At 41.7% G+C, this 288358-nt stretch overlaps 1 protein-coding gene and 1 pseudogene across 1 annotated transcript; both read right to left on the minus strand.

Annotated features, from left to right (window-relative positions):
• Window positions 1–102757: 102757 nt before the first annotated feature.
• On the minus strand, window positions 102758–225012 carry LOC148032610 (Chaperone DnaJ-domain superfamily protein). The gene is made up of 10 exons (XM_087683229.1): window positions 224719–225012; window positions 181371–181433; window positions 181203–181269; window positions 143178–143237; window positions 143018–143068; window positions 142837–142917; window positions 112987–113099; window positions 104429–104549; window positions 103421–103547; window positions 102758–103337 (listed from the first exon to the last, which is right to left on the minus strand). Exons 1-10 carry the CDS (start codon window positions 224826–224828, stop codon window positions 103234–103236), a joined length of 897 nt encoding a protein of 298 aa, XP_087539355.1. The 5' UTR covers window positions 224829–225012; the 3' UTR covers window positions 102758–103233.
• Window positions 197825–198976, minus strand: LOC148032611 (uncharacterized; annotated as a pseudogene).
• Window positions 225013–288358: the final 63346 nt, after the last annotated feature.

A 288358-nucleotide genomic window follows, 5' to 3' on the forward strand; every position in this document is an offset into this window, starting at 1 on the left:
ACCAGGTATATGGACCTAACCTGCCGCGATAGGTCTCTCCGTGGGTACTGCTTGGAGTGGGAGGACGCTTGGGTGCCAGGGGAGGCTCTGGTTGTAAATCCCTTGCCTCCGGATGCCATACAAGGGGCCTACGTGACTTGAGATGGGATGTCAAGGCCCGGGTACTAGTCTATGGGTGGAACTTGGAACAGCGATCCTATAGATTGCTAGGATGGCCGTCAGGCATGATGTTGGATGTAATCTGGAATTATGATAAAAAAAGAATAGATGTTTGAGAAAAAGGAAATTGCTTGACATTGTTTTTGTGCTAGTGCCTAAGTTACGTGAAGAAACCCGTGATTCATTTGTTTAATTAAGGGAGCTAATTTTGCATGTCAAAACGTAATGTGTTAGGTAATTAGATAACTAAAGAAAACTGAGGAAAGTGCGGTGGACATGACTCAGGCCCGTCCTACGAAAGGGTGGTCCTAGTTAGGTGGGAACTTTTCTCAAATGTTGAGATAATAACGACCTAGTATCAGGGGATGTAGAATCTTCAGTTTATTCTGGTTTTAGGACAAAGGAATGGGTCTAGGCCGTTCAATAGAAAGGTTGAGACTTTGCTAGTAGGAAAGGAACCCTAACCTGAGGTCAATCCCAAGTGGAATCGGCTGGACACTTCCGCTCTGGGAAGACTCGGGAAGACCTAGATGGCAAACCCTGTGTCATTCCCTGTGAGTGCTAGGTGGAGCCTTCTAAACCCTCCTCCCGATGGGCTGCTAAGACGTGTCCCGCAAGTGGATAAACGAGCATGTTATGCCATGTGGTATCTTACATATTCTATAAGGAACACCCCCAAGAACTCCAACACGAGGCTCAAAAGTGCTATTCAAAGAGCTAGAATAGCAAAGGAATGAGCTAGATAAGGACAGGAGATCGAGGCCTTAGCAGCCTCCTTAGAGAAGGAAAAGAAGGCCCATATAGCTATCAATAACAAAAAAAAGAGAAATTCTCAGTCTAAAAAGAGATTTGGCTACCGTAAAGGAAAATAATGATAAGAAAAAGGGATATGAATAGTTGCAAGAATGATACAGAAAAATCCACACATATCTATGTCCAACTTTAAATATCATAGCCTAAATTTGGCAAGAAGAGAAATGATGCTGAAAATCCTTGCCAAAGTGGCAAAATCAAGGCCTAGAGATGGCAAAGAAGAAGGTGGGTTAGTGGGAAGAAAAGAATATGGATGCAGAGTTCCTCTAAGGGAGTACAACATGACAAAGGAAGAACATATGCAAAGGCTTAGGGAATGGGGCTCTTTGTAGAAGAATTGAGAATGATTGAGCACCACCATCATCACCCCTTGCACCTAAAATAGATTGGGAACAAGAAGAACATGAGTAGCTCTCGCTGTCCCTAGAACCAGAAACTACCATAAAAATGGAAAGAGACCCACCCTTTTAGAAAATATTATGGAAGTCATGCAATGAAGAAGAGAACAAATGATAAAAAGGTAGAAGAAAGCTCATTTCCACTTCTTATAGACATACACTTCCCACAGAAGGGGGAGTACTTTTGATCAATTGGGTATAGGGAACTCACCACTTGGGAACAATAGGAGGCTCAAGAATTGCCTATGTAATTTGCATTTAACTTCCCCTATGGGCTCAAAAAGGTGCTACTTTTAACATTTATGGAAAAAATAATTTATGTTGTTAAGACTAGGGAAGAAATAGTTGGAGCAAAAACATTCTGATCCTAGATTGTGGCAGTGAGAATTAGTAGATTATTGATATGACAAGGTATTTGAGGTGGTGAATACTATAAAGGGTTATGAATCTCATTCTATCTAAAGGAGGAACAACTTGGATGACATTATAAAAGCATGCATGGATTTTTACAACTCACTATCTTTCGAACGAGGGAATCCCACTTACATACCTTATCCTAGGAGATATGGAGTTGAGTATAACTCTACAAAGCATGGCATGCACAATTTACCCTTGATATTCAATGTCAATGAAAAAATGCCAAAACATAGCATCAATTTCCAAGAGAATGACTTGATTACTTCTATCAAATGATTTGTAGAGGATTTTTCTTCATGTCCAAACCCACTTTCATTACAATGTGCAATTACTTAAGATTTCTTATTCAACTATTGAACCAAAAGAAGGTGGTAGAAGAGGACGGTCTCCACCCATTATTCTTTGATGTGGATGTAAGAATCGATAGGTATACCATGGTAAGATTGCTCCTTTATGCTATACTATTACCAGCATATTTATTTGAATTACTAGAAGACATGAATGCTAGCTAGTCAACCAATTACATCTAGCCTTTCCTTCCATCAATACCCCTCGCAGCAAGGTTTGAAATGAAAGCCTATATGATGAGTAGACCATGCTTAGAAAATTCGTTGCTGCCACGACCTCAACCACCACCAAAGAGGAATGAGAGAGAGCTCCAATGAAGTCCTTGTCATTTACTTATACACTATTTTGCTTCTATTTTAAAAAAAAGACAACTCTCACACAATCACGTCACTTTGGGGGCCTTAAACCCTAGCCCTTTTCACGGGGGATTCACTAGTAGTAATAAGGAGACGTCACCTGCGTACAAGAAATATATGAAAATACCCCTTATCTAACCCCTATTTATGGGACCTTACCTTATAAAATGTACCTTACTTCCCTTGAATAATCCCCCTCCCTTACACTCACATGGTACCATATGGTAAACCCTAGTGGACCCCCTAGGGCCCTTTTCCCACTTCACAAACTTAGGGCGCCTCAAGAGTAGGACATCCTGAGAACATCAATAGACTTGTCACCTTGAGATTTGCACGGGACCTTACCTAGTTAACCCAAGCCCTCAAGTGTGCAACAACACTCCAATCTCACTACTCATCTCTTAGTTCCACTAATACATGCACAAAAATGGCATAGTGAGGTAGAAACCCACTTAGGAAGTGCACTTATTCTTCTAACATGAGAATCTAGCTTGATGAATAGCTCAACAAAACTAGTGATATTGGTGGCCCACATCATCTTGATCTTTTTCTTTTCTACCTCAACAACAAGCCTACTATTGAAGGCTAACTAAAAGCTAATCCCATGCCATTGATGGGTCTTTCACAAATAGACTATAATGAGAAGGTAAATCAGTGAGTTTTCACCTTTTGCTTGAAGAGCTTGCAATAGCTATGTGAGAGGTAACCATAGCCATATTGCTCAAAACACTTGTAATAATAAGTGTTTTGTAAGCCCTGATGGTCTACCTCGTAAGAGCAATGATAAGATAGCACTTCTTGATCATGTTTGTAGGTCTTCCCTGTGACTACAGACACACTCCTCCCTACTACTTCTTTAGTATGGTTGTCTCTCTTTGACATAATTCCTATAGTCTTGTCTTTATGCTCTACCATAGTGGCCCCTAATTTTGCAGCATCCTCTCTTTTATCGACAACTACACTAATGGATGATAGACTTCTCTTTCTGTAAATTTAGAATGACACACATGGCAACTCCTTTAGTCTGAAAATAGTTGGGTTTACTACTCATTGCAAATATGACAAAAAAGATGAAGAGAAATCTTAGGTTGATTACAACTCATACACAATGTAGCAAAACACTTCACCTTCCTCTTCTTTGCACTAAAGCCCATTTTCTCAATTCTTTCTTCCTTTCTCTCTCCGTAGGTCACTATTTTCTTGCATTGTGATTACTATAACTCTATTATCAACCACAATTTAGAACAATGGCTCTCATGCATTTGTCTCTTTCTCTTGGGTGTCCAGGATGGTAAGAGAGAAGAGACCAGCATCTCATGAGAACCTGTCAAATTCTGACAAAGATATAGGAGCTCTTGCAGTTTAGGTACATTTTCTTTATTTGTCAACTTCATGTGTGTATTCCTAGGCCTATTACTACTTTCCATAATCTGCCTACACCTATCAAACATTATCATTGTCATCTACGATTTTTCTACGATCGCCCTTATTTTTTTAGCATTTTATTCTTTAGTGACTAGAACTTATTGCTAGTAGACCAACATTTATAATGTCTCCTAGTGCAAGTTAGCCAGATTTGGGCATTTATGGCTATTTATAGCCCACCCCCCACCACTTGGCACACACACACTCTTCATACTTTAGTTTTTCTTTACGAGTACACACTCCAACATTCTAACTCTTTGTGCTTAGTGTTGCCATTGTCATCAACTTGAGCTAGTTCCCTAACTGATGATTTGGGCTATGTATAGGGACCAATTAGTCCATCATCATTGTATCAGCATTCTTCTTCAATCAGCGCAGTATTCTTCCTTCATCTTTTGCTCTCTCTCTCTCTCTCTCTCTCTCTCTCTCTCTCTCTCTCTCTCTCTCTCTCTCTCTCTCTCTCTCTCTCTCTCTCTCTCTCTCTCTCTCTCTCTCTCTCTCTCTCTCTCTCTCTCTCTCTTGATTCTCTCTGTTTTGTATTTCTTTTCAATTGCACACTCTTACATGGTATCATCACCTAAAGACAATCTAGATTTTTCTTGTAGAAGAGCAGGTTTTCATTATGGAAGACAAGCCCAAATCTCCAAAACAAAAATTTTTAGCCTATATTTACTGCATTTACATCTTATATCGATGGTCCACTACCCATTTGATCTTCCTAATAGCCAGGACAACACAATATTAGTGAGTTTGGAAATCTCCCAATTCCCATTTTTTGAATACTAGAAAGGTGGCACCCAGATAACATATCCATAAGTTTCTCAAAACCATATGATGTGACCTATCATTGGAAAGCTCTTGAAAAATGGAATCTATTGAGCTATAGAGCACTCAATTTGGAGTTATAATGTTCAAGTTGTGATAAATCCAAAGATTTGACCATGTGTCCCAAACTTATGGAAAATTCCCATATTTTCCAATATGGTGTTGGACACAGTCTCAAGGATGGAGGCAATAGCATTCAAGCATCAGGTGGCATCTATTTGTATTCTAGAAAATGTGAATTTGCATTTGATAGGTGACCTCTTTCTAGGCATAGGCAATAGCTCTCTAGTGTAGGTGATAGATTTTTGTGCATGCAACAACTTCTTAGTAGTAGGTGACAATTGTTTCTTTTATAAATGCAAATTTTCGAGTGAGTGTAGGATTGAAGATATCTTATTAGTTCACAAGCATTGATGATTTAGAGGAGGAGCTTCTTTCTAGACACTCTTTTGAGCACAAACGCAAATATCATGATTATAGTCGGTGAGAGTTGTCCCCCATTTGAACTCATTACCCTTTTATTCATCTTTCACCAAAGGCTCCGTCCCCTCAGCGAAGATGTTATTCTTGATACCCTCATTGTAGGTGCATGACGTACCTTCATTACCCAATGAAAATAAACTTGATGGTTTGAACTATTCATTATGGTCATAAAAGGTGAAGTGCATACTTGATACCTTCAATCTTTGGGCTCTTGTTTCAAATTCCATCCCACTACAAGAATATGGAGGTATAGCGGCGGCAGTTTCTGACGCAAAAGAGCGGCGTCGCTATTAGCATCGTATTTGTGATGCAAATAGCAACAGTACTCAAATGAAACAAACACGAGCCAAAACTCGAGCGCATTATTTTGCGCGCATACATGAAAGAGAGAGCGAAAGGGAGAGCAAACATCTTGCATTTGAGATGGAGAGAGAGAGAAAGAGAGAAAGAGGGAAAAAGAAAGCTTCTCACCACCGCCGCCGCCGTTCGTGAAGAAGAGGAGGAAGTGTACGGAGGGCGAAGAGGAGCCGCCAAACCCTTCTTCGACCTTTATGGTGAGTGCATTGTTCCTTCTTGCTTTGTTTTTGTGTTTTCTCTTTCTCTTTTACTTGTTTTTGTTAAAATTCATGTGTATTGAGAGAGGGAGAGGAAATGAGAGAGAAAGAGAGATATAGGAAGAGAGAAAAAACATTAAACATAATAAGGAAAAACATTAAACATAATAGGGAAAGGGAGAAAGATAGGGAGAGGGAGAGGAAGAGAGAAAAGGAAATGAGAGAGGGAGAGGAAGAGAGAAAAAACATTATAAATAATAGGAAAAGAGAGAAAGAGAGGGTGAGGGTAAGGGAGGGAGAGGAAGAGAGAAAATGAAAGAAGAAATGAGAGAAAGAGGGAAAAAACATTAAACATAATAGGGAAAGAGAGAAAGAGAGGGTGAGGGAGGGAGAGGAAATGAGAGAAAGAGATAAAATGAAATGAGAGAGGGAGAGAAGAGAGAAAAAACGTTAAACATAATAGAGAAAGAGAGAAAGAGAGGGAGAGGGAGAGGGAGAGGGAGGGAGAGAAAATTCGAGAGGCAGAGGAAGAGGGATAGGGAGGGAGAGGAAAGAGAGGAAAACATTAAACATAATAGGGAAAGAGAGAGGGAGAGGAAGAGAGAAAAAACATTAAACATAATAGGGAAAGAGAGAAAGAGAGGGTGAGGGTGATGGAGGCAGAGGAAATTAGAGAGGGAGAGGAAAGAAAAAACATTAAATATAATAGGGAAAGAGAGGGAGAGGGAGAGGGAGGGAGAGGAAATGAGAAAGGGAGAGGAAGAGAGAAAAGGAAATGAGAGAGGGAGAGGAGAGAGAAAAAACATTAAACATAATAGGGAAAGAGAGAAAGAGAGTGAGAGGGCAAGGGAGGGAGAGGTCGAAATGAGAGAGGGAGAGGAGAGGGACAAAACATTAAACATAATAGGGAAAGAGAGAAAGAGAGGGAGAGGGAGAGAGAGAGAGGGAGGGAGAGGAAATGAGAGAGGGAGAGGAAGAGAGAAAAGGAAATGAGAGAGGGAGAGGAGATAAGAGAAAAAATATTAAACATAATAGGGAAAGAGAGAAAGAGAGGGTGAGGGTGAGGGAGAGAGAGGAAATGACAGAGGGAGAGGAAGAGAGAAAAGGAAAGAAAGAACGAGAGAGAGGGAGAAAACATTAAACATAATAGGAAAAGAGAGAAAGAGAGGAAGAGGGAGAGGGAGGGAGAGGGAGGGAGAGAGAGGAGGGAGAGGTTGTTTTCTTGATTGTTGTTGTTATAGTAGTAGTAGTTTTTTTTTCTTTTCTTGTTTACTGTTGTTTAGTTTTCTTGTTTTTTGTAGTAGTAGTAGTAGTAGTAGTAGTAGTAGTAGTAGTAGTAGTAGTAGTAGTAGTTTTTTCTTCTCTTCTTGTTTATTGTTGTTGTAATAGTAGTAGTAGTTGTTGTTGTTTTTTCTTATTTTCTTGTTTATTATAATGGTAGTGATAGTGGTAGTGGTAGTGGTAGTGGTAGTGGTAGTGGTAGTGGTAGCGATAGTGGTAGTGGTAGTCATGGTCATGGTCGTGGTCCTGGTTGAAACATTGTTGTCTAGTTTTCTTATTTGTTGTTGTAGTAGTAGTAGTAATAGTAGTTTTTTTCTCTTTTCTTATTTGTTGTTGTTGTAGTTGTTATTGTAGAGAGAGAGATATGTTTTGTTAAAGAAAATGAGGAGGGGGAGGAAGAGAAAAAAGAAGAAGGAATGAGAGAGAGGGAATAAACATACAACATAATAAAGAAAGAGAAAAAGAGAGAGAGAGATGGAAGGAGAGGAGATAATGAATGGATTAAAAAAAAGAGAAAGAGTGATAGTGAGGTCCGGTGAGATCTAGTGCAACACCACGAGACGAAAAACACTCTGACATATGTTAATTTGTGGGTGGGTGGGTGGAGACTTTACCTACGTTAATTTTTGCTGAGTTACAAGAGAAGAAATCCCTTCTCAAACAATTTAAGAAAGAAAAAAAGAATGATAACAAAAACAAATTGTTTGTCGTAACATAGACAAAATGGAAAACGATGAAGGTCTTGATGTTCAAGATCGCGAGGCATATCTTAATTAGCGTGTCCCATGTCCTTGCTCTCAATGCAAGCTAGAAATTCGACAAAATCGTCGATTGTCTATAGAACACGTATGGCTTCGGCGAGTTTCAATCTGAGATCATTAATCAGGTGATCTTGGATTTTCAGCATACAGTAAGAAAAGTTAATATCAATCATGCATTGTACTCGCAAGCTAATTGAATACCATATACAAAAAGATTGGGTGTGGCTAGCAAATTTTCTATCCAGGGAGGTGACATCTCATCCCAAGGAGGAGTATACCCTTTGCGGCCAATTCGAAGAGTTCATGGGCGTGTGATGGATGGAGTGCCTCAGCCAATCCACCACTTGGAAGGTACTACCCAATCTATACCATCAATACCAGAGGAGATAGATAGCCTTCGAGACTTACCTACAAACTTGGAGCCTGAGATGGAGGCAATGATCGATGCATTGATTCCCATGGATATCGAGACTTCTGATCTGCTTAGAGAGGAAGCATCCATACCATTATATGATGGGTGTCAAGTATCTTACCTGAAGACACTGCTTGCACTCCTAAGTGTACAAGCAAAATATGGGTGGAGCGATGCAAGTGTGACCGAGTTGATCAGGTACCTTGTACATACACTTCATTGATTTCTTTTCGGCATTATCATTAAAAATATTTGTGCTTTTTCAAGGTGTTTTATGATTTTTTTAAGGTTACTGAAGTATCATACATTATCACTTGCAAATACCATGCCTCCTTGACATAGCAAAAAATACAAGAAAGGAGAACATGATAGGTATAAATTTCGCAAAATTCTCAATGTAAGAACCAATGAGAAGAAAATGACCTATCTCTTTCAGCCCCTTGGCCTCATCCCATCATTTACCATTTTTGTGGGAAGATTCACTAATTTCCCCAATCCTTCTTTTATCACCACTTGTAACTACCTTTGCCTTCTCATTAATTACTCCCCTAGCCTATCATGCTATATGAGGAGCCACTTTTTCCATTGTTTTTTTATGTAAATATAAGGATTGACCAAGTAGCAATAATATGGCTTCATTTTAGAGCCACGCACTATTACCTTCTTATTACATTGAGCTACTAGAAGATATAGTGGACATTTGGTTTGCATTGTGTTTACATCCCTTCTATCCTAAGTTGCACTTTTTGCAACTACGCAATTCACTAAAAGAATATATGGTCAACCTAGGATACCTCCATCATGCACTTAAACTAATTCTTGAGTCACGTGATTTATTGTTAAAATTATTCGCCAAAGAAAAAAGGAAAAAGAAGCACAATGACATGTACATAGCACCTAAGGGTCCATCCCCTAGCCCATGCCATTATAAGGATATAGGGGTATAGTGATGGGCCTTTGCGATGCAAATTAGCGGTGCAATGCTAAATAGTGACACAAATAGTAATGGTACTTTGAGGGGGGAAAAAAGCGAGCAAAACCCGAGCATAGCATTTTATCGCAAAGACTTTGAGAGAGATCGAAAGAGATCGTGGCTTTGGGAGGGAGAGGGAGAGAAAGAGAGAAAGGGAGAGAAGGAGAGCTTCTCACTGCCATCACTACTGCCGCCGTCGCCACCATTCGCAAAGAAGAGGAGGAAGTGCACAAAGGAAGAAGAGGGGCTATCGTGAAGAGGAGACGAAGTATCCATCCTCGAGCCTTTGCAATGAGTACATTGCCTTCTCTTGGTTTTTTCTTGTTCTTTCTTCTTTTCTTTTGTTTGTTTTTCTTGATAATGGGGTGCATTGAGGGAGAAAGAGAGTAAATGAGAGAGAAAATGAGAGAGGGAGAAAAAGAAAGGAAAAGGAAGAGAGAACAAGAGAGAGAGAGAGAGAGAGAGAGAATAAACATGAAAGATAACAAAGAAAGAGAGAGAGAGAAATGGAGGGAGAGAGGAGAATGAGTGAGAAAACACGAGAGGGTGGAAAGAAACAAAGAGAGGGGCAACAAAGAAAGAGAGAGAAAGAAAGAGAAGGGGGAGAGAACATGAAACAAAGAGCGCAGAGAGAGGTGGATAATTTGTGTTTGGTTGGTTAGAAAACTAAAGCTACTCTTCGAGAGAAGGGGGTGTTTAAATTGCCCATGGATTTTTTATACAGTAAAGTAGTCTTGTTTAGCCAAGAGAATTCCATTAAAATTTTGAAATGCTAGATTAGGTCAAGTTAGGAATGATTGAATGTCAACTATCCTAGTGTGTTATCCTAGATCCAAATCAATGTAATTTTAGGGGGCCTGAGTTGAGACTATACCTTATTAATAAAGTAGTTGATGCATATTACTCCCCCTCATTCCTCACTCTCTTTAAACCAATTCAATGTTCTACTTAATTTTGAGAGATGATAGCAAAGTATTTATCTTAAGCTAATATTAGAAACCATGGTAGGAGACTATAGTCATGATTAAGGCTTGCTTTAGGTTTATCCTTGTGGGGTTGAGGTGAAAATTTCCCTACGAGGTAGACTTAAGTAGTTTCAAGTAATGCAGTTTGATTATTACAAGGGAGTTTTGAGCACAAGTTACATTGATTACCTCTTGATAAATTTGTGCCATTAGAATTTAGTGTGGATAGACACATTACAAATATAGATATGCACCTAGATATGACTATAGTCTCTAGCTTTGCAAGGCCATGCACTCTCTAGAATTTAGATGAAAACGGATTAATTTGTGTACACCTTAGATTTCCTTTATGATATTTCTACATAATGAAAGGTGTTGGATATGGAATGGCATGTATTTTTTTTATCAATGCCTATCATCTTCCCTATATCAAAACCAACCTTAAGTAGATATAGTGGATGGAAAGTCTAACAGTTATTTAATGTTTATTTTGAAGGAATCTATGGTTAACCATACTATTAATATATATAATTTCCATGGGTAAATATTTATAATAGGATTCTTATCATGATGTAATGTCTCTTAGTTATTGGAAAAACATAAATAAAAGATGACTCTTTGCCTTCTACTTGTGTAAGCTCAATAGCTCCTAAAAATTTATGTTAAAATGTAAGAAGGTTTATATAGAATCTTTACAATGTATATTAAACTAGTTCGTTATGTATTGTAAATCAAGATGTTTCAGTTGACGTTAATTCTATTGAGTTACAAGAGAAGAAATCCCTTCTCAAACAAATTAAAAAAGAAAAAGAGAATGAAAATAAAAACCAGCTCTTTGTCGTAATGTAGACAAAATGGAAAACGGTGATGGTCATGATATTCAAGATTATGAGGCATATCTTAATCAGCATGTCCAATGTCCTTGCTCTCAATGCAAGATAGCAATCAAATGAAAGCATCACTTGTCTATGAAACACGTACGACACTTCAGCGAGTTTCAATCGGAGATGATTGATCAAGCAATGTCAGACTTTGAGCAAATGGTAAGACAAGTCACCACAGGGGATTCACTAGTAGTAATAATGAGATGTCACGTGCATGCAAGAAATATATGAAAATACCCCTTATCTTACCCCTATTTATGGGCTTCCCTTAAATAACCCCCCTCCCTTACACTCATGTGGTACCATATAGTAAACCCTAGTGGACCCCCCAAGACATTCACAAACTAATTGAATATCATATACAAAAACATTAGATGTGGTCATAAAATTTATAGAGGGAAGTGACATCTCATCCCAAGGAGGAATGCACCTATTGCGGCCAGCTAGAATGTTGAGACTCAAGCTCATTAGTCTTCTGTCAGTTGTTTATCTTAGTGAATAAGGTTAAGTCACACTCACTTAACCATGATTAGATCTAGGTCAGTTGATCTTTGTATGTGTGTTGTACATACAATTGACTTTGGGGTGACTGTGTGTTAAAGGAATGGATTACAGGGAGCATGTGTCTGCTACCCTTTGAGCCTAAGCCTGTGTCTTAGTCCACCTCTCTCTCTCTCAGAATCTTAATATGGTATCAGAGCCTCCATCCGCTATGAGACCTGCTCAAGTGAGGAGGAAGATAGAATGGCCAGATTGTATGCTGCAATGAGGAACTGGGCTTGAGTTTGGCGATGGAAATCAAGTGTACACATATGGAGTTTGGCGATGGAAATCAACTGGGCTTGAGTTTGGCATCGTCGTCATCTGCCATGCCCGCAAGATGGTGTTCTTTGGCAATAGAGATAGCCCAAGAAAAAAAATGGATCGCAGTTAGGATTTTACATTTTTCATCATGCACTTAATCAATTCTTGAGGCATGAGAGATCTCATTCTATGCTCTAGGGAAAAATCTGTTGGTTCCAGACATCCCACTGGTTGCCATTTGATCAGGCTGCTGGAGTAGGTGTGTCACAAAGTTTTGTGTGCAACACATGCATGTATATTTCCACTTTTATTGCAGAGCAGGTTCTGGCAGATCCAGAGACTATCAATGACATTCTTGATTATATCAATGGGTCTGTGTGTAAAATTTTGCTCGGATTGAAAGGCCAGAAGGTAGGTAGATTGATCCATGGCGCGATGAGATAGTAAGACTGAGTTGTGCAATTGCATTGCTTTCAAACACATAGTTGGTTGGAAATTCCCTAACACTTGCAGACATCTGGATGGTCACTAGAGTGTGGTTTTTTCGAAGAAGCCCCTACCACATGAAAATCTCTAAACCTTGTAGCAGAGATGTCATTTATTGTTGCATTCAAGTTATATGATTTGAAGTAGACTGGATACAATGGATGTGAAGAACTTAAGCAGATTGTGTGGGCCTCATGGTTAAGTCAATTATGTTGTTGTTAGATGATGTCATTGATAGCATCCTTGATAAGACTTTTGCAGAGCCAGTACACCATATGAGCTGTTTTTAGTGCTGGGAGTCATGTATCGGACATCCGGCAGGACAAAGACTCTTACTATGCACAAGGTCAACTGCAGAGCCGATTTCAATGCCTAATCAAATGACCATTTATGATGCATAGTGGTAAAATGCAATGACTAGTCAAGATTTCTGAGAGCTATGCAAAGACAGCAATCAACTTTTATGAATCAAGATCCTCAATGACTAGAGGCCTTTGATTATGCTACACTTGCATACGGGATCCTTCCCAATGTTCTTGTGTTGAGGTCTTGGCTCCATGTATAAACTTCCTTCCACTATACATTCAGACTGTAAAGGAATACTGAGTATTTATTTCCTTCATGTACTGGATCTTATGCAGTTATATAAGCTAAAATCTTCTTTTTTTTTGGAATTGAATGTATTTGTGGAGTTCAAGGGTGCTCATCACAGATGTCGGTAGTGGGGCACTAAATGGTTAGTGATAGATGTGTGCATACTCAAGAGCATTGTATGCTCAAGCTTGACTTCTATGAAGCTGATTTGACAAACTACTGATTGCAATAAAAACTGGTTGTACTACAAATCACTAAAGTGTACTGCCTCTACTGTCATTTTGAGAAATTGTTGGTTTTGCAAAGCTTGACTTTGAAATGGCAAACACAAGAGAGAGATAATATCACTCAGATAGTTGGATTACAACAATTTCGATCTATGGAAATTCAGGATGTCTAATTTTTTAATTGGAAGAGGCTATTGGGACCTAGTTACATGTCTTGGAGATGAGCCCAAGCTACCGGAAGATAGACCTCCAATATGGGATCACTTAAAGGCACATAGGACTTGGTTGGAAAAGGCTAGCAACGTCTTGCATTGGTTGTCACTATGTGTGTCAGACACAAAGGCTATGCAAATTGCAAATTGTACTTCCCCAAAAGCTACTTGGGACTTATTGATGAAGAATTATGGGCATGTCACTCATGCAAGAAAGACACAACTAAAGCAAAAATTTAGCCACATATCCAGTAATGGAAGGTCTATTGAGGACTATGTCAGTGATATCAGATCCATTGCAGAACAACTAGGCTCAATTGAAGCTGAAGCCGAGGATGATGATTTGGTGGCTACTACCCTCCATGGACTTGGACAGGAATATAAGCAGTTTGATACGTCCATTTCAGTACGTCAGGAATAGTCTGACTTTAATGAACTTATAGCACTTCTATTGCATGAAGAAGTGAAACTTGGACTCCATACAAGTTATAGTGGGTCTAAAAACAGTAGGGACAGTGTCTTCTACTCCAATCAAAGGGGTAGAGGTGGAAGAGGAAGATCAAAATTTTTAGGAAGAGGTGTTGGAAATGCATATGAAGCCCGTGGACAGCAAGCTACTGGATGGCAAAATAGGCAGCCTCAAGCAAATAGAGGTGCCTCAAATGCTCGTGGAAGAGGAGGTTATTCACCTAGAGGAAGAGGCACTTGGCAACAGCCTCAAATGAGTCATGGATAGCAATCAAATGCAAATAAGGATTGCCATTATTATGGAAAATATGGGCATGTAGCTAAGGATTGCTACAAAAAGCAGAATGATCAGAGAGCAAGAGAGAAGCAACATGGTAATTATGCTTCTTCTAGTGGTATGCAGGAGGATGACAATTGTTTACAATGCAACATGTGAAGAAAGGGTTGCCTGTACACGGCAAAGCAAATGATGTATGGTATATAGACCCAAGGGCATCTAACCACATGACTCCTCATGGAGAGTGGTTTGACACATTGGTAGAAGGTGCTCATGGATATGTTTACACAGGGGATGATACGCAACATGACATTATGCATACATGTATTGTTCCCTTGATGATGCATGGTGACAGGAAAAAGAGTCTCTATGATGTATTACATGTACCCTCCATAACCAAAAACTTGCTTTCTATGGGACAAATGGCTGAATAAAATCTACAAGTTAGATTCAATAGAGATGGATGCTACATTGAAGAGTATGGTCAAGGATGCAAACTCATTGCTAAAGGCAAAAGAAATGGCATGTTTACATTGGATACAAAAATTCCAGCATTGAATGCTGCTATGTACTCACATGAAAATGCTGCAATAAGGGACATTGAGATATGGCATAAAAGGATTGGACATGTAAATGTTCAAAAGTTGAAGAATATGCAGCATAAGCAAGTTGTACTTGGACTTCCTAAGTTCAAGCATGCGGAATTGGGACATGTATGTCAGTCATGTCAATTTGGAAAGCAATCACGGCTTCCATTTATGAGGCATGTAAGCACTACTACTAGACCATTACAGCTTGTACATTCTAATGTATGGGAACCCTCACAGAATGCATCTCTTGGGGGATCACGTTACTATGTGTCATTCATAGATGACTATAGTAGGTACACATGGTTGTATGTGCTAAAGCACAAGAGTGATGTCATGGATGCTTTTCAAGATTTTAAGAGACAGGTGGAGAAAGAATTGGCTTGCTACATCTCATGCTTGAGATCTGATAGTGGTGGAGAATATGTTTCTAAAAACTTTGATCACTTCTTGGCAGCTCATGGAATTAAAAGACAATTGACATGCAGTTACACACCACAACAAAATGGTACAGCAGAGAGGAAAAATAGGGTGATCATGGAATCGGCTAGAGCCATGTTGAATGAGAAAATCCTACCAAATGCATATTGGGCAGAGGCTGTAATGACTACAGTGTATGTCATGAATCGTACACCAATAGCAGGTATGCATGAGGTGACTCCTTATGAGAGGTTTTATGGGATAAAGCCAAACATCAGCCATCTTAAGGTTTTTGGATGCTTGGCATATGTACATGTTCCAGATGAAAAGAGGAAGAAGCTTGATCCAAAGGCAGAAAAGGCCATCTTTATTGGGTATGCACAAGATAGGAAAGCATACAAAGGCTACAATCTACTCATGAGACATTGGTCTCAAGAGATGTGGTATTTGATGAGCTGAAATCATGGCATGAGAAGAAGATCATTTTGATGAATGATGATTATGGGTGTTAGAATCCTTATGTACATGCAGGTACAAATGAAAGTGTAAAAATTTTTGGGCCTTCTAAAGATGCTACTACATCAGTTAGTCCTTGGACAAGTAGATTGAGGACTTCAGCATCTTTGTCCAGTGACACGAGTATGTCTATGAGGGGGAGAGATGTGGATAAAGGAAAAGGAAAACTTGATGATGTTACAGGGCCACTCACTTGTGGTTATGATTCACCTGGTACTAATAGCTTGGATAGTGAGTTTGGTATTCCATCAATTGTTACTCCTAGTGTAAGACATAGATATATACAACCTCATGAGAGAGGAGAGTCTCATACTGCACCTCAGTTGAGGAGATCAGAAAGAGTTAGGAAGCCTATGGATAGGCTTACATACAGTGGCTACACAGTGAGGCATTATGCATATATGGCAAAAGTCACTAGCTTCAAGGAACCCACAAAGTTTTTTGAAGCTATTTTGGATGATCATTGGTGTAAGACAATGGATGAGGAATATTCAGCATTGGCTGAAAATGACACTTGGGATTTGGTTGATTTGCTTGAAGGAAAAAAAATGGGTATACAAAGTGAAATGCAAATCAGATGGCACATTCAAAAGATACAAGGCAAGACTTGTGGAAAAAGGGTATGCACAACAATATGGTCTTGATTATGAGGAAACATTCAGCCCTATTGTTAAAATGGCAACCGTGAGGATAGTGATTGCTTTGGCAGCAGTTAAAGGATGGAGTATGTATCAGATGGATGTGAAGAATTATTTTCTCAATGGTGATTTGGTTGAGGAAGTATACATGGATCAGCCCGAGGGCTATGCACATCCAAATTTTCCTTTATATGTGTGTAGATTGAAGAAAGCATTATATGGGTTGAAGCAAGCACATAGAGCTTGGAATGCTAAGATAAGTGCATGCTTACAAAAACTTGGTTTTACTATGGGCAAGGCTGATCATAGCCTATTCACAAAGAAGACAAGAGCTGGTTATGTGGTATTAGTCATCTATGTGGATGACTTAATCATTACAGGTGATGATGTCACAAGAATTGGAGAGATCAAGGAAATGTTACATGCTAAATTTTAGGTCAAAGATTTGGGAGAACTGAAGTATTTCCTTGGGATTGAGGTTGTCTCTACACCTCATGGCAATTGGTTGTTGCAGAAGCAGTATGCACAAGATATGTTAACCAAGTATGGTATGTTGGATTGCAAAGCATTGAGCACTCCATTGGAACAAAATGTTAAGCTACTTGCAAATGTTGGACATGAGATTGAGAATGTCACTATGTATAGACAAATGGTAGGTAGCTTGATTTACCTTAACATTACTAGACTGGATCTTAGCTATTCAGTTGGACTGATTAGTCAGTTCATGCAGAAGCCTATGAAGCCGCACTTGGATGTAGTGAGGAGGATGTTGAGATATGTAAAGGCTACATCAGATTATGGTCTATTCTATGAGCATGGTAAGCCTTTGGAGCTTACAGGATATACAGATGCTGACTGGGCAGGAAATACCTATGACATGAGATCTACTAGTGGGTATGCATTTTCCCTTGGTAGTAGTATGGTCAACTGGAGCAGTAAGAAGCAACCTACAGTTGCACTCTCTAGTACTGAGGTAGAGTATAGAGGTGCTGCACTAGCTACATGTGAGGCAGCATGGCTCATGAAGCTTCTTGATGATTTGGGCATGTAGGAAGTCAGGCCTGTCACACTCTATTGTGACAATGAGTAGTATGCTCCTAGCCAGTAATCCTGTCTATCATGCTAGGACTAAGCACATTGAGGTACACTATCACTTAATCATGGAAAAAGTGATTGCAGGTGACATTGATTTTGTCCATGTGAGGACAGAAAACCAAGTTGCAGCTATCTTTACCAAGTCATTGGGTAAAGATAAGTTTGTGCATTTGAAAGAGTTACTTGGAGTGAAGTATCCTACTTGAGCTTGAGGGGGAGTGTTGAGACTCAAGCTCATTAGTCTTCTGTCAGTTGTTTACCTTAGTGAATAAGGTTAAGTCACACTGACCTAACCATGATTAGGTCTAGGTCAGTTGATCTTTGTATATGTGTTGTACATAAAGTTGACTTTAGGGTGTTAAAGGAATGGATTACAGGGAGGGAGCATGTCTGCCACCCTTTGAGCCTGAGCTTGTGTCTTAGTCCACCTCTCTCTCTCTTAGAATCTTAATATAGAAGATTTCGTGGATGTGTGATGGATGGAGTTCTTGAGCCAATCCATCACTTGGAAGGTATGATGATTTAGTCTACACCGTCAATACCAGGGGAGACAGGTAGCCTTTCAGACCTTCTTAACACAATATTAGTGAGTTCCTATTTTTTGAATACTAAAAAGGTGGCACCTAGATAACATGCCCATAAGTTTCTCAAAATCATATGATGTGACCTATCATTGGAAAGCACTTGAAAAATGGAATCTATTGAGTTATAGAGTGCTCAATTTGGAGTTATAGTGTTCAAGTTCTGACAAATCTAAAGATTTGACCACATGTCCCAAACTTATGGGAAATTCCCATATTCCCCAATATGGTGTTTCTTCCAATATTGGAGCTTGAGATAGAGGTAATGATCGATGCATTGATGTCCATGGATGCCGAGACATCTGATTTGCTAAGAGAGGAAGTATCCATACCATTATATGATGGGTGCTGAGTATCTCACCTAAAGACATTGCTTACACTTTTAAGTGTGCAAGCAAAATATAGGTGGAGTGATGCAAGTGTGACCAAGTTGTTTGGGTGCATTCTACGTGCGCTTCCTAGATTTCTTTTCAACACCATCATTAGAAACAATTATGTTTTGTCAAGATTTTTTATGATTTATTTTTAGGTTGCTAAAGTATCATATATTACCACTTGAAAATACCATGCCTAAGTCTTGTGATGATGCGCGACATGTTTTATAAAAGCTTGGCATCGACTATAACAGCATCCATGCATGTGTCAACGATTGTGTGCTATTTCCAAGAGAGTATGGGACTATGGAGACATGTCCAAAGTGTGGTGCTCATAGGTATCGACAGGGCTTGCAAGGGCAAACCATCCCTTAGAAAGTTCTTAGATACTTTCCACTTATCCCCTGTATACGTCACATGTTTCGTACGCTGGGCATGGCAAGCTTGACAATGTGTGGCATGTGTAGAATAGATCCATAGATGGAGTCCAACGAATATCAATGGATTCACACACATGGAGCCACATTGACTCTACCTTTACATGTGTTGCATGAGATCCAAGGAATCTTCGGCTAGCTCATACTATGGATGGCATGAACCCATTTGGTCCCTAATCAACTTCTTACAGCATAGCCTTTAGTCCTTGTTAACTACAACAACTCGCCATGGGTTTCTCCGAAGAAAGGACACTTGATCCTTAGCTTGCTCGTTCTTGGCTACTACGAAGTCAAGAATATAGATATCTATCTTTGTCCATTAGTCAATGAGCTTAAGATTTTGTGGGAGGAGGGGGTCTCCGTAGAGGATATGAGCTAGCGCAATAGCCGCCAATATATGAGCCATTCTCATGTGGACCATGCATGACTTTCCGGAATTCCGAGAGTGCTCAAGTAAGTAGCCTTCCATTCTCATTGGTAATATCTATCATAGCTCGTTCAGGTTTGTGTTCACTAAATAGGGGTATTGGGACAGGTTTGGTTACCTCAGGTTATCATGCATGTCCATTTTTGGGCCATAGTTAGGACTCTCGAAGGACACGAACCATGAAAAATATGGCATATCAAGGACATACCGCTTTCTTGCTAGAGGATCATGAACTAAGGGAAGGTTTTCTTGGACAACCTCGAGCACAAATGAACGCCCAAAGTTGGTACGAGTTGAAAATGGTCCACATAGAGTCACATCCAAATGGAATGCAATGGTTCTCTGTTTTGTATGAGTTGCCATATTGGATCCACTTAGGATCAACCACTTGTTGGATCCCATGCATATTTTTAAGAATGTGGGTAGCTTACTATGGGATCACATCACAAGAAAGAGAGACACTATAAGGGAACAAATGGATTTGAAAGAGGCACGCAAGATGGAGACGCTTTGCCACAGTCGAGTGTTGATAGTCACTTGCAACTATCTCACACTCCTTTCATTTTTTCCACTAAATATGAGCACATTATGAAGGAAATTATCAAGTCTATTCGTCAAATATGATGCATTCTCTTAGATCCATTTTTTCTAAAGACGACCAACTATCAGGGCTAAAAGCCTATGATTGGCATAAGATATGTCAGGTTTGTACTTGCCTCGATTGTAAGTGGCCTGCATATTTCACTATTTGGAGTCTAGTCAGTGTTCATAATGCTTCTTCATTTGTGGTAGTTTGTACTACCGATCATGATCTTGGAGGATGCCTGACTCTAAAAATACATGGGGCGATTTACAGGTTGTTAAATTTAGTGCAATGCATCTCATAGAAAGAGATCAAGACATCCTCTACTATTGAGTCCACAAGGCGGGAAGTAGTGGAGATGGTCATGTCTCTTTCAGAAGTACCTGCCCACCAACATGCTCATGATAAAAGCCCACCTCCTGATGCATCTTGTAGATGAAGTGGAGACTGCATGACCTATGTATACACGATGGATGTTCTTCTTGGAGCACTTCATGAAAATCTTGAAATGCTTTATGCAACAATGAGCTCGGCCAAAAGGTAGCATGGCTGAAGGTTGGTTGGTGTTGGAGGCATTAGTACATATTTCATAGTGGCTACCAATGGTGGATTCAGACAACAGTATGTTATGGTCATCACTGAAGGACGATGATAGGTGGACTAGAGATGTGATGGTTGAAAATAGGGTAGAAAAAAGGATGGATGCTGCAATGGAGAAGAAAGTGAATCGTTTTTGTATGTTGCACCATGCATCCATGGAGACGTGGCTCGCTAGGTACGAGCAAGCCAAGAAAGATTGGGAAGAAATGCAATCAAAATTTTTCCGCAATACGCACCATCAACCGATTTGATATCCTGAGAGCATGGAGGAGATGTCATGGTTTATGTCTATGTGATGGTTACATGGAGCTTTGATCGCAGCCTCTTGGGAAGGGGTGGAGATCTCTACTGAGGAGTGGGAATTGTTGAGGGAATGTAGTCCAAATGTGATCACATTTTTTATAAGATGTCCTATCTAGATTTTATTTGTGACAACTAATCTAACCGTTTCAATCTATAGTACAAAAGATACAATGCCGCATGGTCGTGCGCAGGCTACATTTCTGTGTTGAGCACATCGACAAAATGCTCTCCACAACAGATTGTGGTGTCATAGCAAAGTTCGAGCAAGAGAGTCGATGGCGAGTCACGGATCCAAACACCGTTATAGATGAGATGGAGTATTTTAGAAACTTGCAAAGTGTTATCTCAGTGGATTAACATAGCTTCTCCAAGATCATATTCGATGTGCAGCGGTTCAAAGTGGTATTGGAAGGAGCCGAGGCAACCATTCAACGAGCTCCATCTAGATTTCTTGAAATAGATTCTGTGAGAACAGATCTATGCAACACGTTTGTCTTGCCGGCCCATTTTGAATAGGTGCATGAACTTTTTAATAAAGTTTTTTTTACATATTGAGATTTGGTTGAGTAAAAATCCACTTTAGGCTCTTATGATCAGTGACTAGAGAAAACCTATTAGAGGGGCAAATGTTAATTGGTTGAAGAAACAAATACTTGAAGGGAAAGAAGAACATGAATTCCACAAACAAAATTTGAACTTACTAGGCCTTGGAAAAGAAATCAACTATTATAAATGAGGGTTGGGGGCTATGATAATCGTAATTAATTCCTTGGCATAGAAACATGAAATCGAGTCCATGATTAGAGAGAATATTCATCTTTAGCCCAAAAATTTGGTTGGATGCCTAAGGGGGATGGGAAAACCCTAACCATATAAAATTTATATAAAAAGGAAAAAATAGAATGGAAAAGGCTATGCATGTGTGTGCTCATTTCTTGTTCTCAATTCCTTGTTTTCCATTGTGTGTGTGTGTGTGTGTGTGTGTGTGTGTGTGTGTGTGTGTGTGTGTGTGTGTGTGTGTGTGTGTGTGTGTGTGTGTGTGTGTGTGTGTGAAGGACCAAGGGTGGGGAATCCATCTCTTCTCTTGAATGCTCTCATGCCTATCCTCATATTCCTCTTTGCATGTGAAGACCATAAAGGGTGAGAAGGGAGAGGGTGTATGTGTGAATCTTGGAGCCTTCCAAGAGCTACCTTCACTCTTGAAGGAGGGCCAAGGGATCTCACTACAATTGTTTTGGACTTCATGCAATGTGTAAGAGACTAGGTGAGATCTAGCCAAAGGATTCATGTGTCAGAACTCCTAACATAATAGGAGTGTGCCCAATAGTCCCAATACGTTGAGCGCATGTTGTCCAACATCAAATCTTGCACACAATGCTACTCTACACAAGGCTGAAATCCTAGGATGTGGAGCCTCCACTACCAACACAACCACAACCATCAAGTAATGTACCTCAACAAGCCTACAAAACAAAGGAACCATAGGCATAACTAGTTAATCCTATGAAAAAATCCACCTCTAAATGTTGTCAAACAACGTGCAAATAATCATAGCATGCTCAACTAGCCAATCCACATATGCTAGCCATCCCTAACTATGAGGAGAGTCCAATGTTTGCTAGAAATATTCCCCATTCTTATCCTCCAACCCAAGTCTAACTAGTAGTCCCATCTGAACGAAAAAACACACTCAACTCAATGACTATGACAAGCCAAGGTTAAGCAATCACACCTCTTCATTAAACCAACCGTCAAAAGCTAAATCGCCCCTCAGCCTATGACCTTCTTATGAAATAAAATCCCATTTAGAATTGATTCCTACCATGGCTACAAATATTAATGAGATGATGACATAGCCATATGTATTTAAGGGTTGGATAATACATTTACTCTATTTGCATGCAACTACAAATGACTTGACCTAGACCTTCTCAATGAAAATACCACAAATGATGTGTCTCTACCATGATCATGGAAGGAATAAAAATTCATATTCACTCTGGTTTCCTCAATTTCCAATGAGTTCATTGCAACTCAAGTTTCACACGAACAAGCCTTGAAAGAATAATCACATCTTTCAATCGTAGTTGTGTTGAGACCACACAAGATGAACTTGACAACCTCGATTGTCTCACATAGATTGAGTCCTCATTCTTGCAACATGGATTTACATTATAAGCACAATGGGAAATACTAAGATATCTAATCATGATCAATATTAATCAATGACTTGCCATTAAGACATCATAGCATGATCCTACTTACATTGCCCCCACTTCCTTTTGAGTACTTGCTTTAACCTGTAAGTGTCCATTAGAAAATAATGTGATGATACACCCATACATGTATCAAGAGTCCTTAACAAAGAGGAGCTTTGCATTGCTAATTAAATAGATTTAGGTACCTTCCTCACTAATGTTCTAACATATATCACCCATATCAATATTGAACTATAAGATATGGACTATAATGTATCCATGGAATATAATTCATACTTCTACAATTAGTGGTTGTAAAATTAGCGTGGTGTCTCCTTATACATAAGCAAGTGGACTAGCACCTCAAAATCAAATCATTTCCATGAATCCATTCCACAATCATGGATGTATTGCAATCCATTAGGAGGAGGATGGGCTTATAGCACCTTCTAAATTGTAGAAACTTTGCTAATTAATTATTCTCCTAACATATAAAAATTCTTTTCAAATGTGTAAATTTGAGTTTTATTCGATCAAGTTTTCTTGGCAAGATGTGGTATGCTTTTCATTCATAAATGTACCTTAGTAAATATAATCCTTCTCAAAATCTCACCATAAAATGTTGTTATACTTTGGTTATGGCAAGAGAAGAAGAAAAAAGCTGCATGAAAAGTTGACCAAGTTCCATACACATTTTTTTCTAAACAAGAACAAGAAAACTACAAGGTGAGCATGGAAGTTAAGGAATATCGCCACTTATAGTACAAAAAATCCACAATCTAAAGGAGATGGCAGCCAAAAATCTAGATACCGTAGAATTAGTAAAGGAATGTGGGTTGAATGAGTACATGGAAAAGTTTGAGAAAGAAATAAATTACAAGACTTACACAAAATTTATCGTGGCCTACAATCCCAACAAAAAAAGTAAGTCAATCATAGTAGGCAATAACAATGGACAAAAATGGCTGGAAGTCCCTTTAATCCAAATATGATACACAAAACCTTGGGTCAACCAAATAAGAAGAAGAAACGAAAAAAAGAGAGATGTCTATCTAATGATAGGGATGGATAAGAAAAAACTTTTCACTAATGATGGCATCAGCCTTGAGGACATCATAGATCCCTCAATTAAAATTCAAGAAAACTAATGCATGCTCTCTTCTCTGGAAATAGGTAAAAATTATTGATGAGTAGGACTTGAGTAGCAATGCTGAAAAGTAATTGCTTGGGTGATGGATAACAAAAATCTGAATGCCTTTGTCATAAAAGCTGTAACGTGTCCACCTGTTCCCTTTCAGGACACGTCTTAGCAGTCCATCGGAAAGAGAGTCTAGAAAGCTCCGCCCGGCACTCTCATGGAATGTTATGGGTTTTGCGATCTAGGACTTCCCGCTTCTGCCACGTAGCAGAAGTATTACAACTGTTCAAACTTAGGATGACCTAAATCAGGGTTTCCCCTAATGGTCATTATCCTAAATGGCAACTAGCATCAAATCCCAAGCGAACTACTTTACGCAGAAACACTAGGGACAAAGCGGATTCATGCTGCACTTGGTTCAAGGAAAATGGGAAATGAGAGGGATGCAAGGCTCGACCTCTCTACCATAAGACATAGTCCCATTCTGTTCCCCTAAAACAACATAAATCAGGATTTCTGTAACCTAAAATCTAGGTCGACGCACTTGCTGTTCATTTGCTTTGAGAAGAGTTCCCTGCTGTCCATTCCGATTGAGAAAAGTTCCCGGCCAACCGAGACCACCCATCCATAGGATGGACCCATGGCCACATCCACCCCACTTTGCTCAGGGTTGCTTTAGTCATCTAATTACCCACCACATTTAGTTGGACATGCATCAAGCAGCTTTCTTAATTAGCCCGTTAGACACTAGTTTCTTCACGTAATCTTAGCACTTGACATAGAAAAGCAGTGTCAAATAAGTTTCTTTTCAACAGGTTATCATATTTATCTTTGGAATACATCCATAAAGTCCAACCAGCGGGCTAATCCATAATCCGCCCGAAGGCTATCCAGCAATCCACAGGGATTACTAATCCAAGGTTCTGCCCGTAGACTAGTATGCGGGCCTCGAGATCCAATCCTGAGTCACATTGGCCTCTTGTGCAAGGCCTAAAAGGCAAGGGATTTACGGCCAGAGCCCCCCTGGCACCCAAGCATCCTCCTGCTCCAAGTAGCGCTCAATAGAGAGACCTCACGCGGCGGGTTCGGTCCATGTTCCTAGCACGACTAACAACCCCCTTGGTTAGGGTCAAGCAGACAGTCGGGGATAACTGAAGCTACCTCTCCCTTCAGACCTTCAACCTGAAGCATTAAATATATTTCCATCCTTTAGTTCCTTGAAAACAATACAAACAGTGCTCCTAACTTTTACAAGCACAATCAATTTCCAATGGTCCTTAATTTGGCCAACTGCTAAGGAGTGAATCGTTCTCTCCGAATGCATCCTGCATTCGATCCGGGACCAATTGTGACTTGGCCAAATCCCCAAGGGTCTGGCTGTTCACCCTTTTGTCCTTGGGTTAGGGCCATACCCTGTTAACCGAACTTAACCAATACCCTAGGTTTCATACATTATCAATAAATCCTGGCAACCATGTCACTCTAAATCGCCAATTGATCCTTTGCCTCCAAGCACATACCTAATTTCCCTTAGCTTGGCAAATTTTTCCCAAGAAAGGTGTTATAACAGGATGACTACTCATCCTCTAGCAAGTTAAACTTGCGCAAGAACCTGCCAACCTCATTCCAAGGAATGGCAGCTCTCTTGTGATCAAACCACAAGACCATGCGACGTTGCAACTTGTTGCACAAGTGTCGCATCTATTCCACGGGATCTTTTCACCCATCGAACGGTATTTTCTAGTCACAGAATCATGATTAGATAAGAAGCAAGGTTTAGGGTGTCTTCTTACCCAACCCATTCCTAATTGCACTAGGCCGACAGTCCTAGGGGTTCCAACTCAATCCGAGTCTCATCATTTGAACAAGTGATCCTTAGGGTAGAAACCCTAGATCGTTTCTTGCAAGCACTTCCAATTGTCCCTACATTCTGTGAATGTGGGTAGGACCTTTGGGTATGAGGGTTTTGACTTGGCAACAAGCGCGAAACTAGGTCAAGTCCTTAACGTGCTAAACCCTAATTAGCACTTGGTGTATTTATCGTATCAGTTGAACCATCCTATGTGAATCCCTTGCGGGTTAGGTGATTTAGGTAATTCGATCTACTTGTCTTGCGATAAGGACGAACCATTCTTAAAGATGTTAACTTGATCTAAAAGGGGAAAACTAGTTGCATTATGTCACAATTCACGTAAGCACGTGATTCATTGCTTCTACGTACAATTAGATTCACAATCCCTAACTTTTCTTGTTAAGACCAAAACGCATGTTAAATTTTGGCATAACTTCCATTGATCCTACTAGGACTTACATTTGCGAATCATGCCACTAAGCTTTTTAAGATTTTATGCTTAAATGAACCATGCAGCCTTTCCGTAAAAACAACTCCTGATGAATGAAATTTTTCGTATGATGAATATGCAACATGCAACCTTTTCCTAACTACTACGTCATTAAATGAGATTCATGCCAATTGAAGCTAGAGTTAACCTATTTCATGTGGCCCTTAGAATCTTTTCCATGCTTTGATATTTCCTACGATTGATAATGACTTCCTTAATGAATCATTAGAAAGAAGATTTGTCTAAAAATGTAACATGCCATTAAACTTTCCATGCCTAATCAAAGGTGCACTTTAATAATTTTGACCTTGTAAAGATAGGCAATAGGTGTTCTAGACCATCACTTTGAAATGCACAAAAGCCAACTTGCTAATAAGGTCCTAAAATGCATAGACACCTTATGTTTTTTTGTTCATTCCATTGAAAGTACCAATGACCAAATTTTGTATCATGAGTTAATTCTAGTAAATTCTAAATAGCCAATTTATTTCCAATTGCGTTTAACTAGGTAGATTTGACATGCATAGGTGCATCCTAGTCCACGCAAATATCGTGCATAATCAATACTTCTACGTGAAATTAAGATAGAAAAAAACCTGGACTTGTGGGCTCCGAGAAATATCCACATGAATACTAGGAGATGAACCTCCTGCAGGTTAAGATCTTTGCCCGTCTCCCTCATACACGGAGATCCGCTTTGAATTACGAATCCTTGAAGAAGTACCGGCTTGTGGTATTTGGCTTATGGAAGGCCTTATGGTTTGGAGCTTGGGCCTTATGTAGGAGAGGAAGGTGTTCGTGAAAAAGGCTCTTGTGAACGGCCTTGCGGGAATGGAGGCTTTGAGAGATTCTTCTTCTTCTCTAAAAAAATCGGGGCTAGAAATGGTTTTATGGGGACCTTGTGAGAAAGGGAGGCTTATGAACTTCTTCTTCCTCTCATAAAAACCCCGGCTAGGAATGGACTTTTGGGATTTGTGAGAAAGGGGGTTAAGGAAGCCCCCCCCTTAGAAGCTTCTTAGAAGAAGCTTCTAAGAATCTTCATGAGGTAAATGACTGGGGGTAGGAGCTTAAAAAGGAATGGTTGACGACGTGGCAGGGAGAAATGGCGGCGGCCTGTCACGGCAGAGTTGGCAGCAGTCCTGGCAACGGCGGGCAGTGACACCCTTCCCGACGGCGACGGTCCACAGCATCACAGTGTCTACAGCGCCCCCTCCATGCAGCACGGCCTCACAACCTCAGCCGGTAGCTGTATGCCTCTTCCTTCCTCCATGTCCTCAGCACGGCAGTCCTTCTTCCTCTTCCTTTTTCCTCCTTCCTCCCAACAGGGAGGTTTATATAGCCCGTGGGGAGAGAGGACCTCCCCCACGTGGCCATTGCATGGCTCTCTCCCCCTCCTCCTCATGCAGCCCACTACTAGCCCATCCCCCTACACTCCCTCTCCTCCAGCCATGCATCGGCTAGGGAAAAAGGGATAAATAATTTAAAAATTTTGAAATTAATTGCACAATTATCCTCTTAACCTCCTCCCAAGAGGATGTTTCCCCGTAGCTATGCGGGTTTGAATCCCGGGCCTCTCTTTGCCAAGACGGAGTTCTCAATTTCTCGCGTGCGGTTATAGATTAACTACCGGCACTAAAGATAACCTTTGCACGAATTTCACATAGTGCATGGGAGGTTGGGTTTAATAATTTTTTTAAAGTGGAAATATTACATTCTCTCCCCCTTGGAGGAGTCAAGATGTCCTGATATCAAGAGGAACTGGGGGTATTGTTGGTTGAGAGTGCTTTCATCCATCCAAGTGGCATCCTCCTCGGGATAATCTTTCCACTGGACGAGACATTCTCTCAAGGTTCTGGATCTTAGTTGTCTCTCCCTAATATCTAAGATCTTATCAGGATGTAGCTCAAGGACTCCTTGGCTAGATATTACTACTTGTTGGTCATTAAGTACATGTCTAGGATTAGGTGCATACTTCTTCCATAGGCTGATATGGAATACATTATGAACCTTTAGGTTCTCAGGGAGTTGTAGTCTATAAGCATTGTGTCCTAGGCACTTGAGGATCTTGTATGGTCCACAATACCTTGGACTTAGCTTCTTGAAATCTCCTAAGGATAGGGAACTCTTCTTTGGGCGTACGCAAATAAAGACCATGTCTCCTTCCTCGAAGGTTCTATCTTGACACTTCAAATCTGCGTATACCTTCTATTTATCCTTGGCGGCTTGGATGTCCTGTCTAATTGACTTCATTTGGTCATCCATCTCTTCCAGCATCTGCCTTGAAGCTTCAACCCTCAAGGTTGGATCAAAGAAGTTTAGGGGACTTTGACAATCATGCCCATAAAATGCTTGGAAAGGGGTAATCTGAATGCTTTGTTGATAAGAAGCATTGTAGGAAAATTCAACCAAAGGCAAATATTGAATCCACCTTTTTGGTTCACGGCAGCAGTGTGCCCTTAGCATATCCTCAATGACTTGGTTGACTCGCTCTGTTTGACCATTAGTTTGGGGATGGTAGGCTATACTAAAACAAAGCTGAGTCCGAATGGCTTCAAAAATAGCTCTCCAAAAGTGTGATGTGAAGAGGGAATCATGATCACTAATGATTCTTCTGGGCAACCCATGTAGCTTGAATATCTCCTTGATAAACAACCTTGCAATGTCTGAGGCTTTATAGTTTGTCTTAACATAAATAAGGTGTGAAAACTTAGTAAGCATATCAACTACAACCATGATGAAGTTGTATCCTCCCTGAACTTGGGGTAGGCCAACAACAAAGTCCATACTGATGAATTTCCATTTCATTTGGGGAATGTCAAGTGGTTGCAATTTTCCTGGCATTTTGACATGTTCAACTTTAATACACTGACAAGACAAACACTTAGTGACATATTTGAGAACGTCACCTTTAAGCCTTTCCCAAAAGTAGCTTCTCCTGACTGCATTGAGAGTCTTGGCATAGCCAGGATGTCCTAAGAAAGGGGAATCATGAGCTTCCCAAAGTATCTTCTGCTTGAGTGACTGGCTTGCCAATATACATAATCTCGTTCTATAGTAGACAAGTCCACTATTGATAGAGAATTCATGATACTTAGCGTGTAACTTCTGGTCCTGATCCTTGATAGGGATCTCCCTTAGCATATTTTAATAGGCTGGATCATGGCATGCTTCTTCTCTAGCTAGCTCAAGTATTGGGTTGTTTGGCATGGATACCTTTGTGGCTAGAGATCTAGCTATTGATGGATTTTGCAATATTAAAGAATTAAGGAATGCAACTGAGTGCATCGGCAACTACATTCTCCTTTCGAGGTCGGTATTTGATTTCAAAATCATACTCCTCCAGCATTTCAATCCACTGACGCTGCCTCATGTTGAGCTTGTTCTAGGTAAATATCCACTTGAGACTTTTATGATCCATCACTAGAGTAAACGTATTACCCAACTGGTAGTGTCTCCAAAGCTTCAGAGCTTGGATGACAATTAACAGTTCTAGATCATGGGTAGCATAATTCTTCTCATGGCTCTTCAGTTTTCTTGAAGAATATGCTACAGGATGGCCTTCTTGCATGAGCACACATCCTAAGGCAAGCGTGCTAGCATCAGTTACTACTTTGAACTCCTTACTGAGGTCTAGAAGTTTCAGGATAGGTGCTGATACCAAACTCTGCTTTAATCTATCAAAGCTAGATTGTTCGGTAGTTGACCATTCAATCGGTGTTTGCTTCTTCAGTAAATCCATCAGAGGTGCTACAATCCAAGCATAGTCTTTGATAAAAACTCTATATCATCCTATCAATCCAAGGAAACTACGTATTTCTTTGACAGTTGTTGGTATTGGCCATTCTAGAACATCTCTGACTTTGGCCGGATCCACTGAGATTCCTTCCGCTGATTCGATGAATCCCAAATATTCAATCGGACGTTTGAAGAATTCACACTTCTTCATCTTAGCATAGAGCTTGTGTGCCCTCATTGTCTCAAGGACAATCGGAAGCTAGGGTTCATGATCTTCTTCCTGTTTGGAATAGACTAAGGTGTCGTCGAAGAAGACGAGTACAAAGTCATCAAGATATGGTGTAAAGATATCCTGCATTAACCTATTGAACATGGCAAGTGCATTCGTAAGCCTGAATGACATAATTAGGAACTCAAAGTGTCCGTATCTTATGCTAAAGGCCGTCTTTGGGATATCTTCTTCCTTGATCCTTATTTGATAGTAACCAGACCTAAGATCAATCTTCGAGAAGATCTTCACACCTTGAAGATGGTCAAGAAGCTCGTCTATTCTAGGAATAGGATACTTGTTCTTAACGGTTGATTGATTCAACCCTCTATAATCAATGCACAGTCGAAGTGTTCCATCTTTCTTCTTCTAGAACAGCACTGGAGCTCCCCATGGTGAACTGCTAGGATGGATGTAGCCCTGATCTAGCAGTTGCTTGAGTTGCTCCTTCAGCTCAATTGCTTCCGGAATGGACATTCTATAAGGCCTCTTTACAATTGGCGCAGCTCGTGGCACTAGCTTGATCTCATGATCCACTTCTCTTTGAGGCAGGGCATTTGTCAGCTCTTCAGGAAATATGTCCGCATAATCCCTTAGCCATGAAGGTCCTTCACTAGACTCATGCTTCTGATTTGGCTTATTGAGCTTAATCAAGTAGACATGTAGTCCCTTTCTAACTCCCTTAATAATCAGAGATGCTTTAGCCAATTGAATTTTCGACTTTCTAGCCTCTCCTAGTGGTAACCAATTCCCCTTTAGAGTTTCAAAAGGAAACTTGGCCCTTTCCACAATGAATGTGGGTATCATTAGGTTTAAGCCAATCCATTCTGAGTAAACACTCATGGATACCTAGGTTCATGACCCTGAATTTGACCGAAGTCGACTTTCCTCCCAGAAAGAACTCCACCTTAGTTGTTTTCCTAGTACAAGTGACCTCATGACCATTTACTAATTCCACAAGCAAGGTAGGTAATTCTACTGTGGCTATTCCTAATCTTCTTACACAAGCTGGTGAGATAAAGGAATGCGTACTACCACAATCAATCAAAGTTTTGAATTCTTTACCTTGATAGTCCGATGGTGTCTGAATCACCGAAAACTGGCGATTCTGGCCTTTCTTGTGAAGGGCGGCATGGACTGTGGCCCTTTCAAACTCTGCTTCCATGGTCGGGTCTTCTTCTTTGCACATTTCCCTGTTGGCAACATAGACAAATCTTCCTCTGCCTCGAATGGCGGCTCCTTGGCCACGGCCAGTTCCTTGGAAAGGAACTTGACGTTGTCCTCCGCCAAGCTTGGGACATTGCCTTTTGAAATGACCAGGCTAGTTGCAGTGGAAACAACAGAGATTTTGGCCATTTCTTTGGGTAGGGACAAAGTTGTTGACATTATTGGTCCTTGCTTTCTTTCTTTGTCCCCGGTTTTGACCTTGAACTCTCTTCGCTTGGGGCCTATATGCTCCTCTGTTCTGATCATTATAAGGCCAAGTCTTGTTACTTCTTGGCCTAGCCTGCACCTCCTGAATTATAGGCGCAGCTCGAATGAGTGCGTCCTGTAGATCTTTTGGGCACATAGATTCGAGGCAGGTATTCATAGGTGGATTTAAATTGGCACAAAATTTTGACACCCGTTGTGTCATATCCATCAGTGGCGCATACTTCAAAAGTGAGACGAATTTTGAGTAGTATGCGTCAAGAGTGAGACCCAACTGTTTCAGCTCAAAAAACTCATTCATTTTCTGCGTGCGATATGCAGGTGGTAAGTATCTTCCTTGCATAGCTTTCTTCAGATTTTCTGAGGTAACGGATCCTTCCAAGATCCCTTGATCTCTGCACCATTGCTTCCACCAAAGCCTGGCTTTGCCGGTGAGCTTCAGCGTGGCAAGCATTGCCTGGTTGGCAGGTGCAGTATCGGTTGCTTCAAAGTAATCTTTCATGGACTCTATCCAAATCTCAGCATCCGCTTGGACATTCCTACCTTTTCTGTCAAATTCTGGCGGCTTGATCTGCTTGAGAAGAAACTTCTTCTCCTGAATCACGGCCGTACTTGATGTAGGGGACGGACTGGGAACTTGTACCTGGGGTTGTGCCTGGATAGAGGATTTTTAACGTTACAACTCACTAATCGTTATGATTATATTTCATACCCAATTCATCTTTCAATCAAGAAACCTAGCCACTTAGCTTTTTATCAATTCTCATAGACAAGACAGACATTAGTTCGGGGAGAATAATTTTGTGTTACATTTAGCTACGGGAACTGGATAATAGTATGGTTTCGGGTCATGGATCTTGAGGAATCGATAAGTCATTGAAATATTAGGGTATCCTTTCCTTTGGAACCCATTCTTCCTGTAGCGCCCCAACATCTTGATCCTATCGGCGGGGATTATGCGGGTCACTTCCTCATATACATATGAGTTCAGCTCAACCCTCCGACCTTCGACATGTAAAGTTGTGTTTACATGAGCCTCGACAAAAATGAACAGCTTCACGATCTTCAAGTCCTCCAACCACTTGATCCTCTTTAGGTTGGTTCGAAGGTACGCAAACCGGTGGCCAGCTATGTAGTAGATTCCTGAGTCACCGTCCATCTCCGTTCCATGTACAAGGGCGATGGATTATAAATACAATCTAGGATGTTCATCATATCGATCCTTCGTCGATAATCTAAGGAATGCATCGCGGTCATAAACATGACTGGGAACACTAAGAACCTGTTCCATGCTTCATAATTCTGCAAGACAGCGTGGAAAGTAAGGAAATGTTCTTAGCAGCAACATTTTCTTTACTTCTTCTTATTAACATTTCTTATAAAGATAGATCCTTCATTGGTTTGCTCTGATACCAACTGTAACATGTCCACGTATTCCCTTTCAGGACACGTATTACCAGTACATCAGAAAGAGAATCTAGAAAGCTCCGCCCGGCACTCGCATGGAATGTTACGAGTTTTGCGATCTCGGACTCCCTGCATTTGCCACGTAGCGAAAGTATTCCGGCCGTTCCCACTTAGGACCGACATGAATCAGGGTTTCCCCTAATGGTCATTTTCCTAAACGGCAACTAGCGTCGAACCCCAAGCGAACTACTTTACGCATAAATGCTAGGAACAAAGCGGATTCATGCTGCACTTGGTTCAAGGAGAATGGGAAACGAGAGGGATGCATGGCTCAACCTCTCTGCCATAAGGCATAGTCCCATTTCGTTCCCCTAAAACAACATAAATCGGGATTTTCGTAACCGAAAATCTAGGTCAGCGCCCTTGATGTTCATTTCCTTTGAGAAGAGCTCCCTGCTGTCCATTCCGATTGAGAAAAGTTCCCGGCCAACCAAGACCACCCATCCATAGGATGGACCCATGGCCACATCCACCGCCCTTTCCTGAGGGTTGCTTTAGTTTTCTAATTAACTACCACATTTAGTTGGACATGCATCAAGCAACTTCCTTAATTAGCCCGTTAGACATTGATTTCTTCACGTAATCTTAGCACTTGACATTGAAAAGCAGCGTCAAACAAGTTCCTTTTCAAGAAGTTATCATATTTATCTTTGGAATACATCCATAAAGTCCAACCAGCAAGCTAATCCATAATCCGTTTGAAGGCTATCCATAATCCACCCGAAGGTTATCCAGCAATCCATAGGGATTACTAATCCAAGATTCCGCCCGTAGACTATTATGCGGACCTTGAGATCCAATCTCGAGTCACGTTGGCCTCTTGTGCAAGGCCCGGAAGGCAACAGATTTACGGCCAGAGTCCCCCCTGGCACCCAAGCATCCTCCTGCTCCAAGTAGTGCTCAATGGAGAGAACTCATGCAGCGACTTCGGTCCACATTCTCGGCGCGGCTAACAACCCCCTTTGTTAGGCTCAGGCAGACACTCGGGGGTAACTGAAGCTTCCTCTCCCTTCAAGCCTTCAACCTGAAGCATTAAATATCTTTCCATCCTTTGGTTCCTTGAGCAAACAATGCAAACAGTGCTCCTAACTTTTACAAGCACAATCAATTTCCAGTGGTCATTTATTTGGCCAACTGTTAAGGAGTGAATCCTTCTCTCCAAATGCATCCAACATTCGATCCGGGATCAATTGTGACTTGGCAAGATCCCCAAGGGTTTGTTTGTTCACCCTTTTATCCTTGGGTTAGGGCCATACCCTGTTAACCGAACTTAACCAATACCCTAGGTTTCATACATTATCAATAAATCCTGGTGACCATGTCGCTCTAAATTGTCAATTGATCCTTTGCCTCCAAGCACATACCTAGTTTCCCTTAACTTGGTAAATTTTTCCCAAGAAAGGTGTTATAACAGTATGGCTACTCATCCTCTAGCAAGTTAAACTTGCGCAAGAACCTGCCAACCTCATTCCAAGGAATGGCAACTCTCTTGTGATCAAACCACAAGACCATGCGACGTTGCAACTTGTTGCACAAGTGTCGCATCTATTCCATGGGATGTTTTCACCCATCCAACGGCGTTTTCTGGTCACGAAATCATGATTAGATAAGAAGCAGGGTTTAGGGTGTCTTCTTACCCAACCCATTCCTAATTGCACTAGGCCGACAGTCCTAGGGGTTCCAACTCAATCCGAGTCTCATCATTTGAACAAGTGATCCTTAGGGTAGAAACCCTAGATCATTTCTTGCAAGCACTTCCAATTGTCCCTACATTCCGTGAATGTGGGTAGGACCTTTGGGTATAAGGGTTTTGACTTGGCAACAAGCGCGAAACTAGGTCAAGTCCTTAATGTGCTAAACCCTAGTTAGCACTTGGTGTATTTATCGTATCACTTGAACCATCCTATGCGAATCCCTTGCAGGTTAGGTGATTTAGGTAATTCGATCTACTTGTCTTGCGATAAGGACGAACCATTCTTAAAGATGTTAACTTGATCTAAAAGGGGAAAACTAGTTGCATTATGTCACAATTCATGTAAGCACGTGATTCATTGCTTCTACATACAATTAGATTCACAATCCCTAACTTTTCTTGTTAAGACCAAAATGCATGTTAAATTTTGGCATAACTTCCATTGATCCTACTAGGACTTACATTTGCGAATCATGCCACTAAGCTTTTTAAGATTTTATGCTGAAATGAACCATGCAGCCTTTCCGTAAATACAACTCCTGATGAATGAAATTTTTCGTATGATGAATGTGCAACATGCAACCTTTTCTCAACTACTAGGTAGTTAAATGAAATTCATGCCAATTGAAGCTAGAGTTAACCTATTTCATGCAGCCCTTAGAATCTTTTCCATGCTTTGCTATTTCCTACGATTGATAATGACTTCCTTAATGAATCATTACAAAGACGATTTGTCTAAAAATGTGACATGCCATTAAACTTTCCATGCCTAATCAAAGGTGCACTTTAATAATTTCGACCTTGTAAAGATAGGCAATAGGTGTTCTAGACCATCACTTTGAAATGCACAAAAGCCAACTTCCTAATAAGGTCCTAAAATGCATAGACACCTTATGTTTTTTCGTTCATTCCATTGAAAGTACCAATGACCAAATTCCCTATCATGAGTTAATTCTAGTAAATTCTAAATAGCCAATTTATTTCCAATTGTGTTTAACTAGGTGGATTTGACATCATAGGTGCATCCTAGTCCACACAAATATCATGCATAATGCAATACTTCTACGTGAAATTAAGATAGAAAAAAACCTGGTCTTGTGGGCTCGGAGAAATATCCACATGAATACTAGGAGATGAACCTCCTGCACACGCGCCTTGTGACTTTTTAGGGGCCATGGTAGACATGATTTTGGATTTTGGGTTGCCTTCACGGTTTACGAATTTACTCGCCTTGGTACGCAGCCTTAAGATCTTTGCCCATCTCCCTCGTACGTGGAGATCCCCTTTGAAGTACGGATCCTTGAAGAAGTACTGGCTTGCGGGATTTGGCTTATGGAAGGCCTTAGGGTTTGGAGCTTGGGCCTTATGTGGGAGAGGAAGGGGTTCACGAAAAAGGCTCTTGTGAACGGCCTTGCGGGAATGGATGCTTTGAGAGATTCTTCTTCTTCTCTAAGAAAATCGGGGCTAGGAATGGTTTTATCAGGGCCTTACGGGAAAGGGAGGCTTATGAACTTCTTCTTCCTCTCATAAAAACCCCCAGCTAGGAATGGACTTTTGGGATTTGTGTGAAAGGGGGTTAAGGAAGCCCCCCCCTTAGAAGCTTCTTAGAAGAAGCTTCTAAGAATCTTCGTGAGGTAAATGACTGGGGGTAGGAGCTTAAAAAGGGATGGTTGACGACGTGGCGGTAGGGAGAAATGGCAGCGGCTTGTCACGGCGGAGTTGGTAGCAGTCCTGGCGATGGCGAGGAGTGGCGCCCTTCCCGACGGCGGTGGTCCACAACAACACAGCGTCTATAGCGTCCCCTCCATGCAGCACGGCCTCACGACCTCAGCAAATAGCTCTCTACCTCTTCCTTCCTCCACGTGCTGAGCACGGAAGTCCTTTCTCTTCCTTTTTCCTCCTTCCTCCCACTAGGGAGGTTTATATATCCCAGGGGGGAGAGGAGACCTCCCCCACGTGGCCATTGCATGGCTCTCTCCCCCCTCCTCATGCAGCCCACTACTAGCCCATCCCCCCACACTCCCTCTCCTCCAGCCATGCATCTGCTCGGGGAATAGGGATAAATAATTTAAAAAAATTGAAATTAATTGCACAATTATCCTCTTAACCTCCTCCCAAGTGGATGTTTCCCCGCAGCTATGCGGGTTTGAATCCTTGGCCTCGCTTTGCCAAGACGGAGTTCTCAATTTCTCGCGTGCGGTTACAGATTAACTGTTGGCACTGAAGATAACCTTTGCACGAATTTTACATGGTGTGCAGGAGGTTGGGTTTAATAATTTTTTTCAAGTGGAAATATTACAAAAACCATCCATGATGCAACAAAAGCACTTGGCTCTAGAGCATAAGAGTCTCAAAAATTAGGAACCATAGCAACAGAAAGTAGAGAGGAAAAAAGGAGGAAGGTAGCAACCAAATCTACTCTAATAGAGTTTGGGGGTGTTCTAAAAACCATTATATAGAAAGTCACCAAATAATTGCATTCAAGAGCAAAATAAATAGCACAAGAATCCCTTGTTAAGATATCAAGCTCCACTCGTGATACACCAGGGTGACCGTTGTGTATTTATGTCGTTGAGATATCGAGCTCCACTCGTGATACACCAGGGTGACAGTTGTGTATTTATGTCACCGACTAGACGCGGTTGGTACACCACCCATGAATAATAGCTACATGATAGCTATCCTTATCTACTCTAGTTCGTGGCTCAGTTAGTATGCCACCTTAGTTAGTTGAGTTTGGTTTGAGACCCATATATAGGGTTCTCCTATTTTCTTTGTAAGTGAGTTCTTTTGGCTTACACAACTAAGAAGAGGAAAACTGTTTTCAGCCTCCATCCTTGTGTGTATTCCCCCATTGTGCAAGCAAGAAAGCTTCAAGTGAGACTCCTTCCTTCTCTCCCACAATCGTGACATGGTATCAGAGCCTTGTTCGTGGTAAGGAGCTCAAGAAAGCAAGCCAAGCTCGCGGTGTTCTGGTAAGAGGAGCAGTGTTGCTTTCATTTTCTGTTTTGGGAGCAGATCTCTACAGGTAGCACAGCCGGAAAGTGCAGGAGTGCATTGTCTCAGGTTGAGACGCCCTTCGCGGTGAAGCAAGAGGGCAGTATATGCTGCGAGTAAGGGCTTTAGCCCTTAGCGACCTTGTTTTTTTGATTTGAGGCCATTTCGGGGCCTGTTTTGGAGGCGGAAGTTTTCTGCACGCACTCAAGAAAAGACTCAGTTTTATGCTGTGCGACCACTGTTCTACAAGTCGGTGAAAAGTTACCACAGAAATTGCATCGTATGCTTATGTGCAGAGACATTGGGAGTTACAGAATCATCCTTGGTTCCTGTTTATGCAAAATCGTCACTAGGAAGTGATTGTGTGGTCAAATACCACTTTCGCCAGTTTTGCAGATTTTCCCTTGTGAGGGTGAAGCTGTGTTTTTTGCAGTGACAGAATTTTTTGCAGTGTTCTGTAATGGCATCTGATTCTCTTTCACAGATTGTCACTGAAAAGCTTGACAAGAACAACTTCCAAGCATGGAAGTTTAGAATGACGAATTTCCTTATGGGAAAAGGATATTGGGAATTTGTTGCAGGAAATGAAGAAGAACCAGTTCTTCCTGATGTTCCCAATCAACAGCAAATGCAGGCATTTAAAGCATGGCATGAGAGAGCCAGGAAAGTTATGTATTGGCTGTCTATCAGCATTTCAGATTCTATGATTGTGCATATTCAGGATGCAAGTACGCCAAAGGAAGCATGGGATACTTTGTCAAAAATGTATAGCACAAGTACGCAAGCTAGGAAAATGCAGCTCAAGCAAGAGTTGCATAATGTGCAAAGAGAAAGTATGAGCGTCAACGACTACCACATGAAGGTGAAGAAGATTGCAGATGCATTTGCTTCCATTGGATCGCCAGTGGAAGATGATGATTTAGTTTCCGTGACCTTGAATGGTCTAGGAAAGGATTATGCACAGTTCCGAACATCCATTTCCCTCCGTGAAAGATTTCCTGATTTTGAGGAGTTGATTGCTCTTCTAATTTCTGAGGAGCAAAGAAATGGTGGTGCATCTTCTTCAGGAGGAACTTCAAAAGAAGCTGTCTTCTACTCAAATGCTGGAAGAGGTAGAGGCAGAGGTAGAGGAGGCCGATTTAGAGGCCGTGGCAGAAATCAGAATATGCAGCAAACTCAAGAAAACCAGTCCTATGGAGGAGGACGTGGTAACTCTAGAGACAGGGGGAGGCAAAGAGGTCGTGGTGGATGGCAAAGAGGCCAAAATGCAAACAGTAATGTTGAATGCTACTACTGCGCTAAAATGGGTCATATGGCTAAAGACTGCTATAAAAAGCAGAATGACATCATAAATGGAAAACTGCAACAAGGGAATTATGCATCTTCTAGTAGACAGGGTGATGACAGAAATGAGCACTTGTTTATGGTGCAGCACATGAAAAATTCTGTGACAAGTGCAGAAGAAAGCAATGATGTATGGTATGTTGACTCAGGTGCATCAAACCACATGACAGGTCATGCAGAATGGATGGAGGATGCAAGAAAAATGAAAAAACCAGGATTTGTGGAGACTGGTGATGATACTGCACATCCTATTGTGTAGATTGGAAAAATTCCCTTGTCTATGCAGGATGGGAAAAAGAAATACCTGTCCGATGTATTTCATGTCCCGAATATCACCAAGAATCTGGTTTCTGTTGGTCAAATGGTTGAGCAGGGCTTGCAGGTCAGATTTAATCCTCATGGATGCTTTGTTGAGGATATGAAAAATAAAGGTCGCTTGATAGCAAAAGGAAAGAAGAAGGGCAGAATGTTTACATTGGATGCAGACATGTCTGAATTGAGTGCAGCAATGTTCGCACATGGGACCGGTGTAGTTGCAGATATTGATATCTGGCATAAACACATTGGTCATGTTAATGTACAGCGACTTAAATCAATGCAGGCCCAAAATATTGTTGCAGGTTTGCCAAAATTCAAGGTTGCAGAAATGCATAAGGTATGTGAAGCCTGTCAGTTTGGAAAACAGGCAAGGAAACCATTTCCTAGACATGTTCAAGAGAGTAAGAAGCCATTGGAATTAATCCACTCTGATGTGTGGACAACTAAAGCTGCATCTCTTGGAGGCTGTCATTATTTTGTCAGTTTTATTGATGACTATAGCAAAAAAGTTTGGGTGTATTTTATGAAAAAGAAAAGTGAAGTTTTTGGGCATTTCAAAACTCTTAAAGCGATGGTTGAAAAAGAAACAGGCCTGCAGATAAAATGCCTAAGGTCAAATGGAGGGGGAGAGTACCTCTCAAATGAGTTTGGAAGGTTCCTACAGGAGCATGGCATAAAGCAGCAATATTCATGGAGTCATACAGCACAACAAAATGGAATTGCAGAAAGGAAAAACAGGCATATTGGAGAGGTATCTTGTGCCATGCTCAATGAAAAAGACTTGCCAGATTTTTATTGGGCTGAAGCAATTGCTACAGCAGTCTACATAATGAACAGGACTCCCACTGCAGCAATACATGGAATGACTCCAAAGGAGAGGTATACTGGTAGGAAACTAGATATTTCTCATTTGAAAATTTTTTGTTGCATTGCCTATGTACATGTGCCAGATGAGTTGAGATCCAAGTTGGATCCAAAAGCTGAGAAGTGCATCTTTATTGGTTACTCTCTGCAGCAAAAAGGGTATAGATGCTATAACCCTTCTACTCGTAAGTTTACAGTGAGCAGAGATGTTGTTTTCGATGAGATGAGTAGCTGGTATAAACCAGTAAATGTGATTGATGATGTAGATGCACAAAATGGTAATGCTGCACAGAATTCACAGCAGCAGTCACAAAATATTAGTGGACCTGGAGCGTCCTCTAGCAGTGGTTCACATTCTTCGCCATGGATAGGCAGATTGAGATTAGGAGAATCTTCTCAAAGTAATGCAGATAGTGGTATGCAGGTATCACGAAAAGGAAAAGAGAAGATTGATCAGATCAGCCCATGTTTGATGTGAATGCAGGTCACTCTTATGTGGATGGTGAATCCAGTGGCTCAGAACAGAGCTTTGATGATGAGTTGGGTATTCCTTCTATTGTTACACCTGGAGTAAGGAAGACCAGGGATGTTTTGAGAGCACCTAGGAGTGAACTTACTTTGCGTAGGTCTACCAGAGCTAGGTATCCTGTGGATAGGCTGAAATATGATGGATTTACAGCCATTCACTATGCATATATGGTCAAAGTGATACAGGAACCAGAACCCACTTCTTTTGAGCAAGCCATGGGAAAAGAAAAATGGGAGAAAGCCATGGATGAAGAAATGGATGCCTTGGAAGCAAATGCTACATGGGAATTGGTACCTTTGCCTAAAGGTAAAAATGCAATTGGCTGTAAGTGGGTTTATAAGGTGAAGCACAATGCAGATGGTTCTGTGAACAGATACAAGGCAAGATTAGTAGTCAAGGGGTCTGCACAAACATATGGCATTGACTATGAAGAAACATTCAGTCCGGTTACAAGGATGGCAACCGTAAGAGCAGTCATTGCTATGGCTGCATCAAAGGGATGGTCTTTACATCATATGGATGTAAAGAATGCCTTCTTGCATGGTGATTTGCAAGAAGAGGTCTATATGGAGCAGCCACCAGGTTATGTGCATGCTGTTCATCCTAAGTTTGTTTGTAGATTGAAGAAAGCCTTGTATGGCTTGAAGCAAGCACCTAGAGCATGGTCTGACAAGATAGGACAGTATCTTGTCACTATTGGCTTTCAGATTTCCAAGGCAGATTTCTCACTTTATGTGAGAAAAACAGAGAAATATATTATGCTACTTGTCATTTACGTTGATGATTTGATTATGACAGGTGACAGTGATGAAGATATCCTTCATGTGAAAATGCTATTGAAGTAGAAGTTTGAGATGAAGGACTTGGGAGAGCTGCGTTATTTCTTGGGCATTGAGGTGATTAGATCACCAAGTGGGATACAGCTCTTGCAGAGGCAGTATGGATTGGACATGCTGTCCAAATATGGGATGACAGGCTGTAAGCCTATTTCAGTTCCTTTGGAGCAGAATGTGAAGCTGAGCACAAATGCAGGTGAGCTTCTGGAAGACCCTACTATGTACAGACGCATAGTAGGAAGTTTGATTTATATGACTATTACCAGGCCAAATTTGAGCTATGCTGTTGGATTGATAAGTCAGTTTATGCAGACTCCAAGGAAACCGCATTTGGATGCGGCTAGACGCATACTCAGGTATGTGAAGTCCACATTGCAGTATGGACTATTTTATGAGACTGGGATTCAGATACAGTTGCATGGATACACTGATGCTGATTAGGCTGGTAGTATTTCTGATAGACGATCTACCAGTGGATATGTGTTCTCTTTTGGGAGTGCTGCAGTCACTTGGAGCAGCAAGAAACAGCCTACAGTTGCCTTGTCGAGCACAGAGGCTGAGTACAGGGGTGCAGCAATGGCTGCATGTGAGGTAGCTTGGTTGCATAAGCTACTTTATGATATGCATCAGTCTACAGATGGGCCAGTTGTCATTTATTGTGACAACATGAGTAGTATACACTTGGCAAATAACCCAGTCTATCATGCTAGAACAAAGCACATTGAGGTGCATTATCACTATGTGCGGGAGAGGGTTTTACTAGGTCTTATTGATCTAGTTTATGTCAGCACAGAGGATCAGGTAGCTGACATATTCACGAAGGCATTGGGCGCAGAGAAGCTGCGCAAGTTAAGAGACCTACTTGGTGTGCAGGAATTGGGATTGAGCTCGAGGGGGAGTGTTGAGATATCGAGCTCCACTCGTGATACACCAGGGTGAGCGTTGTGTATTTATGTCGTTGAGATATCGAGCTCCACTCGTGATACACCAGGGTGACCGTTGTGTATTTATGTCACCGACTAGACGCAGTTGGTACACCGCCCATGAATAATGGCTACATGATAGCTATCCTTATCTACTCTAGTTCGTGGCTCAGTTAGTATGCCACCTTATTTAGTTGAGTTTGGTTTGAGACCCATATATAGGGTTCTCCTATTTTCTCTGTAAGTGAGTTCTTTTGGCTTACACAACTAAGAAGAGGAAAACTGTTTTCAGCCTCCACCCTTGTGTGTATTCCCCCATTGTGCAAGCAAGAAAGCTTCAAGTGAGACTCCTTCCTTCTCTCCCACAATCGTGACATCCCTAGGCATACCATTGCATGAAATGACATCCATAAGCACTAAATTAAACCCTCAAGGGAGCAAGAAGAATAAGAAATCAAGGAATTGCAACTAGAGGTGGAGGAGACTACTAGAAGACTTATAATCGCACAATAGAAGCTCTAGATCAGGCAAGCACCTAGTGGGAGAGTTGCAATTGAAGCTCCATGGCAAGCTCAATCAAAGAATAGGAAGCAACCCACTTAGAGTCCATGATGGCTGATATTTAGGCTCAAGTCATGGTGCTAAAGTGATTGCTTGAGTTAAGGAGCGAGAGATTCAAAGATCCACAATATTTCAAGCTAGAAACCCTAGCAATACACAGCGGAAGCCACAATCGGTATCAATTAGGAGGAAAGAAGGGGGGAAACTTATTATCAAAATGTCGGTTGAACAAGATAAGGGCACGATTGAAGAGGAGAAAAGAGAAACAAAGGTAAAAGCAACAAGAGGAGGAGGAGCACCTTAGGAAACAAGAGTAGGAAGACATATCCCTAGCAATTAGAATATTTGTGGAGCAACCCATGAGAGTTAGCATTAAAGAGTCTTAACCTAGAAGGTTCTCCAAAAGCAATGCAATAGGACCTATGGCAAGGCCACTAATCATCATAGACAAGAATAATGCTTTTCTAGAAACCTTCTCCTTCACTAATAGCCACCACATCCCCTATCCCAACCCCCATAGCAAAAGAATTGGCTAGAAAGTATGGTTTATCAACTTGTTAGAAAATTTGCCATACTCTCACCAACAAGATCTAAAGAAGCCACAACCACTAGTGCCAAACGATTAGCAGTGTGGCAGATGTGTAGTCTAGTCAAATGGCGAAAGTGCCTAAAATACAAAGGCTAGAAGGGTTATTGACTTCTTTACCTCTAACTACCCCTCAAGGGATGTGCCTAGAAGATATTGTCTGTAAAACATACATGCAAAGGATATTAAGAAATACCCTTTTGTTGCATACTACAAGGCCATAAGAAAACCCCTTTTACTTTAAAAAACTTATGGATTTATTTCAAATTGTAATTTAAAAATCATTTTATAAATATAATCCTACAAATTTACTGAATAAAATACACTTTCTTTTGAATCCATGTGTAATGGGCCATAGGAACCCTCCCCTAAAAGATTTTTAAGAAAAGAAAATTTTTTATTTTCCCTAGTTCAAATTTTTTAATTCCCCCTCTCTCCCCGCCGATAGCAGTCGGGGGAGGGGGAGAGAGAGTGGGAGTGGTGGATGATGGGGGGGGAGACATGCAACCTCCAGGTGGAGGGTGACCATGCCACCTATCTCCTACCCTCTATATAGGGGAGGACTTCTCCCCTCCCCGGGCAAGAGAAGAGAGGAAGCTACGCCCCTCTATGCATGTCACGGCCCCCCCGTCAATTGTTGCTGCAAGGCCTTGAGGCCGTCGACAAAAGGTTCTCCCCTCCCCTCTTCCTTCGGTGGCACGTACTCCCCTTCCCTGGGCTTCATCCATAATCGCCAGTTGCCACCTAGGCCTCTGAACGTTGTCCCCTATGTTTCCTCTACACGACAGCTGTGGGCAGACTCACCACGCTGCCACCTAGGGGATGACTTTACCCACCCTTCGTCATTCTGAAACGGGCCCTCGGCCCCCCTCCCCGAGACCTCCAAACTAGTCGTCTCCCCCCTCGTGAGAACCACCCTAATGACTGTGAAGAGAAAGGGAGAAGGACAGGCAAGCCCTCTCAAAAACGCCACCTCCCTCCCTGGTTGCCGCCCTAACTAGCCGTGAGGGGAAAGGGTGTTAGAAATGTGGGATCTAGAGCATGACATAACCGGAAGCTATGGAGGATGGAAAGAGAAGTCTAGACTCATGATGGAATGGACACTGTTTGTTACACAAGTGAATTAGGTTCCAAGATTGAGACTTGGACTCATAAACACAATCTTGTGTATGTGGACAATGACATTGACACTTTACTGAAATGAAAAGAGTACTATCATTTGCATTAAGAAAAGGAAGCAAGTACAATGCTTTATAGGAAAGTAGGAAACTGTAGTAGGCACCATTGTGCATATGGGATAAGTTAGCCTGCATATCCTTGACCCTGAGACTCCATACAAAGAGGCTGTTTGAGTGTGATTGCTGATTCTCAACACCCCTCCTCAATCACAACTGGAAAAGGCACAAAGTGTGTAGAGGCTGTAATGAGAACCACCTGCAAAGTGTGGGCATACCACAGACATGGCAAAACACCAGAGGCTGTCGCAGAAAAAGCTAAGTGTGGGTACCATAAACATGGTGGACATCCAGAGGCTGTAACAGGGGCCTCACAAAGTGTACAGGGACTGTAATGCCAAGTTACATAAGGAGTTTACAAAGCTTATGGCAGGAAGCATTAGGGAAAGGAAATACAAGGCTTTTTAAAACAGTCTATCAGAATTATGAGAGTACAAGGACTGATGAGTCTTGTCCTTCCGATCCTGGTGGTCTTCATCTTCTTCTTCCTTTGCTTCATTTTCTTCTTCTTCTTTGACTGCGACTAGATAGGCCTTTTGGGATCTCTTTCTTGCGTGGCAGAACTTCTCGGTGTGTCCGGTCCTTTTGCAGAAGTCACAAAAGAGCTGATCTTTCTTGCCTTTGTACCTGTTGCCAACATATAATGCATGCTCATCTCTAGAGGTACTTGGTTCTTCTTTAGTTTTTAGCTTCTTTTCTTCTTCTAATAGTGATGCCTGGATATCAACAAGTTCAGGATTTGGCATGTTGATTAAAGTTGTTGATACATTATTATATTCAGGAGGCAAGCTCTTAAGTAGAACACCGATGCAAACATCTTCATCCATTTTAATGTTTATTCCTGCAAGTTGGGTTAGGAGTCCTTCCATGTAATTAAGATGTGTGGCAAGTGATGTGCTAGACCTCATTTCAAGCCTGAAGAACTCAATTAGGAGACCATACTTTGATGATTTAGATTGTGCACCGAACAGGGTGTCAAGTCTTTTCCATGTATCCTGTGAGGTCTCACAGTTATCCACATGATGGATATAACTGTCGTCTAGCTCCAATTTGATAATGGCCTGGGCTCTGTCATCATTCTTTTGCCAAGTAGTTGCAAGGTCCGCGTCCCGAGGTTTCTTCTCTTTGCCATTTGTGATGGCCCAGAGACCCTTCTTCATCAGGATGAGCTTGATGCGGGTTTGCCAAGTGTGGAATCCGACTCCTTTGAATCGAGCATTTGGAGAGTCTTTGCCCATGTTAGATTTACGGGAACAGTAGCAAATCAACTTCAGACTTTATTAGATTTGAGAAACAGAAGAATTGATTGAGAGACACAAGTGCTAAAAAGCACTAACTGAGTGTCAATGAATACTAAATCTGCAAAAGTCTTTTACTCCAAGTGATCTTCCCCTTCTTGATTTGATGCTGATGCCTTCAGATCTGAGTGACAGTACTTTAACGAACTTCAGAGAGTATTGCTCAGTGATTAAAATCAGTGTTGATAACTTCAGTGAGAGAAACAGTGAAAAATGTCAAGATTTTGAAGCTTTTGGCTATGGTGGAACTAGGGTTTCTGAGACAGGGGCTTGGTTTTTTGCTGATTGCAGGAGCTACAGTGGATCATTTTCAAAACTTTTTACATGTCTAGGAAGCTTATGTCATGGGCTATCAAAACCCCATGGAGATCGTCCAGATCGCGGGCTGTACGGCGCACGCAGAAGCCACGAACAGAATCGGCGCAGATCTGGACAGCGACAACGAATTTCTGCAATGCTGGAGCCAGGGAGCAGCAATGTCATCAATTATTGTGCCAAGATGAAGCGCCTTGAGCAGAGGAACAACTCTCTAGAAGCAATCGTGGGCTGAAATGGCCTGGTTGAAGAGTTATGGAAGCTCCAAGCAAGGTAGGTCCTGTCTGGCTATGGCAGACACAGAGCAGAGATTGGGGATTTTCACAATGCTGAGCTCCAGATGGTCCAACGTCCTGGATTGATGTGATACAGGGAAGCTTTATGAGTTGGGGAATACTTTTCCAGAAGGAAGCTCCAAGAGATTTGACCTGTGGAGTGAGATATAAGCAGTTCAATCTGACAGGGTGCTGCTGGCTATGGCTGCCATGGAAGCTTCAGTGAGAGTAGAGTTGAGAGATGAAGTCATGAGCTGACATTGGGCTAGACTGAGGTTGAAAGAAATCAAGAGAGGCTAGACAAGCAATGCCATGCCCAACTGGGCTCTGATACCATGTTAGAAATGTGGGATCTAGAGCATGACATAACCGGAAGCTATGGAGGATGGAAAGAGAAGTGTAGACTCATGATGGAATGGACACTGTTTGTTACACAAGTGAATTAGGTTCCAAGATTGAGACTTGGACTCATAAACACAATCTTGTGTATGTGGACAATGACATTGACACTTTACTGAAATGAAAAGAGTACTATCATTTGCATTAAGAAAAGGAAGCAAGTACAATGCTTTATAGGAAAGTAGGAAACTGCAGTAGGCACCATTGTGCATATGGGATAAGTTAGCCTGCATATCCTTGACCCTGAGACTCCATACAAAGAGGCTGTTTGAGTGTGATTGCTGATTCTCAACAAAGGGAGAAGGAGAGGATAAGAAGTAGAAGAAGGAGAGGATAAGAAGTAGAAGGAAGAGAGGATAAGAAGTAGAAGAAGGAGAGGATAAGAAGTAGAAGGAGGAGAGGACAAGAAGTAGAAGGAGGGAAGAGAAAGAAGGAGGAAGAGAAGAGAAAACAAGTGGGTAGAGAAGAAGAAGGAGGTGGGAGAGCAAGAAGGAGGGAGAAAGAGAAGAGAAGGAGAAGAAGTAAAGGAGAAGGAGTGAAGGAGAAGGAGGGAGGAAAAGAAGGTAGAGGAAGAGGGAAGTAGAGGGAGAGTAATGGAAGAAGAGGAGTAGGAGAGAGATAGAGGAAAAGAAAGAAGAGGGAGAGAAGGAGGAGAGGAGAAGAAGAAGGGAAAGGAGAGAGGTAGAGGAAGAAGAAGAAGAGGGAGAGGGAGAGAGGTGAGAAGTGGTAGAAGGAAAAGAGGAAGGAGCAGAAGGAGAAAGAAGTGGAAGAAGGAGAAGAAGAGAGGGAGAAGGAGAGAGCGAGAGAGAGTAGAGGAATAAGAGAGAAGTAGGAGAAGAGAAGGAGAGGGAGAGAGAGTAGAAGAGTAAGAAAAGAGAAGAAGAAGAAAAGAGAGAGAGAAAGAAGGAGGAGAGGAAGAAAAGAAGAAGAAGAGAGAGAAAAGGGGGTAACCGCTACGAGTCACCCAAACCACTCTCCTGGCACAACGAACCACATCCGGTGGTCTTCCCAACGGATCGTGTCTAACCGGAACTGTTAAGGTCTAGACTATCTAATCTCTGCGAGGTGAATAGCTCCCAAGAAGAAAGTGGCGGGAAGGATAGGCGCCCAAACCACCGGTCATGCTGGAGAGATGAGCAAAACAACCAACACAGCACACACGAATCAAGCCCAGCTTCTAAGCATTTAAAAATTTTAATTTAGGACTTATTTCTCGTGGAAGGGATAATGTCATGCATAAGGTTTTGTTTATTTTAAGAACTAAGTTTCACACATGAAACGGTAGAGATTGATTTCCTATAAGATTTTACGCACGTAAAATTATAAGGTTAACGCCTTACCTCACAAGAAATGATAGCTTTTACTCACATAAATGATAAGGTTATTACCTTATTTCACATAAAATGATAAGGTTATTACCTTATTTCGCATAAAATGATAGCTTTTTAACGAGTTCAGTGCATGAATAGTCATTTAGAATTCACGTTGCACAATCATGGTTAAAAGAAACACATGAAATGTTAATTTATATTCATAAGATACACTTACATCGTTAGAAAAAAAACTCTAGACTTCCATAGATGCAAGTCACATGTGATCCGGTGCATTAGAGATAAGTACTCATTGCCAGGAATAAAGAGAGAGAAAAGCAGTTTAGGGGACAACTATACTAAACGCACAATGTGCATGTTGGTGGGAGAGGCAGGAACAGTTACCTCCGACTGTCTGCCTGGCCCTATCCAAGGGGGTTGTTAGCCGCGCCGGTATATGGACCTAACCCACCACAAGAGGTCTCTTCGTGGGTACTGCTTGGAGTGGGAGGACGCTTGGGTGCCAGGGGAGGCTCTGGCTGTAAATCCCTTGCCTCGAGATCCCATATAAGGGGCCAACATGACTCGATATGGGATCTCGAGGCCCGGGTACTAGTCTACAGGTGAAACTTGGAACAGTGATCCTATAGATTGCTGGGATGGCCTTCGGGCATGATGTTGGATGTAATCTGGAATTGTGATAAATAAAGAACAGATGTTTGAGAAAAAGAAACTTGCTTGACATTATTTTTGTGTCAGTGCCTAAGTTACGTGAAGGAACCTGTGATTAATTTGTTTAATTAAGGGAGCTGATTTTGCATGTCAAAACGTAATGTGTTAGGTAATTAGATAACTAAAGCAAACTGAGGAAAGTGGGGTGGACGTGACTCAGGTCCATCCTATTGGAAGGGTAGTCCTGGTTAGCTGGGAACTTTTCTCAAATATTGAGATAATAATGACCTAGTATCAGTGGATGTAGAATCTTCGGTTTATTCTGGTTTTAGGACAAAGGAATGGGTCTAGGCCATTCAATAGAAAGGTTGAGACTTTTCTAGTAGGAAAGGAACCCTAACCTCAAGTCGATCCCAAGTGGAATCAGCTAGACACTTCCGCTCGGGGCACACTCGAGAAGACCTAGATCGCAAACCCTGTGTCATTCCTTGCAAGTGCCAGGCAGATGCTTCTAGATCCTCCTCCCGATGGGCTACTAAGACATGTCCCGCAAGCGAACAAATGGGCACGTTACAGTTGGTATTAGAGCAAACCAAGGGAATCTAATATTTACAAAGGAACTTAATGGAGGAAAGTAAAGGGATTAAGGGTCAGCCAGGGGAAGGTGAGGGGAATAGAGCAATGTTTACTATTGAGAACATTTCCTTATTCACTTATGGATGGTGGGCTGTAGAGTCACAAAGCATGGAATAAATTCTTGGTGTTCCAGGTTATGTTTATGACTGCAATGTGTGCTTCGGATTATCGATGGAGACTAGGCATGATGAATATTCTAGACCACATCTACAATCCTTCACCCCTGTACGTGGAACGGAGATGGACATGAGAATCAGGAATATACTACATAGCAGCCCATCGACTTGCGTACCTTCAGACCAACTTGAAGAGAATCAAGTGGATGGAGAATTTAAAGATCCCGAAGCTATTCATCTTTGTTGAAGCTCACACAAATGCAACCCTGCATGTTGGCGGTCAGCAAGTCAAGCAGAACAAGTATATGTATGAAGAAGTGACTCGAGTGATCCCTGCCGAGACAGAATCAAAGTGTCGGGGCGTTATGAGAAGAATGGGTATCAAAGGAAGGGATACCCCAAGCTTCCTATGACTTATCAATTCCTCAAAATCCTTAACCCCTCTCCATATTATTACTCGGTCCCTGTAGCCGATTGTAACATAATCCTATTTTCCCTAAACTGATGTGCCAATCAGCTTGTTCTACTTTCCAAAAATAAATGTACTCAAAGGGCTATGCCCTCATGAATGAATAAGATTTTTACTACTGTCTATCCTGACTATAAATCTTGGCAAAGGAGTTAAGTGATTAGGTCACTTGGCTAAAGACTATGCAGTCATATTAACATAATGTGAGAAATGTTTGGTAAATTTTTAACATAAAGAATCTTATTGCCCAGGCGCAACCCCAAGTGCAAGTTTCAAGTCCGACCCCTGCACTAAGTACAGCTGTGATTCAAGAGAAGAAATTCATTCTCAAACACATCAAGCCACATGAATTCGATGGTAAGGGAAGGACTATTCAAACTGATGCCGAGATCTGGATCAAGTCCATGGAGGACTATTTTGAGGTAGCAGGAACTGCACCTGCTAAACCAAGCTATGCTCACCAAACTTAAGCTTACAGGAAAAGCAAGACTTTGGTGGAAACAGTGGTGCAAAGACCAAGGGATCTCAGAAGGGACAGTCACTTGGGAGAAGCTTAAGAAAGCTATGCGAGGGAGGTACCTACCCCCTGCCTACCGCACACAGAAGATGAACAAATTCTATGAATTGAAGCAGCTTGGACTATCCCTTGATGCATATTATTCAAAGTTCTTATGTCTCTTAAAGTACCGCCACAAATGGATATGACACAACAGGTGTCAAAGTTTTGTGTTGGGCTAAATCCACCCATAAACACCCACTTGGAATCAATGCGGCCAATAGACCTACAAGACGCACTCATTCGAGCTGCACCAATAATACAAGAGGTGCAGACCAAGCCAAGAAACAACACGACTTAGCCTTACAGGGATCAAAACAAGGGAATGTATAGGGCCCAGTCTAAGAGAGTGCAAGGTCAAAATCAGGGACAAAGGAAGAAAGCCAGGACCAATGTTGTCAACAACTTTGTTCCTACACTGGGTAATGACCACAATCTACATTGCTTCCATTGCAACGAGTCCAGACACTTCAAGAGGCTGTGTCCCAAGCTTAGGATAGGACATCGCCAAGGGCCATTCCAAGGAGCCGCCCATGGCCAAGGAACCACTGTCATGGCTAGAGGGAGAACCTCCAGTGTTTCCAACAAGGAGCTGGAAGACGAAGAAGATCCATCCATGGATGCTGACATTGAGAGGGCAACGGTTCACGCCGCTCTTCACAAGAAGGGTCCGAATCACCAATTCTCAGTAATCCAAACTCCATCGGATTATGAAGGTAAAAGCTTCAAAACCTTAATCGATTGTGGCAGTACACATTCCTTCATTTCACTGATCTGTGCAAAAAGACTAGGGATAGCCACAATAGACGCACCTACTTTACTTGTGGAATTGGCAAATGGTCGTGAGGTCTCTTGTACCAGACAAACTGCTAAGGTCAAATTCCTACTGGGTGGGAAGCCGACTTCGATGAGATTCGGGGTAATGAACCTAGGTGTCCATGAATGTTTGCTCGGAATGGATTGGCTAATACCCAATGATGCCCACATCCACTGTGGAAAGGGCCAAGTCTCCTTTCGAAATTTTGAAGGGGAACTAGTTACAACTCAAGGAGAGGCTAGTAAGCCAAAACTTCAGCTGGCAAAAGCAAGACAAATAATAAAAGGAGTTAGAAAGAGTCTACCTGTCTATCTGATTAAACTAAATAAGCTAGATCAGAATCAGGAATCTGGGGAAGAACCTTCATGGTTAAAGGAATACACAGACATATTTCCTGAAGAGCTGACAGAACTTCCTCCTCAAAGGAAAATCGACCACAAAATCAAGCTAGCGCCAGGAACTGCACCTCTCGCAAAGAGACCGTATAGGATGGCCATCCCGGAAGCTATTGAACTGAAAGAGCAACTCAAGCGACCAAGGCTACATCCATCCTAGCAGCTCACCATGGGGAGCTCCATTACTGTTCCAAAGGAAGAAAGATGGAACGCTTCAGCTATGCATTGACTACAGAGAGTTGAATCAATCAACCATTGAAGACAAATACCCCATTCCAAGAATAGATAAACTACTTAACCGTCTTCAAGCTGCGAAGATCTTCTCTAAGATAAATCTCAGATCTGGATATTATTAGATAAGGATTAAGGAAGAGGATATCCCGAGTACTGCATTTAGCATAAGGTATGGACACTTTGAATTCCTAGTGATGTCATTCGGGCTAACAAATGCTCCTGCTACCTTCAATAGGTTAATGCAGGATATGTTTTGGCCCTATCTTGATGACTTTGTACTCGTCTTCTTTGATGATACCCTAGTCTACTCCAAACAGGAAAAAGATCATGAACCCTAGCTTCGCATTGTTCTTGAAACAATGAGAGCACACAAGCTTTATGCCAAGAAGAAGAAGTGTGCATTTTTCAAGCGGTAGATTGAATATCTGGGATTCATTGTATCAACGGAAGGAATTTCAGTAGATCCATCCAAGGTCAGAGATGTTCTGAAATGGCCAACACCAACCTCTATCAAAGAAATACGTAGCTTTCTTGGATTGATAGGATGGTATAGGATCTTCATCAAAGATTATGCTTTGATTGCAATGCCTCTGACTGATCTACTAAAGAAGCAAGTAGCAATTGTATGGTCAACTACTGAACAGACCAGCTTTGACAAACTAAAGCAAAGCTTGGTATCAACACCCATCCTGAAAATTCCTGATCTTAGTAAGGAGTTGGAAGTGGTAACTGATGCTAGCGCACTTGCCTTAGGATGTGTGTTATACAAGAAGGTTATCCAGTAGCATACTCTTCAAGGAAACTGAAGAGCCATGAAAGGAATTATGCTACCCATGATCTGGAGCTGTTGGCTATCATCCATGCTCTCAAACTTTGGAGACATTACTTGCTGGGTAACAAATTTACCTTAGTGACAGACCACAAGAGTCTTAAGTAGATCTTCACCCAGAATGAGCTCAATATGAGGTAACGTCGATGGATCGAAGTGCTGAAAGAATATGATTTTGAAATCAAATACCGGCCTGGAAAGGAGAATGTAGTTTCCGATGCACTCAGTCACAAGGCATTTCTGAATTCTCTAATTTTGCAAGATCCATCAACAGCAAGATCTTTAGCCACAAAGGTATCAATGCCAAAAAACCCAATTCTTGAGCTAGCTAGAGAAGAGGCATGCCATGACCCAATCTACCAGAAATTGAAGGGAGATCCCCATCAAAGATCAAGACCCGAAGCTAAAGACGAAGTATCAAGAATTCTTTGTCAGTGTAGTAAACTTTTCTACTTTAGGACAAGAATATGTATTCCTGCTAACCAATCTCTCAAGTAGAAGATACTTTGGAAAGCCCATGACTCCCCTTTTTCAGGGCATCCTAGTTATGCCAAGACCCTTAATGTGGTCAAGAAGAGCTATTATTGGGATAGCCTCAAAGGTGACGTTCTCAAATATGTCACGAAATGTTTGTCTTGTCAATGCATTAAGGCGGAACATGTCAAAATTCCTGGGAAGTTGCAACCACTTGACATTCCCCAAATGAAATGGGAATTCATTGGTATAGACTTTTTTGTTGGCCTACCCCAAGTTCAGGGAGGATACAACTCTATTATGGTTGTAGTAGATATGCTCACCAAGGTTGCACATCTCATCCTTGTCAAGACAAACTATAGCCTCAGACATTGCTAGATTATTCATCAAGGAAATATTCAAACTGTTGAGAAACATGCAGGATCTAGAGCATGGCAGTGAGTTATGGTGGATGGAAGGAGAAGTGTGGACTCATGATGGAGAAGACAAAGACATTGTTTGTTACACAAGTGAATTAGGTTCCAAGATTGAGACTTGGACTCATAAACACAATCTTTTGTATGTGGACAATGACAATGACACTTCACTGGAAAGAAAAGAGTATTATCATTGCATTAAGAAAAGGAAGCAAGTACAATGCTTTATAGGAAAGTAGGAAACTGCAGTAGGCACCACTGTGCATATGGGATAGGTAAACTTGCATGTCCTTGGCCTTGAAGCTCCATATAAAGAGGTTGTTTAGGGAGTGTGATTGATGAATCTCAACACCCCTCCTCAATCACAACTAGAAAGGCACAAAGTGTGTAGAGGCTGTAATGAGAACCACCTGCAAAGTGTGGGCACACCACAAACATGGTAGACACCAGAGGCTTTCGCAGAAAAGGCTAAGTGTGGGCACCAAAACATGATGGACATCTAGAGGCTGTAACAGGGGCCTCACAAAGTGTACATGGACTGTAATGCCAAGTTACATGAGGAGTTTACAAAGCTTATGGCAGGAAGCATTAGGGCAAGGAAATACAAAACTATAAAAGTCTATCTGAATAGAAGGGCTGATGAGGTTTGTCCTTCTCTTGGTGGTCTTCTTCTTCTTCTTCTTCTTCCTTTGCTCCATTTTCTTCTTCTTCTTTGACTGCGACTAGATGTGTGTCCGGTCCTTTTGCAGAAGTCACAGAAGAGCTGATCCTTCTTGCCTTTGTACCTATTGCCAACATATAATGCATGCTCATCTCTAGAGATACTTGGTTCTTCCTTAGTTTTTAGCTTCTTTTCCTCTTCTAACAGTGATGCCTGGATATCAACAAGTTCAGGATTTGGCATGTTGATTAAAGTTGTTGATACATTATTATATTCAGGAGGCAAACTCTTAAGTAGAACACCGATGCAAACATATTCGTCCATTTTAATGTTGATTCCTGCAAGTTGGGTTAGGAGTCCTTCCATGTAATTTAGATGTGTGGCAAGTGATGTGTTGGACTTCATTTCAAGCCTGAAGAACTCAATCAGGAGACCATACTTTGATGATTTATATTATGCACCGAACAAGGTGTCAAGTTTCTTCCATGTATCCTGTGAGGTCTCACAGTTATCCACATGGTGGACATAACTGTCGTCTAGCTCCAATTTGATAATGGCCTGGGCTCTGTCATCATTCTTTTTCCAAGTAGTTGCAAGGTCCGCATCCCGAGGTTTCTTCTCTTTGCCATTTGTGATGGCCCAAAGACCCTTTTTCATCAAGATGAGCTTGATGCGGGTTTGCCAGGTGTGAAACCCGACTCCTTTGAATCGAGCATTTGGAGAGTCTTTTCCCATGTTGAGATTGCAAGATTAGCAGCAAATCAACTCTAGAATTCTAAGATTTTATCAGTGGAAGAGCAGATTATAATGTGTCAAGAGACACAGGTAGTGACAGTGTGAAAACACACTATGTCCGTGTTGATGTTGAGCTTGATTCTTCTTGTTCTGGATCATTCGATCGTTCTTCAATCTTCTCAGGTCCTTCCCCTCCTTGATTTGATGTTGGGTCAATGGATTAGAGTGGGCTTTAGCTTGTTTTAGTGTCAGGAGGGAGCGCCCTAAGTAGAGGAAGATATGTCTAGAAGAAAGTGCATGAAGATATGCTCTACAGAGAGAGATATGAAGGCTCCAAGGAGGGTATGTCCTGCAGGTCACAGTTGAAGACTATGGCAGTGACTGGGAATTTTCACAATGCTGAGCTTCAGATAGCCAAATGTCATGGATTGATGTGATACAGGGAAGCTTTGTGAGTTGAAGAATATTTTTCTAGAAGGAAGCTCCAAGAGATTTGACCTGTGGAATGAGATATAAGCATCTCAATCTGACAAGGTGCTGCTGGCTATGGCTGCCATGGAAGCTTAAGTGAGGGTAGAGTTGGGAGATGAAGTCATGGGATGGAACTAAGCTAACCAGAGATTAACAATAGTTGAGAGAGGGCAGAGGAGAGCTAAGCCGAGCTGAGCCATGCCCGACTGGGCTCTGATACCATGTTGAGAAACATGTGGGATCTAGAGCATGGTAGTGAGTTATGGTGGATGGAAGGAGAAGTTTGGACTCATGATGGAGAAGACAAAGACACTGTTTGTTACACAAGTGAATTAGGTTCCAAGATTGAGACTTGGACTCATAAACACAATCTTGTGTATGTGGACAATGACATTGACACTTCACTGAAAAGAAAAGAGCACTATCATTGCATTAAGAAAAGGAAGCAAGTACAATGCTTTATAAGAAAGTAGGAAACTGCAGTAGGCACCATTGTGCATATGGGATAGGTAAACTTGCATGTCCTTGGCCCTGAAGCTCCATATAAAGAGGTTGTTTAGTGAGTGTGATTGCTGAATCTCAACACAAACTGCATGGGTTACCGAGAAGAATCATTAGTGATCGTGACTCTCTCTTCACATCACACTTCTGGAGGGCTATTTTCGAGGCCATTAAGACTCAACTCTATTTCAGTACAGCTTACCATACCCAAACTGATTGTCAAACAGAACAAGTCAACCAAGTCATTGAAGATATTCTTAGGGCATACTGATGTCGCGAACCCAAAAAGTGAAATCAATATTTGCCACTGGTTGAGTTTGCCTAGAATGCTTCTTACCAACAAAGTATTCAGATGACCCCTTTCTAAGCATTGTATGGGCATGATTGTCGTACCCCTTTGAGCTTCTCAGATCCAACCTTGAGGGTAGAAGCTTCGAAGCAGATGCTGGAAGACATGGATGACCAAATCAAGTCAATACGACAAGGTATCCAAGCCTCCAAGGATAGACAGAAGGCTTACGCGGACTTAAAAAGGCAAGACAGATCCTTTGTTGAAGGTGATACGGTTTTCATCCGCATACACCCCAAAAAGAATTCACTATCCTTGGGAGAGTTTAGGAAGCTAAGTCCAAGGTATTGTGGACCTTATAAGATCACTAAGTGCCTAGGACCTAATGCTTATAGACTACAGCTGCCCGCAACCCTAAAGTTCATAGCATATTTCACATTTACCTATTGAAAAAGTATCTACCTAATCCAAATTATATACTTGATGATCAACAAGTTGTAATGCCTAGCCAAGGAGTCCTTGAGCTACGGCATGATAGAGTCCTAGATGTTAGGGAGAGGCATTTGAGGTCAAGAACCTTGAGACAATACCTCGTCCCAGTGGAAAGATTATCTCGAAGAGAATGTAATGGGCCATAGGAACCCTCCCCTAAAAGATTTGTAAGAAAATAAAAAAATTTATTTTCCCTAGTTCAAAATTTTTTATTCCCCCTCTCTCCCTGCGGACAACAGTCGAGGGAGGGGGAGAGAGAGTGGAAGTGGTGGATGATGAGGGGGGAGATATGCAACCTCCAGGTGGAGGGTGTCCATGCCACCTATCTCCTCCCCTCCCCTTATATAGGACTTCTCCCCTCCCCAGACAAGAGAAGAGAGGAAGCTACGCCCCTCCATACACATCATGGCCCCCCCGTCAGTTGTTTGCTGTAGGGCCTTGAGGCCGTCGACAGAAGGTTCTCCCCTCCCCCCCCTTCATTTGATGATGTGCACTCCCCTTCCTTGGGCTTCATCCATAATCGCCAATCGCCGCCTAGGCCTTGAATGTTGTCCCCTGCATTTCCTCTACACGGCAACTTTGGGCAGACTCACTACGCCGCCACCCAAGGGACGACTTAACCCACCCTTTGTCATTCTGAAATGGGCCATAGGCCCTCCGACCTTAGTCACCCCCCCCCCCCCCCATTTACTATTTCGTTGTGGAACCCTCCTCGAGACTTCCAAACCAGCAGTCTTGCCCCCGTGAGTGCCACCCTAACGACCGTGAAGAGAAAGGGAGAAGGAGAGGCGTGTCCTCTCAAAAATGGTGCCTCCCTCCCTGGTTGTCGCCTTGACCAGCCATGAGGGAAAAGGGAGAAGGAGAGGATAAGAAGTAGAAGAAGGAGAGGATAAGGAGTAGAAGAACGAGACGATAAGAAGTAGAAGGAGGGGAGGATAAGAAGTAGAAGGAGGAGAGGATAAGAAGTAGAAGGAGGAGAGGACAAGAAGTAGAAGGAGAGGCGGGTCCTCTCACAAACGCCGCCTCCCTCCCTGGTTGCCACCCTCACCAACCATAAGGGGAAAGGGAGAAGGAGAGAATAAGAAGTAGAAGAAGGAGAGGATAAGGAGTAGAAGAAGGAGAGGGTAAGAAGTAGGAGGAGAGGATAAGAAGTAGAAGAAGGAGAGGATAAGAAGTAGAAGGAGGAGAGGACAAGTAATAGAAGGAGGGAAGAGAAAAAAGGAGGAAGAGAAGAGGAAAGAAGAAGTGGGTAGAGAAGAAGGAGGTGGAAGAGCAAGAATGAGGGAGAAAGAGAAGAGAAGGAGAAGGAGTGAAGGAGAAGGAGGGAGGAAAAGAAGGTAGAGGAAGAGGGAAGTAGAGGGAGGTTAGTGAAAGAAGAGAAGGAGTAGGAGAGAGGTAGAGGAAGAGAAGGAAGAGGGATAGAAGGAGGAGAGGAGAAGAAGAAGGGAAAGGAGAGAGGTAGAGGAAGAAGAAGAAGAGGTAGAGGGAGAGAGGTGAGAAGCGGTAGAAGAAGGAAAAGAGAAAGGAGCAGAAGGAGAAAGAAGTGGGAGAAGGAGAAGAAGAGAGGGAAAAGGAGAGAGAGAGAGCGTAGAGGAATAAGAGAGAAGTAGGAGAAGAGAAGGAGAGGGAGAGAGAGTAGGAGAGTAAGAAAAGTGAAGAAGAAGAAAAGAGAGAGAGAGAAAGGAGGAGAGGAAGAAAAGAAGAAGAAGAGAGAGAAAAGGGGGTAACCACTACGAGTCACCCAAACCACTCTCCTGGCAACGAACCACATCTGGTGGTCTTCCCAACCGATCGTGTCTAACCCGAACCGTTAAGGTCCGGACTGCCCAATCTCCACGAGGTGAATGGCTCCCAAGAAGAAAGTCACGGGAAGCATCGGCACCCAAACCACCGGTCATGCTGGAGGGACGAGCGGAACAACCAACGCAGCACACACGAATCAAGACCATCTTCCAAGCATTTTAAAAAATTAATCTAGGACTTATTTCTCGTGGAAGTGATAATGTCGTGCATAAGGTTTTTTTTATTATAAGAACTAAGTTGCATGCGCAAAACGATAGAGGTTGATTTTCCATAATATTTTATACACGTAAAATGATAAGGTTAACGCCTTACCTCACAAGAAATGATAGGCTTTACTCACATAAAATGATAAGGTTATCACCTTATTTCACATAAAATGATAGCTTTTTAACCAGTTCAATGCATGAATAGTCATTTAGAATTCACGTTGCACAATCATGGTTTAAAAAAACATATGAAATGTTAATTTCTGTTCATAAGATACACTTATATCATTAGAAGAAAAACCTATACTTCCATAGACGCAAGTCACATGTGATCTGGTGCATTAGAGATAAGTTTTCATTGCTAGGAATAAAGAGAGATAAAATACATTTAGGGGACAACTATACTAAATACACAGCGTGCATGTTGGTTTGGGAAATCCTACATAGAGCCGCACTAAGAGAATTGAAAGGATCGCATGTATCTAAACCGCATCTTGAAAGTTTAAATGAGGAATCATGTGTTGTCGTGAGTGTTAACTAAGCTTGGCTGGAGTTAGAGATTAAAAGACCCTTGGTTGGGTTGCGAATAAGACATGTCCTTTGCCTTGAGTGACCAGCTAGTGCTTGAGTTAGGGACTAAGATACCCTAAGAGAAAAACCCAAGGAAAAGGGGCAAGTATAAGTCAACTTATCAAGACCATTTGCTATTGTTGAAATTATTGGGAATTTGCCAAGTCACGAAAAGACCCAAGATCGGGTGTTGGGGCATCCGAGAAAAAGGATTCACACCTTAGCAGTCGGTCGCACAAATGACCTCTGAAATGTTCGTACTTGTGCTTAGGTACATTAATTAATCTCATTGATCAAGGAACTAATTCAAGGAAAAACACTTAATGCTTTAGATTGAAAGCTTGGAGGGAGAAGCAGGAACAATTACCTCCAACTGTCTACCTGGCCCTATCCAAGGGGGTTGTTAGCAGCACCGGGTATATAGACCTAACCCACCGTGAGAGGTCTCTCTGTGGGTATTGCTTGGAGCGGGAGGACACTTGGGTGCCAGGGGAGGCTCTGGCTGTAAATCCCTTGCCTCAGGATCCTGTACAAGGGGCCAACGTGACTCGAGATGGAATCTCGAGGCCCAAGTACTAGTCTACGAGCGAAACTTGGAACAGCAATCCTATAGATTGCTGGGATGGCCTTTGGGCATGATGTTGGATGTAATCCGAAATTATGATAAATAAAGAACAAATGTTTGAGAAAAAGGAACTTTCTTGACATTGTTTTTGTGTCAGTGCCTGAGTTACGTGAAGGAACTTGTGATTAATTTTTTTAATTAAGGAAGCTGATTTTTCATGTAAAAATGTAATGTGTTAGGTAATTAGATAACTAAAGAAAATTGAGGAAAGTGTGGTGGACGTGACTCAGGTATGTAGAATCTTCGGTTTATTCTGACTTTAGGACAAAGGAATGGGTCTAGGCCGTTCGGCAGAAAGGTTGAGACTTTGCTGGTAGGAAAGGAACCCTAACCTAAGGTCAATCGCAAGTGGAATCGGCAGGACACTTCCACTCGGGGCAAACTCGGAAAGACGTGGATTGCAAACCCTGTGTCATTCCCTGTGAGTGCCAGGCCGAGCCTTCTAGACCCTCCTCCCGATGTGGTGCGCAGATCGGTCGCAGATAGCTCACGTAGTGAATCCCTGAAGGTCCCCAAGAACAATGAACTCTACCTTTTTGCACAAAAAACAATGTAAAAGCATGCATGACAAGAGACAAGAGACAAATTGGGTTCAATCTCCCCCATGCCTTGTGTGAGCGCTTCACAAAGCATGTATTTTATGTATATTTCCAATCTTCATGCTCAATAATAGCCCAATTACAAAAATATGACAAGCTTTTAGCTTTTGAGTTTGCTTTCTACAAAAATAGAAAAATAAAGCTAATGGACGGTGCCCATAGAGTTTGGCACGCCCAATCTCAATGTCCAAATAGAAATAACATATCCGGGCGCATAAGCGCATACAAAATAATAATCGATAATCAATGTCTCAATAGACATAACAAAATATAGGCGTGGCGCCTATCAAAATATAGTCCAAATGTCGAATACTCGCTAGACTCCAATGCTTTCCTCCGCCACTGCTGCTATCTCTACACATCAACTGAAGCATTCACAATCGTTAGTAAAATAATACAATTAAACCGACAAAAGTGAATACCTAGCAGTCTTCAGCTACATAAATAAATCAACTGGTTAGAAATAAATCCTAACCTTAATTTATTACGAGTGCGCACTCTAAACTCATAAACGTTTATTAATTTAATATGCATTTTGCGGAATCACCCGTTATGGAATCACCCATGTACACACTAAATTAATGAAACACCCGAAAAGGATAGGCGTCCCCATCAACTTCTCGCACAAAGAATCCTCTTTGTGTATGAGCCCCGGTCATCTAAGTTTACGAAATCCACCGTAAAACCTCACGGAATCCACCGTGGAATATGCCTCCTGGCATCATGGGCTGCTAAGACGTGTCCTGTAAGCGAACAAATGGGCACGTTACGCCATGTGGTATCTTACATATTCTATAAGGTACACCCCCAAGAACTCCAACACGAGGCTCGAAAGAGCTATTAAAAGAGCTAGAATAGCAAAGGAATGAGCTAGATAAGGAGAGGAGATCGGGGCCTTAGCAGCCTCCTTAGAGAAGGAAAAGAAGGCCCATGTAGCTATCAATAACCAAACAAAAAAAAAATTTCAGTCTAAAAAGAGATTTGGCTGCCGTAAAGGAAAATAATGATAAGGAAAAGGGATATGAATAGTTGCAAGAACAAGATAGAAAAATCCACACATATCTATGTCCAACTTTAAATATCATAGCCTAAATTTGGCAAGAAGAGAAAATCATGCTGAAAATCCTTACTAAATTGGCAAAATCAAGGCCTAGAGATGGCAAAGAAGAAGGTGGGTTAGTGGGAAGAAAAGAATATGGATGCAGAGTTCCTCTAAGGGAGTACAACATGAAAAAGGAAGAACATATGCAAAGGCTTAGGGAATGGGGCTCTTTGTAGAAGAACTGAGAATGATTGGGATAGCCATCATTGAAAAAACCACCCAAACAATGGGAGCACCGCCATCATCACCCCTTGCACCTAAAATAGATTGGGAACAAGAAGAACATGAGTAGCTGCTCGCTGTCCCCAGAACCAGAAACTACCATAAAAATGGAAAGACACCCACCCTTTTAGAAAATATTATGGAAGTCATGCAATGAAGAAGAGAACAAATGATAAAAAGGTAGAAGAAAGCTCATTGCCACTTCTTATAGACATACACTTCCCACAGAAGGGGGAGTACTTTTGATTAGTTGGGTATAGGAAACTCACCACTTGGGAACAATAGGAGGCTCAATAATTGCTTATGTAATTTGCATTTAACTTCCCCTATGGGCTCAAAATGGTGCTACCTTTAACATATATGGAAAAAGTAATTCATGTTGTTAAGACTAGGAAAGAAATAGTTGGAGCAAAAACATTCTGATCCTAGATTGTGGTTGTGAGAATTAGTAGATTATTGATATGACAAGGTATTTGAGGTGGTGAAGACTATAAAGGGTTATGAATCTCATTCTACCTAAAGGTGGAACAACTTGGATGACATTATAAAAGCATGCATGGCTTTTTACAGCTCACTATCTTTCGAACGAGGGAATCCCACTTACATACCTTATCCTAGAAGATATGGAGTTGACTATAACTCTACAAAGCATGGCATGCACAATTTACCCTTGATATTCAATGTCAATGAAAAAAGGCCAAAAGATGGCATCAATTTCCAAGAGAATGACTTGATTACTTCTATCAAATGATTTGTAGAGGATGTTTCTTCATGTCCAAACCCACTTTCATTACAATATGCAATTATTTAAGATTTCTTATTCAATTATTGAACCAAAAGAAGGTGGTAGAAGAGGACAGTCTCCACCCATTATTCTTTGATGTGAATGTAAGAATTGATAGGTATACCATGGTAAGATTGCTCCTTTATGCTATACTATTACTAGCATATTTCTTTGAACTACTAGAAGACATGAATGCTAGCTAGTCAACCAATTACATCTAGCCTTTCCTTCCATCAATACCTCTCGTAGCAAGGTTTGAAATGAAAGCCTATATGATGAGTAGAGCATGCTTAGAAAATTCGTTGCCGCCATGACCTCAACCACCACCGAAGAGGAATGAGAGAGAGCTCCAATGAAGTCCTCCTCATTTACTTATACACTATTTTGCTTCTATTTAAAAAAAATACGACTCTCACACAATCACGTCACTTTGGGGGCCTTAAACACTAGCCCTTTTCACGGGGGATTCACTAGTAGTAATAAGGAGACGTCACCTGCATGCAAGTAATATATGAAAATACCCCTTATCTACCCCCTATTTATGGGACCTTACGTTTGGACCCCCTAGGGCCCTTTTCCCACTTCACAAACTTAGGGCACCTCAAAAGTAGGACATCTTGAGAACATCAATAGACTTGTCGCCTTGAGATTTGCACGGGACCTTACCTAGTTAACCCAGGCCCTCAAGTGTGCAACAACACTCCAATCTCGCTATTCATCTCCTAGTTCCACTAATACATGCACAAAAATGGCATAGTGAGGTAGACACCCACTTAGGAAGTGCACTTGTTCTTCTAAGATGAAAATCTAGCTTCATGAATAGGTCAATGAAACTAGTGACATTGGTTGCCCACATCATCTTGATCTTTTTCTTTTCTACCTCAACAACAAGCCTACTCTTGAAGGCTAACTGAAAGCTAGTCCCACGCCATTGATGGGTCTTTCACAAATAGACTATAATGAGAAGGTAAATCGGTGAGTTTTCACCTTTTGTTTGAAGAGCTTGCAATAGCTATGTGAGAAGTAACCATAGCCATATTGCTCAAAACACTTGAAATAATAAGTGTTTTGTAAGCCCTGATGGTCTATCTCGTAAGAGCAATGATAAGATAACACTTCCTGATCATGTTTGTAGGTCTTCCCTGTGACTACAGACATTCTCCTCCCTACTACTTCTTCAGTATGGTTGTCTCTCTTTGACGTAGTTCCTATAGTCTTGTCTTTATGCTCTACCCTAGTTGCCCCTAATTTTGCAGCATCCTCTCTTTTATCAACAACTACACTAATGGATGATAGACTTCTCTTTCTATAAATTCCAAATGACACACATGGCAACTCCTTTAGTCTGAAATAGTTGGGTTTACTACTCATTGCAAATATGACAAAAAAGATGAAGAGAAAGCTTAGGTTGATTACAACTCATACACAATGTAGCAGAACACTTCACCTCCCTCTTCTTTGCACTAAAGCCCCTTTTCTCAATTCTTTCTTCCTTTCTCTCTCGCTAGGTCACTATTTTCTTGCATTGTGATTACTATAACTCTATTATCAACCACAATTTAGAACAATGGCTCTCATGCATTTGTCTCTTTCTCTTGGGTGTCCAGGATGGTAAGAGAGAAGAGACCAACATCTCATGAGCACCTATCAAATTCTGAAAGAGATATAGGAGCTCTTGCAGTTTAGGTACATTTTCTTTATTTCTCAACTTCATGTGTGTATTCCTAGGCCAATTACTACTTTCCATAATCTATCTACACCTATCGAACATTATCATTGTCATCTACGATTTTTCTACGATCGCCCTTATTTTTTTAGCATTTTATTTTTTAGTGACTAGCATTTATTGCTAGTAGACCAACATTTATAATGTCTCCTAGTGCAAGTTAGCCAAATTTGGACATTTATGGCTATTTATAGCCCACCCCCCCCACTTGGCACACACACACTCTTCATACTTTAGTCTTTCTTTACCAGCACACACTCCAACATTCTAACTCTTTGTGCTTAGCATTGCCATTGTCATCAACTTGATCTACTGCCCTAACTGATGATTTGGGCTATGTGTAGGGACCAATTAGTCCATCATCATTGTATCAGCATTCTTCTTCAATCATTGCAGTATTCTTCCTTCATCTTGTGCTCTCTCTCTCTCTCTCTCTCTCTCTCTCTCTCTCTCTCTCTCTCTCTCTCTCTCTCTCTCTTTGTGATTCTCTCTGTTTTGTATTTCTTTTCAATTGCACACTCTTACATGGTATCATCACCTAAAAGACAATCTGGATTTTTCTTGTAGAAGAGCAAGTTTTCATTATGTAAGACAAGCCCAAATCTTCAAAACACAAATTTTTAGCCTACATTTACTGCATTTGCATCCCATATCCATGGTTTGCTACCCGTTTGATCTTCCTAATAGCCAGGACAACACAATATTAGTGAGTTTGGAAATCTCCCAATTCCCATTTTTTGAATACTAAAAAGGTGGCACCCAGATAACATATCCATAAGTTTCTCAAAACCATAGTATGTGCCCTATCATTGGAAAGCTCTTGAAAAATGGAATTTATTGAGCTATAGAGCACTCAATTTGGAGTTATAATCTTCAAGTTGTGACAAATCCAAAGATTTGACCATGTGTCCCAAACTTATGGAAAATTCCCATATTTCCCAATATGGTATTGAACACAGTCTCAAGGATCAAGGCAATAGCATTCAAGCATCAAGTGGCATCTATTTCTATGTATTCTAGAAAATGCAAATTTGCATTTTATAGGTGACCTCTTTCTAGGCATAGGCAATAGCTCTCTAGTGTAGGTGATAGATTTTTGTGTATGCAACAACTTCTTAGTAGTAGGTGACAATTGTTTCTTTGATAAATGCAAAATTTTGAGTGAGTGTAGGATTGAAGATGTCTTACTAGTTCACGAGCATTGATGATTTAGAGGAGGAGCTTCTTTCTAGACACTCTTTTGAGCACAGACGCAAATATCACGATTATAGTCGGTGAGAGGAGTCCCCCATTTACACTCATTCCCCTTTTATTCATCTTTCACCAAAGGCTCCATCCCCTCAGCGAAGATGTTATTCTTGATACCCTCATTGTAGGTGCATGTCTTAACTTCATTAGCTAATGAAAATAAACTTGATGGTTTGAATTATTCATTGTGGTCATAAAAGGTGAAGTGCATACTTGATACCTTCAATATTTGGGCTCTTGTTTCAAATTCCATCCCACTACAAGGATATGGAGGTATAGCGACGGCGGTTTCTGACGCAAAACAGTGGCGTCACTATTAGCATCGCATTTGCAATGCAAATAGCGATGGTACTCAGACGAAAAAAATGCGGGCCAAAACCCAAGCGCATTATTTTGCACACATACATAAAAGAGAGACTGAAAGGGAGAGCAAAAGGGAGAGCGAACATCTTGCATTTGAGAGGGAGAGAAAGAGAAAGAGAGAAAGAGGGAAAAAGAAAGCTTCTCACCATTGCCGCCGCCATTTGTGAAGAAGAGGAGGAAGTGTACGGAGGGCAAAGAGGAGCCACCGTCACGAAGAGGATTCGCCAAACCCTTCTTCAAGCCTTTACGGTGAGTGCATTGTTCCTTCTTGCTTTCTTTTTTTGTTTTCTCTTTCTCTTTTACTTGTTTTTGTTGAAATTCATGTGTATTGAGAGAGTAAGAGGAAATGAGAGAGAAAGAGAGGGAGAGGAAGAGGGAGAGGGAGGGAGAGGAAATGAGAGAGAGAGGGAGAGGAAGAGGGAAAGGGAAAGGGAGAGGGAGGAAGAGGAAGAGAGGGAAACATTAAACATAATAGGGAAAGAGAGAAAGAGAGGGAAAGGAAGAGAGAAAAGGAAATGAGAGAGGGAGAGGAAGAGAGAAAAAACATTAAACATAATAAGGAAAAACATTAAACATAATAGGGAAAGGGAGAAAGAGAGGGAGAGGAAGAGGAAGAGAGAAAAGGAAATGAGAGAGGGAGAGGAAGAGGAAGAGAGAAAAAGCATTATAAATAATAGGAAAAGAGAGAAAGAGAGGGTGAGGGTGAGGGAGGAAGAGGAAATGAGAGAGGGAGAGGAAGAGAGAAAATGAAAGAAGAAACGAGAGAAAGAGGGAAAAATCATTAAACATAATAGGAAAAGAGAGAAAGAGAGGGTGAGGGTGAGGGAGGGAGAGGAAATGAGAGAAAGAGAGAAAAGGAAATGAGAGAGGGAGAGAAGAGAGAAAAAACATTAAACATAATAGGGAAAGAGAGAAAGAGAGGGAGAGGGAGAGGGAGAGGGAGAGGGAGAGAAAATTAGAAAGGAAGAGGAAGAGGGACAGGGAGGGAGAGGAAAGAGAGGAAAACATTAAACATAATAGGGAAAGAGAGAAAAAGAGGGTGAGGGTAAGGGAGTGAGAGGAAAGAAAAAACATTAAACATAATAGAGAGGGAGAGGGAGAGGGAGGGAGAGAAAATGAGATAGGGAGAGGAAGAGAGAAAAGGAAATGAGAGAGGGAGAGCAGAGAGAAAAAACATTAAACATAATAGGGAAAGAGAGAAAGAGAGTGAGAGGGCAAGGGAGGGAGAGGTCGAAATGAGAGAGGAAGAGGAAGAGAGAAAAGGAAATGAGAGAGGGAGAGGAGAGAGAAAAGGAAATGAGAGAGGGAGAGGAGAGGGACAAAACATTAAACATAATAGGGAAAGAGAGAAAGAGAGGGCGAGGGAGAGGGAGAGAGGGAGGGAGAGGAAATGAGAGAGGGAGAGGAAGAGAGAAAAGGAAATGAGAGAGGGAGAGGAGATAAGAGAAAAAACATTAAACATAATAGGGAAAGAGAGAGAGGGTGAGGGTGAGGGAGGGAGAGGAAATGAGAGAGGGAGAGGAAGAGAGAAAAGGAAAGAAAGAATGAGAGAGAGAGGGAGAAAACATTAAACATAATAGGAAAAGAGAGAAAGAGAGAGAGAGGGAGAGGAAGGGAGAAAAAGAAGGAGGAAGAGGTTGTTTTCTTGTTTGTTGTTGTTGTAGTAGTAGTAGTAGTTTTTTTTCTTTTCTTGTTTATTGTTGTTTAGTTTTCTTATTTTTTGTTGTTGTAGTCGTAGTAGTAATAGTAGTTTTTCTTCTTTTCTCCTTTATTGTTGTTGTAGTAGTAGTAGTAGCTATTGTTGTTTTTTCTTATTTTCTTGTTTATTATAGTGGTAGTGGTAGTGGTAGTTGTAGTCATAGTCATAGTTGTAGTCGTGGTCATGGTCGAAACATTATTGTCTAGTTTTCTTATTTGTTGTTGTAGTAGTGGTAGTAATAGTAGTTTTTTTCTCTTTTCTTGTTTGTTGTTGTTGTTGTTGTTGTTGTTGTTGTAGAGAGAGAGATATGTTTTGTTAAAGAAAATGAGGAGAGGGAGCAAGAGAAAAAAGAAAAAGGAATGAGAGAGAGGGAATAAACATACAGCATGATAAAGAAAGAGAAAAAGAGAGAGAGATAGAAGGAGAGGAGATAATGAATGGATAAAAAACAAAGAGAGAGTGGTGGTGAGATCTAGTGAGGTCCAGTGCAACACCACGAGACGAGAAGCACTCCGACGAGACGAGAAACACTCCGACATATGTTAATAAAGAAAGAGAAAAAGAAACAGAGATGGAAGGAGAGGAGATAATGAATGGATAAAAAACAAAGACAATGGTGGTGAGGTCCAGTGCAACACCACAAGACGAGAAACACTCTGACATATGTTAATTTGTGGGTGGGTGGGTGGAGACTTTACCTACGTTAATTTTTACTGAGTTACAAGAGACGAAATCCGTTCTCAAACAATTTAAGAACGAAAAAAAGAATGATAACAAAACAAATTGTTTGTCGTAACATAGAAAAAATGGAAAATGATGAAGGTCTTGATGTTCAAGATCGTGAGGCATATCTTAATTAGCGTGTCCCATGTCCTTGCTCTCAATGCAAGCTGACAATTCGACGAAAACGTCGATTGTCTATAGAACACGTATGACGCTTCGACGAGTTTCAATCTGAGATCATTGATCAGGTGATCTTGGATTTTCAACAAATGGTAAGAAAAGTTAATATCAATCATGCATTGTACTCGCAAGATAATTGAATACCATATACAAAAAGATTGGGTGTGGCTAGCAAATTTTCTATCTAGGGAGGTGACGTCTCGTCCCAAGGAGGAGTGCACCCTTTGCAGCCAACTAGAAGAGTTCGTGGGCGTGCAATGGATGGAGTGCTTGAGCCAATCCACCACTTGGAATGTACTATCCAATCTATACTGTCAATACCAGAGGAGACAGACATCCTTTGAGACTTACCTACAATCTTGGAGCCTGAGATGGAGGCAATGATCGATGCATTGATTTCCATGGATATCGAGACTTATGATCCTCTTAGAGAGGAAGCATCCATACCATTATATGATGGGTGCCTAGTATCTCGCCTGAAGACACTCCTTGCACTCCTAAGTATACAAGCAAAATACGGGTACAGCGATGCAAGTGTGACCGAGTTGATCAAGTACCTTGTACATACGCTTCATTGATTTTTTTTCGGTATTATCATTAAAAATATTAGTGCTTTTTCAAGGTGTTTTATGATTTTTTTAAGGTTACTGAAGTATCATACATTATCACTTGCAAATACCATGCCTGAGTCTCGTGATAATACACGACATGTTTTACGAAAGCTTGGCATGGACTACAACAGCATCCATGCATGTATCAACGATTGCATACTGTTTCGAGGAGAATACGAGACTATGGAGACATGTCCAAAGTGTGGTTCTCAAGTATCGACAAGACTTGCAAGGGCAAACTATCCCTCAAAAATTGTTCTTAGACACTTTTTTCTTATCCCTTACATAAACCACATGTTTCGTACGTCCGACATGGCGAGCTTGACAATGTGGCATGCGCAGAATAGGTACGCAGATGGAGTTCAATGAATATCAGTGGATTCACGTGCATGGAGCCACATTGACTCTACCTTTCTAGGCTTTGCTCGAGGGCCAAGGAATCTTCGGCTCAGTCTTGCAATGGATGGCGTAAACCCATTCGGTCTGCGCTCAACTTCTTACAGTGTGTGGCCTATAATCCTTGTCAACTACAATATCCCTCCATGGCTTCCTATGAAGAAAGGACATCTCATCCTTAGCTTACTCGTTCTCAGCCGCTACAAAGTCAAAAATATAGATGTCTATCTTCGTCCATTAGTCGATGAGCTTAAGATTTTGTGGGAGGAGGGGATCACCGTGCAAGATATGAGCAAGCATGATGTGGTCAACGGTCTGCTAATATTCGAGCCATTCTCATGTGGACGATGCATGACTTTCTGGGATTCAGAGAGTGCTCAAGTAAATAGGCTTATGTTCTCATTGGTAATATCTATCATAGCTCGTTTAAGTTTGTATTCACTGGATAGAGGCATTGGCACAGGTCTGGTTACCTCAAGTTATCATGCATGTACATTGTGCGAACCGCAGTTAGACTCCCGAAGGTCACAAACCATGAAGAAAATGGTATATCAAGGACACGCCGCTTTCTTGCCGCACTCCGACGAGTATGATGTATTCTCTTAGGTCTATGTTTTTTAAAGACGACCAATTATCAGGGCTAAAATCCCATGATTGGTATAAGATATGTCAAGTTTGTACTACGAATGGATTATAAGTGGCCTGCGCATTTTGCTATTTGGAGTGTAGTTATTGTTCATAATGCTTTCTCATTTGTGGCAGTTTGTACTACCGATCATCGCGATCGCAGGATGCCTTACAATAGAAATACGCAGGGCTATTTATAGGTTGTCGACTTTAGTGCAATGGATCTCATAAAAGGAGATTAAGACGTCCTCTACTGAATCCGCGAGACAGGGAGAAATGGAGACGGTCTGTCTCTTTGAGAAATACTTGCCTACCAGCATGCTCACGATACAAATCCACCTTCTTGTGCATCTTATAGATGAAGTGGAGATTGATGGACCTGTCCATACGTGATGGATGTTCTTCTTGGAGCACTTCATGAAAACCCTGAAAAGCTTTGTGCGACAACGAGCTCAGCCAGAAGGTAGCATAGCTGAAGGTTGGTTGGTATCTGAGACGCTAGTGCATATTTCACAATGGCTACCAACGGTGGATCCAGACAACAGTATGCTATGGTTGCTGAAGGACTATGATAGACTGACCGGAGATATGGTGGTTGGAAATGGGGTAGAAAAAATAATGGATACTGCAATGGAGGAGAAAGTGAATCGCTTTTGTATGTTGCACCATGCATTTATGGAGACGTGGCTCGCGAGGTACCAGCAAGCTAGGCAAGATCGAGAGAAAGCGCGATCTGAATTTTGACATAGTACGCGCCATCGACCAATTTGATATCCTGAGGGGCATGGAGGAGATGCCGTGGTTTATATCAACGCAATGGTTGCATGGAGCTTTGATCGCAACATCTCGCGAAGGGGCGAAGGTCTCAACCGAGGAGTGGGAATTCTCGAGGGGTAGTCCAAAGGTGATGATGTGTTTAGGATTTGTTGTATCTATATTTTATATGCGACAACTAATTGAGTGTTTCAATATATAGTACAAAATATATAGTGCAACCTGGTCACGCGGATGGCATTTTCACGTGGAGCGTATTAACAAAATGCCCTCCACAACAGACTGTGGTATCATGGCAAGGTTTGAGCAAGAGAGCCGACGATGAGCAAGGGATCCAAACACGGTTATAGATGAGATGGATTATTTTGGGAACTTGCAAAGTATTGTTACGGTGGATTACTGTAGCTTCTCCATAATACTATTCGATGTGTAATGGTTCAAAGTGGTACTTGAAGGAGCTGGAGCACAGTTCGATGGGGTCCATCTGGATTTCTTAAAATAGATTTTGAAAAAAAATAGACAGATTTGCGTAACACCTTTGTGTTGCCAGCCCATTGTGAATAGGTGCATGAACTCATTTGTTTGTTAATTGTATTACGACATGATACATATCACAATAGTTAAATCTCTCTTGTATGTGTTTGTGAACAGGTAATCTTCTATCCAAACCCTCGACAATATCGATGGTGGTATGTTATATCTTCAGCTCTCGAAAGTGCGAGAGTGTATGATCAAAGCGATGTTTCGAGCATAGATGAGGACAATATACAAATAGAGGGGTCAATATTGCAAGGGATGGAGGCCACCGAAAGCTTGGAGCATGTAGAGGAGCCAACATCGGGTAACAATGATGGAAATACAAGAGTCCAAGAATTCTTTGAGAACTAGATGGACTCATCCTTTTGTGGTGATATGTTTATCGACCTTCCAGTTTATGCCAAGTTGTGTTACGAGATTGACATGGGACCATAGGATACTTCATACTTGGAACATCCACTTACTCAATTCGTTGACTAATCGCTTATAAGAGTACATAAGATATGCATTTTAAGTAAGCTCTTTTTTTTTAAGATTTATATTATCATGCTTTGTATGATTTAAATTGATTATGCTAACATCATTTTTTTGTCTGTCCAAGTGACCTTTGTGGATACTTAGATCATCAGGATGAGTCAAGGGATGAACGATGAGGAGTTACAGGATATCTTCACGTGCATGTCTCTAGATCAGATGGTGTGATTCAGAGACATAGCGGACCAGGAGCTGCTGTCTTAGACATCATCATGCCACTCTATTAGATCTACTTCGGCGCGATCAGATGCTTCAGCTTCGAGCAGATGAGGTTGACACTCCAGACTTGGGCTAGACAGAGGGAGTGCTTCAGGGCCAAGGGGATGCTACAGAGATATGGATGCAGTGAGCCCACGATTAGCTCGGGATACAGGTGCTACTCCTCACTCTCGTGGCGGTTTCAGAGAGCGTGGCTGAGGTGATTGCTGTGGATGTTGAGATATCGAGCTCCGCTCATGATATGCCAGGATGACCGTTGTGCATTTATGTCATCGACTTGTTAGCTGCAGATGCGGTTGGTACACTGCCCATGAATAATAGCTAGATGATAGCTATCCTTATCTACTCTAGTTCATGGCTCAGTTAGTATGCCACCTTAGTTAGTTGAGTTTGGTTTGAGACCCATATATAAGGTTCTTCTATTTCTTTGTACTAGAGTCCTTTTTGGCTTACACAACTAAGAAGAGGAAAACTGTTTTCAGCCTCCACCTTTGTGTATATTCCCCCATTGTGTAAGTGAGAAAGCTACAAGTGAGACTCATTCCTTCTCTCCCACAATCTTGACATGGTATCAGAGCCTGGTTCGTGGTAAGGAGCTCAAGAAAGCAAACCAGGTTCGCGGCATTCTGGTAAGAGGACTAGTGTTGCTTTCATTTTTTGAGTTTGGGAGCAAGTATCTGCAGGTAGCATAGCCGAAAAGTGCAAGAGTGCATTGTCCCAGATTGAGAGACCCTTCGCGGTGTAGCAAGAGGGCAGTATATACTGCCCTGTTTTTTTTATTCAAGGCCATTTCGGTGCCTGTTTTTGAGGCGAAAGGTTTTCGCACACACTCAGGAAAATGCCCTATTTTTTGCTGTGCGACCACTGTTCTACAGGTCGGTGAAAAGTTACTGTAGAAATTGCATCGTATGCCTGTGCGCAGAGACATTGGGAGTTACAGAATCATCCTTGTTGCCTCTTAATGCAAAATTGTCACTATGAAGTAACTGTGTGGTCAAATACCACTTTCGTCAGTTTTGCAGATTTGCCCTTGTGAGGCTGAAGCTGTGTTTTTTGCAGTGACAAAATTTTTTGCAGTGTTCTGTAATGGCGTCTGATTCTCTTTCACAGATTGTCACTGAAAAGCTTGACAAGAACAACTTCCAAGCATGGAAGTTGAGAATGATGAATTTCCTTATGGGAAAAGGATATTGGAAATTCGTTGCAGGAAATGAAGAAAAACCAGTTCTTCTTGATGTTCCCAATCAACAGCAAATGCAGGCATTTAAAGGATGGCATCAGAGAGCCAAGAAAGTTATGTATTGGCTGTCTATCAGCATTTCAGACTCTATGATTGTGCATATTCAAGATGCAAGTACGCCAAAGGAGGCATGGGATACTTTGTCAAAAATGTATAGCACAAATACACAAGCCAGGAAAATGCAACTCAAGCAAGAGTTGCACAATGTGTAAAGAGAAAGTATGAGCATCAATGACTACCAAATGAAGGTGAAGAAGATTGCAGATGCACTTGCTTCCATTGGGTAACTAGTGGAAGATGATGATTTAGTTTCTGTGACCTTAAATGGTCTAGGAAAGGATTATGCACAGTTCCGAACATCCATTTCCATCCGTGAAAGATTTCCTGATTTTGAGGAGTTGATTGCTCTTCTAATTTCTGAGGAGTAGAGAAATGGTGGTGCATCTTCTTTAGGAGGAACTTCAAAAGAAGCTGTCTTCTACTCAAATGCTAGAAGAGGTAGAGGTAAAGGTAGAGGAGGCTGATCTGGAGGCCGTGGTAGAGATCAGAATATGCAGCAAACTCAAGAAAACCAGTCCTATGGAGGAGGATGTGGTAACTCTAGAGGCAGGGGGAGCCAAAGAGGTCGTGGTGGATAGCAAAGAGGCCAAAATGCAAACAGTAATGTTGAATGCTACTACTGTGGTAAAATGGATCATATGGCTAAAGACTGCTATAAAAAGCAGAATGACATCATGAATGGAAAACTGCAACAAGGGAATTATGCATCTTCTAGTAGACAGGGTGATGACAGAAATGAGCACTTGTTTATGGTGCAGCACATGAACAATTCTGTGACAAGTGTAGAAGAAAGTAATGATGTATGGTATGTTGACTCAGGTGCATCAAACCACATGACAGGTCATGCAAAATGGATGGAGGATGCAAGAAAAATGGAAAAACCAGGATTTGTGGAGACTGGTGATGATACTACACATCCTATTGTGCAGATTGGAAAAATTCCCTTGTCTATGCAGGATGGGAAAAAGAAATACCTATCCGATGTATTTCATGTCCCGAATATCACCAAGAATCTGGTTTCTGTTGGTCAAATGGTTGAGCAGGGCTTGCAGGTCAGATTTAATCCTCATGGATGCTTTGTTGAGGATATGAAAAATAAAGGTCGCTTGATAGCAAAAGGAAAGAAGAAGGGCAGAATGTTTACATTGGATGCAGACATGTCTGAATTGAGTACAGCAATGTTCGCACATGGGACCGGTGTAGTTGCAGATATTGATATCTGGCATAAACCCATTGGTCATGTTAATGTACAGCAACTTAAATCAATGCAGGCCCAAAATATTGTTGCAGGTTTGCCAAAATTCAAGGTTGCAGAAATGCATAAGGTATGTGAAGCCTGTCAGTTTGAAAAACAGGCAAGGAAACCGTTTCCTAGACATGTTCAAGAGAGAAAGAAGCCATTGGAATTAATCCACTCTGATGTGTGGACTACTAAAGCTGCATCTATTGGAGGCTGTCATTATTTTGTCACTTTTATTGATGACTATCGCAGAAAGGTTTGGGTGTATTTTATGAAAAAGAAAAGTGAAGTTTTTGGGCATTTCAAAACTCTTAAAGCTATGGTTGAAAAAGAAACAGGCCTGCAAATAAAATGTCTAAGGTTAGATGGAGGGGAAGAGTACCTCTCAAATAAGTTTGCAAGGTTCTTGCAGGAGCATAGCATAAAGCAACAATATTCATGCAGTCATACCCCACAACAAAATCGAATTGCAGAAAGGAAAAATAGGCATATTGGAGAGGTATCTCGTGCCATACTCAACGAAAAAGACCTGCCAGATTTTTACTAGGCTGAAGCAGTTGCTACAACAGTCTACATAATGAACATGACTCCCACTGCAATAATACATGGGATGACTCCAAAGGAGAGATATACTGGTAGCAAACCAAATATTTCTCATTTGAAAATTTTTGGTTGCATTGCCTATGTTCATGTGCCAGATGAGTTGAGATCCAAGTTGGATCCAAAAGCCAAAGTGCATCTTTATTGGTTACTCTCTGCAGCAAAAAGGGTATAGATGCTATAACCCTTCTACTCGTAAGTTTACATTGAGCAGAGATGTTGTTTTTGACGAGATGAGTAGTTGGTATAAACCAGTAAATGTGATTGATAATGTAGATGCACAAAATGGTAATGCTACACAGAATTCACAGCAGCAGTCACAAGATATTAGTGGACCTGGAGCATCCTCTAGCAGTGGTTCACATTCTTCGCCATGGACAGGCAGATTGAGATCAGGAGAATCTTCTCAAAGCAATGTAGATAGTGGTATGCAGGTATCACAAAAAGGAAAAGAGAAGGTAGATCAGCCCATGTTTGATGTGAATGTAGGTCACTCTTATGTAAATGGTGAATCCAGTGGCTCGAAACAGAGCATTGATGATGAGTTGGGTATTCCTTCTATTGTTACACCTAGAGTAAGGAAGACCATGGATGTTTTGAGAGCACCTGGGAGTGAACCTACTTTACGCAGGTCTACGAGAGCTAGGTATCCTATGGATAGGCTGAAATATGATGGATTTACAGCCATTCACTATGCCTATATGGTCAAAGTGATACAGGAAACAAAACCCACTTCTTTTGAGCAAGTCATGGGAAAAGAAAAATGGGAGAAAGCCATGGATGAAGAAATGGATGCCTTGGAAGAAAATGCTACATGGGAATTGGTACCTTTGCCTAAAGATAAGAATGCAATTGGTTGTAAGTGGGTTTATAAGGTGAAGCACAATGCAGATGGTTCAGTGAATAGATACAAGTCAAGATTAGTAGTCAAGGGGTATGCACAAACATATGGCATTGATTATGAAGAAACATTCAGTCTGGTTGCAAGGATGGCAACTATAAGAGCAGTCATTGCTATGGTTGTATCAAAGGGATGGTCTTTACATCAGATGGATGTAAAGAATGCCTTATTGCATGGTGATTTGCAAGAAGAGGTCTATATGGAGCAGCCACCAGGTTATGTACATGTTGTTCATCCTGAGTTTGTTTGCAGGTTGAAGAAAGCCTTGTATGGCTTAAAGCAAGCACCTAGAGCATGGTCTGATAAGATAGGACAGTATCTTGTCACTATTGGCTTTCAGATTTCCAAGGCAGATTTCTCACTTTATGTGAGAAAAACAGAGAAAGGTATAATGCTACTTGTTATTTATGTTGATGATTTGATTATCACAAGTGATAGTGATGAAGATATGCTTCATGTGAAAATGCTATTGAAGCAGAAGTTTGAAATGAAGGATTTGGGAGAGCTGTGTTATTACTTGGGCATTGAGGTGATTAGATCACCAAGTGGGATATGGCTCTTGCAGAGGCAGTATGGATTGGACATGATGTCCAAATATGGGATGACAAGCTATAAGCCTATTTCAGTTCCTTTGGAGCAGAATGTGAAGCTGAGCGCAAATGCAGGTGAGCTTTTCGAAGACCCTACTATGTACAGACGCATAGTAGGAAGTTTGATTTATATGAATATTACCAGGCCAGATTTGAGCTATACTGTTGGATTGATAAGTCAGTTTATGCAGGCTCCAAGGAAACCGCATTTGGATACGGCTAGACGCATACTCAGGTATATGAAGTCCACATTGCAGTATGGACTATTTTATGAGACTGGGATTCTGATACAGTTGCATGGATACACCGATGTTGATTGGGCTGGTAGTATTTCTGATAGACGATCTATCCGTGGATATGTGTTCTCTTTTGGGAGTGTTGCAATTGCAATCACTTAGAGCAGTAAGAAACAGCCTACAGTTGCCTTGTCGAGCACAGAGGTTGAGTACAGGGGTGCAGCAATGGCTGCATGTGAGGTAGCTTGGTTGCATAAGCTACTTTATGATATGCATCAGCCTACAGATGGGCCAGTTGTCATTTATTGTGACAACATAAGCAGTATACACTTGGCAAATAACCCAGTCTATCATGCTAGAACAAAGCACATTGAGGTGCATTATCACTATGTGCGGGAGAGGGTTTTACTAGGTCTTATTGATCTAGTTTATGTCAGCACAGAGGATCAGGTAGCTAACATATTCACGAAGGCATTGGGCGTAGAGAAGCTGCGCAAGTTCAAAGACCTGCTTGGTAAGCAGGAATTGGGATTGAGCTCGAGGGGGAGTGTTGAGATATCGAGCTCCACTCGTGATATGCCAGGGTGACCGTTGTGCATTTATGTCACCAACTTGTTAGCTGCAGATACGGTTGGTACACCGCCCATGAATAATAGCTAGATGATAGCTATCCTTATCTACTCTAGTTCGTGGCTCAGTTATTATGCCACCTTCGTTATTTGAGTTTGGTTTGAGACCCATATATAGGGTTCTTCTATTTCTTTGTACTAGAGTTCTTTTTGGCTTACACAACTAAGAAGAGGAAAACTATTTTCAGCCTCCACCTTTATGTGTATTCCCCCATTGTGTAAGTGAGAAAGCTATAAGTGAGACTCCTTCCTTCTCTCCCACAATCTTGACAGTGGAGGCACGAATGCGTTGTCTCCCTCTCGTCGTTCTGCTGGAGTTGCATCACCTCCATGATTTGTCACACCTGTGGGAATGTCTACTCCAGTCACTCCGGCTTTTGCTCAGTCATCCGTAGGTGGCACCCCTATGGGTGCTACTCCAATAGATACTGCTCCGATCGGTACACCAGATGTACAGGGCCAGACGATCGGACGCACGCAAGGCACTCAAGAGTAGGGCTGCAAAGCCTGAGTGGCTAGACGCAGACGACTCGCGCCGACTGAGGGAGGAGGCTACAGATTCTCCAGGATGTTGGAGTCAGCAGCGTGAGGCGGCGAGGGCACGACTAGAGGCCGAAATGGTCCATCATCTTGGGAGTGGCGGCCACAGGACATATCTGGAGGACTTTGTAAGTTTTTCTTTTGTTTTTCGTGCTTTTCTTTTTTGCAATATCCTTTGTACTGACAATCGTGTTTCTAACAGTTAGTATTTTGCTTCCTTTGCAGCACTCCATTACAAATCGCGATCTAACCACCTTGAGACTCGATATGTAGAGAGGCACAGTCTCACTGCATTGATTGACCGATTGTATGGATGTGATGGCCCTATAAGTCACTCATCTTTCTTGTCCGTAGTTACCATGTTTAATTAGAATGCATTATTGTATGGTGGACTGATGTGTAGTTGTTTCTTTTTTTGCAGAGTCCGTTCGATGCTCCTTTGCGGCGGGACGAGGTTTCAGATGGCGAGGACCTATAGCTCGCCCTAGGACCCCTAGAGCTCACACACCCTTCTTTTTTGGTCATGTGATCTATGTAGATATTTTCTATGTAGTAGTGATATCTTGCCATGATTGTACCAATCGCTTTCATTATGCGATCATGTATTTATTTCATGTATCAGTGTTATGATTTAAGTACACTTTGTCTTTATTTACACAAGCATTGTACACAGTGCAGAAACTATTTTGTATGGCCCAAATAAAGCACATAGTGCTACATGCTTGCTGCCCTACCACCAAAAAAAAAATTTCCATGTTACCGTCGCTATTAGCGTTGCAAATTTACCTGCACACGTCGTTATTGGCATTGTTATTAGCGTCGCAAAGCGTCTTTATCAGCATCGCTATTTGCATCGGTATCAGCCTCACAACCGACGCAAATAGCGACGCTGATAACGACGCTAATATCGATTGTTCTATGGTGTCGCCAATAACGTCGCTTTTTGCGATGATGGGAGAAAATTTGTTTATTTACATTTTCGTTGCTTTTAACGTCGATATTAGGCCTATATCTTGTAGTGTCCCCCTCGCCCCACGAAGGATCCAATAAATGGGACTTCTATGCGGACCGTGTTTTTGTGAGGATTTTTATTTCATGTTATGAAACCCTCAAACCATGACGCGGGTCAAAGAAATATATATTTATCAATGCAGAAGGAAAATAAAGCACTATGAAGTGCCGAGACTAATAAAGCCTTAGACAAATAAAGGAGTATTAAGTGTTTGGTATCATATAGACACTTAGATACAATCGTCTCAAAGCTTGCAAAAAGGGTCCAAGAGTGTGAGAAGTGGAGTTCTTCATGGCTATGTGTTAGAGTGGTGAGATGGAAACAAATGGGATGGTGTTTAAAGGGGTGTGACAAATTGTTGCTAGCCTTTAGGTTGAGAGCATCATGGGTCACAAAAAGCTTAGCAACAAAATTAATGTAATGTGTATTATGCAACCATGTTACCTCTAAAGTTGTTGAGCGAAGGCAAGCAACTGGATTATAGTTGTAGCAAGGGAAAGGAAGGGATCAAAATTTATCTTCTTGTTTACTTGTATTTGATTACCATGATGGTGCTAGTCTTCACAAAGAGTGGATGCATGGCACCAAGCTTTACGAAAAGGGAAAGGCTAATATTAGCCAAAATGAAAGCAGTGCTGAAGAAAGAAAGAGGGCTGCTTATGCTTTGCTTGGGAAGAAAAGCTCCAACACCATATTACATGTAAGGATGACTACAATAGGGGAAGGCAGAGTTGGAAGAAGAACTCCCTTACTATGACACAGCACTCAATTCGCTGAACCAGCAGCAGCAGGGCCTCAGAATACATCAGATGGGAAATTTAAGATTTGAGGTGGCGATGGAGATGTATCAGTTATTGTTTGTTCACTGAGACCAAAAGCATGAACGCCATTAACACGTGGAGGAGAAGCTCTGAATTCAGCACTGATGACAGGTGCTTAAGTCACTACAATCACTGAAGTTAGGCCATCTGATCAATCTAGGAGGAGATCGAGGACCCAAAAAACCTACACAGGGAATAGCCAGAGAAGGAAAAGAAGGTTGACGGGTTTATATAGCTACAGAAGAACATGTATTTCATGACCGTGAGATAACAAGCATGTGAAAGCCTATTCAGTCGGAGTGCTACTGATTCAAGAGTTGTCTGAGATATGTAGCTAAACTGCTGACTGCCATTGATGCCCGAGATTTGCACTGGTCTGCGGGAGTAAAATAATGAAAGCTAATTATCTCTGACATGAAGGCACTCTATTCATGATGCTGCTGGTATGAAGTTTGAAGACTCAATGCTGATGGCATGCTACAGTAAATTATGATCTGCACTGATTGAAGTAGACAGAAACAACAACTGCTAGGATCATGATGATGGCTGAATTGGCCCGAGATTTGTGGGATGTTGCAGAGGGGATCATGAAGCTATGAATAGTGTTGATTATTGCATACAAACTATACCTTGTTCTCATCATGATGATGCTGATTGGGATGATTGTGATGATACTAATCCAGTTGATTTCTGAGAACTGCTGTGAATTGTGCTACTAATGTAGAGAGTAAAAAAGCAGGCATCTCCAGATTCAGATAATCTTACTGGAAACATGATTCAAGTAAAGGAAAGAAGCAATCATGAAAATGATAAGTGTCGGAATTGACTGTGTGTTTATACTACAATCATGAAGTTAAACAATGCAAGGATTTAGCAATTGTGTTGAACAAGAAGAAACTAAGCAAAGTTGAATTCAATTATGTGGGATAAAAGGGGCTGCTTTGAGTATATATGTAATGTTGTCACTCTACACTAACCCCTGAGATGTTGTACTCCAAGAGTCCGTTGCCAAGATCAATGTGAACTACCTTAGTGACACATGAGCATAAGGAAAATATTATATTCATATCCTTGTGTATGATTCATCGAAACAGAATAAAGAAGCTATGCTAGGAGTACACTGGATTATTGTAATGCCATGTAAGAATCTGTTCTAAGCAAACTGTGTTGATGTGTGTCTTTCCTAGAATCGGAGATCTCCTGAAAGCAAAATGCGAGGAAAGGAGTTGAGTTACTGAGGGCTTAGTTAGGATCACTCCTGAGAAAGAGTCTGCTTGTAAGAAGTGAAGGGCTAAGCAGAATTTCAGATTAGCTTTGACCACTCCTAAGCAACACTATACTTGGATGACATGGAGGGCTAATAGCTGAGAGTTTTTCTTATATTTCTCTTCTGAGATTGTGATTTGGGTTGAAAGAATTTGATAGGCCATGTCCACTCCGGTGTTTTCTCATGATTTTTCATCTTATTTTTCACATGTACTAGCTTCTGCCTTGCCATGCCTACTTCACGAGACCCCATCTCTTGGGCCATTGGATGTGTAGCACTCCGACATCTTTGATGAACCTCAGTTGAAGGCCAGTGTGAAAACTCAAGTATGGATGCAAATTCAAATATGCTTTTTGGGCTAGATATACATCAGGTCTTAGATTATAGTATACACATGCTTGAGCTTGGGTATGTAGATTATGTAGTTGGAAAGAAACTTTTGGATGTATATAAGAGGCTCATTGCCATGTATAAGTAACTGGTGAAATAGGAAAGTTATATGGATGAAAAAATGCTTTCTGCACAAGATGTATAGCAAGTTATGGATTCCAATATACAGATGATTAAGTTTGGATATGTAGATTACGAACTTCAGAAGAAACTTGTAGATGTATACACAAGACTCGTTGTAGCATATAATCATCAATAGCTAGTGAAACAAGAAGAGAAAGAACAAAGAAGGTGGGAAGAGGAAAACATAAGAAGACAAGTAGAGGAGGCACTTCAAATGCAAAAAGAGGAGGAACTAAAGGATGTTGAAAGCAACTAGAGGAGGATGAATGTATAGAGAAGATAGAGCATTTATGACCGAGGTTTTACTACTTGCTACTGAGGCTGAGCTTAGCCCTACCGCAAATGTTTCCGATGAGCCTAATGAGGTTTTGAGTACTTATGCAACAAATGTTTATGTTGAAAGGACTAAGGCTATGATTAGCCATACCAAGGATGCCGATGTAGAGACTACTGACAATTAAAGTCACTATTTAGATTATATCTATAACTATGCAAATGATGCCTTGAATGAGCCTAAAGCGAATGAGATGGACAATGCATATGAAAATTTTTCAAGTGCTTATGAGGAAGCCTATGTGGCTCATATACTACGTGATGCCAAAAATCAAAGAGAGATGGCAGAGACTATTGATGTTGTGAAGAGCCATACTATGGATGCCTTGGAAGAGCATGAAGTGGAGAAGACAACCCTTATATATGTGGATTTTCTTAGTGTGTATGAAGAGGCTTACAAAGTTCATGTTTTATTTGATGCATGGACTCAGAGGGAGATTGGTGAATTGTTGGATGCACATGATTTGCAAGACACAATTATAGTCTATTTATATCCTTGGGTGTGATTCATCGAAATAGGAGAAAGAAGCTATGTTGGGAGTACACCCGGATTGTAATGCCATGTTAGAATTTATTCTAAGAAAACTATGTTGAGATGTGTTTTTCTAGAATTAAATATCTCTTTAAAGAAAAATGCCAGGATAGGAGTCTGGTTATTGAGGGCTTAGTTATAATCACTTGTTAGAAACAATCTACTGAAAAAAAGTGAAGGGCTAAGCAGAATTTGGGATTAGCTTCAACCACTCCTAAGCGATAATATTCTTGGATGAAGTGGAGCCTGGCTAATAATCGAGATTTTTCCTTATATTTCTCTTATGAGATTATGATTTGGATCGAAAGGATCTAATAGGGCGTGTCTACTTTGGTGTTTTCTCATGCTTTTTCATCTTATTTTGCATAGGTACTAGCTTCTGCTTTGCCATGCCTACTTCACAAGACCCTGTGTCTTTTTGGCCATCGTGCATGCAGTACCCAATAATGCAATCATGCCTACTTCACAAGACCCCGTGTCTTTTTTGCCAACGTGCATATAGTACCCAATAATGCAATCTTATGGGATCAGCTCGACTCTCAAACCTGATCCTTTCTCTTTATGAGTTTGTAGGATTTTGTCCTTATACATGTTGAAGACTTCAGCAAAAGTGCGGAAGAATCTTGCATCTTTGTATCAGCACAAGATGTTTGTCCACAAGATTTCTCTTCAAAAGAAGTTGCAGATGCTCAATGTTGATGATCCCTCCTCTATGAAGGAGCACATCATGAAGATGGAGAACATGAGAGAGGAGATTGCCTCTCTTGGTCAAATGATATCCTTTGAAGTCATAGCTATGATTTTTCTAACTCAATTTCCATCTCCTTAGTTCAATGTCTTCTACACTAGCCTTATTACATCGAGGACCCACAATACTCTTATGGGAGGAGCTTTCATTGCTTGTCTTGGGGCATGAGGAGAAACTCAAAGAGGCTGGGTCCAATGGTTTTGGTTCTACCAACGCATTTATTGCAAGTATAGGTGGAGGGAAGAAGAAGAAGGCACATGCCAAAGACAAGAAGTAGGAGGATAAGAATGATGAGAAGAAGGAGAAAAAGCCCAAGTGCCCACACTATGAGAAGGGTACTCATCCTAAGGAGAAGTACTAGCAAAAGTACCCCCATTTGAAGCCAAAGAAGAAGAATATGAAGGCTGCCCCAATGATGACAGAGTCTATCTTTGTACATGTATTTGTCGAGGAGGATACAACTCTTGCTTCCGCTTGGGAGAAGCCTTGGCTTGTTGACAGTGGGGCCTCTTCTCACATGACCTATAAATAGAATTGGCTTTAGGATCTGAGTGCCAGACGCGACACTATCACCATTGGTGAAAACTTTTTTATTTCCATTCAAGGAGTGGGGACTATTCCCTTGTTGCTAGATAGGCAAAATTCTTCAGCCAAAGTTCTCTATGTACCAAATTTAGGTTTTAACCTATTGTCTATTCATGTCTTGCACAACTTACTGCCCGTGTGGTATTTACACAAGATGCGATGACAATAGAGGATGCTTCTATAGATGTCGTTCTTTGGAGGGGATCCCATGAGGGTGGGGTTTATATGCTCATAGCCTTAGCCGCAAGGTCTTCCCAAGCTTGGGCTGCTTTTGGCATGCTTATTATGGTCATCTCAATTTTAACACTATACAACAAGCTTCTCAAAAGAAGATGGAGGGACTTTCTGACTTCCCTCTTATTCACATTTTATGTCCTAGTTGTTTGTCGGGACCAAAAACAGGCCTGACACTATCTCTAAGGCTCTAGCCACGGGCTCGTACACACACCAAACAACCCCCATGGCCTCACGGCCATGAGCATCTCGATGCTATGAAATGATTTATCTAACAAATGCATTTGTAGACATAAGTTTCAAGACATTTGCTCCAAGATGGGCCATCTTAATACATAAATAATAACAAAACATACTCCGCTATTTTCTCACTAATATCCCATATGACTCGCATATCTCAATGGCTTAGATGCATCTTACATACTCGGTCAATAGAATACAATTGTAATGCAACGGTATATGCAAGTTTATACTTGTATGCAAAATATTAATGAATGTGCATAAACATGTTTAATGAGACAACCAAAGTGTGAGTATGCAGCAATCATTCATTTACATCTTTCCGTGAATTTTCTACTTGTTGCAGCGTTGTTAAACACACCCCAAAGGCACTGAGTCTTCCCAACTCATACTATCTTTAGGAACATAAATAATACACGACCATCCTATTTATGAAACTAAAAAAAAAATCATTCTTTTCAGAAATTGGTCTCTGACTTTTTCTACATTGATTCCTTTAGCATACCACGAACGGCACTGCAACCATTCACGTGCCACACCGAAACGCCTTAATTAGACATAAAAATACTTATTATTATTATTTTTAAATCAATATTTATAATATAGTTATATTTTATGGTTCTCGAGTTTATTCTCAATATTTCACTATTTATGTGTATTTTTCTCTTATTTTTTATTTTTGTAACTTTTCTTATTTTCTATCTATTTATTTGATAGAAATTCTTAAAAACAACAAGTAGTAAATGTGAAGTGCTCAAATTTAAGTATTTGTATTCATTTTCTACCCTCTAAAATAGTTTTTCAATCCTATTCCATTTACTTTGAAAATTAATGAGCTTACTCGAAATTTGCTTACATATCATGACTCGAATGAGATGCTGTGTGGATTCCAAGGCCGTTGACACTTGAGATAGACACTAACATACTTGGTGGCACTCCATAATGCTCTAGCAACATGCCACAAACCATATCTTTCACATAACTCTCACCTCTTCCTCTCTTTCACCCAACCCCCTTCTCTCATAAGAACAGTCATTATACAAGAGGAAAGGAATGAGAGAGAAATACTTTAAAAATAGTATTCTTTATTCTTTATATCAAGCCACAAAATTTATGTTATCACATTGAGGGCAATGAGGGGGTTTCATTTCATCCATCATACACGAGAAATAATGGGGATCTCGCATGTAGCAATCATCGAATGCCCAACATGATGGCATTTTTCATTTTCTTCCCACCCTTTTCCCTTCTTTCTATCTTCCAAACGACCAGACAAATCAAGAAAAATTACCCCTTTGAGGCCTACCATAAGTATCCCTTCAAATTAGGCATGCCCACATGGATTCCACCCTTCAAATTAGACATGTCCACATGTCCACTCCGCATTCCTACATAAATTAAGGTCTCCCGGCCTTCAATTCCATCCCAAGCGTGTGGAATTGATGCCCAAGTGATGGTTGGATGCTTCTTTATTATTTGTAGACTCAACTTGGCACTTCATTGCGTCTCAAACTTCAAAATGCTTTGTCACTTGTGCCTTGGTTGCTTTGCACCAAGAACCACTTTAGAGCCCAAAATCTTCATTTTTTCCCACAAATGCCTTGTGGATCCATCTAAAATTGTCCAAAATCTTGAAAAGTACACCTTTAAATCTGCCTCTCACTATTCGAGGGGGCAGGCAGCATAGGTAGCCACATATTGAGGTTGCTACTAGGAGGGCTTCTACCCTACTTGAGTTGGTTCACACCAACCTTTACGAACCTATGTGCATGGCCTCCCTTAGAAAGGCCAAGTATTTGATGTTGATCATAGATGACTTCAATCATTATGTGTGGCCTTATTTTTTGGAGTACAAGAGCGGGGTGTACTCCCATTTCTGTGAGTGGAAGGAGTTGGTGGAGATAGACTACTTCCAAATTTTGTGGCATACAAGTAGATCATGGTGGAGAGTTTACTTCTAACCTCTTTTCTTAGTTTTGTATGGATCACAACTTTCAAGTGCAAAGTATACCCACCCAAACACACCTTTGGAAAATGGTATGGTGGAGCGTTTGAATCAAACCATGCTAGAGATGGCCCGCAATTGAATAAAACCATGCTAAAGAGGGAGCTCTACTCATCAAGAGGTTGATCGTACTTCGATGATTTTGTGACACAAGTTTGACATGATGGATATTGGGATCTTACATTTCTTCCTTGGCTTGAAGATCTATTAGATGGCATAAGATATTTTATTTTGTAGCATACGTACCTTTTCGAGCTTCTCTCAGAGTTTGATATTGTTTATTATTGGCCTATTTCTTACCTCATGGACCTAGAGTCCAAGCTTTGGGCAACCAAAGATCCCCTTATAGATGCCACTCCTTATAGGTATCTTATTGGCTCTCTCATCTAGCTTATTCGCACTCGCTCGAATATTTCTTTTTTTGTGGCATTGTTGTCTTCTTTCATTAATACTCCCACTTAGGAGCATTGAAGAGTAGCCTTGTGCGTTCTTCGTTATTAACAAGGGACTCAATCCTATGGGATCATGTGTGGAGAGGGAGTTACTCTCTTTGGTTGGAGTGATTTTGACTAGGCAAGTGATGTGCATTCCACATGGTCCACTATAGCTTATGACTTCTCCTTTGGCTTGGGAGTTATCTCATGGAGGAGTAAGAAGTAAACTACTATAGCCTACAAAGGTAGAGTATTGTGCCTTATATTCTATAGCTATGGAGGTCGTTTGGCTTTGCCACATGTTGGCAGAGATAGCTTGGACCTATGAAGCTATGTGTGGACAACCAGAGTGCCCTATCTCTAGCAAAGAACCCTATGTTTCATGCTTGCATGGAGCACATCAAGGTTCAATATCACTATGCTTGAGAGTAGATCCTAGATTCTGAGTTAGTGGTGGCTTACTATCCCACAAAGGAAAATGCATCATATCTCTTCACGAAGCCTTTGCCCGAGGCTTCTGTACTTCATTACCTGATGTTGTTGGGTCTTTACACACTCCCAAGATCTAAGAGGGGGTATTAGCCTGCCTATGTTAGTTATATCAATGTGTCATCTCCCGGTTTGTGAGCTCCTGTCAAGGTTTGACAAAGACATAGGAGCTCTAGCAATTTAGGTGCATTTTCTTTATTTGTCGGCTTTTTATGTGCACTCATAGGCTATTTACTACTTTCCACATTTTGCCTACACCTCCAGGATGTACTCATTGTCATAATGAACTTTTCCGTAATCACCCCTACTTTTCTAGCATTTTATTCTATTAGTGACCAATATTTATTGCTGGTCAACCAACATTTATGGCCTCTTTTGGTGCCAGTTTGCTAGATTTGGAAATTTATGGCTATTTATAGCCGCCACACCCCCACCACTTGGCCCACATACACTCTTCAATCTTTAGTATTCCCTTTGCAGATGCACACTTTGACACTCTAAGTCTCTATGTTTGTGTTGCTATCATCATATACCTTATTTGGTACCCTCTCACTAATGATTTAGGCTATATGGAGGGACTGATCAATCCATCATCATTGTATCAACATTCTTCTTTAGGCAGTGCAGTATTATTCCGTCTCATCATCATCATCATCATCATCTTCTTCTTCTTCTTCTTCTTCTTCTTCTTCTTCTTCTTCTTCTTCTTCTTCTTCTTCTTCTTCTTCTTCTGTGTGTGTGTGTGTGTGTGTGTGTGTGTGTGTGTGTGTGTGTGTGTGTGTGTGTGTGTGTGTGTGTGTGTGTGTGTGTGTGTGTGTTTTCTTGTTTCTCTTATGTTACACACTCTCACATAGCCAACTCTTTTCTTTCATTTACCGAAACTAAAGAACTTGACAATAAAAAGTTGTATGCTTAAGGAAACTGAAAGAACAGATTACATGTGAACTCGTAAGCAATTAGAAGTTCTAGTTTTATTAGCTTTCCAAATCAAAAATCACCAACCAAAGCTCTTTACAATGTTTTAAAAACCAAACATTCCATTGCAAGTTTGGGGTGTTTAGGGTTTTCTAGAAAAAGCATCACAATGCTGCAGTACTTGGAAATGAAGGAAAAAGAGTTATTTCAGCTCCTTGTCAGAGATTTAGTGGATGACCTTATTGACTACAATTACATGGATGTGTACAAGGAAATGGCCAAGGATGGAAGATATCATGGGACAAGCTTAGATATAGTGAGAGTTAGTATCCCAACAGGAGATTGCTATGGCTGAGGTGAATTATCTTGTACCCAAGGCTAATTTTGAAGCATTACAACATTATATTTTTGGACCAAGGTCCCAACCTACTATAAGGGAATTTTCTATATCCCTTTGCCTAGAAGAGTGCCTCATTCAGACATGAGGAGATGATATAAGATGAGCTCGAAGATCTAAGATCTGTAACTGCTATATGTTTTCATGTGATGGAACTTGACTTAGTGCATTAGACTCCCATAAGGCCACAAGTAAAATATTGGATTAAAATGAGACTTACAAAACCATGGTCTAAAGTTTAGCTTCTAGACCCATTTTTTTAGCCATGTAAACTTTGGACTAGTGTCATGGCCCTAGATGCCAAATTTCAAACAAAGATCTTCCAAGAAAGTGGCCTTAGATGCTAGACTTCCGACCAAGCTCTTGCATGCTATTTTGACCCAAGGTTTCACCTGTAGCCTTATGGGGATCTAATGCATGCTAGGGTCAAGTTTTGACAAATTACAAGCAATCTAGGTTGGTTACTAATCATGTTATTAATTTGACCATACCATTCAAGTTATACTATATGTAGATGAATTTGCATCAAGGCAAGGCAAGAAGGACCTTGGCATGCAGAGCAACGGAACGATTCAACTCTAAAGAAGTACGTCAGTAATCTTGTTGTTGACATGGTAATCCCACAATAAGAGCTCACCCAAGAGGGGAGGAAACAATTATAAACATTTGAGCATTGAAAAAGTTTGCACCCTTCCAAATAATACCTATAACTTCCAGCTTGGAGAGGTGGTGCTTATCTAGCACTCAAAGCTTCTTTACTTATTTGATCAAGTGTGTGGTGGAGCAATATATGTGCTCACTACATTGTGTGAGCTTGCCAAAGTGTCAAACCAGTTTCTTCTAGAGGAAGAGTTGAAGAGGAAGCATATCATTTTTGAAAGAAAGGTAAACTCCTTTTTACATCCAAAAGTCCCTTCTTCACATCATTAAAAAAGCCAAGGAAATGTTTACTTGCACGTTATTGTATCTGCCCTTTCTATTAGTCAATGTAATCAAGTATTGCATGTATTTTTTCAATGAATACAAGAAATTTTTCTTTGTTCCAATAAATCTATAGTTTTTAAGTAAATGTGTGTTTTATATAATGTGATGATAATGTGTGGTATATGAACATCTAGTAACATGCGGTGTATTTACATGTGGTAATGGTATAGTGCATTTGCATACGATGGTGTAATCCAATTTGATTATGTAAACACATGATATGCACACATGTGATCATGTATATGTGATAACATAACTCATATCCATTCGATACACATGATATATCATGTGAGGCATGACTGCCTATTACTATTTGTGATGCATGCGTACATTATAGTCCAAATTTCTCAAACACAAGTTAATGGTTGTTCATTTCAAGAGACAACAAGCAAAGTTAAAATGATCGGAATGGAACACACATTGCATGAGACAAAATGTATATATGTTTCATTGTTAGAGAATATACAAAAGATTTTGGCTTTTGATATTACAACATGTGGCATATATGGCAAGAACTTATATTATATATATGATAATCCTAGGAGAAAGGTCCCTTGCACTAACAAAACCGCATAATGAAGTTGATGTCTTTATCAATAATAGTAACTCGCTTTGTGTAGATGGTGGCCAACTATATGTCATCAAATAGCTCAATGAGAAACCCCTCTATAGCTACTTGAAGATCCCATTGCTACCAACAATCCACTTGCATGGCAATGGGCCACCAGTTATTCCCGCCCAATATCTTCCAAGGCCAATCAATCATATGTTTTGCAAAATTTCCCAAACCACCTTTTAGAATGATACTTTTAGTATGAGGAGCTCTAGCCATGCTACATCCACTTGATCTCCCATAGGGCAATGGTGCCAAGCTCGAGGGGTTATTTATATGTATATCCTCTATATCATGTGCATTTAAGGCCTATTTAGAAATATCCTTATCTTTGAATTTTTCCTAAATAAAACACAATCCTTTTCTATTCAATTTGTGAATAACCACTTTATATGACACCATTTTATATGTAAAAAATGTGTAAAAATGAGTTTAAAAACCCCTTATATTGAATCCACGTGATATATATATATGAGTGACCCCTTCCCCCCGCCCCCCAACCCCTGAGATACTTTGTCTACATCTCTTTTCTTTTGTGGTGGTATTTTTGCTATAAATAAATCACCTGCTATCCTACACGAGGATCCACCTTGTGCTTCAAGTGAAACCATGTGTTTGGTCTTCATCAGAAAATGGCAAGTGGCTTGCTTAGTGTGTATCATGAAAGCTTGAGGAGAGTGGGGTGAAGGAGAGATGTAAGTTAGGGATGTGAGAATGAAGGAAAGAATGAAAGTAAGCTATGAAAATGAGACAAAGTTTAAACTTTGAACTCATTAAAACCACCCTAAAAGGATTAAATGTAGCTTCATATGCATAGTTCATTGTGTAATCATAAATCCACAATCTTTTATCAGAATGTGATACAAACAAATACCCATACCTGTTAGGTGGACAAGAGCATAGTAAAGTCTTTTGGTGGGGAAAAAAAAACCAAGAAGCCCTTAGTCGTCTGAAGTTTGGTGTGCTCATGGCTACCTAACAGATGCATGTATTATGTTTGATCACATTCCTATATGGTTAGGTATTTATAAACTTATCATATGTAGAATTGTGGATAGATTGATTTACATAATAATTAACCTTGTAGTTATTGATCCTTAGAAATTTAACACCATGTAGACTATACAAATGTATTAATAGAAAAGCGTGTAACAACACATGAAAACTCTTCACGTCTTTCATATTGAAACCAACAATCATAACATGTATTGTTATTAAGTAGAAAAAAACATAGTGAGAAAACTCATATTAAAGTTGAGATTGAAGTCTAAAAGCAAAAATTCATTAATAATTTTAAGCTAGTACAACAATTTTTAGTTAGACAAAGTTGCATATTCTATGCAGTGGAGGATACTTGTTCAAAAAAGTTAACAATAGCAATAAATATTCATTTGATTAGAAAAAATGAATCATTAACTACTTCAAGGTTCCTTACAAGTTGAAATTCATTGGGGGTTATAATAACACATTTTGCATGTATTACACAACACTGAGCATCACTCATTAAGTCTACCAAACATGCCTATGTAGCCCCATGCATAGCATGAAAACGTTCTCTTGTGAAGGGATCCAATCTATCCTAACCCTATGGTAGAAACCACCTCTTTCATTCATCTTGCACAATCTCACAAACAAGCCTTGAGAAGCTAGCCTTTGGAATCATGAGATCAAAAGAGCATTAGTACTTTTGGGCCCTGTACTTGGCCTTGACCTATTTTTTTTATGGGGATACTAAGTAGGATCCCTCTAAGGGTGGCTTGAGAAAGTTGGGTTAGGTTACGGAGGGGCTGCTCTAGTAGGCTAAGAAGTACTATTGTGAAAGACTACATTTGAGCCAATAAATGCTTCATTGAGATAAACACAATATGTGGCTATAAGGGGAAGCTTATTTGTGGTTAAGGCCTAGCCATATTTCTTACACATCAAAAGATTTTAAAAATCAATGGACAAGATAGAAAGTGAAACCTAATATATAGTGCTTAGACATTGAGACTCATTCACACACACAAGCATACACACTCTCTCTCAAACAATAAATTGTATTTACATTAAATACCATTTGCATCTTACTATCTTAGTTCTTTCTTAACCCATTTGGCACTTTCTCAAAGCCTTGTTTCTAGCCACTTAACCTGGATTTGTTTACCATTTGATGCATCATAATGTGATCCTTTAGTGACACAATGTGATTCAATTATGTCTATAGATCCATTAGCACTCTCATTCACTTTCCTCTATGGTGACACTTGAGCTTTGTCTCCACTATGATCATGTACTACTAGGATAGCAATTGGATCATTGAATTATTTCCATTCACCCCTCCATCATGATAGATTCCTCTTTCCTATGCACCACATACTATCCAATGTGAATTTTCCATCTCTTGTCATGTAATGTGTGATAAAAGTTTTATCCCATGCTTGTACCATGGTTTTGTAAAATCTATGTACAATAGAAATAAACTCTTTTGTATTTTCATCATTGAACATCTCTTTCTAAGTAAGGGAGTCAATTTATTGAGACTAATCCAAGGCTTGGCTTTTCCCAACCTTTTTTTTCTCTCCATTACTTCGATCAGAAACCACAATATGCAAATTTTCCCACCCATCGTAGTCTTACAACTTACGAATTGTGACATTTCCATTCTCATTGATAGGTGCTAAAAGAGATATCCTAGCCTTTGATCCTCCAAATAAGGGTTTTTTTGGCAAGTTACCAGATTTTTATGATATATTATTATATTTTTCAATCATTACTTGATGCTTGTGTAGCTCGATCTCTGATAGCACTCGCTTCAAAGTCTTACACATTGCAATCGCTTCTTTCTCTGATTGCATTCTATATGCAAAGAAAATATATTAATACACCATTTTCTCCATAATCCTAATATAAAATCATGCAATAAACAAATATGAATAGGATCCAATTAAATGTTGAAGATAGTCTTCTATGTGAGATCTTCTTTATCATGTGTCGATGTAGCTAGCACTTACGACTCTTTATCAATTCTTCTTTCCATCCTTCCACCTTCTTAGTCGAGCAATACAAACATGAAAATCTTGTATTTTCACCATCAAAGATTCCATATGTGCATTCATGTGTCTTCAAGTCTCCTACAAGGTGCCATTTAACTATGTGTTTACCATACCTTTCGATTGAGAGAATCTCACCATGTTTTTGCCCATTAGTGATGTTTGGAATACTTGTGCACATAAAGAAGAGATGTAGCATCTCAAATATTTCCTTGGGAATTTTCAATACAACAAGCCACTAGACATGGTGCTCTGATTGAATGCTAAAGTTTTGTGGGTTGTCTTTATCAAATTATAAGGCTTTATTCATCAAAGTGACACTAACTCCTTCAAACTTTACTCCTTTGACGACCACAATTTCATCCCATTTTATGACAAATTGAAATTTACCACTATATTTTTCTACAGTCTTGTTAATATATCACCATTGAAGATTCTACCCCACATAAATCCAAGTAGCAATTATTGAGCTTTGTAACCCTAATCTCATAGACATTTTTTGTCCATGTATTCAATGTTTCCACACCTATAACATGCATGGTATCTCCCATCAGTTCTCAGCACACAACCAAACCCAACCTTATTACCCTTGAGTATGTTTGAGTAAGTCCTTGTGCTAATGTGAGACTTTTCATAAATAGATTGTGCATCCATATCAAAAAACTCATTGGATACATCTTTTAATGTGGATTTAATCATATTGTGCTAGACAACCTTAAAACTTTGGGTTATTTATTGTGTCTTCAAATGTATTTTCCTTTGGTAATATGCAAATGAATAATACAAGCATATGTTCTCCTATGTTATCTTTTTTAGCAACCTTATAGGCCTTTTACATTACTTCCATTGGCTATTGTTCACAATTAACCCATTAATTGGCTTTCTCAATCAACTTACCATTGATCTTCTTCATGCCAAGAAATCCATTATTGCCCTCACATGCATATTTTAGGAAGTTTGTGATTCCAGATGAAACCATGTGATTTATTGGTAAGGGTATCAACTGGAAAGATTCGACCAACAACCCACAAGTCCACATGCTTCAATCCCGTATGCATGTAGTTTTGGAGAACTTTAAAACGAATATTGGTATCTCTCTTCTCTTGAATAAAGGAGCATATCTAGGACCTCAATGTGCATCTCCTTTTTACTTGAAGTCATTTTGCTTATTAACAAGTAGATCAAGTTCAAGATATATGAGTTAATAATACCATTTAGTTGAATGTATGTTTAGTATCGTCAAGATAGTCTAGATAGATACACAATCTAGATATTAATAAAAATGGGGTAGTTGAGTTTATGAAGGTACACGAGAGAGGTGCATATAAACATATAGAGATGTTGATAAAATAGGGTTGCAATATATATGGAGGTATATTAGAGAGTTATAGATAGACACATAGAGAGAGGTATGTAGAGATGTTAATGGAAATGGAATAGTTAAAGTCTATGGAGGTTGATTGAAGAGACACATGTAAAGACACGGAGATTTTGATGGAAATAGGGCAGTTCAATCTATGGAGGTAGGGTAGAGAGGCACAAAAAAACACACAAAGAGAGATACGTAGATGTTAATGGAAATGGAATAGTTGAGTGTAAACAAGACAGAGTAGATAGACACAAATGGACTACATAGATTGGATATTATTGACTGATTGTGAGCAAGAAAAATAAAAAGAAATTGTTAGTTTAGTATGTGAAGGTAGGCTAGATAGAGAAAGAGAAGAGATTACATAATAGAGCTATGAGAGTAGTATAATAGGGAAGAATAGCTCAAAGAGAAAGCATGTCCAAGGATTCTTGAATTTTTGAAAATTCAATTTTACCTCCCAATAAATTTCCAAGTAATGAAAAAATTGACCAATAGGTTTGTTTCTTTACCAATATCTAGAATATAAAATACCCTCAATAAATCATATAAAAAACTCTCAAATTCTTACTTTTCTTTTTTTAAATTAAAAATGGATTACATCACATCTACTAATCATTTGCATTGAAAAACAAGCACCATACTCTCATAACTAACTTCTATTTGAATATAGAATTTGGTTGAAAAGGGTTGCTTGAATGAGGAGAGAGAAGGAATTTGAGAAAATCCTGTGTACAATATCAAAAAATAAAAATAGTTTCCAAAAGTGATGAGAGAATAGGATTATTTTACTATTCCTCTCTCTAGTTTTTCTGATTTTAAGGAGGAGAGAGAGGGGCTAAGAGGCCCAAAAGAGAGTTTTTTTGCCTAATGAAAGACAATAAAGGATGCAAAGTCAAAGTTCTAAAAAATATTCTCAAAATGAATCTTTTTGGGACCGCATGGTGGTAACTTAGATATCACTTGTTATTTATTCCATCTATTACTTGTGGATGAGATATCACCATATCTTTGTAGAAATTATGTTAGAGTTGGGCTCACTCCCATGCAATTTGTAACTTTTTCCAAACTTAAAATTAGAAAACCCACAACAAATGTAAGATAGTTGCAGGAAACCTCTACTCGCTTTTACCTAGATTAGATCTAATGAAGCTAAGTTTTAGAAATAAAGTGAGAGAAAAACCAGTCAACAACCATAAAAAGAGATGGTCTATCCAACTTTAAGTGGGAAACCCTAACCCTCACTCTAATGTATAGAACGTGAAAATGTGAATAGAGAACTCATTCTTGTGTGTGCAACCACGTCACTACTGTCCCAAGCATTCTACATCCGCGGTGCATGTTACAACATGTTACCTTTGATGATGAGTGCCATGTTAGAATGTTAGAAGGTACTCATATGAACATGTACTTAGAGAATATCTAGGAAGACAATATCTAGATATTTAGGAGAACTAGATAAGATGGATCTAGTTCTCCCAAATACTATACTAAGAGAACCTACCATATCCACACCTTCATTGTATATAAATATATACTCTCACATATTCCAATGTAGGAGTGTGTAAGCAAGTGTGTGGTTCATTCTCCATCTCATTGTCTCATTATCTCTCTCTCTTTCTCTCACCATCACTTTCCCTACATGGTATCAGAGTGTAGTAAGCTCCTGATGACCTAGCATCCTCCATCACCTACCTTCAAGCCGGCCCTAGGTTAATAGGTTATTGCATGTATCTTAGAGCTCACCTTATCTAATTGTTGCATTTCCTAATTTAGTTCGCTCATGATAGGCTTCTCATTAAGCAAGCACTAGTCTACATGTTGGTTTTCTCACTCATTGAGTTTGCATCAGGTTACTGAGAGGTTTTCTTCATCACAATGTTACGTCTATATTAAGAGCTTCAAGGAGGAGTTTCTATTAAGCAAAAACAAGGTTTCTACATCAGCACGAAGGTGTTTTTCTTTGAGAAGATTCACAATGAAGTCTATATCTCAAGGAGATCTACTTCAAAGAGTATTTCTACATCAAGTTTCAATATTTGGTATCTATATTTGAGCACAAAGTGTTGCTATTTCTTCAAGGGATTATCTTGGTAAAATCTACTTGCCAATCATGTCTTGTGCATCTATCTATCAAGTGGAAGTGGGACTTGAACCCACATCAATCCCATTTGGCATTCCACTAGAATAACAAGTATCATTCTCTATAATATTGGAGCCAAAAACTATGTAATATTCATGTATTTGGGCATCATTGGATCTTATCCTTTGAGATACTACTATTACTCATTACAAATTTATTGAGAGCTAGAAATCTTATTATTCTAATCATTCACCAAGACTATACATGAATATATCAAGACTATACATGAATATTTCTATTACATCATGCAAGATATATGTTCCATCCTTCTATCCTCATTAAGTCCATTATTCACTCTCTCTTGTCAACTAGTGGAATACATAGAAAATTCTTTGATGGAAAATCCCAATTCTCTACCCCATGAAGGCCCCTCACATCAATCTCTCTATAATGAATCTTCCATTTTGTGCTCACATGCTCTCAACTCACCCATCCTAGCATGTTCTAGCTCTCCCAGTCACTCTCAATACTACAATGTTTGTCACCCCTGTGAGTCTCTCATCTTGCATCCTAAAATAGAGGACTCTATCTGAATTGGAATAACAATTGAGGAAGGGGACACCCTTCATACTCTACATCTTGAGGTCCAAGAAGGCATTGCCCATGGCCTCTCTATTGAATTGTATTCTTCAAGATTTTTTAATGGTATTTTAGAGGCAAAAAGATGGTAAAATATCATCACTCTCTCAGTTGACAACATGGATACTCCTATCGTTCTTGATCAACTCTTGTTGGATAGTTCCACCAACCTTCAAGGTCACTCCCTCATCAGGTACATTGCTTCCACTTCTCTTACATCCCTATTTTCTATCATATTTCCTTACATTTGTCACTCAGCATCTAGTCTTTATCTAAACTCTGCTTCAATCTCAAGATCACATCCTAGTCCTCATCTCACACTCTCTCTATGGGCTCAATATCCTCATATTCTAATGGTCATACACACACTCCACTTCACCTGTGTGCCACTATCTCTTGAACAAATGCTATCACACATACTCTTGGTTTCCTTCTACACATTCAAGAATCTCAAAATATTTCCAAGTGCACATAAAAATCCTATCTCCTTGAGTTTCTCATTTTCACATCACTATTTCTCAATGTGCAATCTTGAATCCCTACACATGATGTTATCCTACCATCACATTCCATCCACACTATATTTATTAAGTTTCATCAATCCCAATCTATCAATTCATCATTTACTTCTATCATATCCTACCTTCCTCTTGCAATTATCTTGCTCTAATTGTATACCTAAATCTCAATAATTATTCTACATTACATGGCAACAACCTCATCAATAATCACAAGTACTCTCTCTTTCAATTTTCTCTCAGTATCATCATGAAATGGTCTATCTCTTACATTACCGAAATCGTCATGTACAAATTGTATCTTTCTCAACTCAAATTGGTGAGCTATTCTAGCCTTCCAAAGGAGAGGAAAATAATGGATAAAGTACAAAGAAATACTTGTACACATTTGCACAAACTACTTTGTATGGATAAAAGAATACACTGATACTAAGTATGCTATTATTGAATATGTAATACTCAACTCTTGGAGTCCTCTCAAAGAACATATGCTTCAAATTGCTCATCAATCACTTGTTATTTTACACTTCCGTATTCATCAACAACCTTCCCAAATATCATGTCACAAGCACCTTATCAATCTCTATCTTACTATGTTATCTAGTGACATTGGGACCATATTTCCATCTACAAACATACACTCACCATTATTTTACTCCACAACTATCATGCTCCAATTGGAATATATCATCTATTTATATGATGAGCACATCTCTTATCAAGTCTATCATAAGGCAAACTATGGTGATCAACTCTTCATCAAGGTATCCATCAACCAAAGCCCAAATATATTCATCATCAACTTATATCCCTTAAATCATTGCAAGCAAAGATTGATGCATATCTTATGCAACAACAAGGACAAGGTCACATGCTATAGTCATCATTTTAATCTTACTTCTCTTCTTGTAGCTAAAATGATTGACAGAGAGTCTTTGTACTGCAAAAGAAAATCCTATTTTCTTTTGAGAAGGGAGAAAAAATGTTAGAAGATATTGTTAACCTTTTCTAGAGAGATGGAATGTTAGAATATTAAAAGGTACTCATATGAACATGTACTTAGAGAATATCTAGGAAGACAATATCTAGATATTTAAGAAAACTAGATAAGATGGATCTAGAACATGTGGAAGATACTTCACTAAGAGAACCTATCATATCCACACCTTCATTGTATATATCTGTGTACTCACATATTCCAATGTAGGAGTGTGTAAGCAAGTGCGCAATACAAGTGTGTGATTCATTCTCCATCTCATTGTCTTATTGTCTCTCTCTCTTTCTCTCACCATCACTTTCACTACATGCCAATATATTGATACTTGTCCAAGAGGATCTAAATGTTATTCTTAAAAGGCAATAAAGACAATAAAGAATGCAAAGTCAAAGTTTAGGAAAATATTCTCAGAATGAATAATTTTTTGGACCACATGGTCTTAACTTAAATACCACATGTCTATAGGGTGTAGTTGTGATTGATCCCATCTATTACTTGTGGATAAGAGATCGCCATATTTTTGCAAAGTGAGAAATAGCCTTCATGGGATTTTGTGTGTGTGTGTGTGTGATTAAAGGAAACTATATATTAACGTTTGTAAAAGGCCAAATTGACTTACGACACCATGACTTACAATCACATGTATGATGGTACAACTCTTTGGAAAGAATAGTAAATGGAAATGTAATGAATAGTACAAAGCAACTAAAAGTTATAAGTAATGAGAAGTCTAGCTAACAATAGAGAGCTCTAACTAATACAATCTCATGAAGGTGCAACTATGCGAGAGGTTGTTGAATTGTGGTAGAGTTGAACTCTTGAAAGAATAATTTTTTAGCAAGAGTATTATCCCATGTCCCATCATTGAGCTCTTGTCAAGGCCAACATGCTGCTTTGTGGATTTTTTCGAAGCTTTTAATACAATGCCAAGGCCGAATTGATATAGAAATTATATAGCATGGGAGTACCTAGAGAGCTCAATCTCTTACTATACAAAGATGATCTTGCCTTGATAGTTGGTCCTCCATAGGGTTCACAAAGACATTTTGATGCAATATACTCGTGCACACATAAAGGGACACTCAGTTAACCTTGGTAAAAGAAAGGTCATCATGTTTAAAATTACATCACTATGGTTTAGGAGATCAATCCCTAGCTTTATCGATCAATAAAAAGAGGTGGATTATGTAGATTCTTATACTAGGTGTCTTATTTACAAACCACACTTTCTCTAGAAGTAAGACTAGAATGACACATGGATACACAACATTGGGAAGGTTGGAGAGGAAATGCTCACATGTACACTTCCATTAGCCTCATACTGAGCTATGGCTATTTGAGACTTTGGTCACATCCACACTACAGTATAAGAGTATATAAATGGGGACCTCCATCCTTCATATGTCGAATGTTCTTGCAATTTTATTCTCTTTTTTTCTTTTGTAAGCATCCCACATATGGACATTGATATTACAGAATGTTCTTCTATTACAATCTATGTCTATCACAATCCATTGCTTTTCAAATCACTAACCTATTGATTCTATGTTTGTTGCTTCTCAACTTGTGATAGCACTTCGCTTCTCAACCCACCATATATGTTCTCTCTCTCTCTCTCTCTCTCTCTCTCTCTCTCTCTCTCTCTCTCTCTCTCTCTCAGTTTGCTAGGTTTCAACAATTTGTCTATAGCTCAAGCATGGTCTCTCAATAATTCTTGCATTTTTGAATGTCTTCTATGTTTCAAACGTTCCTACATTTTTGTTCTCTTTTTTTCTCCTATAAAATAAGGGCATGTTTCTCAAGCATAGATTTCAATGGTTTCTAATCTCCTCGATCACTAGCCCCCTACAATGCAAGGGTAACAACTAGGCTCGAGGGTTTGTTCTACCAAAAAGTACCCATAAACTTTCTTTCTGGTCTTGGCATGAGCACCAAAACCAAACTAAGAACCAAACCTATGGGGGAAATACTCACATTAGTAAATTTGCAACTCAAAACGGAGAACGTGGTTTTGAAAGACTCACTTGTCACGCCTAGTGGAGCTAGATGGAAAGATGGCAACAAAGCTAGCTAAACCTAGTAAGAAGATTGATGATGAAGTCAAGGAAATGGCAACCAAAGTGCAAAAGGAAATACATAAAGAGATCAAAACAAGGGAGGTGAATAAGCAAGGTTTTACAACCATTATCTTTTTAGTAGTAAATGAAGCAAGAGTGCAAACAAAGACTGCATTCCATGTACTCTTAAGAGACCTTGACAGATGGCACGAAGAGATACAAGAGGAACTAGTTGATGATGATCACCAAAGATGTTCACAAGCATGCAAGTTAGAGACTGAACTAAGGCGAATCCTTGAAGCAAAAGGGTACAAGTGAAAGATTTACAAAAATTTGGACTTTGGAAACATACAAGCAAAAGTTAAGATATTGCTTCAAGGGATTGAAAGTGTGGATCACAAATGAATATATACCAATATAGCTCAAAGCACAACCGAGTAAAATTGCCAAGATGAAGACAACTAAAAATAGCAAGTAATGATTGGTAGCTAGAAATTGCAAAAAAGAGACTAAGATATGACCCACAAAGATAGAGTGAATGGGCAAATTATTAAGGTGGCAAAGCAATCATAAAGGAGTTCAAAAAGCCTACGGACTAGGTTACGTTGAGATCATGATGTATTTAATAACTTTAAAAGCTTAATCAACTAGCTTTCCTTTTGTGCTAATGGCATCCTATTTTCTTTTTGTGCCACTGGCACACAGAAGTGGATTGTAACTAAAAACATTGATATCTCCTTGTCATATACGCCTTTGGGGCAACTAAAACTAGGTTAACTTTATGTGTGTGTGAGACACCAAATTCCATGATGAAATTAGTTAAAGAATACGAGGTCCATATGTTGTTTATCTGAGTTGGAGGCCTTCCTACAAGATGACATGGAGGATTGAAGTGGCAGAACGACGAAGGGGGTTGTGGCAAGTTACTATGTAGGAGAGACTGGTGGATGACTAAGAGACTATTGTGTGTGTGTGTGAGATCGATTGTCCCCACAACTTGGTTACCTCAAACTTCACAATGGCTTTGGAAAAGGCTAACTAAGCTTCCTTAAAAAGCAACCAATGTAAGCAAATGTGATGACACAGCTATGTGATGTCACCTTAATCCACATGGGCTAAAACATACGATCTCGATAAGATGGGTCACTCTTTATAATGTATTGCATAATTATGGAAGGATTACTAAGTTCCAAATGACATAGGTTCGCAACTCATGGGTTCCAGACCCAGGAACTTGGATTAGAATCCGTTAGTGCTAATTATAAGATCCATTGCTGCTAACTCCCTCGCAATCAAAGCATCCAAGACCTTTGATGGATCTTGGTCACCTCCTTTTCTTGGCGTCCTTCTTTACTTCAAGTTGATATGTTTCCATGTTTTTCCGATTCCATAGTCGCCTGGAAACAAGCTCCTCTTGGGCCACCTCACCTGCCATCGAAAAGATTGTGACCCGCTGCTTCAGAATGCACAAGCATGTCTCAAAGCTTCAGACGTTTGATCAACCAGCTTACTCATGTTCATCCATGTGGCGTGTGGTATGCCGAGACATCTGCGAGTTAAATAGGCTGCATCCTCCCAAGCATAAGGCAATGTCTTTATCCAGTATCTCGATACCCAGCAGACTTGCCAATAAATTTGCTGACCATTAACACCATTCTAATTATTAGACAGTTGGCTCCATCCAAGCCATTCACTCAGGTTAAATTTTTTTAAAAACCAGGTGAAACCGCCAAAGAATACAACAAATACTGTTATAGATTGAAATGATCAGACAGAGCCTAGATTTTACAGTTGGTTTTCCTGTCAATGGAACTTTTTCCTGCTAAACATGCTTTGAAAGTGCTTGCATGTTGAATGACATGCTGTATCGGCTCAAATATTCATCCTATTTTTGAAATTTTGTATGTCAATCTATATGTATATCTATGAAAAATCAGAAACTTGAATGAACTGAAGGGTTTAATAATTTTCCTTGTCATGTGAAAACTTAAGCAGCTAAATAAGCATGATAATGGATGCGTATAGAAAGGACCGCCTTTAGTACTGAAACAGCTGTTAGCAGTCTGTATGCCCTTAGTTGCAGAAAGCTTTGATAAAAAGTGAGCGGATCACAATTAGGTTTGTGGTCCCACAGAAATCCGCTTTCAAAGCAAGATGAGAAAGGACCAAAAATCAAAACCGACGAATGCCTGTACTGTTCATGCTGTCCTTGAGAGTCTCATTTTTAAACCCCTAGAAGAAATTGCATTCAAGTACTGCATAACTAAAATAAACCTGCATAGAAATAAATCTGCACACAAAAAACTACGTGTAGATTATGATGTGGAGAGCCCTCTGTACAATATGATGTGGCAAATCCTCACATAGCTAACTATTACCAAGAATAATGCTCAAAAACACAAAGCCTTTGCAGGTCTGTACCAGAGAGAGAGAGAGAGAGAGAGAGAGAGAGAGAGAGAACCTTTGCAGGTCTGTACCACAGAGAGAGAGAGAGAGAGAGAGAGAGAGAGAGAGAGAACCTTTGCTATAATGTAAGGCAATAAGACAAACTGACAGCCAATGAGGCTCCAAATAGCTGGCTTATTCACTCCATCAATGTGTAGCTCTAAGTCATTGCTCAGCTCCTCCTCCGGACTACCCCTACAGCAGATAAAACTTAAGATTTCTTCCCAAATAAAACACTTAACATTCTCCTCAAGTTCATGAATATAAAAAAGATATCTCTTCATATACCTGAGCTTTTCACCATATCAAATACATGAAACAAAGATTCACTTTCAGCTGCATCTTTGCATAAGTGCACATATAAGGAAAGCAAACGGCTTCTTTCTCATTTCTTTTTTGTAGTGAAGTGGATGTTTTAATTTAGCTGATCTACGAAGGATGATACTGCCAAGAAGGCAAGCACCAGCATGTAAAGCCCATGTGAATAATGTTGGTAAACCTTATAGTGATGCTTCCTCGCCATTCTAGCATATCCATTACCACCTGAATCCAATACACCTAACTATTAAATTAAAAAAGGCATACTAAAGCAAAGAGGTATTTGGGCCAGTCTGACTTCAATTAATCAGTTTAGAGAGTGAACCTTTCTTTAACAACAAAAATTGGTATGGCACATATCTAAATAGGGCATTTTGATCAGCCTAAAGAATAGGTCCTTATTAGTCACATAGTTCTACCTCTGTACATACCAGTATGGCAATAATTGTACTTTCAAAAATGGCTGACTAGGATCATGCTCAATCTCACTCTCAGTGTGTGAGTCTCCATTTATGGTAATATGATTTGCAGGTGCTTCTGCCATGGGGGTCTTTGTAGTTTAGCTTTTCGTTAACCACCTTAAAATCATCCTCATTGTGAGTGGCAAGTCTAGAGTAGCTAGAACATGTATCCAATCTTTTCGCTCCCCCAAACTTGGAATATTCTTACCTACATATGCAAACTTTTGGAACATGGTCTTCAAATCCTATTAGCAATTTGGATATGGTATCTGGATCTACAAGACATGTTTTTCAAGTCTCCATCTCTACATGAATTGCCTCTGTCTTGTTGCCTAAGAAAACTAGGCTATCACCCCAATCTTCTATGAGTCTAGCATACTGCATCCCGTCTTTCCATTATCTATGAATGGCTGATGCAGATTTACATGTTTGGTACATTGATAGTCGTGTTAACATGCACATCATTTCTCAATGAGATATGTTCTCATCACTTAAGCCAACCCCCATAGGATTATATTCACATCACCCAATAACTCCTAACCTACCAAGCAAGTTGGAAAGATTGTTCTTGTTTTGCTAATGGCAGTACACTTTCAAATGCACTGTGTGTGCCATAGATTGTCACAGTTCTATGCTCAAGGCCATGAGATCGTTCGATGCACACTAAGCCCTTGCAAGCAAAAGGAGGTTCTAAGACCTCACGATCTAGTAAGCACTCTTGGAGATCACCGAAAAACACTATAGAGGTTTTTTGTGGAGATGGGCTAGGGTTTGCAAAAGAAAACACAAGAGTATACGACCACAACAAAAACACACTGAACTCAAACACAAACATAAAAAAGAAAAATGAAGATAACTAACTAATGAATGAATAAATGAAATGTACACAATGCACAAGGCAAGAGTTGTCCAATAGTCGGTGGCTCTAATGAGAGCAGACTCAAGGAGTTGTCAATGTGTGTTATCCACTAATGAGATCCAGAGTGCTCTAGAAGCCAATTGAAGCAAAGGCTGATGAAAACAAAAACGCAAAAACGACCTACTATTGATGACGATGATGATGTCAACAAGCTGGGACAAAACGCAACCTGTAGAATTTTTTAATAAAGGGCAATAGCTAGAGATGATCACGGCAACAAGCTGAACGGAGAGGACAGTAAGTAGGAAAAAACAAAGCCTAAAGAAGTCAATCAGGATAAAGGTAGCAACTGTGGATGGTCACTGCAAGAGCTGGTGGTGGCAACAAACTGGAGTGAAATGCAGCTTGGTGGAGTTGGCAAACAGATGGGCACCAGCTGACGATCACCATGGCAATGACTGGATGAGGTGCCTAATCAAGGAAGGCTCAGAAGAATTGATGTAGCCTACAAAAAAAAGGGATAGAGCAAGTGGCTAGGCAATCTCCTCTTTATAGATGTGGATCCTCCCAAAGTTTGGGTGTTTGTTTATGGAACACATAAACTTTGGTAATTTTTCCATTTTGGGACTATTTTCATGAGCTTAATGTATAATGCATATTTTTTAGCTTAACACCCTTCTCAAGCCCAAAACTAGAACCAAAAAGGGACTATAAGTGTAGCTCATCCCATGTTTACCCCAAGACATCCCAACCCAACTATTCTCATGAAAATATCTAGACCTTAGTAAGCTTACTTAGTCTTGCACTTCGCTTTTGTTTTTAACCTTCATGGCTATGTCTCTATACTAGACACTAGGACACTAGGCCTATGATGTTTATCCCTAAGGGAAAGACTATGGAGGTGATGGTTATCTTATCTCTAAAGTCCAAAGAGCCACCCTAGAGAAACCAAGGTATCAGACAAAGAGTGGTTGTCAACTACCTAGTAGCCTACCAAGACCTACAAAGATGATGTTAAACCAATTTGTACTTTTGTTTTTTCTTAATGGAGTAAATGTGCCCATGGGTGAAATAAAGGGATGGTCAACTCCAACATCACAAAATAGAAGACTATCACAACCACCCATCCACAATGTTGGTGATGAAGTAAAGGGATAAAGAAGTAAGGAGGGATGGTGGTAACAAAGCCGCCAGCGGAGATAGCTTAGGAGCCACACAAGGGTGCTTTGTACAATGAGATGCATAGATACATGATGAGAATGTACATATAGCGAGATGCTACTTCAACAATGTCTCTCGTGGGGAAAATTGTGCACTTGCCCAAGTATTCTCTTAGGAAGATGATGACTATCATGCAATGCAACAAGTAGGTGCAACAAGAAGGGAGGCCAATATCAAAGACTAAAACTAGCCAATCCTTTTTGGATAGCGTGGTATTGACCTGATTAAGCACTAATTACAATAAGCATAAAATTCACATAAATTGAAATGCAAATGTTGCCACTTAATCTTGGACCTTGGACATGCAATTGGCCCCAAAACTAGCGTCCCTTGCAATGTCTCTCTCTTATAATGCAATTGGAAGAAGTACACTAAGATTGCTCCAATCTCCTTCACTTACCAATGCCTCTTACTATCATAGGTGACCAATAAGCCTTCAACCGAGTTGCTCTTCAATTTTCTCCTTGAATGAAAAAATTTGCCCCAAATCCAATGTTGATTGGCTGACCTCTTGAATTTTACTGAGATGATTCAGCAAAACTGAAATTCAAGTACTAGGCCCCAATTTTTGAGCACTCTTTCCAAGGTGAATATTAAACCCTAATTTTTTCTCTAAAAGTTAGTGTCCAACAGCTGAAATTCTTCAATTGCACCCTCTTGGAGCCGAATTTGGTTGAGATCTCGAGGGAAGCTATGAATTGGCTAAGAGAATAGAGAGGAAACTGGAGAGAGAAATTTGAGAGTCTCATTGCCAAAATTGGCTTGTTGCCAGTGTGTAGGAGACTAGAGTCCTTAGATCAATTGTTGCCTACCTCCTATGAACTCTCCAATGGCTGGAATAGCCTCCACAATAGGCGCCTAGAGCAGCTTGGCCTCTCTACTCCTTCCTTCAAATCTCAGAATGTTGGAATGAGGTTCCACCAGTCTTCAACAACCCTTTTCCCTCTTGCAAGGGAAGGTTTTGCAGAGTGACAGCCTTACAATTGCATTTTTCAATCATTTTCAGCATAACTAAATTATTTTAATTATTAATTATTACTCAAAAAAAATTTGTGCCAACTAACAATTAAATAGAACAGACATTTTTCATCCAAGCCATCGTGAGCATTTATTAGTCCTTAAACTAGCATTAATTAATTAATTAATGCCTAGTCCCTAATGTCACCAATGACATTAATGGCTAATAAAATATTTTACACCAAGAGTAGTCACCACGCAAGCACCTGACTAATATTCTAGACCAAAATCTATCACCAAGCTACTACGTAACTATTATACCTTATTACAACTTTTGCCTTTTAACACCCATTGACTTCTCGATATCCTTCGTCTGTTATTATGAATTAACTGACTTGTACAACACATGTGCAACTTACATTTGCACATTTGATTAATAATGAAATCAAATATTGAGCACCGCATAAAAAATCCACATCGCCATGACAAAGATAGTGCGGAAACTTGTAAATATCAATGGCGACTTCTTGTACAAACATGACATCTCTCGCGAGCTCACCTCTACCAACTCCCTCTCTTAGAATGGAGTTGTAGAACGTAGGAACTAGACTGTGGTGAACATGGGCTATGGCACACTCTATGTTCTTCATAGTAGAGCTCCCTAAGCACCTATGGAATGCGATTGTTAACACTTCAATGTACATCCTCAACCGGTGCCTCACTACACAGTCCCTGAGAAGACTTGCCTATGAGGTAGTCTTTGGCACTCTCACTTCAAAGTATTCGGGTGTGGTACCTACACATACACACTTGATGATAAAATAGGAAAGCTCGATCCCCCAACTTGAATCTCCTTCAATCTTCAATACATCTTGCTGTCCATAGTAACCAACAAGCCTTCAAACCAATTTGTCCTTTTGTTTGCTTCAGGAATGGACTTTAATTTGCTCCCTAGAAGACAAATTCTGCCCCAAACTTAATGTTGGTTGTCTAGCCTCTTGAAATTCTCTAAGATCCCCAAATATCAACTGCTAAATTTCAAGTACTAGGCCTTTAATGCTTTAAGCTACAGAACTTCAGTTGCCTCCTCTTAGGAATGAATTCGGCTAAGATCTCTCGAAGGACACTATGAGTTGACTACGAGAATAGAGAGGAACCTAAAGAGAGAGAAATTCCAAATTTTTATCACCAAAATTGGCCGAAACTTAATGCTGCCCTGCTATGAGTGCTGATTGGCTGCAGCCACCATCAACAACAAGAGCCCCACATGCAATTGCCTACCCGTGTGGGCCCCAAATTTACTGTCAGCTGCCTATAGACAGCTTACAAGGGCTGTCACCTACCTCCAATAGCCTCTTGATCAGCTCTAGGGGCAGCTCTTTGGAACCTCCAATGGCTGGGCTCATCACCAATGGCTGAAAATTTGCAACACGAACTTTCTCTCTTCCTATCCCAACCTCCACAATGCTAGAATGAGGCTCCACCAACCTTGAATAGCCTTGCCCTCACTTGCATGAGCAAGTTTTGCCAATTAGCAGCCTTGTAAATGCATTTTGCAAGAACTTTCAATTTAAAAAAAAAACTGAATATTGATTCTAAAAATTAATTTAATTAAAGTTAACCATACTAGCCAACAATGAAATTGGCTAGGCCAGTATGTCATCCAAGCAATCTTGAGCATTTATTAGTCCCTAAGCTCGCATTGACTATTTGATTAATGCCTAGTTCCTAATGTCACCACAGATATTAATGGCTAGTAAAAAATTTTAGACCAAAATCTGTCACCAAGCACCACTTCATACCCTACTAATATAACTTATTACAACTTTTTCCTTTGACACCCACTGATATCTTGGGGTCCTTGGCCCATCATTGTGAATTAGTTGTCTTGCACAACATTTGCACCTCATATTCGCACATTGATTAACAACTAAATCAAATGCTAAGCAAAGTATCAAAAAGATTCGTGTCCCATGATGGCAGTAGAGTAGCAGCTTGCCATGATATATGCAGTAAGACCGATAGTTGGAGAGTCAACCACGTCTCAATTGGCTGATTCTTAAGCTAAAACAAGTCATGGACTTTTATATTATGTCAAATCATAGATGAATGGATGAAAGTGAGAGTGCACATTGATTCCCCTTTTATAGAGCATTCTCAGCCACTTATCATACTGAAAAATCTTCAGTCTTGTTTTAAAAGTGCATGAATACAACTAACACAATGACCTCAAACAAAAATGCAAATAAAGAAGAGATTGATGATGATTGAATGCTGAAATGAATAATGGATAAATGAGCAAAATTTTCAACTGCGTGCCCAAGGAGCAAAGGCTGTTGGACAGCCACTCTTATGGAAGTGGGCTGAGGGAGAGTATCAAAGAGTGTCATGCTTCCTATGCAGCAAACCACCGATGTCAATGTAGAAAGTCTCACGTAGACCACTATGGCAGCAACATAGATGAACAGGACTGTCACAGCAGGTTGGGAGACAATAGGTGATGCCAAGGCTGAAGAGAGCATGGTAGCAGCCTGCAATGACAAAATGTAGTGAGGCCGATGGCTGGAGAGTAAGCCACAGCCAAGCTGGTTGGTTCTTATTGCTCAAAAGAGTCATGGAATTTTGTGTCAAACTATGTCATATCCTCCATTGTACATCAAACACTTATTTGGGATAATCATTGAAGAGGGCAAAGTAACTATTCTTGCATTACTGTATCACCCTTCAAATTCTATAGAATACTATCTATTTTGATTACTGTAAATACTTTCAACCGAATATCTAGTCACACTCCAAGTATCCAATTAGAGAGATTTTGCCTGCATACACTTTTCAGGTAAAGCTGGGTTTGTTTGTTTTTGGCCTCTGAAATGAGCAGGGTTTTGTAATTATTGGGTATGGAGCTCAAGAGTGGAGAGTGGGGCTCATAGTACACAATACAAAGCTAAATGCTGGATTGATAGAGTGATCTTAAAGTACAACACCTAGGGCCTGAATATATAGCCCAAGGTACACACCCAAACCATTGATCCTTATTGAATGCTTGGTGATGTAAAAGGTGTTCACACCTATATACACACTTACATGTTGGATGAAAACAAATCAACCCCGCCTTCAAGTCATGGGTGGCTAAACCTGTGACACAAAATAATAAAGCAAATGGGAAGGTCTTGCCTCCCAAGAGAGAATGTCTAGTCCCATAAAATAGATTCTTAATAAAAGACATACATAGTAGAAAGGATATTTGTAACAGAAGCTAGAACATGGCATGTTCTCCATGTGTTTCCAACCTCTATTTGCAAGCTGTCAACTAGCTCAGAGTATCTTTTTCAGCCATGTGGACATCTAGTTGTTCTTGCATCTCCTTTTGTATTTCTTTTTTATTTTCCACCCCTATGAGAACAACTACCATTTGCATTTCCATTTGTACCTTGTTCTGCATCTTATGTTTCATCAAGTCACATCTGTCTATTAGCAGTTCACCCATCCTTTTCTCTATTTCTGCCTTCATTTCTTCATGTTGTTCTGTGAAAAAGTGGTAAAGCTAAGGATGGCATCCACTCCAAAGACCACTATGCAGTTGTTTGATTGGACTAAACCTCATTCCATATCTTGGAAGATCTTAAAGTGACACTTCTGACAAGCTTGTGTAATTAGTCTGTTCAAAGCTTGTGAAGGAGCTCTGCCATCAGGCAACCTTACACAAATATTGCAAAGTACATTGAAATCTATATGGCCCTCTAAACATGCATCTACTGCTCCGATTAGTAACTGCAGCTCCCTTGCAGATGTTGAGAAACCCAACATTGTTAGCTGTTGAATTAGCAGCCCAAGCCCTAGCATTGGCGAGTACCCAATGGGATCTTTAAAGGTTGCTCAAGCTTGAAGATGTCTAGAATTGAAGGATTTCCACATGATGGACATAACAGCAGAAACAAATAGTAAGGAAGGCTTGACCATCTACACATACATGGAAACATGAAGTTATTTAGGGAGTAGTAAACGAGGAATGAAGAAGGATCTTAAAGTTGGCATCCAGTGCTCTAGAAATAATACCTCATTATACACATCCAAAAGAATCCTCAACATGGCATATTACTGACCCCACATGCACAACTAGGTTTATGAAGGTCCATAGCCATAAACAGGCTTTGGGGACAAGGATGGGAACAAGGACAACGACAAGACTTGCCATCCCTTGTCACTATGAGACAGGGGATTCTAACATGGGAATGAGTCTAGGATGGTTGGGGGACTGCAATGAAATGCTACAAAATGCCCATCCCATGTTATTAAACCATAACATTCTCACTTTGTGAGACCTTATTCATGGTTTTATCAATGGAACTTTACATTTTCTATGGCAACTAATTAGGCAAGTAGATGGGTTAAAGAAAAATGTATTATAAATTGCAGAAAGAGAATGTTGTCTCTTCTCTAGGGTAATGCATATTCCCTGCTGATGTTTGGAGGTCTAGACCATTGACTTGATGACTAATCTGCATATATTTGGTAAAGCTTTTGGATAAGAAAAATAGTAGGATGTTCATCTAGGGGAGGAATGTGAGGTTAAAGAATTGTCCATATGACTGCTCTTAGTTTACCCATTTATTGAGAAGTAAAACAAAGGATCCATGACTAGCTACCAACCTAACTTGCGGAGACTTGTAAATGATGCAAAATAAGTCATAATGATTGACAAAATTCAAGCCTATTGACTTTGCATTTGATCTCAGCTTTTCATTTATACTTCAGTACAGTTTACAGCTTAAAAATATGCTTATGGCAAAGTCAGAGAAGGATATGTGCTTGGTACCTGTTCCTTGTTTTGGACATCTTCTTCTTGCCTTTGGCAATAACATTCCGCTCAAGTTCTAATGCTTTCAACTTGTTCTTGTAGGCTGGAGTTTGCTTCACCATGTGTAGCATCTGCAAGGGCCATGCAAATTCAGCATCAATAAAGTCTTTTCCATTTAGTTAGGGTTCTTCTTTCCATCCTCTATGAAGAAATACCCTAACACAGAAACACAAATAACACCGTACAACAAAGCACAAACCGACAGAAGAACACAATTAGGGTTAGGGTAACTCAAAGACAATGAACACGGAGAATGAATGAAGTGATATGACTATTGAATATACAATGCTTATGCAGCAAACACACTATGCAATGAATGAATATTGAACCTCGAACTCTTGTATCTCAAGGACCAGGGCAAGGGTAATGAGCTCGAGAATGTGTAGTACTCCGAACGGATCCCAAATCACAGCAAGGCAGCCTCCGAGTGTCGAACAACATTAAACATAGCCTATGTGTGGCTAGACCTGATGCAGACGGCAGTCTAGAGAGAGAGTGTGATGTAAGCACAAGCTGAGAAGAAAGAAAATCTACAAACGCAAGCTAAAATGATGATGGCGATAGCTAGAGGAGATAGAAAACTGCAAAATGTAGCGAGGAGAGAGAAAACAGCAGCAACTGCTAAGAGGAGATAGAAAACTAGCGAGGCAATAGGTGAGGCCTGCAAACACCTCAAACCTGCAAAGACGAGATTAAGGTTGAATGGAGGGCAGCATACCTATTTATAGAAAGTTTGGGCCCTCCCAAGTGGGTTTGTGCTTATGGGATATATACACTCTCTAAAAACGCATTTATTTTAAATAAACAAGGTTTCTTCCTTAATTAAGCATGTTTGGGGACTGTTTAAGTGAAGCTAATGCATTTTTAGCTCAACATCCTCCACAATCCTGCTAGAGGTATCGAAGAGGGAAGCACCATAAAACCACAAGTACCATGATCCAAAAGACAAACTGAAATATGACAATTGTCCAGATTTTAGCATTGTGGCCAAATTATGCTATCAAGTAGCAAGTACTTTGCCCATCCTTTGTACCCAATGTCCTCCTAATCATTAAAGTTTTTCCATACAATCAACTGCTCTCCATAAATTATCAGGGTAGAACTAAAAATGATACCAAGCAATGCTTGTCATCAAGCCTTTGAATATTGAGCTTCAACCTGTGAATGTCAGATGCTGAGATGATTCTAGGAACATGAACTTCGAAATCTAAAACTGGAAATATCCATGTGGAAAAACAGAAAAAAGGACAACCCTCCATAAGCAGAAATGAAATGGAAGCAGCATGACACATTAAGGACCTGGAAGGAGGTAGCCCCTTGGGGGCCAGAATGAAAATGGAGTTGGCTGCCTCAAGGACCAGAAGGTCCACCCCATTCTGAACCTGCAAAGCACCACATGGACTAGATATAACCTCTAGAGTCTGAATGTATCCCTGTAAGACAGAAAGATCCTCTTATGTAAACTCCTCCCAGGAAATGTTCACCATGAAAGGAACCTATGAAGAAGAATTACCCTGCTCCCAAGAGATTTTCTCCATGAAAGAAGCCTATGAAGAAGAATCATCCTACATGGGTACACACCCCCCTGCCCCCTCTGGGTCCCTAGAAGCTAAAGAACATGAAAGGGATAAATCCTCTACATAATTGTTAACAAGTACTAGATAGGGATCCTCCCTGATATGACTAAGGAACTCCTCAATCATAGAATCAGCACATATAATCGCATCCTCTCATATATCATCAGCACAAAGAACATCAATCATTGAATCAAGACCCACAAAAGCATCACAAGCATCCTCAAAAACTAATGAATAAGGGCTGACCAAAGAGACAGGAAGAGGATTGCGGGGATAGAAGCAGGCAGTGAGAGGTCAAGGAGGCCAACATAGTACAAGGGAGTTGCAGAAATGGGGGAAACGGACACAGCAAAAATCAGAGTTTTGGAGTTTCAGTTAGTTTTGGAAATGGGGGGAGGAGTTTCAGATTTTAGCATTAAATCTATACATATGCACTTTAATATATCAATGCACATAACACCACTCACTTAAATTTTACACAAAACTCCAAGCCATCATGTCACATGAACTTGTCATCATCTTCTCTCCATCTCTTATATCAAACAAAATGTGACAAGAGTAGTATTTTAAGCCTTCATGTCACTATTTAATAGCTACTAGTTGTTAGCAAGAGTTGAGAGCTAGCAATACCTTCTTAGTTATGCAAATCTTTGTGTGACCACTTTCACCCTCTCACTATAGATGGCTTTACCAAAGAAAAATATGCATGCAAACACATGCAATAAAAGTGTAATTTGAAGGCTAGAATTGAAATATGAGAGCTAAAACACATTGTCTGTCAGTTAAAAACTGAAGCACAGGTGGGTAAAGTTTAAGGCCTCTCCCCCTAAAACAAATCCCCCTCCCAAAAAAGAAAAAAAGTTTGTTCCCGAAAGGCGTTTCAGGGTTTCGGAAATGTTCCCGAAATGAGGTTTCCGAAATAGGATTTGAAACGCCATTTCAGGGTACTATGGAAATCAGAACATGAAGGACCTAATAGGGATGGATGAAGATGGTAAAATGGGATAATCCTGCTCAAAAATGTGAAGAGGATAGGAAGACAATGTCATAAAAGGAAGAGGAGTAAGGGGAGGGTGTAAGATGGTTGTGCACCATTAGGGAGGGAGGCATTGTTTGCAAAGGAAAGGGCACCTCATCTTGCAAAGATGGGAAAATAGAATATCCAAGGTGGATCTTCTCTAAAGAAAGCTTGTCCAAGCAACTAGTGTAGGCCACTGGCCAAGGAGCCTTTGAAAAAGGCGAATGGTGCCATGACCAAGTAGGATGAGATGGCCCAATGGGCTGCTGGCTAGGACATGAAGAAATGTGTGTTCAAGAGGAGTATTTGATGGAGCAGTGTAGGACTACCAACACCCACAATCACGACCTCATCCACCTCGAGCTTTGTGTCTATGATAAATCCCCCTTTGAGACTAGGAATCATCAAGCGCTTCATCATTCATATGCCAGCTGCAGTCTCTCTAACAATGGCCTTTGTGACTACAATAATTGCACTAGGTTTTGTCTTGTAGCGGAAATCAGTATGCTCCTCGTCCTCTTTCAAATAGTGAGAATCAATTGTCTGATGGTTATTGTCATAGTTGCTACCACACTTCTTGCCACACCCCCATCCATGGCCCCTAGAAGCAAGGTACCCCCTTTGATTTGGATGGGCTAAAAGCTGCAACCTCCTTCTAAATCATAATGTGAGGATCTCAAAAGAAGGCACTATTTTTCCTGCTCCTGCCCATCATGCCGCTACCCCGCCATCGCGCCCAGCTTTCCCCCCCGCCCGGCAATCCTCTTACTCGCACCTCCCCGCCCCCCCCCCTCCCCGGCGCCTTGTTTCCCCCCACCAAGCAATTTCCTGCGCTCCTCCCCCACTCGTTACTGCGCCCCCCCCGCACTACCCCCCGCCTCCTACACCCTGCGGCCTTGTCCAGCAAGTCCTCCCACCCGCGCTAGTCCCGTCGTGAGCTGGCCATCCCTGGCGTCCAGCACCTCCCCCACTACCAAAAATAAGCATCTACCCCTCCTCGCCATCGCCCCCCCCCCCCAGTTGCTCCCTCCATCTGCAGCAACACTCCCCTCCTCCGATAGCACAGCAACGTGATTGATAGGTTCTCAACAGGGATGCACAATGGAAACCTCTGGCCAGACGTCAATGCATTCTACGAGTGCCCCCCAGTCAAACACCTTGCACATCGTCCTCTCTAAGGAACAGCTCTTAGCCGTTCATGCCACAGGGCTGGAGCTGAAAGAAACTGCGATCTTTGGTCAGATCGTAGGACACTCCCCATTTAGGGCCCCAACTTCAGGATTGGCTTCACTCCACGCTGCGCATTGGCACAATGCAAATTGTGGAGGCAATTCTCACGGGTCAAGGGATCTTCATGGTTCGACTCACCTTTCCGGACACATCCCGTGAGCTGGAAAACTCACCTTATGCCTCCACGAAGGGGTCATCTACATGGTTCCCTGGTATAGAACCTTAACAGTGAAGGAATTTGCACTCCACAACAAGTTTCTTAGACATCCGGTCACCTTACTATTTCCCGGACTGGCAGTAGAGTATCGTCAGTTAGTGGAGGACTTTGGACGGCTCTTCAGCACAGTTCTTCTTGCCTCCTTCACGGATGCAATGATAGCCACAAGAGTCCCAAACGTACGAGTGGCTGTGACTACCAAAGTTTTTGGAGATTAAGGCAAGCGAGCACTCCTTCAAGTAGCATGTTATTGTAATAGGGCAGCCAGGGGAGTGCCTATGATGCCATGACTTTGGGCATCAAGCAGCAGATTGCACGCGCTTCAGAGCCAAGGCAGCTCCACCGACAGGCCCTCAGGTGGACGCTGACGGCTTTACACGGGTCCAACATGACAACAAAGAGGGAGATGGCAGGGGGGGCCTCAGTCAGCCCCTCAGACAGCCACAACAACAAAGAGCAGGAAAACGAGCGACGGACCCCCAGCAGAGCACCCCGCAGCCCCCTTAGCAGGATCACAGACCTCCACATCCACTACCCACGGAGGCGTCACAGGCTACCTCACCCGAGATCCCACAACCCCCACACCACCCCCCCCCCCCTCGACCCTAGCCCACAGCCTCCCCCTTCCAGGGCCACTAGCCCCCCCTACACCTGCCTCATACCGTCGATCACCCCACCATTCCTCGATCTTTCTCCTCCCCACCATCTCCCCCGCCGATCAATCCCCCTAATCCTCACCCAGTACAGCTGAACACCCCCTCCCCCAGCCCACCCCCCCCCCTTCCCACGGGAGGTGGTGAGCCTCATATGCCTATATCCTCCCCTCAACCGACAGCCTAGCCCCCTCCCCCTCTCCACACAGCCACCAGCTCATCTATCCCTGCCGCCCATCACACTTTCCTGAGATAGGTGCAGTTGTTACCACAAGAGTTCTTCCGCAATGGTCCGGGGTCCTACTTGAGAATTACAGAGCACGGAGAGTTTCCACTACCTCTGGAGGTGTGGATCTTCGTGGTTTGCAAGTCAAGGAGCGGCAAGATCCATTTACTAGCACCACCAGATGGACCAAACTATGCTTTATTCCTTTAGACCTCTCATTCAGGAGACTGGACGATGACATAGATAGAGGAGGAGGTGAAGGGCCAGGTAGCAAACCACATCTCCTAGTGGATGGGAGGACTAGCACTCTTTTCCCAGCAGTGGCCAAGTTGCATGATGGACATTAACTGGTGGGGTGGAGCCGAGGTCCCACATCTGAGCATTATTTCTCGAGCCCCTCCACAGTGGACACCAATGGATGTGATCGAGTGGCCCTTGGCACAGGCTACCTGTTTCTACCAGTGTACAAAGTCACGCCTCTCAACCTGGCTGATAGATGCCCTGGTGGTACCGCCGGAGGGCCACCATGGGGGAATGGAGTTCATCTTCCGGACATGTGGCAAATCATATTTGCATGCCCCATAGCTCTTCTTCTTCATCAGCAACTTCCACACCGAACAAATGCCTGTTCGGTCAGTCACATGCACCATCTACTAACTATGCACGAAGGACAAAATCTCGACTGGCCATCCCTATGTGAAAATTGGAACAGAGTATGTACCTCTTCCTTCAATTTTCTTCTCTACTCATGTGTCAAGCATGCTTACTTCTACATCTCAATCTATTGAAATTGATTCTCGTCTTTTGAGAATGGTATCGAAGATACTCTTGATGAAGGACATCTCCAAGACATGTGCGCCTGGAGTGCTAACACGACTGACGTTGCTTGCCTACAACGACTGACCAATCCAACGCCATTCTCTTCAACCACCTTTTTCAACACTTAACATTCATGCTCCCGTCACAACCTATTATATCCCCTATATCCTACCACTCACCTACCAAAGCCCATCCAACTCACCATAGCCATAGTCCGCCCTCCGCTTGTAGCCACCAGCCAGCCCGCCACCAGCCATCATCTTCCCTCCTTCACACATGGCATCCTCCGCTTCTTCATCCACCCTTGCAGCCTTTGTCCGATTCCTTGCTCAAGTCACATCCATCACCCCTACTTTCACAAAACCCCCCCCCCTTCAAGCGCCGAAATCGCCAAAGCAAAGCTCAACACCAAGCGTCCGCTGCCCGCCATCGCGCCTCCCTCCTCCCTCCTGTCGCACCATCGCACCTTCCCCCCCCTCCTGCCCGCCATCACGTCTCCCTCCTCCCTCCTAACCACCATCGTGCCTTCCCCCTCTCCCTCCTGTCCGCCATCACATTGTGCTCCCTCCTGAGGCGCTACACTCCCCCTCCTGTCAACTCCTCATGCTTCTCCCCCCCCCCCCCCCAGCCCTGCTGGCCACCAGGCAACCTCCTTCTCACGCTTCCCCCCTCCCCACCATGCTAACTACCAGGAAACCCTTGCACTGCCCCACGCCTGTAACTGCCCCCCTCCCCCCCACGTTGCCCCTGCCTCCCTCACCTTGCGGCCCCATCCGGCAGGTCCCCCACCTGCATGTTCCCGTCAGGAGCCGGCCATCCGTGGAGTCCAGCACCTCCCCCACCGCCAGAAAACAGCATCCGCCCCTCCTCGCCATTGCCCCCCCCCCCCCCCTTGCTCCCTCCATTTGCATCAACACTCCCCCCTCAGGCAACACAGCAGCGTGATTGGTAGGTTCTCAGCAGGACGTTCAATGGAAACCTCCAATCAAGACGCCGGTGCATTTTGCAAGTGCCCCCTAGTCAAACACCTTGTGCGTTGTCCTATCTGAGAAACAGCTCTTCGCCGTCCATGCCACATAGTTGGAGCTAAAAGAAACAACGATCTTTGGTCAGGCCCCATCCAGGACCCAGTTTTGGGATTGGCTTCACTCCACGCTTCACACTGGCACAGCGCAGATCGTGGAGGCAATTCTCATGGGTCAAAGGATCTCCATGGTATGACTCACCTCGGCAAACTCTGCCCCTGAGCTAGTGGATAGCTCACCCTATGCTTCCACGAAGGGGGTTATCTACATGGTTCCCTAGTACAATGGCTTCACAATGGAGGCATTCCCGCTCCACAACAGGTTCCTTAGACATCCAATCACCCTACTATTTTCCGGATTGGCAATAGAGTATCGCTAATTAGTGGAGGACTTTGGACCGCTCTTCGGCACTGACCTCCCCGCCTCCTTCACGGACGCAATGATAGCCGCCGCAGGAGTCCCTAAGGTCCAGGTGGCAGTGAAAGAGACAAAGAATATACCACAATTTTCGAAGATTGAGACAGGCGGATACTCTTTCAGGCAGCAGGTTATTGTGACTGGGCAGCCAGGACAGTGCCTGCGTTGCCATGACTTTGGGCATTAGGCAACAGATTGCACACGCTGCGGAGCCAAGGCGGCTTTGCCGACGATAGGCCCACAGGTGGATGCTGACGGCTTTACATGGGTCCAAAGACAACAGAGAGGGAGACGGCAGGGGGGCCGTAGACATCCCCTCAAACACAGCCACGGTAGCAAGGAGCAAGAGGCGTCGCCCCCCGGCAGCAAAGCACCATGCGGGCCCCCCCTCCTCGTCCCCTCGGCAAAACCGCACGCCTCCGCATCCACCTCCCACGAAGGCGTCACAACCCACCTCACCCGAGGGCCCACATCCCCCACACCCTCCCTCCCCCTCCTCCCTACGGTTCCACCCCCCGACCCTAGCCCACAGCCCCCCTCCCCTCCAAAGTCACCAGTCCCTTCCCCCCTCCCCCCCCCCCAAAACCCGCCTTGTGCCTTCGACCATCCCACCATCCCTCGATCCTCTCCCTCCCCACCATCTCCCCCCCCGATCAGTCCCCCCTGATCCCCACCCAGTACAGGTGACCCCCCCCTCCCCACAAGAGGTGAGAAGCCCCATATGCCGACATCCTCAACTCACCAGCAGCCTAGTCCCCCCCCTCCCCACATAGCCACCAGCTCATTTGTCCATGCCGCCCATCACACTTTCGCGAGACAAGCGCAACTGCAACCACAGGAGTTTTTTCGCAATGGTCTGTGGTCTTACCTGAGAGTTGTAGAGCGCGAAGAGTTCCCATTACCTCTAGAGGTGGGAATCTTCGTGGTACACAAGTCAAGGAGCAGCAAGGTCAATCTACTAGCACCACTGGATGGACCAAACTATTTTTTCTTCCTTCAGACCTCTCATACACGAGACTGGATGATGACATAGATAGAGGAAGAGGTGAAGAGTCAAGTGGCAGACCACATCTCCCAGTGGATGGGAGAAGGAGGACTAGCACTCTTTTCCTTGCAGTGGCCAGGTTGCATGATGGACATTAACTAGTGGGTTGGGGCCAAGGTCCCATATCTGAGCATTATCTTTCGAGCCCCTCCACAATGGAGAGCGGATGCAATAGAGTGGCCCCTGGCACAGGCGGCCCGTTTCTACCAGTATACAGAGTCACGTCTCTCAGCCTCGCTGATAGATGCCCTAGTGATACCATGAGGTGCATCTATCACCCCCATGGTCGCTCGAGGGCTACCATGGGAAAATGGAGTTCACCGTCCCAGCCTGCAGCAAAGCATATCCACATGCCCCATAGCTCCTCTTCTTCGTCAGTAGCTTCCACACCGAACAGATGCTTGTTGGGTCAGTCACACAGGTTTCCTTATGAGTTTACATCTTGCATCCTGAAATGTGAACAGCCTCCACTACAATGGGACACGTGGTTCCAAGAAGTTGATTGTTCGGCAAGAACTGCAATCTGCCCTCACCGAACAGATCGATAGCTTACTTTTGCAAGAGCACAAGCTCACTCCCGCCCAAGCCCATTGGGTAGGGAAGGTACTCCTAGGTAGTTCACACACTTACTAGGAGCACGCCATCGGTGTCCACAGCAGGAGTGGAGACGTATGCACCTCTATTGGCCCGAGCCTTACCGCATGTGTACAAGACCATGAGATGATTGTGGCAGGGAGGGTTCTATGGATCAGATTGGATATTGGGGACTCGTGCCTTGGAGTCCTCAATGTCTATGCCCCTACTGAGGTTAGGGCACGCAACAAATTTTTGGTGGAGATCGCAACAAGACTCCTAGAGGTGGACTCTTGGATTGTTGGAGAAGACTTCAACCTGGAGAGTGTCTAGCCGCTCCAACAACACTCCACAAGAGGGAGAGGTTGTTGGACTTGTCTTGGGGATACAGGTGGCTAGGCAGAGTGTTGCTGGAGTGGCTAGACAGGTTTTATGTGGGAGAGTGGGGATGCTCTCGTGGAGGCAAGGTAGGGCAATTGGCTGGCACCACTTTATCTCTAATCAATGCCAGGTTCTCCTAACACTCGATGCCCTAGCCTCTTCCCTAGACACACGATCCTATCGGATCCCTGACTTGATCTACAGGAGGGAGAAGGTAAAGAGACAAATTGAGCAGATTTGGACTAGGAAGTGGGGCAAGAGGGACCGGATCACAGAGGAGGTTGCAGAGGTCCTAGTCGAGTCGAGCTATATCTGCCAGGAGGCAGCCCTACAGGCCAGGAAACAAAGCTAGGAGGAGGAGAGAGCACTTCGGTGGGACCTTGCAACCACATAGAGACTACTACAAGAGGCACCAGGGAATCCCATCCTCCACGCACAAGAGGTGCACGCACGAGCAACCCTCGCTAGCCTAGAGGACAAGCACTCGAAGTTTTCATTCCGCACCTCAGCACCATTTTGGGCATGGAAGGGAGATACGATCTGCAAGGAAATTTTCCACGTGCATCAACCCCACACCTCAGGAGAGCAAATACGCAGCCTTCGGGATCAGTATGGGAGAATTCGCTCTAGCCCAAATGAGGTAATGGAGATTGCCACTGACTACCATAGACACCTTTTCCAGCAGGAGATAGCCTCAGCCAGAGGACAGCGATGTAGACAGCAGGTCTGGGATCACATCTCATCCCTCGTAGCAGAGATGGGACGCTCCCTCCTAGACCCCTTCACAGAGAAGGAACTAGAGGAGGCTTTCCATGCACAGGACGAGCAGAATTTTCCCGGGAGAGGATGGCCTTTCTAGGGTTTTCTTCACTACCTACTAGGAGGTGGTGAAGGACCCCCTACTGCTAGCCTTCCAGGAGATTTTCAGCTCAGAACAAACACGAGGGAGTCTATCGGCAAGTCTTATCACTCTCCTCCCCAAATGGGGAGACCGGTTAGAGCTATCCCAATGGAGACCGATCACCCTATTATCAGTGGTCTGTAAGGGACTAGCCAAGATGATTGGTAGGCGACTCTGCCCTGTGCTTCCGGACATCATTCATGACACATAGACAGGCTTTGTCCAGGATAGGAGCATCCTAGACTTCTTTGAGGCGACAAAGTGGGCCCAGGTTGGGCTTCCTCCATGCACGGATCTACGGGGTCTCCGCACTTTATAGATCGGCTACCAATAGGGTTCTCATAGGTGGCAGGCGAGTAGAGGAGTTTTGGCTAGAGAGATCGGTCCGGCAGGGCTGCCCTCTTGCCCCATACCTATTCCTACTCTTTGCAGAGGTAATGTCTCACTTCCTCAGGCCACATGTGAGCGGGTCACATAGCCTCCGATTTCCGATGAGAGAGGAGACCGAGCTATTAGACTCAGAGTATACAGATGATACAGCACTCTATATAGAGGACGATGAGCTGATACTGGAGAGAGTGAGACTAGCTCTCGAGGTGTTTTGCACTGCAGCAGGAGCGAAAATCAATTGGCGAAAGTCAATTGGTTTCCTTACGGACCCGGAGTCTAGTACGGAGTGGGACATCCACTTGGGATTTAGATGGGTGTGCAGAGGACAGACCATCCATTACCTAGGGTTTCAAGTGGGAGTCGACATTACTCTTGCCCAACAATTTTTTCCAGTCCTCAACTCTATTCGTCGGCGGAAGCTGACCTACCAGAGTACTACTCGCCTTTCCCTAGCAGGCTGAGCCCTGGTGGTTAACCAGGTCCTCGTAGTGACAGCTTGGTACATCGCCTCTTGTTGGTGCTTTTACTCGTCCTGAGTGTTTCAGCTTCGCCCCGCGCCTAGTGCGGAATTTTCTCTGGGCCAGGTTAGACGGTTCAAGGGACTCCGAGCCAAGGTGACATGGGTGACTATCATCTAGTATCGGTCAGAGGGAGAGCTTGGGATCATAGACCCAGAGTATCAGAGTCTGGCCCGTTTGGGCAAGCTAGTAGTCCGCGGTCTCACACTAGGAGGGCAGACATGGAACGTCCTATTGCAGAAGGGTCTCCGAGAGTGTAGACCGAGGCTTGACGGTGATTGGAGACTGTCCTTGAGATGGATCTTCACGACGGCCCAGATCACGCCGCCCAGATCCTCCTTCCTCCGCAGCCTACTTCGTATGTGGCAGGGCCTCCGTAAGGCCCTAATTCAAAGCCCCCCAAGTTGCCAGGAGAAGATAGACCACCAACCGGTGATCTGGAACCCCCAGGTCAAAGATCGGGATGGGGTACAGATTGGCGAGCACCCCCACATCCAGTGGGCTGGTCGGGAGGCCGGGTGGTTGGGAGGCCGGCCCGGCTCATACCATCAGGACATGGCGAGAGGTATACAGGATGGTGGACCAGGAGGTGTCGCAACGGGCATCAAGTTGTCAGAGAGGAGTTGAGTTGAGGAGAAGGGAGATTTACACAGCCATACCTTAGGAGGGTATCGTATTTCTTATGGATGTTGGCACATGGAGGCCTAGCAGTAGGGAGTTGGTTAGCCCAGATGCAAAAGAATGGAGATTGTAAACACTGCACATAGCAATTTCTGGAAACTCCAAAGTACTCCCTTTGGTCGTGTGAGGCGGCGCAACTTATGTGGAGAGGAGCATGCCACATTCTCCGTCGTATAGCACCCAACCTTGAATGTATCTCATGGGGAGCTTTCTACTAGCAGGCAGTCAGCCAGGGCCATCACCTTTTGTATGAGGCTGGGATGCAGGACACGATCTTCATCATTGAGGTTGGGTCATGCGCAGTGGTCGACTTGGAGGCTCTACCCATCCGCCAGGTACTGGAGCCCACAGCAGACCGCTCTAAGGCATGGGAGATCGTAGGGAGTCTTACTAGACGGCACATCTGGAAGGCACAGTGTCAGGAGGTTTTTGGCAAAGAGAAACTTTCAATACAAGCGACTTTGGCAAAGTTCTGGACCTCCATCATCCACTCCCTCCACGGCCGATGGGACCAGGTGCAGGGCGAGTCTCGAGCTCGTCAGGAGCTCTATTTTCACTTCATGTGTAGTTGGGGCGGCCAAGACCTGTTCTTCATGATGCAGGCAGGCAGCCCCAAATGGCGATACACCCCTCCCCCCCCACCCAAACTACCTTGAGAGGCTTGTACACATGATTTATTTATGACCCTGCACCAGCTCCAGCTAGTCTGTCAAGCATGAGCATTCCGTTGTAATCAGTCTTTTTGAGTAATATAATCAACCATATTTTACTTGCAAAAGAAAAAAGCATTGAGAGTCCATTCAAAGTCAACACCACAGTCACATGGAGCTAGCGTATCACACAAGATTGCAACCAAGTTCCCTAACACCACCAAGGGGCTCCATTTTGCAGTCCTGTGCACACACTCGACCAATTCCTTCCTGTCAATTCGCTTCGCTCTAGACATAGAGCTAGCACTCAAGGATAGAGTGACGGCCCTTTAGGCATCTTCTCTGGCCTACAAATTGGTTGGAGATCACCCACCCATTCACATTCTCAAGGATTCCATCCAATCGGCTCTTACTAGCACTCCCACCAAGGTCACACAAGTGGTACCCCTAGGGAAAGGGTGCTTCATGCTTCAATTCGGTTCGCCCAAGTAGATGGAGACAACACTTCCTACCAGCCTGCTTGATGTTAGATCAGTAGCATACTTAAGACAAATGGATCAAGGGTCAGGACTACTCATCATTCAAAGATGGCATTGCCATCATCGTCTCTTTTCTTGGCCTCCATGAATACTTCACACCATCTCTCTCCGAGATTGGCAATGCTTTCGGTCATGCCATACAGAGAGAGAGGACCTTTGCTGACGCAATATCGGAAGGCCCACACAGATACCCATCGATTCGAGTTATTGTTTCCACAAAATCCTTACATTCCATTCCTCAAACCATCAAGATCCCCTCTATCCATGGGGGTTTTCTCACCCAGCTCATCACATACACAAGATTTCTGGGCCAATGCTTTGCACGTAGGATGATCAAGCATCTTGCAACAAAGTGCCCCAAGACTCGCCAATACCAAACCTCCTTCAGAGATGAGGGAGGTGGTAGACCCAAGACACAAAGTAGAAGTGATGCAAAGCGCCAAAGATGGCGCAATGCTAGACAGAGGAGCAGACAGCACCAACAACAACAAAAGTATACAAGAGACAGGGGCAAGAGCAGAGAGGCCCAAAGCTGAGACATGCATAGGGACGGTAGAGAGTGGTCAAGAACCTTAGACATAGCCCATATGGTGCCATCTCGGCCTCCTATGGCTTCGACAACCACTCCCCTGGTTATCCAAGAGCTAGAGATGCCACAACAGATTACAACACCACCACAGATAGCACTATAGATAGATGTGACGCAGCCCACAGAGGCAGTGATACCAGCAGTGACTCATCAGGAGATGGAGCAGGCTGAAATAGCAAAGAGGACACATGAGAGGGGGTCTATGCTAGGAGAAAGCAGAGACAAGCGTGCGTGGCAGAGCCACTCTGATCTAAGAAGCTAAGACGTACTCCATGAGGATACTCTCATGGAACATATGAGGCTTTGGAGGACGACACTTCAGGCAGGGCCAAAGCCTCATAAGACAAGATTTGCACAGATGCAGGAGCACCATCTCTCAACAGAGAGGATATCCCATTGTTGTGGAAAACTATTGCCACACTAGAGTTACACTTATTGGGCAGCAGTTGTGGGAGGTGCAGAGATACAGGCTGGAGTTTGCATGTGTTGGGGAGCACTAGATCCAATCTGTACAAGATTGGGGTATTTCGATTTCAGAGAGAGCTATGTGGGTCTCAGTGACAGTGGAGTCGCTTATTGGTCTGTTGGTCATTTATCCCCCGAATGGCCAGTGAAATAGGAGACAATTCTGGATTACCCTTATTCGGTTCCTACCACAGGTGGATCATTGGATAGTAGCAGGTGACTTTAACATGGTGAAGTCAGAGGCCAGGACCCATGGTTCTTAGTAGAGTTTGGCAAGTCCACAGACTCGCATCAATTCTCCAGGAGAGAGAAGGCAGTGGGAGCCAGAATTTTCTCTAGGATTGATCGATTTTATGTGGATGATTGGGCTTGCGACAAGGGCGGTCTAACGAACATCATACATAGAACGACCCTCTCAAACCACTGACCTATTCAGTTACTTCTCTTTGAGAGAGCCAGAGGATCCCACTCCAATGTCAAGAGTCCAAAGCACTTGTTCTACAAGGACCGGTCTTAGAGAGTTAGTCACAGAGATATGGAGATCTAGACCCTTCTCAGTTAGACAAGCAGCTAGCGACTTGGATCAGAGCTTACAAGACATTAGTTCTTTCTTTAGGGAAGAAGCCACGAGGAGGAGAGATGGCCTTTTAGAGAAGGAGAGATCTGTCAGAGCATCATTGGCTGCCTTACAAAGGAGAGAGGAGAGACAGCCAAGGTGCAGATGGACAGCTGAGAGGATGCACATTGCCAGAGCAGAGATCGATGCTATGAAGCCTGATCAGAGTATAGGTTTCACACAAGAGCTTCTTTTTGGACTCAGTAGTAGTTAGGTGAGAGGGTTATTTTTTCTGCACCACAGGGCCAAAACACTCTAGACAAGGTGTTAGGAGACTCAGGAGAGCAGATAGATCCATTGCACATGGCCCTCAGAGGCAAGACAGGTGGCTACACAGTACTCAAACCTTTACTTGGATCCACTACTAGGCCCCTAGGTTATGAGAGGGATAGAGAAAGAGTATGGCAGAGCACAAAAAAGGTGATTATAGACACAATGAGCAGATACTTGATGGCCCTTTTTACAGAGGAGGAGATGTAGAAGGCGCTTCTGGCACTACCCTAAAGCAAGTGTCCAAGAGAAGACGGACTGGATAAGTCTTTCTTTTTTAGCTATTGGGATCTCATTAGTGTTGGCCTCATCTCATCTTTCTAGGAGATCATGGCATCAAGGGTCATGCCAGAGAGACTTTCCAAGGGATTGATACACCTCATTCCCAAAGGAAGTGAAGATAAATTGGAGATCACACAATGGAGACCGATCTCTTTGCTTGGAACTGTCTAAAAGATCCTTGGAAAGGCGATCAGTCTCAGATTAGCCCCATTGATGCTAGATATCATCCAGCCCACACATACAGGATTTGCCCAAGAGTGCAACATCTTAGACAACATCTTCACTTTCTAGGAGTCCACAGCTCTGGCTCGATCTAGGAGTCAGGACTTCATCGTGCTACTTCTCAACTTTGAGAAGGCATAGGACCACATCGACTAGGAGTTCTTACAGGGTATGATGCTAAGGATGGGATTTCTAGAGCAGTGGGTCAGGGGAATAGCAGCTCTCTACTCTTCAACTCATAGTTAGATTATGACTGGTGGGGCACCAGAAGACAGATTCAGTATTCAGAGATCAATTAGACAAGGCTACCCATTGTTGGGTATAAAGTCCCTTCATCTCTGTGTAAAGTTATATGAGTGTGAACATATCCTTATTTGTACCCTAACATATAAATACATCTTTATTCTTTGTGTGCCATCACAGTCTGGTACATCCATCTCTGTGTTCACTCTCAACACTGATGTTCGCACTTCTATCTCGCACTCCCATTGCACACTCTTCCCTACAAACTAGTATCAGAGCTGTGTGCTTCCCAGAGTCCGTGCATGTCAGCTCCAACTCGTCCACACGAAGAAATATCAGGTGAGGCCAGCATGAGTGCAAGCGACAGCTTCCACCCAGCAACAAGTCAGGCACAGGCAGTGACAGGCCACGCAGGTCAGCACACATCACATCGGTCAGCTGTAGGCAGCGCAGGTCACGCGCAGGCAGAATCAGTGCAGGCGAATTGGATGACAGGTCAACAGCTGCTCACACCACATCTTTCAAGGCAGATTCATCAAAAATTTTAATATTTTAGCAAGCAAGCCCCCTGCTCACTAATGGGGGTTCGCGCGTATAAGCATAGGTCAAAGATTTGTGCAGATTTGTGCCCGAAATTTGAGGTTTTTCCGACATTTGATGTTGTTCATGCATAACAATAACATTTGGCCTGAGAATTGCAAACTTTGTGTACATTGGCTTTGGAAAATTTGGGCCTTTTCATGTATCAATGAAATTTTGCTCAGCTAAGCCGAATTTACTGACATTGGTGCATATTTGACCTGAGAAATTGGGGGCTTTTGCAAAATTTTGCTAAATTTGCTCATTTTATACTCTTGGAACATGTATTAATGCAATCGGGAAAATTTGGCCAATGAAATTTTGGGGCTTTTGCTGAAATTTGTGGATTTTGGCAAAATTGATGTGTAAAATGCACTTTGGGGACATTGTTGAAGCAATCTTGGTGTTGTAAGCAGTGTAATTTGAGTCTTTTATCTCCCACTTGTGAAAATTTGGAGTGTTGTAAGTAGTGTAATTTGATTCTTTTATCTCCCACTTGTGAGATTTTGGAGAATTTGCAGAGAATTTTTGGTATTTTTGTGTATCAGAAGTTGATTCGGGCACATATGTATGCAGTATATATGTTAGGCAACTCCTATTGAGTTGATGTATTCTGAATATTCATGGTGCAGCAATCTTAGAGATCATTTACAAATCTGGGATTGTTGCATATGTAAATTTTGGTGATATTGCTGAAGTGGGAGTCACTTGGCAGTGATGTATGCCTATAATGTATGCTGAAATTTTAGTTATATCGCTGAAAGTCATCCTTTTTACGGTTGTATTTGTATTTGGGCATTGTCAGTAATACAATGACACTAAATTTTACTCTTATATCCTAAAATTTTGGGCTGAAATTAGCTGAATATTCACCAACTTGTTGTTTGCTGTCATAAATTACAGCATTGGTTTTCAATGCATTGTTAACAAATGGCCACTAATGCTTCTAGCAATAGTGACACTAAATCCCTCCTTGAAATCAAGAGGTTTGATAGCACTAGCTTTAATCTATGGAAGGACAAGATGCAAGGCATTTTGTTTCTTAAAGACGGTGATGATGCTCTCTTAGAAACTAAGCCTACAACTATGCCAAATGAGGATTGGACTAGACTCAACAAGAAGGCCATTGCATACATTAAAATGGTTGTATCTAATGATGTACTTACAGACATTAAGTGTCTTGATATAGCTTATGTTGTATGGAAAAACTTAATGGATACTTATGAAAATACAACTCCAATGAATCAAGTGCATCTCATGCGCAAGCTTGTGAACATGGAGTTGGATGAGTCTAAGCCAGCATTTGAGCATTTGAGTGCTTTCACATGGATTTTGAGTCAGTTTGCAGGACTTTGGTTTGCAGCCCTTCAAGGATAAACTGAAAGCTATTTTCTTGCTAATTACTTTGCTTGATAGCTGGGAGGCTTTGGTAGTTTCACTTAGCAACAACATTGCTTTAACCTTTGATGGTGTCAAAGGCTCTATGCTCAATGTGGAGATCAAAAGAAGGTCTATTAGAGAAAGCAATGGTTCACATGGAGTTGGATGTGTCAGTTTACAGGACTTTGGTTTGCAGCCCTTCAAGGAAAAATTGAAGGCTATTTTCTTGCTAATGACTTTGCCTGATAGCCGAAAGGCTTTGGTTGTTTCACTTAGCAACAACACTCCTTTAACTTTGATGGTATCAGAGGCTCTATGCTCAATGTGGAGATCAAAAGAAAGTCCAATGGAGAAAACAATGGTTCAGCCTATCATCTTAGAGATAGGTCAAAGAAGAGGGGTAATGCACCAAATAAAGACAAAAGTAGAGTAAAAGCAAGGGCAAACAACAAGATGTTACTTGCTATCAATGTGGGCATAGAGGGTATAAAAAGCCCAATTGCTAGTATTACAAGAAAAAGTAAGAAAGAAAGAAACAGCAAGGAAAGAAAAAGAAAGATGACAAGAAAGATGATGAGATAGCTCTCCCTCAAAAGAAGTTGCAAAGGAAAATGAATCTAGTATAGTCATTGAAAGGGTCTCTTGCACTGAAGAGATACTTGTTGTAGCCTCATGCAATGATATAGATATTATGGCAGCAACAAGTGATATGCACATCACCAAAAAGGAGGTAATTGATGCCTTACTTTCAACTCATGATGGGCTATCCCAATCGTGGATAGTGAACAGTGGTGTCTCTTTTCATGTTACTTTCTCTTTGGAGTCATTTTCTGAATACACTACAGATTGCCTAGGCAAGGTTTACTTGGGCAAGATTCAAGAATCAAATGAGAATAGTAGCAAATCTCTTTGCTGAATTGGCAAAGGATCCTTAGTTTACCCGATTTTTGAATGCTCCGAAGAAAGACAGCAAAGGCAAGCAAAAGAAGATATCTTCTATAGCTTCAAGAGAGCAAGGTGCACTAAACATAATACCAAACCCTTCTTTTGAAGCTCTCAAAGATGCTAATGAACAAAACAATTGGTACCCATGGAGCAAGAAATACAACTGTAAGGCCATCATGAAAATGCCAATCCAATGGATTTTGGACAGCCGCGCATGCATGCTATGATGGGGCAACCATTACATTTTAGTGGGAGTACAATCTTTCATGCTATGGTTGAATAGGAACCACATACAAGAATGTATGGCACAAATCCCTATGGTATGCAGCAACCAATGTATGGTGTGAAAGGCCCCATGTATTGAGGTATGGCTGAAAATATACAAAACCCTATATATGGAAACATTGGCTTGATGTCTAGGACACAAAGTAGCATGTTTGATAATGCATCTACATCCCCAAATGCTTATCGGGATCAAGGAATGAATGCTGGTCCGTTTGGTGTTGGTTTTGATGTAAATTCAGCAAGTACACCCTTTTGTAGCAGCCAGTGTATGACAACTTAACACCCAAAGGGGCAGCAAAAGACTATCATGAGGATGGACAAGCAATGAAGTTTGAGTCCTTCAATGGTACAAAAGATAGACTGAAAGCTTTGACTTTCATTTAATAGTTTGATGTAGTCTATTCAAGGAGAAACTTCACCAAGTCCTCAAAGATTCGAAAGACAACCACTATCTTGAAAGGGAATGCATTGCAGTGATAGTCCACTCTTTTGATGCAAGCTAGAGTATCGTCAATATGGATACAATTCAAGCAAATATTTGCATCGAATCGGTTGAAAAGTATCTTTGATGTGGACATCATAACAGCTTGGAATAAGCCGGATGCTAAGAAATACAAGAATTTGGAGCAATATAATAAGAATTTTTCAGATGCATTGCTGCCTATTACTTCTTATCGCCCTGTACCCCTCCATGAGTAAGTGGAAAAATATGTTTGTGGTCTGCCCAAAGGAATCAGGAGTTTTTGCATTAAATCCACTGTGTCTAGTATGTCTTATAGCTCGTAGAGACTACTGCTACAACCGATGCTTTGCTACATGTAAAGGATTCGGACTTCCTAGAGAGTGGGGAGAAGCCGGATAAAAAGTTGTTTAAGACCAAGAAAAGGGGCAGCTTGTAAAGAGGTCAAAATAGCAAAGAAAGGGCTCGAAAACATTGGTACAAAGTAGGGAATTGATGGCTGCAAATAAATGTTTTATTTGTGAATAGGAGGGTTGCATTGTAAGGGACTGTCCCAATAGGCAGCAAGGTAGAAAATCAGAAAATTAGGGAGATTCTAAAGGAAAAAAGCCCAAAACATCAATAAAATCGGTGCCCAATGTTGTTATGATCTGCTCAATGATGATGCTATTGAGTTGTGCAGAGCATGGGGCAAAATTAGGGATCAGCATGCATTGATTTTCTTTGACAATGGTGCATGAGCCAACTTCATCTTTGTAGACATGGCACTATAAGAAGTATGTACGCAAGTTTACTAAATTTGCATCTCCATTGTATTCTTTGCAAAAGAAGGATGTGCCTTTTAGATGGATAGCAATGGAAATTTCAGCATTTGAAAAGTTGAAGGAAAAGATGACTTCACATCATGTGCTTGTGTTGAGCGATCTAAAGAAGTCGTTCATAGTTCAATGTGATGCATGTGGTAACAGCATTGGGGATGTTCTTATGAAGGATGGCCAAGTTGTGGCTTATGAGAGCCAAATTCTCCACGATGCAGAAAAGAATTTGCAGGTCTATGAGAGAGATCTTGGCTATAACTTATGCATTGTCTACGTGGAAACATAATTTATTGGGGGCTGATTTTACAGAGCAGACAGACCATCAAACTTTGAGGTACTTTTTGATGCAAATAAAATTATCAAAGAAGCATATGAGATGGGAAAATTTTCTCTCTATGTTTCATTTTCATATTGTACATATTGATGGTAAAAAGAATGTTGTGGTTGATATACTCTCACGTAAGCCACAAATTTCAATTGTTAGCATAGTTTATCACACTGAGTTGGATGCCATGAAAAAGCAATATGTTGCTAATTCAAACTTTGCTAATATTTATGATCAGCTTTGCAATGGCCACAAGCTTAAACTTGTAGAGGGTACCAAGGCAATTAGATGGGAAAAGTCGTTCCTTATCTTAAGCATCCATATTTAGAGCAACGTTACCACCAAGGCAAAGTGATCTAGTGGAGTAAGAGTTATTACATCACTGAGTGGTAGAATAGATATTTCACATGTAATATTCAAGTTTCTTGCCATAATTGTCGTTGGATTCTTACTAGCATCCCTATTGAGTTTAGTGAGGAAAGAAGGATTGTCTTACAACCCCTCTTTCCATTAGATTTTGACTATCATAAGTACGAATAGGTTGCAACTGTGTGTCATAAAGCAATTAAGGCCCAGAGTTATCACAAAAAGTCATGCTCCTCCATATGCAAGACACAGAGGTGTTGATGCCACGGTCAAGGTAGTGGAGCATTTCTTTTATTGGCCATCTTTGATGGCATGATATAGAACAATTTGTCAAGACATGCATCGTATGTCAAAAGGTAAAGCATGATAGGCAAAAGATGCCAGGTTTATTGAAACCCTTGTCTATTCCAGATAGACCTTGGTAGAGCATTGCAATGGACTTTATTTTTTAGCTTCCTAGGGTACTTACAAGGAATGATTGGATATGAACTATCATTTGCAGGTTTACCAAACAAGCCCATTTCATTTCATTGAGGAAGAAAATAAATGTTAATCATATGGCACAATTGTTTTTGCAGCACATCTTTAAGTATCATTGTATGCCAAGATTGTTAGTGACTGAGAGCCTCGGATGACCAGTTATTTTTTGAAGGGGTTGTTTGAGAATATGAATACCACGCTGAAATTTTCATCATCCTTCCATCCAAAGTCAAATGATCAATTTAAGGAAGCAAATTCCAGTGTTAGATCTTTTAAGGTGCTATGTTTCACACCACAAGACACAGTGGGAGTAGTATTTGCCCTTGGTTGAGTTTTCTACAACAACACAATGCATAGTCCCATTGGCAAAGCTGCATTTGAGGTGGTTGAGGGTGGCGAGAAGGTACTTGGATGCAGCCTATGCAAAGATAAAGTATGGACTTTAGAGATCACAGAAAAAGCAAAAGAGAGCAACTAATTATCACAGACGTGCTTTGTAGTTTGTAGAGGGCGATTATGTATTGTTGCATTTTAAAAAGGCAAGGCTGAAAAATATGAAAGGAAGAGAAAGACTGTAAACGAAGTTGAGTATGAGATACTATGGGCCCTTCCAAGCATTCGAGAAGATCAGCGATGTGACATATAGACTAAAACTACCTCCACATTGGCGGATACACAATGCCTTTTACATCAGCTTATTGAGGCCTTTTCATGGTGATGTGCCAAGGGATATGTCCACTAAAATTCAGTCCGAGGTTGAGGAGCTGGATGAGATTTTAGTCATAGCAGCCAAAAACGTCAGAAACTTTTAGAAACGAAACGTCAAAAACGTGTTTTGTTTCTTCCAAGAGGGGGTAAAATAAGAAACGCGAGTTTTTTTATATAGGGATTTTTAATAGTTTTGACTAGCGAAAGAGGTTCTAAACCTCTATGGAACTCTCTTAAACAAAGAATGGCTTATTCAGCTTGAGTGATAGCAGAATCAATTGAGAATAATATATTATACGTTATATATCCATGATCCATTATTGACTTGTCGCTTATATCAAAGTTAGTCTTTGAACAAGCTATACAATGGTTTAGAACTCAAATATTATAATTCATACATATCATACAAAGAAAATTGAAATTAGCATATAAATAGTCTGTCTATAATATGGACTGAGTCAAGTTGCAACATCATGATTCTCATTTTAAAACTAACAAAACGTCAAAATCAAGAATGAATTATAATATATCATAAATAACTCATAAATTAGACTAAAGTCGTATAATATTTAAATCTCAAGACAAGAATAAATACTAGATTAACAAAGTCCAATAACTAAACAAAATCACCAAAAAATCAATCTCTTATCCAAAATCTTGAGCCCTCCGAGTCATTACTCATCATCATCATCGTGTTTAACATTGCCCAATAGTTTTTGTCAAAAAAACCATGTTTTGGATTCCAACTCACCAAAAAAAAAAAATTTAAAAAAAATGCCCACGTTTTTTACTCTCAGAAACGTTTCGTATTTTAAGAAACGTTTTGTAAGTTTCAAAAACACGTTTCTTAGCTGCTATGATTTTGGTACCCGAGCAAACTTTGACATATAAGGAAAGAAAGCTTAAAGGTAAAGTTTCCAAGAGATACTTCGTGAAATTTCATAATTATTCACCAATGGATGCCAAATGGATGGAAGAGGATGACTTAGCAGACCATCCTCAGTTGTTGCAACTTTACCAAGATGCTTTTCAATTAGAGTCGATTTTAGTTCGAGATCAATCAAGTTCAACAGAGCAAGGGTCCAAACTATTGCTTGATGCTCAAGGGGAAGGTAGTACTTCCACTCCTCCAGTTATGGACAGCTCTCCTATGTAGTGGATCTCGGATGTATTCAGCATGCATCCAAGGTACTATGCTGACAATATATTTGCCATGACGTCACTACTTAGTGTATTAGTCAGTGTGAGATGTATGTAGATGAGTATGAGTTCCACCCGGGCATTGGAACTATACTTTTACATCAGTTTATGATCAATTTGGCATGAGCTTTTGCCTCCATTTTGAGACAAAAATTCCGATCAATTTCAAGCTTTAGCTTAGTTTTTAATCAGTTTGAGAACCATTTATGGTCACTTTTGGGATCAGTTTTTGCATTAATTGCTGGTCAGTTTTTGCAATTAGTTTGTCATCAGTTGGGGATCACATTTGCAGCAGTTTGTGATTAGTTCTCAGATCAACAAGTGATCAATTTATTATCACATTATGCTTAGTTTTCAATGGTTTACAGCTGGTTCCATGGACAACAGCATGTTGGTAAACGCCATTGATAGTTTCAGCCATGCTTTATGCTAAATTAATGTTTTTCTATGGTTGATAGTCATAGCACTTGAGAAACATGAGTTATGGATATATCCAATGAGTTTCTAGCAACAGTTCTAGACTGATTTTCAATTTTATGTTATGTATATCCTGGCTGGAAATTTTCTACAGGTTTGGGGCATAGCATGGCTAGACAATAGTCTGCAATGTTGTGACTGTGATGCCTTATGAAAATTCTGGTGCAATATGCTTTTCCTTTGGCACAATGCAGTGCAATCGAGGATAATTACAAGGATTTTAGGGGGGGGAGGGGATTCATCACAGGATGTGAAATTTTGAGATGCTTTAATCTTGCTGATAACATTTGATTAAGTTATTAATTAACTTGTTTAAGCACATGTGATGCATATGACAGTTATCTCATGGTATTAGGCCAAGAACCCCAAGAATGTAGTAGGTATCAAAGGCAAAAGTTGTGATAAGTTATACCAGCTGAGCTTTGGGGGTCAATTGGTGCTAGTTTTGACCCTAGGATAGTTACTTGGCCAATAAGTGTCAATGGTGACACTAGGAACTAGCATTAATTATTTAATTAATACCAATCTAAGGGTCAACACAGATTAAGGACCACTCCAGATTGCAAACGGCCTAGCCAATTTAATTATGGATAGGCACATTTAATTTTAGGCAAGGTTATTAAGGGTTGAAATTAATTTTCAAGATTATTTACTTTTGAAAATTAATTAAATGGTTGGATAATGCTGAAAAATGGATTTAGAAGATTGCCACTTAGCAAAAATGCCCATGCAAACTAAGAAAACGTTTTTGGGAACTGGGTCTTAGCGATTCAGTCAATTTTATAGCTTGGGAGAGGGAGAGAGAGAGAATTGTTGGTCCATTTTCTAATCAGAGAATAGCAATTTGCAACAGAAGACAGCCATCTGGGAGCCTCAACAGGCAAGGGACAGCATAGAGTCACCTTCCAGGGACTAGAAATAGCATTGTTGATCAAGTAATAGCATTTTGGAGGTGCCTAGCAATAGGTGACTACATTAAATGCAACCTAGAGCAAGTAGCAAGCAAAATTTAGGACGCAAAGAAAATCAGATTTCTCTCTCATCTTGGCTTTCTCTCACCTTCTCCAACCCATTCTCAAGAGATATGAGCATTTCTCAGCCATTTTAAGTAGATCTTAGTCAAATTTGATGCACAGCAGAGAGATCTCTGCTGTGAATCCTAAATTTCTGTAGAAATTAGGGTTTGACAGCCACCTCGGGACCCGTGTCAATGGGTGAGGGCGTCGTACACTAAGTTCAGCATCTAAATTTTGTATAATTGTCAGGGAATTCAGATGCCAACCCATTTGTTGTAATTTGGCGCAACATTTGGCCAGTTTGGTGGTTCCCTTTATGCAAGTACTAGGTGAAAAAATCAAGGGGCAATTGGCCCAAATCGATTGATAATTGTTGCTACAGCAAAGAGGCTTTTTGGAACAGCAAAGGAGATTGTGAATCTCAGCTTATACACATTCCATTAGCAATCAAGTTAAAGAAATACCGAAATGGACGCCAATTTTAGGGCCAACAGGGTGTCCAATGTCCGAGATTATCAAGGTAATTTATGCATTTCAAGTTATATTCATTTGTTGATTAGCTATAGTTAAGTGCTTAATCAAGGAATTACCACCCTTTCCAAGAAGAAAGGCTGGTTTCAACAACCCAAGTCTTTTCCGAGTTAATGGAATCATCATGATCTGGTAGCTCAAGATGGCTTAGTGTAGATATCTCATCTAAATACATAGTGGGCGGGATACTTGAGTCTTCCGGTGAAGGACCCAACATGCATGTTAGTCAGTGTGAGGCATCATGTAGAACTTCTTTTGAGGGAGTACAAAAGTGCGGATTGTGCACAAAGGCAATTGCAAAGAGGTCATCGCGGAGTACTCAAAATATTCTAGGAAATAGGGATTTATCAATCTAATAAGCAGCTTTGAATGAAAACTTGAGAACAACTCATCAAAGTGTAACCTTTGGAATAGATGAAAGGCTAGAGTTTCAAAATACTACCATTAATACTCTCTTCATATCTATCAACCAACAAACTCAACGGAAAAGCGGGATCATGAGTTTGGAATGAGATGGTAGCCTGCAATACAGAAACAAACAAAGGCATTCCTAGAGAAAAGCATTAATGATTTTCAATAAAGCTTAAATGTAAAGAAAAGCTCTAAGATTCTAGAAACACATGATGTATCTGAGGATAAGAAAAAACTATGTAAGTTATGAGGTTTAAGGAATAAGGGCCCTTCTCATGTTTATAAAATTATCATTAATGTGAAGAGAGAGGAGAATCACATTGAATCAAAAATCGGATAGAATAAGCTAAAGCTCTTTGTTGTTGAGGAGAGCTCTGGTTCTTTCGAACTTCAAGAATTATGATGCAAATAAGCTTGTGGCTCACCACCTTTGGAATTTGAGGTATAAAGGTTGTGTACTTTGTCATCAAATATAGAAATATTATTTGAGTCTTGATTGTTTTCTAAGAGGTGTGAAGGAAAAGATAAACTTGGATTGTTTTCAATACACATTCTGGATTATGCACGGTTGTTAAGTTCGTTGTTTTGAAGTTGTTTTGCTTCACATTCTCTATGTTCTAGGGATACAAGAGGTATTGACTTTTTTGTTGTTTTGCTCAAGTTTGTCAATGCATTAGTGGATTTATTTAGTTGAGTTCTTTACTTTGGCAAAGTCATACATCTTTCTGACACTCCATTCCCTCGTGTCTTTGGGTTGTGTGAGATGATTATCCTTGATCACCGCTTGTGTGACAATGTAGAGTTGCTCTGATACCAAGTGTTATAGGCCTTCACAGGACTCTAAGTCATAACCTATCATGAGGCATAGAAATGGCACAGTGGAAAGGTACACAAGATATATCAATAAGGAATCCTTCCTATTCATGATATAGAAAGAAAGAAAGAAAGAAATATATATTAACGTGTACATAAGGCCAATGTGGCCTATGAGACAAAATCCAAAGTACATCCATGTCTAATGTCATCTCATCAGTATGGTAAAGATAACATTACAGATAAGTGGGTGGCCTATGAAACAATACTGAAAATAACTATACGATGGGACTATACTAGGGTTGAACCATGTGTAGTGTTGTTCCATCGATAGAAAAGAAAAGGAAAGGAAAGGAGAATCAGATCTGATAGAACCATGTACAAAAGTTGGTGGAGACTATGGGCTGTAGCCAATCTCAAAATCTGCACATGATCTCAGCTATGATGCGGTCCCTAGCTGCTTGACTGATATGCCTGGAGGTGAGTCTTCAATGTCTCGTGAAAATGGCTCTAATCCGACTGTGGTGTGGCCTCCTCGGACGTGGTCCTAGTAGACGGGGTCGTCGTGCTCGACGAAGGGAAATGGCTCTACCCAATGTGACTCCATGGTGTGGCATGTAAGGTGTCTGGCAAGGTGGCTCTGTCTCTACTACACTGGTAGTATCAATAGGGTCGGCTCTATAGAAGAAGTCTGTCACTACTCTCTGTGTGTGTCCCTCTAGGTGAGCTGGCCTCCTATCTCGCAGTAGTGCAGTTCGGCGCCTCTCAAGCTCCAAGAGGAAAAGACCTAGGCATCTCCGGTCCTCGTATTCCATGATCGTTGAAGGGGTCCAAATCCATCACGGAAGAGGCAGTGGTACCATCCTCGTATGTCATAGTATATTGTGCATCTGCATATGTAGTACTCTTCCATCTCAGGCTCTCGACCACAAAGCTGGCAAGTCCTATCCTCTGCTAGGGTATTTGTCCATCTACCTCTCTCCTATGGTGTCCACATATGCTGGCCGAATAGTGAAACCATCATCAGAGAGACACAAGAAATGGCTCCTGTAGAACTCCATCCTCGATCCTAGAGGGAGTGGTGGATGGATCCATGTCCTTGTTGTTTCAATCCTCAAGATATCAACTCTGATCACCTGGTTCAACTCTAATCGGCGGCTAAGAGAAAGTGTAGGGCAATCAAGGCTATAATCCAAAGGTGGAAGACGTTCAATATCCAAACCATGTAGGCTCATCCAAATAGCCATCTGTGAAAACCAACAATTCTTCTCACCTCCTGCCACTAGTTATCTAGATGAGGTTAGTACCAATCTAGAGTATCTATGGCATGGAAGTTCCCATAATCTATGCCAAAAGGTCACTGCCCTAAAGAGTGCCTCCGTAACTATAGATGTTGCCCCTAGCTCTGCTCTGACAATGGGATGTGGGGTGGAGGGATTACTCCTAATCATACATGCTATCATCATGATCAATGGCCTTTCCATGCTATCCCAACCATCATAATTATCCTTCTCTACTCCACTCTGATCACTGAGTGGGCTAAGACGCCTATGGTACAAGCTGCAACCCCATACCTCTGCTCCATATAGTAATGTAGGTGTGACTAGGGTATCAAACAACCAGAGTTTGGTGTGGGGCTCCTGGAACTGTGTGTGAGCACATTGACTCTCAAGCGCCCCTAGTGCTGCATATCCACGTACTAGATGTATCTATGATGCCCCTCTCAACAAAAAACGTGGGCCGGAAAAGGTGACTCCCAAATAGACATATTCCCTCACACGCTCCCGTATGTCTCCCCCAAATGTGAACTGGTGCATAGATCTAGTCACCCATGCTATTGAAGTATTGAAAACCATGGTTTTGGTCTTCCCAAGGTACACTGTGAGGTATTTATCTCTACAAAAGATGTGCAAGGCATCTAGATGGCACTACAATCCCTTCGGTGAATTTGAAATGAGAACAATATCATCTGCATACAGTAATATTGATATCAGCACCCCTACCAGGCTAGCTCCAGCTCCTCCCCCTCGGTCTATGTAATCAGACACTTCATCTATGTATAGACCAAACAATGTGGGTGAAAGTGGACATCCTTGTTTCACTCCTATGGTACTGTCAATCCTCTTTGATAGCCCCCGACGTGCCCGTACATGACCTGTCACTGCCTTATATAATGCATAGACACCCCATCGTATACCCTCTGGTACTCCAATGTTCTGCAATCTCTGCATGATGCGTGTACGAGGCACTGTATCAAAAGTTTTGCGAAAGTCTACAAAGCAATAATAGATCCTCCTGTCTCGGGCTCAACCCTCCTCAATAATGGCTCTTAGTGTGAGAATATGGTCTAGCGTGGTATATCCTCGTATGAAACCTACCTGTCCTTGTGCTCTCTTGCCGTGCATTTCAACCCACTCACTGAGCTTATGCTCCAATATAGATCCATATATCTTGGCCAAAGTATGACCGATCATGATAGTCCTATAGTTGCTAGGAATCAGGGGATCACCACTTTTAAATAGCGGAATGATAGTGTTGTTTGACCAACTCATAGGGAAACCTTCATATACTGCTATATTGAACATATGTGCTAATATGGGTACTAATATGTCACAAGCATTTGAGAAATGTTTTGCTACTAGTCCATCCTCATCTTGTGCCCTCCCATTTTGTAATCTATAAATTGCATCCCTAACCATTTTCCATGTGAAGAAAGACCACTGTGTTGGTCTACAACCTTGTGGGGGCTGTATAGGTGGCTTTCCTGGCAGGTCATAAAACTGTCTCCCATAGTCAAGCCAAGCATCTAGTGATGTAATCTGTATGGGGGGCTGTCTTTCATGAAACATCTTCCATACGCTCTTGCTATCCCGCCCCAAAAATAGCTGATATATCTCTCCTTCTGCTTTCGCTAAGTGGTCGCGTTTCTTCTTACAAAGGGGTTTGAAGAAAGATACAACATTGAGGCACATCTCAGGACAACACCCTTGTGACGTAGTACATATGAGGGTTCACCACACTGAGCCTAAGGAATCACATGTAAAAGCACAACCCAAGCAAAGCTGGAGTGACTACTACTCCCTATATAGGTGCATATGTAGGCAATAACATGATATACCTATGAAGCCCTTATTGGGGGGGGGGGGGGGGGGGGATGGGTTTGGTTTTGTTTGTGTTGTTTGGGTGGCAGCAGCTCACATGGAAGGTGGGGACAGCTCAGTTTGTCAGGGCACCTTCAATGTCTGAAATTTTCTGAGGGAGCATCAGTCTACATCTTGGTATTCACTTATTAAGTACATTAGACTATCTGATGGGATTACCCTCTTTTAGTTTTTCCCCTTGGAGATTGAACTGTTGCCAATGAAACACTTGAAGTTGATGCGTATCTGCATGATTTTCAACCTTCAAATGTGGGCTCTCATGCATGGACTTTGAATTATTTAACTTAGATCACAGAGAAGTCATACCTGTTTATATCTGGTCAGTTGATTCAAATATTGAAAACCTGAAAGGATGATAAGAAGCCCTGCTAAGACCGCTCTCAAATCCTGTTTGAGTAAAGTTCGAGCAATTGAGCTTAAAAATGTTATCACAAAAGAACCTCACTCCTTACAAAAACTGACAAGCTATAATGGAGGTAGAACAAACCGTTTGAGGTCCATAATAAGCCTGATAATACCTCGCTGTATTATAGAACACCTATCCAGAAATCAAAATTATACAATATTTGAGTTTATTAACAAAGTTTCCAAATTTCCTCAACTGCAGCTTTGACAATAATGTGTCACAAAGAGCCCAACTCAAATACCTGCTCAGGGTGTGCTAATGCATAATCATATTGCTCTCTTTTTGCATCATCTTTCAATATCTGTTTTTGGCCAAACATACATTTCTAAAATGTTAGAAGTTGAGGAGTCTAAAAACATTACCAGTTTTTTTAATTGCTATGTCCAAAATGAGTGTCATTAGAAACGAGGGACCAAACAGCATTATGCTTGAACCAGAGGCACTACATAATCCATAAATGATTACATCTGCAAAAAGGAAGCTGTAACTTGACCGGCCAAATAGCCTTTTTCTTAAATTGCCAAAAAAACAGCTCTTAACTTCCAGACTATTGATGACTACCTGCAACTTGGATCAAACTTAACTTCCTTTCCTTAAGCTCTTCAAAAATCTTCTCCATCTTCCACCTAACTCGATAGTTAAAGGCTGGGCTGTGTTGTGAGATGTCATGTGCAGTGATAAGTCTGAGATTAATTCTAACCTGTAAATAATATTCTTCTTTCTTTACTGATCTCAGGCATGTGAGGGTGGATGTAGGGATCAAGATCCTTGTTTTTAAACTGCTTCAGAAAATCCCACACTTTGGTAACCTGATCTTTGTACTTGTACTTTGTAGACTTGTCAGTTGATCAAGTTCATGGTTCATCAGCATTTAAATGAGATACTCTGATCACTTGAAACTAATACAGCATATATCCTAGTTGTATTTATTTTTCAGGCACTGTTTACCAAGTACTTTTTTTTTAGTCTATATGACATAACATGAGCCTATGGTTGTTAACTATTAAGTCTTTAATCTTGACATATATTATGATCATTCATGGGTCATGGCATACTACAATCTTTTACATTGAGTTCTAAACCTTGACCTTAAAAGTTTTTGAGACTCATGGATTATGATTTTACAATCTTACTATCTTAAATCTTTCGTAGAATCATATATACTTGTCAAATCTCTTCTAGTGTTACATGTATACTCTATATTGTTGAGAAATTCAAGTGTTTTGGTGTAGAGGTTCAACATACAAATGATATTATCCCTTTACATATGACTAATAGTAAAATATTCCTAGAAATAGATATAAAATCCGTTTCTCCATTTCATCGTTTTGGACCAAAACTTCGTCTCACGACTCTGAAATGTATTTTTGTTTCGCCGTTTCCGAAACTATAGGCAACTACAAGCTGCAAACAGTATAGAATGTGCCATGTTTATCGTAGTCCAATTCCAACGCTCTACAACTCCATTTTGAGGAGAGTTGATAGAGCTACGGTGGCAAGAAATGTTGTGTTCTTGTAGAAACTCCATAAATTGATGGGAGGTAAACTCACAACCACTGTCATTCCTCATATATCCTACACAACCACCCATCTAGTTATGTACCACATGCACGCATGTTGCAAGTAGGTGAATGGGTCTGATTTTTGCTTTAGAAAATATAACCATGTACATCTCAAGAAATCATCCACTATCAAAATCATAACTGGTCTACGGAGGAAATGAAGTGCAATGCTCTTTTCCTAGAGTTGATAGGCTTTGCACACATCTTTGGATAATTTTAGGTGGGAGAGACCCTCAACCATCTAATGACGTGACAACTCATAAAGAGAGTCATACCTGAGATGTCCTAAGTGATAATGCCATAGATGCTAATTGTTTGTAGGCTCCCACATGGTGGCTAAAGTCTAGAAGCAGTGGAACTCTAAGCCCTCAACTATCAGCTGAGAAAGAAATCAAGTCATCATATAAAGACCATGAGGTTGTACTTTACCACAAGCAACCACTAAACCAATCTAAGAGTCCAAGATCTCGACTATAGTTGCTATGAGGAAGACTACTTGCCCCAACTGGAAAAGCTACTAAATAGATAAAAGATTCACCCCAAAATGGGGGACATAGTATACATTGTCCAGCGTAGCAAGTTCCAGACCCAAGTCAATGGCAATACTAACACGTTCGTGAACCAGAATCTTGACCAAACTATTTCTAACTCGAACATGCCCAACTACAGGGACTCAGGTAAGGAAGATGTTGTGGATGGGGCCATGTGATATATGGCTCCACTATCCACAATTCAAGCAAGGGAAGAGGTGCTAGGCTAAGGGGAGTGGGCCTCTACAATCATCTCATCGGGAGATAACTTGCAAATATGGATGAGACCTGCATCCTTAGGTGGCTCTAAAGAGACGAGGTGGACCTCAGTAGACCAGTCAAACATGCCCTCTGGAGTTGAAAACAATGTTGACTGTGATGGTTGACTGGTACCAGCCTTGCCACTACCCATGATTTGATTGGAGTTGAGAACAATGTTGAATGTGATGGCCGACTGGTACCAGTGTTGGTCCATCCTTGCCACTGCCCATGATTTTGATTGCCCTCTGGAGTTGAGAACAATGTTGACTGTGATGGCTGACTGGTACCAGTGTCGGTCCAGCCTTGCCACTGCCCATGATTCTAATTGTCATCAACCTACCTCCCTTGCTGGGGTTTATCGGACAAAGAGGTGGGGGCCTGATTCCTGGGTTTGAATTGTATGCCTCTTGTCTTTGAATGACACTCATCATCAAAATGGACAGTCTTTTAATAATCTTCACAACACCTCTTTTTCTTAGTTATTTCTGCCATTTAGGCTTTAGGATTGACTAGGAGTTTCCTTGTGACTCACTAGCTTGATTTTGAGTTTGATTTGAGATTTCAGTGGAATTTTTAGCCTTATTGCCTTTTCCTTGCTACCCCTTTTGAGAAGCAACAACAAGAGCTCTCTCTACAAAGGACATGCTATGAAACTAATCGAACAATGGAGTGTAACATAGTAGCTCACACTTAAATTTATACAACGTAAGCATTGGCTGTGAAATCACTTGTATGAAATGAAAATATTTTCTAGGCAACTTGTTCAGGAACAATGTTACTTTGTCATTGTAACTAACCTTTTGTATATAAATTGCTACCAAGACATACTGGCTCAATGATCCAAAACAACTTGTTCAGGAACAATGTTACTTTGTCATTGTAACTAACCTTTTGTATATAAATTGCTACCAAGACATACTGGCTCAATGATCCAAAATAATTTGATACTCATGTGCTTTGAAAGGCGATTCGTATTACCTAAGTGTTTTAAAATATGATCAAATATTCATTTTTCTATTTAAGAGTGGCCAATGGCTAATACGGCCTATAATTATACGTGCGTCATCATTAACGAGATGTCCAAGACAAATTAAAAGTTTAGTGCGGCGGTCAGATTGACCAGAAAGCTCAAAATGACTAAAACTTTTATACTCAAATAATCAGATTTACTAGAAATACATATAATGAGTGGTTTGAGAAAGTAAAACCAAATGGTCATAATCAAAGAAACAAACCATGAATCCAATGAACCTATATAATAAAGCTCTTCTGAATCTAAAGTTCATGACTCCTAAAATTTAGGAGGTTACTATTTTTGGAAGTTGCTCAAATGGAAATTTCTTCACTACAAAGGCCCCAAAATTTCACAAGGAACAATTTTGTCTCAGCAGTTATCTCAAATTCTCAACCATTTGAGAGATTTTTTAGAGTAGAAGGTTTAGAAGCTTCTTTCTCTACAAAAGTGGCATATGGCATCTAGAATAAAAAAAGTGTCCATATACTTGCCATTTTCAATAAAACACTTGTCATTTGTAACCTCTACTTTCCACTTTTGAGCACCTAAACCCCACATCTATATATTGGAGGTCCCTCTCTTCATTTGATAAAAAGTCTCATGCTGAAATTTCAGCCACATGCTTTGTACTCTCCTATCTATCTCTTATCCAAGAAGTACTTTCTACTTAGCTTAATCTAATCCATGCACTAAAGAATAAAAATAGCTTGCTGCTTAGAGTTCGCAAAAATTGGGGCTTCAAAAACTCTAATTTTCAAAATTGTAGCAAATCAACCTCTTTGTATATGGTTCAAGCACTCACTACCCGTGATTTATTTCAATAAATTCCTGTAAAGAAAAGGGACCGGTTCCCCTCTCAAAGTGGTGTCAACTCTCTCTTCTTTTTTTCGTAAAAGGTAATTGTATTAATTACGAAAAAAGTACAAGATGACTTGATTACAAGATACATGACGACCATCTAAGCCATCATGTGAAAAGGTTCTAAGTACTACAAGTTACAATGCTATGGCAAGGATGCAGATGAAATTGCCATATGCCAGGGACGTAAGTCCTCCCTAGAGAGCAAATCAGAATGCTGGAGAAGATCCAACTGCCAATACAAGAGGCCCTTAAGCCTCGCAATATGCCGCTGAACATTATAGGCGGAGTCAAAAAGAAAAGCATTCCTAATGGTCCAGTTATGCCAACAGCCCCAATATCGAAGAAAATGATACATGAGCTTCATATGTGGCTGTGCAGGAGTGGGGTATTTGGGCTGCCCGAAAACCCAATCAAAGGGGCGCAGGGTGAATCCAACCACTCCTTGCCAAACAGCCAACAAAAATAACCAGACTTTCTTTGCGATGGGGCAAGAAATAAATCGGTGGCGGGCTGATTCCACAGCAGTGGTGCAAAAGAAACATTTGCCATTGGAGATTCGTCGCTTGGAAAGAGCCGACGCAAGCGGAAGACCACCAATCATCACTCTCCAAAGAAAGACTTTACATTTGAAGGGTGTCTTGTTCAACCAGCCCTCCATCACTGTTGCCCTCCACCATGACCGGGATTTACGTAATCCCCATAAAGCATTCGCTTTGGTAACTAGCCATTGATGATCTTTGATCAGAATATGATAAACTTGGTTAGCAAAAGCTTTGCTTAAAGTCAGCCGGCCTTGTAGGTCCCAATCCTGCCAGGGATGATCTGAAGCAAGGGCAGGAAAGGGTTGTCTGCTCTTGAGCATCCGCAAAAGCTGTTCCCATAAAGGCCTATATCCCCGAGGGATCCTGAAAAGTCTCCTAGCTGTACGAAAAGATATAAGCACATTGCGACTGGCAAGGGTGGCATCCGCAACTGAAGACAAGCCCAAACGGGCCATCCGGTTGAATTGTGGTCTAAGCTCATGTTTACCTTCCCACGCAAGTAAACGCGAGACTGCCAGCAATTCCAATTGAAAAGAGTTAGTAGCCAAGCGATTCTCCGCGGGATGCCACTGAGCCTTCTGGAGGACCCGTTTCCAGGAACATACCAAATGAGTAAGCAGCGACGAAGAAGAACTGGAGAACCGCGAATCAGCATTAAGAACATGCCACCAAGAACTCCTGATTTGGGTATTGCCATGTAGAAGTCCATGGCTCTCAAGGAAATAACGGGCTATATCAACCCATGGATGATGATCCGAGCACATGGCGTGGAAAAGAGACCAACGGAGTGCCTGCATGTGAGTTTGGGCATCCAAAATAGCTCCGCCACCCATGCGTTTGGGGGTGCACGCATGCGACCAAGAGATCCAGGAAATACCTGCATGCAATGAGTCCTTTTTCCATAGCATGAAGCGAATAGACTGAGTAAGAGCATTCAGAGTCGTAGTAGTCCAGGGCAACAATGGCAAGAAATATGTGAGCATTGGCCACATAATTGTCTGGGCCACTTTGAGGCGAATATGGAAGGGCCAGGCTTGAGATTTCCAATACATAAACTTAGCCATTACTTTGGAAAAGATTTTGTACATTGAACCCATCAAAGAAATGGGGCGCCACTGTGTCAACTTAGATGGTGAAGGAACTTTGGTATGGGCAAGTGTAACAAGACGTCCATAACCTCTGCCTCACAAATATCGGACTCCATAGTAGCTTGCATGTCCTGCGGAAGCTGATTGCGGACCAGGTCATAAAAACCCGAACGGGCCTGAGTGATTTGGTCTGAAGGGGGAGAAGTGGAGCCGAGAAGGTCACGGAAATAATTCCTGCACATATGCACAATAGTCTGCGGATCCAAGATAAGGTGGCCTTCTGCATCCTCGAGTCTGGTCATATTCTCCCGAGCAGAAGAGGCATGGAGAGCTCGAAAGAACTTATGGGTCTGACATGCACTATCTTGCAGAGTCTCAGACAGATGTTGCAGTTTGGCCTGCTGATATGATTTCAAGTGGAATTCTTTAATAAGATCAGCCACTCGCATGGCCAGTGCGAGCAGAAATGCATCATCCGGAGTGTCCACCAGCAGAGAACGGACCAAAGCCAGCATATCCTCGGCTGCCTTGCGACGCTGCCGACAAAGAGAGGCATGATAGATCCCATACTGCCAAGCAACCCACTGCACATTAGAGAGCAATCTTTCAAATGACGCAGTGCCCTGAGAAGAGAAGTCCAAGAGGAATCTGTCAATCAATTGCTGCATATAGCCCTGAAAGATTGCATGCTTCAGGTAAGACGAATTGAAACGCAAAGGGAGTCTCTCCAGAAATTGCTTGAAAGGTGCAACGGGTTGTGCAAGCAGCTCAAGCTGCAGAGGGAAATGGTCCGACAAGGCATATTGCTGCAGTACTTTTATTTCGAGCAGCTCGGGAAGAAAATCATCATTCAGCATGATATATATACGGTCCAATCGCGACCATGTTGTTGCATACTGGGCAGAATGGAAAGTAAACCCTGTAGAAGACGGGTGTAGCTAGGACCAGAGATCTTGCTTAAGAACAGCAAGAGCCAACGCATGCCACATTCGACTTTCCGGCGCATCCATCACCGAATGCTCCAATGTGGACTGGGAAGAATCAACACACATATTGAAGTCCCCCATGAAGAAGCCCCGTCTGCCAAGTGACAAGGAGGTCTGCAAAGTCTGGCAAAGCGCCCGACGAGATAAGGAGTCATTCGGAGCATAGAGGCCAAGTAGCCATAAGATTTCCCCTTCGAATAAAATTTCAATCACCAAAAAACGGCCATGAACATCATTTTAGCATATCTGCTGGCTTGGGGGTGGAACGGGGATAACGACGGTCCCACGGGGTAATAACATTACCTCTGGTATCAAATGCCAGCTTAGCAGGGGGACCCTTTGGACGATCCGAATACATTTTTCTGGCGGACTGATGAAGGGGGGCAGAGGAAACCATAGCAGGAGCAGAGCGCTCGGAAGACAACATTTCCTTCCTATGCATATATGTACGCATGGAATCTTGTGAGGTAGTAGGCACAGTGTTCTCCATGCCAGCAACAGCCCTGTTGGCTTTTTTTGCACGTACTTCAACCCAATTAGTGGCACTGGAATCCAGACCCGAAACCTGTTGTTTACCTTTGGCCAGAACTTAAGCCTGATGGGTAGCATCCAGCAACGGGGCATCACACACCATATCTTCCATGGGCGGCGCAGCATGGCCAACATCAGAAGTGTGTTGCTGTTCCGGGCATTCGGCCATAAAATGCCCCAACTGTCCACAGGAAAAGCAATGGCCTGCAAAATTGCCCCATTTCAAACGAAAGTGTAACGGGTGCATGCCAGAGCAATTGAGGCGTAACCAGGCAGGCCTTTTTCGTGCAGTGTCCCATAGCATACACAAGCAGTTGCGATTCACAGCCCTGAGACTGGGAGGGACCAGAACAGTGCCCACAGCGGCCATAGCATCCTTCAATAGTGGCCAATAAACAGCCGGACAATTTTCCACCTCTACCCACACAGGGCATTCGCGCTGCAACAGACGCTGAAAATCTGCCATTGGACGCCATGGAACCACATGAACCAACCGGCGTTCAAAAAACAAAGGTAGTTTAGACAGGAGAGCAGCGCGGTGCGTCTCCGATTTCAACAGGACCTCAAAAAAGCCCCGGGAGCCAACAAAAATCTCTTCAACACATTCCCCTTGTAGCAGACTGTGCAACCATTGGCGAATACGGGAAAGCAACGGGATTCGACCAGTGAAGAAGAGTATCACAGTGCGATCATAAAATACCAAAAAGGAGCGTAGAACAGTTTTTGGGTCCACGGTGGCGTCCAGAACATCGTCAGGCGCAGATTCAGAAAAGACTTCCTGATTATGTTGAACATAATCTCCAAGCAAAGTGTTTGCAAATTCCAGCAAATGCTCCCAGCCCACTTCCTGAGAGTCCACAGGATCCGAAGCAACCTGAGCATAGGACCGATCCTGAGAAACACCTATCTCTTCCGAAGTATGCTTGGTACGTTTACCCGCAGGCTGGATGTCGGGACCAGGGGGCATCTCTTCGTTGCACGGAACCATATCCTCAAGTTCCTCAGCATCAGAATCTGGGCCAAGTGCTGCCACTGTTTGATCTATGAAATCCAGATCCAAACCAGCCATCGTATATGATGATTTTGAACTCGAAGGAGGACTGGCCCTCTCTCTTGCCGGCTCTCTCGCTCTCCCTCTTTTCTGTACAGAGGCGCTGCCCAGGGGTGTACTCTGCAAGGACAGCGAATGAAAACGGAGCTTTACCTGTCACCGTGCAGGGGCAGAAGGGCGAACAAAGGCCTGGCAGTCTCGACGGCAGGACCGGACAAGCTGGGGTGCCGGGCAGGGATCCGTCAGCAGCGTCCGGGGACAGGGCGTCAGTGGCAGGCGACCGTGAACAGGGTGTCAGGGACAGGGCGGCTGGCCGTGGACAGGGCGCCAGGAGCAGTACGCGCTGGCGGCTCCAGGAGCAGGGCGTCTGCTCCTGACGGCGCCAGGAGCAGGGCGGCAAAAAGGGGGCGCTAGGGATTCCGCTGCAGGAGGCGACGGGCTGCCCTAGACAAGCAGGAAAGGCTCTAGCAGCTGCGACAGGCGTGGGCACGCGAGACTGACGGGCGCAGCAACGGCACGTGCTGACGAGGGTCGCGGCCGTCAGTAGGCAAAGTAGGCGGAAGGTCCAGGCGACGGCAGGACGCGGACATCAGGGCCGACACCCTCCACGCAGGTCCGGGGGAAGATCGCCCGCAATGCACAGGTGGTTCATCGTCAGGTCACGGGGGAAGCAGATCCGCCATCACGTCGCGTCGTCTCACCATCTACTCTCTCTCTCTCTCTCTCTCTCTCTCTCTCTCTCTCTCTCTCTCTCTCTCTCTCTCTCTCTCTCTCTCTCTCTCTCTCTCTCTCTCTCTCTCTCTCTCTCTCTCTCTCTCTCTCTCTCTCTCTCTCTCTCTCTCTCTCTCTCTCTCTCTCACAAAAAACGGGACCCTGCGCAGTCACGACCGTTCACATGAAGGCGTCGCAGGGCAACAAGATACGTCCGTCCGCAGGCTAGACGCACAAGGACAGGGCACGCAATAATCCACTCTCTTTGTTACTCTCTCTCTGCGCAGCTCCCTCAACTCTGCGCGCTCACACAAAGCAGGATAGCGCAGGCGTTCAAGCGTCGACGGGGTCAACGGAAAGGGTCCAGTCGCCATCGCTCGATCATCCATCGTGCCCCTCTCTCTCTCTCTCTCTCTCTCTCTCTCTCTCTCTCTCTCTCTCTCTTTTCGTGAAGATAATTGAATTAAGTAGTAAATATTTACATGAGACCATCAGGCCAACATTCTCATTGTATCTCTTACATGCTATTACATCATACCATCAGGTCAGCATACTCAATCTCTCTCACACTGTCACTGTAGAAATTTACAAGATGTGAGCAGGCTTCTCACAACAACCTATTACATAGCCAATTCTAATAAATCAAACAGAAAGAACAGCTAGAGTAGAATGAACAATCGCCAGACAGGGAGCAACAATCTCCAAAAGGACCAGGTCTGCTGACATCATAGAAGTGATAAGACCAATCCACGCACACGGGCCACATGCCCATGGATGCCCAATGCCGAACCAAAAATAAACACATTGCGAGTAAGCCATATGTGCCACAGGGCTGTCCATCTAAGAAAATGGAATAGGCAGGAACAATCTGAAGACAAAGAGGGCATTCTCTCTCTCTCTCTCTCTCTCTCTCTCTCTCTCTCTCTCTCTCTCTCTCTCTCTCTCTCTCTTTTCATGAAGATAATTGTATTAAGAAGTAAATATTTGCAATAGGCCATCAAGTCAGCATAGAGCTAACACACATAAACTCTCTCTCACCGAAGTTATTTACATGAGGTTTGCAGGCTCTCAAAACAACCTATTACATGAACAATACTAGAAAAACGCACAAAAGAAACAACTGGAGTAGAGCAAAACCAGGGAGCAGCAATATCCAGAAGAACTAGGTCAGCTGACATCATAGAAGAGATTCGCCATAACACTAATCCACACACACGGGCCACATGCCCATGGATGCTTGATGCTAAATCAAAAATAAAGGCATTGCGAGTACGCCATATATGTCATAGGGCTGTCCATCTAAGGAAATGGAATAGGCAGAAATAATCTGAATGCAAAGAAGGCATAGAGGACATATTTCCCATAATCCACGAATGAACTGATATGTGGTGCTGAGTTACCAAGGACCACTCTCTCTCTCTCTCTCTCTCTCTCTCTCTCTCTCTCTCTCTCTCTCTCTCTCTTTGTAATGGATGTTATATTTATAAAGTACTAAACGACAAAAGAGTTACAAAAGTCATGGCAAAGATGCAGAGGAAATTGCCATATGCCAGGGAAGTAAGTCCTCTCGAGGGAGTAAGTCGAAGTGCCGAATGATCTGCCAATGCAAGAGACCTTTAAGCCTAGCAATATGTCCCTGAACATTTGAGGCTGAATCAAAAAAAAAAGCATTCCGAATGGTCCAATTGTGCCAACAGCCCCAGTATCTGAGAAAGTGAAACAAGATCTTCATATGCGACTGTGCCGGTGTGGGGTATTTGGGCCGCACAAAAACCCAATCAAAAGGGCTTAGCGAGAAACCAACCACTGCTCGCCAAACTGCTGACAAGAGTGACCAGATTTTCTTAGCGAGAGAGCGAGAAATAAATCTCGATGACGGGCCGATTCCACACTGGTGGTGCAAAAGAAACAATTGCCATTGGAGATTCGACGCTTGGAAAGGGCTGAAGCAAGAGGAAGACCACCAATCATCACCCTCCAAAGAAAGACCTTGCATTTGAAAGGTGTCTTGTTCAACCAGCCCTCCATCACAGTTACCTTCCACTATGACTGAGATTTACGAAATCCCCATACAGTATTAGCTTTAGTAACCAGCCATTGATGATCTTTAATCAGAAGATGATACACCTGGTTAGCTGAGGCCTTTTCCAAATTCAGCCGGCCTGCAAGGTCCCATTCCTACCAGGGACGATCCGAAGCAAGGGCAGGAAAGGGTTGTCTGCTCTAGAGCACCATCAAAAGCTGTCCCCATAAATCACGGTATCCACAAGGGATCCGAAGCAAGGGCAAGAAAGGGTTGTCTGCTGTGGAGCACCATCAAAAGCTGTCCCCATAAAACACGGTATCCACGAGGGATCCTGAAAAGCCTCCTGGTTGTACGAAACGATATCAACACATTGCAATTGGCAAGCGTGGCATCTGCAACTGAAGTCAAGCCCAAATGTGCCATGCGGTTAAATTTTGGTCTGAGCTCATGATATGAAGACTAGAAGCATGACCAAAGAGAGTCCAAACATCTAATGCTTTGCGAAGATTATCCTTGTCCGCATGCAAAATCATAAAGCTGTCATCAGCCAAGGATTGACTAATGAAGTGCTGTCCAAAAGGAAGAGACAATCTAGCCAACTAAGTAGAAGCTGCCATATGAGATAACATCAAAAGAACCGGGTGAATCGCAAGGGCAAAAAAGAGAGGACTCAAAGGGCAACCCTGTCTCACAAAGCGTGCAAGGACAAATGTCTCGGTAACACCACCATTCAGCATAGCTCGCGAAGAAGCCGCAACACTAATGGTGTAGATCAAACGAGACATCCGACTACCAAAGCCCATAGTAGACATAAGTTCTGCAATGAAAGACCAATCTAAATAATCAAAGCCTTTTCCAGGTCGAATTGAATCAATACCACCTCCTGATTAGAGTGCCTTGCATAGTCAAGAACCATTTGCACATTTAAGACATTATGCAGAATGTTTCGGCCCTTAATGAAACCATATTAAAGAGGATGCACAATGGCAGGAAGATGCTTATGTGCCGACTCGCCATCACTTTGGAAAAGATTTTATACATAGAACCCATCAAAGAAATTAGTCGCCAATGTTTCAACATTGACGGCAAAGAAACTTTTGGAAGCAGTTTGATAAGTCCTTTCCATGAGGAAGGCATGAACCCTGTTTCTCAAACCTGCTGAAACATAGCCGTCAATGGTTTCACCAGTCGAGTAGCAAAAACCTCAAAGAATTCATTGGTGAGACCATCCCAACCGAGACTTTTATCCTTGGGCAAGTGTAACAAAACATCCATAATCTCCGCCTCACGAATATCTGTCTCCAAAGTAGTTTGCATGTCATGTGGAACCTGATTGCGAACCAAATCATAGAAAACTGAGCGGGCATGAGTAATTTGGTCAGAAGGTGAAGGAGTAGAACCAAGAAGGTCTAGAAAATAATTCCTACACATATTCACAATAGTCTGAGCATCAATAACCATTTGACCTTCTACATCCTGGAGTCTAGTCATATTCTCTCGAGTAGGAGATGCATGGAGAGCTCGAAAGAACTTATGAGTCTGGCAAGCACTATCTTGCAAATTCTCAGTCAAATTTTGCAATTTGGCCTGCTGATAAGATTTCAACTGAAACTCTTTAATAAGATCAGCCAAACGCATAGCCAATGGCAGCAGAAATACATCATCTAGAGTCTCCACCAGTAGAGAACGAACCAAAGCCAGTAATTCCTCCGCTGCTTATCGACGCCGCCGACAAAGAGAGGCATGATGGATCCCATATTGCCGAACAACCCGCTGCACATTAGAGAGCAAACGTTCAAAAGAAGCATTGCCCTCAGAGGAGAAGTCAAATAAAAATCTATCAATCAACTGCTGCATATAACCCTGAAAGATTGAATGCTTCAAATAAGACGAGTTGAAACGCAGAGGGAGTCTATCCAGAAGTTGCATAAAAGGTGCAATGGGTTGTACAAGCATCTCAAGCTGTAGAGGAAAATGGTCCGACAAGGCATATTGCTGCAACACTTTCATTTCCAACATCTCAGGAAGAAAAGCATCATCTTGCATGATGTACATGCGGTCCAACCGCGACCATGTAGTTGTATACTGTGCAGAATGAAAAGTAAACCCTATAGAAGAAGGGTGTAGCCATGACCAGAGATCTTGCTTAAGTACCGCAAGAGCAAATGCATTCCACGCACAGCTTTCCGGAGCGTCCATCACCGAATGCTCTGATGTGGACTGTGAAGGATCAACACACATATTAAAATCCCCCATCAAAAAACCCCGTCTGCCAAGTGACAAGGAGGTCTACAAAGTATTCCAAAGATCCCGGCGGGATAAAGGGTCATTTGGAGCATAGAGCCCAAGTAACCATAAGATCTCTCCTTCAAATAAAACTTCAATCACCACAAAACGACCATGTACATCATTTTTAATAAGAACAGGCTGATATTTCTCATGTACAATCATAAGCACACCAGAATAATGCATGGCATGTGTCCCTCCATAAAACAAGCGAAACCCATGGCAATCCACAACTTTTCCTGCTTCACCGTGACTCTTGTGCTCAACAACACACAAGGCATCCCACTGATTCTCATGCAATAAACTCCACATGGCATGTTGCTTATTGGAAGAACAAATGCCTCGCACATTCCACGTGGCTATCTTCATGTGTATTCAAAAAAGAAAATCAGGAACGAGGCAAAGCTTGCCTCGATTTAACCTTTTCTGCTAGAATGTCAAGGACTCCCTCATCCAAAAAATCAGCTAACACGGCAAAAGAGTTCTGACAGCCTGATTTAGAGGTAGACGGTGTATCCACTGTCTTGGGGATGGAACGGGGATAACGACGATCCCATGGGGTAATCACGTTACCTCTAGCATCAAAAGCCAACTTAGCACGTGGGCCCTTCGGACCATCCGTATATACTTTCCTAGTGGCTTGATTGCGAGGAGCAAAAGAAACCATAGCATGAGTAGTGTGCTCTGAAGACAACATGTCTTTCTTGCGCATATAAGTACGCAAGGAATCTTGTGAAGCATTAGGCACAGTATCCACCATGCCAACATCAAACCTTTTACCTTTTTTGGCATGTACATCTACCCAGTCATTGTCACGAGAATCCAAACCCGAAACATGTTGTTTGCCTTTATCCAAAACTTTAGGTGGCTGGGTCGCATCCTGCGACGGAGCATCAAGCACCACATCTTCCATGGGAGGCAAAACATGCTCAGGATCTGAAGTCAGTTGCTTTGCTGGACATTCGGCCATAAAATGCCCCAATTTTCCACACGAAAAACAATGCCCTGCAAAGTTACCCCATTTCAAACGAAAGTACAAAGGATGCATGCCAAAGCAATTAAGATGTAACCAAGCAGGCCTTTTCCGAGCAGTGTCCCATAACATACACAAACGGTTACGATTCGTGGCCCTTAGGCTCGGGGGAACCAAAACAATGCCCACAACGGCTATGGCATCCTTTAACAGTGGCCAATAGACAGTCAGACAGTTTTCCACTTCAACCCACACCGGGCATTCACGTTGAAGCAAGCGCTGAAAATCAGCCATTGGGCGCCATGGCACAACATGGACTAAACGGCGATCAAAGAACAATGGTAGTTTAGTCAACAAATCGGCACAATGCTTCTCAAAATTCAACAGCATCTCATAAAAGCCTCGGGGCCCAACAAAAATCTATTCAACACACTCCCCTTGTAGTAGACTTTGTAGCCACTAGCGAATATAGAAAAGCACTGGGATCCTACCAGTGAAGAAGAGTATAACAGCACATTCATAAAACACTGAGAATGAGTGCAAAACATTTTTAGGATTCATAGTGGCTTCCAGAACATCTTCAATTTCAGAGTCAGAAAACGCTTCGTGATTATGTTGAACATAATCATCAAGCAAAGTGTTGGCAAACTCCAACAAATGCTCCCAGTCAACATCTTGAGAATCCACAGAATTAGAAGCAACCTGAGCATAAGAACGTTCATGATGATCCATTGTATCTTCCAAAGTATGCTTGGTGCGTTTACCCGCAGGCTAGAAGTCAGGATCAGGTAGCATCTCCTCTGTGCAAGGAACCATATCCTCTGGTTCCTCTGTTTCAGAATCCGAACCAAGGGCTGCCACCGTTTGGTGAATAAAGGCCATGTCCAGACCAGCCATGTTGTATCACCAATTTAACAAGAGATCTGAAGCTATTTGCAGGGCGCTCTCTCTCTCTCTCTCTATGTGTATTTACAAATAGGTACAGATCAATAGTCTGCTGTCATCCTTGTGCTGGTCAGACGCAAAGCCACGATCCGCAAGTAAAACGACCTTCAAGCCTATCAACAGTCGCAGGAACACAGGCGAGCTCCCAGGGCAGATGGGCACAAGAAGATCGGTGCAGCGATGGCCAGTGCAGAGCAGAGTGTCGAGGCAAGATAGCACACCAGGGTGTCAGGGCAGGACTGCGTGGGGCAAGACGTCAAGGTGTCAAGCCAACGAGATGAAGCAAACACAACCTCAGACGGCAGGGAAAACATCTGGCCCACAGGTCTATGTGTCTTCACAAGAAGTCGCTAGATCACAGGGGAGGCAGCATCAGACACGGCCAGCAGACTAAGCGTCAGGTCGATGCAGCAGCGGAGTCAGGGCAGGTCCGCGACACCATCTCTCTCTCTCTTTTTTTTTCGTAAAAGGTAATTGTATTAATTACGAAAAAAAGGTACAAGTTTACATGATTACAAGATACACGAGGGCTCTAAGCCAACATGTGTAAAATTCCAGTACGCAGCCACGAAAAAGGTACACAAGTCATGGCAAAGACCCAGAGGAAATTGCCATATGCCAAGGAAGTAAGTCCTCCCGAGGGAGCAAGTCCGAGTGCCGAATGAGATCTATCTGCCAATGCAAGAGACCTTTAAGCCTGGCAATGTGTCTCGGCACACATGGCGCGAAAAAGAGACCAACGAAGTGCCAACATATGAGTTTCGGCATTCAAAATAGCTCCACCACCCAAACGTTTGGGGGTACATGTATGTGACCACGAAATCCACGGAATACCTACGTGCAATGAATCCTTCTTCCATAACATGAAACCAATGGGGCAAGTGAGAGCCTTCAAAGTAGTAGGAGTCCACGGCAGCAATGGCAAGAAATATGTGAGTATTGGTAGCATAATTGTCTGAGCCACTTTGAGGCAGACATGGAAGGGCCACACTTGTGACTTCCAATACATAAACTTAGCTACCAGTTTCTGTGAAATCCACTCTAGTAGTTGCTTTGGCCGAACATCAACACCCAACGCGTACCCAACATGCCTGAAAATGGAGCCACGGTGAACAACCTGACCCTGCCAGCCCAAGGACTGTAAATCAGACTCCGTGCAACTGAGAATGGCTGATTTGAAGGCATTGATACGAAGACCAAAAGCATGACCAAAGAGCATCCAAACATCTAATGCCTTGCGAATTTGTCCTTGTCTGCGCGCAAAATCATAAAACTATCATCAGCCAAAGATTTACTAATGAAGTGTTGTCCCAAAGGAAGAGACAATCCGGCCAGCTGAGTAGAAGCTGCCATTGAAGATAACATTGAAAGAACCGGGTGGGTCGCCAGGGCAAAGAAGAGAGGACTCAAAGGGCAACCCTGTCTCACCGAGCGTGCAAGGACAAATGGCTCTATAACACCACCATTGAGCACAACTCGCGAAGAGGCCGCAACACTAATGGTGTAGATCAATCGGGACATCCGAGTACCAAAACCCATAGCAGATATAAGTTCTGCAATGAAAGACCAGTCTAAATAGTCAAAAGCCTTTTCCAGATCCAATTGAATCAATACCACTTCCTGACTAGAGTGCCTTGCATAGTCAATAGCCATTTGCACGTTTAAGATATTATGCAAAATGTTGCGGCCCTTAATGAAACCATATTGAAGAGGATGCACAATAGCTGGAAGGTGCTTGTGAAGCCGATTCGCCAACACTTTGGAAAAGATTTTATACATCGAACCCATCAAAGAAATTGGTCTCCAATCTTGCAACATTGACGACGAAGGAACCTTTGGAAGCAGTTTGATAAGGCCTTCTTTCCATGAGGAAGGCATGACCCCTGTTTCCCAAACTTGCTGAAACATAGCCGCCAATGGCTTCACCAGTTGGGTAGCCAAGCTCTCAAAGAATTCATTGGTGAGACCATCCCAACCAGGACTTTTATCCTTAGGCAGGTGTAATAAAACATCCATGACCTCCTCCTCACAAATATCTGCCTCCAAAGTAGTGTGCATATCAAGTGGAACCTGAAGGCGGCCCAGATCATAGAAGACTGAGTGTGCATGCGTAACCTGGTCAGAAGGCGACGGAGAAGAACCAAGAAGATCTAGAAAATAATTCCTGCACATATTGACAATGGTCTGCGGATCAGTGACCATTCGACCTTCTAAATCCTGGAGTCTAGTCATATTTTCTGGAGCAGGAGAAACATGCAAGGCGCGAAAAAACTTATGATTCTGACAAGCACTATCTTGCAAATTGTCAATCAAGTTGTGCAGTTTGGCCTACTGATAAGATTTCAACTCAAATTCTTTAATAAGATCAGCCAAACGCCTCGCCAGTGACAGCAAAAATTCATCATCTGGGATGTCCACCAGCAACGAACAAACCAAAGCCAGTAAGTCCTCCGCTGCGTGTCGTCGCCGCCGACAAATAGAGGCATGATGGATCCCATACTACCGAGCAACCCGCTGCACATTAGAGAGAAGTCGTTCAAAGGAAGCCGAGCCTTCAGAGGCGAAGTCCAATAAAAACCTCTCAATCAATTGCTGCATATAGCCCTGAAAGATTGGATGCTTCAAATAAGACGAGTTGAAACGTAAAGGGAGTCTATCTAGCAACTGCATAAAAGGTGCAATGGGTTGTGCAAGTATCTCAAGCTGGAGAGGGAAATGGTCCGACAAGGCATATTGCTGCAAGACTTTCATTTCCAGCATCTCAGGAAGGAAATCATCATCCTGCATGATATACATTCGGTCCAACCGCAACCATGTAGTTGCATATTGTGCGGAATGAAAAGTAAACCCCATAGAAAAAGGATGGAGCCAAGACCATAGATCTTGCTTAAGTACCTCAAGAGCAAAGGCATTCCACACCCAACTTTCCAGCTCATCCACCACCGAATGCCTTGAAGTGGACTAAGAAGAGTCAACACACATATTGAAATCCCCCATCAAAAAACCCCTTCTGCCAAGTGACATTGAGCTCTGCAAAGTTTTCCAAAGATCCCGTTGGGATGAAGGGTCATTCGGAGCATAGAGACCCAGCAACCATAAGATCTCTCCTTCAAATAAAACTTCGATTACCACAAAGCGGCCCTATACATCATTTTTTATAAGAATGGGCTGATATTTCTCATGGACAATCATGAGCACGCCAGAATAGTGCATAGCATGTGTCCCTGCATAAAACAAGTGAAACCCATGGCAATCCACAACTTTTCCTACTTCACCGTGACTCTTGTGCTCCACCGCACACAGGACGTCCCACTGATTCTCATGCAAGACAGTCCACATGGCATGTTGTTTATGGCGAGAGCAAATGCCTCACACATTCCACGTGGCTATCTTCATATATCTTCAAAAAGAAAATCAAGAACGAGGCACCGCTTGCCTCGATTTAACCTTTTCAGCTAGAATGTCAAGGACACCTTCATCCAGAAAATCAGCTAACACTGCAAAAGAATTCTAACGGCCCGCTTTAGAAGTAGATGGAATGTCCACTGCCTTGGGAGTGGAACGGGGATAACGACGATCCCAGGGTGTAATCACATTACCTCTAGTATCAAACGCCAACTTAGCAGGTAGGCCCTTTGGACCGTCTATATATACTTTCCTCGTAGACTGATTACGGGGAGTAGAAGAAACCATAGTACGCGCAGCATGCTATGAAGAGAACATTTCTTTCCTGCGCATATACGTGCGCACGGAATCCTGTGAAACGTTAGGCCCAGAATCCGCCAGGCCAGCATCCAGCTTTTTACCTTTTTTGGGACGTGCCTCTAGCCAGTCATTGCTACGGGAATCCAAACCCAGGACCTGTTATTTACCTTTATCCAAAACATTAGGTGGCTGGGTGGCCTCCTATGATGGAGCATCAAGCACCATGTCATCCATAGGCAACACAACATGCGCATCATCTGAAGACAGTTGCCTCTCTGGGCATTCGACCATAAAATGCCCCAATTTTCCATACGAAAAGGAGTGTCTTGCAAAGTTGCCCCATTTCAAGTGAAATTGCAAAGGATGCATGCCAGAGCAATTAAGGCGAAGCCACGCAGGCCTTTTCCTAGCAGTGTCCCATAACATACACAAACGGTTTCGATTCATGGCCCTTAGGCTTGGGGGAACCAACATCGTTCCCACAACAGCCATGGCATCCTTTAACAATGGCCGATAGACAGCCGGACAATTTTCCACTTCAACCCACACCGGGCATTCACGTTGGGCGCCATGGCACAACATGGACCAAACGGCAATCAAAGAACAATGGCAGTTTGGACAAGAGCTCAGCCCGATGCTTCTTTGATTTCAGCAACAGCTCATAGAAGCCTTGGGGCCCAACAAAGATCTCCTCAACACACTCCCCTTGTAGTAAATGGTGCAGCCACTAGCAAATATGGGAAAGCACTGGGATCCTGCCAGTGAAGAAAAGTATAACCGCACGGTCATAAAACACCGAAAAAGAGCACAAGACAGTTTTCGGATCCACCGTGGCTTCCAGAACTTCTTCAGTTCCCGAGTCAGAAAAAGCTTCATGATTATGCTAGACATAATCACCAAGCAGAGTATTGGCAAACTCCAGCAAATGCTCCCAGTCAATCTCCTGTGAATCCACAGAATCAGAGGCAACCTGCGCATAGAAACGTTCCTAATGACCCATTGTCTCGTCGGAAGTATGCTTGGAGTGTTTGCCCGCAGGCGGAAAGTCAGAACCAGGAGGCATCTCCTCTGTGCAAGGAACCATATCCTCTGGTTCCTCTGTATCTGAATCCGGACCAAGGGCTGCCACCGTCTGGTCAATAAAAGCCATATCTAGCCCAGCCATGCTTCTGTCCTCTCTCTCTGTCTCTCACTCTCTTGCTCTCTCACTGTCGGGCCAGACCGTAGGGAAAGCACGTTGCAAGCGCTGTCAGCGGGGCAAAGCCCTGGTCGCAACAGTAGAGCATAGGCGGACGGTAACCACGAAGGGGGAACTCCGTGGGGCAGGGCGGCGTTGGCGGGGAAGGAACCGGGCGATGGCCAAAGCCACAGCCGCAGGCGGGGAGTCGCTCAAGTGCCACGAACAGTCGAGCAGGCAACGGGGCGCAGTTGTGACGGGGCGAACTGGCGGCGTGGCGAACCAGCAACCAGGCGCGCAGGCGACAGGACGAACAGACAGGCAACGAGGCGCACTTGTGACGGGGCGAACTGGCAACATGGCGAAGAGGCAACCAAGTGCGTGGGTGACGGGACGAACAGGCGACCAGGCGGATAGGCGACGAGCTACGCAGGCGAGCAGACGACGGGGCGACCAAAGCGAGAAGTCAACGGCAGAGCGTGACGTCAACGTCAGGTGCCAGACGAGCCCTGCGCAGATCCGACGATGAGCTCCCGTAACGTGCCATGTCTCCAATGGTGCTCTCTCTCTCTCTCTCTCTCTCTCTCTCTCTCTCTCTCTCTCTCTCTCTCTCTCTCTCTCTCTCTCTCTCTCTCTCTCTCTCTCTCTCTCTCTCTGTGTGCCCGCCATCTGCTCTCCCTCCCTGCCATCGCGTAGCCATCTCCGCGAACTCCGCCAGCAAACTATCACGTCACCTACCGGGAGGCCACCGCGCCATTCCTCAGGCCTGTTGCCGACCCAACGCCCAGCCGCCCACCATTGTCCAACCCACAAAAGGTAGGGCCACGTCACACCCAACATTTGGACCACTCATCCACGTCATCACTTAGACAAAGGTGGGACCACTTGAACACGAGGCCCATCCAATCCATGTCATCATTCGGACACCCAAAGGAGCCTAGTCAGACACCAGGCACCAGCCGCCGACGCCCGTCACTCAAACCTTCCCCCCGCCACTCAGATGGCCCCATGAATCGAACCGCCACGGGAACTCGGACCACCGTTCCCCCCCCCTCCCTCTGCACGACTCGGACAAGGCCCACCGCCGCCTAGCACATGCTCGACATCGCGGCCATAATAGACTTGTCACCCCCTCAGCCCCCCACTTTCCATGCCCTCGCCACCACCCAAGCGTCCCCCCCTCTCTTAGCCCGCATCTCCCCCTCCCCTTCAGGCCTACCCCCAGGCACAAGCCTCCCGGCCCGCTGCCCCCACACCTAGACCCGTCACCCTCCTAGCCAATCAAGCCACCTCCAAGTCCAGCCAGCACCCCAACAACCCCGCCATCTCCCACTACTACTGCCCAATCAGCCCGCAGCCCACCCGCAATGGAGCCAAACAGCCCATAACTCCAACCCGCTAGGCAAGACGAGCGGACCGATAGGATGGGCTTAAGCAAAGCATCACCATCACCAAGCAACCGCACAAGAGAGGAGAAAAATGAAAAATACTCAACGATCTAGAGCAACATCAACAAGGTGACAGACTACCACACAAGGAAAAGCATGAAGGCCCTCCGAGACATATGCAAGATGCATGACCAAGACATCAGCAACATCAAGGAAATCATGGCCGCAATGTGCACAAAAACCGCACACCAAATCAAGGAGGAAATAAGGTCAAAAGTGCAAGAATGGAAGAACGAAATCTATGCAGAGATCACAGCACACTTCACCTCTTGGAAGGTAGACATTGAAACATCCCTCCAAGAGAGAAATAGGGTGATTCAAGAGCTGAGGCACGACCTTGATGACTACAGAAACCAGCTTGACCTCCTCATTGAGGAAGGGGAAATTACCGAAACAATGCCTGCAAAGGTGCAAACCGAGATCTACGAGCTGAAGACACACATGACAAAGAAGCTCAACACATGGGTAAACATAGTGAAACAAGCACAAGCCGAGGTGGCCGACAACTCCAAGTGAATTGAAGTAGCGAAGAAGGCACCAACAAAGAAGGAATTTGTGAATGCAGCATTGGAGGAGGAGAAAAGGAGAAAACTTAGAGCGCTCCACATCCGGGTGGTAGGATGAACAGAGGGAGACAGCCCCCTGGCAGATGCCAAGAAGAGATGTGAAAAGCTGGGACTTGAGGACCCCACAATAGTGGAGAACGCATGGTGTGTAGGGAAAGACCTCACCAAAAGCCGATCTCTCATCCTCAAATTCGCCAACCTGGAATCCCAAGGAGTCTTCCTCTCTAAAAGGACAGCGCTAAAAGGGGAAAAGGTCTATCTAGAGGATGACCTCGCACCTGCATAGGTGGCACACCGTAAGGAATGCATGCCACAAATCCTAGAAGCACACAAAGCGGGGAAAGGGGCAATATACCGAGACGGCCATGTCATCATCACAAATAAACGCCAATGACGGGGCGCGCCTATGAGACCCGCCTGAGATTTGCAATATGGAACTGCAACGGAGCTATGAAGACAGACGTAGGACCATTCCAAGAGACCTTCACCGACAAATATCATCCTATACACAGAAACCCACCAAAACCCAGGCACACACCTACCTGAAGTGAGAGGATACACATGGGAGACGGCATGCCGCCCTAGAGCCCAAACAAAAGGAGGGACCCGAGGGTCCACAGGAGTCGCAATGCTGTACAGGGAGGAGTTACAGCCCATGGTGCAAGTCATGCGGAAAGATGAGGAGGCCCGGTTTATGTGGATCCGGATACACACAGACCACCCTCGAGACATCCATATGGCGGTGTGCTACTTCTCCCCAGCACGCTCCCCATACGCGCCACAAAAGGGTGAGTCACCATACCTACCATTGTATGAGGACATCATGCACTACTCCAACTTGGGGGATGTCATGTTGGCTGGAGACTTCAATGCCCGCACAGCATAGAGACATACTCCCTTCTTCGAGAGCGAAGTCCACATGTACAAAGAGATAGAGCCAGAGGAGATAGGGCTCAACCGTACATCACAAGATACAACTAAATGCACCGAGTATGGCGACCACCTACTAGCGCTAGGGGGCGCGCACGGATTAGCCATTCTCAACGAGCTAGACAAATGGCCGAGATCGGACGCCCTCACATGCTTCCCACAAAGCATGCGACTAATTGCAACAAACCAGGGGCACCAAGAGCACCTACACAGAAACTGGGAGCAAGCACACCTACCTGAAGTGAGAAGATACACATGGGAGATGGCATGCCGCCCTAGAGCCCGAACAAAAAGAGGGACCTGAGGGTCCACAGGAGTCACAATGCTGTACAGGGAGGAGTTACAGCCCATGGTGCAAGTCATGCGGAAAGATGAGGGGGCCCGGTTCATGTGGATCCGGATACACATAGACCACCCTCGAGACATCTACATGGCGGTGTGCTACTTCCCCCCAGCACGCTCCCCATATGCGCCACAGAAGGGTGAGTCACCATACCTACCACTGTATGAGGACATCATGCACTACTCCAACTTAGGGGATGTCATGTTGGCCGGAGACTTCAATGCCCGCACAGCATAGAGACATACTCCCTTCTTCGAGAGCGAAGTCCACATGTACAAAGAGATAGAGCCAGAGGAGATAGGGCTCAACCATACATCACAAGATGCAACTGAATGCACCGAGTATGGCGACCACCTACTAGCGCTGGGGGGCGCACACGGATTAGCCATTCTCAACGAGCTAGACAGATGGCCGAGATCGGACGCCCTCACATGCTTCCCACAAAGCATCCGGCTAATTGCAACAAACCAGGGGCACCAAGAGCACCTACACAGAAACAAGGAGCAAGCACAGTGGATTACATACTCGGGCCCCTGTCACTTATCCCTGACATCCAGTCCTTCGGAATATCACCCCGCTCACTCGCAATGGCCACCGACCATGCCTACCTACAGTTTGACATCGCCTATAGATATGACCCAACCCCCCCAGCAAGCAACCTCCCAAGATTCCCTAGGTACCACTTCACTAAGTTAACTGCGAGCGCTTATTCAGACCACCTCTATTGGAGCCTACAAGAAATGAACCCCCACTCACCCTGGGAGAAGATCACAGCACAACTAGTGGGAATACTCCACACCTCGGCGGCCAAGTACTTCCCCCACACATCCCCCCGTCCCTCCCCTCCGGACAAGAATATCCCACAAAATATCTGGTACAACGCAGAGTATAGAGAAACTCGGCTTCGTCTTCAACAGGACAAAGCTCGGGGAGTACACATGCACAAACAGGCATGCCTCACCTTCCGTCACCTCGTACGAAGGAAGAAACAGGCCAACCTATCCAAAGTGGAACGTGAATTCTACCAGCTATTCTTGGGGCACGATTGCAAGGACGCGTGGAAGGCCATTCCAAGAGCCCCATGCTCAGACGCCCATTACCTCCCCGAACAAATGGCATGCATATGTGACCTCACTGTACCAAATACCCGAGCAACCCCCGCTGCCCTGACCACCACAGAGCAGACCCGAGTCATCTACATTCTTTAGCACAAAGCGGGTTCAGGATGCCATTGACAGACTACAGAACGGCCGAGCCTAGGACCATGAAGGCTTAGTAGCAGAGCACCTGACCCATGCCCGGGACATACCTGCACCCCTTCTAGCCCACATGTTCAACAGAGCCTTATATCAGGGCTTCCCTGCGAGCTGGTCAGCCAACACCATAATACCTATCCTGAAGGCTGGAGATCCCATGGCCCCCACAAATTACCGAACAGTCATGGTTGGCCGTGTACTAGCCAAGCTCTATGGATCCATCCTAGACCATGAGCTAAGCAAGTGGACGGAGCAACACCGGCATCGGGCGACTAGACAAGCAGGGTTCAGGAGGGGATACTCCACTCTTGACCATATCCTCACACTTAGAGCCATTATAGAGGAGGGTAGGGCACACGAGAGGTGAGTATACTACTGCTTCGTGGACTTCAGCAAGGCCTTATATGGTACCACGAGCCAGGCTCATGCAGAGACTATAAGAACTAGAGGTTCCGCCCGAAATGCATTTGGGTATACCAGCACTATACGAATCGGTCACCGGCTGAGTCCGAACACCAAGGGGGCTGTCAAAGGAGATAATCAGCACCATTGGAGTTCAACAGGGATGGCTACTCTCACCTACTTTATTTGGTCTCTACATTGATGAGCTATCAAAGTACATGGATAGATTGGAAGGGGAGGCATCTAGCCTAGGAGGGATACTGATACCCATCTTGCTATATACGAACAACATAGTTCTCATCTCCAACATGCCCGAAGGGCTACAACACCAATTGGAGGCACTACGGGCCTTCTGCCAAGATAAAGACCTCACCGTGAACCTAAGAAAGACCAAGGTCATGGTGTTCAACACTTCAACCCAATGGATTCAACAGTCAGTATCCCCCGTCACATACAGCGAGAAAACTGTGGAAGTGGTCCAAAGATACATCTATCTGGGGATTACAATTTCATGACTGAGATTCACTTTGAGAAAGGCAGCTGAAGATAGATTGACACGAGGCTATGTAGCCCTCGGATCCATGGAGAACCAATGCACCCGCATACAATTCCAGAAGCCCCATACAAAGCACTCTTGTACGGGGTTCCCTAATGGGGATCTAGTCTCTACCACACGAGGAGGGCTACACAAGACCAGCCACTGCCTCAAGAGAAGGCCACCTATGAGGGATGGAAGCAGATGGAGAGACCCCTAGTACTTATGATCTCACGGATGATTCGGAGCAAGCCCTCTATGCCACATGAGATCATCAGAACAAAGATGGGGGCACTGCCCATCATAGTTGAGGCCCTCTTCCAAACACTGGCCTTCTTGCACCAAATATGTGACTTGCCCTGGCATCAGTGCCCCAGACTTGCGCTGGAGTCGTCCAAACAGCTAGCACTACAAGGGGACACTGAATGCTGGTATGCCTGAACAAAGGCCTAGCTACGGCCACATGGCCTACACATGGACCACCTTCCCCCACTACAATACAGCCTAGATTGCCCCCACCTAGAGCTCAATAGCTGGGAGGAGGTGAACCGTATCATCAGAATGAACATCATTCAACTACACACTGCCAAGACATGGGTGACTCCTACAAAAGACCTAGGGACAAAGAAGGCTTTCTACCAGGAGCACTTCCTGCACATTTCTCCAAAGGACGACTTCATTAACTGCCCAAGCTACATGGACACACACTTGTCCCATGGAGTCAGAAGCGCCATCAGACAAATCCATGCATCTTCACACCTGCTACAAGTCGAGACAGGTAGATACGGGCCCCCCTCCCCTCTAAAAGATCAGATATGCCAAACCTGTCAACTCGAGCGAGAGACAGAAGAACACTACATATGCAGGTGCCCAGCGTACTACGAGATCCGGGGACGCTTCCACCACTTGTTCAGAGAAGGATTCGGGCCACTCTCCAGGGTGATGGATTTCAAGGACTAGAGATGCCTTGGGCTCTTCCTACTAGAAATACGGCACCACAAAGACCACCTCCTCCGAACCTCAGAGCAAAGACAAGGAGCCGCCCAACGCCTGCTCACAGAATTCTACCGAGAGCCAACTACCATCCCCACCCCCAAGCCCCCACCAGCCCCATTGACCTCCCGGCCGCGAGGAACCACCCAAGCCATAGCCATAGCAAGAAGCAAAGCCTAGTGCCCACGCCCAACTGGCCCCCGCTCCCGCAGGAGGCACATGTCGAGGATACAAGGGATACTACACCGCCACTAGAGAGCCCTGCCTCGCCGATTCAACCTCTCGATGTCAGATAGACCCATACGTGATACTTTAGGATGACCAAGCTCCATGAGCGGTTCCACACCATACTTGGAACACATATGAATTGTACCCAGCCTATATACCATTTTGCACCTACTCAATTAGTTTATCATAGCATTAGATGGTAGCTTTACTGAGACCTGGAAAGTTTCCAGGACATTTTGTATGTAAAGTTTTGGTCTCATAGGCCAACTTGGCCTTTCGTAGACATTAATATAACTTTCTTATTTCTTCCGTGTGTGTGTGTGTGTGTGTGTGTGTGTGTTAATTTTCATGGTGAAAATTGATCAGCGAGTTGGTTAGTCCAAAGAATTGTCACTCACGTTCTTTCCTACGTTTACTTGGTATCAGAGCAACGACTTCTTCTTTGCAAGAACTTTTCTGGGGTGACAAGATCTTTGGGCCCAACTTTATCTCCATGTTAAGAGGCGAAGAGGGGAATTTTGGTGAACAACCGGAACGCTCCCGACACTTTGTATCTATACGCTTCTCTGATTATAAGAAGATATAAAGATACAAGGTGCTAGAAGCCGATCCAAAAATTCAAGCTTTGATGGAGAGAAGAGCTAAAGCACGGGCTGAAACAAAGGTCTTTGAAGATTTTCTTGCCAAGAAGGCTCTTGAGACAGATAGTATTACAACTGCAAAGGCCTACCTCACCATGAAAAATACCAATGTTACTTGCAACTAAGTCTATGAAAAGTAATACATCTACTATCATTCGAGGATCCACCCGAGCGGTGACTTCAAAGACTCATCATACACAAGCTACTTCTTCTTGTCCCAAGAATCCCTCCATGGAGAAGAGGAAGGAGAAAGTCAAAGAACCGGCCATTTTCATGGTAGTTGAATCTCCAAAGATGCTTTTAGCAAAGGAAAATGATACTAAAAGAGACTTCAATCCGAGAGAGAAGAGTGTCAAGTTTGACATTTTCTATTGTAAAAGTGTCATGAGGACATGTATTTTTGAAACCTCACTTAATATGTGGATTAAATTTCAATCATGTGGTTAAGTAAATATTGCACATGTGAGGTGTAACTGGGATTAGAGTAAATTTACGAGCCCGAGATCCGAAGAAATCACTAGATGTCAAGGCAAAAGTTGCTATAAGTTATGCTGCACAGGTACTTGGCGGTATTTGGTGCCAGTTATTGGCCTAGGTCATTCATTTGGCCATAAGTGTCAGTTGATGACACTAGAGAAGTGGCGTTTAATGGTACCTAACACCAATCTAATGGTCAAAGATGGCGTAGAGACACTTGAGAATGGAAGTTACCTAGCCAATTTAATTATTGATCAACCAGATCATTTTTCAGGGTACCGAAATAATTATTAGATTAATTTTCAGTATTTAAAGATTGAAAAGTAATATTTAATTATGGCTAATGCTGGAAAAACTATTTGGGAAGGCTGCCACTTGTTACAAATGCCCATGCAAGACTGAAAAACGTCTTTAGATGCTAGAAAGAGGCATTTTTAGTATATTCAACCTGCAAGAGAGAGAGAGAGGAGATGTTGCTGGTCTGATTTGCAGCCATTGGAGGGCCTTCTAAGGCAGCCAAGGGCAGGAGAAGACCAATCAACAATAGGTGACAACATCTACAGGCTATTGAGACAGGGCAGCAGCAGTAAATGACTAATTTTCTTCAATTCTTTGTATCTACAAGCTATTGTGGCAACACAACAGCTGCATTTGACTATCCAGCTTGTAGATGCAAAGATTTCTGAATTGAGAAGGAAATGTCCCAAATGCAATGGCTGGATAGTCTTCGTGAGACAAAACTCTGAATTTTCTATCTCTACACCTTTCTCTCTCGTCTCCCAGTCATTTCACAGTCATGCTCTAAAGATTTCAGCATTTGGACCGTTGGAGGCTGAGAAATTGAAAATTTCTCTACTGTAAACCCTAATTTACAGCAGAAATTAGGGTTCAACAGCAGTCTCGAAAAGCGTGCCAAAAATTGGAAGCTCCAAGACTTGGATTTTTCAGGGTTAAAGGTGAAAATCTAGGTGGAGGACTATCCAGCCATTGAATTTGGGACATTTCCATCGTCTATGAAGTAGGTGAAGGCCAATTAAGTGCCTGAATCAAGGGGCAAATCACATTGAAGACTTGCTAGTCACTTTGGACAGCAAGGGGAGTTGAAATACTGAAAGGGATTGGGAGAATCCCATTGTAAGTCAACTTTTTCTTCAATAAAGCTAAAGAAATACCGAAAGGGGCGCCAATTTTGGGGCCAATCGGTATGCATTGTCCAAGATTAGTAGGTAAATTTGTATTTTCAGATTTGTATTAATTGTTTACTGTTATAATTATGTTGTAATCAAGGATTTACCACCCATCCACGGAAGGAAGGTTGGTTACATGGTTCCATTGCCGGGACACCATCAAATCCTTTGAATTGGTGGGCCCGCGGTACTTGATTGCGACTTGGACTATGATGAAGGTGGCAAAAGCGTGAAGTTTAAACCTTTCAGTGATCCAAAAGATAGGCTAAAAGCACTTGTTTTTATTTAGTAATTTGATGCAGCCTATTCTAGAGGCAACTTCAAAGAGGCATCTAAGATACGCAAGGCAGCCACATTTTTTAAGGGAAATGCATTGCAATGGTGGTCTGCACTTCTTATTCAAGGGAAGTCACCTACCACTTGGATCCAATTCAAGCAAATATTTGCTTCAAATTGGTTGGCAAGTACCTTTAAAGTAGACATTATGACAGCTTGGAATCAGTTGAATTCCAAAGATTGTAAAAACTTGGTATAATAATAAGTTTTGGGATGCATTGTTGCCACTTACTTCTTATCACACAGTACACCTCCATGAGCAAGTGGAGAAGTATATTTGTGGTTTGCCAAAGGGTATTGGGGAATTTTGCATTGAGTCCATTGTTTCCAGCATGTCTCAACTTATAGAAACTGATATTACAGCCGACACATTGCTGCGTAGAGAGGATGCACGATTCTACGATGATGATGCCAAGTCACATGTCAAAGAGGCAAAGGCTGAGAAAAAGGGTAAATCTGAAAATAAAACTGAAAATCAGGGCAGATCTGAAAAATAGGGCTAGAAAGAGGAACAAATCGCAGAGAAAAAGTGGGAAAAGTGATGCATTGTCACATAAACCTCGGTTGTCGCCTGTCAATATGGTTTATCACACTAAGTTGGATGCCGTGAAAGAGCAATATGTTGTTGATTCGAACTTTGCTAATGTTTACGATTAGCTTTGAAATGGCCAAAGGCATGGATACTTTATGTAAGAGATGGATTTCTGATGATGCAAGGACGACTGTGTGTCACAAAGCACTTAAGGCCTAGAGTTATCACTGAAAGTCATGCTCCTCTGTATGCAGGACACAGAGGTATTGATGCCACGGTCAAGGCAGTGGAGCATTTCTTTTATTGGCTAGCTTTGAGGTATGATGTAGAACAATTTATTAAGACATGCATCATATGCCAAAAGGTAAAGCATGATAGACAAGACATGTTGGGTTTGTTGCAACCCTTGTCTATTCCAAATAGGCCTTGGCAGAGCATTGCAATGGACTTTATTTTTGAGCTTCCTAAGACACCTACAGGGAATGATGGGATATAGAATATCATTTACAGGTTTAGCAAACAAGGCCATTTCATTCCGGTAAGGAAAAAAATTAAGGCTGATCATATGGCACAATTGTTTTTACAGCACATCTTTAAGTATCATGGTATGCCAGAGTCGATCATTAGTAATCAAGACCCCCCACATAACCAGTTTATTTTGGAAGGGCTTGTTTGAGAATATGGGTACCACGCTGAAATTCTCATCATCCTTCCATCCACAGACAGATGGTCAATCTGAGGAAGCAAATTCCACAATGTTAGATCTTTTGAGGTGCTATGTTTCAGACCACAAGACACGGTGGGAGCAATATTTTCCCTTGGTTGAGTTTGCTTACAACAACACAGTGCATATTTCTACGGGCAAAGCTTCATTTGAGGTGGTTGAGAGTGGCAAGAAGGTACCACCTATTCTGCAAACTAAGGATAAGATCTTTGAGGTTGATCGTTATGTGGAAAACTTGGATGTAGCCTATGCAAAGATAAAATATGCACTTCAGAGATCGCAAGAAAAGCAAAAGAGGACAACTGATCTCCACAGACATACTTTGCAGTTTGCAAAGGGTGATTATATATTGCTACGTTTTGAAAAGACAAGGCTGAAAAAAAATGAAAGGAAGAGAAAGATTGTATCGAAAGCTTTCTATAAGATACTATGGGCCATTTCAAGTGTTGGAGAGGATTAGTGACGCATGCTATAGGCTGAAATTGCCTCCACACGAGCAGATATACAATGCCTTTCATGTGAGCTTGCTTAGGCCTTTTCATGGTGATGTGCCAGAGAGTATGTCTGCAGAAATTCAGCCTAAGGTTGAGGAGCTAGATGAGATTTTGGTACCTGAGCAGATTTTGGCACATAAGGAAAGAAAGGTCAAAGGTAATGTTACATTTATGGTGTAATACTTTGGGGAACAAGTGCGAGAGAAGACCATTCGGGGGCCTTGGGCACCCGAATGGGATCAAGGGGAGCCTAGGAAGTGAGTTCGTTCTAAAATAGTATAACTCGCCTTAAGGAGATGGCTGGCAAGAGAGACATGACAGGTACTTCCTAGACGTGGTTGGGAGGAGAAACAGAGACAAGTCTCTCGTGCTTTATGACTGAACACAGAGGGAGCACTTATGAGAAGTCTCCTGCATCTAATACTAACCGGCATCTAATAGGTAGAGTTTCTAGGAGAGACTTGGTGAAATTTCAGAATTATTCACCAATGGATGCCAAATGGATGGAAGAGGATGACTTGGCAAACCATCCTCAGTTGTTGCAGTTTTACCTTGATGCTTTCCAATTAGAGCCGACTTTAGTTCCGGCTCAATCAGGTTCAGCAGAGCAAAGGTCTAGAGTATTGCCTGATGCTTGTGAGGGAGCTAGCACCTCCGCTCAGTAATGGACAGCTCTCGTATGTAGTGGATCTCGGATGTATTCAGAATGCATCCAAGGTACTGCGCTGATAGTATGTTTGCCATGAGGTCACTACTTAGTGTACTACTCATTGTGAGATGTATCCAGATGAGTATGAGTTTCACCCAGGCACTGGAACTCTACTTTTGCATCAGCTTATGATCAATTTAGCATGAATTTTGCCTCAATTTTGAGACAAAAATTCTGATCAGTTTCAGCTCAATTTTTTATCAGCTTGAGAACCGTTTATGGTCACTTTTTGGATCAGTTTTTGCATTGATTGCTGGTCAGTTTTTGCAATGAGTTTGTGATCAGTGTGGGGTCACATTTGCAGCAATTTGTGATCGGTTCTCAGATCAGCAAGTGATCAGTTTATGATCAGATTATGCTCAGTTTTCAATGGTTTATATCTAGTTTCATGGACAACAGCATATGTTATGATGCCATTGATGTTTTATCCATGGTTTGTGTTTGATTTTCGCTATACTATGGTTTAGTTTTGCCAGATGAGTTGAGCTCATGAGAAATGGACATGTCACATGATAATCTCGCAATGTTTTTGAGATTTTCTTTGTGAGTCTTATGCTATGTTATTTTGGCTGGTAATTTTCAGCATATGTTGGGCATAGGAATGGTTGAATAGCAGTGCACAATATTGTTTTGGCTATGATGCCCTATGGAAATTCAAGTGTAGGTCTTTGCTTTTGATGCATTTGGCACTAAAATCGAGAACGATTGCAAGGATTTCAAGGGGGGGGGGGAGGGGGGGGGAGGCTAACATGAGGACATGTATTTTTGAAACTTCACTTAACATGTGGATTAATTTTTAATCACATAATTAAGTAAATGTTGCACATGTGAGGTGTAACTCGGGTTAGAGAAAATTTACCATCCCGAAGCAGGAGAAGACCAATCAACAGCAGGTGACAACATCTACAGGCTGTTGAGACACGGGAGCAGTAGTAAATGACTAATTTTCTTCAGTTCTTTGCATCTATAAGCTGTTGTGGCAAGGCAGCAGCTGCATTTGACTGATTTTCAATTATTCTTCGCGAGACAAAACTCTGAATTTTCTCTCTCTACAGTTTTCTCTCTCATCTCCCAGCCATGTCACAGTCTTGCTCTGAAGATCTCAACATTTGGACCCTTGGAGGCTGAGAAATTGCAAATTTCTCTAATGTAAACCCTAAATTACAGCAGAAATTAGGGTTCAACACAACAGCCTTAAGAAGAGTTCTAGAAATTGGAAGCTCCAAGACTTGGATTTTTTAGGGTTGAATGTGAATTTCAGCTAAATTTAGGTGGAGGACTAGCCAACCATTGAATTAGGGGCATTTTCATCGTCTATAAAGTGGGTGAATGCCAATTAAGTACCCAAATCAAGGAGCAAATCACATTGAAGACTTGCTAGTCACTTTGGACAACAAGGGGAGTTTGGATTACAAAGGGGATCATGAGAATCCCATTGTAAATCAACTTTTTCTTCAATAAAGTTAAAGAAATACCGAAAGGGGCGTCAATTTTGGAGCCAATCGATGTGCATTGTCCAAGATCAATAGGTAAATTTGTATTTTCAGATTTGCATTAATTGTTTACTGCTGTAATTAAGTTGTAATCAAGGATTTACCACCCATCCACGAAAGGAAGGCTAGTTACAAAAAGAGATTCTCAAAAAGCTATGTCATTTACTAGACAATTTGATGCTGCTTTTGATGGTGAAGATTATACAAAAAAATCAAAGATTAGGATGGTTTAAATGCATCTAAAGGATGTCTCTTTGAATTGGTGGCTCAAAGTTGTTCACGAGGAAAAGGGACCCAAGTCTTAGAAAAAGTTTAAGGAGATATTCAACAAGAAGTTTTTGTCTTTATCCTTTGAAGCCAATGTGCAACAAGAGTGGGATGAGCTGAAGCAAAGCCATGGAGTTAATATTGAAACATATATCAACAGGTTTGCAGCTATTTCTCTTAAATTTATATCTCTTAATGAAGTTCTATCCAATATGAAGATGATGAAGTTTATCCATGGATTACATCCAACAGTACAGTGAGCTATCAAGATGAAAAAGCTTGATACTTTGAAAGCAGCCCAAGATGCAGTCCTAGAAGCTGAAGGACTGCATATGCCATGGATGCTTGGTGACCTCAAAAGAAAAACCACAAAGAAAGAAGACCAAGATGTTCAACCAAAAGAAGTCAGATAAACAATAACCAAAGCATAAGCATGGCGATATACCACCTTTGCCATGCAAAAAGAAGCTAGTATATTAGCAAGTAGCAAAATATACAAGAGAAGGATGATGTTTTTCTTGTGCTTAAATATGACACATGGTTGGTCAATGTGATGACTCCTAATAAGGCCAAGAAGGAAAACCGGCCCCAAAAGACACCTCAAGCAAATGTTGTATCTAAGAAATCATTGCAATAGGATGAAACTTTGTCAAAGAAAAGGAAGCTTTTTATGGCTTGGAGTAAGATCGTTAATCAACCTGTTCTCATTCATTTTCATACAGAGGCTACATATCATTATATCCATCCTCGAATTGTTGAAACTCTGCATATACCAAAGGAAAGGTTTGGAACACCAAAATGTCAAGTGTTGATTTTCAAGAAATGGAATCTAGACTCTGAAGTTACTCCCATTCTTGGGAAACTACGAATTGAGATAGGAGATAATGTAGATTATGTGAGTTTTGTCATGGGACATCTTGGTCATTGTGAGGTTGTATTAGAAATACCTTGGCATAGAAAAATAGATCCAACCATTGATTGCAATCAAAATAAATATAGATTCCCTTTCGAGAGTAAAAATGTATTTTTTGATGTAAAAGTGGAAGGAAACTCTATTCCCATTTTATACCATATACAAATTTGTAAAGCAATGAAAATTTCTATTTCCTTGTACTTGATTTTTGTCAAAGTGAAACCAGCCTTCCTTCTTGGAAAGAGTTGTAATTTCCTCATTCCACACTTAACTACAACAATCAGCAAACAAATGTATATAACTTGAAATACACAAATTACCTTAATAATCTCAGACATTGGATACCCTATTGGCCCCAAAACTGGTGCCCCTTTCGGTGTTTCTTTAACTTGATTGCTAATGGAATGAGTACAAGCTGAGATTCACAATCTTCTTTTCTCTTCCAAAAAGCCTCTTTGCTATAGCAACAATCAATAATCAATTCGGGCCAATTGCCCCTTGATTTTTCACCCGGGACTTATACAAATGAAACTACCAATTGGCCAAATGCTGCCCAAATTACAATGAATGGGCTGGCATCTAAATTCCCTGATAATTATACAAATTTCAAGTATTGAATTCAGTGTATGATGCCTTTACCAATTAGCACGGGTCTTGAGATGACTCTCAAACGCTAATTTCTATAGAAATTTAGGATTTACATCAAAAATCTCTCTAGTGTTCGATATCCACCGAATTTGGTTGAGATCTACATAAAATGGTTAAGAAATGATGAGAACTCCTGAGAATAGGTTGGAGAATGTCAGAGAAAGCCAAGATAAGAGAGAAATCTGATTTTTTTCACGAGAAAACCCTAAATTTTGCATGTTGTCTACTCTAGTCTGCATTTAATGCAGTCATTTACTGCCACGCACCTCAAAAATGTTGTCACCTAATCAGCAATGCTAGCCCCCTAGAAGGTAACTCCCTGCTGCCCCTTGCTTGTTGAGGCCCCTATATAACTATCTTCTACAACAAATTGCTGTTCTCTAATCAGAAATGGACCAACAACTCTCTTTCTCCCTCTCCCAAGCTCTAAACTAATTGAATGGCTGAGACCCAGCCCCCAAAAACGTTTTCTCAATTTGCATGGGCATTTTTGCCAAGTGGCAACTTTCTACACTTTTGCCTTTGACATTCACCGCATCCTTAGGGTCGTTGGCCTATTACTATGAAATATCTACCATGTGCATCACATCTGCTTAAATAACCTTGTATATTTGATTAATAACTTAATCAAATGTTATCAGCAAGATTAAAGCATCTCAAAATTTCACATCCTCGTGACGCAAAGATTCTAAAGAGTCTAGAAATGAAGAGTCTATCTCAGATATGAATGAGGAGCGAATGAGAGTCTTAAAGGAGTATGAAGATTGTTTTGCAACACTTTACATAATGAGTTACCACCAGAGAGACCAGAAGATCATCACATTGATCTCATTTCTAGGAGTTCACCTCCAAATAGACCACCCTATCATATGAGTCCAACACAACAAGAGAAGATTATGAATCAAGTAAAAGAGTAATTTTTTCTTAGAAGAGATTCACAATGTAGGTCATATTATATCCAAAGATGGGATTCAGATGGATCTAGAAAAAAACAAGGCTATTGTAGAATGGCCAAAATTGAATAATGTTCATGAAGTTCGAATTTTTTTACGATTATGTCTTATTATAGGAGATTAATTGAATGGTTTAGATTTAACCAAGAAAACAATGGCATTCCGATGGACCAAACTAGAAAAGGAAGCTTTTGAGGTTCTAAAGTTCTATATCAGCAAAAGACATGTTTTGATTATACCTAATTTGTCGAAACCATTCTTTTAGAATGTCATGCTTCAAGTAGTTGCATTGGTGCAATCTTAAATTAAGAAGCGCATGTAGTTACTTATGCAAGCAGAAGGTTATAAAATGCAGAAAAATTTGCTACTATCTATGAAAAGAAGTTAATGGCAATTATTTAAGCTTTAAAAGATTGGAGACACTATCTTTTAGATGGAGAATTTTTCATCAAGACGGACCATGACAATCTAAGACATTTTCTCCGCCAATCAAAGATTTTTTAGAAGTATATTTGATAGGTCAATTATTCAGCTTAACTTTTAAATATTACATATTCCTAAGAAGCAAAACAAGCTAGTTGATGCCCTATCAAAAAGACCTCAAATTCATACACTGTCCATGACTCATCATACAAATTTCACTAGTATGAGAAACATATATACTTCTAGTGAAGATGTTAAAAGTATTTTGAAGAGTTTATAACTTAGTAAGAGGGTAAATTTTTGTCTTATTAAATATGGATTTCTTTTTATGGAAAATAAGTTATGCGCTACTAAAGATTTCAAGCCTAAAGTAATGGAAGAATATCATATGGCTCCTTACATAGCTCATAGTGGTATTTTGGCCACAACTAAGGCACTTGAAATGTATTTCTTTTTGTCAAGTCTTCAACGAGACATTAAATAATTTGTCAAAGAATGTCTTGTGTGTTAAGTTTGATTGCCAAAGGCCTATAAAGCTTTTATAACCATTACCAATTCCGAGCCAACCTTGGAAAAACATTGCTATGAATTTTATTTTTCGCTTGTCAAACTCAACAAATGGCAATGATAGCATATTTTTAGTAAACAAGCTCATTAAAAAGACTATCAAGTCTCAACATATGGCTAAAATATTTATTCAACAAATCTTTACGTATCATGGATTACCATAATCCATCGTGGGTGATAGAGATCCATGAACGACTAGTCTCTTTTGGTAAGCTCTTTTTGAAAATTTGGATACAAAGCTTACTTTTTTCTTCTTCTTATCATCCTCAAACAGATTGTCAAAGTAAGATAGTTAATCTCATCATATTGGATATGTTGAAGTACTATTGCCATGAAGCCAACCAACAGTAGAAAAAGTATTTACCTTTGGTAGAATATGCCTATAACAACACACTTCATACTTCTACAAGTAAAGCATCATTTAAGATTATATATGGAAAACCACTCTTACTATCTAATCTCAAAATAAAGGAGAAAATATTTCATGCCGATTAGTTCGTGCGTGATATCAATATAGCTTTTGCCCAAGTTGGACGAGCTATCCAAAGCTCTCAAGAAAAACAAAAAAAAAGCAACAAATAAGCATCGAAGGCACTTAATTTTATAATAACAACTAAAGTGGATATTTAGTATAGATAGTGGACCATGATGCATGGAAATAATGATATTATGTTGAATGTTCATTTGCATTGTATCGAATAATGATTAATAAAAATCTATATTTTCTATGTCACATGAGTCATATAGTATATGTATATAAAACTTTCATTGAGATGGAACCCATTTCTAACATTTTATGAAACGTCCGAAACCCCTTTTATACCTCCCATTTCAAAAACCCTTGGCAACTATGGTATGTGTGTAGAGAGAGAGGTGTAGATGTGTGTGTGTGTGTGTGTGTGTGTGTGCAACTAGTAAAGAATCCACTATTCACAATATAGTCAAATGTACCTCATAAGCATTTGCAATCTTCACAAAAATCTTCTTCGCTTCAGGATCTGGATTTTTATCTGGATGGCTATCAAAGACATTGAGTATCTTAGTAATATTCTAGCGCTAACATGTTACATGAGCTTGACAAATGCCCTGGAGAGAAAAAGATGAAGTGATAGAACATACTATTTGAGGGATAATTTGTAGTACGCCTTCTTGATGTCTGATGCTGATGCAGATTGTGTCAACCTGTTAAAAAAATTTGTGAACACTAAACTCCTCTCTCACTCCCTCCCCCCCCCTCTCTCTCCCTCCACCCTCCTGCCCCCACCTTCAGCTCCCACTATCCTGCCGCCCCCACCCTGCAGCAGCATGTCCTCACCTTCAACTCCCCTGTCCTGCACCACCCTGTATACCCTGCCCCGCCCCTCCCCTGACTCGGACTTTCCCTACCCTGACTTGTAACCACCCTCAGACTCTGACCCACTTTATCCTCATTTGGACCTGTCCTGTTCTCCTGCCCAGCCTCCAGATTTGGTCTTCGCCCCTGCCGTGCCACTTCACTTTACCTCTCGCCCCCACCCTGCACCATTTTTCCCCGCCCTGTTTGCTACTGCCCCCAACCTACATCCATCCCACCCCTGCATCACTGCTGAAACCATGGATGTGCAAACCTAAGGCAGCAGGGGGCAGGGGGAATGGTGAAAATAAAAACAGAGATTAAAATCATCACAAACAGATGGTGAGCGTGGATGCAAAGCTAGACACACTAGAGAAAGTGCTGAAAACACTAATCTGCAATACCAAAAAAACCCTAGACAGCAGCATTAATCAAGTGCAGTGTGGCCTACTACACAAGATAAGAAAAGTTGAAAATGAAGGCAAAGATGGAGGAATGAGAAAGCAGTTGTTATGTCCCTAGACATCCAGATGGGCGCTAGTAGCATTGGTCACAATGCTTACGAAGTAACTTAGTGTGAATGCACTAAGGACACTTTGGGGTTTGGGCAGCCAAGTCCTATAAATTGGACTCAAGGCCCTATTGTGCAAATTCATTATGTGATCACCACTCTTGGACTCTTGGCCCATTGGCAGACGCATCCTTACACTGGGATAGTGTGGGCTGGTAAGAAGCACCTACCCTTGGGATGTGGTCATGAACCAAAGTGTTGCCAACTCCCAAGATTGTGTGGCCCACTTGGCTCTACAGCTAGGAGGTGAGTCTGATGTCCAGTCCCTTCATGTTGAGTTTGTGAGAAATGCGGGATCTAGAGCATGGCAAAACCGGAAGCTATGGAGGATGAAATGAGAAGTGTGGACTCATGATGGAGAAGACAAGGACACTGTTTGTTACACAAGTGAATTAGGTTCCAAGATTGAGACTTGGACTCATAAACACAATCTTGTGTATGTGGACAATGACATTGACACTTCACTGAAAAGAAAAGAGTACAATCATTGCATTAAGAAAGGAAGCAAGTACAATACTTTATAGGAAAGTAGGAAACTGCAGTAGGCACCATTGTGCATATGGGATAAGTTAACCTGCATATCCTTGACCCTGAAGCTCCATACAAAGAGGCTGTTTAGTGAGTGTGATTGCTGATTCTCAACACCCCTCCTCAATCACAACTAGAAAGGCACAAAGTGTGTAGAGGCTGTAATGAGAACCACCTACAAAGTGTGGGCATACGACAAACATGGAAAAACACCAGAGGCTGTCGCAGAAAAGGCTAAGTGTGGGTACCATAAACATGGTGGACATCCAGAGGCTGTAACAGGGGCCTCACAAAGTGTACAGGGACTGTAATGCCAAGTTACATAAGGAGTTTACAAAGCTTATGGCAGGAAGCATTAGGGTAAGGAAGTACAAGGCTTTTTAAAACAGTCTATCAGAATTATGAGAGTACAAGGACTGATGAGTCTTGTCCTTCCGATCCTGGTGGTCTTCATCTTCATCTTCTTCTTCATCTTTTGGTCCATGGTCTTCTTCTTCTTTCACAGCTGCAAGATAGGCCTTTTGGGATCTCTTTCTTGCGTGGCAGAACTTCTCTGTGTGTCCGGTCCTTTTGCAGAAGTCACAGAAGAGCTGATCCTTCTTGCCTTTGTACCTGTTGCCAACATATAATGCATAATCATCTCTAGAGGTACTTGGTTCTTCCTTAGTTTTTAGCTTCTTTTCCTCTTCTAACAGTGATGCCTGGATATCAACAAGTTCAGGATTTGGCATGTTGATTAAAGTTGTTGATACATTATTGTATTCAGGAGGCAAACTCTTAAGTAAAACACCGATGCAAACATCTTCATCCATTTTAATATTGATTCCTGCAAGTTGGGTTAGGAGTCCTTCCATGTAATTAAGATGTGTGGCAAGTGGTGTGCTGGACTTCATTTCAAGTTTGAAGAACTCAATCAGGAGACCATACTTTGATGATTTAGATTGTGCACCGAACAGGGTGTCAAGTCTTTTCCATGTATCCTGTGAGGTCTCACAGTTATCCACATGGTGGATATAACTGTCATCTAGCTCCAGTTTGATAATGGCCTGGGCTCTCTCATCATTCTTTTGCCAAGTAGTTGCAAGGTCCACGTCCCGAGGTTTCTTCTCTTTGCCATTCGTGATGGCCCAGAGACCCTTTTTCATCAAGCTGAGCTTGATGCGGGTTTGCCAGGTGTGAAACCCGACTCCTTTGAATCGAGCATTTGGAGAGTATTTTCCCATGTTGAGGTTGCAAGAGCAGCAGCAAATCAACACCAGAATTCTGAGATTTTATCAGTAGAAGAGCAGAATGCAGTGTGTCAAGAGACACAGTTAATGACAGTGTGAAAACACACTATGTCAGTGTTGATGTAAGCTTTGTGAGTTGGGGAATACTTTTCCAGAAGGAAGCCCCAAGAGATTTGACCTGTGGAGTGAGATATAAGCAGCTCAATCTGACAGGGTGCTGCTGGCTATGGCTGCCATGGAAGCTTCAGTGAGAGTAGAGTTGGGAGATGAAGTCATGAGCTGACATTGAGCTAGACTGAGGTTGAGAGGAATCAAGAGAGGCTAGAGAAGCAATGCCATGCCCAACTGGGCTCTGATACCATGTGAGAAATGCGGGATCTAGAGCATGGCAAAACCGGAAGCTATGGAGGATGAAATGAGAAGTGTGGACTCATGATGGAGAAGACAAGGACACTGTTTGTTACACAAGTGAATTAGGTTCCAAGATTGAGACTTGGACTCATAAACACAATCTTGTGTATGTGGACAATGACATTGACACTTCACTGAAAAGAAAAGAGTGCAATCATTGCATTAAGAAAGGAAGCAAGTACAATACTTTATAGGAAAGTAGGAAACTACAGTAGGCACCATTGTGCATATGGGATAAGTTAGCCTGCATATCCTTGACCCTGAAGCTCCATACAAAGAGGCTGTTTAGTGAGTGTGATTGTTGATTCTCAACAGAGTTTGGCTTGCGTCATGCTTAATGTGCAAGTTGGATCCTAGGGTAAGTGAAATAGTATCCTATAAAAAGAAAACATATCGATGATCTCAAAGTAAAGGTAGAAAAAGAAAACTCTCCATCAATGAGATGTCTATCCTCTAAGGAGATATATATCGGCATCAGTCTCCTGTGGTGCTCAATGATCGCTCTAACTTGTCTGTGGTGTGGATATCTAAGCCTGCATCTGGGTGGACACAGGTGCCTAAACCGCGGTTGAGTGCCACTACTCTATCCAAAGGGACACATACAGAAGATAAGGTCCAATGATGATGTACTCCTGTAAGCTATGTGGTAGTAGTAGTGGTATGTGCCATACTCGGTCGTATAGTAGTGAAAAAGTTAGTGACCGCTCTCTATCTATGTGCACCAAGTTGTGGGGGCCTCCTACTCTGTAGAATAGCTGCTCTGCACCTCTAGAGCTCCAAGAGGAAGAAACCCAAGCATCTATGATCCTCAAACTGCATGATTCGTCTCAAGGGTCCAAAACCCTCTTGAAACAAATAGTGATATCTGCCTCATATATCATAATGTACCATGCATCGGCAAATGTAGTGTTCCTTTGTCTCTAGCTCTCTATCGCATAGTGGGCATATGCATTCCTCTGTCTACATGCCCTCCCATCTGTTTGTCTCAATCCTCAGGTGGTGGAATGAGGTGCCGATTTGACCAACAATTGTGCCCAATCCATGAGGCAATTGTGTATCCATTGTTGGGAATAAAGGCTCACCGTGCCTTTTATTGTGTTCGGGTGTGAACGCACCCTTACACTTTGTACTTTATATGTATTCAAAAGCTAAAAACGTGGTACATTTATCATTGTACCATATACCCTTTGTGTTGTGCTCGCTCTCTCACTCTCCTGCTCTCAACTCTTTGCACCTTCACTCTCAGCTCAGCTCACGCACAAACTCCTCGACCATAAACTGGTACCAGAGCGGGTGACGGGCGTGAGGTGACACGCTTGAGGTGACAAGTGCTAGTCAGGGTGTGCGACAAGTTGCAGGCTAGTCATGGCGTGCGTAGTCAGGACGTGCAATAGACAAGTCGCAGGCGGGCTCAATAGGCAGGCGTAAAAGACAAGTTGCACGCAGGCTTGTGTACAGATAGGCGCCAAACAAGACGGACATGCTACAACCTAACGAAACGGGCAGACAAGACGAAACGGACTGACGTGATGTACTGAAGGCATATGTGAGCAGGCATTGACGGCACACGTTGGCAAGCATTGACACTATTGGACAGGTCAACACGTCGATGGACATCTTCTTGTTTTCGTCAATTTTTTTGTGAAATCCCTGAAATTTTACCTTCTCCCCTCTATCGAGCATTCATATGCGCAAGCTCAATGTGCAATTTTTGATCCAGAAATTTGGGGCTTTTCCCGGAATTGGAACTCTGATGCAGAAGTGGACAACCTGACTTAAAAATTGTGAAATCAGTGCACAATTGCCCATAAAAAATTTTAGGCTTTTCATATTTCAATGAAATATCCTCGATTTCAGTGAAATTTGTGCATACCGAACCTAAAAAATTTAGGGCTTTTGCAGAATTTCATCAATTTGTGCAAGAATTGCTTGGTATATGCACTTGGGCACTTGAATTGATGCAATTTTGAACAGATTATTCTCAAAAATTGGGGATTTCATATGTAACTGTTGGCTTGGTCTCTAATTGTGTCAGAAATTGCTTGAGGAGTGCAGCAAACGACATTTTTTAATTCTGAAAATTCATTTGCAGATCTGAAAATTTCTGCAATCTTGGGATTTTCATTGCTGGTTGGTACTCTTGTGCATTGTGGTCACTTGTGTCATATTTGAGCTTGCCTTTGGTGACTGGTTAGTCAATTTGGGACTGCAAATTATGGCTGGAAACAATGACAACAATAATCTTTTGCACATTAAGAAGCTTGAGGGTGCCCAAAATTTTGCAATCTAGTAGAACAATGCTATAATGTCTTGGTGCAAAAGAAACATGTAAAGCCCATCAAAACAAAGGGAATCAAACCAGCACAAATGGAACAAGACGAGTGGGATGACTTGGACGAGCTTGCTCGCTCTACCATTGAGCTCTCAGTGTCAGACAACTTGCTCTTCAACATTGAGAAGCTGAATTCAGCATATGCAATGTGGCAAAGGCTTGAAGAATTGTACACTCACAAAAGTGCAGCCAACAAAGTTTATTGGCTGAAAATTTTGATGGACTTTCACATGAAAGAGTGTACAACCATGTCTGTATATTTGAATGAGTTTAACTCAATTTTCAGTCAGCTAATTGCTTTGGATTTTCATATTGATGAAGAGTTCAAAGCTACCTTCTTGCTATGTACTCTACCTAAAAGTTGGAATACTTTCAGGACAGCTTTGAGTAATTCAAATGCTCAACTGTTATGCTGTGATGTGGAGAGTTCTTTAAACACACAGAACTCAACAGGAAGAATAACTCAGCAAACAAGTCTTCAAATGCATTGCACACTAGAGGTAGATTTCAGCATAAGAGCAGTTCTGAAAGCAAAGCATGCAACAAATCTCTTGGAAAGAATATGGAGTGCCATCATTGTGGCAAAAAGGGGCACTACAAAAGGGATTGTTTTCAAATGAAGAAAGAGAAGGGCAAAAACAAAAACAATGAAGCCAACAAGGCTGAAAACAATGCCAACTAGCATGCCAAAAAGAGCAATGTGAAAATAGAAGAGGTTAATGTAGTCACTCATGATAATGACAGTGACGGTGATGTACTTCTAGCTTCTTCATTGGATGCACATGCATTGATTGCAGATTCTGAGGATGATATTCACACTTGGATACTTAATTCAAGTGCGTCTTTTCATGTCACACCACATCATGAGTGGTTCTTTGACTACAATGGTGCAGTACGTGGTGTTGTTCACTTGGGGGATAACTACGCATGTAAAATTGCAAGCATTGGCAATGTGAAACTGGAATTTCAGCATGGTTCCATGTTTGTTTTGCATAATGTGAGACATGTACCTCACCTCAAAAAGAGCTTGATAAGCACAAGGCAACTAGATGATGAAGGCTATCACCTTTGTATCCTCTACATGTATCTAGTGTGCATGACCATGTTGTCGCCATAATTGAGCAGCCATGTATTTCTTTGTGGCATAGCCGGTTGGGACACATGAGTCAATCTAGAATGAAAGTGCTCTCTCTTGTTTGGGTTATTTACTGTCTTTGAGGTATATTGATTTCGAACATTGTGATCATTGTATTTGCCAACTTCAGAGTTGCATAAGTAAAAAGACGACAAGGATAAGGTCCCTTCCAGCGAGGATCGCTCAAAGGACCGTTGTTTCACCTGCTATCAAACGTGCCATTTTCGCGGTGATCGCAAGTGTCCCTAGAACAAAAAGGCAAAGTCTACTTCTAAGACTTCAATAAATACTCTTGAGACTCCAGGTACTTCTTTTGAAATTTTATTCGAAGAATGTTTTGTTAATGCTAGCAATATCGACAATAATCCCATTAATAAAAGTGTTTTTGGCCTACATGATCTTTTAAAGATCACAAGGCGTATAAATGACTAAGACCTAGAGGAGAGCCCTCAAGATGGTGAGGATATTGGCATGAATGACTGATAGAGACCCAACTTGTGGGTATGAGCATATACAAGGATGTGAGGCTTGTGGAGCAACTTGTGAACATGACTTTCATGCTAAATTTCTCACAAACAGTATGGACCCAAGGGCATTATAACAAATGGGAGCTCATAGCTAGCACTATTGCTTGGAACATATGAACAGCCAGATGTAGCCAGGTATTGATTTTTTGGATGTATCTACTATAGCGACTCTCCAAGATCCAAACAGAGACTGTGCATACTCTTTGTGGGAGATGGGAGAGAATACAAGGCAACTCAAAGAGTATGAGGAAGAGAAGAGATGTTTTTCTGAGGACTTGAGATTCTTGTATCTTTTTCCTCTTCAAGACTCACATGGTTTGGTATTATAGACCTTCCAACTAGCTATTCTTTGTAATAGACTTCCCCTTGTTATATAATTCTTAATATGGAAGTCTCTTTCAAGGCTGCTTTGTACTAGTTTTTAAGCCTTGGAACACTTTTTTCTAAAGTATGTTAATAGAATTCTTACTTTTCTCAAAAAATATATATATATATGGCCAAGACTCTACAACTTACAATTTTATTTGATAATGGTTCTACTCATAATTTGATTTCTTCTCACTTGATATAGAGTCTACAACTCTACACAATACCTGCTAATCAAGCTTGTCGTGTCCGATATGGGGAGGGCCCTGCGGTGGATCGCCGGGATCGAATGGTACAAGACTTCGATCTTTTGATCCAATAGTACCATCAGATCGCGGATTTCTGACTTATAAGCCTTCACCATGTGGATGTCATTCTTGGCATGCATGGTTCTTTGAAGAATACCCCTACTTATATATTGATTATAAAGATCATATACTTTCTTTTGAGCTTAATAGTCATTTCCATGTGATTGAGGGTTGTTTACGCTTCAAGATCACACAAAATAATGTACATATGAATTTCAGCAATGAAGTTTACTCAATGTTTTTCTAATCCAACTGCTACTACTAGTATTTTTTTCATTGAAAAAGTTCAATCATCTAATAATCAATGTGATTCGATTTCTTTTGATAACCTTAATATGAGTTCAAATGTGAGTATTTTGATCTGATATTACATGACTATGCTCATGTTTTTCCATCTGAGTTACCTAACAAACTTCTACCAACTCGCAAAACCTTAGACTATAGAATTGAAACCTTGCCCAATAGCCATCCTGTCTCTCGGCAGCCTTATAAGTTTAGCCTGAAAGAGAATGCCAAGATAGCTAAGCAACTTTAGGATTATTTGGCTAAAGGTTAAATTGAGCCGACTAAATCCCCACGGGGCGCACCTATTCTTCTCGCCGAAAAGGACGATGGCAGATGCATTTCTATGTCGATTATAAGGGTCTCAATAAGATGACCATCAAAGAATAAATATCTATTGCCAAGGATGGATAATCTTATCGATCAACTTTGTGATGTGCGCTATTTCACCAAAATCGATCTAAGGTCCGAATAACATCACATATAAATAGCTTCAGAGAATGTCCTAAAAAGTATGTTTTGAACATCATATGGACATTATCAGCTTCTAGTCCTACCATTAAAATTTACCGATAACCCCATAGCTTTCCAACAAATGATAAATGATTTATTTTATATGTATCTAGGAAAGTGGATAATCATTTTCCTTTTTGACATCCTTATTTATAGTAAGTTATTGGAGGAGCATACCAAACACTTGCATATCATCTTACGTCTCTTAAGACAAGAGCAATTGTTTGCTAAACTATCCAAGTGTGAATTCTTTTGCATAGAGCCATTATATCTTGGTCATGTCATCTCGATTGATGGCACTCAAATTGATTCCAAAAAAATACAAGTAATGCTCGATTGGCCTATTTCGATGACCATAAGATAAGTAAAATCTTGTTTAGGTTTTACGAGGTTCTTTTGAAAATCCATTAAGAACTATGATCATATTGTTGAACCCTTAACACATTTCCTTAAGGATATCCAAAGCAGAAAGAAGTACGTTAATCTGTCTATTGTTTGAACAAGTGAGCTCAATCAATGTTTTCAAACATTAAAATAGCTTGTTACCATTGCACTGATGTTGCAAATTATCGATTCAAATAAATCTTTTAAGGTTCATACGGAAGCGAGCGATTATGCTTTAGGTGTTGTCCTTATTAGAATGGGCGACCTATCACATTCGAAAGTCGTAATCTCACTAATGTCCAAACCTATTATACCACCCGAGAGAAGAATTATTGGCAATCATCCATGTGCTTAAAGTATGGCATCATTATTTCTATGATGCCCGGTTTATTATTTGAATGGACAACTACTCATTGAAATACCTATATAATCAGCTCGAACTCCATGACCACAAGCCAAGATGGGCGGGGCTTTTGCAAGACTTAAACTTCAAAATTCGCCATAGGAAGGGCACAACTTATATGGTTGCCAATGCTCTTAGTAGAAAATCTAAAGTCAATGCCTTGTCCTTCTCTAAAATTTTGACTGATTTCTATCTTTCTCTCAAAGGGTGTTGCCAAAACGATCTTCACTTTCGTAAGATCTAGCAACTAGTTCAAGAGGAACCTAGTAGCCCAAGGCACTTAGGCAATTCGAACGTCTAAAGGCTAGCTACTGAGAGGAAGATGGTGAAAATGTATTCTATTTGAAACGGATTACTTTTCTTGCTGATCATCGCTTTGAGAGAATGTGAGAGGAAGAGATCAAAGCTCAGCTGAGAGTACAATAGACAGTGTACAGTGTGAGAGCATGACACGCAATGCAATAATCTGAAGTATAAGATGCAAGTACAAAGTACAACTCTTAAACCTTAGGGTTGTAAGAGAGTATTCACACCCGAAGAGTGTGAAACATGATTAAGTGTCAAACTGTGTAACATAGGCACACAATAAAAGAAATAAATCCGGGAAAAAAAACCTCTCGTACGGAGAGTAAAAAGTGTCCCAATGTCCTACTGAAGATCACCGTCACTCCTATGTGAGCGGAGGCATGAGTCAAGAACCCAATAAACCACCCTAGAGTGAAGAGTGATCAAAATACAAGGGTCATCCACCAAAGGAGATCAAATTTAAAGCATTTTTGCGAAATGCTTCAAATTTGTCACGAGGAAAAGCTTTGGTGAAGATGTCAATCACATTACTCGTGGTAGGACAATAGACAAGGCTAATATCACTTGCATGTAGCCTCTCTCTAACAAAGTGATAATAGATCTCAATGTGTTTCATGCGTGCATGAAACACTAGGTTCCATGCCACTGCAATGGCACTCTAACTATCAGTGAACAAAGAAGTAGGCTCCGTGACAGATACATCCAAATTAGCTAACAAGAGTCTAAGCCATATGCATTCGACTATGGTAGTGAAAGCTACCTTGTATTCAGCTTCACATGACAATGTGGCAACAGTGGATTATTTCTTGCTAAGCCAAGAGATGCAAGATGAGCCAAGAAAGAAACAATTGCCACTAGTGAAGTGACAATAATCACCAGCCCAATCAAAATCACTATAAGCATGTAAGTGCAGTGGTTCTTCCTTTGGCATAAAGCAACCCAAGAGTCCTAGTACCCTGCAAGTAACAGAAAACACACTTAATAATGTGACAACTTGACAATGTGACAACTTGCCAATGTGACATGTGTGGTTGATGCATATATCTGCTCAGTGTTGAAACTGCAAACTGTATGTCCGGCCTTGTGTTGCATAGGTAGATAAGACATCCAACTGTTGAAGCATATGTATGGATATCAAACAAGTCACTATCATCATGCAATGAAAACTTCACTCCAAGTCCCATTGGTGTACACATTGGTGTACAAACTAGCTTGCAATCTTGTAAGCCAAATCTCTCAAGCAGTTTACCAATGTATCTCGACTATGACAATCCAATGCCTCTAGCATCATGAATGAACTGAAATCCCAAGTAATAGTGCAAAGGCCCCAAATCTGACATCTCAAAAGTTTACTGCAAATTTTGTTTGAATGCTGAAATCTGATCAGCATGTGTCCCTATAAGCAAAAGATCATCAACATATAGACATATGACCAACAAGAATCCCTCCTCTTTACATACGTAAAGGGTAGACTCTGATGAGCTGTTGATGAACCCTTGGCGGAGTAAAAAAGCATCAATCTTTGTATACCAAGCTCGAGGAGCTTGTTTCAAACCATATAAAGCCTTCTTCAGCTTACAGACCAAGTGTTTAGATCCCTCAACTGCAAAACTGATGAGCTACTGTACATAGACTTCTTCTTGAAGTTCCCTATGCAGAAATACGGTCTTTATATCAAGCTCATGCATAGTCCATCTATAATGGGCAGCCAAAGCAACCATAGACCTAATGGTAGTCATGCAGGAGGTAGAAGCAAATGTCTCCTTATAGTCAATGCCTTTCTTTTGTGCATAGCCCTTGGTCACAAGCCTAGCCTTATACTTGTCAATGGATCCATCTGCATTTCTTTTCAACTTATAGACCCACTTTGTACCAATGGCTTTCTTCCCAACAGGCAAAGACACTAAATCCCATGTTTGATTCTTCATGATGGAATCAAATTGGAATAAGTCTTTTGCAGGTATGGTTGTATTGGTAAAGTGGTTGCAAATAGAGGAGAATTGGATGCGGATGAGGCTCATGACTTCTTATCACAATTGGGTGTCAAGCTAGCTTTAACTTCAACTTACAATCCTAAAGCAAATGGCAAAAGTGAAAGAGGCCATCAACCTATCATTAAGGCATTAGCAAAGTCATGCAAGGGCAGGATGAAAGAGTGGCTAAGAATGTTATCCTTTGCTTTATGGGCTGATAGGATCACTCATAGTGCAGTTACAAGGTATATGCCTGCTGAATTAATGTATAGACAACAGCCAATCATGCCTATTGAGGAGACTATTGCTACTTGGAGTGTTGTACCATGGAAAGAGGGTTTGAATAGAGAAGAGTTGCTGGTCATACACCTTAGATAGTTAGAAAGAAGGCCTGAAGACATTGAGACAGCCATGAAAAAGCTGAAGGCCGCAAGGATCAAGACCAAGAAGAGGTTTGACAAGCGACACAGACTTCAACCACAAGCTATACAAGAAGGGGACTAGGTGTTGGTTTATAACAATAGCTTGAAAAATCAGCATCGTGCCAGTCGGAAGATGGCAAAGCGGTGGTTTGGTCCATACGTGGTAAGGTTTGTTTTTGACAATGCTACCTATGCATTAAATGAGATGGATGGGACAGCTCTAAGGATTCCACTGGCTGGAAAATGTATTAAGCTCTTTCAACATAGGGAGTCTTTAGCATATGAGTTGAAGGAGTTGGATACTGAGCATGAACATGAGAATATGAAAGAAGAAGAGGTAGAAGATGAAGACATTGACATGGCAAAGTATACTTCTTCTGACACTGCAGATCCATAAGACTAGCACATGCTAGAGGATGTGCACGTTAAGAGGGGGTGGATATTGTACCACTACGCGGACACTGTAAAAAACTCCAGAGTGCATTATCATTCGGCTTTCTTATTGATCTAGAGAGTCAATGCCATATTAATCATTAGTGTCTGTGTCTGTAGTGTGGATGGTTCAAAAAAACTAGATTTTTAAACAAGTTTAGCCTATTTTTGATATTTTGGATATTATTTTTTTGTAAATATCCAAAAGTTGTAGACAACTTCTAAAATAGAATGACATGTTTTTTTTTTTAAAAAGCAAGTGGCTTTTAGCCATTTTTAAGGAATTTTATGCAAAAAGAAGGATTGTGAAATCACGCGACACGCAATCACAGTTTACAAGCAACAAACAGCACTCCGAATTGGGAGAAGAAGAATGAGTGATCTCGGAGAAATCTGACCAAGTATCCTTTTATTTAACCCCCCTTTCGGAGCCAACGTAAGAATCAAATTGGCGGTCTGAGCAGCAGAGAGAAAGCTACTGTTTTATGCCTGAGCAGCAGAGAGAAAGCTACTGTTTTATGCCTCTTTTTTTTTTGTCTACAAGAGATTTATCTTCTCAGGATTCAGAAATAAATTGACAGCCTTCACCTCTATGAGTATTCTTCTACATCTTCTATTTCTTTGAACCCCTTCTCTTTCATCAACTGCTCTCCCTGAATCTCCCTTCACCCTACCATCTCTTACCCCCGTGGTAGACTTTCGACCCCAAACGCTCCGACACCGCTCTGATCGCTTCAGCCCTCTAGACTGCTATCACTTTCTATAGGTGCAATATGTGTGGTTACTGTCTCAAAAAAATTGGTGAGCTTTGATTATCTGCCCCCTCTCTATAGGGGTGTTATAGTGATGTCTGGAGCCTTTGAATCTCAAGTAGAAATTGGCCCAACCAAAGTATTAACCAAGAGGAATCTATATCTGTAACTATCTCCTAAAATTTTATATTCTAAATTGACCAAGACTTAGAGAAGGGGGCATTGAATCTCATTTAGAGCTTGCCTTGTCAATAGACCTCTTGAGTAGAGCCTAGTATATAAGTGACCATAGACAAAATGTGACACTTGTAGTGACCAAGCATACTCTAAAAACTCACACCACAAACTACCCCAACAAACAATTATTAGTCCATGACTAGTATGAGGGGGATGTCTCCTCTACATAATATGGGATATCTAGCTTGAATGTTATTGTAGGCCCTATATTTGCAACCACCTCCTCTTGGCATAGTTTGTAGATCCTCTCCGCTCTAGGGACATGGGTTGCTCTCCTTATCTCAATCTCGAGTGGATGAGAGGAGACCTTGAGCTGGCCCGTGGCTACTCACATCTCATGTGGCATATACATGTCTAGATATCCAGGTCTCTCAATGAAGCCATCTACCATAGTCCTCATAAAGTGGTCCGTATAGTATGACATCTTGGGGAAAGGGGCTGCTAGGGTGAGATCCACATATGTTGTATGTGCAATTAGTAGAGATCTTGTCACATGATTAGTGTTGAGATGGCAAGCTCAACACGTGCGGATATTGATGATGGACCGCCTGGCTAGATGGGTCTACAAGTCTACAATTAGCACGTTCGTAGTCATTACGATCCTCACATGGCCACTGACTTATCACTTATTATATTTAGTTTGTTGTACGTAACTATAACTAGCATAGTTATAGTGCTAGTCGATTAGTATAGTCAATTGTACATTGTTTGACTTAGTAGGCAATTTTCATTTATATTGTATATTATCTATACTTTGTGTACATTGCATTATGTGTAAAAGAAGAGCAAGAAACCAACAAGAAAACATTTTGGCCTTCATCTTTTTTCTTGTGTTCTTAAGTGAGCTTCCTCTTGTGTGCATAGTGTGTGTTTGATGCAATAGCTCAAGCAAGTCCCCTCATCATGCGATGCTTCACATAGTATTAGAGCGGCGCCACTGAGAGGAGCTAGTTTTGAAGGCGGAAATAAAGGAGAAAAAGCAAGGATTCAAGCAAGTGAGCAATGGGTAAGAAGCTCTCCTATTCTTCCACTCTTTCTCTTAGATAGTGCTTGTGGAGGCACTGGAAGTAGGGTAGAGAGAAAATCTCAAATTGCTGTGAGATTTTGTGTGTGTGTAAAGCATTGTATATTCTGCAAATAAGTCCTTAAGGGCTGACCTACAGGCCATTTGAGCTTGTTTCAGGCCTCATTTTAGACATGCAAGTTTGCGAATAATAATTGTAGGGCATATTGCAATTTCGGCTATATTGGTCGAAAGTGGATGCTTAAGTGACAGATTTCAAATCTATAATTTCTAAGATGTTTGCCAGGAAGCAAACATGAGTTTTATTTGCAAATATGTTGCAAATTACATGTATTGTTGAGCAGTCAGTGAAAAAGGTGCTTGATGTATTGTTGTGTACTTGTTGTGAAAGGTTGCAAAAGACTTGTTTTATATCATTTTTGTGATAACGGTAGAGAACAATGGAAACCCCATCATTGAGAAGTTGAACAAGAATAACTACCCATCATGGAAGTTCCGTGTGACGAACTTTCTTATTGGAAAATGCCTTTATGATTTTGTTTCGGGTGAAGAAAAGGAGCCAGAGCTGAGTAACCCTGCGATTGTAGATGAATTAAAGATGTGGAAAGAATGGAATGCAAAGGACAAAAATGTAATGTATTGGCTATCTGCAGTCATTGATAATACTATACTGAGACATATCAGGAATGCAGAAACTTCACATGTAGCTTGGACAATTTTTGAGAACATGTTTTTAGTAAATACAAAGGCACAGAAGATTCAACTCAAGCAAGAGTTGAATACTTTGAACAAAGGGAAAATGTATGTCAATGAGTATGTCTTGAAGGTGAGAAGTATTACAGATGATTTGGCAGCGATTGATGCAATGCTTGATGATGATGATTTGGTTTCATCTACTTTGGGTGGTCTTAATAATGAGAAGGCTTCGAAATCATTCGTTACTTCTATATATGTACGAAAGACATTTTCAGATTTTGATGAGTTGATTTTTCTCAATATTACCAAAGAAATTAATATGCAGAGTGACTCATCTTAAAGAAATAGTGAACAAGTCCAAGCATTTTACTCAAGTTTAAAAAAGAGACGCGGCAAATCCTCTTCGAGAGACTGTGGTATGGAAAGTGCTGGTGATAACCAGCAAAGCATATTAAATCAGTATTTCAATGAATACACGTTTCAAGAGATCGTGGAAACCTTAGAGACATCTATTCCATGCTCTATGAGGAGCTATCGTTACCAATGCATAAGACTCATGCACAGAGGAGGGTTAGAACAAGAGCCACACGTGGTTGTGCATCACAAACAAAGTTAGAGCCAAAGTCTGAGGCTGAGGCTGAGACTACTTCATCAACCTCTCGATCAAGGTCCTCGAAGTCGGACGAGGGATGGTGCACAGATCCTCAGAGTCCGAACGAGTCATGAGTCATGAGTCATGAGTCATGACTCGTGATATACACGAGTCAGTATAGCACAGATCCTCGAAGTCGAACGAGAGATAATGCACATATCCTCAGAGTCCGAATGAGTCATGAGTCACAACTCGTGATATACACGAGTCAGTATAGCATTGCAGAGTCTAGACTACAGTTGCCAGTTGTAAATACTTATTACTCAATAGTTATTAGAGTCTAGAGACTAGTACACAGTGCTCGGTGCTCATTGGACTTCGGAGTTTCGACAGATTATTCACATGATGTAGTTACATGTATCATTGTATCTTGATTTCACTTATTATACATCTTGATCCTTATTCCATTGTTCTTGATGTCAATCTTCAATGTTCTTGATGTCAGATTTCACTGCTCTTTAGATTATAGATGATTCATGAGTCATAAATTATAATTCATTTTGTTGCCTTAAGTTTTGAAATTTGAGTCTTAATTGTGTTAAGCTGTCTTAAGTTTCAACCATTAAGTCTTGACTCTTCAATCTTCACTCGTGAGTCATGACATGTGTTATCAATCATGATTTCAATCATATGACATGAAGACTCAAAGTTTTGTATGAAATTTGGGTATATGTTGTTGTAGGCATTGATATATTTACATATCCACATAATACTATATTTCTTTTAGTGTATAATCCGAAAACGTTGTTTCCCGTTTTCAAAATTTGGCCGAAATTCCAAAACTCCAATTTTTCCCATTTCCGAAACTCCCTCGTACTATGGCGAGCTCATACACTAACCCCATACTAGCACTCTCTCTATTAGCAAGACCCAAAATCTTTAAAATTGGAGCACATAGCATCACAATCATCTTGGCATTGGTCCTAAATGAAGAATCCAAGACAATAGATGAAACCTGCAAAGCCTTGGCACTTTTGCTCACTTTCTTTCTAAAATACTCATCACTATTAACCATGCGGCGCAATCCATTGAAGGCTCTCCTATCCAACATGTTTGCCAAAATGATAAATGCATATGTAAACTGAGTTTGTGATGGTTTAAGCAATTATTTTGAGCTGAACTTTCTATACAAAGCAAGAACTGTATTTTTTCGTGTGACAAATGTCACAACCTACACAACTTGGCTTTACTCAAGAAAGTTCTCCAATATCCTCAAACAACAAATCAAGGCAATGGCATGTGCAACGGGTATAAAATATGGTTGGTCACTCTTGCTCGACCAAGTGACCAGCACGAACACAATTGGTTGCATTATCCATGCATACTTGACCTACATTTTGAGGCACCACTTTAAGAATTGCACTCTTAAGAATTTCAAAGATGTACTCTCCTAACTTATGCTCACCGGTCGTATCAACTAATGGCAAGAATGTGGAATGAAACATGTATGAAACCGTTACATTGATAGTGGGTCGATGACGTGCATCAGACCATCCATCACAAACAATGCTACAGCCATATCTTTTCCATTTCTCTTTGAGATCAAGTAAATCTCTTTGCACACATTTGACCTCTTAATATGCAAATGATGGTATGAAGGGGCCTTGAAGCTTGGGCCAACATTTCCAATTGCCTTCACCATGTCAAGAAAGTAAGGACTCCTCACCTTCCAAGGAGGAATGTCCTCTGCATAAAAGAACCAATGAAGGGCAATTGATGCCTCTTTCCTTACTTGTATGTCCCAACTTTGAAACAAGGGGCCTTCCCTAGCATTAGCTTTGCACTTTTTAGGCATCGTTCCATGAGCATCACTAGCTTGAGAGGAACAAGCAGCCACATTGGCACTAGCACTTCCTGATGCATCTCCCAAATCGGAATCCTTTGCATCCAATGCATCCTGTGAACTCATGGGAGCACTTACACATGCAATCTACAAACTACATCTTTTATATCTTGGGGTGCACTAGAGCATTTATCAACCTCAAATCCCTTCAGCCCTAAGATCTGGGTACGAATACGAGTGAGGCCACCATTCCATGTGAGGGAACAATATTTGCATTGCATAATACATTGTCCATTCTTCAATTTCTGCAATTTAGTCACAAATTTCCACTCTTTTCCTTGCTTTCGAACCATGCTGACTTGGAAAACTGAGATCAAAGAGCGAGAGGATGGGGCTGAGTACTCAGAAATGAGCACATTGCAGTCTGCACATGCTGCCCTCTCGCGAAGCTCAATTTTTGCATACACTCGTGAAGCTGAATTTCTGCACACACTGATCACTGAACCACTGGTTGCGCATGTGCAGGGTGAGAGCTGACCATGCAAAAAAAACGCAGAGAACTCCAGCGAAAACTGCTGCAAACAGGGCGCCACGAAGAAATTGTCAAATTGGGGCAGTCGTGGCAATTTTTTTCAATGTGAAAAAAACGTCGAAGTATGAAATGGCATATCATACGTTTTCATACTAGACATCTTCAGACGTTTGGTATGATGATTCATACGTGTCTGAATCCAAGTGTGCTCCAATCTACCAGATTAAGGATGGCAAGGTAAGATTGTATAGCAAGAGACGTTGTGAGGCATCTTGGTTACCCCTTGGGGATTGATGTTCAATTGAAAGTCTTGCTGAAATCGACATCACAGAAATTGGAAGCCAAGTTTGTCTATTGGAAATCTCAAGCTTGGCCATTCCATGTGTGTCTCAAAGTAGCCCAGACCATTATGCTTCCAATGCTCACCTACTTTTTACCATTGCTACTTGGAGCAATGTTGCCTTGAGGATCTCGCCTGCCATTTCTGTTTCATGCTCAGGAAGAAGGATTCTGTGCAAGTAGGTATATCTTGGATATTGTCGAGTCGTGTTTGCACCCCAAAATCCATGGGAGATGGGGCTGTTTTGGATGTGGGGACCCATATGACAGCCCTCTGTTGGTCACTGTTTCATGCCCTTTGTATTGGTAAACAACCCTCCACTCTTATTGCTTGTGCTTTCCTTGAAGAATGGTGCCTTTGCCATGGCAATACAAGGATTCAGGGTTCCTAGTGGCACGTGCTTAATGCTGAGGCTTACTTTTCTACGTCTGCCTCGAGTCTTCTTAACCATTTGGTATCTTCATGGAAAATCGTCCTTTCCAAGGCCCGTTGGCACAAACAGGTGATTAATTCATTGTTGATGGAAATTCTAGCGGTCTCTCCGATTCTTTTGTGGGAAGGAAAATTGGAGGATAGACCTAAATTCAATTGCATGATACGCTCTTGCCCCGATACCCTCTCATGTTCTTTCGCACCATTAGAAGAGTTTTTCGGGTACCACGTGGCTATAGTGAACTCTAGGGGTAGAGTCTCTAATCTCTTACAAGACTGGCAGCCCTTTCTTGTTATAGATTCCGATTGCCCTTAACAAGAGTGGGATCTTGAAGGACCTTTGACCCTTTAGTTTTTTTCAGTTAATTCTCTTTGGGGATTGCACAAATCTAAAGCTTAGTGGAAATCGACAATAATGGAGGGATGGATCAATAAGATGCCATTCAAATGCAAGGTATTCATTTGGAGAATGTTGGTGGGGGCCCTCCCTCTTGCGTCAGCCCTTCACTACAGAGGTATATCTAATGGGAATTATTTCTTCTATACCATTGCAGTGGAGTCTTCCTGTCACAGATTCATTTCCTGCCCTTTTTCTTGGAAGATTTGGGCTCTTCTCTCGAACATTTGGCTTGTGGTGGTGGGCACAAGGATGCATCTGCTTGACTAGGTTTTTGGAAAAGCTAAATACAATGGTTTGCCTCAGCCTCACATGAAGATTCTATTTCACTTTTTCAGATCTTGGGGTTGTTGGCATATTTGGGTCACTCACAATGCGTTCATTTTTTATGCAGCCTCGGGCATTCAGCGTCATGTTGCGAAGCTTAAGGGACTTCTCCAGTGGTAGCTTGACCTTCTGCATCATGCCGATATCTTGGTTAGAGATTATTTAGTCCCTTGGCATATAGCAATCTCCTTTGTTCCTTTTCCATAACTTTGTATCTTTTATGCACAATGGACCAGAACCATCCTACATCTTGTAATCTTGCAATCTTGTACTTGTATTTTTTTTGTAATACAATTACCTTTTACGAGAAAAAGAAAGAGACAATAGAATAGTAAAGGCTTAGAGAATGAATGCTAAATACAAAAGACAGTATGTACAATAGGCTATGGAAGTATATATAGTCCAAGATTCCTCTCACCCTGCACAAACATAAAGTGAAAATGACCACGTAGCTTTTCTGCCATAAATAGGAGAAAGAGATGAATAAAATAATGCAAGTTCACCAATTTCCAGAGCACATTTGGCTAACTGCACACAAGCTGCCATGTGGCATTTATCCGATAGGTCCAACTGTGCAAGTGTTGACCATGATCATCTAGAACTTGCCCATACTGCCTGAAATGGCTGCACTACCTAGGTGATTGTATATCTACCTATCCGATGTCGGAGCGTTTGGGGTCGAAAGTCTACCACGGGGGTAAGAGACAATAGGGTGAAGGGAGATTCAGGGAGAGCAATTGATGAAAGAGAAGGGGTTCGAAGAAATAGATATAGAAGAAAACTCATAGAGGTAAAGCTTGTCAATTTATTTTTACATCCTGAGAAGTTAAATCTCTCGTAGACAAAAAAAAAACGTGCATAAAACAATAGCTTCCTCTCTGCTACTCAAACCGCCAATCTGATGCTTCCGTTGCCTCCGAAAGGGGAGTAAAATACCAAGACACCTGGTCAGATTTCTCCCAGATCACTCCTTCTTCTCCTCCCAATTCAGAGTGTTGTTTGCTGCTTGTAAACTACGATCGTACATCGCACGATTTCACCAATCCTTTTTTTTTGCATAAAATCCCCCAAAAATGGCTGAAAGCCACTTTTTTTTTTTTTTTACATATCATCATATTCTAGAAGTTGTCTACAGCTTTTGATATTTACAATAAATAATATCAAAAATATCAAAAATAGGCTAAACTTGTCCAAAAATCTAGTATTTTTGAACCATCCACACTACGGACACTAACACTAATGACTAATATGGCATTGACTCTCTAGATCAATAAGAAAGCCAAATGATAATGCACTCTAGAGTTTTTCACACTATGTTCGCATACCAGCATAACATCCACCCCCTCTTAACCTACAAATCTTGCAGCATATGCCAAAGTCTTATGGATTTGCAATGTCAGAAGAAGTATACTCTGCCATGTCAATGTCTTCATCTTCTACCTCTTCTTCTTCCATATTCTCATGTTCATGCTCAATATCCAACTCTTTCAACTCATATGCTAAAGACTCCCTACGTTTAAAGAACTTGATACGTTCTCCAGCCATTGGAATCCTTAGAGTTGTCCCATCCATCTCATTTAATGCATAGGTAGTAGTGTCAAAAACAAACCTTACCACATATGGACCAAACCACCGCTTAGCCATCTTTCAACTGACACTATGCTAATTTTTCAAGCTATTGTCATAAACCAACACCCAGTCCCCTTCTTGTTTAGCTCGTGATCGAAGTCTGTGTCGCTTATCAAACCTCTTCTTGTTCTTGATCCTTGCAGCCTTCAACTTTTTCATGGCTATCTCAATGTCTTCATGCCTTCTTTCTAACTATCTAATGAGTAGGACCAGCAACTCTTCTCTATTCAAACCCTCTTTCCATGGTAGAACACTCCAAGTAGCAATAGTCTCCTCAATAGGCATGATTAGCTATTATCCATACATTAATTCAACACGCATATACCCTGTAACTGCACATTGAGTGGTCCTATCAGCCCATAAAGCGAAGGGTAACATTCTTAGCCACTCTTTCATCCTGCCCTTGTATGACTTTGCTAATGCCTTAATGATAGGCCGATGACTTCTTTCACTTTTGCCATTTGCTTCAGGATTGTAGGCTGAAGTTAAAGCTATCTTGATACCCAATCATGAAAAGAAGTCACGAGCCTCATTCGCATCCAATTCTCCTCTATCTGCAACCACTTTACCAACACAACCATAGCTGCAAAAGACTTCTTCCAATAAGAACGTGCAAACTGCTTGAGTAGTCTTTGTACTAAGAGCTCGACCTTCCACTTGATTTATTAAGTCTTCTCGTGCAAGCACAAGATAATTCATATTCCATAAACCTGTAGGCATGGTAACCAAATCAACTACCCATTTGTAATGCATAGACAATGGATAGATCGGTTGCAACCCATCTCTATGCTTTACCATGGAATACATCTGACAGTCACTGCATAATTCCATATAATGCTCCACATCTTTATACATGTTCTGCCACCAATACTTCTCTTTGATCTTGGCAAATGTGTCACAAACTCCTCTATGTCCAGCCAATAAACTTTCATGAAACTTTTGCATCACCTATTGTTGAGAATCCCTATCTCCCAATACACATACTGGAGCTCCTCTCCTTTTCTTTGCATGCTTCCATACATATCCATCTTTCAAGAAAAACCCATAAGCTTTTCTTTTAATCCTTTTGAGTTCAGCTTCAAATCATTCCGCCTTCTTTGTCATGAGGTTGAGATATTGGCCTATTTTCAGCCAATCATCCTCATACAACTCTTTCAAAATTTGTGTTCTCACTGAAGCATAACACTGATGATGCTTTCTATCTCTTCTCCATGGCTATAAGCTCTTTTCTTACTGCTGAAATCCCTATTACAATAGTTGTACATATAGTAACAATAGCTACATACTCATTCCCTGCTGTCATAAAGTCGTTTTCAGTACCTATCACATCATTCTCTTCATCTTCCATCGGCTCCTCTTCATCTTCAAACCTTGCTCGTAAAAGCATGTCAACCACGGGGTTTTCTCTACCTGCAATATGCTGAAAATCAAGGTTACGTGACTTTATATATACAATCAACCGTAACATGGCAATATTAGGAGTTGAGCAATTTACTATCATGCCCAATAGAGATAGACAATCAATCTCTACCACTACATGAGCTCCCATAAAATACTCCCTATCACACTTAAGGGCTGTCACTACACCCCAAAGCTCTCTTTTAACTTGAGAATACCGTCGTTGCTGTTCATTGAGGACCTTTGCTCCAAACCGAATGGCATATCTATTCCCATTAGCATCATCCTAACCCACTACCCAACCAATACCAATTGGGCTTGTATCGATGGTGAGAATAATAGACTGCCCATTCCCATAATTTACTCTCTTTAGTGTTGGAACTGAAATCAATAAGCTCTTTAACTTCTCAACTGCCTTCGTATACTATTTACCCCAGCAAAACTTCTGCCCTTTTCTCAAGAGTTGATATAAACTTTCAGCCACATGAGCAAAATGCGGAATCCAAATCAAGTAAAAGACACATGCACCCAAAAATCTTCTCACCTCGGATATATATGGAACATATCTCCCATATCCTACTTATTCTTTACTGGTGAGGGTTTTCTCCCATATGGTCCACACATATGCCCAACAACTAATACTTCCTCCACTCCAAAAACCGACTTTTCTCCTGACAAAGTCAAATGCACTTCTTCAAAACGGCTCAAAATCCTGTCACAATCAGTAATATGATCAACCACAAATCTTCTACATCCATGCTTATTCAACTCTTCATTCTTCTCATAGATATCACATCCTTTGATTGGCACATTATCAAGAAAGGGTAAGGTCAACTGAGAAATATACTCCCTCAAAACTTTATGCATAGCATTCATCATATGCACCACTGAATTGGTTGCTCTTTGTGGAAGCGTACACATTCTAACCAATCCAAGTGGTGTCTTCATGGTAGTGATATTCTAGCTTTCCAATGCAAGCTGAAATTGATCATATCCTAAATATAAATCACCCATAGAGTAAATTGCCTTGCCTACAAATGCTTCTGCAAATTCATCCATTGTTGGGCTTGATCCAACATTCCTTATGGTGACTTTATTAACTGGTTGTAAATTTTGTATAAACCTCAAACCACCAAATTCTTCTTTGAAACAGTAAACCACCAATTCGAATATGGACCTAAAGAAGGCTCAAAAATCCGCATACTGATCTTCTCGTTTGTCACAACTCTATAGAAACAGAATTTGTATCCTTTTTCATTAATGTCTATATAATGATTTATTAAATTTGTTTCCTTTGTACTAATTAGATATAAAGAAGTGCATTGGAGCTGGCCACTGATGAGTGGTCACAGGTTATGGTGGACCTGTTAGCAGAGTATTTGTCAGCTCATGTGTGAGTCTGAGCTTGATCTGGGCTGGGCATTTTTATTAGGTATTTTAGGTATTTTTCTGGTGTGGCATTTTATGCCAGTGGAGCATTTTATGCACCAGTCGGCCAGCTTTAATGCTATCCGACCAGCATTATTGCTCCCCACTTTTTCAGCCTATTTATACTCAGTGGCTCCTCCTTAGTCAGACACTTCATTTCACCATCTGCAGACTCTGTGGAGAGAGGAGCCAGTGCCAGTGCCCACGCAGCCAGTGACTCACTGTTGTATGCGACTGTCTCGTGTTCAGATATATGGATTCCATTTCCCGTGCATACATCTGAGTTCTCATCTGTATCGTGTTCTTTTCTTTTCTCTTTTTGTCTTGTGTTTCAGCAGTTTATTTCAACACATGTTTATGCTTCCACCGCTGCTCCACTTCTGACATGGTATCAGTTTTCAGGATTTGTGTTTCTGCTGTGTTTTCTTGCTGATTTCAGGACTGTTTTGTACCCCTGCTGATCAGACGGCTGCTGTCGCAGCCAGGTGACCTGTTTTGGGGCTGTTTTCAGCCTGCGTTTTTTGCAGTTTTGCCATCATCTGCTGCCTACGCACCCTCTGCTGCCTGCGTTTTTCATCTGGAGCTACTGGGGACAGTTTTCTACCTGTTTTTCTGCAGTTTACAGTTTGCGTTTTGCTGATTCAGCATCTCTCGTGGCTGGGTGACTGTTACTTCAGGCCGTTTTCTCTGTTTTTGGCAGTTTTTGACTGATTTTTTGACTTTCTGCAGCAGCTTTTGTCTTCTATTGATCAGATTTTGGGTTCTATTGCATGTGAACTCTCTTTTTCTGTAGTCTGTGCTTGTGTTTTGGCTGTGTTTCCTCTCTAAATTCCATCTCTTCTCTACTTCTCTTCTTATCCTCTCCATATGGCTCCTCCGTGCACTTCCACTGATGATAAGTTACATGGACCTGATTATCTCACATGGAGTGCTGTCATGAAAGCTTGGTTTGTACAGAAGCGGCTATGGTACATCGTCTGTGGAGCTCTTGCTCGACCTCTCCGTCCTTTTCCTCTTCCTGAAGACTTTGATGAGGACAACCATGAGGAAGCGGTGCTCACATGGGACTCGGACGATACCCGTGCTTACTCGGCGTTGCTTCGGTGTATTTCTAAAGCGGTCTTACCGGCGGTTACCTCCTGTAGGACATCTCCTGAAGTATGGAAAAAGTTGCAGCAGATGTACGAGGCACCTTCCACCATGCGGGCCGTCACACTTTATGGCCAGCTCCAGCAAATGAAGTTTGAGCCGAAAGATACTATTCAGTCTTTTCTTCTTCGTGTTACGCAGATACAGGACCAGCTTCGGCACATGCAATCTGCTCTTCCCGAGGTGCATCTTGTCGGGATGGTCCTCTACAAGCTCCCCCCGGAGTTTGATGGAGTGGCCAATGCTTTGCGGGCGCAGACATCATCGACTCCTATCAGTTTTACACATATGACCTCCATGCTTCTTGAGCATGAGGCATCCTTGAGATTACAAGGGCGGCTTCCGGCACATTATGGAGGTGAGGCTTATGTAGCTTCAGAGAGGGGTGACGGGAAGAAGAAGTCGAAGGCCCAGTGTTACCACTGTGGCAAGAAGGGACATTTGCGGAAGGACTGCAAGAAGTTAGCGGCTTCCAGGAAGGAGCAGAAGACGAAGCGGGATGCTGGCTCTACCGATGAGTCCTCTCCTTCATCAGACTCCGACTCCGATCCTCCGACCAAGGTGAAGTCCAAGGCGCGGAAGGGATCCTCTTCTTTGGATCGCGGGAAGGGCTTGGTGGCCCCTTCCTCGGCTGCTTTCTAGTGGTGGTGATGAGGTCATCCCTCACGACTCTCTTGTGCCAGAGAGAGAGTGTGAGCGGGTGTTCAAATGGGGCAGTCGCGCCTCATCTATATTTTTATACAGGTGCACAGGTTCCAGAGAGGGACGTCCCTGACGCATCGACTTCAATCTGGCGGAATCAAATCCTGGAGCTGGGATTGACATCCAGGTTCATGCTGAGCTGGTTATCTGACAGAGAGCGGGAGGCTTTCGTCTGGAGCTCACATGAGGGGACACTTTGGCGGTCTAGTCAAAGGCGGGGAATCCATGGTCACCTATATTCAGAGGCATTTTTGACAAGATGGTCTTGTATGCTACTGCGAGACATTGATGATGGACACAGAAACATGCTATGATCTTCTCTATTTTCAGGTGTTTGGTACGATCGACATCAGGTTCTCTCCGAGGCACCTTGGTGGTGGCTTGATCACCCACTGCTTGGGTATCCATGGTTCTACTTGGTGTTTCTATGTTGTATAGTTTCGGATCCCTTTTCATTGTACTATTGTATTGTATCAGCTCACTCATGATCTGAGAGAGGGTGTTAGCAGAGTATTTGTCAGCTCATGTGTGAGTCTGAGCTTGATCTGGGCTGGGCATTTTTATTAGGTATTTTAGGTATTTTTCTGGTGTGGCATTTTATGCCGGTGGAGCATTTTATGCACCAGTCGGCCAACTTTAATGCTATCCGACCAGCATTATTGCTCCCCACTTTTTCAGCCTATTTATACTCAGTGGCTCCTCCTTAGTCAGACACTTCATTTCACCATCTGCAGACTCTGTGGAGAGAGGAGCCAGTGCCAGTGCCCACGCAGCCAGTGACTCACTGTTGTATGCGACTGTCTCGTGTTCAGATATATGGATTCCATTTCCCGTGCATACATCTGAGTTCTCATCTGTATCGTGTTCTTTTCTTTTCTCTTTTTGTCTTGTGTTTCAGCAGTTTATTTCAACACATGTTTATGCTTCCACCGCTGCTCCACTTCTGACAGGACCCACGCGGTGGGTTAGAGAAAAGATAGTTCACACTTCCACCTATATGGCCGATTGGGCGCCTGTGACCAGAACTCACACATATCAAGGTTAGACTCGCACACAGAAAGGATTAATGCCTTGAAGTGTGGGCTAGATCTGCCAGAACAGACAGTTACAATCAACAAGATGGTATGATCATGAAATGCTTGTACAATGTGCATATGTGGGCTGAAAGCTTGAAATGCACATTTCTTTGCATAGGAAATTCACATGAAGATTCTAATACCGTTTTTGCGATGTACACAGAAAAAGCTTTCATATGACACCCATATTGGGGGGTCCCTAAATTTTAGAAGCCTCGAATTAGCCTAAAATGCTAGTCCTAAAAAATAGAGATGTCATTCTAAAAATAGTAAATTCTGTACTGTGACTGTACTTACTAAATTTGGTTGTTTCTATTCTTGATAGTATTCAGCCCAAAAAGGAAGGCCATAGAGAAGAGACAAGTGTCAAGACACTTGTCACACAAGTTTCCAAGTATCCCACCACTTGTCACATCTCATGACATGTGGCTGGACACTTGTCTTGTGCTACTCCACTTTCCCCTTTTGTACTAGCTTTTCCCTCTCCTATAAATAAGAGCTCGTTTTTCTTCATTCAGCATCATTTTTCTTTGCTGTAAACTCATGTACAGCACCCACAGATAGCCAAAAACTGGCCCCATCCATCCCCATCATCATTCCCCACTTCTCCATTATCAAATTCCTCCATATTCCCTCTTCTATCACTGCTGTTTTACAAGACAGCAAGCCTGTAAATTCATTACAGCACCTCCTTCTCGAGCTCTTTCTTCCATTTTAGCAAAAAGAAGCAAGCCCTATCCATGTAGTGCTGATCAACGATGGAGAAAGGCTGATTTCCCCTCTTTCTCCTCTCATACTGTAAAGAAATCAGTTCTTATCATTGCATAATAGATAATGCATGTGTGTTTGTACATCTTTACATGATCTTGTGAGAGTGAGAATTACTTCTCCTCACTCTCAAGTTGATTGTAACTGAGCTCTTCCCTAAGGGACTTGGGTTGAGCAAAAACACATTCCTTCGGGGGGGGTTGCCCATCTTCAACCCTCAATCTTGTCTCCATTACTTTTACATTTTCATGCCTATAATTTTGTGAGTAAATTTTCATTTTCAGCTTTAAGTATTCATTCTCTTTTATATTAAATCTCGAAAACAAGCGAATATCATAATTGTTAAGCATACTACGTTGTTTGGGGCGTTTATATCGTTTAAAAGGTCCAGCAGCTCAGGCAAATATGCCCAAGGCACTGGAATAGGCTTTAAATTCCATGGTACATGAGTTAGTGTAAAGATCACCATAGATGCAACTATTGTCGAATCAACACATCCAATTTCATCTGGCTGAAATGCAAAGGCTTTCCAATGCCTTGCCAACATCTGCAAGAAATAAGCTCTTTCTGCATGTAAAAGAAAGCTTGTATCACCAATTTTCAGCTTTTGTAAAGTTTCAGCTATAAACTTATGTCCTATTCCATGTGAATCCCGCAAACTAGGCTATTGAGACACTTTTTCAGCCAACCCATCACTATCATGTGGTAAAGGCAAAGCCATAGGCTTAACCTTCTTTGCAACTGTTTTGTACTTTGTATCCAACCTTGCTTCGGCCCTATTTTGCAACCCATGTTGCAGCCCATAATATTCATATTCAGTAAACTCTTGAATGACTTCATACATCTCTAAAGTGTCAACATAAATAACCTCTTTTTCTGCCCTATTTTCAACATGAATTGCTGCAGAAATTTCAGCCACTATATCAACATCAACCAGCCCTGAAAACAACCCTAAAATCCTTGTATTTGCAGCCATCAAACCGTATGTCTTCAGCTCTTTTTCAGCCCTCAACCTACATATTTCTTTTCAACCTTGCACATGGCTGAAATATTCTTAAAACTGCTAAGACTACATGCTATCCATTCTTGCAATTCAGACACAAACACAGTTTTCCCCTTTCTTGGAGACATAATTATCTTCCTAGAGGCACTATCATAGCCTCCACTTACAACAGTGCTGTCTAAAAACCCTTAAACTCTCGTGCATTAGGTGGCATGGGATTATCCCGTACCTATCCCGATTGCGGGGATGATTCACACAAACTGTGAGAAACTGTTCCGCATTTGTATTGTCTTTACTCCGAACCCGAGTATATGAAGAACCATCATCCAAGGCTTTTGTTTCCACCCTTAATTCCAAAATATAGAGCTGCCCCAAAATCACCGGATAACTACATGAATCCTGCACAAAAAAGAATATTCATCCCTAATATCTCCAATAGTCACAAGTACATTCGGACAAGCTGCATAAAGATTCCCTGATAAATTGTTTGTTGCTTGCATGCGCCATCCCGAATCTATATCAATCAGTCAACCTCCATTCTCATACAAGTTGCATGCCATAACATTGATTTTGAAACCATGATCCAAGAGAGCTATACAAGGCGTCTCTCTTTCTCCCACTTTAACAATTGTCTCTGTTGTAGCATGAGGCCAATGCGTTTGTGAATAATGATTGCTTGGAATAAAATGAGTATCTTTTTCTTCATGTACTTGTTGATGGACATCCCCATTATACATAGCCTTCTCTCTATGCTTACTGCTGCCCATAAGACCAATTTCAGCCACAAGCTTGCTGTTTGCACTCCCATTTAATCCATTTTCAACATTAGGTTGCTCTAAATCAGCATTACATGCATCATCATATTCCCTCTGAAGTTGTTTCTCTATGTCTTTGTCAACCTGCATCAATGCTTGCAAAACTTCACCATCAAACTATCTTTTTCATTTCAGCATATCAATAATTGCATCATGACGTTCACGCTTCGCGGTTCCAAGAACTTCGCCAAGTGTGAATTCCACTCTACTACGAAGTATGCAATCTTCCAAGACCTTTTTAAGGTTTGTGGCAATCTCAAGATCCAATTGTAACCTATAACCGGGCTGCTTGGCCCTTTTCTTCCCTTCTTGTTTCTTCTCTTGAGATGCATCCTCCATAACATGCTCAGGTATGGCTTTTTCAGCCTCTTTCTGCTACTCCATTTCACTTCGTGTTATGCGTTTAGATGGGCCTGAAGAGGAAGAACCAACAATGTCCTCATCTCTTCTTCTCTTTTCTTCCACAAGAGCTTCTTGATTATGAACCTCAGCCAAATAAACACAGGCTGAAAATGAATCCATTGGTGCACTCCATCCTGTTTTCCCTCGCATACTCCGACTTGCATCAACCAATTCAAACTTTGTGGTTTTGAATTTTTCTATGCAATCTAATGAAGGGGTGAGAGTGCACAATGGCGTGCAAGGTCAAAGCGTTAGCTAAAGAGCAAAGATGAGCTAAGAGTTAGAGAAAGAGTGAACGCAAAGATAGGTGTGCCAATGTGATGGTACACAAAGAATTAAAAAAATGTATTTATATGTTAGGGTACATTAAGGGTGCGTTCACATCCGTAAGTCTATTTACACAAAGACGAGGAGACGAAGAGACTTTACATCCAACAACCTCCCACTTAAAGGCCCGAAGTGGTACCTTTAAGCTAACCAACTCCCACTAAACAAATGCAATGCTCAAGCTGAGCCTTTGCAAGAGACTTAGCGAGAACATCTGCAGGGTTATCTTGGGTTTTGACCTTAGTCAATGTGACAAGACCATCATCCAAGACCTGTCGAATAAAGTGATACTGAACATCTATGTGTTCGGTACGTGCATGGAACATGGCATTCTTAGCCAGACATACTGCACTCTGGCTAATCACAACCAAGCACTGGAGTACATGAAGAAAGACCAAAATCCTTGACCAGACAGCCAAGCCAAATAGCTTTCTTAGAAGCTTCTGTGGCTGAAATATATTCAGCCTCTGTAGTACTCAGTGCCACAATTTTCTGCAATCTTGAACACCAAGAGATAGCCCCACCAGCCAAAGTAAAAACATACCCACTGGTAGATTTCCTAGTGTCAAGATCTCCTGCCATGTCTGAATCACAAAATCCCTGCAGCTCTAGTGTACCCTTTCCATAGCATATACACTTTTCTTGTGTACCTTTTAAGTATCTGAAGATACATTTCACTGCTTCCCAATGTGGCTTGCCAGGGTTAGACATAAATCTGCTAACAACTCCCACTACATGAGCAATGTCAGGGCAAGTTGCAACCATGGCATACATCAAAGATCCACAAGCTGATGCATAAGGTATACACTTCATGGTACTAGCAGCTACATCATCCTTAGGGCAATTAGATTTGCTAAGCTTTAAATGTGGCGATAAAGCCACACCAAGAGGTTTAGCATCAGCCATATTAAACCTATTAAGTACTTTGCTTATATATTTGTCCTGTGAGAGAAACAACAAATGCTGCTCTCTGTCTCTTTTAATGCGCATGCCCAAAATGTATTCAGCTGTCCCCAAATCTTTCATAGAGAAGGCTGAACTCAGCTGCCTTTTAAGAGCATTCAAAGGACTCTTATACTGTCCTGCAATCAACATGTCATCCACATATAAAACCAACACAATAAGGTTGTCATCATCAACCTTTTTAGTGTATAAGCAGTGATCTGCATGACTGCGTTTAAATCCATGGCTGAGTATAAAGGTATCAAATTTTTTGTACCATTGTCTAGGGGCTTGTTTCAGCCCATATAAGCTGCGTTTCAGCTTACAAACCAAATGCTCTTTTCCTGGAATAGCAAATCCTTTTGGCCGTTTCATGTACAGCTCTTCATCCAAGTCGCCATGAAGAAAAGCAGTCTTCACATCCATCTCATCCAACTCTAAATCCAAGGATGCAATGAGAGCAAACAAAACATGGAGCGTAGTCATCTTCACCACTGGTGAAAAAACCTCCTAGAAGTCTATGCCTTCCTTTTGTGTATAGCCCTTAGCAACCAGCTGTGCCTTATACTTGGGCTTCCCATCAATACATTTCACTTTGTAAACCCATTTATTAGGAATAGCTTTCCTATCCTTGGGCAAAGTTACAAGCTCCCATGTGTTATTTGCATATAGAGACTTCATCTCTTCTTGCATAACAAGCTCCCACTTTCTCTTGTTTTCACATGACTGTGCCTCTTTAAATGTCAAAGGCTCACCCTCATCAATCAACAAAATGCAATCCAAAGATGGCTGAAACCTCTATGGCTGCCTTCTGACACGTGTAGACCGTCTTACCCAATGATCTGTATTATCAGGCAGTGGGCCTACATCCTGAGGAATGTGCACACCATCACCAGGTGGCTAATTGTCAGCATTTTCTTGCTGCTGTAATCTGTTTTCAGCATGTTCTTCTTGTTGTCCTATTTCATCCTGTGCATCTATTTGCTGTCCATGATCTTCTGGCTGTCGCACAATAGGTTGCTGCTCATTTTCAGCATCAAAAGGGACAGAATTTTCAGCTAATGGCTGCTGAATGGCTAGCTGTTCATGCTGAAATTTGACCTTCTTTTCGTCAAGATCACCATGTGTAGCATTTTTCAGCAACTTTGCCTCATTAAATACTACATCTCGGCTGCGTATTATCTTCCTGCCCTAAGGAAGCCAAACTCTATAACCCATCTCTCCCTCATCTCCATATCCCATGAAGATGCCCTTGATGGATTTCATGTCTAGTTTGGTCCTCTGTTCTACAGGTACATGCACAAAGGCATCACAGCCAAAGACACGCAAATGGTCATATGAAGCAGGTTTGCCAGACCAAACCTCTTCAAGAATGCCATTTTCCAATGCACGATTGGGAGAACGATTGCATACATGAACTGCAATTTTAAGAGCCTCTCCCCAAAATTGCTGTGGGAGATTAGTTGTGGACAGCATGCATCTGACTCTCTCACAAAGTGTGCGGTTAAATCTTTCAGCCACACCATTTCATGCAGGATTATAAGGGGCTATCAACTCCCTCTTAATGCCATGCATCTCACAAAACTTGTTAAATTCTTTTGAGACATACTCACCCCCATTATCCATTCTTATGGCTTTCAACTTAAGCCCTTTTTGTGTGGTAACAAAAGCATGAAATTTTTTAAAAGAATCCAACACTTTCTTTTTGCTCTTAAGTGCATACACCCATGACTTTCTATTAAAATCATCAATGAAAGCAACAAAGTACCGTGCACCCCCATACGAATTAACAGACATAGTACACACATCACAGCGTACTAGGTCAAGAGTATTAGACTTCTTAACGACACCAGAGTAATAAGGAGACTTCACTTGTTTTCCATATAAGCAATCATTACAAAATTCGAGACCAGAGCCTTTTACATCAAATCTCCCTAAAGAGGAGAGAACCTGAAGGCCTTTCTGGCTCATATGACCAAGTCTTTTGTGCCAAAGCTCCATCTGTGAATGGACTTCAGCCACGGCCAAGAACTTACCAGGTAATGCTTTACAATGCAAGTAATATAAAGTCCCCCTTTTTCTGCCTTTAACAATCAGCATAGAGCCCTTATGGACCTTCCAAGATCCACCACCAAATGTAGTAAAGTACCCTTTAGCATCAAGCTACCCAACTGATAGTAGACTCTTCTTTATGCCAGGTACAAATCTGACATCCTGCAAAATCAGCTCTTCACCATTTTCAAGAGCCAAGTGAATGGTGCCAACACCCTCTATCTCTAATGCATAATTATTACCCAAATAAACCTTGCCTAGGCAACCTGCAGTGTATTCAGAAAATGACTCCAAAGAGGGGGCAATATGAAAAGAAGCACCGTTGTCCACTATCCATGATTATGACAACCCATCATGAGCTGAAAGTAAGGCATCAATTACCTCCTTTTTGGTGATGTGCATATCACCTGTTGCTGCCATAATATCTGCATCATTACATGAGGCTACAACAAGTATCTCTTCAATGTCAAGAAGCTCTTCAATGACCACACTGGATGCAACATTTGCCTTTGCAACTTCTTTTGAGGAAGAGTTGTCATCATTTTTCTTATCATCTTTCTTTTTCTTACCTTGTTGTTTCTTTCTTTCTTGCTCTTTCTTGAAGTACCGGCAATCGGGCTTTTTATGCCCTTTACACCCACACTAATAGCATGTGACATCCTACTATTTGCCCTTGCTTTTGCTTCTGCTTTTTCCTTTACTGACTGCATTACCCCTCTTTTCAGACCTACCTCTTACATGGTAAGCTCAGCCACTGCTTTCACCACTAGACTTTCTTCTGATTTCTTCATTGAGGATTGAACCTCTAACACCATCAAAAGTCAAAGCGGGGTTGTTGCTAAGTGACACAACCAAAGATTCCCAGCTGTCAGGCAAAGTCATCAATAAGAAAATAGCTTTAAATTTATCATCGAAAGCAGTCAAACCAGAGTCCTACAATTGACTCAAAACCCCTGTGAAAGCACTCAAATGCTCAGATGCTAGCTTAGACTCATGCAATTCCATGTTCACAAGTTTACGCATAAGATACACTTGATTCACAGAAGTTGTATTTTCATAAGTATCCTTAAGCTTTTTCCATATAGCATAACCTGTATCAAGACGCTTGATGTCTGTAAGTACATCATCAGACACTGCCATCTTAATGTATGCAATGGCCTTCTTATTAAGTCTAGCCCAATCCACATCTGTCATAGCTGCAGGCTTAGTCTCCAAGAAAGCATCTTCACAGTCCTTGAGAGACAAAATGCCTTGCATCCTATCCTTCCACAAGTCAAAGCCAGTGCCATCAAACCTCTTGATTTCAAAGAGGGATTTTGTGTCACTGCTGCTAGAAGCATTTGTGGCCATTTTTCAGCAATACACCAGAAATTCAATGCTGCAATTTATGACAGCAAAAATGAGCTGAATATTCAGCTGATTTCAGCCCAATTTTTTAGCAAATAATAGCAAGATTCAGTCCAAGTACATGTACAGCAGTAGAATGAATGACTTTCAGCAGTATGACTGCGATTTCAGCATACAATAAATGCATACATCACTGCCAGATAACTCCCACTTCAGCAATATCACCATAAATACATCTGCACCAATCCCAAATCTGCAAATGATCACTAAGACTGCTGCAACATGAATAATCAGCAATACATCAACTCAATGGGAGCTGCCCAACATGTGAACTGCATACATATGTGCTCGTATCAACTTGTGATACCCCAAAACACCAAGAATTCTCTGCAATTTCTCCAAAATCGCACAAGCGGGAGATAAAAATGCTCAAATCACTCTACTTATAACAACAAGATTGTTTCAAAAATATTCCCAAAGTGCATTTCACGCATTAACTTTGCCAATATCCACAGATTTCAGTAAAAAACCCCAAAATTTCACTAACCAATCTGCCCTGATTGCATTAATACATGTTCCCGAAAGCATAAAACGGGCAAATTTAGCAAAATTTCACAAAATTTTGCAAAAGCCCCAAATTTCTCGAGTCCAATTGTGCACCAATGTCAGCCAATCTAACTGAACTGACCAAAATTTCGCCAATACAGCAAAAGCCCCAAATTTCGCCAATACAGCAAAAGCCCCAAATTTCACCAATACAGAAAAAGCCCCAAATTTTATGGGTCCAACGTTGAGAAATTTCACTCGGATGAGAAAATTTCAGTAAATTTGGCGAAATCCCCAATTCAAACGCCCACAAAGTCTGCAATTTTTTACGCAGATGCCTCGATCTTGCATGAACAGCACTCAATCTGGAAAAGCCCCAAATTTCTGGGCCTAAATCTACACAAATCTGCGCATTGTGCTTGCGCATGGGAACACCCGAAAGAGAGGAGGTAAAAATAATCTCAAATATTTTTTTTTTTTTTAAAAACGGAATATGGGTCTGTTGACCCGACATTCACGCCAGTGACCTGTCAAGCGATGTGATGCCTATCAAACTGCCGCCCGTGCAGGTCGCGCTGTGTCTGGTGTTGCTGGCGTGTCGCAAGTCCACCGCCTGATGCCGTCGCACCCGTCTAACGCTCGTCTAACGCGCGTCACCTGTCACACCCGCCATCACGCCTCATCTCACACTCGTCTAACGCTCCATCACGCCTTCTGTTGCCCGCTAGTCCACGATGGACCTATCGTCTGTTCTACCTAACTGTTCCCCCTCGCCTACGACTACTGAGTGTTGGTTGTTGCTTGCACATGTTTTGTCTGCGGGCTTGGACCGTCGCGCTCTGATACCAATTTGAAGGGGTGAGAGTGCGCAATGGTGTGCAAGGTCAAAGCGTTAGATAAAGAGCAAAGATGAGCTGAGAGCTAGAAGAAGAGTGAACGCAGAGATAGGTGTACCGATGTGATGGTACACAAAGAATAAAAAGAACGTATTTATATGTTAGGGTACACTAAGGGTGTGTTCACACCCGTAAGTCTATTTACATGGAGACGAGGAGACGAAGGACTTTACACCCAACATCTAATGCATGCATCCAAATGTGAGATTTTGCTTCAGCCATGCCTCCTTTACAAGCTTATTCGGTCCTTTCAATTCTCAGCCCATATGTGGTTGCATCTATGGCAACAAATGTTGTCCTTGCTGCCATATCTTCCAACCTCTTCTGCATGCTACCATTTCCAAAATTTGGCTCTATTGGAAGACCAGATTCTGTTGCATGTATTTTGCCATCTTTCCAAAAGACTAACTTTTTCACTTCCACTTCACCATAGGTTTTACACTCTCGCTTTCATGCTGTAAACTATCACACCAAATGCATCTCTTCTTATATCCTTCTTTGTACGGTCTTTGGGCTATTGCCCGAGCCTTCTCTTCTACCTTAACATTTAACTTTTCAACCTTTGCATAGATTTCTGTCAAATTCAGCCTCAAATCAAGCATACCTTTGATTAATTCATTCACATCATCACCTTTACGAGCCGAACGAACAGGTATAGCTGGTTATTCTGCCATAGCCACAGGCACCTTTGTTGCAATTTTAGTCCCCCTTCTGAGCATTGGCAAGTGTGGTACATGTACCCCATCTTAATTTCATTCGCTCTCTCTTTACCAACATATGCAATGCCTCAATTAGATTAGCCCAATCAGATTTCAGTCCCGTTTCAGAAGAGGCATCTTCTCAACAATCAATCAACTTCTCTTGCAAGACAGGATCTGCAGTCTTCAGAAACAAATCAATTTTCTGACTCTCCAATGATTGCTACTCATCGGCATCCAACTGCACATACCGACTTTCAAATTCACGGAGCAAAGCTGTAGCAGTCAATCCTTTATTGGGCTTTTCAATCCAATCTATAAATGTCTTTTTAGTTACCAATCCTGTATCTTCCAATAAAAACTCTTCTCTCAAAGCTTTCTTAAAAGCTGCCCAATTAGCATCTCTTCTATGTAACTCATTAATCCGATTATGCAATGCATACATGGCCAAATAGGAGAAATATCAACTCCATGCAAACTGCGGTACCCCATAAAACATCTTTTCTTCATACAACCGGATGAAGGCCGAAACATTTTGACCCTTAAACAGCTTCAATTCCTGTCCCACTGCCTGCAATGCATTCACGGCTAAGAAATCAATTCTTTCTGGTTCTTGCTGAGTTTGCATCTGTTGTTGTAACAACAACTGCTACTAGTGTTGTTGCTGCAACAAAGCAATCATCTGTTATAAAACATCACTACTACTTGAACCTGTAGGATCCCCCATCTTTATACACCTGCTACCGACTTTCACGTCAAGTTTACCACTATTGGAGAGTTTGGGGTCAAAAGTCTACCACGGGCGTAAGAGATAGTAGGGTGGAGGAAGATTCAAGGAGAGCAATTGATAAAAGAGAAGGGATTCGAAGAAATAGAAGATGTAGAAGAATACTCATAGAGGTGAAGTCTATCAATTTATTTATGCATCCTGAGAAGATAAATCTCTTATAGAAAAAAAAAACGTGCATAAAACAGTAGCTTCCTCTTTGCTACTCAGACCGCCAATCTGATGCTTCTGTTGGCTCCGAAAGGGGAGTAAAATGTTAGGATACTTGGTCGGATTTCTCCGCACACTCCTCCCAGTTCGGAGTGATGTTTGTGTCAAAAGATGATGTACCAACGAGACAGTAGGGTTTGCGAGAAGGAACACAGAGTAAACTCGGCAAACATGGAGAAGAAAAGAGAAGAGAGAAGAAACTCTAATGAATGGAATAATGAAGTTCTGAATCATGGAGTGAATGTGATACAAGGGACCAAGGGTGCCGTAGCACAAGAAGATGATGAAGACAGTCACGAACCATGAACCGCAATGTCCTCCTGAAGGGGTGTTAGGGTAGTGGAGAGGCTAGAGAGAAGAGGTGACAAACTAAATGAATCAGCCATGAGAAATGAATGAGAGAGTGACCTAGAAATAGGCATAGTTAGTCTAGGATGGTGCCCCTTTTTGGAGCTACAAACCCTAAACGCAAAACCCAGAAACGCAAAAAACGCAAACTACAGGTGAAAAGTGAAGGGTTTCTCAACACCCCCTCTCAGGCCCAAAAAGAGAAACGAGAAAAGTGAGGTAGAGATGCAATGCTACATGTTGAAGAATGTGCAACATGTGCCACTTGGACGGTGTCTCTCTTAGGGAAATTGTTCACTTGCCTAAGCGCCCTAGTACAAAGATGATGAAAACATGCAATGCATAGGAGGAATGTCGGACTTTATGTGGTGCCGAGAACCATAAGGATATGCCCGTACTCGATCTTGGGAGGTGGCTCCATGCTGACCAAGTAACCAAGGCAAGAAGAAGAGGACCCTGCTTGCATGCACTTGTAACAACGTCTGTTAGCTGCATTTTCTGAATATGGTGCCATATCCCTACCTGTTAACACTGATAAACAGCACATAACCTTGGACAAAGCTTTACAGTTACACATTGGAATCAGTAGCTCCCTTCAATCAATATAGAAAAAGTGAAGATCAAACAGCCAATCATCAACTGCATAAACAAGGCAAAGAGAGAAGCTGATAATGCCCTCAAGATAGTGAATAGGCAGGTTATAGAGAAAACAAAGAAGCCAAAAATGGAATATGTATCACATTGGGCAAAAATCGAAGCCCAAGCTGAAGAAATAACCATTATAAAGAACAAATTGGAAGAGGTGCAAACCAATCCCAGATTGAAAGAGAGGGAGAAATACAGCCAAATGCTGTCAATGAGATCAAAAAGATCAAGGAAGAGGTGCAACATTTACAAGAAAAGGAGGAAAGGACCACAAAAGAGGCCACTTTTTGGGTAGAGGTATTCAAGAAGACACAAAAGCAATTGAGCAAGCACAATGGATACATGCAGTGAAGAAGGGCAAACATTAGCTTTCAAACCATACCCCAATCATCACCATCATCAAGGACACCTTGGAAAAAGAACAGAGAAGAAAGGTATATACACTACATGAGCAAGTGATGTGAATGAAACATGGAGGACACCAAAAGGAAGATGGGTACTAAAGACACCTTACAGACATCAACCTGGACATTGAGTAAAAGATCAAATAAGCATAGTGGGATGGGAGAGAGTTCAAAATAACATGCTCAACCGTACACACATCAACCTAAAGATTGAGTAAAAGATCAAATAAGCATAGTCAGATGGGAGAGAGCTCAAAAGAACATCCTCACCATCATCAGATGGGTATTAAAGACACCTTACAGACATCAACCTGGACATTGAGTAAAAGATCAAATAAGCATAGTGGGATGGGAGAGAGTTCAAAATAGCATGCTCAACCTTACACACATCAACCTAAAGATTGAGTAAAAGATCAAATAAGCATAGTCGGATGGGAGAGAGCTCAAAAGAACATCCTCACCATCATCAAGGACACCTTGGAAAAAGAACAGAGAAGAAAGGTACACGCACTACATGAGCAAGTGATGTGCATGAAACATGGAGGACACCAAAGATTTGTATAGGAAGATGGGTATTAAAGACACCTTACAGACATCAACCTGGACATTGAGTAAAAGATCAAATAAGCATAGTGGGATGGAAGAGAGTTCAAAATAGCATGCCCAACCTTACACACATCAACCTAAAGATTGAGTAAAAGATCAACTAAGCATAGTCAGATGGGCCAGAAGGTATTGAATGAACAAGTATGTACCTAGGTCACATAGGTAGCTTGTTCGCCTCATTTGTAGGCAGGCATTTATTGCCATGGGCAGGCAGGCAGCATTTGGTACATTTTATTTGGCATTTACAGCATTTATGACCTGCAGTAAATGTAGGCCAGCTGGTTTCAGCCTGATTGCCTACATATAGCTGCCCTCCCACTCCATCATCAATCAATCATACCATTGCCAGCCCTCCTCACAATTTGGTCTTCATCCTCCTATCTCCATTTGGCACCCTCACTAATGCGCAGTTTTAAGCCTTTATCCACAAGTTGAAGCTGAGACAATGCTGAAAATGGAAGAACAGCAAGTTGGAAACCAAAGTGCGGCAATTTGGAATGCTGGAACTAGTAAATGCAGCAATGTACTGTTTGAAGACGAGAGCGACCGGTCACATGCAGCAACAAAAAGCTAGGTGAAACTAAGGGAGATATATTTGATGTAGGGCGGCCTGCTGCAAATGCAGGCTAAAAACAGGCTCAGACAAAGTTGGACAGTAGGGCCTTCGCTCCAACAGCAAACGCAGCAGTCTAGGGGTCCAGAACAAGGGGAGAGCTGATGGAGGCAGCACGCAGTAGTTGTAGACAGGTTGCTAGCTGATGTGTAAGGTGTGGCAGCAGTTGGTAAAGAGATGGCTAGCTGCCCAGTGAGGAGAGCTGATGGCTGAAACCTGCAAAAAAGGGATAGAGCAAGTGGCTGGGCAGCCTCCTTCTTATACATGTGAATCCTTCCAAAGTTTGGATGTTATTAATATTTAATGAAAAATGCTCCTTTTTTAGTTGTTTGTGCTACTGTGGTTTTTTAGGTGGGTGACCTTGGGCCTTGGTATGACGTTCCCATCCACATGGCCCGATCTCTGACAATGTGTGCAAAAACCTAATTTTTCTTCAAGAGTTGTCGCCAAATGGGTTTTATTTCTTTGTTTCCGTCGGAGGAGGGGGTGTCACCCTTGTTTTGGCTTGCCTTCACATCTAATAAGTTCTTGCAACCACTGGTTTTTCCTTGCGAAGAAAAGGCAACCAAACCCCTCTCTGAATAAGAGTATGTGGAGGACTTCTTGTGAACTTCATCGTGCAACCTAGCATAATGCAAGAACTAACACTCAAACTCATAGAAGGTCGGCAATCTGGACAACGAGATAATGTGTTGAATAAAATGGAATTATTTTTCAAGTAGCTTGTTTAAGAAGAACATAGCCTAATCTTCATCTAACTCTAGTAAGCTAGTAGTAGCAAATTCGTCAAGTAGTCAACGATATTTGGCCAACTTGACTTTGAGATCATCCCCTTCCTTAATGGAAAACTCTTAAAGCTCAAAATCAAGACTAATGTAGCGAGGGCAATTTCTCACCACATAACCATCAATGACGTGACTCCAACACTCAAATGCGAGGGGAAAATGTTGTGAGGGTGGAACTCAAGAAGCAACCCTGCATCAACTCAACATTAGTGGTAGGCATAGGCTCAAGACCAACTACTAGATCCCAAAGTCCCTAAGATTCAAACACTTATTGCATGAAGTTTGACCAAGTAGTGAAATTCGACCCATTGAAACGAGTCTTATCCATAAAGGCATTCTTAGCCGTAGCAATAAGAGTAGGAGTGTTGTAAGAAGGATAATGTGAGTAGGGGGGATAGGGTGGATAAAATGGGGGAGTGGTGTACATTTAGGAATTAATCCTAGAGTGCCCACCATGCATACAGGAAGTGTGCATAGTGGATCCAAGTGTGGGCATGGGCATGGTGACTACATGAGTAGCCCATAGAGAAGAGATAGGGACACGTGGAGTAGAGGATGGAAATCCCTATGTGGAAGTATCCCATGGAGTGTGTGACAACGCACCATAAGTAGAGGATAGAAATCCTTGCATTTGGAACATCGATGAATGGAAAGGTGAGTGATCAAGGGTAGTGAGGGGGATACCCATCACAGCCATCCCAAGGTGAAAAGAAGTACTCACTTAAGGAAGTATGGAAAACACAATGTTGAAGAGTCGCATTCCCCCTAACAATGTACCATGGTGCAAAGAGAGTGTGAAGTGAGGGTAGGTAGAATATGGTGTGGAGAAGGAGAAAGTGCTAGAAGCACAAATGGAGGACTGTTGGATGCAGAAGTGGAGTGCAATCCGAGGTGTTGGAATGAAGAAGAGAGCATGCATCGATTCTCTTATTTGTTTCCAACATATGATCTCGATGTTGCTTAAGCATGAGTCTGTCATACGATTATAAAGGAGGCTACCATCTTGTTCTAGTGGCCACTCTTTGGATGCTTTGGCTACTCCACAAAGGGGTGACAAGTAGAAAATAAAGGGTCATTGGTATCATTGTGGAAAGAAGGGGCATCTCCACAAGGATTGCAAGAAGCTAGGAGTGTTGCGGAATGCAAAGGAAAAGAAGAGGAAGAAGGGCAAGGACTCCTCTAACTCTTCATCATCTCTACTCTTTGTGATTTACAATTTGTACAATCGACATCGACATCAGTGTCTTTCAAGTTCATGATGGGATGTTTGACAAACAGTTGTCTTTACTCTTGTTCTCACATGAGGAGATACTTGGACAGTTTCCACGAAGTGGGTTCAAAGACAGGCATCGAACAGCTCCTTCTACTCTTTGTGATTCAGGATTTGTATGATCAACATTGATATCGATGTCTTTCCAAGGCACCTTGGTGGTGGCTTGATCAACCACTAGGATATCCAAGAACCTATCTGATTGTCATTGTTGTATGCATTATGGTGTGTCTATCATCATTGCATATTTATTATAACCATGATTTGAGAGAGGGTATTAGTAACATACATAGCTTGGGTGTTCAGACTCACAGTCAAAGTGCATTTTATTGACTTCTGAACAGCCCTAAACCATGGCAGCCAGCACATGTCCAATTCATGAACAACACAAGCATCTGAAATCCTCTGGGCCAGGGACCTCCTTCAAATACAGCAGCAATAGCCACAAACGCCACTGGAAGTAATCATGAACAGTTTGACTGTAGAAATGCAGCTTGTTCCAGCCAAAAATGTAGCCTGGACAACCACAAATCTGCTGTATAGCTATAGGGATGAGAGAGAGAAATTTTGGATAGCCTCGGATATCAGATGGAACACCCTTGCACCCTATCACTCTCCCAAATCCGTAGAAAGACAAAAACAAACAGAAATGGCTGTTGTTGTGTTTGGGAATCAAAAAACAGCTTTAATTTCTGTACAGTTTCGACTGAAGTATTCTATCAATAATCATATGAAGGTAGCAGCATTGAAACACACGGATACATGCCCCTGAGACCTGCACGTGTGTGTGCAGTCATGTACACACACTCTCTCTCTTTCTCTCTCTCTTTTTTCGTAAAAGGTAATTGTACACACACACTCTCTCTCTCTCTCTCTCTCTAGAGAGAGAGCGAGAGAGAATCATTTCGTAAAGGTTGTTGAATTAAAGCCTGATCAGACGAGCCTCTCTCTCTCTCTCTCTCTCTCTCTCTCTCTCTCTCAAATTCGAGCTTACCCAAGGAGATCGTAGCAATTCGCATCGTCGCAGTAAATGGCTACTGTTGGTTGCAAGAAGACAAGAAACATGAAACCAGCCACCACGAGCTGCGCCGCTGCTGGCGCCATGGCATCGACAGTCGAATGACTCACGCGGAGCAAAATGGGTTTGTTTCAAGTAGTAACATCCACATTGCCATCGCTACGGTTGCTGCCTGCGGGCAGCTTGATGACATGAGCATCGTCCCTACGTGTCCTGCGACCATTTGTAAGCATTGACCGTACAATGTACATCAGTGCATGAAAAACATTTTCGATAGCCAAAAAAACGCAAACCTTTAGCTCTGAATTTTGGATGGGTTTTTTAATTAAATTGCATTTAGTATGTAATTTGCATAACTAAAACTTTTGTAAACTTGAAAGTTTTAAATCTTCTTTTGCAAATCTAAAGGTCTAAGCCTTCTTCTGCATGTGTGTCAAATTTTTAAATGTCTAAAAATCATTAAATATCATGAGATAGAAGAAAATTCTACGAGATCAAAAAAGAATCGATTATATGCTCTTAAGTAAACTAGCATTCCTTGAGGTCAAAAAAGAATTGATTACATGCTCTTAAGTAAACTAGCGTTCCTTGTGCACAAGGAACGCTATCCCGCTTCGGGAAGTGAAGCTGCCATGCGATACTTCCCTATCACACAATGGGTAATGCTATCACAAAAACGTCACATGCTTTACTCTCCTCTACTCACAACCCCTTTCTATCACTCACCCCTTTTACACCTCTCCCCTTTGTATCCACACTCACTCACTCAATCACTCTCTCCCTCCCGCTCTTGTCCTCTCTCTATCTCTTACACGCTGTCGTCGCGTTAAGAGTTGAAGGTCTACCACTGGGGCTTTTAGTGCAGAAGAAGAGTTTAGGATTCAAGATTCGGGAATGGAAAATAGATTGGGGTTTAATAAGATCCGGGATTTAGAAATGATTTAGGTACAGAAGAAGAGTTCAAGCCTTTTCATTATGTACTTAGCATACATGAACAGAAGGAATAAGTCTATCTTGATTACATCAAATGCCTCTGGATACATACATCATATCATAAAGGATATTTTCAGATTCTCAATTTATTTATAAATGTCAAATGCAAGTTCTAATGGCATTTATTTCAAATACATAGATGGATTTCAACCCTTTGGATCAAGTATATTGATGATAGATTCAAATGCATCCAAGATTTGGGCTAAAGATACATGAAATGAATTAAAAAAGTATAATTTTAGCTTCAGCCCTGTTTTAAAACAGAAAATTCCAACCCATAATCAAGTTCAAAATGAGTGCATAAACTCAAGAAGAAGCACTTCTGATCATTCATGAACAATGTCCTGAAGAAAAGAGGTCATTTCCTTCCATTACAACCATAAAAATCCCATGTTTGCTCATAAAAATGGACCATAACAGTGGGCTACCCTATTTATGACTGGTTATTTTAGCCCATAACAGCCCGTATGTCTTCAATATCCTCACCCTTTACTTGCCCCAAAGTCACTCAAGTACTTGGATACAAGTCGGGCTTCGTTGGACTAAGAATATGGTAGACAAAATGAGAGAAGTCGTGCATAAGAGCATGCTGAATACTCTTCTCTTAGATTTTCCTCTTTTATAGACTGTTTCAGCATGCATTTTCGTCACACCAAAGAGGCAGAGAAGTGGAGCTCTCACCACTTACATCTTCGGTAGTTGGGCTTGTTATTCTTCAGTTTGCATGCTCCATTTCATGCACCATAGCTCCAGCTCTCTCCAATTTGCCTCAGACTGTGCAGCCTGCATTTTGCGCCGAAAAATGCGAGCTGCTCCCTGCTCAGTCCCTGGTCACTTTTTGACCTACCCAGGTCACTTGCTAGTCACTTAAGTCTATTACTCCAGGTCCCATGTGGACCTAGTGGACTTTTGGCAACTTTTGGCATCTTTCTTGGGTTCTGACCATATTTTTGTACCTAAATTAATGTGATTTATCCTACAGACTGTCAATTACTTCCATATGACCAAGTTGTAGGTTCCCATAGACTTATTTTTCATAAGTATACATGGTATAACTGAAAATTATATGCTAAATACAAAAGAACTTGTGTAACTAAGGTGGTTATTGGATAACAATGTCTGAATTTTGTATGCAAATTTCTCATATAACTTCCAGTGAAGCTCTTCTATGTTCATAAGAATCCCATGATTTATATTGTGAATAGTAAACTCTTTGACATTCACCCCCTCCTAACCTGCACATCCTCCGGCATGTGCCATTTCATAAGATTACATGTCAAGGAGGGTCTTTTTCTTCATCTTCATTTTCTAAGTCTTTTTCTTCCTGTATGTCTTCAAGTAGAGGGCTTATATCTAAGTCATCAAGTTCATAAGTTGAAGATTCTCTTCATTTGAAGAGTTTGATTCGTTTCCCAGCTATTGGAATCTTTATCATGGTCCCATCCATTTCAGCCAAAGAGTAAGTAGCATTATTATGTACTACTTTTACAACATATAGTCCAAACCATCGCTTTGATAACTTCCTATGAGCACTATATTGATTGTCCAAGCTGCTATCATAGACAAGAACCCAGTCATTCTCTTGAATAGCTCTTGGACGGAGTCGATGATGCTTGTCAAACCTCTTCTTATTCTTTAATCTTGTAGTTTTTAGCCTTTCAATGGCTGTTTTGACATCTTCTGGCCTTCTTTCAAGTTGCCTTATGCGTAAAGATAGCAATTCTTCTCTATTCATTCCTTCATCCCAGGGCAAGATACTCCATGTGACAATGGATTCCTCAATAGGCATAAGGGGTGGTTGTCCATACATGAGTTCAACTTGCATATATCCTATCACTGTACTATGGGTAGTTCTATCAGCCCATAATGCGAATGGTAGCATTTTAGGCCATTCCCTCAACTTTCCTTTGCATGATTTTACTAAAGCTTTAAGAATTGGTTGATGGCCTCTTTCACTCTTACCATTGCCTTAAGGATTGTAGGTTGAAGTAAGAGATAGCTTAATTCCCAATTGAGCAAAGAAATGGCGAGCCTCATTGACATCCAATTCTCCTCTATCAGCAGTTACTTTAGCAACACATCCATACCTGCAAAATACTTCTTCAAGTAAAAATCTACAAACAATATGAGTGGACTTTGTTGTCAAGGCCTTTCCTTCCACTTGATTTGTGAGATCTTCTCTAGCAAGTACTAGATATCTCATTTTCCAAAATCCTATAGGCATGGTTACTAAAACAATAACCCATCTATAGTGAATGGATAAAGGATAGGTAGGCTGAAGCCCATCTCTATGCTTTACCATAGAATACATTTGACAAATATGACAAGACTCAATAAAATGCTCAATGTCTTTATACATGTTTTACCACCAAAATTTCTCTTTTATTTTGGCAAAAGTGTCCCATATGCCTCTATGACCAGCCAATAGGCTTTCATGGAATTCTTGCATGACCTGTCTTTGTGTCTTTTTATCTCCTAAGACACGAACAGGCGCCCTTCCTTTCTTTTTCGCATGCCTCCAAAGGTAACCATCTTTAAGAAAAAAACCATAAGCTTTTCTCTTAATTCTCTTGAACTCTTCATTAGTCCAATCTTCCTTCTTTGTCATAGTGCTAAAAAATTGGCCAATTTTTAGTCAATCATCTGCATAATATTCTTCTTTGAAGTGTGAACAAACCATGACAAAACATTGAATATGTTGTTTACTAGCTGTCCATTGTCCTTTTTTGGTTGTTTCATCCATCCTTGCTAATGAAAATTTTGTTTTAGCAATTGAACCTGTTGTACTTGCTGTAATTTTTGTTGTACCTGCATTTTTGACTGCTGAATCAATATTAGATTCAGCTATACTTGCTGTTTTCAAAATTGTACCTGCATTAGCAGCATCATTTATAAACTTTGATTCTTCTTCATCCATCATTTCTTCTTTATCCGTATATCTGGCACGTGAAAGCATGTCAGCAACTGGATTATCTCTACCTGCAATATGTTTCAAGTCAGAATTTAAAGATTTAATATAAGCTATCCATCTTAGCATAGCTATGTCAGGAGTGGAACAGTTGGCGATCATGCCCAAGAGTGGAAGGCAATCTGTCTCAACTATCACATGTACGCCCATGAAGTACTCCCTGTCACATTTTAATGTAGTTACTACTTCCCAAAGTTCTCTTTTAATTTGAGCATACCTTCTTTGTCATTCATTAAGAACCTTTGCTCCAAAGCGGATTACATATCTGTTGCCTTCAAGGTCGTCTTGACCAACTGCCCATCCTATTCTGATAAGACTTGTGTCCACTGTGAGTATAATGGGCTGTCCATTAGAGTAGTTAGCCCTCTTTAAAGTGGGGATTGAAATCAACATTTTCTTGAGTTTTCAAATAGCCTGAGTGTGTTTTTTTGTCCATAGAAACCTTTGGCCCTTTCTTAGAAGCTGATAAAGACTTTCAGCAACATGGGCAAAATGTGGAATCCAAATAAGGTAGAAGACATATGCACCAAGAAATCTTCTCACCTCTGAAACATTTGTACATTCTTCTTACATTTTGCCGATAGCATCTATTTTGGATGGAGAAGGCTTTCGACCATATGGACCACACATATGTCCGACCACAAGGACTTCTTTGACTCCAAAAACATATTTAGCTCCTGAAAGAGTAAGATGGACTTCTTCTAATTTAGACAAGATTTGAGCACAATCATTAATATGATCAGAGACAAACTTTCGACATCCAGGTTCATTGAGTTCTTCATTTTTCTCATGAACTTCACATCCTTTAATTGGAACATCGTCAAGAAAAGGAAGAGTCAATTGAGGAATATAATCTCTCAATATTTTATGCATAGCATTCATCATGTGAGCTACTGAATTCGTAGCCCCTTGAGATAGAGTACACATGCGGACTAGGCCAAGAGGCATCTTCATTGTGGTAATGGCACAGCTTTCCAAAGCAAGCTGAATTTGGTCGTAGCCTGAATATAAGTCTCCCATGGAATAGATTGCCCTACCTGCAAAAGCTTCAGCAAACTCATCCACAATTGGTCCTGATCCAACATTTCTAATAGTGACTTTATTGACGGGTTGTAAATCTTGAATGAATCATAAAGATCCATTCTTCTTAGGTACAGTAAACCATCAGTTGGAATATGGAGCTGAGGATGGCTCCAATATTCGCATTTTTATCTTTTCATTTAAAAGTTCCAATAACTTAGGCAAATGAGCCCTTGGAACCGGAATTGGTTTAAGATTCCAAGGAACATGTGGGACCGTAAAAATTACCATTGGTGCCACAATGCTTGGATCCACACATCCAATTTCATGTGGCTGAAATGAAAAGGCTTTACTATGGTTCTTTAATATCTGCATGAAGATTTGCTTTTCAGCCGGCAAGAGAAAAGAGTCTTCACCAATTTTCAGCTTTTGTAGACTTTCTACTGTAAATTGGTGACCAATATCTTTCGAATCACGAAGGTTTGGTTGTTTGGATACCCTTTCTGCCAATCCTTCGCTTTCAGGTGGTAGAGGAGTAGCTACTGGCTTGGCCTTCTTATCAACTGTTTTATACTTTGTTTCTACTTTTGCTTCATCCTTGTTTGGCTATCCAAAAGCTTCATAATCTGCAAATTCTTGAATTATGTCATACATATCCAGTGTACATACCTGTATAAACTGATTTTCTGCATGAACGGCTGTATAAATTTCAACCATTGTATCATTATAATTCAGCTCATAAAATAGTCCTGAAATTTCTTCATTTCTAGGTAAAACATCAATTTGCTTCAGCTCTTGCTCCATATGACTTAAATACTTTCTTTCAGCCCTGTTCATGGCTGAAAACTGTTTATAACAGCCCACACCATTGGCTGAAAAAACTTGCAAATCAGCTTTTGGCCTTGCCTCCTTCATATGTGGAGGCAATTTTTTGTGACATGATACACTGCCATAGCCTCCACTTATAGTAGCGCTATCCGAAAACCCTTAAATTCTCGGGCATTAGGAGGAACAGGATGATCTCTCAATCGATCCCTATTCCGATGGTGATTAATACAGACAGTTAAGAATTGAATAGCTTTATCATTATCCTTGCTTCTTATCCGAGCATATGATGAACCATCATTAAGAGCCTTTGTCTCTAAACGAGACTCGAAAATAAATGGTTGTCCAAGAATGATAGGATAACTGCAGGAATCTTGAACAAAGAAATGAAATTCATATTTTACATTACCAATAGTAACTTGTACATAAGGACATGCTGCATAAAGATCGCCAGAAGAGTTATTGGCTGCCTTCATGTTCCATCCTGGGTCCACATCAATGGGCCATCCACCATTCTCATAGAGACTTCTTGACATAACATTAATTTTCGAACCATGGTCTATAAGGGCAATGCATGGAGTTTATTTTTCACCGATTTTAACAACAGTTTCAGTAGTCGCCCTTGCCCAATGGGTACGGGAATAGTGACTACTAGGAATAAAGTGAGTTTCACTTTCTTCTTGCATGTTGTGAAGAAGAGTCTCTTTCTTATGCATGGGCTGCACTTGAGAAGTTTCCACCATTATGGCTTCTTCAGCTTCAGCTTCATAAATGTCTTCATCTTTGGCTTCAATGGCTGCAATTAATTCTTTGATTGCCTCCAATCGAATCCCTTGAGTTTTCAGCTTCTCTTCATCCTGCAAATACACATGAAGTACTTGCAAAAAAGCATGTATAGATTCTTCAGTTTCTTCACCAACATATTGTCTTTTTCATTTAATTACATCAATTATTACATCATGAAATCCTCGTTTTGCAATCCTGGGATTTTCATCTAATGTAAATTCAATTCTACTTCCAAGAATCCTTTCTTCTAGGATCCATTTAAGATCCGTTGCAGTCTCTATGTCAGACTGCAACTTGTAACTGGGATGTTTGCTTTTTCTTTTTCCTTCTGTCTTCTTTGCTTGAGGGGCATCTCCCATGTCAAATTCTGGTGGCGGCGGATTTTCAGCAGCCTTCTGTTGGTCAAGTTTACTTCTTGTTATGCGTTTAGTTGGTCCTAAAGAAGAAGGACCGGAAACATCTTCTTCTCTTCTTCTCTTTTCTTCTACCATGACTTCTTGATTATTAATTTTAGCTAACCGGGCAAAAGCTGAAAATGAATCCACAGGCTTGGACCATCCGGTTCTCCCTCGAATACATTGACTGGCAGTGGTTAAATCATCCTTAGTTGCCTTGCCTTGCTCCATGCGTTCCAAGGCCTGCGTCCACACTTTAGATTTTGCATTAGTTTTACATGTTTTAACAATTTTATTAGTTGGCTCAATTGCAATGACATCACTCCAAGCAGTCTTCAATCCCGACTCAAAGTCAGGGTCTTCGAATCAATTAGTCAATTTCTCCTGAAGAGAAGAATCTGCAGCCTTTAAAAATAATTCAATCTTTTGACTTTCCATACCTTGTTGGTCATCAGAATCTAGTTGGCAAATTTGCTTTCAAATTCTCGATGAAGAGCAATAGCGGTTAGATCCTTATTGGGCCTTTCGACCCATTCGACGAAGACTTTCTTTGTCATAAGGCCAGAATCTTCAAGGAAAAATTCTTCTCGAAGAGCCTTCTTGAACACAGTCCACCCAGCATATTTTTGGAAAAGACCATGAATTTGGTCTTGGAGACCATGCACAGCCAGGCGGGCAAAGTAACAGCTCCAGGCATGTTGAGGAACTCCAAAGAAGACCATCTTGTCAGTGTAGAGGCGGATAAAAGAGGACACATGTTGCCCATTAAATTGCTTGAGCTCATGCCCAACTGCTTCTAAGGCCTTAATGGTAGCAGCATCAATCTGCTCTTCTTCTTGTCTTCGTTGTTATTGCAATTGCAACTGATGCTGAAATTGCAGTTGTTGTTGTTGGCTCTCTTGCATTAGACGAACCAATTGTTGCAAAGCATCTCCTCCCGAACTTGATGATTCTCCTATTGGACTTCTTCTACAGTGGACCTTCACGTCGGGTTCACCATTGTCATCGCGTTAAGAGTTGAAGGTCTACCACCGGGGCTTTTAGTGCAAAAGAAGAGTTTAGGATTCAAGATTCGGGAAGGGAAAATAGATTGGGGTTTAATAAGATCCGGGATTTAGAAATGATTTAGGTACAGAAGAAGAGTTCAAGCCTTTTCACTATGTACTTAGCATACATGAATAGAAGGAATAAGTCTATCTTGATTACATCAAATGCCTCTGGATACATACATCATATCATAAAGGATATTTTCAGATTCTCAATTTATTCATGAATGTCAAATGCAAGTTCTAATGGCATTTATTTCAAGTACATAGATGGATTTCAACCCTTTGGATCAAGTATATTGATGATAGATTCAAATGCATCCAAGATTTGGGCCAAAGATACATGAAATGAATTAAAAAAGTATAATTTTAGCTTCAGCCCTGTTTTAAAACAGAAAATTCCAGCCCATAATCAAGTTCAAAATGAGTGTATAAACTCAATAAGAAGCACTTCTGATCATTCATGAACAATGTCCTGAAGAAAAGAGGTCATTTCCTTCCATTACAACCATAAAAATCCCATGTTTGCTCATAAAAATGGACCATAACAGTGGGCTGCCCTATTTATGACTGGTTATTTTAGCCCATAACAGCCCGTATGTCTTCAATATCCTCACCCTTTACTTGCCCCAAAGTCACTCAAGTACTTGGGTATAAGTCGGGCTTCGTTGGACCAAGAATATGGTAGACAAAATGAGAGAAGTCGTGCATAATAGCAGGCTGAATACTCTTCTCTCAGATTTTCTTCTTTTATAGACTGTTTCAGCATGCATTTTCATCAAACCAAAGAGGCAGAGAAGTGGAGCTCTCACCACTTACATCTTCAGTAGTTGGGCTTGTTGTTCTTCAGTTTGCATGCTCCATTTCATGCACCATAGCTCCAGCTCTCTCCAATTTGCCTCAGACTGTGCAGCTCGCATTTTGCGCCGAAAAATGCGGGCTGCTCCCTGCTCAGTCCCTGGTCACTTTTTGAGCTACCCAGGTCACTTGCTGGTCACTTAAGTCTGTTACTCCAGGTCCCATGTGGACCTAGTGGACTTTTGACAACTTTTGGCATCTTTCTTGGGTTCTGACCATATTTTTGTACCTGAATTAATGTGATTTATCCTACAGACTGTAAATTACTTCCAGATGACCAAGTTGTAGGTTCCCATTGTGAGAGTGCGCTGCGGAAGAGGAAATACGAACACGGAGGGAGAGAGAGAGAGAAAGCAGAAAATAAGGAAGAGAAATCTGCACTAACTGAAATAAATGCTGAATACACTGAAATGGACTGATCAGTCCCTGCACGCAGTCCACAACGTTAGTGAGGGCACTAGATCAGGCTGATGATGATGGCAGCACCACCACGGGGGAGAAGGAGTGTTGGAATCTGCAAGAAGACAAGTGATTAAGTGGGGAGGGGGGCTGCCAATAAATAGGCAACGGACAAACCCTAACCCTAATCCTAAAATGGGCGCAAACCCTAAAAGTGCCCTAAAATGGGAGTCCCACAACAGTGACCAAAAAGTGGCCGGGCAGCCAGTGGCTGCCCACTAAAAGAGGCCAAAAAGAAATACACATCCTAAGATAGCCAGTCAAGAGTGACTAGCCTCCCCCATCATAACACATGACAGACATGTCAGAGCTCCTAATGTCCTCGTCTGACTCAGACTGAGGCTCACAGGCAGGAGATGACAAGGCATGACAAACATGACTGCTAACACCCATAGACTTATTTTTCATAAGTATACATGGTATAACTGAAAGTTATATGCTAAATACAAAAGAACTTGTGTAACTAAGGTGGTTATTGGATAACAATGTCTAAATTTTGTATGCAAATTTCTCATATAACTTCCAGTGAAGCTCTTTTGTGTTCATAAGAATCCCATGATTTATATTATGAATAGTAAACTCTTTGACAATGCATGTATAAAAGGCCAGATATGCATTTGCATCAAGGAGTACATAGACTTATATATACATGCAATGACCATGCACCAAACTTGTAAACTTGTATCCATACTTGCTCTGCACAACAATTAGAAGTAGCTCTAGATGATCCTTGGATTCTACAATGAAAAATAACATTGCTAGGGTGAAACGAACCACATATGAAAGATGTATGAACCACACCACAAAGTTTAAGTTTATCTAAGCATTACATGCAAACTCAACCCACATAGGTAAAGCAAAGCCTGAAACCAAAGTTTGTTTTAGAGACTACACCAATAACCTTGCACCACAAATTCAAGTATCAACAAACCACAAAGTGTCACTCCTTGATTGTGCCTATGCATCTACATTCAAATGTTACAAAATTTTTGAAACTTTCCATAAGGTCTAACCAAAACGAAGCTTTCTTTTCTTTGAGAAATAACTGGGAAATTTTTCACTCTCCAATATAGTATGGTTAGGCGAAGCAAGTCCCATCGTCACTCTTCATCTTGTTGATGGTATAGGGGACATGATAGTCTTTCCTCTCTTTCTTGCACCTAAAATGTTAGAAACCCACAACATAAATGTAAGCACATCTAACAACCAACAAAGACTACTTAGCATTAAAACAACAATACCTGGCCTAACATCCGCAAACCACTCAGATGAGCGTCAGAAAACAATCGAGGTCTTTAGATTCATACATCGCCCACCCTCTTGGTACTCTATCAGTGTGAGATCATCAAAACCTCTTATCATGTTCAGCTTCACCCATATGCACTTGAAAACGCTAAGTATATCCACAATGTATTCCTCCCTCCCCTGGTCTATGCCTCTCCTTTGTTTGTGACGCCTCTCCCACACAATTTTTACATCTCTCTCTCTCTCTCTCTCTCTCTCTCTCTCTCTCTCTCTCTCTCTCTCTCTCTCTCGTATACACATGCATAAAAGGATAGATATGCATTTGCATCTAGGTGTATAGAGACTCACATATGTATGCAATGCCTTTTATGCACCAAACTTATAAACTTTACCCATACGTACTTTGCATGATATCTAGAAGTAGCTCTATACAATCCTCGGATGTTGCAATTGGAAATAACATTGCATCAAACCATAAACAAAAGACATACAAAATGCATATTTTGTATCCTTGAGTGCAAGAAACCATATGCTTGCTTACTATATTCTCTCTATCCTGAATCTCTCTCACTATTTTTTGCCTCTTCCTCCCTCTCCCTACCTGTCTTCACCCCCCCTCTCCATTTGTGACTCTTCTCTCGTATATTCATTACCCATCTCTCTTTCTCACATCTATCATCCTCATTCCCTCCCTCCTCCCTTGTTATCTTTCTTCTCCCTCTACAACCTCTATCTCTTCCTCCCTGCCCCCTTTTCACTTCTCCCTCCCTCCCCTCTTTTATCCCTTTCCTCTACTCTATCTTTCACCCCTTTTACACCTCTCCCCTCTCTATTCACACTCACTCACTCACGCTCTCCCTCCCTCCCTCCCTCTCTCTCTCTCTCTTACACGCATTTACAAAAGGCCAAACATACATTTAGGAGTACATAGACTTACATAGACTTACATATACATGCAATGAAGCACATATCATCACAAAAAAAGCACTGGCCCAAGCACTTTGATACGTACCATATTGCAAAAATCCATGAAGTTTTCTCTCTAGATTGCGAGACATAATAAGTCTATCTATAAATCAAACCTCAACAAAGAGACAATGGACACATACATAGAATTATAAATGCGATCAATGTTTACAAACTCTTTAAAAGAGAGAAAAATACATCATAGATTAAAGCTCCCCAATAAATTGAACCAAACGTTGGAGAGAGAGAGAGAGAGAGAGAGAGAGAGAGAGAGAGAGAGAGAGAGAGAGAGAGAGAGAGAGAGAGAGAGAGAGAGAGAGAGAGAGAGAGTGAGAGAGAGAGAGAGAGAGAGAGAGAGATGAATATTCAAACATTATAATTAGACCATACACTTAGAGAATATTACTCACAATATTCAAACATTACAATTAGACCATAGAATTAGAGAATATTACTCACATGCATTACACCGTAAAAATGAATAAAGTTATATCCACATTGTTTGACATGATAATGATAATTCTTTGTGCAAATCAAATGTCAAGAAAGAGACGTCACACCACATTGTAGGCACCCAATACATTTTACTCAATTTAGTGTCGTTACAAAAAAAAAGAAGCACACGTTATCACAAAAAAAGCAGTGGCCCAAGCACTTCAAAATAACATGAGTGAGACAACAACAGATCATAACCTTCATCCAAATGTTGGAGAGAGAGAGAGAGAGAGAGAGAGAGAGAGAGAGAGAGAGAGAGGGGGGGGTGAATATTCAAACATTACAATTAGACCATACAATTAAAGAATATTACTCTCACATGTATTACATTGCAAAAATCAATAAAGTTGTATCCACATTGCAAGACATGATAATTCTTTATATAGATCAAACCTCAAGAAAGAGGTATCACATCGTTACATTAAAACCAATATAAGCTTTACAAAAAGGAAGCACACATCATCACAAAAAAACCTGGCCCAAGCACTTTAAAATAAGATCTAAGCGAGACAATAATAGATCATAAGCCTCATCCGAGCAAGTCCTCCTCCATTGTGACCATTCATTTGATGACTCAATTGTTGTAGCAAGGCATCAAACCTATTAACATTCATTTGAAACTACAAGAACGGTAGTTGACAACCCCTCTAGCAAATCATAGGCTTGTGGTCATCTCCAAGCCCCCAAAACGATACCCACATATCATTCAACAACAAATTCATCAACCTGCTTGTCTTAGAGACAATTGCTGAAAGTTCCCTTACTTCACCACCCAAACCACTCGAGACTTGTTGAAGAACACTTTGGGTGTGCTTTGTCTCGCACACAACACCGTACAAACCTTTAGCTTATTCATGCAACTTTGCTGAGTAAATGGCAAGCGCATGATCGACAGGTGTGGATAAACTCATCTGCAATTCCATCAACTCATTCATCTTGGTCTCGAGACGTTTAAACTACAAAGAACTTGAAGCAACCTTTGTGTTTTCTTGAATCGTTGATGTCCTTGTGGATTTAGTAACATGCCCTCCCTATTGCCTTGCCACTTCTTTCATCTTTCGCACATTAACTTTATTCACTCTATTAAACTCCACATTTTGGCTGCAACAAAATACACAAATGACTATCTCCCCAAAAAGTACACAATACCTTGATGCAAATACAATTAGAATAACTATCTCCCATACCCATGCAAACAGCTCCAAGTAGGCAAGCGTCAAAGAGACAATGCTATGGCTGTTTTCTATAATTCAATTGACTCAATTGCATTCAATGGAGTCGAATGCACTATGCCTAGAGCATCGTCCATTGCTTTGCTTTGTTCCATGATAACTACACGAAACTTTCAATAGAGTATAAGAGTCCCAATAGAGAAATCTCAAAGCCATTGAAAACACAATTGATAAACATATTTGTAACTGAAAACCCTAAATTGAAAGTGTCTTGGACTCAAAGACATAAGAATAGTCATGCATGAACACATGTGTAAACAACCATGCATGAGCACATACATACACTGTGCTTGCCAAAAGCCAATTAATGATTCCCCTCTCCAATGGATGTCCATTCATCCACATGTGCACATGACACTCACTAAAGGCCTAGCAAGCATCACTCAAACTTGAAGATATGTTAGTCTCGAGGATATCCTAGACTTGAAAGTGAAAGAATGCACACGCATTAGGCCTATCACGCATAACCAAATGCATATATGGCCATGCCTTAGCACATGCACACATTGCTCAACAAAGGGCAGCTAAGTATTATCTAACCTCCCTCCTCTTCCCCCACGCCCCCCCTCTCTCTCTCTCTCTCTCTCTCCAAGCCCTACTAATGGATGTTCATTCGTCTAGATCCATACATAGGTCTTGCCAAAGGCTCGAATGTGTTGAAGATCCAAAGGTGTTTGACACTCAAAGATGAATGAATACCAAGGTAAAAATATGAAAAAATAAACTATTAAAATGAGTTCAAAAAATTTTAATAATTTGGAAGAGATAGACAATGTTTTTCAAAATGGAGATTTTTATCAATCGAATCACATACAACAAACTCATTTAAAAAGTCTTGCAGAGGTTATATACATCAAGTATGTGGCGATTTTCAATTTGGAAAACATATACAATGTTTTTTTCAAAATGGAGATTTTCAAGGATGTGCTTATGCGACGACTCATCCAAGTTAACATTACCAAAAACCTATCTAGATAAACTTTAAAAGATGCAAGTTGCACATCAAGGGCAAAGTTCTCGAGTGTAAGGGGATGACCCCACACGGCGACTCATTTGGGTTAACATTGTCGAAAACCTGTTAAGACAAACTTTCAAAGAACTAAGTTGCACATTAAGGGAAACATTCTTATTCTTGTGAGCAATTAACTCACATACGCCATCCTCTATACGACCAACATTGTTAATAAGATCTTTCATCTTCTCATCACGATCATCCAAGGATCCAATACGTAGCCAATATTTTCGGACATGGTCATATATCTCCCTTATGCAACCCTTGATTTCTTCTAACTCATCCTGTATCCTCACCCCATCACAAAGGTTCCCTTCATATTTCTCCTCCAAAATTCTCTCAATCCTCTGTAGACGACTACCAATGCTCTCACCAAGAGAAATCGAAGCCCTTTGATGTCCAAATTGTGCCTTCACTTGCTTCTCAAGCCCATCTAAGCGATGAATGACTCTCAAGAAACTAACAGAACTTTCATACCCTCCAACATGCCTGAGTGCAAGACGGACTACCTTCTTCCTTATAACCTCTTTCCCTTTGTACATATTCATTTGCACGCTGGGAGCACACTGCACAACATTTGCAGTAGACACATTTTTTACCTCCATGCTGTGCAAAACACATGCATCAACATCGAGGTGCATATAAACTATTCTTATCTTATCTTAAAATTTAGAAATAGTGAAAAATACTAGATGGCATTAGATTAACTTCCAAAGCATTAAATTTAAAACACATATGCATTAGACTATATGATTGATTACAATAGGATTTGCTATAGTAAGTAGAATCTGGAGTGAGGTTTCAATTTGGTTATCCCACACATAGGACTCAAGTGGGTCTTCAAGGTGCATTTGGATTATTTCAAGCAAATTCCCATGGCTCCCCAGGTGAGAGATTAGAGTTTTTGTCACAATGGATGTATCCATTTCATGATGCAAAACCCCCCGCGCATGAATAAGTTCAAAGATCCTTATAGTTATACCCACTCATGAATTGCAATGAGCAAAGTCAAGGATTGAACCCAATGTCATAATGACAAGTGAGTTGGTATTTTAAGTGGTGTACCTAACGTTGCATGGTGCACACCATACAATATCATTTCTTAGAAAATCATGCCCTAAGACGATGCACCATTCTCCACTCCTGTCAATAAAACTATAGTTCAGACACTAAACAGCCTCCTAAGTTTATCATGAATAAATAAATAGTAATATAATTTAATTTAATATAATTTAGCTCCACTTTGATACCTTTAAGGGTTGATAATACAATATATATATCTTATAAAGTTACTACACAACCTTCCACTCCATAAAATACAGGTGCATTAGACCACTGAGTTGGCTTTTTAATTGGTGTACCTAAGTTTGTATGGTGCACACAATACAGTATCCCTTCTTAGAAAATCATGCCCTAGGACGATGCAACAATCCCCACTTCTGCCAATAAAATTATAGCTCACACACTAAACAGCTTTCTAAGTTTAAAAGCATTAGTATAGGCTTTTAATAATGCCCCACGAATCGCAATCAGTGAGGCAAAGGATACTTCTATCTCTCAATAATGAAAGTCATGAGTACCTTTAAGGATCGACAATATAATACATATCTTAAAGTTACTATAGAATTTTCCACTCCATGTTTTAAAATCAACGTAAAAGATACCTTCCACTCCATGTCTTAAAACACATATCCTAAAACATTTATTAGTAAATTAAACACAATTATAATAACAATAGTCTGAATAACAAAATAATAACAATAACAATAAACTAATATCTATATCTATATGTATATCTATCTAATCTCATGATCTAAATCTAATCTTCTAATCTAAATATAATATAATAATAATAATAACAACAATAATAATAAAATAAAATAATAAAACATACATCTTATCTATACTAATAATTAATAAAATAAATTAATAAGAAATAACAACTAAAGTAAATACATTAAAATAAAATAAAAACTAAAACAATTAAAATAACAAAACAACAATAAACTAATAATAAATTGAATAAAAACTAAGCTAATAACAATAACAATAATAATAATAACTAAACTAATTAAATAACAAAATAATAATAAATTTGAATAACATTCATACTAATATAATAATAATAATAACTAATAACTAATTATTTAACTATTAATTATAATTATATAATAATTAATTAATTAATTAAAATTAATAATAGTTGTATTTATATTTATATATATAATAATGTATACTTTATAGACATAAAATAATAAATAATACATTAATAATCTCTATATATTATATATAATAATGTATTATATATATAATATAATATAATATAATGTAATGTAATAAAATAGTTAACTATTAAAATTAAAATTAACTATAACTATAATTATTATATTATATTATATTATTATATTTTATATAAATAAATTTAATATAATGTAATATTAACATTAATAATAATGATATTAATGAACTATTATTATTTTATTATTGATATTGAAAATTAACAATAAAAATAATAAGAAAATAACAACAAGAACAAACACAATATAATATAATAATAATAATAACAAAACAATGATAATAATAAAAATAAAAAGCCAATGTATTATATTATAATATAACAATAATATCTATATATATTCTATAATTCTATATATCCTATATATTAACATTAATGTACTGAACACACACACACACACGCACGCACGCACGCACGCACGCATTAAGAATCTATATCTATATCTTATCTTATTCTTATAAATTATAAATATAAATATAATAAGTGAAACTATCAATGATCAATGACAATGACAATGATACATTAATAATAATAATAATATATAAGCCACAATTAATTAAACTATTAATTAACATTAACATTAATAATAACAGCAACATTAACATTGATGTTAATATTAACATTAACATTAGTACTAACATTAGCATCAACATTAACATTAATATTAATGTTAACATTTACTTCAAATATTAATGTCAGAGAGAGAGAGAGAGAGAGAGAGAGAGAGAGAGAGAGAGAGAGAGAGAGAGAGAGAGAGAGAGAGAGAGAGAGAGAGAGAGAGAGAGAGAGAGAGAGAGAGCTGCACCTTAGTTAGCGTGCTCCTCCCCAAGCGGAAACCTGCATGCCCCAAGCGGAAACCTGCATGCCCCAAGCTTCCACGAGTGCTCCTTCTCCAAGCGAAAACTTGCTCCAAGCTTCCACCTGCATGCCCCAAGCTCCTCTCAATCAAAAATGAGATCAAAAGTCAAAAGATTGATGAAGAATAGAATTACTCTAATCATGAGAAAGAGAGGACGTAGGGCATTAAAGCCACCTGAACCCCTCAACCATGCATGCAATTTGAATTCAAAATGGAGGTTTGGGAAGAACAATAGGCTCGGGGGAAAAATGGAGGTTCGGGAGATAACCGAATCTCCAATCAAAATAAGAAAGAAAGATTCTTAATGAATGAGGTAGTCTACAACCACTGACTCACAAAACAATCAAAATTTACAAACAAGTTCAAGACCCAAAGGCCATGGAAACCCAACAATTGGATCACCAACTCCAGTTGTGAACCACACCCATGTTGGGATGTCCTAAGTGCACTACAATGTGTGTTATTTTTCTCTCTCTTTCTTCACAATGGCTCAATGATCTATAAACATTGAGCTTTAACAAGTAGTTCGATGGCATGCTTAAGTTGCTTGTTATGTACGAGAAGGTTCTTGTTCTTCATTGTCATTTTCCTTAGTTGTGGAAGTTATGTTGGCCTTCCACTTGTCAACCGATTGGGATTGTGATCCATGGATGCCTCTACCAAAGATGAGCAATCGTATTTATTTTCTTTCTTAAGAAGTTGCAACAGAAGAACTATGTGCCTATTTAGTTCTTGAGTAGTTGGTGCCAAGCCAATTAGTGACAAGTTGAGATGGGGTTGTGTAGTGTGTTGATGTAAAAGATGTGTATTTTGTCCCATGACAATAAATCATATGAGATAAGTACATATTTCTTCTAATTATAGATCAAAAGTTTCCATATGGATATATGTAACGTTTGTTCTTTATTTCAAGATCACTTTGGCACTACATTAAGTATGATATATTGGTTGGAATGTATTACTAAACTATATAAAAATGAAATGGTGCGCAGATCGGATGCTGTACGCTCGCGTAGTAAATGCTGGAAGGTCCCCAAGAATAATAGAACTCTATTTTTTGCACAAATTACAAGGTAAAAAGCATGAACGACAAGAGCAAGAGACCAATTGGGTGCAATCTCCCCCCATGCCTTGTGTGAGCGCTCCACAAAGCATGTATTTTATGTATTATTCATCTTCAAGCTCAAATAATAGTCCAAATTACAAAATAGCAAGCTTTTAGCTTTTGAGTTTGCTTTTACACAAAATAGGAATAAAACTAATGGACGGTGCCCAAAGAGTCTGGCATGCCCAATACAATGTCCAAATAGAAATAACATAATCGTGCGCCCATGCGCATACAAAATAATAATAAATAATCGACGCCTCAATAAATAGGCGTGACAAAATATAGGCGCCATGCCTAAGGTATGCGCCCATCAAAATATAATCCATAAATCAAATACTCGCTATCCTCCAATGCTTTCCTCCGCCACTGCTGCTATCTCTACACATCAACTGAAGCATTTACAATCGTTAGTAAAATAATACAATTAAACCAACAAAAGTGAATACTTAGCAGTCTTCAACTACATAAATAAATCAACTGGTTAGAAATAAATCCTAACCTTAATTTATTACGAGTGCGCACTCTAAACTCATAAACGTTTATTAATTTAATATGCATTTTGCGGAATCACCCGCTATGGAATCACCCATGTACACACTAAATTAATGAAACGCCCGAAAAGGACAGGCATCCCCATCAACTTCTCGCACAAAGAATCCACTTTGTGTATGAGCCCCGGTCATCAAAGTTTACGGAATCCAATGTAAAACCTCACGGAATCCACCGTGGCACGGAATCCACCATGGCACGGAATCCACCGTGAAATATGCCTCCTGGCATCATACCCCTGGGGTGGGATAGCAATTGACCTCAATTGCTATTAGCTCAATGTGGAGCTAACAGAGTGGGGAAAGCATTTAAGTCTCTAGCGTGCATCCATTGTGCTTCTTCTATAGGATGGTTCTTAAATTTAACTAGATATCTAGAATATCTTCGGCCAGTTCTAGTGGTCATAAAGTCAGTGTCTATGATAGCTTCTGGTTCAAGTATTTCAGTCTCTTCCTCTAACAAAGGTGGGTTTTCATATACAGGGTGTACAGGTAATTGGCCTCTAAATGGTCTTAATAAACTAATATGAAATGTGTTGTGAATTTTCCAGTGAGGTGGTAATTCTAACTTGAATGCATTGTCATTAATTTTGTGAATGATCCTAAATGGTCCATAGAATCTAGGGGCTAATTTCACAACTGGGTGTCTATCTACACTTTGTAGTCTACGTTTTTCTATTCTCAACCAAACATAGTCATCAACTTTGAAATTCATTACTTGTCTTTTCTTATTGGCTTGTTTGGTATATGATTGCTGGGCTTTAGCAATCATATCTTTAACCTCATCAAAACTAGTATTATGCATACTAGCAATATCATCAGCACTCTGAATTCTATTTGACAAAGATGCAACAGGTGTAGATAATCTATATCCATAAATCACTTCAAACGGTGCTTTCTTTGTAGATGTGTGTGGTGTATTGTTATATGCAAACTATAATAAATACAAATGTGTGTCCCATGTCCGAGGTTTAGAGATAGTATATGCATGTAAAAGATCTAGAATAGTGCTATTAGTGGCTTCTGTTTGTCCATTAGTTTCAGGATGAAATGCAAATGAGAAATCAATTTTTGTGCCTAGGTTAGCAAACAGAGTAATCCAAAAGTTGTTACAAAATCTAGAATCACGATCTGAAATAATAACTTTTGGCAATCCATGGTTAGTAAAGACAGCTTTTAAAAACAATTGTGCTGCTTGTGATGCTGTTAAAGTTTTCTTACATGGAATGAAATATGCTTGTTTACTAAATCTATCTACTACTGTCCAAATCATATCATGGTTAGATTTAGTATTAGGTAAACCAGTAATAAAATCCATAGAAATTTGTTCCCAAGGTTTAGATGGAATAGACAAAGGCATAAGTAATCCATACTATTTACCATGATGTCTCTTAACTCTTTGACAAATCAAACATTCAGAAACAAAGTTAGATACATCAGTGTCCATATGCGGCCAATTAAAATCTTTAGTTAATGTACGTAAAGTAGATATGATACCTCTATGACCTTGATATGGGGGACAATGAACCTCATTCAAAACAAAAGACCAGAATGGAATTGTAACACACAATCTCTTTTCATAAAACATAAATCCATCATTATATGACAATGAATCAATAGGAATTAAGTTATTTTGAACTAATTTATTCCAATTAGCATGAAAAGTAATATCCTGATGATAAGTATCTTTCATAGCAATCAAAGAATCAAAAGATATAACAGAAATATTATGAATGGCAGGTCTTCTACTTAATGCATCAGCCACTACATTTTCTTTACCGGGTTGATATTGAATGATAGGATGAAAACTCTAGATAAAGGATGCCCATTTGATATGTCGGTCAGAGATTTGGGGTTGGCTAAGTAAATGTCTAATACTTTGCTAATCGGTCTTAATCATAAATTCTGAACCCATTAAGTAGTGTTTCCACTGTCTTAATGCTTGTACAACAGCTAATAGTTCTTTGTCATATGTGGAATATTTCAGTTCAGAGGGTTTCAGCTTACAACTAGAATAGGCTATAGGATGATTATCCTGCATAAGTACAGCTCCTATTCCTGATCCACTAGCATCGGTCACTACTAGCAAGAATGGTCTATTAAAATCAGGCAACTGTAGGACAGGGGCATGGGTTAATGCATGTTTCAAAAAGTCAAAGGATTTCTGTTGATTTTCGGACCAATGATAGACAATATCTTTCTTCAGAAGTTTGGTTAGTGGTAAAGCAAGTAATGAAAAATTACGTACAAACTTCCTATAGAAACTAGCAAGACCAAGGAAAGATCGTAACTCATGCACATTTTTAGGTACATGCCAATTCAATATTGCATCTATTTTCTTAGGATCAACTTTAATTCCATCAGATGATACAATATGACCTAAATATTCAATTTCTATTTTAAAGAATTCACTCTTTTCAGGATTTGCATACAGTTGATTATCTTTTAGTAACTGGAAAACCAAAGACAAATGCTCATAATGTTCTTTCTCATTTTGACTAAACACCAAAATATCATCAAAGAAGACAATTACACAATACTGATATTTTAAAAATATACGGTTCATCATTCTACTAAATGTAGCAGGTGCATTAGTCAATCCAAATGGCATCACTAAAAATTCATAATGACCAAACTGTGTCCTAAATGCAGTCTTGAATATGTCTGACTTATCTAGTCTCACCCGATGATAACCAGACTTAAGGTCTATTTTACTAAATATAGCAGATCCTTGCAGTTTGTCCATAAGGTCATCAACTCTAGGAATGGGATACCTATTCTTTACAGTGATCTTATTTAAAGCTCGATAGTCAATGCACATACGATAGGTATTATTCTTTTTCTTGACTAACAGAACAGGTGTATCGAATGGAGAACTACTAGGTCTAATCAATCCTCTATTTAGTAATTCCTCAACTTGACTCTGAATTTCTTTTTGCTCTATCTGGTTATGCCTATATGGTGCTTGGCAAGGTGGTTGTGTACCAGGAATCAAATCTATTTTATGGTCTTCTAGACATGAAGAAGGTAAACCAGGTGGTAGGTCTTCGGCAAAACAGTCCTTAAAATGTGCAAGAAATTCTTTATGCCTAGGGTGCATATGATTTTCTTTTGCTTGCAGTTCATTCACCCAAATGAGATAAGATTTACTACTCTTGCGTAATGTACGTTTAGCTTGAGTATGCGAAAGCAGTGGAAAAGCATTAGATGCATGCATACCATACAATGTAAGATGTTTTCCTTGAAAATTAATATTCATTGAACGTGTGGAATAGTCTATATCTGGGTTATGCTGATGACGCCAAGGCGTACCTAAAATAATGTCACTCATTTGGAATGGAACAACTAGGAAATTTCTTCTTTCTGTGTATTGACCAATTTGAATCTCTAAGTCTTGCACTTCCTGTGTACAATTATACCTAGTGCGTAAGAATGCTGCTTTGATACGATAATGCATAGGTACAGTCTGTAACTTCAATTCTTTTACTAGTTTTGTTGAAATAAAATTGTGAGTACTTCCGTCATCATGCAAAATAATCTTTTCCTTTCCATGCACCAAATATTTCATAATCAATAAAGAATGTGGAGTTGGCATACCTGGTAAAGTATCCGAAGGAGTAGTAATGTCGTCCTCATCTTCAGTGAAATCAGGCATATCTTCATGTTCTTCATCGTCCATTGCTCCAAGGTAGTTGATATGGGCAGGTGGCTTCTTCGAATGGCAATTTGCTGCTAGATGTCCAGACTGGTGGCATTTATAACATACTATTGGCTTAGCTTTGGTTACATTGTTTGCAATGGTAGGAAGTCTAGGTACATTAGGATTTGGTTGTGGAATACGCTTAGGGTTTTGATTGACATTGGATGGTAAAGCAGGTGGTTTTGCCCAATTTTTACAGAAAGATGATAAAGAGAAACGACCTGGATTAAATCTTCTAAAATTTGAGTTGAATTGTTTAGATCCATAGTTACCATTGGCTTGGAATTGCTCTCGCAGCTTGTCTTCAGTGTCGTGTGCTAGTGAAATTGCGTCTTCAAGAGTAGCAGGCTTGAACATGTTAACTTCAGCGTAATAATGCCCAAGGAGTCCAGACATATACTTGCGCTTGTGTGTCGCTTCAGGTACATCTTCAAGCATGCGTAACTGGAGTAGTGCATTCCAAAAATGCTATGTGTACTGAGGAACAGGCTCACGATCCTGCTGCTGAAGAAGATCCCATTGCTTAATGGCTTTCTCATGAAATTGTGGAGGAAGGAAGGTCTGCATGAACTTCTTCTTGAAATTCTCCCAGGTAGCGGGACAATCTATACTCTTGCGTACTACAATCCACCAAAGAGATGCTCTGTCCACTAAATGATTAGTGACACACTTGATTTTATCTTTTTCTGCATAGGTTTCCTCATGAAAATAGTCGTCAAACTGACTAATGAATGCAAGAACAGTTTTTCCCTCTCGAGTGCCATTAAAAGTACGGAATTTGAAACTTCTTTTACTTATCCTTGATTCCTTGCGGATGGTTTGAGCTTCGAGAGTTGTGTCGATGGTACGTCGGATAAGATCTTCAGATTGAGGTTTCTCTTTGTCGGTAGACGATCTTTGTAAATTTGCCAATTGAACTTGCAATGCTTGCCTAGCCCTTCGTTCTTCATCCAATTGTATCATGATTAAATCCAGCTTTTGCTCCACCATAGGTTCAGGTAGGTCGCCTTCAGCCAATAAGATCATCCATATGTGGTTCCGTCATCCTGCAAAACTCAAAAGACCCTTCTCACTCGAAATCAAGTTAGCGGGATGAGTGTAGCTCAAGTTCGGGAATACAAGGCTTATGTATTTTTGGGTGTGGCTTTCACAATCTTCGAAAAATCTGCATTTTATCCTTCTTCGTATGCTAAAATTGCTTCAACAAACCTGCGTATGGGTAGAGTACCTTCTAATGAACAACTTTGCAGTTCGGAGTTTCTGCGCAGGAACAGCCCTTCTATGAGTTTTGGACAGAAGTCAATTTTGACTCCAGTTGACTTGTCTGACTTGCAGAGTACCAGACTAATGCGACTTGCAGAGTTTGTTGACTTGTAGAACTTGCTTGCTTTACGGAACTTACAGAACTTCAACTTAATAGACTTGCTGAATCTGATTGATTGTGTGTGACCTGAAGTTTGTTATGACTTGTAAGATTGAAGAGCTTAAGTGACTATTGCTTAAGTGATTAAGCTTGGAGCTTGATCAACAACCAACAGTGAAAATCGTGGGGGGGGGAGGGGGCGTTTTTTTTCCATGCGGTGGATTTTTCGTGACGTCTTCTGAGGCCACGAAAATTTTGAGGAAGCTTAAAGCTTCTTAAAGCTTAAGCTAAACTTCTTAAGCTTTAGTTTTTAAAGCTTGAAGATATGGAGGTTTTTGACTTATCTCTGTGTATGAAGACGACTTGATGTAGGAAAGATGGAAGTGGTCCTCCGCCTCTGCAGACCGGTCCCTCGCAATTTGATGATGGAAACAGGGGTTCTTGATCGCCAAGATTCTGCCTATATCAACCGTTCGCGACGAGATTGACCGTAGAGCCCGATCGTTCTAGGAGCTCCGCCTTCGCATGAGATGGGTAGCGATTGGAAGCTCTTGATCTCAGCTCTGCTTTGATACCACTGATGCGCAGATCGGATACTGTACGCTCGCGTAGTGAATGCCGGAAGGTCCCCAAGAACCATAGAACTCTACTTTTTGCACAAATTACAAGGTAAAAAGCATGAACGACAAGAGCAAGAGACCAATTGGGTATTATTCATCTTCAAGCTCAAATAATAGCCCAAATTACAAAATAGCAAGCTTTTAGCTTTTGAGTTTGCTTTAACACAAAATAGGAATAAAGCTAATGGATGGTGCCCAAAGAGTCTGGCATGCCCAATACAATGTCCAAATAGAAATAACATAATCGTGTGCCCATGCGCATACAAAATAATAATAAATAACCGACGCCTCAATAAATAGGCATGACAAAATATAGGCGCCATGCCTAAGGTATGTTCCTATCAAAATATAATCCGTAAATCGAATACTCACTATCCTCCAATGCTTTCCTCTGCCACTGCTCCTATCTCTACACATCAACTGAAGCATTTACAATCGTTAGTAAAATAATACAATTAAACCGACAAAAGTGAATACCTAGCAGTCTTCAGCTATATAAATAAATCAACTAGTTAGAAATAAATCCTAACCTTAATTTATTACGAGTGCGCTCTAAACTCATAAACGTTTATTAATTTAATATGCATTTTGCGGAATCACCCGCTATGGAATCACCCATGTACACACTAAATTAGTGAAATGCCCGAAAAGGACAGGTGTCCCTATCAACTTCTCGCACAAAGAATCCACTTTGTGTATGAGTCCCGGTCATCAAAGTATACGGAATCCACCGTAAAACCTCACGGAATCCACCGTGAAATATGCCTCCTGGCATCATGAAATTATGGACATTGGAGCCCCAAGAGGAACACCAAGGAAAAGGGAATTCTCTTGCAAGAAAATCTATCTTGTAACATCAACAAGCTTTTTTATTAGGTTTTATATGATCACAATGAATAAAAGAACACCAGGCACAACAAATCTTCATGCAGCATCATGTAGATCTCCCACGGATTTGATAGAATCAACCATATTCTCCAATATCTTCACAAAATCCATCAATAGAACAAAGAAAGCAAAGGAATACACCATCTTTGAATGGAAATACATCACATAGTATTCATCTTCAATATCTTCATAGTCTTCTCTCTCAATCTCTCATATACAATCACTCTGTTTTAGTAGAATTGACTATCTTTGACTCTCTCTCTCTCTCTCCATCAATAGTACATCATATCCTCACTACAATCTCTCATAATAGCCCTCAATAATCCTTCTTAGGTCGTGGATACACCTCCCAAGAGGTATGTCTGATATGAAGAGTCACCAGAGCCACTACAGTGTCCTTTCATAGCTCACCACTGTCACTTCACTCCAGTCTTCACTTGAGTCTTTAGCAGCTACTTCTTCCACTTCTTTCAGCTCTTTTGCACTTGTATTCACCTCTTTCCAAGGTTAGAAAACTTTCCCAAGCTACACTCTCATCCATCAGAACACATACATAAGCATATAGAAGGTCTACAGAGGCTCATCAGAAGCTCATCAGAGAGTTACAGAAGGTCAACAGAAAGCATCACAACCACATAACTCATACCAAAACCATTCCAAACCACCAAAAATCACTCAATAAGCTTCCAAACAATCTCAAACCCTATCAATCAATACTCCATCCCTCCTTATAGAGAGAAAACAGAATAAAATAGAAGCTCAACAGAACTAATCAGAACCAATCAGAACATCACAGAACCTCATATCTCCACTGAAAATCATCATGAACTTCCAAAACATAATCAATATCATCCAAAATACTCTCAAATCACTTCCAAACCAATCAATAATCTCATAAAATCAACCATTCAGCTCTCAAGAACAATAAAAATCAGTCAAAAAACAAGTCATTTCAACACTCAACATATCCCCACACTTAATAAGGAAGCGTCCTCGCGACCTAGGAAAAAGGGAATACTCAAAAGCTCAACTTTGATCGTCAATACATCTTCAAAAATAGTCCATCCAACCACGACCCCAACTTATCACCTGTATCTGATATAAAAAATACAACGAAAGGAAAACCCTTTATACATTAACACTTCTTATCAAACTGGAAATCACAACAAACTTGTAAAGGATATAAAAGGTTTCTTCTTCTTCTGCATCAGCATATTCAAGTATCCAACCAGCAATACCATCACCACAATTCTCCAAAATGTAGCTCGCACGAAAGCCAATCCAATAGGCAACCACCACGATCTTATTACATAAATTAACCCACAACACAAACACTACACACAACACAACCATCTGAATGACTCCTCCAAAAAGAGAGTTTTATCATTAAAAATCATCCACTATACATGGCAAAGGTATCAATGAAGATGATCCCTCTTGAAAGTTTGGTGATTTCGAAAACGATCCATAGACAAGGATTCATCTACAAATGTCTTGGGAGGATTGTGAAAAAACTGAAGGCAGCACATCCTTTCCAACAAGACAAGGTATCTGCTAGGCAAACAAAGGGCATGAAAGTACAATACATCCAATTGCTGGGAATCAATGCTCACATTGACATTCATACACAACTTTGGAATAGCCTTTTGATCATTATGGGAATGCCTATGCATATACGTCAGGTACCAAGCAAAATGAGTAGTCAATCTCACCGAAGGATCCAGAGACTGTGAATATTGGTGAGCAAAATGAATATAGTTTTGGTATGCTTGACTGGCACTTGTACAATCTCCTGGAATTATTGGCGAGTTTATCTGAGGTCCTGTAAGAGAATCATGCGAGCTCCATCCCCTTCTTCTGGAAATCTGATGATCAAACTCGTCATAGTCACTAACCAACTGAGGTAGTTGAGATATAGAAGTGGCAGGAGATGGAAGTGGAATAAGGAAAAGTGGATGAAGAGATGGGTAGGCAAAATCACAAAAGGAGGAATAAGTTAAAGAAGGAGTGGCTGAAAATTTTATGGAATCGCTTAGGAAGGGTGTTAACTGATAAATATGAAAGGTAGAAGGTACATGAATGGATGGAGAAGGACATGGTGGAGAAGGGGAAAATACTCTATCCTCGATAAAAGAGCAGTATGTAAATATGGGAATTTGAGGAAAAGATTGAGGTTGGAAAAGAAGGGGTAAAATGGTTGTGGAATTGGTTTGATAGAGGGAAATATATATATCATAACGGTGAGCCATTTGTTGGTAATACAGTAGGGTAGGAATAGAAGGACCTAAGATAGATCTTCTCTGATAGGCATAAAAAAAGGTAGAATCAAATGGATTATGTTTGGAAAGATAAGCTAAGAGATCCACCCTCAGTTGATTAGTGCTCTGTACATAGGTAGGGGCTGTGTTCTGTCTTTGATTCACAACCACAGAATCAATCATGATATGCCAAGAATTATCAGGGCAAGTAGCAACTTTGGAGGAGTAACTCTGAAACATGTCATCTATTCGCAACTCCAAATGGTTGACATACAAAATAGCTTGTAAAACCATGTCTCCCACATACCAAGCCATATCCACTTCATCTGGAATCAACAAGTCTCCTCATAGATACATATATGACATCAACATGGTATCGGTCGTGTGACAAAATCTTCAAACACCATACGGACCACCTCTGTCAGCAACTTAGGAGACCAAGCCCCACTCCAACCATTCTCTAGAAGAGGAAGATCCATCGTTGAAAGCTTCATGTAAAAGGCCAACTTCTGTAATTGATAGTGGACAAAAAAGGAATGATCTGGTGGAACATATTCCTGATATTGCTCAAAAGAAGACCATAGCAAATCCATTCGAGATTGCAATCTTTCCACCTTGGCCTGGAATAAGGGACATAAGGTAGCCTGTCTCTGAAGAGCTGCCAAGTCCTGCTATGAGAGAGAAGGGATCAAGGGAACATGAGAGCTTGGAGGAATAGACCGTGACTTTGCCAGTTGATCTTACAACTGCTTGATTTGGGAAGCTTGTGATTCCACTATGTCATTAGCAGTCTGTAAGGCTGAAAGTTTGACATCTAAAAGAGTTTGGAACTCTTGCGCTTCTTTGGACATCCTCTCCTTCTCCTCTGAGATTCTAGTGACCTCTGATTGAGCCTCTATTAACTGAATCTTCAAAGAAGATATCTCATCTCTTTGGGTTGCAATCAGTTGAGTTTGTTGCTCCATCTGCTTAAACAAATCTGCTAGGGTATCCTTAGCAGAGGCTAACTCGGATGTTGCCTTATGCAACTGGTCCTTAGACTGCATTAGTTCTTCATAAAAGGAAGCGTACAGCTGTTGAACACAGGCTGTCACTGACAGTTCAATGGAACTCTGAATGTCTTTACATAGGAAAGGAATGGCATCTCCCGAGACTAGACTGTTCAGTGAGGGGACTGATATGTCCAACAAACCTTCTTGATGTGCTCTGAACAGGTTATTACATGTGAGATAAGCAGGGAGATCACTGGCAGAGGTAGCAGGAATGGGCATTGAAGGAAGAAGTGAAGGAGCTTTATCTGCTACCCGCTTTAAGCGTTTGCGTTGTATGACTAGGGGAGGCGGAGAATCCAAATCCTCTATATCAATTGGTTCTGACTCATCTGAAGGTGGAGGAGGAGTTACTGGATCAGATGAAGGAGGTGGAGGCACACTCTTCTGTAAACCTGAGTATGTCAAGAAGGCAGACAAGTACGATCCATAGGTGACATTGGTAACATTGCCCCTGGTGACTTTGACGAAATGTTGATCCATCTTAGTGAGTAGGTAAGTGCTCCAATCAATAGCTACTCCTTTTAACACCATCCTTGAAGCTGTAAAGAGCTCTTTGGACAAGTAATGGGATGACGTTTTTGCAGGCATAAACCTGTCTTGGAGAAACTGACAGACCAACTTCCACACAGGATCAGTGAGATCATGGAAAAGGAAACTCCTGAAGAGTTGATTACCTTCTTAACATCCAGAATCTCCCTGGTCTATTTTTGTAACAGCTTCAAAATCTCTTTGTTAGAGAAAAGCTGGCGAGTTGTAACAAAGGGTTCACCTTTGGAGGGAAGAGACAGAGCCTTCCCGAGGCCTCAAGGTATCAAAGTCATGGAAGTACCCTGGACCAGTCCCGACTTCTTGCTGTAGGAGGCCAGAAACTCGTCACACATCGATGGATCCTCTGGAAGCAATGGAAAGGAGGCAGCCACGAAAGTGGCGAGTCCCGCCTTGGTGAGAGGCTCAAAAGTGAGTAGGGAAGAGTAATCCCCACTGACTAGTGGGACATACTCCAAATGGAGGAGCGTGAGGCGCCATTTAGATAGTTACACATACCACAAACACAGACAATTAAGGAGAATGCCTGCAAAGCAACAGACAAAAACCAAGGATAAGATATCAACCAAAACGATAAAACGTGACTCGACCAACTATCCCCAAGCAAACCACAGCCTAGAAAAAATTCGACATGATCTCTAGACATATGCGACCGAAAGCTTAATGCTATGCAACATGCAAACACCCAAATCCCCGTAACAGGCAATTTAAAAAAAAAAACTACACACCGTACCCTTAACCGTATCAAAGAAACTGAACCAAAACATAACAACAACCCACACATATCAAGACCACAACTTTGATAATCAGGTTTGACCATGTAGACAACTCTGAAGACTTCGCGCATCCATCCCACGAAACGAGTTCATTAAAAAGAGAAAATAATTACAGTGAGGGGGAATTAATTTAATGAAGGGTTTATTTTAATAAATTATTAAGAAATGGATAAATTTTTATTAAGTGATAAACCTGTGGGAGCTTTCACTCAACCGCCAAGACCCACGGACCGCTTATTGATTCAAGCGTTCCAAGCCGAGGACTAATGGCTACCTCTCACATAGCCGACGCGCCATCCATATCTATGGGTGTAGTGAGCTTACCTTGATGCCGTTCGAGTTACCTCCTCTCCCGCACACTCTGGTAGCTCCACGATCCAAGTGGAAGCTTCAAGCAAGCTCCATCCTCAAGCTCCACGCTCCAAGCTCCATTGCTGCGAGCAAGACAAGAGAAGAGAAGAGAAGAGAAGAAGAGAGGAGAAGATGGAGAGCTTCTCCTCCTCGGTCCCTCACCCTCACACACTCACTCCCTCACACTCTCACACTCCCTCTCTCAAGCACAAGCTCAAGCAAGCAAGAACAAGAAGAAGAAGAAGAAGAGGAGAGCTACTTTTGGCCATACACAAGAATGAGCTTCTCATTCACTTTTCAACTTTATATACAAAACGCTAAATCCCTTTTGGGCGGTCATCCCCTTTTCCCCTTTTTTACATGACCGGCCATAGCCTAGGCCCTTTTTCCCATTGTCCTTCTATCTTTCTAGATTCCTTTCCACCGCCCGTCTACATTTACAATTTGCACGGATGAGAGCCCGGCACTCTTTTACAAGATTTCAGGGTGCGCCTTTTTATTTTAAAATGCGCCTTTCCCCTTTTGCCTTTGCCTTGGACTTTTAAGGTTGCCCTTGCGCTTTTGGCATATTCTCCTTTTCTTTCTTCCGTCGGGCTACCTTTTTCCCGTCTTTGCCCTGCATATTTTCCACTTCCTTTTGCTTTCTTCATGTTAGGGTTAACAAAACCTTAACAAGAAAACGACGGTTCCTTCTTAAAATTTTAATTACCAATTATTAGGTTAGAGCGGTGCTTTTAATCCGAATCCCGGACTTCGATACCCAAACTGGATCTCTAAATGCAAATTCATTTATTAAAAATTAAGGTGATGTGGAGCACTTTTTTGCCAGCGCGTGCTCTTCTGACGGCTGGTTCATTTTAAAAAATATTAAAGTGTCTCTTAAGCGCACTTAGCGCGTGCTAAGTGAACGGTGGGTTAATTTTTATTAAAAAATTGGTGTGTTTAGCGCGAGCGCGCGTGCCATGGTGGTGTTTAGGGTTCATTTTAAAAATTAAACATGAATTTTGGGGTAGCGAAAAAAAAGAGAGGAAAAATACCTGGTAGTGGGTGTATGTGAATGCAATGAATGCGCTCTTCTCAATCCAAAATATATGTCAGCAATCCAAAAAGATAAGGTATCTGGATTTTTCTAGAATTTTCAGTGTGTGGTTTGAATTAAAAAGGATTTTTGATGTTTGATGAATTTAGGTGTTTAATGAAATATTTTTACAGCTTAGAAAATATGCCAAAAATAAGTAAAAATATTAATGGAATTTTTAGGAAATTTTGGCAATTAAAATGAAATTTTTATCATTTTTAATAAATCTTTCTCATTTTTTTGGATATTTTTAAAAGAATTCTGAATTGTAAAATGGTCTGAATTTGTTTTTTTCTGAAATTTTAGTTTAGAAAAATAGTGCAATTTACTGCAGAAATATTGAAAATTTTTAAAGATTTTTTTTTGGGTAATTTTTTGTGAATTTTAAGTGTTTTGTAATGATTTTTTTAATTTTTCAATGTATGTTAAAGGTTTTCAGGTTTTTGGAATTAAAAATCCGGCAAAATACCCAGGAAGAGACTGCGTGGCAGCTACGTGTGAACAGCTGGCTGCACACCACCTCACGGACCAGCTAATGCGCGTCCCCGCGCGTGAACAACCGCGAACAGTCTCGCGCACACGATTCCGCACAATCACGAACACACGAACGCAACCATATGTGTACACACCCTTGTGCGGGTGATCGTGGATTGAAAATGGTGATTGCAGGTTGCTGCGTGGTTCAGAAATTTCTGCTGGTGCGGCTGGTTTCGGCGGTTGGTGCGGGTGGGAACAAGGGCTTATGGAGGGGTCTGCGGGTCTGCGGGGGAACAATGTTTGAGCGGGGGAACAATGTTTGAGAAGAGGGTGGTTTTCTGCTGGCGTGCCTGTGGGGGGGAAGGGGGGCTTGCAGGGGGTAGGGGGTTCGATGTGTCTGTGGGCTTGGGTGGGGTTGGGTAGCTGTGTGTGTTTGGATGTGGGGTTGGGTAGGTTTGGTGTGCCTTGGGGGGAAGGGGGCTTGGAGGGTGGGGATGGTGGGTTTGGTGTAACAATGGGGGGAAGGGGGGCTTAGGTGGGGTAGGGGGGGGGGGGGGGGGGTTTTGGTATAACAATGGGGGGAAGGGGGGCTGAGGTGGGGTAAGGGGGGGGGCACAGGGGTTACAGGCGGACAGGGTCAAAGGGGCGGCCACGTGGCGGGCACAGGGCCACGTCAGCGGCGGCACTCGACGACGGCGTCGACAGCGTGGGACAGGGCACGTGGAGGAGGGGAGGTCAACGGGGTGGAGGACTGGCGCAGGGAGGAGGCAGGGTCGAAGGAGGTGGCGCACGGCTGCTACCAGAGGCAGCGGGGCCCAGTGGCGGATGGAGGGGTCCACGGCGCTGCACGGTGGAAGGGCGTCGCCTGAGAGATGGCGAGCGCAGGCGTCCACAGCGGCGGGTGCAGTGGCGCAGAGGGCGACTGCAGAGGCGCAGGGCGCTGTCGGGTGGAGAAGAGGGAGGGGAAGGAGGGGAAGGAGAGGAGGAGGAGATGGAGGTGAAGAAGAAGAAGAATGAGGTGGAGATGGAGAGGGGATGGAGGGGAGGAGCGGGCATGACAGGGAGAGGGATGGAGAGAGGGAGGGAGGCAGTTGGGGGCGGAAGGGTCGGGGAGAGAGAAGGGTGGGGTGGGGGGATAGGGAAGGGTGTGGGAGAGGAATGGGCGGGAGGGCCCATGGGATGGGGGGTGCCTAGAGGGGAATGGGCGGGAGCCCATGGGGGGAAGGGTAGGGGATAGGATGGGCGGGGTGCCCATAGGTTGGGGGTGACCAGGAGGTTGGGTGCCCATGGGAAAGAATGGGCGGAGGGGGGGCCCATAAAAGAGAGGCGTACCCCCATCCCGCGCGCGTGCGCGGAACGGGGTAAAAAAATTTGCCGTGACGGGATCAAAAGAGCGTCGGGATGGCGGTATGGGGCGCGTGGAGATACGTAAAATCGAAAACGGGCGGGTTCACGCATTGGACGAGGCGCGCAAAAACATAATTTTTTTTTAAAAAAATAATATCTCCCAATCTGGACGTCAAAATGAAATGTCGTAAAAACAAAAAGTGGACAGGACGATAGGGGGAAGACAGGGAAAATACGCAACGGGGGTTCTGGGGGAAAGTAAGGGCGTTCACATGCAAAAAATGCAAAAAACGGATCAAAAAACGCAATTAAAAATTAATATCGGAAGATCCGGGCATCGGAATGAGGGTCAAGAAAAAGGAAAAATGTGCAAAAAGACGCGCTCAATGATCCTATCACATCAAAACATAGTTCTGACTGAGATAAGATGCGTTCACGTGGGAAAAACCCAAAAAAAAAACCCAAAAATGGAATCGAAAATTAATATTGGACGAACCGCTGGCTGGAATGACATGCAGTAAAAAGGAAAAATGTCCGCAGGAAGGGGTGGCACAGGATTGTTATGTCAAAATGCAGTTCTGGCGGAAATAGGAGGGGTTCGCATGCAAAAAACACCAAAAATACATTCGAAAACACATTGAAAAATTAATAATTAAAAATCCAGAAGTCAAAAGAGGGTGGAGGAAAAAGGAAAAAGGTGGGGGAAGGCACAACGGACACGGTTGTCAAATCAAATTGGAATTCCGATGCAAACAGGCAGGTTTACATGGAAAAATGTCAAAAAGACGCACGAAAAAGTCTTTAAAAACCGCAAAAATTAATATTGGACAAACCGTGCATCAGAAGGACATGGAGTAAAAAGGAAAAATGTCAGGGGGAAAGTGATTGTCAGGGCTATAATGTCAGATCACGGTTCCGAAGCTAGAAAAGCGCGTTCACATGGAAAAATGGCCAATTTACACAAAATTCGTCAAAAATTAATAACGCGAGAATCGGGCACCGGAACAGGGGTAGGTAAAAAGGAAAAATGGTCAGTTCAGAGGGAGGAACAGGGCTGTAAAGTCAGATTGGAAGTCCGCTGAACATAGGGTGTGTTCTCATAAAAGCACATTAAAATAAGGGAAAAAGAGAAATGGAGGAGGAACAGCCCCAAGGGAGGGGGGAAAAATGGACGGGTGGGTGGGAAGGGACCCCAACAGGGTAAAAGCAAGGCATGGCATAGAGGCATTAGCAGGTTGAGGCATATGCAGAAGGGTATGCAATGTAGACGCGCAGGGACGCGTCCCCACACTTAAAACCTTAACGGAGAGGGTGAACCGAGCAACAGGGACCTAGGACCACACAACAACCACGAACATCCCCACACTTAAAACATGAACGTCACTGAGAACAAAAGGTGTAGGGTTAGAAAAACTTGGCCCATGGTGTCGAGAATCAAGGTTGAGTGTCGATGGCACGTCTTGTGTCGTTGTTGGCTACTGCAGGAGGTACCAAAGCAACTTCATAGCACTCGTCCTTCATGGCAGGGACCATGCGGCAGCACCCAGGGAGGTAGTTGGTTGAAGGAATCGCAGGAAATTTGTCGATGATAAGGAATATTGCACTCAACTTACAATCACTCAAATGGAATGAAAGAACTGTCACTCACTCCATGACTAATAGCACTTGAGGAATAGTGATTGAAACCCATATCTCATACCCAGTTTAGAAATCGACAGGGGAATGGTACAGAGGGAGTATGCCACGGTGCACAGTTGATGGTGCATTAGTGCGTCCAACCCATTTGGCATATGTGCAAGGAGGAAGGCAAGGGAGCCTTACAATGCAGTGTACAGAACAGGATGACGTGTCTTGTGATGATGACAGAGACCCATCTCGTGGGTGCATAGGGAAACGGGAACATACCTGACTCCAAGTGTTGTAACGTCCCTCAATCTCACCTCTCGGTAATTGATTGAAGAAACTCCAGTCACACTCAGCCCACCCTCTGTCTCACGCTCTGCTGATAGATACAGAGGGCAACCATGTCCTGAAACCCATTGATGTCTCACAGTCACTTGTGCAAAGGTTGTATGCCTTGTGCGCATTTGATGGTGCAACTGTGCATCCTGCCCTGTGCCGGCATACGGTGCGAGAAGAAAGGCCAAGGAGCCTTATAGTGCAGTGCACAAAAACAGATCGTGCTTTGTGCATTGAGAGGCCCGTCTCGTGCGTGCAACACTCCGTTCACACTTCTCACCTCTCATTTGATTTAAAGGGAAAGACTGGTCACTCACCCCACCCTCTGGCTCACTCTCTAATAGATATAGAGGGCAGCCCATACTCACATCCCCATCCTGTTAGGATGAAAGCTCACATCACTTGATTGTTTGTCGATGAAGATCGTGTCGTCAGGTGTTGAAGAGGCATACCAGGGAGGTAGCCAACAAATCGAACATTGTGTTGGATAGGACATGCCGTCTGCTAGAGGATAGTTAGACACTCTGCAAAGAGATACAGGACACAGCGTACCAAGGGAGACAGCTTCGGAACTAGTTCCTAGGGATATCAATTGATGAATCCACTTTCTGGACTGCGAGGTGTTGTCACCTTTTCCATAGCCAGCTTCCCGTCCAAGGGTGTTAAAAACCTTTTCTTGGAACGAGGCCTGCTATGACAGGGATTTTCTTCCTTTTCTCCCATAGCAGTTTTTTTTCATTTTTCTTATCGTGGTTTTTTTTTCTCTTTTCTTGTTTTCCCCTATTCTCGAGGGTGTCTCCACCTTTTCTTGAAGAATAGGTTGGCATGACAGGGACCTAAGTCATTTTCTCCCATGAGCGATATGCATATTTTTTTTCTTTTTCTTTTGTTTTTCGATTTAAGTAAGGGAATGGTAGAAATACCATATGTCAGAACCAACCTCGCCACTGTCGCTGGTGGAAAATAGAGGATAAGAGATCAAGGCTGGAAGAGGGGGCTGAAGGTGGCGTCCACTTCATCAGGAGTGGCTGAAGAACGGCTATCAGAAGTAGCATCATAAGAGTGATAGTGCCACGCCAATGAGGGAAAGGATTAGATGACCGTGATTGTCAAGATCCCCAAGGAGGGAAGTACTTCTTCAGGCGATATCCATTGATCAGGAAGGGATCATCAGAGGCATCAATGGTTTGCACTTGGACAGAGCCATTAGGGTTGACAGCAAGTACCTTATATGGGCCCATCCACCACTGTTGAAGCTTGCTAGGAAACTTGCCAAATCGTGAATCATAGGCTAGGACTTGAACTCCTTGTGCTTGATGAAGCTGTCATGGTAAGCCTTGCATCGAGCTTGCATGGCTTCCATGCACTGTAGAGCCATCCTGCGAGTTTCATCCAAACATTCCAGGTGCCGGAGACGGCGTTGCAGTGAATCATCATCCCCCAAACGCTCTCGCAAAGAGGGTAATTCCAATTCAACAGGGGAAACAGCTTTTGTACCATATATCAGCTGGAAGGGTTTGTCCTGTTGCTGTTTTATGGAAGGTTTTGTACGCCCAGAGGGCCTCTGTAAGTCGATCATTCCAATCACGATGATGTGCGGCAATTGTTCTTGTCAGAATTGAGCAGAGGATGCGATTGGTGACTTCGACTTGGCCGTTGGCTCTGGGGTAATAAGGAGTGGACTTGCGATGGTGGATCTTATACAGCTCTGTCAACTCTTCCATGATTTTATTAATGAAATGAGTGCCTCTGTCACTTACCATCTCTAAGGGACTGCCAAAACGGATGATGATATTCTCGTACATGAACAGGGCCACGCTGTTACCATCGTCTCGCTTTAGGGCTTTAGCTTCACACCACTTTGTGACATAATGTGTACATACGAGGATGTATCGGTTCTGTTTCCTTCTAGTGGGAGGATCAATTGGGCCTACGAAGTCAATCCCCCACTTCTCAAAAGGCTTTAAAGGAAGGATAGGTTGCACTGGCATGGCACTTGTTTTCGTGGGTTTCCCCATCCTCTGACAGGCATCACATCGCTTGGAGTAGTCATAGGCATCCTTGTGAATGGTAGGCCACCAGTATCCTGCGAGCAGAGTCTTCCTGGCTATGGCTTCTCCTGCAAAGTGGCCCCCACATAGCTCGTCATGGCAAGCCTTCAGAACAATCCTACAGTGCACCGCCTAACAGGGTATAGGGGGCTGATTCTAACATAAGCTTCTTCCTTTCCCGACTAGAAATACGAGGAGGGTACTGTTGGGTTGCCAGCAGATTGGCAATGTTTGCATACCAGGGGGTTACAGTTTCTACCAAGAATAGGGAAGCATTAGGGAGGTCTGGATCATCCTGCTCCTCGTCTGCAGTCTGCAGATACGCGATAGATGATTAGCCAGAATATGGGAACGACCAGGCTTAGTAATCACCTCAAAATCAAACTCCTAGAATAGAAGGAGGCATCTCATCATTCGTCCTTTCACATTTGCTTTGTTCATCAGGAAGGATAGGGCCTCGTGATCCACATAAAATTTAAAGTGGGTAGACAGCAAATAGTGGCGGAACTTTTCTAGGGAAAATACCATTTCCAAGCACTCCAGCTCTGTCACTGTATAGTTCCGTTCCCTATCAGTGACTTTTCGGCTTGCGTAATAGATGGGTTGATCCAGCTTCGAGGAGCCCTTCTGGCAAAGAACTGCGCCTAAGTCTTCAATGGATGCATCAGTGTGTACATGAAATTCCTTCGTCCAATCAGGAGGTTGCAGAATGGGTGCCTCAATCAGACATTGCTTCAGAGTGTTGAAGGCTGTGTCACATTTTTCCATCCAAACAAACTCTGAATCTTTCCTTAGAAGCTTATGCAAGGCGGTTGCCTTTGTTGCAAAATGAGCTATGAACCTTCTGTAGTAACCCACATGGCCTAGGAATCCCCTCAACTGTTTGAGGTTGGTGGGTGCTGTTAGAGCTGCGATCTTTTCGATCTTTGTAGGGTCTATTGATATCCCTTGTGCAGAGACAATATGGCCCAACAGAACTCCAGAAGAGACCCCAAAGATGCATTTGTCAGGGTTGAGGGAAATCCCATACTCCCGGCATCGATCAAAGCATTGTTCCAGGTGTCTTCAGTGTTCACAGATCAAACTATAGACATAGAAGTCATCCAAATATACCTTAATAAAGTCGTGCACATGATTTTGGAATGAGGCCATCATGACTCACTGGAAGGTAGCAGGGGCATTGCAAAGCCCAAATGGCATCACTCGGTAAGCGTAGGTCCCCCATTCTGTGGTGAAGGTTGTTTTGGACTGGTCTGCTTCTGCTATCTGCACTTGGTTATATCCACTGAATCTATCCAGAAGGGAATAAAGCTCAGGTCCTGCCACTGTGTCCAATAGTTGGTCTGTGAAAGGGATAGGAAAGTGATCCTTCTTCGTCTTGGAATTCAACTTGCGAAAATCCACACATATACGAAGCTTGCCATTCTTCTTGGGTACAACCACAATGGGTGAAACCCATTCACTATTTGCCATTGGATAGATGAACTCGGCTTTCAGAAGCTTCAACAGCTCTGCTTTCACCAATGTGGAATAATTTGAGTTCATTCACCTGTGTCGTTGCCATATTGGCTTGGCATCAGGCTCCAAGTCAATATGATACTGACATATATCAAGATTGTGGGAGAGAAGAAAGGAGTCTCACTTGTAGCTTTCTCGCTTGCACAATGGGGGAATACACACAAAGGTGGAGGCTGAAAACAGTTTTCCTCTTCTTAGTTGTGTAAGCCAAAGGAACTCAAGTACATAGAAATAGAAGAACCCTATATATGGGTCTCAAACCAAACTCAACTAACTAAGGTGGCATACTAATGGAGCCACGAACTAGAGTAGATAAGGATAGCTGTCATCTAGCTATTATTCATGGGTGATGTACCAACCACATCTGCAAACTGACAAGTCGGTGACATAAATGCACAACGGTCACCCTGGCATATCACGAGTGGAGCTCGATATCTCAACACTCCCCCTCGAGCTCAATCCCAATTCCTGCACACCAAGCAGGTCTCTGAACTTGCGCAGCTTCTCTGCGCCCAATGCCTTCGTGAATATGTCAGCTACCTGATCCTCTGTGCTGACATAAACTAGATCAATAAGACCTAGTAAAACCCTCTCCTGCACATAGTGATAATGCACCTCAATGTGATTTGTTCTAGCATGATAGACTGGGTTATTTGCCAAGTGTATACTACTCATGTTGTCACAATAAATGACAACTGGCCCATCTGTAAGCTGATGCATATTATAAAGTAGCTTATGCAACTAAGCTACTTCACATGCAGCCATTGCTGCACCCCTGTACTCAGTCTCTGTGCTCGACAAGGCAACTGTAGGTTGTTTCTTGCTGCTCCAAGTGACTGCAGCACTCCCAAAAGAGAACACATATTCACTAGTAGATCGTCTATCAGAAATACTACCAGCCCAATCGGCATCAGTGTATCCATGCAACTGTATCTGAACCCCAGTCTCATAAAATAGTCCATACTGCAATGTGGACTTCACATACCTGAGTATGCATCTAGCCGCATCCAAATGCGGTTTCCTTGGAGCCTGCATAAACTGACTTACCAATCCAACAGCATAGCTCAAATCTGGCCTGGTAATAGTCATATAAATCAAACTTCCTACTACGCGTCTATACATAGTAGGGTCTTCGAGAAGCTCACCTGCATCTATGCTCAGCTTCACATTCTGCTCCAAAGGAACTAAAATAGGCTTACAGCCTGTCATCCCGTATTTGGATAGCTTGTCCAATCTATACTGCCTCTGTAAGAGCCATATCCTACTTGGTGATCTAATCACCTCAATGCCCGAGAAATAACACACCTCTCCCAAATCCTTCATCTCAAACTTTTGCTTCAATAGCATTTTTACATGAAGGATATCTTCATCACTATCACCTGTTATAATCAAATCATCAACATAAATGACAAGTAGCATAATACCTTTCTCTGTTTTTCTCACATAAAGTGAAAAATCTGCCTTGGAAATCTGAAAGCCAATAGTGACAAGATACTGTCCTATCTTGTCAGACCATGCTCTAGGTGCTTGCTTCAAGCCATACAAGGCTTTCTTCAACCTGCAAATAAACTCAGGATGAACAGCATGCACATAACCTGGTGGCTGCTCCATATAGACCTCTTCTTGCAAATCACCATGCAAGAATGCATTCTTTACATCCATCTGATGTAAAGACCATCCCTTTGATGCAGCCATAGCAATGACTGCTCTTACGGTTGCCATCCTTGCAACCGGACTGAATGTTTCTTCATAATCAATGCCATATGTTTGTGCATACCCCTTGACTACTAATCTTGCCTTATATCTGTTCACAGAACCATCTGCATTATGCTTCACCTTATAAATCCACTTACAATCAATTGCATTCTTACCTTTAGGTAAAGGTACCAATTCCCATGTAGCATTTCTTCCAAGGAATCCATTTCTTCATCCATGGCTTTCTCCCATTTTTCTTTTCCCATGGCTTGCTCAAAAGAAGTGGGTTTTGGTTCCTGTATCACTTTGATCATATAGGCATAGTGAATGGCTGTAAATCCATCATATTTCAGCCTATCCACAGGGTACCTAGCTCTGGTAGACCTGCACGAAGTAGGTTCACTCCTAGGTGCTCTCAAAACATCCCTGGTCTTCCTTACTCCAGGTGTAACAATAGAAGGAATACCCAACTCATCATCAATGCTCTGTTCTGAGCCACTGAATTCACCATCCACATATGAGAGACCTGCATTCACATCAAACATGGGCTGATCTACCTTCTCTTTTCCTTTTCGTGATACCTGAATACCACTATCTGCATTGCTTTGAGAAGATTCTCCTGATCTCAATCTGCCTATCCATGGCGAAGAATGTGAACCACTGCTAGAGGACGTTCTAGGTCCACTAATATTTTGTGACTGCTGCTGTGAATTTTGTGCAGCATTATCATTTTGTGCATCTACATCATCAATCACATTTACTGTTTATACCAGCTACTCATCTCATCAAAAACAACATCTCTTCTCACTGTAAACTTACGAGTAGAAGGGTTATAGCATCTATACCCTTTCTGCTTTGCAGAGAATAACCAATAAGGATGCACTTCTCAACTTTTGGATCCAACTTGGATCTCAACTCATCTGGCACATGAACATAGGCAATGCAACAAAAAATTTTCAAATGAGAAATATTTGGTTTCCTACCAGTATACCTCTCCTCTGGAGTCATTCCATGTATTGCTGCAGTGGAAGTCCTGTTCATTATGTAGACTACTGTAGTAACTGCTTCAGCCCAGTAAAAATCTGGCAAGTCTTTTTCATTGAGCATGGCATGAGATACCTCTCCAATATGCCTGTTTTTCCTTTCTGCAATTCCATTTTGTTGTGGGGTATGATTGGATGAATATTGCTGCTTTATGCCATGCTCCTATAGGAACCTTGCAAACTCATTTGAGATGTACTCTCCCCCTCCATCTGACCTTAGGCATTTTATTTGCAAGCCTGTTTCTTTTTCAACCATTGCTTTAAGAGTTTTGAAATGCCCAAAAACTTCACTTTTCTTTTTCATGAAATACATCCAAATTTTTCTGCTATAGTCATCAATAAAAGTGACAAAATAATGATAGCCTCCAAGAGATGCAGCTTTAATAGTCCACACATCAGAGTGGATTAATTCCAATGGCTTCTTACTCTCTTGAACATGTCTAGGAAATGATTTCCTTGCCTGTTTTCCAAATTGAAAGGCTTCACATACCTTATGCATTTCTGCAACCTTGAATTTAGGCAATCCTGCAACAATATTTTGGGCCTGCATTGATTGAAGTCGCTGTACATTAAAATGACCAATGCGTTTATGCCAGATATCAATATCTGCAACTACACTGGTCCCATGTGCAAACATTGCTGCACTCAATTCAGGCATGTCTGCATCCAATGTAAACATTCAGCCCTTCTTCTTTCCTTTTGCTATCAAGCGACCTTTATTTTTCATATCCTCAACAAAGCATCCATGAGGATTAAATCTGACCTGCAAGCCCTGCTCAACCATTTGACCAATAGAAATAAGATTCTTGGTGATATTCGGGACATGAAATACATCGGACAGGTATTTCTTTTTCCCATCTTGCATAGACAAAGGAAATTTTCCAATCTGCACAATAGGATGTGCAGTATCATCACCAATCTCCACAAATCCTGGTTTTTCCATTTTCCTTGCATCCTCCATCCATTCTACATGACCTGTCATGTGGTTTGATGCACCTGAGTCAACATACCATACATCGTTGCTTTCTTCTGCACTTGTCATAGAATTGTTCATGTGCTGCACCATAAACAAATGCTCATTTCTGTCATCACCCTGTCTACTAGAAGATGCATAATTCCCTTGTTGCAGTTTTCCATTCATGATGTCATTCTGCTTTTTATAGCAGTCTTTAGCCATATGACCCATTTTACCACAGTAGTAGCATTCAACATTACTGTTTGCATTTTGGCCTCTTTGCCATCCACCACGACCTCTTTGGCTCCCCCTGCCTCTAGAGTTACCACGTCATCCTCCATAGGACTGGTTTTCTTGAGTTTGATGCATATTTTGATTTCTACCACGGCTTCCAAATCGGCCTCCTCTACCTCTGCCTCTACCTCTTCTAGCATTTGAGTAGAAGACAGCTTCTTTGAAGTTCCTCCAGACGAAGATGCACCACCATTTCTCTGCTCCTCAGAAATTAGAAGAGCAATCAACTCCTCAAAATCAGGAAATCTTTCACGGACGGAAATGGATGTTCGGAACTGTGCATAATCCTTTCCTAGATCATTCAAGGTCACAGAAACTAAATCATCATTTTCCACTGGCGACCCAATGGAAGCAAGTGCATCTGCAATCTTCTTCACCTTCATGTGGTAGTCATTGATGCTCATATTTTCTCTATGCACATTGTGCAACTCTTGCTTGAGCTGCATTTTCCTGGCTTGTGTATTTGTGCTATACATTTTTGACAGAGTATCCCATGCCTCCTTTGGCGTACTTGCATCCTGAATATGCACAATCATAGAGTCTGAAATACTGATAGACATCCAGTACATAACTTTTCTGGCTCTCTCATGCCATGCTTTAAATGCCTGCATTTGCTGTTGATTGGGAACATTAGGAAGAACTGGTTCTTCTTCATTTCCTGCAACAAATTTCCAATATTCTTTTCCCATAAGGAAATTCGTCATTCTAAACTTCCATGCTTGGAAGTTGTTCTTGTCAAGCTTTTCAGTGACAATCTGTGAAAGAGAATCAGAAGCCATTACAGAACACTGTAAAAAATTCTGTCATTGCAAAAAACACAGCTTCAACCTCACAAGGGCAAATCTACAAAACTGATGAAAGTGGTACTTGACCACACAGTCACTTCCTAGTGATGATTTTGCATCAAGAGGCAACAAGGATGATTCTGTAACTCCCAATGTCTCTGCACACAGACATACGATGCAATTTCTACAATAACTTTTTACCAACCTGTAGAACAGTGGTCGCACAGCGTAAAACTGGGCCTTTTCTTGAGTGCGTGCAGAAAACTTTCGCCTCCAAAACAATGCCCCGAAATGGCCTCAAAAAAAAAAACAGGGTCACCTAGGGCTAAAGCCTCTCTCGCAGCATATACTGCCCTCTTGCTTTACCGCGAAGGGCGTCTCAACCTGAGACAATGCACTCTTGCACTTTCTGGCTGTGCTACCTGTAGAGACTTGCTCCCAAAACAGAAGAATGAAAGCAACACTAGTCCTCTTACCAGAACACCGCAAACTTGGCTTGCTTTCTTGAGCTTCTTACCACGAACAAGGCTCTGATACCATGTCAAGATTGTGGGAGAGAAAGAAGGAGTCTCACTTGTAGCTTTCTCGCTTGCACAATGGGGGAATACACACAAAGATGGAGGCTGAAAACAGTTTTCCTCTTCTTAGTTGTATAAGCCAAAAGAACTCAAGTACATAGAAATAGAAGAACCCTATATATGGGTCTCAAACCAAACTCAACTAACTAAGGTGGGATACTAACTGAGCCACGAACTAGAGTAGATGAGGATAGCTGTCATCTAGCTATTATTCATGGGCGGTGTACCAACTGCATCTGCAACTGACAAGTCAGTGACATAAATGCACAACGGTCACCGTGGCATATCACGAGTGAAGCTCGATATCTCAACAACATATTGTGGGATCGATCCCCTTTAGGTCTTTGTAGGACCATGCAAACACGCCCAAATTCTCTTTCAACAAGTTGTACAAAGTTGACAACTCCTATTCTGGGAGGCTGCTACCCACCTTCAAGTGGCGTTCAGTGCCATTTGCATCCACAAAAGTTAACTGCCTTTCATCTTCTACTTCACGGATGAAGGTCCCACGGACCGCTTCTGGGTATAGATCCGACTCCTTTAAGGGAGTGGTGTCCTCTTCTGATGTCCCACTAGAACCAACTTCTTCTTTCGGTGGAGACTTAGGTTGCTCCTTGAGATGTTGAAATGGGATTAGAGCCGTTTCGGGTTTGTTTTCACGATTAGTTACCTCTTGACTTGAAGATTCATCTTCTGATGACATATCCAGGAATGTCACATAGCAGGGACCCTCTGATGCTTGTTGGAATCGTGAGACTGGCGCTTGTTGGCACGGTGCATCATCATCATCTTTTCTTGGCAAAGGTGGGTGAGGGCAGCATGAGCCACTGCTGAAAGACGGTTTGGTCTTCTTTAACCATTTCTTATAAAGATTTTGCATATGAGAAGATCCATTTACCAGACCACATGGTACCATCGCCATTCTGTCCCACAGCATGAGCTCATCTGCTTCTGATGCTTCTGGAACTTCTTCTTCATATGTAACCTCTTCGGGTGGGATAGACTCTTCCATCTCGCTTTCATAACCTTCTTCTTCCATATCATCTCCCTCCTCTTTTGTCTCTGTCTCTGGCTCTGGCTCTGTAGGAGCTCTGTAAGAGAAGAACAGGTTCTCTGTTTCATCTTCTGCCTCTGTCTTTGGCTCTGCTATGGCCATGTAACAGGGAGAGCAATAGATCCATGCTTCTATCTCACTGTCAGAAGTGATTTTGGAAATCATTCTTGGTTCAGGCAGGAAGTATTCACCCATTGATAATGGCTTTGCATCTTTTGGGAGTCGGCTTATAGTATCCACTATTAAGGAACGTGCCACTGTTTTCTTGGGAAGGATCTATTTGACAGCATCTTCATCTGTTGATGTTCCATCTATAGCCTCATTAGGAGAGTCAGAAGATAATTCCAAGGAGGTGGATCCATGTCCTTTTTGAGCACCATAGAGCTTCAACACCACTTTGTTAGGCCCTCTACCTAAGGTCAAGGTTCCTTTGAACAAATCCGTCCTTGCTCTGGCTTCAAAAAGCCATGGTCTGCCCAGTAACAGAGGGTAGGATGTACCATAAGAGTTTGGCTTCACCACCAAATAGGTTAGCCAATAATCTTTTTCGGCTATTGTAGTCTTCACATATGGGAGAATGCCCAAAGGCTTGATTCTGCTCTGATCCGCCTGTCTAATGAGCCATTGGGTTGGTTGCACACCTTGTAGGCCTAGATCCTTCATTGTCAGATCTGTCATAATGTTCACTGATGAACCACCATCAATCAGTGCATTTGCAATGAAGCAGCCTTCTATCCACACACCAGTCTCTGGGGTACCCGGATCTAGGAAGGCGTTAGCCACATCCACTTCTTTTATAGGCTCTGGACTTTGTTGCTGTTGAGGGAGCAATCCTTAAGCCACGTCTTCTTGTTAGTATACTTTTGAACCTTTTTCGGCAACTGGGAGACATAATCAATAATTGTTAGAATGTGAGGTTTGGTTTAAAGGTATCTAGATCTCTGACCAGATCATATTCCTTAATAGGATCCACTGGCTTCTCTAACTAGTTAGGGAATGGGGCAACACCCATTTTCATTTTCCTTCTTTCTTCCAATAGGGGCATCATGGGGACTTCTTCTGCCACTTGTGGCACTTTCTCCTCTTCTATTTCCTGGACCTCTGGTCCTATCTTTGGAACTGTCTCTGTGACTCTCTGTGGCACTGTGGTGCTATGTACGGCACTGTCAGGCTCTGTTCTGTTCTGTTCTTCTGGTGGAAGATTGAACTTCACTGTTCTGGTAGGAGGATTATTTTCTTTTTGGATAGGTGGTTCCTTCTTCTTTGCACGCGTGATGGCAGCAACTTCCAATTCCACTAAATTGGAGGTAGGCTCTTAGGCCTTGGCCAGACTATCAGTATCACTGTTTTTCACTGGGGCTGGGCTTGGACAGTCTTTTGCAATGTGGCCTTCTCCTTTGCATCGACTGCATAAGGGCTTGTAATCCACGGACCTTCTGGGATTTTGACAATTTGGTGAAATGTGTCCCTTTTCTCCGCATCTGTAACACTCCACTTCTGATCTCTGACCACCGCCAGACTGTCTTCCTCTGTAACTTTGGGATGGAAATCTTCTAGGTCCAAAATTAGGACCAAACTCTCTAGGCTTGGGTCCAATATCCTGTGTTGTCATTTTGTATTCTAGCAAGTTGAATCTTGCGTCTTCCTCCTTCTTTCTCCTATCATGCATCTCCTTCAGAGAGCAAATATCCTCTGTATGATTCTTCCGCAAACAGTAGGAACATAAGGCTCCAGGAATGGTTGGTTTTCGTGTACATTCAGTGGCTAAATGGCCTGCTTGATGACACTTTCCACACCAAGTATTTGACCGCATCACATCTCTTCCTGCTCCTGCCACATTGGATATGCTAGCGGTATTCACTTTCAGGGTCTGTAGCTGCTCTGTAATCACATCCATCAACTCCTTTTTGATATTTGCAACTGAGTTGGATAAATAATCCTTCAAGCTTTCTCCTCCTGAGGTACTGGCAGTAGGGTTTTGAGGAGTCTCTGTAATCACTGCATAAACAGGTTGGGCTAGTGCAAAGGGGTCTCTGTTTTGATTCTGATTTAGAGCTCCTATTTGAATTATTGGCTGTTGGTTCCAGTTGGTAGGGTTCCACTGTTGTTGCTGATTTGGCATTGGGGAGATTGGTTGGGACCATTGTTGTTGTGGTTGAACCATCATTTGAGGCATTGATTGTGGCCACTGTGGATTTGGTGCACTGTACTGTGATACTGGGGGCATCTGTTGGTAGGGGTAGGGGACTGTCCCTGGGACTGCATTTGTTGGGTACATCATTCCTGGCATCAGAGAAGGTAGGACTTCTCTTCCTGGATTCATCGCCAATCTAGCTTCCACTTCATCGTACAGTCTTGCACCTTGCAGGGTGGCTGGTCTTTGCAGCTCCACAAACTTATGGACTTCTGGTTGTAATCCTCTAAGAAACACCCCCTTCTGAATGCCATCATCTAGATTATGGTTGGTCCATCTCTTCAGGATGGATTCCATTCGTGAGACATAAGCTTCTACTCTTTCTCCAAAGGACTGACTTAAATTCATAAATCTCTCTCGCATCCGCTCTTCAAAACCTTCACGCCTGAATTTAGTGAGGAAGGCCAACTTCAGGTCGTCCCATGTGCCAAAAGTTCCTGCTGCTTGTCTCTCATACACTGAAACGCCGCGCCCTTGAAAGCGGCGGGGAATATTGCTAACCAATGCTCAGGGGTTCTGGCATTGTTAGCCACACATGCTACCATAAACTCCGCTACATGAAGATCGGGGTCTTCATTGTACTCTCCCTTAAAAACTGGCAATGAGACTACATTCACTGGCCTGTCATCAATATTTCCAGGATGGATCTGGCTTGGAAGTGGACCTCCAGCAGGAGGAGGAAGGGCTTGATGTGCCATTGGGAATTCTGTAAAGATTTCCGCAAGGGCGTCAAAGGCGGCTTCTCTTGCGAGCTCGTTCTCAGCTTTGATTTTTGCTTTCTCTCTTATCACGTACCTCTGGACTCGTTCTAACGCTTGCCTCTTTATTGCATCATTCATTAGGGGGTTGGCTCCATTATGTTATTAGTGCTCCACAGAGGGTTAACAAGAGGCTTCAGTCTCTGGAGAACTCTCTTGCCAACATTTCTTCTACTTCTTCCTTTTCAACATCTTTGAATTCTGCTTTCATGCCACTGCACAGAGGAAGGTATTCGGTTCTGAAGGTGTCAAAATGCATACGTCTAAGCATTGTGGTAGTGCCATCATCATAGTAATGCCAGCTTCTGATGGTTTCAATAGTGTATGTTGTGAAAAACACTCTGTCTACCAACTTCCAGTGGGTTGCTAATTGAACAAACAGAAGATTGTCATTGCACCAAGCATCCCATGTATCTTGCTGTTGAGCATCCACGAACAAATTCCAACTCTTTTCCTTCTTGTCTTTGTGAACCTCCACAGACCAAGACTCCTGAAGCTTCTTCACAATCTCCCACTTGATGATGTTTGGAAACTTCTCAATGAATGCCAAATCTCCCATGGATGGTCATTCTCTCTATTTCTGCTCTTCAGTTTGTTCCCATACAGTTTGCCACCAAGATACAAGTTTCTGTTGCTTCAACAGGAAGAGGAAATTGTCCACCACATAGAGCATGCATCATGATGGTGATGTGTTTCCGTCATTGTGGGATGAACTTCTTGTGGAAAGTGGCTTTGATTATGAGAAATTCCAACTCTTCAGTGGAAGAAGGAACTTTACAAACATCCATTGAATTCTTCTCTTCTTGGCAATGCCATTTCCTTTATTTTCAGCCTCTTCTGGTGCTTGTTGATGGCAAGTTTCCCCGGCTGCGCACCAAAAACATGGAGCCCCAAGAGGAACACCAAGGAAAAGGGAATTCTCTTGCAAGAAAATCTATCTTGTAACATTAACAAGCTTTTTTATTAGGTTTTATATGATCACAATGAAGAAAAGAATACCAGGCACAACAAATCTTCATGCAGCATCATGTAGATCTCCCACGGATTTGATAGAATCAACCATATTCTCCAATATTTTCACAAAATCCATCAATAGAACAAAGAAAGCAAAGGAATACACCATCTTTGAATGTAAATACATCACATAGTATTCATCTTCAATATCTTCATAGTCTTCTCTCTCAATCTTTCATATACAATCACTCTGTTTTAGTAGAATTGACTATCTCTGACTCTCTCTCTCTCTCTCCATCAATAGTACATCATATCCTCACTACAATCTCTCATAATAGCCCTCAATAATCCTTCTTAGGTTGTGGATACACCTCCCAAGAGGTATGTCTGATATGAAGAGTCACCAGAGCCACTACAGTGCCCTTTCATAGCTCACCACTGTCACTTCACTCCAGTCTTCACTTGAGTCTTCAGCAGCTACTACTTTCACTTCTTTCAGCTCTTTTGCACTTGTATTCACCTCTTTCCAAGGCTAGAAAACTTTCCCAAGCTACACTCTCATCCATCAGAACACATACATAAGCATATAGAAGGTCTACAGAGGCTCATCAGAAGCTCATCAGAGAGTTACAGAAGGTCAACAGAAAGCATCACAACCACATAACTCATACCAAAACCATTCCAAACCATCAAAAATCACTCAATAAGCTTCCAAAACAATCTCAAACCCTATCAATCAATACTCCATCCCTCCTTATAGAGAGAAAACAGAACAAAATAGAAGCTCAACAGAACTAATCAGAACCAATCAGAACATCACAGAACCTCATATCTCCACTGAAAATCATCATGAACTTCCAAAACATAATCAATATCATCCAAAATACTCTCAAATCACTTCCAAACCAATCAATAATCTCATAAAATCAACCATTCAGCTCTCAAAAACAACAAAAATCAGCCAAAAAACAAGTCATTTCAACACTCAACAGACATGCACAAGTCTCTTCAAGATTTTAAAGTAGTATGGGATATGCCTTCTTCTCACATGAGGCATAATTATCCAAGATCAGTGAATTGTATTGATTATAAAGCACATAGAATCTTTGCTTTGTCATTATTGAAGTACACTTGACTTTTTTTTGTTGAGAGAGAGTGAGAGAGCTCATGCTTTATGGTTCCCCCAAAAATGAGAACTCATATTTGATAGCATTACCCATTAGGGCATATTCTATTACAATGGTGCGGAGACAAGGTGGTGCTCATCCAAAAAAAAGCCCCCTAATTAACTTCAATGAAGCGACCTATGTTCACTCGCATAATTACAATTGACACACACACACACACAGACACACACATAGACACACACACACACACACACACACACTCTCTCTCTCTCATACTATCTAGTCAGCCAATGTTGCTAGCCTAGCCCACTAGCTGCACGTTGTGTGGTTGGCAAACTTGTAATGCTCACAAGGCTTTGCCTCACTCGCATTGTGCTTTTGTGAGTAAAGGAAAGTGACCATGTGATAGTGAGCAAGGAGAAGCGATCGTGCTATCGCACGAAAAAAATTAGAAATAGCACACTGCACATGCAATGAACGAGGCACTTTGTGCCTAATGTGTAAAATCCCACGAATGTGAATAGCTTGTTTGTTGATATTATCTATAGAAGCATGTAATTGGTCGCATACACTTCTATATAATAGACAACATGCTTGTCTAAATACAGTAACGCATTCACTTGTGATATGTTGAATGTGTAAAGACTCTCTCTCTCTCTCTCTCTCTCTCTCTCTCTCTCTTTGTGTGTCTTCATCTCTATCTCTGTCTTTGTCTCTCTCTCTCTCTCTCTCTCTCTCTCTCTCTCTCTTTGTGCACCTCTATCTTTGCATGTTAATATCTCTCATTTATGCAAAAAAACTCATTGAAAAAGTGAACACTTGTAGGGAAGTTTTTCACAATAGGATGTTATACTTAGGTCATCCAAACTCACAAAGCTATGAGAAATAGAGACATTCCTTCTTTTGTCGAGTTTTGTTTCTATGATGAAGGAGATAAAGAATAAGAAGAGAAAAATGAGGACAATGTAGGTTGCTTTGAATCCTATGTCTGCTACTTCACCATTGTCCAAACCTTGCTAATCTACTAACCTAAGAGAAGGAAAAAAGAGAGACGTGTTCATGCCATATGGTGAGAGAGAGAGAGGGGGGAGTTAATGCACACTATATGTCCATGCTATTTTAAAAGAGAGATAGATTCCATGTGTAGATGCAAAGTTGAAAAATAGAATGTTATATTTGTTTTTTTGTCAATCACCAAATTTGGGAGGTTAGGAGTTATTCTATGATTTCCATGTAGGATTGGGGGGAGGCTAAATGTTTTTGTCAATTATAAGATATAAGATAATATGGATATGGATATGCTTTGGCTACAATTTTGCATGCGAATGTTATATAAGTGAAATGAGAGGTTGTATATGGATATTGAAAAATGTGCTTTATTTTGCATGGCATAATAGAAAGCCTAGCCAAGAAAAGTATACAATGGATGTTAACATGTCTTGTTGGATCTTGCAAGTTTAGGTATCTTTGACAATAATGGGCAATAGAAATAAGTCTCTCTCTCTCTCTCTCTCTCTCTCTCTCTCTCTCTCTCTTTGTGGTGTTGAGGTAAATACCCAGTGCCACGAATCTTGTGAGCTTGCACATACCTCCCCCCCACCTTTTCTCTTGAAATACTTCTTGTTTTTTGTTAGTGTTCATCTTAGAGAGTTATTGCATGTAATGGACTAATGTGAAAGAAGCAAAGTAAATTGATCTCCTATACTTTTCTTTCTTTTTTGAGACCCCATGGACTCCTAAGATTGGGTAAGAAAATGTGTATAGTTGTAAAGTCAATGTAATGAAAAACCTCTCTCTCATGTATCACAATGAAAACATTTTGAACCTCTCATATAGGCTTAATTGTGCACTCACATGCTTAGGTTGGAATATATCTAGCAATGCATGCCCATTTCCAAATTGCAAGGAGATCGCAAGCTCCTCATGCCCTTTCCAAGAGTAATAACTCAAATCTGGTGGCCTTCCGATGTGGTTAGCTTCCATGTTAGATCTTTTGTGACAACACATCATGCATATACATGTCAATGGCTTTGCACATATCAAGGTGCCTACATTAAGATATACTTTTTGTTGTACATATATCATTATTGAGCAATAATATACTTCACCCAACTATCTTGCATAGATTCACCATGTGAAAGCAAGAACTCAAACTTGTATACATTATATCGCACATTCACAACAATAACTAAAATAACAAAGGTGTGCCATTTCCACTTGAGACAGTGCATGGATGATGTCTTTGCATGCATGAACTTTGACTTGGATTGCAAGGGAGACACTACACTTTAGCATTATATCCTTCTTTATTCTTGCATATATAGACATTGTTCTTATTGAAGAAACAAAATTGGTAATTTTAGGGATTACAAGCAAGAAATAGAAAGGTAAACTCCAGGGGAATTGAAATGTAAACACATTTAATTAGTATGGTTGCGAAGAAGTGCAAATTATTATTATAAGGTCGAAAATCTTCCATTAACAATATGAAAATGTGAGTCATAGTCATAGTTCTTTTTATTACAACAATATATCTATTGCTTTTGAATGTGTTTTACTTATTAAACAATTTAATTCATCAATACTCCCAATTGTAGTAAGGGCATTTAAGTCTATTCAAAATGAGAGATGGTCATTCATGCCTATAAATCATTTAGGATGGTTGGGAATATTGCATAAATTGACATGCCTTTGGAGATGCAAGTTGACATATACAAAAATGAATCTATATGCCATTGATTACATCATAGTTTGCCCTAAATCATGGAAAAATTGTGCACACAAATACCCCCTTCCCTCTATATATACAAAAACTCTCTCTCTCTCTCTCTCTCTCTCTCTCTCTCTCTCTCTCTTTCTCTCTCTCTCTCTCTCTCTCTCTCTTGCTCGCTCTCTCTCTCTCTCTCTCTCTCTCAAGCATACTCACAAACAAAATAATTAGATAACTCAAGGGGAGTTGAACTCCAAACACACTTATGCAGTGTGCTTCTTGAGGAGTTAAGCTAAACAAAAAGTAGCATATGCTCTCTCAACTATGACTTTTCAAATGTGCATAGAAACATATCCATCCCCCACCCACACACACCTACGCACACACATTCTCTCTCACACATACTCTTAAAAACTATTAATTTTTAGCTATGCTTGCACTTTTCAATCCACATGCACATGCTTATCAATGCTCATCTAAGTAATCTCTCTCTCTCTCTCCTACTTAACCCAATTATGAAATACTTGCAAATGTAGATTTGTATGCCATAGTTTGCTTGACTCATGTACGCAACTCAACAACCTAAAACTAATGTGGATGAGGCTCAAACCATTAACCATTGCCCTTTGATTCTTGTTCAATTAGAATTAGATTCTTCCACACACAACAGTATGCCAAGAAGAGTCATTGTGATAAAGAAGTGGTTGCTATTTAATATGATTTTAACCATGCATGTCATCCATTGGGGTTTGAACCATGTGCATCATCCATCAAAGAGACATTTGCAATTGGAGATGTCTGCTATAGGATGAGGACATTTTCATGCACATAGGTACACATGATACATTATTAGCCCATGGTAGTTACTAATTGGTATGAAGTAATCACACCTACAAAATGAACATTGGTGAAATAACTTGTACTAAAGAGAGATAAACAATTTCCTTTGCAAGATGGTCATTCATCACACACGTGCACACTCACACACAAAGTTCTTGCTTTAGTATACAAAAAGTTTCATAGAAAACTTTCAAAAATTTTCAGAATGAGGATGCTTCTACTTGTGCCATAGGCTGCCATGGCCTCTCTCACCTTCCATTAATGTGGCCACTTGTCACATGCCACCTAGCTCACAAACATCCCTATCGGCCTACTTGACCAAGACCTCACTTACGAGATGGAAGTGTAGGGAGACATATGTGTTGTAAGTGATCGAGGTTGAATCAAAGTCTTTGGGCTCCTCCTCTTCCCTTGTAGGATTGATTACCATGACCTGCGATTTACCATGGCAACTATTAATGGCATCCAAGTCGAACACCTTTTACACCAGCAACACATGCAGAGGAACTTTTTCCAAGCCTAGAGTGAAATGGACTGGTGGTAAGGTGTGTAGATCTCCATTGATGCCATATTTGACCAGCATCAAAAGCCCTAATTTCACCAATATTGACAAAAGTTCTCAACCAAGGTGAGGATTGCAAAAGAAATAGATTATTAGCAACAATATGGATTAGAATCATGCTTCCCCATTGATGAGACGTGACTCACAAGATGAAAAGATAGGTGTCGATGGTAGTTAGAGTGCACAATGTTGAGAGGGAGAAATCTAGAATTGAATGTTAGTACTATTTTACACGTGGTTTGGATGTGAGAGAAAAGAGAGAGAGAGAGAGAGAGAGAGAGAGAGAGAGAGAGAGAGAGAGAGAGAGAGAGAGAGAGAGAGAGAGAGAGAGAGAGAGAGAGAGAGAGAGAGAGAGAGAGAGAGAGAGAGAGAGAGAGAGAGAGAGAGAGAGAGAGAGAGAGAGAGAGAGAGAGAGAGAGAGAGAGAGAGAGAGAGTTGTGAAGGAAACTGCTAGGGTTTGCACTGAGGACACACAGAGTGTACGACCACGATAGAAACACAAAGAGACAGACATAGACACAGAGGGCAAAACTCAAACCCTACATGCAAAACTCAAAACTCAAACACAAACAAAAGAAGGGAGAGAGAGAACACAACTTTGAAGTAAATGAATGCTGTAAATGAATGTAAGAGTATACAGTGTGCTCAAGGGCAGAGCAATGTCGGAGTATGATGTCCACCGAAGACGGATCCCAAGTCTATGACCACCTGTCGGAGTGTAGGAGTACTGAATAATGAATGGGAGTAGGCTGTTACCAAAACGCAGCAATCTGGAGGCTAGAAACTAGTAAATGCAGCAGTCTACCATTGATCAGAGGCTAGAAAGTGTGCACAGTCTACTGTAAATAGCAAGCCTAAAACAGTGCCTGAGAGTGTCAAGGCCTGCAATGCTAAAAACGCAGGCTGACTGACCCTAGAGATGATAAACATCAGGGTGAACAACAATCTGGGACAGTCTTGAGCAGTCGCCAGTAGCTGAGAGCTGTCACCTACAGCAATGGACATGATGAAGATAATGTGGTTGCAGTTGATGATGGCTGGACAACAGATGGAGGCGGGCTGCAGGTTGGAAATTGGGCGCCAACAACAACAGAGGGTGTGTGGGTTGGTGTAACATGCAAACAAGGATGATGGCTGAATGGGGGCAGCTTGTCTATTTATAGATGTGGAAGGGCACCCCAAAAATTAGGGTTTCCACTAAACTCTCTCAAACCGCTCCCCCTTTTAGGGTTTTACTCTAAAAGAGTATTTTTAGTGTGATTTGGGGCTATTTAAGAGGCTAATCAACAAGTAATGCATATTTTAGCTCAACACCCCCTCTCAGGCCTAAAACTGAGCTGAAAGGTGAGGCCAACCATTGTGATATTTATGTACCCCAAGGCATCCCACCCCAAAGCAGCGATGCCATCGGACAAAGGGTGCACGTTGGCTACCTAGTTGCCTACCAAGACTAGAGAGGCGATGGTTATCTTACCAAGGGAATCCAAGTAGTCACCCCAGAGAGGACAGGGCATTAGAAAAAGTATGCACATCGACTGCCCAGTGGCCTACCAAGCCCTACAAAGGCGGATGGAGCTACATGGATTTTTTTTTTGGATAAGTGAAGTAAATTTGATGGAATACGGTAAGTGACCCAAAAGACGGGAGTAGGGAGGGTACACCCAACACATCACAAAACAATACAAGCTAACCCATCCACTCTAGGTGTCGATAACAAGGAAATATAGGTGATGAGGTATCCATGTGATGAAGAAGGATGGTGGTGTGGTAACAACAGTCGCTGGTGGAAACAACTTAGGATCTGTGCAAGTGGTGCTCTGCACAATGAGATGCAAAGTATGCTACATGTTGAAGAATGCTCATGCAGCAGGTGCCACTTGTAAAGTGTCCCTCGTGGGGAAATTGTTTACTTGCCCAAGTGCCCTAGTACAAGGATGATGTAATCATGCAATGCAAAGGGTAAGGTATAATAGGGGGAAGAAGCCGATGTCGAATACAAAGTGCTGAAGCTTGTAGAATACCAAGAAGGGTAGGAACCCCCTCTCAACCTGGATGTAGATGCCGAAGAAGGAAGAGGAGCCTAATGTCGGTCTTCATATGGTGTTGAGAACCATAAGGAATGAAAGAAGATGAAGTGGATGAAGCACCTCGCTAGAAGAGCAAGGTAGAGGTCACCACCATGATAGCATCGAGAGAGATGCTGCACAATCCACCTTGGGAGGGGAAACTGCCATGCTGGAAGAAGAGCAAGCACTCCTAGGATGATGAAACCATGAAAGGAACGGTGTGGATCCCCATGTCTCTAGCCTAGGGAGGACCACAGTAATCTACAAGTTAGCCCTACACTGAAAGACAAAACCTTGCAAAAGAGATGAGAATGTGCAAACACAGAGGTTAGTGGTGAGATCCTCCAAAGCAAAATAGAACAGAAAGAAAATCTAACTCAAAATAAAAGCAATGAATGTGCATGTGTGTGAGTAAATGTAGCAGAAGACAAAAAAATGGAAAAATTAAGGATAATGAATCCTATGGGCTCGACTCTAAGAGTGCGAAAAATGAATGCTAGACTAACCTAAGGTATCTGAAAAGGCCTAGAGAAATGCTAGGCTAAGAAGGTGGCCACCATCGCGTACGTCAGTAGTAGGGATCTGCCAAGGGAACACCTGATGAGGTGGATCATAAGGTGAGATAGATGAATGAAGTGCAATGGGATCGGAACTTGCAAACCAATCAGCCAATCCCTGAGGGGTAGTGAAAGAGATGGGCTTCTAAGGCTGTACTCGAGCCACATGTCCAACAACAACAAGAACGGGTGCTGAAGGAGCAGATGAAGCAGGAGCGGAGGGCGTAGCCCCACTGGACTGTGCAGTTGTAGCAATTTGCTGAGGATTTTTAGGTGGAAAACCTTGGGCCTTGGAGCGACACTCCTTGTCCACATGGCCTACTCTTTGGCAATGTGTGCAAAATTGGTTTTTCTTAGGGAGTTGCTGCCATATAGGTCTAGATTTTTTGGTTTCATCTGAGGAAGAGGAGTCACCCTTTGATTGGCTTGCCTGAAAGGTGAGAAGGATTGAAGCTTGCTTGTAAGTGAGCCATGGTGGAGAGCAAGAGCAAGAAGAGAAAGAGGCACAAATGGGAACTCCAATAGTCACAATGTGTGACCGGGCCTTCCTTTATTCAAACTGTCACTAAAAGAATAAAGAATAAAGTGACAATGATGGGCGCCTGCCACCTGTAGTGTGGAGTGGCGGGTACTGTCAGTGTAGTAATACATGGGTAGCTAGGTAGAGGCACCTTTACTCCCAAAGTGAGCTATGGCGAAGAGCAAGAGCAAGAAGAGAGAGAGACACAAACGGGAACTCCAATAGTCACAATGTGTGACCAGGCCTTTCTTTATTCAAACTGTCACTAAAAGAATAAAGAATAAAGTGATGGTGACAGGCGTCCGCCACTTGCAGTGTGGAGTGGCGGGTACTGTCAGAGTAGTAATACACAGGCGGCTAGCCAGAGGTGCCTTTATCCCCAACAACCTCCCATTTAAAGGTGAATCTGCCCCAGTGAGGAGTGAAAAGAAAAGGAAAAGACAATAGAATGTACACATGTATAACAGGATGAGGAAAAACATCATCTCATCCAATGCCTATCAATCTCCTGAGGAAGGCAAAGCACTCAATAGTGAGGCTTTTCGCGAGCAGATCTGTAGGATTTTCGTCAGTGGAGATCTTGACAAGGTCAACAAACTTGTCCTCCACGACCCCACGTATAAAGTGATATCTCACCTCAATGTGTTTTGTCTTTGCATGGAAGATCGGATTCTTGGCTAGCTGAATAACAATCATAGAATTTGAATGCAGCGGTCATGAACCAAATGGCCCAACCATATGGCCTCAGTGGTAGAGAGAGCCGTATACTTCTAAACCCTAGACATCCAAGAAATAGCACCTCCAGCATAAGTAAAGACATAGCCAGAAGTGGACTTCCTACTATCTACATGTCTTGCATAATCAGAGTCTATGTAGCCCACAACTCCTGTATGTGGTAGGAGTGGAACCACTCACGGCATGGTGTAACATGAAATGAAGCACCAGAATCCAAAAGCCAGCACTGTGCATACATAGAGTGAACATCGGTCAACGACGTAGCATCACAAGAACTAGCTGCAAGTATGTACTCCTCATCGAAGTCATTAGTTTGCATGACATTTATCTCCTTGATTTTCACACTGAATTTCGCAAGTATAATGCTGTGATTAGAGGACTTTTCCTATATTTTGTCTTTCCCCTTCTCTTTGCACTTCTCATTGTGTAATTCATGACACTGTGGGTGTATATGACCCTTTTTGCCGCAATGATGACATGTCACATTAGCATTTCTCCCACAAGACTTTGCTACGCGACTTACCACGCGACTTAGACCTAGACTTCTGCAAGTCTCTGCCACGACCATTCCCACGATCATTCTTGCCATTACCATCTCTGCCTCTAATACTCAAAGCATGCGACACACGAGAGGCATCCAAGTTCTTATGGTTGATCTCTTCTTGCAAAAGAGCACTCTCTACATTAGGCAAGTTCAAAATAGTAGCACGAGCACATAAGGCAGTGTGGAATACATCCCATGACTCACTTAGAGTTCCAACTCAAATGAGCAGACATTATCATATTCTCCTTCATATGCAGGTCCATAAGCTGCTTCAGCCAATACATTTGACTTGCTGGACTTTTCTTGTCATAGAGGTACTTAATTTTATCCCAAAGCTACCAAGCACTTTGTGCTTCCTCAACCACATTGTAATGCATCTGTTCAGTGAGAGACAAAATGAGGGTGGACTTGCATAACTCATCAAGCTCATCCCATTCGTCATCAGTCATAGTTTTAGGCTGCTCGCCATGCATCCTTAGTGGATTTATCTGCGATTTCTGCACCAGTACCTGCCAATCTTGGCTTTTCCAATATGCATAATTCGTACCATCAAGCTTAGTGATGTTGAAGATAGCACTGTTAGTGGAAGAATCCATAATGCAGTCCAACATAGTGTAGACAGTTCAAAACTGCTTGTTGTTTTCTACTGTAAACAACCAAAAATACCACCAAAAGCAAGGAAAAATGACCACCAACTGATAGCTAATGATGCTGCCCACCAAATAACATCAAAAGTACATAAAATCAGGATGATTTAACATGAAAATTCCACATCAGTCCATACATAACTACTTGTTGTAATAAATTACAGCCAGGTATAATGAGAGCAAATTGTAGGCAAATCAATGCACCAAGTCAACCACTGACTGTCAAAGCATAACTCAGCATTAAGTAGGCATAAATCAACATACGATAGTCATATGGACATCCAGCAAACACCCAAGTATGTCAAATGAATCCGCCACTAAGTTGGCACACCCCCTATGTAATAGGGCAAAGTATACACGACACTGGCAAGACTTGACACAAAGAGGTGTATGCTCAAGGAGTGTGAAGCCCAAATCAGCCCAAGTACATGTATGTGGAATGCGGCATATCAACCATGCAACATCCAAGTGAAGAAGATTCCAATCTCAAAAGACTTAAAGCTCAATAGCATAAACCACCTGCTCAATGTCTGTCAAACATCCAACGATTCTTCCACTAGCACAAAAGCTGTATGGATCGAACCAAGAAGCTCAAGAAGGGCATATGAGAGCACCAGTGACAAAAGATCCAAGACCAGACATCAATAAGACATCATGAGCATATAGGCTATGTAGCCTCCAATTAGAGCATTCATAGACATCAAATGTATCCCAAATATAACTATGGCAAGCCAAGAATATCCCATGTAAGTTCTCGGAAGCCAAATGCAAGCCAAGACAAGGCACTAGTAGCAATTGACTCCAAACAATTAAGTAGCATGTAGTAGTGGCATAGGCCAAGCATGTCAAGGTTGGTTAGACATAGGTAACATACATGTCATATGTATATCCAAGACAGAGCATCAAATGCATTCCAAAGCCAAGCTCAAGCTCAAATGAAGGTCTAGAACCAAAGACAAGCTCGATGTCGTACCGCGAAGGTCAATACTTCATTGCATATCCCAAAGATATAGCCTGAAACCAATAGGCATAACCAAACTGGACGTAAAATAACTTGTCAACCAAGGTAGCATAAATCCCAATCAAAACGAAGTGTCTGTATCCAAATCAAGGCTCAATAGCTCTCAAATAGCATATCCGAACATAAACCATGATGACCAAGCATCAATACATCCAACAGGACACCCGAATGTCAACAAAGAGCATTATGCATAAGCCGTCCTTGATAAAACCTTGATGCCCAAACAATGTACATCAGTAAATCCTTGCATAAATCGAGCTATGGAAGCTCAAATCAAGTTCAAAAGCATCTCAAAATATTAGGCAAACGTCCCCAAAGTATCTGGGCATCAAATACCAAGCCTCGGGAGCATCACATAAGCTAAGAGCATGACATTTTCTTGCTGTAAATCAACTCAGATCTATTGCAAAAAATGCTATGATCAGAATTTAGTAGATGTAACATCACCATCGCATCCAGAGTGTGCCAAAACCCTAAGTTAGACTCTTACCTTGCCTAAATCGGGTTCCGGATGCCCGAGATATGAGAAAAAATAGGATTTTTAAGCCAGATTTTGAAACGTGTGCAAAAAAAAAAGTGAGTTGACTGTGGGGCATGCTGGTTATGCTAAGGATAAGGGGGCAAATGGGGACATACAAGGTGCCCAATGAAGCTAAGGAGCACCTACAAAGAGCCTATGAGGGTCGAGGAGAGGCGGGAGATGAAATCTTACCTCGGAGGAAAGAAGCTATGGCTAGTATTGAAGCTCCAAGCTTTAGGTCTTCAATCCGGGATGAAGTAATGCTGAGCCAAGCTCTAATACAAAGCTCTGATACAAGTTGGAAGGTGAGAAGGATTGAAGCTTGCTTGGAAGTGAGCTATGGTGGAGAGCAAGAGCAAGAAGAGAGAGAGACACAAATGGGAACTCCAACAGTCACAATGTGTGACCGGGCCTTCCTTTATTCAAACTATCACTAAAAGAATAAAGAATAAAGTGATGGTGATGGGCGCCCGCCATCTGCAGTGTGGAGTGGCGGGTACTGTCAGTGTAGTAATACACGGGCAGCTAGGCAGAGACACCTTTACGCCCAACATTGCCTCCACATCTAGTGAGTTCTTGCCACTAGTGATTGTCCCTCCCGAAGAAGAGGTAACCAACTCCCTCTGCTCTGAATAAGGTTGGATGAGGATTTTTTGTGGACTCGATCATACAACCTCGCATAACGCAAGAACTAGCACTCAAACTTTTAGAAGGTTGGCAATCTAGGTTGGGAGATGATGTGTTGAATGAAATTGAAGTACTTGCCAGGCAACTTATTCGAGAAGAATGTTACCCGATCGTCTTCAGACTTTGGAAAGCCAGTAGTGGCAAACTCGGCAAGTAACCGCCTATAGTTAGCCACCTTGACTTTCAGATCATCCCCTTTCTTAATAGAGAACTCTTGAAGCTCAAAGTCGAGATTGATGCACCGAGTACGATCAGAGCCGCATAGCGGTCACGAAGGTGACTCCAACGCTCTGACGTGAGCGGGAAATGCTGCAACTGAGAGTGACATCAGCTCAACATTGGCTATGGCATTGCAGGCTCTCCATTGACAGATGTAATCAGGGTGAGCTAGTCGAGGGTCCAACATAGGCTCTAGACCAATGACGAGGTCCCAAAGACCCTGAGACTCAAGCACTTGTTGCATGAAATTAGACCAAGTGGTGAAATTTGACCTGTTAAAATGTGCCTTATCCATGAAGGCATTCTTGGCCGTTGCAACAGGACTGGTAGTGCTCGGAGATGAACATTGTGAAAAAGTGTAGTGTGGATAGCATGGGGAAGTGGAGTACACTTGGGAATGGGTCCTAGAGTGCCCACTAGGCATGCGTGTAGTGCGCAAGGTGGATCCATAGATAGGGGTGGGTTGACTAGGCATGGGCATGGTAGCCACATGAGGAACTCAAGGAGGTGGGACGGGAACACGATGAGGAGAAGATGGGAATCCCTGCATAGGTGGAACCCAAGGAGAGTGTGAAGACGCACCATAAGCGGAGGATGGAAACCCCTACGTATGAGTGGTCATGGGAGATGTGAAGCTGGGGATAGTGAGGGGGATGCCCATCTGTTAACCCCAACACAAAGAGAGCAAAAGAAAGTGGAAAAGATGCAGGGCAAAGGCGGAAAAAAAGAAGGTAACCCGATGGAAGGAAAAGAAGAAGAAAAGGCCAAAAGCGCAAGGACAACCGTTAAAGGCCAAGGCAACCACAAACAGGGAAAGGCGCATAAAAAGCACACCCTAAAATCTTGTAAAAGAGTGCCGGGCTCTCACCTGTACGATTTGTAAATATAGAAGGGTAGTGAAAAGGAAGCAAGGAAGATAGAAGGACAATGGAAAACAGGGCCTGGCCATGTAAAAAAGGGAAAAAGGGGATGACCGCCCAAAAGGGAAGTAGGGTTTTGTATATAAAGTTGAAAAGTGAATGAAGAGCTCATTCTTTGGTGTGGCAAAACTAGTCTTCTTCTTCCTCTCTTCTTCTCTCCTTCTTGCTTGTGTATGCTCTTGAGAGAGGGAGTGTGAGAGTGTGAGGGAGTGAGTGTGTGAGAGAGTGAGGAATCAAGAGGGTGAAGCTCTCCATCTTCTCCTCCCCCCTTCTCCTCTTCTCTTTTCTTCCCTTCTCTTGCGCGCACGGTTATGGAGGATGAGGCTTGGAGATGGAGGAGGCTTGAGGATGCTTGAGCTAGCATCAAGAATCGTGGAGCTACCGAAGTGTGAGAGAGAGGAGGGTACTCGATCAAGCATCAAGGTAAGTTCACTGCATTCGTAGGATTGACGGCGCGTCGGCTAGGTGAGAGATAGCCATGAGAGCTCGCTTGGAACACTTGAAACAATAAGCGGTCTGTGGGTCTTGGCGGTTGA

Source organism: Lygodium microphyllum, chromosome 8 (assembly GCF_053477565.2).
Source record: "Lygodium microphyllum isolate KBCC chromosome 8, Lygodium_microphyllum_v1.1.10, whole genome shotgun sequence".
NCBI lineage: Eukaryota > Viridiplantae > Streptophyta > Polypodiopsida > Schizaeales > Lygodiaceae > Lygodium > Lygodium microphyllum.

Coding starts and splice junctions, on each gene's coding strand:
- LOC148032610 (XM_087683229.1), bottom strand. CDS start 224,828: ATGGCGCCAGCAGCGGCGCAGCTCGTGGTGGCTGGTTTCATGTTTCTT. Junction 143,238..181,202: donor AGATTGCAAATGCTTATGAG/GTACATTTGACT, acceptor GGCCAAAAACAG/ATATTGAAAGATGATGCAAA. Junction 113,100..142,836: donor AACTGACCAGATATAAACAG/GTATGACTTCTC, acceptor TGGCCCTTGCAG/ATGCTACACATGGTGAAGCA.